The 288,358-nt window shown below is 31.5% G+C and overlaps 3 protein-coding genes across 6 annotated transcripts; 1 reads left to right on the forward strand and 2 right to left on the reverse strand.

Annotated features, from left to right (window-relative positions):
- Nucleotides 1-27,466: 27,466 nt before the first annotated feature.
- LOC134693939 (innexin unc-9-like) lies at nt 27,467-159,566 on the forward strand. Of its 4 annotated transcripts, none has more exons than XM_063554900.1 (2): nt 27,467-27,637; nt 151,967-159,566. In XM_063554900.1, the coding sequence occupies exons 1-2, from the start codon at nt 27,609-27,611 to the stop codon at nt 153,168-153,170; spliced, it is 1,233 nt and encodes a 410-aa protein (XP_063410970.1). In that variant the 5' UTR covers nt 27,467-27,608; the 3' UTR covers nt 153,171-159,566. The 4 variants fall into 4 exon arrangements, with proteins under 4 accessions (XP_063410970.1, XP_063410969.1, XP_063410971.1 ...); XM_063554899.1 differs by lacking the exon at nt 27,467-27,637 and adding an exon at nt 74,872-75,139; XM_063554901.1 differs by lacking the exon at nt 27,467-27,637 and adding an exon at nt 112,901-112,972.
- A 28,776-nt stretch (nt 159,567-188,342) lies between these two features.
- Nucleotides 188,343-198,964, reverse strand: LOC134694882 (centromere protein S-like). Its single transcript, XM_063555986.1, has 4 exons — nt 198,772-198,964; nt 194,019-194,176; nt 192,139-192,205; nt 188,343-189,796 (listed from the first exon to the last, which is right to left on the reverse strand). The coding sequence occupies exons 1-4, from the start codon at nt 198,820-198,822 to the stop codon at nt 189,662-189,664; spliced, it is 411 nt and encodes a 136-aa protein (XP_063412056.1). The 5' UTR covers nt 198,823-198,964; the 3' UTR covers nt 188,343-189,661.
- Nucleotides 198,965-203,045: 4,081 nt separating this feature from the next.
- On the reverse strand, nt 203,046-206,883 carry LOC134693986 (keratin-associated protein 5-3-like). The gene is made up of 5 exons (XM_063554968.1): nt 206,784-206,883; nt 206,005-206,136; nt 205,244-205,351; nt 204,203-204,296; nt 203,046-203,130 (listed from the first exon to the last, which is right to left on the reverse strand). The coding sequence occupies exons 1-5, from the start codon at nt 206,842-206,844 to the stop codon at nt 203,121-203,123; spliced, it is 405 nt and encodes a 134-aa protein (XP_063411038.1). The 5' UTR covers nt 206,845-206,883; the 3' UTR covers nt 203,046-203,120.
- Between the last annotated feature and the right edge of the window lie 81,475 nt (nt 206,884-288,358).

A 288,358-nucleotide genomic window follows, 5' to 3' on the forward strand; every position in this document is an offset into this window, starting at 1 on the left:
GGAATATCACCATTGTAGTAATAAAATGTTTTTTTTTGCAGAAATTAAAACAAGGCAATAATTTCCAAATTTACAGTACTTATTTACATGCTTATTTGAATACAGAACAAGACAATGTAGAAACATAAAGTAGACATTTTTATATATATCTGACCATGATGTTTTTTTTTATATATGAAATATACAATTTAAAGCTTTACTAAGGGCTGTTCAAAAATTTATTGGGAAGGGGATTGAATTGGAGGTACTAAAATTAATTATGGGTGGTTTTATTTTCCATAGAATTTCATAATCCCTAATGTGTTTATATCTGTTCAAATCTGGAACAGCCCTCAGCATTCTTCTGTCAGATACAACAGTGTTCACATACAATATTTGTTTGGAGAAAATGTATTGATCTCCTCTTTTAAAGTGGTACCAAACTTTATTTGGCTTGTTTAATTTTCATAAATTTTTGACAAAATGTTTACTTTGACCTTTGGCAAAACTTCTAAAAACTTGTACCAAGGCACACACTTTGTCAGAAAAAAATCAATTAAATAGAATTAAACAGTTTAAGAAAAAGTACACTTGTACTTTTCACAAATCACTATAAAAATAGGTCAAAGAAAATTGATTCTCCAGACAAAGAATTAAACATGTTCTGTAAAGGAATTAAAAGTAAGATATTTATACAGGTTCAGTAGTTGCTTAATCCAGAATTAACCCAATTAGAACCATCACAATTGGTATTTAAGGGTACTGTAAGTTCAGAAATTATTGCAATGTTTTGATTATGTAAAACAGCGACAGGGTTATAATTGCTTATAATTTCAACTGGAATTTTGAAAAAGACCTATATGAATTATTTTTTTAAACATGATTTTTCTAAATATTACAAAAAGAAATATCACATTTTAGTCTCCAATGCCAATTTGCAATTATAAATGCACGCAATAATTTCTGAATTTACAGTAGTATATATCAGATATTTAACTTAATGGTTACTCAGTTGTCATTGGAAAGTCATTGGAATTGATATTCTAGTAGATTTTCCTGTATGTTTTTTTCCAGAAAGTAGTTTTTTCTTATTTGGACATGCTTAAAATTTAAGTAGATAACAAGTTGTGCATTACTGACAATGGCCTTAAGGCCTAACTAATAAAAAACCAAATGATCATATTTAGTTTTAGTTGTTTATTTCCTAATGCCATTTACTTATTATAAAGAATAGAATCTGCAACATATTCTGTTGATTATGGTATTTTTCAGGGTCCTTGGTCACATAGTTCTTGCCAGTCTTTCAGATATCACCTTTGTGCATTTCTTATAAAGGAAATTCCAGAAAATTCATCTTATAAATTATGTACAATTTTATAGTCACAGGGTAAAGTGGTAGAATCAAAAAATATAAAAAAAAAAAACAAACAAAGAATGTGCCTAGGGTACACAGATGCCCCACTCCCACTATCATTTTCTAAGTCCATTGGACTGTGAAATTTGGATAAAAACTCTTATTTGACATTAAAATTAGATCATACAAATATCATAGGGAACGTGTGTACTAATTTTCAAGTTGTTCAGAATTTCGATTTCACCAAAAACTACCTCGACCAAAAACTTTTAACCTGAAGCTGGATGAAAGGACGGACGGACAAACAAACAAACGAACAGACACAATATCCAGAAAACACAATGCCCCTCTACTATCATAGTTGGGACATAAAAAAGCGTAACTCCAATTTAAATTCTTAAAAACTGACAAAAGCGAAGGTTATCAACCTACTAAACAAATGGAAAACAACTGCAAAACTGTCATATTCTTGACTTCGCCAACGGACGTTTTCTGAAGAAAATGGGGGGTCAAACCTGGTTTTATAGCTAGCTTTACCTATGACATGTATTTATAGTTCTGTAAAATTGACAACATTGTTTGAGCAACCCAAACATATATTGGTTAATGTGGCAATAATTGGGCAGCAAAAATTGTGTCAACAAATATTTCAAAGACGTGCAACACACAACTGACTGTAAAAAAAAACCACCATACAATTTTTTTTAACAAAGACGCCATCAAAGAAGTTACAGTTGATAGTTAGTTTTATAGTGACATCAGCCTTGAAGTTTTTAAAAAGAAAAATTTATCGTTCACTGATGACGTTTTTACAGCTGCAAGCTCTTGAATGTTGTATACTATATTTTTGGGTGCCGGAAGTTGGAATATTGCTGCTGAGGTGAAGAAAATTTATAATTTCAAAATTGAAATCGTCTCGTTTGTCATAAATTCTGGTACTAAGGTGACCGCTGTTTAGATTAGAAAACAGTGGTATACCGTTGTTTAAACAGAGAAACAACAAAAGTATTGAACTCCGAGGAAAATGTTATGCGGAAAGTCCATCACAAAATAGCAAAACTGAAAACTGAAAAACACATCAAACGAAAAGACACAACTGTCATATTCCAGATTTGGAACAGGCAATTTCAAATGTAAAAAATGTGAATTAAACCTGGTTTTATAGCTGGCTACACCTCTCACTTAAATGACAGTCGAATTTAATACTGTGGATTCATTGATTTGCGTTTTCGGATATTTAATGCGCGGTTTGTCCAATCACCTTATAAAAAGCATATAGAAAATTTGTAATTCGTTGAAAATTTGAATTCGTTGTTCACTAATACACACGAAACCCACGAAAATTGGTACCAGAAGAATGCTAATGAATACAGTTCCATTATATTGACAATGTTCGAACAAATCAAACAGTCACAATAGATTAATATATCTATGAGCAAAAAAAAAGAGAGACAAGAATACCAAAAATTATCATAGAACAAAACACAATTGCGGCGTGTATAAGTACCGAGGATATTACCAAAAACGGACCAAACAGTAAAGGTTTATAATTTACAGAGACAAATAAAAGAACACTATAACACGTTATTAGGATGATAAACAATGTCAGTACCTTGAATCTATATTTCAAAATCATAGTGTATTATTTGTGAAGCTGACACGGAATATTTTTCAACAAGATCTTGATATCTTCCGATTCTTTTAGCAAAAGGAAGAGATGTCTTAGACATAACCCTGGTTTATCACCTTTCTCTGCTCAGACACTGGTTACGTTTTACATAGTCTGAGTAGCAGCTGTAATCCCTAGAATACCTATTGCATGTGGAAATGTATATATGATATGTGGTTGAGGTTAGTATATAGCTACTAAGGTAGGGAGGATTGAAAATTTCAAAATGAAACGAGCTGAGATAGCTGTATCTTAATTTATTTAATCTGCAGTTAGGGAACATATATCAATAAACAGAAAATAAATTTATCTAGATAAACTCATCCAAGATAACAAGATTAAAATTTAGTTTGACAGACGCGCGTTATGTCCTCAAAAGACTCATTAGTGAAGCTCGAATCAAAATAGATATAGTACGATGTGGAAGAGGATTGAAGACCAAACATTCCTAAAAGTTTTCCCAAATTCATCAAAGGTTATCTATTACTTGGACAGGAAATATTCATTTTTGAAAAATAAAAACTAAGTTATCCATATCCTTGATAATGTTTTTCAGTCAATGCTCCTCTTTATTTGTAAAAATTTACTAGTTAAACAAAATAAAAGTCATCATTCAATAAGTTAAGAAAATGACAGCTACTAACTTCTTGAGAATGAACCAATCTGATTCAGAGTCTTGTATAGAGAAAATCTACATCTGGCGTACAAAATTATCAGCCTTACTGTTGTGGAGAGTTTTATCCACAAACATACTGTTTCTTATCCTTACACTTCCTAGATGGCATTTATGATTCAAATCAAAACTATTTCTTGATTATTTTATTTTTTATTTGTTTGCGGCATTTGAGTACGTTTTTAATCAATTCCAGATAAAGTGACATGACCACTAAACTTCCTATAGCTTAATAGTAATCACCGTTATTAAAATAGACATTAGTTACGTAACTATAACGATTGACTTTGTTGATAACTGATAAATCTTAGAATCTTTATATTGCTCATAACTTCTTATTATATTAATTTATGGGTCTCAAACTCTTGTGATTTTTCAAGTAGCTGCTTGTTAGTGACATCATTGAAACGTTATCCGGGTATTTTAAATGATTGAAATAGATTTGTATTCCCCCTTAAATAAACTGTACTATTATATTGTACTTAATACACTGCACTATTATTTGTCTGTTTGTCTTTTTATTTGAAGCCATGGCGTTGATAGTTTATTTTCTATCTATGAGTTTGATTGTCCCTCTGGTATCTTTCGTCCCTCTTTTAAATAGTAGCTGTATGACCAAACTTCTAAATCTCCATTATCTTATATTGCTGAGAAATAACCTCTGGTGTTAACTGTCAGTTGGGATTTTGATTATTTTTTCTTGCTTGTTTTGTTAACCAAATCCTAATATTGAATGGGCAGTTATAAAATATAGTTATTGTACAAAAACCTTAGCAATTATTCTATCTTATATGGTAAACATAAAGCCTAGAATTAAATTTACACCTCCTGCATCCATCCATTCGGTAAGAGAACAATAGACGGACGAACAAAGCACGGCGTAAATTTAATCGGAGGTGTCAAACGTTGATTGAATGGCGCGCTTTTCTGACGAGGTCGATACGTTATGGACATACAGGCTATTTCTTTCATATGAGAGAATCTTAGAATCGAAATGAAATGAGGTAGGTCATTTTCTTTATTATCAACAGTTAGCACTGATTTATTTGGAAGATACATAATTAGACACGTTTTAATATTTTTTTAGAATTATATGCTATACATAGAGAGGTACATACGTAGATGGTATAAATTTACCTTCTTTTTTTATTGAAAGCTCACTATTGCATTGATTTATTCTGTAAATGTGTTAAATATGACTTTTTTTAAATCTTTTCATGAAGGAAAAGACCGAAAGTGATATAATACAATATTAAAAAGTCTAAAAAAGAGATTATAAATTCACCAAACTAAATCTTATTATAAGGCTTTCAGTTTTTTCAATTTTATTCCTTAAAATTTTTAAGTATGAAATTCTAACATCGGAAGAAAGTTCAGTTTAAATTATGACCTAACTAATTGTTAACTTTAAAATATTCATATTGTTTGTATGATGTATTGTAAAATGCCAATATGTATATACGATATTTGAATACATGAATTCACCGCTCAGCCGTCTAGCTAAAAGTAAATTCAGAATTTGAATATCAACTCCACTCTTCAAATAGAAAAACAAACTTTAATTTTTATTGTAATAACTTTTCGAATACGAATATTAATGGCAAATCAATTTATGATACTATCTTTAGTTTTATCGATTGTAGATACCTGTTATAGAATTTGCCGCCCGATTTTAATGAGACTTAATTAACTTATCTCGTTGGTGTTCAATCTTTTTGACGAACACCCACAAGTCATTAAGTTGACATGTGTACCGTGTTAAAAATATTTCTAAGAACCACCTGATCTTCTATATCATGTATATTGCAGTTAACATAATGTAATAGAACCTTTCATTATAAAAACAATGACGTCATCCTTATTGAATACGCCCATTTTTATATTTGCATTGACTAAAATGATTCAATGTACCCAAAGACTTGCAGATTTACAAATGAAGTCATGTTTGCAAAGAACAAATGTCAAATATCTTTGATTAACAATTCATTAATTAAGTGCATTATGATAAAAAGTTCAATACATTGTTTTCAAGATTTCGTCCTTTTGACCTTTGAAGAATTTGGTGTTGATTGCAGATCTCTGATAATTTTACATTAAATCTAATAAACTTTCCTAGATTTATGGCGATGAAGGGAACATTCATTTGATTTTATTGGGGGCCAGGCGGATTTTATTGGGGGCCAGGTGGATTTTATTGGGGGCCAGGCGGATTTTGAAAAAAATGAAAATCAAAGACTGGTAAGAGCTGAAATAAAAATAGCTTTACACAAAGCAGGATGAAAATAAATATTTTGAAAGCATAAGAAACAATAAAGAAATAATCCATATTTGGATTTTTTGGGACTTTCAAACAATTTTGATACTTTTTTCTATCAATTACTAGTAGCCTTTTTTGTCATTGTCTATTCAAAAGGTTCATGTAAACTATTCTATATTTTTTTTTCCAATCATAATGGAGTCAATCTGAAAAATGCATTCGTCAATATATTAAAAAATTGCAATAGTTAATGCATCCTAATGGTATCCGAAAGATAAACATTGATATGGGCTTTGCTTGATTGTTGAAGGCCGAATAGTGATCTATAGTTTTTAATTTCTGTGTCATTTGGTCACATGTGGAGAGTTGTCTCATTTGCAATCATACCACTTCTTATGTCTTTATTGACCTTCATTTGTATTACATTTTCTAATTTGTTTTTTATAACATTTTCTGGCTAGCAGAAAGCTGTTACATAACATATACTATATGTTTATACTACATTACCATAAGACTAAGTGCTGTTTAAAGGTGTATTAGCTGTCAAATTCACGTTCACCGATTTGACTCGAATTCGGATATTTGATTTATAAGCTACTAAAACATAAAATAGTATTCCCATAGATATAATAACTATGCAGGAACTCGTTAAAGGATTAGCCTTTTGTGCGTATTTTAGACTAGACAATTTTGAACTATTTATTCTAATGTCCTATGAAGACTGCCTATGATAATATAATATGATAGTGACATAACAAATACACAAATATAAATATAGATGGACAGACAGACGGACAAGCACGTGCAATAATAATTGTTTTGGACAATTTTAGTTAAAAATTATTCTTCCTGATTGCTTCATTGTTTCACTTTTTAATGTTGACATTCTGTTCTTTTATTATAATATACTGATCACATGCGTAAAAGAGGGACGAATGATTCCAGAGGGACAGTCAAACTCATAAATCGAAAACAAGCTGACAACGCCATGGCTAAAAATTAAAAAGACAAATAGACAAACAACAACACACATGACACAACCTAGATAACTAAATAATAAGCAACATAAACCCTACTTAACACTAGGGGTGATATCAGGTGCTCCGGAAGAGTAAGCAGATACTGCTCCACATGTGACACCCATCGTGTTGTTATGTTATGACGAAGCCAGTAAATAATCTCATTGGGTAGGTGACATTCATGAAAGGGAAGGGGCTTGTAGTTACGACGCAAGGAACATATCCGAAATCATTAGTGAAACGGTTATTGCAACGGTCAACCAACTCGTGATGGCGTCCGTAAAATTTACGAAGGGATGATTTCAACTTCACCATTTTGAACACTTGGTTTAAAAGTTTCCTTGTGAGAAGCAACTCTCTATCAAGAAAATCATGATAGGAAATGCAACCACGGGAATATCGTAACAATTTGGAGATATATACCCGCATGCAGGTGCTGCTGTAATGTTGCTACTTAGAAATGGAAAGTTCACAACTGGAAAGCTGACATCAACTCTTTTGTCGTAAAGGTTTTTTTTCAACCGACACTCATTGTCAATTTCTAGATGTAAATCAAGATTTGAGGCCGACTTAACTGTATCTGTTCTATCCTTTATCTCTCGGTCGATGCGATAGATGCGTTCAACATAGTCACCAAAGGAGTAGGTCCAGTAACACCACTGTTTGGCCCCAAAATATATAGTAGTTTTACAAAATTGTCAAAATAAAAACTTTTAGTTATTAATTGGACAGTAGAATGCTCCTGCTACATAAATATGGGCTGTTTTTGACAATGTAATGTACATATATCGAGTCTAGCACCATTAAGTCATGCTAAATTACTGAAATCTTCACAACTCTAGCATGGGGGTTAAATTTTAGACAGTTTCCGTGTAAAACGAAGTGGCCGCATTCGTGTTCATCCAAAATATTGAAATGTTAGTTGTATTTGATGATAATACATAACATATATAAAGGTTGAGGATGAACATGGATGCGGCCACTTTCATTTTTGACAAAAAACATCTGAAAAGTGAATTTTTGTCGGGCATATTTTGTAGATTTTTCATAATTGAGCTTGAAACGGATCGTTTTTAATGACTAAATTTGTTAAAATCTCTCACATAAATAAAATGAATCAAATGAAATAGACACTTAAGTGTTTTAAAAGTGGTCAACATCTTTCGTCAGATGAGCCTGAAATTTGAGGCCAAAATCGGTCCTTACCGGACCTACTCCCATTGAATTATTTAGTGAAAGAACACCATCTTTATAGCATAAAGTAGAGTTATATTGCCAACTTCTCGTAACATATCTCTAGTTAGAGCCAAACAAATGGCCGCATGAACACGGAATCAAATGATGTTGAATCATGGACTTGTAAACCAATTTGACATATGCATATGTGTAGGTAGTTTTGACAAAATTTACCCAAAATAACTTAAATTCGTTCTCATAACTGTAAGAAAACTTAAATTTTTAGTTGTTATATTACTTTTAATCGAAATAACAGTGACACGTGTCGATACAAATTGAAATATACACTCTACCTGTACAGGATTAACTATTGATAGGTATCTATGATGAGTTTTGTCTAGATAGTTTTTATTTCTAGAGTTTGTTATGTAGGGTAAAATCATATCATGCATACACAGTGTACATAGTGTTAAAATGTTATATATGTATGATGCATTTAGGCGTTCTTTGTCATCATATTTCTTAAGCTGATTCACGGCAATGCCACATGAAACATTTGACCCGATGTCTGAACGGTCAAGCCTGATTACATGTATATGGCTCTTCGTCTGTTCTGGTTCTTTTACACCCTTGACCTTCAAATGTCTGGCTTCGAGTGTTCATTGTAATGGTAAATCCAGAACTTCGGACGCATACATTTTTCACACACAAAATATAACAATAAAAGTATGTCTTCTATCTATATTATCAATTAATGATGTTCTATTTTTGCTATGTGATTACATAATATAATGACGATTCAAAATTATATGAATGGGAATATTCTGTTTTCCGGAAGTCAATGGAAACATAACTAGTGAAATAATATATTCATTACATTGGCTTCAGTAGAAAAAATCTTTTCAATTGTGAACACATTCTCAATTTTACTTTGAATTTCATAACTTTTTACTTTTTTTTATATTTTCAAGCAGTTTGTTTTCTTTTTTAATAATTCTTTTTTATTCGGTTTTGTTGCATAACATAAAAACGAAATCACATTATATTGTACAATTATTCACGGCGCTGCATATTTTGCTCCGATTCAATGAATTTATAGTTAGGTGTGATAAAACGTCACATAAAGAAGATATCGATTCCCGTTAGCAAAATTTCCCTTGATAAGTTTCAACATTAAAATAACAACAATATATTAATTATCTGAAAAATGTAAATTCTAAAATGTTTCCGATGTTTTTATTATCGCGATAACGGTAACGGAAACAGGTTTGTCAAAACTAAAAACTCATATTTTAAATTTTGATAGCACTACTGTGTGCTGCATTTCCTGGTATCGGTATAACTAAATGCGTTTTTTTTCCCAATGTTTCACGAAAGCAATATCAAATGCACGCATCAACTTCTGGATTTACTGTTGATACAGAAATTGTTTTTTTTTCTGTTATGATTTCATTGATAAAGTTTAAATTAATAAGAACATATTGAATCTAATAATTATTTTGGTCAAGTTATCATATCGAGAGCTCACCACTATGTTATTGTACGAACGTTGAAATGGTTCTTTTTGTCCATGTTCTGCCTATGACATCGATATATCAGTGGATTTTAGTTTCAGTACCACGAATGTGCTATTGGTGACGAAAATGTAACATCGTTCACAAACCTTAGTAATATTCCTTTTTGTAAAACAGTTCGGGTCGTTTAAGGGAGCTGGCTTCTCAGTTTCAAAGTAATTAACTTTTCAAAAAACTAGCATATATTGATAGGAGATTAATAAAGGAATCAAAAGAGCAAAAAAAATTATATAGGTCACCGTGCTTGTTTTCGAGCTATAAGCCTTTGAAATTTTGGCGGGAAAATGTTCTCTCTTGACTTTTCTGAGCTTAATCCTTGACAAGTTTAAGTCCTCAAAAACTATTAAAAAGTAATTAAAATTTTATAAAACTTTAACAGACAGCTTATCATTATACATGTTAAAGAATTATAAAAAGAAAAATGGGGGTCACCGGGCAAAATTTGATAAGACTTTTAAATGGATAAAACCAGAGGATTCCGAAAATCTTACCAAAATTCCAAAACATGACAAGCAAGCTTCCTTAATGTTCAATGTCCTATGTTGTTTGTGATGACCATTTTGTGTATAGTTTACACAGTGGTGTCTGGTTGTCCTCAATTTATTATCAAAAATTGATTCCTCGGTACCTCTTCTCCTATCTCCTACCCCTCTTCTCCTTATTTTATTTTTTTTAATTTACCGGAAAAAAGAGAGATATTTTTTTTTCTTCATATTTTATTTTTTCTCCAACTTTTTCTCCTTTCTCCCAGCCTTCCTTTCCTTTCTCCTATCCCCTTTCTCCTTTCTCCCACCCCCTTTCTCCTTTCTCCCACCCCCTTTCTCCTTTCTCCTAATCACTTTCTCCCTGTCTCCCCCTCAGAAAGGGGTAACACACATAGTTGTCGCTATGGTACCAAAAAGATGTAAGATGACATTAGAATAATAAATGTAGTAACATGTATCACAATAAAAAAAAAAGTAAAATTACAAAAAACACCTACTCCGAGAAAAATTCTAAATAGAAAGACTTTAACCAAAAGCTTAAACCAAAGGCTCAAACACTACAAACGAATGGATAACAACTGTCATATTCCCGACTTGGTATAGTCATTTTCTTATCTAGAAAATAGTGGATAAAACCTGTTTTTAAGGCCAGCAAAACCTCCTACTTGTATGTTAATATCATAATATATGCATAATAAGAAGCTACTGCATTAGACAAAATCTCATTCATCCATTGAGAAAAATGAAACATTTTTTTTTATCGAGTTACATTATGTATTATATTCATTCTTATACATAGCAAAATATCATTACCGTGTCTTGCTCAATATAAAGCTAATGTGATTTCTGTACCAAGTCAAAAATATGGTAGACTTTTTTTACTAGTTCTGTTAAATTGACAGCGTTTGGTTTTGTCAGGTCTTTTACTTTCCCTTTTTTAATCTGCCCATAAGGTCTGTATTTTTTCCATCATGCTCTTTTAAATAATTTAATATATCCTTAAGTTACTGTATTGATAATATTTTAATAGCATTAGTCTATAGTTGTTCCTATTTTTCGACAAATGGGTATTGTTAATTTATTTTTAATTTTTAAACGGATATTGTCACCTATTCAATAATAATCTGCTATCTATATTAACAAACAAAAACCACAAACATACATGTGCCATTAATAGATAACATGCATATCAATGAATGGTTTTAATAGTGCATTCATTTGCATAGTTCATTGATCCTTATTATCAAGATGCTAATACAATCTGAACCCAAATTATCACTTCCCAAATTATATTTAAAAAGTGATACAAAAACAGAGACGGACTTATTTCGGTTGAAAGTTTACATATGATTGGACAACATCTGCATTATCCTGTCTGTGCTAACATTAGTTTTCACTCTTAACATGCTTTAAGATTACAATACTTGATTATACTTTTTTCTCTAGGGTCAAATGTTTACGAGAATTATCCAGACCTACGTTAAAAAAACAGATACGTTATTCAATTCTTGTACACATTTGACATTCTTGTAAAGTGATCTCAAGTAATCTTATTATCCCCCAATATTCACCCTAGAACATTGAATTAATAATTGTTTTGGGTGTTATCTGACTACGAGTAACTCGGTCTTATGTCTCATATGATTATTGACCGAATGCCATTGATAGCTATTTTCTAAAACAAAGTTTTCGATAGTCAATACGCTTACTATGAATGCTTTCCTATGTTGTAAATATTGCATTTGATAAAAGGTGATACTAAAGAATTTATTGAATATAAACTTCTAATGCTATTCATTCATAAACGATTGAATTGCTTTACTAGTTATTAATTAATTTCAATTAACTATAAAAGAAAACCACGTGTTCAATATGGAAGTGCCTGGGTAGACCGCTTGAGACTTACACGTGATTCATAAAATTCGATCTGTGTCTTTTTGATGCATACTTGTAATACAAGGGGTATTGTATTGGGAATTAATTAACAACATTTCAAGAGCACAAATGACTTTAAAATGTCAGATGAATAGACGTGACAATAGAAATTGTATTTCATATTCAAAGAATCCAGGTGATCAGGATATTATAGAGTTGGTAGAAACTCCTAAACTTTTTGTTCCGGTGACGGATAAAAAAAGACCACATTCGCCTACTGTTGATGTAGTTTTTAAAAATCAAAAGCAGCCAAAAGAGGACGCTACGGACGGAGTCAACTGGCAGGGATGTAGGTAGGATTAATTTTAGTACACACTTTAGTAAAAGCTAGATTTATAGTAATTTTTCATAAGTGTAACTCTTCCAAACCTTCAAAATTCAAATTTCAATTTGAAGTAATTTTATTGGCTGACTGCTGTAGAATATCACGTGTAGTCTTAAGATATTTGATTATTTTTTCATTTTTACATTTTAAATATCAAAAAAGGCTTTCCAAGTAACATAAATATAAAGACGCATACACACTATGTATCAAGGGAATTTCGTGTTCTATAAATATAATGTACAGGAACAATTTTTGACAATAGTTTTTATATCTTAAAAAACAACCAAATATTTAAGGTTATTGGGAAACCTCAAGTTAGACATTGCGTCACCAAACTGTTTAACATTATCTTCTATTCATTTGATTGGAGATGTTTTTAAAAAGAAGGGTAACAACACATTTTGAAGACACTTAATTATGTTTAACGAAATTTTAGATGACTAGTATGTAAACTTTGATTGTAAAAGTTATCATATTTTGACATGTGTTGTAAAGGCTTACTCATCTACATCAAAATTCTAGCATTTACTAAAGTTTGAATTATATGTTTTTTTAACACCGGATCGTCATAAGCCATCACATCTTTAAAACGATAGACAGAAATGTCAAAACAAGATATATTGTAAATATGTGGGGAATGTATAATGCGTATATATGTCTTATATGCACTAGTTTTGATTTTAAAGCATTGACCTGTGTGTTATACACAGCAGTATGTAAATGTTCTAGAACAATTGCAAATGTACTCAGATTCTCTTTTGAATGTTGATGTATTTATATATTAGTAGGCAGAAAGTTTGTGTCATTATTCATCAACATTGTGTTGGCTTCCGTGTAAATACACGGTTATAGCCCATTGCTTAAATTATTAATCTTAATCTTGGAAAAAAACATCATTGTATGAATACTTTTTGAGAAACAGGACTGTTGACACTTATGTAATGTCCGGTTCAGATTTGTTCATTTTCCCCGCGGTACTTAAAGGCTATTTTGGAGAGTTATTTCCCATGTCATTTATGATTATCCTTTTATCAATCACAAATTTTATTTCTCGTATTTATAATATTAGTATTTTGTGTGGTGTTCTAGAGCTCATTGGTGTCAATGAGTTAACATTTCGTCCTTTGTCGATAACCTTTTATAAATTTGAATAATGACTAAAGAGCTACCCAGGATAAGAAAATTTGAGAGACAAAAAATAAGTTTGAAATATTTGTAGTGTACTATTTGGAAAGAAAATACATCCAGCCCAATGCAATACCATAATAAAACTCAATTAGGTATATCGTTGTATTTATACAGACTTCTTTCTCATGTGTACTCTTCAACCCAACGTATCTGACAGGGTAATGAGGTTAAAAGACTTTTAATTGTACTAATTGTACAAAGGTCACCAGAATGAATTTGTTAACCGATACACTGCTTGTGTGTCTGAGCTCACTTTTGACATATTTTACCTGATTTAATTTATTTTTGGTTGTATCCGTATTGGGACATTTTGATTGAGTTATATCAGGAAACTTTTCAAGTGTTGGTTTGTCTGTGTTTCTATTGAATTAAGTTGTTCACAGGAGTTTCATCTAGTTAGTTTTAACGTGGATTGTAATTTATGTATTTGGTTTTGATGTTATACATATGTTATATTTGTTATTCTCATGGGATTTTGTATATGTGTATTATATTTTAGTGTTATCGCGTTGTTCTCCTCTTATATTTAATGCGTTTCTCTCGGTTTTAGTTTGTTACCCCGATTTTGTTTTTGTCCATTGATTTATGAGTTTTGAACAGCGGTATACTACTGTTGCCTTTATTGTAAATTATCCTCTGGCATAACTTACTGTTGTACCTTTGGCTGCTTCACTGTATGTTATGTAAAATTGAGAATGGAAATGGGGAATGTTTTTTTATAAAGAGACACAAACCCGACCATAGAAAAAACAATAGCAGAAGGTCACCAACCGGTCTTCAATGTAGCGAGAAATTCCCGCACCCGGGGGCGTCCATCAGCTGGCCCCTAAACAAATATATACTAGTTCAGTGATAATGAACGCCATACTAATTTCCAAATTGTACACAAGAAACTGAAATTAAAATAATACAAGACTAACAAAGGCCAGAGGCTCCTGACATGGGACAGGCGCAAAAATGCGGCACACATAGGTCTTACTTTTTGAATAACATGCTACATGCATTTAGCTTATATTCTAGTCATGACACAATTTAACTATAAGCTCATGTAAGATTAGGTATTTCCCCCTTTAAAATAGAGAAACTGATTCAGTTAAATGAAATTATAGATGAAAAAAAAGAATATAGAAAAAAATAACTAAAATATGTAATGGAGAGGGAAAACGAGCCAAATAGATTAAGAATAGACAATGATGAGGTACTCACATTTGAAATAAATAAAGGCAACAGTAGTATACCGTTGTTCAAAACTCGTTAATCTATGGACAAAAAACAAAATTAGGGTAAAAAACTAAAACTGAGGGAAACGCAGTAAAAATAAGAGAAGAACAACGACACAACATTAAAATGTAACATACACAAAAACGGAATAAGCATTCAACAAAATCCGATGAGAATAACAAATATATAAGAGAGGATAAAATCATTAAATTATTTTGGTAAACGAGCCAAATAAATTAAGAATGGACAATGATGAGGTGCTCACATTTGATATAAAAGAGAGGACAAAATCAACAAACAAGTAACGAAAAATTGCTGTAAAATATGAAAAAAACCAGAAGGATGCAACCTTCATTCAAACCTCATAAATACAACATGAACTACTTATTAGTCATTTGATTTATTACTATGCAAATGACCTTTCATTGAAGAAAGCCTTTAATTTTACATGATTTAAGCAGTTTCACCTTGGATAACGTTTTATTCATTTTTGTATTCTCTGATGTAAAGTATAAACCATCATAAAATATTCCGTAGTAAAGCTGTTATTTTCCTTGGTAAATTAATTCCTGATGCTTTTATAAACCTTATTTTATATTTCTGTCTTACATTGTTTGGTTAACTTGCATAGAGCAAATGGACCCAATGGATTTTATCTGCTCTTAATGGATCTGTCAGAATTTATTATCCAAAATCCGAAAAAATAGAAACAAAAATCGTTAATTACATAAGCGGCATACAGAAGGAAAATTCCTTAATTACATAAGTAACAACTCCATATTTATAACATCCGTTTGGGATGTTATTCCTTTGTGATTGATATTTAAAGCTACATTTATACATTCACACGTACAATTAATAGAATTGTACTGGCGTGAGTAGATAAGAATTGATGTGGAAATGAAACCCCAAAGAGAAAACCATCATTTTAGGAGTAACTGATACTGATATAACCAAATATCCACGTAAACACCGATAAACCAAAATAATTATGTTATCTTAACTCTAATTCAAGTTTTTGTTGAAAAGATATTACACATTTTCAGTTAAAGTAGACTGTTGGTGAATGAAAAAAAAAATAGGTACGCAACTCTCTCAGGTTAAGTAGAGGGTTCAGTGCGCCTTAAACATATTAAATACCCTCACATTCAATTTGTATCGATTCTTAATCAAGAGTCTATAGTTCAGCGGTTGTCGTTATCTTTGTCTTTTGTTTAGTGTTTTGTCAAACAATTGATCCTTGTGCAGATAAAGCAATATATGTTTATGGGGCGTTGAGTCTTTTGTTTTACACTGTTTCACTTTTTTCATGTCAGGACCTGTATGGCTGACTATACGGTATGGGATAAAGTAATTGTTGAAGGCCATACGGTAACCTATATTTGCTTTAATCTGCTTCATATTGAATCATTTGGGTTGTTGTCCTATTTGCAACCATACCATATCTCCATATTTTATATTCGTAAGAAGAAATAAAATTGAGAATGGAAATGGGAAATGTGTCAAAGAGACAACAACAAATACATATTTGTTTTCAGTGAATATTCGAAAATTAATTGCTGTATAAAGCTAATTTAAAGATTTGAAGAGAAATGTTTTGTTCTAGGATTTCAATGAAAAACTAACATAAAGGTAAAGTGTGCTATTCTAGATTGATTCCTGTTGTCAAACATTGTCTGTTGGCCACCGATGTAAAACAAACATGGTTTACTAATTATATAAAAAAATTCGCAGTGGTCGTAAAACATACCACGATGAATATTTGTTTTTGCTGTCAAAATTATCAATCGTCTTTATCAATTCGAGTAATGAAAATAATCTAATGTAATCTATAAAAAATATGACATAGGAAAAATACCAAGCTATAAGGAATATTCAAAACGGAAAGTCAAATGGCAAAATCAGACGCTCAACACAACAAACAAATTGAAAACAATTGTTTGACACTAAATACTTTTTGTTCATTTATAAACTTTAATAAGGGAAAAGTATTTTATATTTGGATTTAACCATTTTTTTGGTGGATGACATAAGCTATGTATAATGTAGCATATGTGCTGTTCTTGTTAACAACAAAAGGTTTCAATTAAGGGCAACTCTTGTGTGCAGAGATAGTTTTGTGTTTCTGGATGATGGTACATGGTGATGTATAAATCATGTATTTGGCGTGAATTCGATATCCATAAACACTGATACCCCACGCACCAATCATTTGTGTCTGTGCATCACGTAAAGCATATCAATTTTTATGTTGATGTTGCAATTATTTTGACAAATGTTCTTTGTGATATGGTAACCATGGATTACACCAAAACGAGCGGTACTGGAAGTATTATATTAAAAAAAATATTACAACAAGTATCATCTGAATAATAAATTTCAAACCATCAATAAACAAAAGTATTAAAAAGACACCCCTTTCAGTTAAAATCATTGAAATTTGTTGATGATGTCAGAGTAAAAGAGGGACGAAAGATACCAGAGGGACAGTCAAACTCATAAATCGAAAATAGACTGGCAACGCCATGGCTAAAAACGAAAAGGACAAACAGACACACAATAGTACACACGACACAACATAAAAACTAAAGAATAAATAACACGAACCCCACCAAAAACTAGGGGTGATCTCAGGTGCTCCGGAAGGGTAAGCATATGCAACAAAACATTGTTACGAGCAGTACTGATCATATTGTACTAATCAATTATATTACAAAAAAAATCTTCAGAGGAATAAATTTCAAACCAATAAATAAACAAAAGAATTAAAAAGGCACTCAGTTTTTACCTGGATATGTTTTGTAAACGCTTAATAAAGACGTGTAAGGTCAAATTCTAAACTCTTGAATAAAGGCAACACTCTTAAAGATATCGTTATGATGCAAACTTTGCCAATTATAGTTATTGGACTATAGAATGAAAACGATGTACATATGTCACATCAATTATTTAATTCTACTTCTTGGAAAGTGGTTTTCGGAGTGATTATTTCCAAAATGCACACGATGCAATCTAACACTTTCCATGACAACAAATAAACTTGTCAGCGTCAGAAAAACACTTGATCAGGATATGAAAGGCGTTTGATGACTTATGAACAGCGCCATCTGTAAATATTGGAAAGCACTACAACATCTGTGCTCGTAATAGCGTGTCAATCAAATGAAACCCTATTACGTTTGTTTAAAATTGAAAAGTCTGGGAAATAGCTATTTATAGAATATAACACACGACTATTGGGTGTTAAAATGGTTATCGATAGTGATTTTCTTTCATAGGATAACTAAATATATCGTACTTTGAATCATTTAACAAAAAGTATAATTAACCATATTGATACTTATTTAGAATCTGATGCAATCTGAACGATATTTAAAAAAATACAATACCCTGTATAACACCTAGGACTATTCTTCTAAGTTTGCAAGGGCCTCGGTGACCGAGTGGTCTAAGGAGTTACTACTGTAATCACAAACCAGTCAACACTGAGGTTGTGAATTCGAACTCTTCTCGTGTGGGTGCACTCGACTTTAATCTTAAATAACTAGGGTTGTCAGTTTTCCTTTCGAAGGTCGGTTGTTTTCTCCGGCTTCTTCTATCAATACGGGGAAAACCGCCACGTTATAGCCCAAACGTGGTGCTTAAACGTGGCGTTAATACACAAAAAATCAAACATTACTTCAAGTCAGTACAACAGTCCTATAAAACATTAACTCACATATTGGACTCTGATTAGTCACTTCGTAACCGACACCTTCAGTTTTACTGAATTACAAAAATAATCATTTTTATTACAAATGATGTGATTGGTCTTTAAACGTACAATAAAAAAGCTAAAGATTAGAACTTAATTAATGAGATTAACTTTCTTCTTGAAAACATATCATTAAGTAAATAAATTATTTAAGAAAATAGTATGTAAGTGTTGAATTCTTATATGCATTTTATTGTTTGAACCTAGACCAACAAATCAAGACATACGTTTTGTGGTGATTTTTTTTTTTATTATTGTCATAAATTCTGATTACCGGAACATGAAACAAGGGGAGACCATCTAATCACTATAAATAATGACACGCCAGGCGGGAATAGACGTGAAAATTCAATTGTTTTCTAATTTGTATTTCTTCGCATGAATTATTAAACAGTGATAAAATTGCGAAAATTAACCGTTTTATCTCCTAGCCATAATTGTTTTTAGCTCAGTCTGTAAATTTCACAGCTCATGGGTTTCACACACTGTCATGACAGATTACTTGTTTTCATGGTAGTTTATCAAGGTTAAAGATGCTGAGTATGTGTATTTGTGTCAAATGTAACACTGATAAATGTCATCGGTGGGAAAGGATGCAATATGATAGTAAACATTGCATTTCTAGATGGTTAGAAAAATGGATTTCGTACATAGATCACTGTACATAGTCTTAACTTACTTCCGGTACAACATTCATCCGAATTCAAAATATCTTATAATAAACTGAAATAGATGCAAAAGATACTTTTCTGTTAACCAACATTTAATTAATTTCATTTTAATAGGCCAAACCTAATATTGGTAGTCTTCGTCATATATGGCAACCAAAAACTACAACATATTTATCAATCCGTATCACTCATTCACTGAGTATAAATTCCTACACAGGCGAACTAGTTCTATAAATATTTATGATGTTCATTGGCAGTGCATGCCATTTATACAAACTATAAACAATAAACGGTATTGTATTGTGTCTGTTAATATGTTTACTCGAATTCTGACTTTATTCACAATATTCACATAGAAAAAAGTATCTCCAAGTATGATGTAGAGGTACTCGATTTTGTAGGTTAAAATATATAACAAGGAAGCCTTAAACAGAGCAGTTATCATATTCACTATATCTCAAGAAAATGTGACATTTTATTTAGAAAACCTATATCATTTTGTGATCATATATAAAGAGATTGTATCATTGTATATACAAAATAAAGCCAAAAACTACAGTCGGCATTTTATAGACCTCAAGATTGGAAACATCTACTAGCTAAGGTTGGGTTCCTGTAATGAAAACTTCTTGTAGAACATGTTAAAAGGATCTCCTCCTCCTTCTGAAAAAAAAAACCAGCAAAATAAACACCTTCAAAAATTTAGTGTCAGAAATAAGGAGATGGCAGTGTTTCCTTTGAAGAACCCGAAGAAATACATCTAAAACATGATAAAATAAGGTACAAATAAATATACATTCTGTATGTGTATGTCCCAAGCCTATAATTCAGGGGTTGTCGTTTGTTGTTGTGTTATGTATATTTTTTTTTCATTCATTGTTTATTAATAAATAAATAAATAAGACCGCTAGTTTTCACTTTTGAATAGTTTTACGTTGATCGTTTCCTCGTTTGATGTGTTTTATCATTTGATTTTGCCATTTGAATAGGGACTTTCCGTTTTGAATTTTCCCAGGAGGTCAGTATTTTTGTGATTTTACTTTTTTTTCGAAGTAGCTTTTTTTATTAGAATATGCGATATGAGCTCTTCTGATTGTAAAAGGCCGAACGGTGACCTATTTGTTAATTTATATGTCCTGTGGAAACTTGTCTCATTGCCAATCATACCACATCTTTTTTTGTATAGTATAATAAAAATATAGTTGTGTTCTCATTGTGTCTTATTTGCCAATTACCATTACTTGATTGACAATTCTACATGCTGTTGATAACTCCCTCGTGCTATAATTAGTGGTGAAGCAGTACAGTCGCACCTGGTACGTTTAAAAATTCATATCTATGGCATTTAATCGAAATATATTTCTAACAAACATGCAATTTTAAACATCCGATACATTGTATATATAAAAGAAGATGTGGTATGATTGCCATTGTGACAACTCTCCACAAGAGACCAACATGTATATGTGTCTTCGTACTGGCATCAACAATGAGCAATGCCCATAGAGCATAGTCAGCTATAAAAGGCCCCGAAATTCATCACTATGATATCTCAACTGTTTCTAGAAAGAAGAATTTGGTAGTCCTCTGATGACCGTGAGGTCTTTTATATTTTCAGTTTTTAAGTATTACAGCTTTTAGACTCGGGACCACTAAGAGTTTGATATTGCATAGAGTAAATATTTATTTACTGTGTTCCTGTATGTTAATTTATTCTGCATTGACGAAAGGTATTTTGGAGGTTTGATGTCTCATGAAACATGATTTACCCCGTCGAATGTTTGCGCCTGTCCAAGTTCAGAGCCTCTGGCTATCTTTGGTTCTGTACGTTTATTAATTTTAATACAGCTATATGGTTTGGAATTTAGTGTGACGTCCATTTTCACTGACTTTGTACACATTTTGTGTAGTGGCCTTTCTTATCCTTCCTATGGAATTTTATTGTTTGTACGTTTTTTCTGCCTGTTTTTTTTTGTATCATCAAAATACGAGATGTTACTGCATACTTAGTAGTAAGGAGCAACTTGGTAGTACGTGTCGATAGTAAACCATGAGTTTTTATGTGGAATTCGTGTTCCTCAATATTTCAACTTTCAGTAGCATGTATATCAAACATTCGAAGATAGACTGTAATTCAGGGGTTGTCGTTTGTTTATGTGTTACATATTTGTTTTTTCGTTCATTTTTTTACATAAATAAAGCCGTTAGTTTTCTTGTTTGAATTGTTTAACATTGTCTTATCGGAGCCTTTTATAGCTGACTATGCGGTATGGGCTTTGTTCATTGTTGAAGGCCGTACTACGGTGTTCTATAGTTGTTAAAGTCTGTGTCATTTTGGTCTTTTGTGGATAGTTGTTTCATTGTCAATCCTACCACATCTTCTTTTTTATACAAGAACTATACCCTTTAATGAGTATACATATTATATAAAGTATTCTTAAAACAACTTGTGTTTCAACAATACACTTTAGGCTTTAATGAGAAATTTGCGTTCCTGAATCTTTCAACTTTCCGTACTATGTATATTAAAGATTGGAATATAGACTGCAAGAACTCTATTATGGAATTAGTAAACATATGTATAATATTTTTGAAACTTTGTGTTTACTATTCGGAACATTTCGGTTTATGACTCGTGCTCTTTCCCGACAAACAGACGACACTGTAATGGAGCAAAAGAGTTATCTTTTGTATAAATAATAAATTCTGTTCATCAAAAATCATTAAATGTCCGTATAATTATTTTACCGCAACAGATAAGACTGGAAAATAGTGTATTGATATTTAATCTGTATGTAATTGGGTCTTATCAGTCCGATGAAATATAGTTCTCACATCAATAATTAACCAGAAGCAATTTTCTAATCTTTAAGCACAAAGAGGCGCTGAAGGATATACTTCCCTGGTTATTTTTATTCAAACTTGATGCACTAAAAACTCCATTTTATACTGACAACTACAAACACTGGAGAATAATATTATACGTCGGTTGCTTGTTTGATACTGTTTTTCTACAGTCCGTAGTTCATATATACATGAATCGTTCAATTTCCCGACAAACAGTTCAGGATATATTTCATTACTAGCTAGGTGCTACATACAATTAAATGATTAGATTGTTTCATCTGTCTTTGAAAGGTGATTATATGGGTTTGTTGGTTTCTGATAAGTTATAACTTCCCAACCATGTCAATTTCTGTCAATCAATCAAATAACAAGATTTCTTTCCAATTTTATGATTTTCTTCTTAATAAATTGGCCATTTTTCTTACTAAGATGATAAAGTGGAACGAGATTTCTTTAACAAAATTATCTTCAATTGACAGTTTTTGATGAAGTCCATTGACAACATGATTGACCAAAAATTTAGCTTTTGATGGTTAATTTACCATGACTTTGCAATGTACCTACAGGATGGTCAAATACAGTAATGGGACTATCATTGTAAAATACTGAGACTGTTTGAAAACTTTTGAATAAAGGACTAAGTTTTATGAGATTATCTTCATGTAGTTATTTTGCCAGTTTTTTGTCCGTATTATTTTTCAAACATGAAAGACCAAAGCCGTCAACGACATCATGCATCATCTGGGCCGCACGCTTCCGGTCACGGCAATCAGGGACATCATGCGGGACATATGCATAGTTTGTGGTAAGTTCATTTTAAACAACAATGAAAAACTCAATGCCGTTCATGCATGGTTAGCTCGGTCCTAGATATAGGTGTACCAGAATTATCGACTGATATGTTATTTCATCAAACGCGTCCAATTCCTAATTGTGAGCTTTTGACTATGTGTAGTTTCCAATGGCATGTCGTCGGTGGGCTTCCAAAATCTCGTATATGACTTTTTTGGCTAAACATACTTTTTGACACCAATTGTCTGGAAATCTTTGGTATTTAGCATACAGTTAGATCAATCAAAACGTTGGAAATAAGACATATTTCAAACTAAATTGCCAATGTCAGTTGTTTGTAAAGTTTTCTTCCAAAAGGGTGTATGAAAACTTGAAAATCGTTTTATAAGGACTTTGGGAATCAAAAAAATGTACATTTATTTATTTCTGTGAAAATAATTTAAGTTCTCGAATAATCCAGAAATGTCAAAGTGTTTATTTCACTGCTATTTACAAAAATGTTCAAGTTCACATACAATATTTTGGAAGCATGCATTTTGTAAACACTTTCAAAGCAGATTTGTGAGATATTTTTTCTTGAAAAATTTGTTATTTACAACATTTTGGAAGCCCATCGACGATGTGATACTTGCATCATTGCAGGAAAGCGTGCATTGTCGACGCTTTTGTTTTCGTCCTTTTGAGGTTCAGGTGAATCACTTAATTGTTGTTTGTTTCTTTGATTTGTATCTTCAGAATCGATTTATTAGATATGAACATGGACCTATAATGGTTTACTTTTATAAATTGTGACTTGGATGGAGATTGTTTCATCGGTACTAATACCACAGCTTTTTATATCTATTGGCAAAATACTGTTGCCTGAAAACACTCATATTATTTTTATAAATTGGATCTATGTGTTTTATTCACTTATTTATTTATTTTTCTAAAGACTCACACGGACCTATTCATAAGGACATGAAATATCTAAGTGCAGTTATAATGTTTAGATTTAAATACAAAATGTTTTTTGTGGATAAATACTTTTAAATGTCTCCCTAAATCCTCTTAATTAAATTATTCGACAAAAAATGGATGTATTTAAGATCAACACATTAATTTGACATGCATGCAAAAGGACTTGTTTTAATATGAGTGGAGTTTTGGCTATTTGCCGTCACTTCGAAATTTTTATGGCATTATCATTACTCTCTCGATTCGTACAATAAAAAGCAATAATAATGCACTTGATTTGCATTTTCTTTCTAAACACTTTATATGCATTAGCAAAGATAAAATCGGTAAAGAAATACACCATTGCAACACACATAATTCTTCACCGATTTCAATTTAATTTATCTTAGAAATAAAATGCAAATCTAGTGCATTATAGTACACAAAACATAGTTACAATTTGATACCATTTCTTAGAAAAAATTGTAATATAAAATGTATGTTTGACTATATTACGAACAAGGTTAATACATTCGTACGTCATGCATTAAGTATAGTCATAAATTCCAAACGAATGCAATATATTGAGTATGCAATATAGCTTTCATTTTCCATTTCTCTACATTATGTAAGAATAAGCCTTTCTTGTGTCTTTATGGCCTGCAATAAAACTGATTCTATATATTTGTCAGTATGTGACATGATGGAAAAAAGATAAGGATACTAATATAGAGACAATAAATCTTAAGAGACACTTGGTCTATTTTATAAGAACAATGTCTTTTGCATTTTCCAGTATTTTACGATTGTCGGTAGTTTCGGATTGTTTCAGTTATATTCTGACCTAATTTTGTGGGATTGTGTGCATTGTTTGAAGTCAAATGTCTTGCAAATTTGTTTTAAGTAGATTTGTTTCTTTGATAGGACATTTTTATCTTCTTCTTTTTAAGCTATACGAAGCAGATGAATGCCTTAGGCAATGCAAACATCTATTAAGTTGTTTTTCTTCTTCAAATTTAACAATCTTAAGTTTGTGGTCATAAATCAGTTCTGTTTTACCTTTTTAAGTCGAAATGATAAGGTTTCCCTCTAATTTTACAAAAACAAATAATTAGAGTTTCATCCGATTAATGTCATCATGATCAATTGTGTTTTAATCCGCACCATGAAGGTATTTGGACCATTCGCGTTATGTCATGACCATTGTTACATGTACATACCACTTTTTGGTATTTCTGGTTACCGGATTTAGGACAATATTTGACCTGTTTTATGTTATTTTACGGAATTGTATACTTGTCGGCGGAGAACAGCTAGTGTCGTCTGTCGTACATGTGGTTTTATGATGGCAGTAAAATAAACGTGAAATTAGTAAGAGTGTGACTTCAATCTTTAATTTATTCAGTCCCCCAGACAAGAAAGCCCCACGACACCATCTGCTTATATACTCGACGTATTGTCAAACCATACCCGTTAATCCGGGTCATCAACACGTTACACGTTAAAAAGGTGTTATATAAATAAAGAGTAACAAAAAAACAAAATCCTTACTTATTCAATCACATTGTAGCCATTGTTACATCAATTATTTAAAAACGAGGAAATTAAATAATTGTAAGAATTGAAGCAAAATCGTTTTTTTACATGGCTTTTTTTGATTATCGAATTGTTCTTTACGAAAAGCAATCTATTAACTTTAAAAGAATACTTCAAGAAATATCTAAATGAACTGTTAACCAATATGTAAATCGCTTAACTCACAGGCACATTGGTAATTGAACCATCTTTCAGGCTTTTCTTTTCTAAAATTTCCCTCGGAATTTAAATTTGTTTTTATTAAGCTATAATTTCTTAAAAACTTCTTGTTGTTCTTAGTAAATATGTTCTTGTTCCTATAATATTCAAATATCTTGGAATGACAGTCAATAAGAATTATTAGGAACAAGTCAACAAGAACACACCAATTTAATGAAAATAAATAGAAAATTGTGTTTCTGAAATAATTGTAACAAGAATGTGTCCAAAGTACACGGATGACCCACTCGCACTATCATTTTCCATGTTCCATGGACCGTGAAATTGAGTAATAATCTAATTTGGCATTAAGATTAGAAAGATTATAGTATAGGGAACATATGTACTAAGTTTCAAGTTGATTGGACTTCAATTTCATCAAAAACTACCTTGACCAAAAACTTTAACCTGAAACTCCCACATTTATTTTCTATGTTTAGTGGACCGTAAAATTCGGGGTCAAAAGTCTAATTTGGCTTTAAAATTAGAAAGATCATATCATAAGCAACAAGTGTACTAAGTTTCAAGTTGATTGGACTTCAGCTTCATCAAAAACTACCTTGAACAAAAACTTTAACATGAACGGACTTACAGACGAACGGACGGACGAACGAACGAAGCCACAGACCAGACTATCGTAGGTGGGTCATAAAAAGACCTATTTCTCTAGCACATGTGGTTTTATAAATATTGACAGTATAAAGGTTATTTGAATTGACTCTTGGCGAATGAAAGATAATAGATACACCAATATGCATACGATATGTTAAAGATATAATAATTCAGATAGCAATTTGTGCCGTTTTATACATCAGATAAAGAGTTGTGAGTTCCTGAAAATGAAGTTAGAATTATTTGAAATATACTCTTAAGGTCGAACCCGTTAATAACCAAACAAGTATACTTTTAATATTCATATGGTCATGAAACATGAATATATTACGCATATTTGTTCTACCTTTGTGAAACATTTTATAATAATAGTCAGGTATATATATATTGATTGCGAGTAACCTACATAGTAGTGAATGAGACTTTATTTCACAAGGTTCTGTGAAATATGGTACGGCAAATATATACCGGTACATACTATCCGGCAAAACTCAGATAGATTTTCACTTAATCTGTGGAAAAAAATTACCTGTGAAATACCATGTCTGGAAAAAAATTACTGTGACAAATTATCCTCAGGATAAAATATCACAGAGGAAGAAATAAACCGTTACACATACGCGTATGGTCCAAATACTCATATGGTCCGGAATATTTACACTATTTTAAATATGGACGATGTAGACATAATGACAGCTCAGAAATAAATTAAGAAAAAACTGTGTTTATAACAGAATTGAAAAAATAGCCTCTTAATTTATGAAGTCACAAGTATTTTCAATTATTCAATATCTTCTGTGAAAACTGAAATCGCTTACCCAATAGTTTATTAACTTAAACAAGCAGCTATTAAATATCCAGACATTAATATTCTAAATTGAGATTTTTTTTCCAACACCGAACTAAAGGTTGAATGGGAACAGTGATACATTCATCAACGCCATTTAAGTACAAAGTAAGAAAAGATATTAAAAATTCAGAAGCGTGACCTAATTCGTTTGTTTCTTTTGGTCAATCCTGGTTACTCACACACTTTCATAAACCTTTAATTGTTTAACAAGATGTAAACACAGACCGGACCCCGATCTGTGTAATTAAATTAACTGGATATAAATGGTCATGAATTCTTCATCTGGTATTGTAATTGTTTTATAGTTATAAGTAACAATATGCCGATCATTTATAACCCCCCTGATAATGCTTTGTTTTGGAAGATCGAAATCCTCTACCTTAAGATTAGTGTAGTTCCATATATGATAACAAAATGATATCAAGTGGTGGAAGAATTAGTATAATTTCTATATTTTGGGGGATTTAATATCTGGATCATGTTTTCTTGTTTAATGAATGAATTCTTTGGATACCTCTGACAGAATGTAAGTAGATTCTGCATTTTATGTTTTATATATTGATTTATTATACATATTTATATATAATAGTGTTTTGTCTGATGATGAAGGCATTGTTCTCTGTTATCGTCTGTCAAAGTTCATAGTGACTAACGCTACAACAAACCAAGGAATTGTTTATTTAACTAATGTTCAATGTTGTAAAATTTGTAATTGAATATGAGAGAAATTTTCCTTGAATGTAGAATATGTCATTGAATATTGTGGAGGTTGTCAATGCATGTTGTGGAATATGTCATTGAATATTGTGGAATTTGTCAATGAATGTTGTGGAATATGTCATTGAATATAGTGGAAGTTGTCATTGAATAATGTGGATTTTGTCACCGAGTGGGTATAACTTTTAGTAAGTTCACTGTACTTATCTTTTCTATTCATAACAACGGACCGGGTATTCATTCCAGTATACATAGAAAATCATGTAAGATAATGATTTTTTTCATGAATAAAAGATTGGAGCCTGTTTGAAGCATAGGATGGCCAACGGTGGTGAGATTGACGTTATAGAATCACCTTTGTAGTTCTTGATTCATGTTCAAGATAAGATACTTTTAAAATAATGTATATTAAGTTATTCGGTATTTTTTAATTTGTTTCTAATTTACAATTGCAACATGCAAACTTACCAGAGAAATACCATGCTTAATTTTGTCGAATAAGTTTTTAGCATAGTCATACTGCAATAAGTACTTAAAGTAAAAGTGGCGGGATAATTTTATAGTCCGTGCTGAAGGTCATTTTATTCATTTAGTAACCACGAGATTTTTTTTATCAAGGACTTTTATATTGGAATTAATTTAAATACCGAAAAGGGAAATTATTCAAATCTAGTTCATTAAATCAAATTACAAAGAAATAAAGTTTGGAAGAATTATATGCGATTATTTTTAATAGAAAGTACATTGAATGGTAATACATCATACGCTTAATCAATTTTCTTCTGAAGTTCACAAAAAGTTGAAATAAAATGAACCGATATATTTTCCTGGACTTAGAACATATTCAATCAATGAGGAAATAAACTATAAATGTTAACTGTGTCACATTAATTACAGGTTGAGAAATTCAGGTTTTTAGGGAGCTACCATTTGATTTTTATGGGGGTGGGTGTGGGGGGGGTGGGGAGGGGGCGAGGATGAAAAATTTTGTCCTGTTTTTTTTTTAGTTGTAATCTCTGTCCTGCCTTTTTATTTTTCACTCAATTCGGTCCTGTCTTTTTTTTACTAGTTTATCCTGCCTTTTTTTTTGCCAAGATGCTCATCCTGCCTTTTTTTTTTACTCAAAACTCCTGCCCTGCCTATTGTTTTCAAATTTCATCCTAGCCCCCCCCCCATAAAAATCAAATGGTAGCTCCCTTAGTTGTAATTTCTTATAGTGCCGACATTGAGAGGCGAGTATTTAATCTCTCTGTACATTTTTCATTATACTTAGAGAAACACTCTCATCTTTTCAATGAGATGTGAATAAACATAGTGGTTTTTAGACCAAAATTTGTTGCCACTGTCAAAATGTTGAAAATATATCTTTTTTCAACATTTAGTATTAAGAAACTTTAAAGACCATATAAGAACTTCTGTCACCTATCCGTCTTTTGATCCTAATTTGGTTTTCCAAAATAAATAAGTTCAAGTGGTAATATATACATATGTATGCAGATCTTGTATTAAAATAGCTAATGTACCGTTATACATATACAAAGACGTTTCTATTTGAATACATCTTTCCTTATCAATTCATGTCTTCCATAATTGTTTTTTTCTTACTTAACTTCTCCTTTTCGTACTGTGATGGACAAAATAGGATTAAATAAGATCGTTGAACTGTTGTAAATAAACCAACTATCCACAAGACACCAAAAGGTCGAGGATGTTAGTCATCGTATAACCTTAAACAATGGACAAAACCCATACCACCTAGTGCTCGATGTACAGTAAGTGATGGAGACAGTTAATTGTTTAACTACTAATCCGGCCGTTTGTTGTCTGCTTTAAACTTTCACGTTTAGTCAATTTGCGGCTGGTTTTTTTTTTAAGTTATTATACGGTTAAAAATTTGAACATGATTGAACGCCTGGCACACAGGGTCCTGTGTATAAAGTAGGGTTGTTTTATATTCATCATTTTGTCACTAGTGGATAGTTGTCTCATTTGAAATAACACCATATCGTCTCATTTATGCAACAAGGATCTGACAAAAGATCTTGTGGATTAGATAAAACCTTGCTAAGAATCGGATATAAAATTGCAAACATAAATAAAAATCTATATCGTATGAACTAAGTAATGATTCCGGACAAAGAGGTGAGTGGGTGTGCTAGTCGTAACGTCAAATAATGTTACTTCTTGTTGACAGAATGCCATACAAACCTTACAGGAAAATGAAACAAGCAGAGACGTAAAATAATTAGGCTTGAAATATTGATGAAGTCACCGATTAGCCTTGACACAATCCTCGGGAGGTATTGTAGAAAAGTTTGAAAGATGTATGTACATGTACACCTACAAAGTCTGTAATAAACAACCAAATAGATTACTTTAACAAGGCAATATAACATAAAATTGTTAAATTCAATATAGGGGTTCTCCGTTCAAATAAAATTATCAATGAGAAAAAAGTAATGCCAAATACTGAATATATAAAAAAAGAAGATGTTGTATGATTGCCAATGAGACAACTATCCAAAAAAGACCAAAAATGACACAAACATTAACAAATATAGGTCACCGTACGGCCTTCAACAAAGCCCATATTGCATAGTCAGCTTTTAAAGGCCCCAATCAGACAATGTAAAACAATTCAAACGAGAAAAACTAACTTCCTTATTTATGTAAAAAAATGATAGTCTACTACTATATTAAACCTTTTATTTAGTAGTATATATTGTCTAACTAACCTTATTGACTGTTAAAAGTCTTGTTTGTACCGTGAGGGCACTGATATTTATAGTCGTTGGTGGTATTCAAACTTAGCAAACAATGGAGACAACATCTGATTTGAAGGTAGGACCATAATCACGTGTATGGGCGTCTCTAAAATAAAAGTATTTGTACCTTAACATGACACATGAAGGTATATATTATCTTTTTTCCGAGACTAGTATTAAAGTGTTGGTACATTTGTACATGTAGGAGGGAGATATTTTCATTTTAAGTTGGCATTTGGTTTAATAGGGCCTCCAGTTACACCTAGTAGTTCTCTTGTTTGATGAGAAATACATTGAGACCCTTAACCAAAGTCACACCAACTACACCTATTCATATTCGAATTCTACATGTATGCAGTAAGTTAAAACAAAATTTGATAATTTACCGTTCAACATGTTCAAATGAAATAAACTTTTGGCCCTATCAATTTTAAACGTAAGACTTGCCGTAAAGTGATGAGATATTTTATTGAAACCAATTCAGGATTTTGTTTTTTTGACAATCACAATCAAAAAAAATAATACTATGAAATAAAGTCTCTTGACAAGAAATTATGACGTAATAATTGAATAATGGATGTTTGATCGGTATGGACAAATATAAATTGAATTATAATTAGAGAAACCTGATTAAATGTGGCATTAAGAAAGCGTTGTCATTTACAGAATAAATTCTGCACATGGTTTTAATTGATAAACAACTATGAGAAATTAATATATCAGTATATCATTGCATGTTATTCGACTAAATGTCAATACTAAAAGAATTTTCAACGACAAAATATCTTTAATTGATTTGTTCATCTGTATACAGCCTCATTATTTAATAATTAATTAACGACCAATCTTTTGTTACCGATCAAGCAGTAATTATATGGCGCCTTACGGTAGAATTGTCTTTAAATAATTAATCCGAAGGAAACGCTAGAGAGAAGATCATAACTCATCCGAGTCATCATTTGGCTAAACACCATTGTTTCGTATAAAAATGGAAGTAGAGGTCAATATAATGATTCATTTATTAAAAGAATGGATCTAAAAATTAGTAAGTCTTTAAAGTTCAGTGGCAACTATAACATGCGTATGTAGGACGATAAACTGTAAATACATTGATCTCTATCAAACTTGAATCATGGAAGTATATTATATTTTTATAATGTTCAATATTAAGCTTTTTGATTAACGGGAACTCGGGAACACAGTGGTCTTAGTGTTTCAACTACCACAACAAAAGTCTGTCAATACTGAGGTTGAAAGTTCGAGCCCCTGCAAATCACATTCGACTCCAAATCTATTTGAATAAATCAATGGTCAGTGGTTCTCATCAAGTACTCCGGTTTTCTCCACCAGTAACATATGACCGTAACGATACAGCTAATAATGCTGAAAGTTGCCTTAATCAAATATCAAATGTGTTCTCTGCAATAATTTATTTTCCTCTACAGACTTCTGCTGAATCCATAAACGCACATCTTTAAGAACCCAATAAAAAATGTTTACGTTGGGTACATGTACATTAAAAAAATGTGTACATGCATGTCTCATTGAAAGAAATCCAAAGTGCCGAGTGCAAGGTTTTCATATATGTTCATTGACTCAATAATTTGATTTCTTCCTTGAGAATACACGACAACAATGTTTATATGTTTGTTTATTGAAACTCTTTCACAATAAAATAAAAATCTTTACTTTCAGGGACAAAATTACTCAGTTCTAACCTTTGTGCTTTGTTATCTCGTCCGATTGTTTTTTGTTTAAGTGTTGTTTATTTCATAAGTTGTCAGAAATCTTGACCTAGATTGACACGTGACAGTATGAATCTATTAATTATATACTATGATATATTTAGTAGATTTTAATCTTCTATCAACGCTCCTGTAAGATTTCTTATACCATGAAATACATACATGGAATATCTGTTTATTCTCTGGCCACGGATTTTGTTGATATCTGTACTCTAAGGGATTATAGCTAAGTTTGTATGCTAATTTAAAGACTTGTGTGTTTTGTCAACACTGTACTAAAAAAAATTGAAAGTTATTTGATTTACATATTTACATTTATCAAGGCTGGTCAAAAAGATCAAACTCTCTCTCTCTCTCTCGCGCTCTGTCTTTCCGTATGTCCCCAGCTCTCTCTCCTTCTTCATTTAATTATATATATATATTTTAAATGACACTTTTTGTTAAACAACTTGAACAACCAAGACAACTATATACTATCAATATCTCTGCTTTATAACCTGTTTACTGATATACCGCTTGTAATCTTCTTACTGTGGTATTTTACAAAAATATAGCACAAACATTTCGAACAAATCTAGGGCACACCAAATGTATGGTGACCTATAGTTGTTACTGTTTGTGTACTTTTGGTCTTTTGTAGATAGTTGTCTCATTGGCAGTCATACCACATCTTCTTTTTTATATAATCTAGTTCGTTGCCTGGTCTGGTCGTCACTTAAATAAACCCATTTATGCTATTTCTACACTGTTATAGTGCAGAAGGGATGATAGAACTAAAAGGATTATGAACTCTAAGAGTTTAAATGAAAAAAAATGCTAAAGAATTGAACAGAGCATTACATAAACTTCCTTTATCTCACCTGTTTTCACTACAAAGTCGTTATAAAAGACGACACTATAGCAAATTTGCAATTAGCAAAGCTTTGCAAAAATCAACACTTTCGAGAAACATAGATTGATCCAGGGGGTCAGGGAGAGGTGCGACCTTCCACCTTTTTGTGGTACAAAATTGGTTGATTATATAGGGTATCACTGAAGCATGACTGGAGCTTCCACCCCTTATGGCAGTCAGCGCCCCCCTTTCCCCATTATAAAAGGTTCTTAATCCGCCACTTGGAATGAGATGGTAACTACATTAAACATTGGTAAACAGGTGTCAGACCACCAATTAAAAGTCCCTATCTAATCAACCAAATCTTGCAATTTTCATAGCTTTCTAAATTTTTTATCTTAAGTTTAACCTCTTACAAACCAGGTATGTCCTGAATCGTACAGGTATCACCTTTCTTCATGCCAATTTTCGACTTACCTTTAAAGCCATATAAGAAAGAAGAGACCGTCCGAATGGATGTACCACTAAAAATAACCCCTGGTTTTCTTGAAATCTTAAATTAGTATACTATGGAGCGCATTAATCCTCAATTTTTAATTTCAACTCATAGACAAGTAAATTTGGGTTCAAAATGTTCTTAATATATTTCTCTTTCACCAAAAGTTTCATTTCTGCAAATTTGTTGGGTAGTTTAAGTAATGAATGACATCAAATGCACTATTTTTTGTCCCGAGTAGACCTACTTTTCTACGTTCTAAATTGGAGGAAGTAATTGGTGGTCTGACACCTACAAACACAAAAGGCACAGATAGTTATTGTATGGAATTGTAAACCGCAATAAATGCGCATTGAAACCAAATGAAATTGAATAGTAATAGCTCTACCCCAAGGGTTACTTAAATTTTTATATAAAATTGAGAATGGAAATGGGGAATGTGTCAAAGAGACAACAGCCCAACCAAAGAGCAGACAACAGCCTAAGGCAACCAATGGGTCTTCACTAGAACCATCTTAACCTTATGAAACAAGGATTAACAAATGTCTCCTTTCCTCCTTTCAGCTTATTTGCTTTTAAAACGTTGTATTTATAATACAGTCTCTCGTAAATGGAACTATGAGCCGGAACACATGTTAAATACATTAAGTTATCATGTCCCTGGAGACATGGTACCACGTCTTCGCTCAACCGCCTAATTATTTCTATTATCTGTCCTCATTATACAATTACAGCAATTAAAAATCAATAATCAGTAATTAAGTAGTCTCTCTGTTGTTCCGATATACAAATGATATGCAAATGAGCAGTTGTAGGTTGCAATTTATTTAAGTTAATTCCAATAAAATGTAAATGTATCAGTTTATCCATAATAATTACCCTGTATTTGACCATTGGGCATGGTTTGGGATATTTAATTGTTATTAGCTATAACAGGGGTTCAGTAAAGGATAATTATATAGAATATTATGTTCAGAAGGAAGAAATTGCATTCAATCAAATGTAGAGAAGATTTTATAGATTGAACACGTATGAACCACATTTTTCTGGATTTATCTGAATCAGGAACGTCGAAACCAAAAAGAAAATAATATGTGAATAATTGAATAGTTATTTGAGCTACCTGACCTAAAGAGATTACAAAGAGTAGCCAAATGGAAATAACCTGTTTTGGGTCGTTAAACATGGTGATGGTACCCTTCAAAACTTTTTTTTGTTTTCAGTTTACCCTCGCAAGAACTATTAAAATATGAGCCCAACAATTTTAAAATACCAAAGAAACCAGTATGATTTTTTTTAAAACTTATTACAAAAGCGAGCTTAAGGTGGTACCCAACACTTTCACTAAAATTAATTTTGCTCGTTTAATTTTCATAAAATTTTAACGAAGTATTTATTTTGACCCTTTAACCAAAATATATAAATTTCAAAAATTTTAAACCAACCATTTTATCAGAAAAATTACACTGGTTATATGTAGCAGTTTGACAAACACCAATTTTGATAATTTTAATATTCCCTTTACAACACAACGTAATTAAAACGTTTAGCTGATTTTACAGAGTTTACTTATCTCCCTGTAGTGAGTATCTGACGTGTTTTTTTTCGTTCTTGAAAACAAACGAAAAAGGAAAAGGGAAGTTTTACAAAAAGCCAATATCTTGCATCCGAATTGGAAACAAATAGCAAAGTTCTTTAATCCTTTAAAAAGTATGTTACTTCCACTTATTAATAATTGATTATTTGTTGGGCGCATAACGACCAGTGGCAAATATATCATAAAGGACTATGTTAATACAAAAAATCGTTACACGTATATAACGGTTTAATTTACCATATTTATGATGTAAGATAAGAAAACTTTATTTTGATTCGGCATAAGTACAAATAAGCAACACAAGCTCTAAGGAGCATTTGACCGAATATAAAAACATATAAATAACATAAAAACAGTGCATGTTGACATATAAAACAACCTGTAATACAAAGTTGAAATATCACATATATACATAGCATGCAATAAAAATAAGCAACACGTTTTTGAATGAAGTAAAAACATACTTGACTAGAGCAACCAAAAGCAGCATAGTTAATAAACAGCTCAAGAATTATCTGCAAGCAGAACAGTGACATTCCAAACCGTTCCAGGACTGAACAAGACTTTTGAAATGTGAAAAACAGTTTTCAGTCCTGAAATGGTTTGGAAGGTTGTTTTATAAAGTAGCAGCAGCAAATTTGAACGATTTTTTACCATTGTTATTGTACCTGTACCAACTCATGATTTCGCGACAACTAGTAACTGTTGTTCGTTGGTGTTTGTCTATGATTATACGTCTATGATTTCACATGATTTAAGATTAGCGGTTTATGTCCGTTTTCGTATTGTGCAATCTTTTTGGTAATTCGTATTATCCTTTTGATTAATCACGGTGCAGGAGATGTTTGTATTCTCCATTTTAACCGGATAATGGTATAAACGTTTGGAATTAGTAGCTGTTAACAGACTACAGTAGCCAGACTCCCAGTTGAATTGATTCAATTGAGTAAACTTGATGTTTATTTAATCAACACAAGAAATCTAGTATGACATAATCAGCTTAAACAATGCATGTGTACTATTATTGTCTTAAAATGAGATTTGTAAATTACAAACATACATTTATCTTTATTGAATACCAATACACTCAGTCAACGTTGAGACTTAAAACAAAAGAAATCACCGATTATTGTAAGTTTTAGAATATTAAAATATCTTATAACGCGATTTGTAAATTACAAACATACATTTATCTTTATTGAATACCAATACACTCTGTCAACTTTGAGATTTAAAACAAAAGATTTTTGCAAGTTTTGTTGTTTAAAAACTTTAATTATTCAAATAACTTACTATTGCTATCCATACATGATTAAATACCAGTACACTCTTTCAATACCGAGATTCTTATACATTGTAAGTTTTGTTGTTTAATCTTAATAAAATACCTATATAGTTGGGGTATAGTTTGGATATCGAGTAGGAATATGTGATAAGAAAATAAAAATCTAACATCTAAAATAACTAGCTCATGGTGAGTTTTCAGTAATTACGAATTCGAGTTTTTTTCAATTACCTACGCTACGCTTTTTCTTATTTCGAGTTTACTTGATTAAAACACTACGCGTACAAGCGGTAATTGGTCGATGGTTTTTGCTCTAAGACCATGAAGAAAATCGTTCCTTAAGCAGATGGTTTATCGGTTCCATTAAACCAATAAAGACTAGTGTTTATATAACGATTTTTGTTAAATCTTTTTTTTCTTCGCGTAGGTGTTTTATCTGTCTTTGATTTTTCAAATTTATAAAAGAGATAACAAGATATTTTAAAGGGTTGGATGAAGATGGGATTGAAAGAAAAGAAAAAAAAAGTCAGAAAATATTGAATTGAATTATAGAACAATAACTGATACAAAGAGATTCATGTTTTCAATCGATCATTTGTTCAGTATAATCAGTGCTTTAGTCCTAACGTGATTTATAACATTATTTTCTAAATTTCCCGCTGAACGCTTAACTACATGTGACAGTGATGTTAGTGTACAACAAATCAAATGTTTCAGTGCAACTCCTTTTAATGGGACACATAGTAGTGATTGATTATTATACAAGTGAACCACGAATTTAGATGTACAACGAAAAACAAATCATCTGTAGCTTTGTATACAGACTTTATCAACCACGAAATCAAATACTCCCAAAAAGAACCAATTTTTTTTCAATCCACGTAAATAGATATCAATGAAAATAAATGAATACACATTACACAGTACCCAGTTCAAAACACATCTTAACTTAAATAGATTTATACATCCGGAATCAATTATTAATTTGTGTTGGCATATTTTAGTGTGCAATAATATTTGACACTTTATGCGATGTTTTTTTTGTATATTCTATTAATGCAATGGATTTCTCGAATTTGTCATTTATATGCTATATGAAAATATTTATGACTGTACAAACCCCATTTGGTAAACTAAATGTTGATAACCTTATTGAAAAAGGGAAAATAATGCGGTTTTATTTTAAATTTCATATCATATTAGCCAAGAGTTCCCGTACAAGTAACATATATTTTGCTAATAGAATAATATGTTTTTCTACTGACCCTGGATCTGTACAGTTGCTGGTTTACTACTGGATATCCGAGAGGATACCGTTTGCACAATAACCAGTCTTTCTAAATTTCCCTCTGAAATCATACCTACACGTGACAGTGCCGATACTGACAACTACTCAAATGTATCAGTGCAACTCCTTTTATAGGACATACAGTAGTGGTTGATTATTATACAAGTGAACTACAAATTGTCTGTTCCATGATCGGATTGTTGTCTTTGACTCATTCCCTATTTCAATTCTCAATTTTATTTCGTATAATCCAAACTACAACCAAGGATGTGTCTAACTATACAAATCCTTGCTGCAATGATGTAACTTAAAAATAAATAGTAGCATATACGGCAACTTGTTATACCTGATATTTAAAACACAATGTGTGTTTGTTCTCTCCAATGGTTTAAACCAACAGAACTTTAGAGTAGTACAAAAACTAACCATTACATTTAATATATTGTCAATTTTTAGACTTAGCCTTGGTGATATACAAAGAGGAACATAAAACTAAAATGTATGACTTAAGAGAAGATGATTCCGGGATAACATGTGGAGCAGGATCTGCTTACCCTTAGTTTCCGAATCACCTGCGATCATCACAGTCTTTCTTTCTCTCTGTAGAAGGCAAAATGAGATGCCTACACAGCTACCTTTGCATAGGTTCTACTTCTGTATTAAAAATATGTAGCACTGGAAATTTACTTTTAATATTTAGTACTATTCTTTTACTTTAAAATTATTGAAATATTTACGTACCTGTATTTTACAGTACTTAATTTGTACTTGAAATTTAGGTACTACAGATTTTTGGTTTTACCGTTACATTTCAACATTTTTAAAGTTTTTCTATTTTAAATCTCTTAAAATTATGATTTTCAAACATGGAATATTGTATTATTTCTGTACCAAAATATTTAGTACAAATCAAGTACTGTAAAATACAAGTACCAAAATATTACAATAATTTTAAAGTAAAGAAATAGTACTAAATATTAAAAGTAAATTTCCAGTACTACATATTTTTAGTAAAGAAATAGTACCTATGCAACATTAGCTGTGTACTATATTTCGAATTGTCTCTACTTTGTCTAATGTTTTTATGAGAACATTCATCGAATGTCATCGGTTTTAAAAGAAATAAATTAAATTACACGCTTATTCCCGAAAATTGACATACAGATACTTTAAAAGTAGGACAACTATTTCAAGTGTATTTCGGAAATCTGAGTAGGTGATTTAAATGATCTAACAATTAGATATTTAAATTGACTTCGTTAAATTGTTGTACCTTTTTAAAAAAATCGTCTTAATTGCTGTAAGTTGTGTCATTTATAGAATTGCATACCAATTAATACGCATGCAATGTTTGATTTAGTTCAGTGGAACATTTGAACAAAATTAATAAAATTTAAGGCACCAAAGTTTTTTCTTCGTATAAGTAAATTGACATTGCTTTAAGAGCAACATCTTTAATTTGTACACTGAAGACTAAACAACTTGCAATTTTGTAAAATCACAAATCATACAGTTGCTGTGATCTCAATGAAAGCTAACCATAACAGTCAAGAAAAATAAAACTAAAACGTATGACTTTTGGTTGGGTTCGTACTGCACATACTAGTTTTCAATGTTGTTTTTGTGATCATTTTTTTTATCATGGCGTTGTCAGTTTATTATCTTTTTATGAATTTGAATGTCCCTCTGGTATCTTTCGCGTCTGTTATACAATCACAAACTTTCCTTATATGGACGACGGTATTCCTCTTTCCACGTCTGTTTGAGTGTTTATTTCATTACATTTTAAAATGAAACAGTAGTTTTCGCCCAGTTTCATTTTGTATCTATAGAATGTCATAGATACAGCTAAAACTTTAATATAGGATATCAAATCCGGAAACGTCGTATTGTTCTTTCTCCCGTTAGTCTGACTTGTGCATCTTCCAAACAATGCCATTCGTATTAATGATAGTTCATAAATCTTGCCATGTTGATGATATCTTTATTTTCTTAAGCGGAAGTATAAAACCAACAGCTTTAGCCAACTACATGTAGGTGAATGGCTGTTGTTTGTTTATGTCGGTCATATTTATTTTTCATGTTTTGTTTTATTTCATTAATTAGGTCGTTATATTCTCTGTATTAATTGATTCATCTTTTTCATTCTCGGGCTATTTATGGTCACTATACGGTCTGTGTTTAGTTTAGTTGAAAGCCGTATGAAGACACGTTTTTTGCTTATAACAATGTCTTTTAAGTCTTCTCATTGCAATCATACCCCACCTCATTGCTCTATATTGGTAGTCAGCTAACAAAGAATTAAATGCTTTTATCAACAAAAAATAAATGTGTAATGAATAAAGAGCTGTGTCTCATCGCATGATACACCTGTCGCTTTTTCAAAGAATAAAGTTCCATAGCTCCTCAATGTCATATCAGAAACTTATTTAAAAGTAAAGGGAGATTATATCATAGTCACAAAAGTTTCACAAGAACTGCTAAAAGCACTGTCACAAAAAAAAATAGTTAAACAATTGTAGAAGTAAGATTTAATTAATCGATTCTGAAAAAAATATACACTAAATCATTCAACAACTGTAATAACAAAGTTGGAGAAACAAACAGAAACGTAGGAAATATAAATTATATAAAAATAAACAATGATTTATCATCTCACTACCTTTTTCTAGTGCTCTATGATTAGGTGTTAAAAAGTAAAATCACAAAAATACTGAATTCCGAGGAAAATTTAATCGGAAAGTCCCGAATTGTTTAATAAAATCACGATCAGTAATCTTCTACAATATACCCGAAAGTTAATAAAGTTTTCTCTGTAAGAACTAAATTCGTCGATAATACGATATGTATTTGTGCGTAGAGGTTTTAGTTTAGTATAAAAACATGCATCAGTTCAATCATTTCCTTATCATTATAATTTAAAGAAACTCGTCATAAATGACTTTAATACATTATTGTCAATACAAAAACATCAGTGGGAATTGTCTATAAATGACAAATAAAAATAAATTAAGGTGTTTTACTTAAACTATAAATTTGCTCTTAGCAACCTAAGGATTGATGCGTTCAAAGTTAAACATTTGTATACAAAACCTATTTTCATATCAAAGCATAGGAACTGATAGAAATTAGTCCTCGAGCGCCGATTGTTTGACCTAGGGTTGGTTAGCCATCTAAAATGGAAAACTGTAATGTAATAATCTTATAATATTGAGCACACGTAACAAGTAACACAGGAATTATATATTACGATATCTTCCTGCTATTTAAAAATTGTCAATGATTTAAAAATTGTAAATACATATCACTCCCCATCAATTGACACTTGATCGGTGACAGACATCGCATCACATTAACAATTCAAACTTTATTAATATACTTATGATTATGATAACGTGGATTTAATCATTGTTCTAGTTCAATTAAAAAAAACATGCAAAGTTGAACAGATGAAGAATAGTTAAAAATAACATGCTTACATTTAGTTTTTAAATCAACATAGGATTTCGAGAGAATGATAAATAAAGACAACAGTAGTATACCGCTGTTCATAGTAGAAGAAAGACTGTAACACATATATAACAACATACACACACAATACTACACTGATGTCATTTAACAGCATTATAAGATTTTCAATTTTAAAAAAAATGACATAAACAGTGCGGACGGAAGGTTTCTTTTAATTGATACAATCTAATTTAAAAATATCATGTGTCTTTGTTTAGTTTTCTGCCAACAAAGATATGACAATGAAAGGTTCTACTTTCTTTTTGATAATCATTGCGTTAACAAAAGAAATGTCTAACTTGTAAGATTTAAAGGTACATGTTTTTAACATTATGGCAGATCTTGAAAAGGTAGTTTAGCGTTTCTGGAAACGTGAACAAATAATCTACATTACAATCAGGTTTTAATCGCTATAAATGTAGTAAATTATGAAAAATTAATTCAGAAAAAATTACAACAATAAGCAATAAAAATGAAAAAATCATCAGATATCTATGGTAAACTTTTCTTCTATTTGATCGTATCCCTCTAACAAACAACGAAAGTAGAGCACCATTGTCGGGTCTAAATAAACTACCGGCAAAGATGGCAGCTACAAATGGAATGAAAAGCATATGTCCTCCTGCTTTGTCAACATCGTAGATAAGTAAAGCAGTTCTTAGAACATAAAGAATGTAAACTGGTCCCAGTCGGGATCGTAGTTCTCTAAAATACCTCTTGAACGGTTGACATCTGATGAACTGCGGAACAGCAGCAAATATCGCTATGGCATACGTAACAGTCGATCTGTTAAAAGGGAATAAGTTATATGTAGATGGATCCATGATTGCAACCAGGAACGTGAGAAACGTCCACTTATCACATCCTCTCCAAATTGTCCAACTATAATAACTTACAATTGCTGGAGCGGCTACAGACAACAAATATAGAGGGTATGATATACTAGCGGTGTATCCTGCAACTATAAAACCGAGAATCGTCCACGTCCATTTTAGCTCGAATGATTTTCTGTAAAATATGGTGGCACCTGCGGCAAGACATGTGGATTGCAAAACCAGCAGCAGCATTACGTAGCTATTGTTTAAATGTAAAATTTCGAAGAAATACATTTCTCAGTATACTGATAAAAACCAGCTGAATTATAAGTCCACTTACATTTGACAGATTTTAATTTTCCAAGTATATATTTAAAAAAAAATTCCTCCAAGTATAAGGTACATAAAGTATACCAAACTTATGCGGTCTATTACGTAACCGTGTTGTATTTTATACAATGATAGTTGATGTTTTTTTTAGAAGTTACAGGATATCGAAAGTAAAAGTAGAAATAAGAATAAATAACTACTGGTCGATATCTGAAAAGTTCCTTACTTCCTGAATATTTGTTAAAAATAAAATAAAACAATTGGGATTTCTTAGCTATAAATATAATGAAAATTTTCAAATAAAACTGCTTCAGTTAGTTGTGTATGAGTTCTTTTTTTTTCTTTATGTGAGCAACAACATTACTTGTGTAAAAAAAGGGGGCAAAAGTAGTTAACTGATGTTCAAATAACATCAATTCATATAAGTATTGACTAATTAGATACTCATTAACGGTTATATATGCCTTTATATATCCGATCATAAATCCTACGTTACTTAAGAACCGTGTCCGTTCGTCTGTTGTTTGTAAGAAAATATTAAATAATCCCAAAGACATAAACCAAAATTATAGTAAGTGGTCGCAATTTGTTTTGTAACATATCGGTGTGTTCTTGTGCGCAAAAATGTACATATCAGAATGTGTAAACAGTGAAAGCCCATAGCACTTTACATTTATTGTGAGTAAAATTTGTAAATAAGGTATTTGTTGAAATTTGTGACTAGTTTCTAACTACTGATATGTATACATCCAATACTTGCACATTTGCTTATTGTTTCCCCCTGTTCAGACATCTTTGAACGAGTCTGCTATAAAATGTATATATTTGCTTGTTTTAATATTTTCAAACTAAATGAGACCTATTCAAATATTTAAACTTTGTCCTAATGAATTCAATAAGCAGTTTCAGAATAATTGTTTTTATAAAAATAGAAAGGACAAATGTGTAATTGCATTGTTCATATCCAGAATTGATATATGTTTGCGATTTTTTCATAGACTTCGAAATGAAGATGATTTATATTGTTTCTATTCGCTTTACAATCACTGGGTTGAAATCTATGCAGGTGGACGTTTCTTCAACAATGTTAATTTCAACCGAGGAGTCAGCTCTCCTGACATGAAGTATAATGGATGCGTTCCTTGTCTCTAAGTTTACTATTAATGAAATGCACCAAAAGTTTGAAACAGTACTTTAGAGGTAGATTGTCAAACATTCTTGGCATATTGTCGTGGCATTTTGGAATTCAACTCCCGACTTTATTATACCAGTCTACTGTTTTGATTATCAGCGCATCAAAGTCTCATAAAGAATAACCGCACACCTGACATGTTGAAAAAATCTTTGATTAAGTGCTTTTTTTGTTTAAAACAATCGCTCAGTTGAATTCTATGTCATATTCTATGTAATCTGTTTTTAAAAAATAAAATTAAAATCACCAAAATACTGAACTCAGAGGAAAATCAAATTGAAAAGTCACTAATTACATGGCAAAATCAAATGACAAAACACATCAAAAGCGAATGGACAACAACTGTCATATTCCTGAATGTTATTTTGTTACTCTATTATATTAACTGAATGTTGTTTACTTCAATTTCCCAGCAATTTTATTTCTTCACCGTAGAAGTCAAAGAAGATGTCTACTATATTTGTCTTTATTTTATTTCATGTTTTTGTAAGAACATACATCAAATGTCATTGGTTTTAAAATATTATGACGAGCTTATTTCCCGAAAATTGACATGTCTAAATATAGATACTTCTAAAAGTAGGACAACTATTTCAAGTGTATACACATCTACTCAGATTTCCAATATACACTTTTATAAAGTGTTTTACTTCTAACCTAACAATTAAATATTTAAACTGACTTGGTTAAATTAATATACCTTTTTAAAAAACCGTCTTAATTACTAAGGTTGTGTTATTTATAGACTTGTATTTGAAATAATGCACATGCAATGCTTATATAGTTCACTGGAATATTCGACAAGGTAAATGACATTTCAGGCAGTTAATGTTTGTCTTCACCATAAATAATTTGGCATCGCTTTTTAGAGCGACATCTTAAACTTGTACACTAAAGTGAAATGAAAACAACTCGTATTTTTGTGGAAATCACAAACCATACAGTTGCTCTCATTTCATTGAATAATATAAAGTTTGGTGAATATGTTGAAGACATCTATCCCATAGATACAGAATTCACAAATCACAGTTATGTATACCTACTATTTTAACTTTTATCTTATAACTGTTCATTACTTTATAGCAACATTCCAGCTGCGTCTCCATATGTGGTATGCATCTCCATGTTAGTAAGATATTTCAAACCAGGAATTTGTATTATGTTTTTCATGTTTGTTTTGATAGAATGTTATATAAAACGTTCCCAGTGGTGAAGTTGAAACGTTCTCTCGAATATTTAACATCCTTTTGTTTTCTTCTTTCCACAATATCATTTTCGACTGATACGTTTTGGCTACCCTAAAGCATCGTTTGCCTCTCTGTTAGTGTTTAATAGCTGACTGTCCCAGAGCAAACTCATAGATCTAAAATATTCTGACAATGCCATGTCTAAAAAAAAATAAAAAAATAAACAGACAAATAATAGTATACAAGACAAAACACAAATGACGAGTTACCATTATTTTGGGTTTAATTGTGTATCTTTTATATTTTTAACTAAGTCTAAGATTGTAATTGTCTTTATTTGTTTACGATGTATATTTACCGCTTTGATATATTCTAGTTTGTTTTTATGTTACATATATGGGCATTATTTTTCTGGTATGTGCGTCCGTTCGTTCCTCCGTCCGTTCGTCCCACTTCAGGTTAAAGTTTTTGGTCAAGTTAGTTTTTTATGAAGGTAAAGTTCAATCAACTTGAATCTAAGTACATATGTTCCCTATGATATGATCTTTGTGATTGTAATGCCAAATTAGAATTTTGATCCCATTTTACGGTCCACTAAACATAGAAAATGATAGTGCGAGTTGGACATCCGTAAAATGATAGTGCGAGTTGGGCACCCGTGTACTATGAATTCATTCTTGTTAATTCATCGTCTAATGAAGATGAATCAACAAATCACAATTTTAATGGTTGGACCTCTGTCAATTTTAGCATCAACATTTCAAATACGAAAAAGGAATTATCTAAATGGAAGAAAGTATTCATTTCAAACGTAGTCGATTCAACTTTTTTATTGAACCATTTATTGAAAAATGGCGTGTTTATTTTTTTAATTTTGAATACAAAATATCCAAAAATAAACCACAGAAAGGTCATGACTACAGAAAAAACAGTCTTAAAAAAAGAGAAGACAAGCAGTCTTATAAAAAAGAAGAAAAACAAATGCCAAAATTCAATGCAATTTTTAGAAATCGCTGTTTCTACAATGCTTAATAAAAAAGAATTTGTATATCATAAATATGATTTTACAATTTGATAATAAACACTTCAACATATTGATTTATGTCACTTGAGGTCAAACATATAAAACTATATACATGCATTTCCTAAAAACAACTGAAAATATGCAAGTCACTTTAGATAGAGCTATTAAACATTAACAATACAAGAAACGTTATCTACTATATTTGCATAAATATAACACGATACCATGTAATGCATTATACTTATCGATAATAGACTAGTTTTAAATAACGTCTGGCTATGAATTTATACATTGTTTTAGAAACCATGGTTTGAACTTCCTCAGGCAAAGTAGATCTTAGATAAATTTGGATATTATTTTCATGACCCTTTTGTTGATCATTTAATTGTTGTGGTTCTTTTTCTTTCATGACTGTTAGATATTCGGATTTTAGCGTTCCTGATAAAAAATAAATGCAGAAAAGAACTCTTCAAACACTTTATGAATTGCCCTTGGGTATTTTTGTATTTTCAAAAGTCGTTTATGACACGGGATCTGCTTAACCTTCCGGAGCACCTGAGATTACCAAGGATTTTTAAGAATTGACTTATAAAAAAAGTTTTTGTTTTTTAAATGACAGGTTTTATAAAAAGAAAAAGAAAATGTGGTATGATTGCCATGAGACAACTCTCCATAAAAGACCAAAATGGCACATACACGGACAACTTTATATAGACATAGGAAGATGTGGTGTTAGTGCAAATCAGACAATTCTATCCAAAAAAACAATTTATAAAAGTAAACCATTATAGATCAATGTACGGCCTTCAACGCGGAGCCTTGGCACACACCGAACAACAAGCTATAAAGGGTCCCAAAATTACTAGTGTAAAACCATTATCCATTTTACATTTAGGTTCTTCTTTATTGATTGACCTTTCCCTAATTCGTCATCAACAAATACAAGAAAAAGGGAAAATCTAAATGGAGGAAAATTTTCATGCGATTGTTTTGACAATTTATTTCATAAGAGAGATCCAAAAGATGCCAAACAAAATATATTAATATACTAATTAACTGTTTTTTTTTATATAAGGTCACAGCTTATTAGGAGAAAACAAAAGTGTGACTATGTTCCAAGCGATTTTAGTATTTATTACAGAGATTATAATTGCATGAACTTAGTATTTGTTTATGATTTCAAGATTTCTTAGTAAACAATCAAACGTCTCGGATTAGGTAACACGAAATCAAATATATAAAATGATAAACCGTTTTGTTATACGTTGATATAAATAACTTGAAGAACAATTGAAAAATATTTGCGTCACTTTAAATTTTAACAGTACGAAAAGGTTATATAGTATGTTGCACAAATATGCCACGATTCAATGGAATACATAATACTGATCAATAATAGAGAATACATGTAAAATATATAAATGCGTATTTGACAGTTTTAATTACGTTTAACACACATATATGATTCAGTTCACATATACATGTAAAGAGTTCAAGATTTGCTAAATTAACCTTTTTTAATAGATATTTACATATCAATATTTGATTCATATTAAATCTCATAATACAACGATTGTTGAAATTTTTTATTTTTTAGGTTCAAAAGGTTTCATTGAAAGCATTGTTATAACATAACCTGTACACACATTTTGAATTCTCATGTTATATCCGTTGATAACATTATATGCAATTATCTGTGTCACATGGACACATTCTTAATTTATTCAAAAAATTCAAAATCAATTTAAGAAAAAAGAAATAGAATGTCATTGATCAAAAGGATTTCGCATTTGTAAAATTCGTATTTGAGGGTCTACACATTTAGAAAATCAAATACGTATGACCTGCAGTTTTTATCAATTTCATCTGTACTGTTCTAATAAATGGTTGTATTTAGAAGAAGAAAAAATCCCAAGACGAGAAAAACTGTATAAAATGTAAATTTACTTCTGACACTATTATAACCTGGACCACCATTAATCTTAGCTTGATTAGTGTAATTATAGAGTCAATTCCGGATTTACGATAAACGCAAAACTTATATCAATTAAACATTAACTCCTTGGGATGTTTCTTCTGTAAACTTGATATCCAGGGAATTCAAGCTATAGCTTCATTAAACAACAGTGTAATTTGAAGTTACTTCCCAATAAAGTGATTCCTGAATTCAAAGCATACTAGATGTAGAAACACAATGGAAAATGAAGGGATATTTCATCACCTCAGTAATCAGAAATTCACTGTGGTTAAAATTTATATCAAACTTTTCTCAAACTATCCGTTTATAAATTTCAAACAGAGGTTTTAACTCCCTCAGACAAAGTTGACATCAAATTAACTCGGCTATTGGTTTAATGTCTTTTTCAGTCATACAACTCTTCAATTCATTTGGTTCTTTGGATCCTTGAATCTGAAATCTTAATAGAGGTATTATCAGAAATAAACACACTTTTCAGACTAAGCAGTTGGTTTTTTGTGGGTTTTTTTCTTCTTCATTTTTTAATGTAGATATAAGGTTTATGAACGCCTTATTTTACCTTTCCTTATTGTATTTCATTTCATCTCTTTTATTGCGTTCGTAACCACATTTTTATTCATTTGTTATGTCAGTACAATCTGAAAACTTTAAATGTAGAAACTTCTTTAACATTGCTTTAAAACTTAGTTTGATCTTGAATAATGCCATTCTAAAAAATATATTGAATACGTTTTAATGGTAGTTTAATAATGGAAAAGATATCTGGGAACAAAAGACTTTTTTCCTAGTTTTGTACATCGAGAAGTATACGGTCGATATAATGTTTGAGAATTTATGCATGTGCAGATGATTGAACTTAGTTTGTCATTAAAACGTTTATTTTTATCGCGATTTATATGCCATTGATTGCATAAGGATAAATCTGAGTCAAATAAGCGCACTGTATTTTTTCAGTGAACAAAAGAAGTTGTCGATAGCATTAATTGAGAATTTATTGCACTGTAGTCTTTTCCAATAAATGTTATTTTAATTATAGTCCAACACGAGGATACGAAACCATCGATTCTTCTGTTATTCTTTGATTTTTTGATAAACTGAACTTTTTTTCCTTTTCACAAAAATATTTACATAGTTTAGATGTGTGGAATTTTACTGGATTTTCTGTGCAATTGGATTTGAATGAAAATTGTTATCAGAAGGAAGTTTTCTGGATTAGTGAACGATCGGGTACGAGCAACCATGCACGATTACACAAAGTAAGTCTTATTGATTTGTAACCACATTTAAAATGACCCCTGAAAGTTTAATGTCTTTTGGAATGCGCAGTGAATTATAAAGGTATAAAACTACTATACTGGTCTTGCAAAACAGATATTTCAATTATTATCATTAAAACTGTTTCATTTGTAATTCACTACTTTTAATTTTTATACAACCTAACTTCCAAAGCGTGCTGGCTTCGCTTGAATAATAACGATAATGCAACGAGTAAAATAAATAGTGGAAGTAGTATTTGTAATAGACTTGTAGTTAGTTTTATGTAGTAAATACAGTACATGGAAGTTTATATGCGGACCGTGTCTATGCTAAGCACAGTTCGTCATCAAATTTTCCCTCCAAATGAATGCTAGTTTACATGTTCAAACACGATTTTCATTATGACGATATCAAAAGAAAACTGCGTTTACTTCTATTTTATAGTATTGTCAAATTGTTTTGTGTATCAAACTTTTTGAAGTTTGCTTGGTTTTTTTTGTCTTCATCATTTATAAATCCCCCTTTTAAATCGATGACACCTGAAATGGTCTTAGTATCTATTGGCTTACTTTACAAAAAATACAACAAAACTAACGAGGTCTTAAGTAAATTAAAAAAGATGAAGTCCGTAAAAATTGAAAACAAATAAACGTTATAAACCCATGGAACGAGTAATTAACAACTACATTTCCCGAAAATTATGGTAGGTTTAAACATGGTATTATAGCTAGGATTGTATAGCTTAGGATATAAAGTTGTCTAGAACATGATCAAGGGCTTATTTCAATCATATTAATTACCAATCTTTTGAATTGGCATTGAACCTTCTACCAGCAAATCGCATAAAAAGATACTAGGTTGATGATTTGGTTTTTCAGTCATTTGAAAACAAAACTCAAGCTAAAAAAGGAACCTTAGAAAAGAAGGAAGATGTTACATTATTGTTGAGAAATGAGAAGCTGACAATGAAAACGCGGAATTAGATTTCCAGTTGTGTAAATATAGTACCATTAAAATGATCTGCATATGAAGGAGCATTGTTCGTCAAGATATATTCATTTATTTCCACTATGATGATGTTTATCTAGACGAGGCATCATCAATATATATTTGAAATGGAATTTATAGAACGGGAATAAAGAATTATTCGTGCAGTCCTTCTGAATATTTTGTATGGGGTCTACTTCAAATGAGTACAAAAAAAAGTCATCAGGTGCGATGAACAGACAATTAATATTGTACGTTTTGCTTCCTGTCTGTTCAAATACAAATCCATCAAACTCATTAAATATGTTGATGAACAAATAGTCTAACATTTTGATGATACCCTCTTTTTAGAAATTTGTGCCTTTGATGACCATTTTTTAGAAAATGATATAGTCAAATTTTCAATTGAGCATGTGCAATAGTAGTGTTTAATCTAACTTTATAAATGTTTTGATATTTGGAAAAACTGTAAATATCGTGATTGAAATGTTTTGGAGTAGATCTTAAGAATATTTGAGAACCAATAACTGATTAACATCGTTGGTTGCGTATACATCATCCAAATATGTTTAAATGCAATCGTTTGCTGTGGAAAGATTAGTGGTAAACATTTAAGAAGTATACTCAGTATATAGCAAGCTTAATATAGGTCTTTATAATTCGGCAAAGAGAAGATTTCCAGTATAAAGAAGACAAATTCTTAAAACCGATTAACATCGTTTGTTGAGTATACCTTTTCCCAATATGTTTAAAGGCAATCGTTTGTTGTGGAAGGAATGGCGGTCAAATTTTAGACTAGCAATCTTAATGTTGTGCTTTATAATTTGGGTATTTTTTAGTTTTCTATGTTGTGTCATGTGTTTTGTCTGTTTGTCTGTTTGTCCTTTTCATGTTAAGCCAGGCATTGTCAGGTTATTTTCGATTTATGAGTTTGACTGTCTCTATGGTATCTTTTGTCCCTCTTTGGTAAAGTGAGGATATCCAGCATAAAGTAGGAATATTCTCAACCGTCCTTTTTATGCTGATACCAAAGTATAGAATAACGGAAATGAAACTTATTTAAACCTCGTCTTTTGTATTTGTACAATTTTGTACTCTTGACTTTGTAATGACTTATTCGTTGTCACCTTAGTCTACATTTTTATGATCAACGCAACAGTTACTAACCCTAACCCTAACCCTAGACCAGTGAAATGATAATAGTTTTTCCCGATGAGTTCTGTGTACCCTTCATGTTATTTTAGTTTTTTTAAACATACTTATGATGTTATATGGTTTTGTATTTGAAATTTCGATATCTTCGATTTATTCATAATAATTCTAGTTACTAGTGTCCTAAAAGATAAGTCTGTAACCAAAGATAATCCGTATTTCTCTAAACAAATGAAAGCTTGAATAAAATACTGTATATATATCTCTGGAATGCTTCTAGATTGAAGTCCGAACTGGTATTTCATCTAAGTCATACAAATTCGGTACTGCAATGTTAAGATACTCAACAATACAATAGTAGCATTCAAACAGACCTATGACATATGTGTGTATTGTCAGGACTAAGAAGTTATACTACAAAGGTACATATGCAAACGCAATTGTGTGGTAAATAATTCAAGACAACACTATATTTTATTTCGACCGTGTTTGTGAAATGATTGTAAAGCGGAAAATGTAGCAACACACCTTTTTAATATATTTCTTTTTTCATTATGGGTATATCTGAAATAAATTATTCAATATTTATCAATTTTTACAAACTATATTATGTATATTATGTATGTGTTTGAATCACACATCTATAATCACTTGAAAACATCTATTTCATATGCAATTTACGTAACGACTTTCCGTTAAGAATTTTCCTCGAAGTTCAATATTTTTGTTACTTTTACTTTTTTAATGATTTTAAGAGTGCCATTTTCACAAACTAGCAAATCCCAAATAAAATGTTATCCTGAGAGATTAAAACATCCATGGTATTTTAATTCTCCGCAGAACAATTCCCAACTTCCAAATGATGGTTTTTGAAGTTGTCCATTTACCAACGTCAAAGCACCAATGCTAATTATCAAACATTGTGAAATGTATCGTTATGTTTATCATGGGAATAAAATTTACAAGTTCTTTATTCCCGCAGTCATCAAGTATAATTAGCAGATGATTTGCTTTTGTATGTTATTTCATAAGAAACGTCTCATTTAAATCTCATGAAATAATAATTTTGTATCATGAAACGATTTTTCCCGCCTTAATTTCCCGCGGGAAATTTAATTAGGGTTTTTATAATCAATGCATCTCATTTAAAATGGACAATATCTCCGCTTCAGATCAGTGTATGAATATAATTAATATGTTTTGTGAAATACGATTCCATTAATTTATCAAAATATGTCATATAAAATGGATATAAAAAGACTGTTTGTAATGTTAGACCAACAAGTTGCAATTGTGACATAATAGGTCGGAAATTGGTTTGTCTAACGACTGCCATTCGCGTCAATGTGTCTTAACAACTTCGAACATCTATTAGTTTGGCATTGACCGACCTAGTGAAGTACCTTTCTTTAGTGTTATAGATCTATAGATATATTTTTTTAGACCTAAATGATGTCTCATTCTTTGGTTAATGGCGTTAATAATTAAATTATACGATTCTTTTTGGAGAAGATATCTGAAATGCAAACAGTTCTTCAACAATTCCAATTCACATTGTTCTTTAATTTTTTTTATAATAGTTGCATCGATATGATACATATATATATATATAATAAGGGACGACATCAAAAGATCGATGTAGGATAAAAAAAAAAACTTAAATCAAATAGTTTGGGGAGGGGGAGGGGGGGGGGGTCAACATTGCTGCAAGTTTTGTTAATCTAAAATCGATTTTACATATATCCATATAGGCAAATCAATTTTTCCCAAATTAAATTGAGAAGGGGGGTAGGGGGGTCAGCGAAAAAACTATGTGAATTAAGTTTTTTTTATCCTACATCGTTCCTAAAGCAAACACGCTTGTTATATTCTTTTTTACAACATGTTCAAAATAACATAAACAAAAAACTGAACATTTTGAAAGATACAAATGAATTCAGGAATTAACAAGGGTAAGTCTAGTATCCGATTTCCCATCATCTTATCCCGCTTATATTTTCCTAAAGGTTTCAACTCTTAAATATCACGTTTTAACCCAAATCATTGAGACATGTGAGATAGACAACATCAAATATAGACTATAGTTTCATTAAAAATAAAGTACATGAAATAAAAAAAAAATACTGCAATAAAATCGGAGTAACTATAACATGATGTATGAAAGTTTAATAGACACCGAACATTTTCGATTATAAACACGAAAGAGTAAATCAATTATTTACAAAGCTTTTTTGATAATATAAGTGTATTATTCTCAATTTTAAGATGCAGGAAATATTTAAAAGATGTATTAGGTTTAACAAAATGGTTTTTATTCGTGTACATCATTAAATATACTAGGTTTCTAATTTGGTACGCCAGACGCTCGTTTTGTCTACTTAAAACGCGTCAGTGATACTCGATTGGAATAGTTTAAAGGCATACTCCAACGTCACAGTCCGATGCAACTCATTGGTGAGACACAAGAAAAGTGTATCTTTGTAACATTCAACAATACTTATACAATCATTACATCAAGAAACGCTAAATAGTTATTGTCAATGTGACTCAAGAATTAATTTAATGTGAAGTTGAATTAGTATATTTACACAAAACAACATTCGATTAATGGTATAAAAAAGGAGATGGTGTGGTATGATTGTCAATGAAACAACTATACACCAGAGACCAACGGAAAAGGTTATGAACAACGTCAAATTCTTAGAAGGATTTTCTGTCTTTTCATTCAATATATTCATTTGCTCGGTTGAACATGATTTAGGCAGTCAGTGAATATATTTAAAAAGAAGCTTTCAATTTCCTTTTTTTTGTTCGTTGCTTTACCTCTTTATTCTTCTTGATTTAACACATTTCTATTTTTTTAAATTTTTTTATTTTCACATTTTATTGGAATGCTATACGCAAGTGTATTAATTTTGCATTCAGAATTAAGGAATCTGCTTCATTGTGTTACTGTTATATTTTCCGTTTACAAAATGTATAATCCTTCGAAACACTAGTGTGTTATACTCCTAGGTATAGATTGCCTTCGAGTATACTCAACTTTGATTTATTTGATTTCCGATGGTCTTTATCTTTATATTTCATTTGACTTTTCAACTTAATTGACCCCACTGCTATTGTGTAGGCGAAAAGCGCGTGAAGTGTAACAATTTCTTTTAACAAGCGTTTTATACTTTTCAAAAACACAAATACTCTGAAATCTGGAATGATTTTAAAGCTACCATTAAGAATAGAAAATTACGTATTATAAAAGTACTATTTTCTCTCTATTATTGTGTTTTCAGAATTCACAAAAAACGTTAACGTTTATACCAAGAAAAAGGCATACTAGTATCACTTCTTTTTTATGCAAGTTGAACTCTTAAGTTAACTAACAAAAATTTAAACTGATTCTTCAAATACCGAAGCAACAGGATTCCATTGTATCAAAGTATACGTACATGCACAATACCTGGAACTATTATAACATTAAATAATCATTAGAGGGAAAATACGTAAAATAAAAATACATGAGACATCTCTACAAAAAGAAAGACAATAAATAATTTGTATAATTGTAGATATTATATGAATTATAATGATAAAGTTAGTACTCAATTTCTTAACATTAGATTACGGATATTAGACCATCGATTGCTTTAATGCATATATACTGAATGACTCGATTGTAGAAACAAAAAGAAAAAGAAAATATGCACTGTTCCTCGGGTCATTGTCTGTCGTTGGATTGCTTTGCCATCTCTTCAAATCAAAACTATTTTTAAATCAATTGTGATATCTGTAATATATGTTTACACAGTTTTGACTTATGGATCATAACTAAAATCGCATTTACACATTAGTCCTGTTGAGGCTGCTCATGTAATTTTGCTAATAAACAAAACTATAGACAACTGTCAATCAAGTGGGAGGTCTAGCCTTCTATAACACCAGGCTCAGTCCACCATTTGCTTTTCATAACTTATCAGGTTTGTTTTTAATTGTTTCTGCTTTTCGTCGTTGAACATTTTTGAGATGGGTTTTTTAGATTTTTGTTTCTTAATAATTATTGTTATTTTTTTCTTGGTGTTCCATTTCGCTATTTTATTTTATTGTACATGTTTTAATGCAGTTGCTGAGTATAGTTCTATAAGAGCAGACTATTTAATTGTACGTAAAGTTTGAACCTCTTATTGTGTGCAAATATATTTAATATAGGTGGTCTTGTAATGGGATGTAAAAACATGCAATATGCAGCTGCTGAGTATAGTTCTATATGAGCATACCATTATAGTTTAGCTAAGGTTTGAACCTCTTATTTTGTACAAATACATTTAATGTAAGTGGTCTTGTAATAGGATGTAGAAACTCATAATAAAACACTGACCTCCATAAAACAATTTTAGATATGCCAGATTCCATAACTGACAATAGATTGAAGCTATCATACAAATGAGGCTCTGGTTGAGTGTGTTGCGTGCAATTGTTTAAAATACATGTCTTGTGATTGTAAAATAATGGGTTTTGTACAAAATGGATTAGATATATTTACAGAAACATATAATCTTTCCAGGAAGAGTTGTAGTGCTGGGGATGAGAATGGTGATTGTTCCGAAGTTGACTTTCTTTCTTTTCAGTGAATTAACATGTATACGTCATCATAGCTAGTGGGGAGGTCTTTCTCTGCAACTTTATTACATGTTGAATTTTTAACCTTTAAATAAACTCATCATAGATAACAAGATTAAATTTATTGTATCCTTTTAAACAAAATATGACTAATTTTATTTTTTCTAGAAGTTACGATAAACGATATATAAATGGAAATGTAGATGGCATTTTAATTTATTGGTGTGTTTTTATCATCTAATTAAACAATAATAAAGCTATAATGGGGTGTTTTTATTTTTATATTCTGAAACTCATATCATTTTTCAAGATCATAGTTCTCAATTCCTTACCTTCCATTATAACCCTCATAACCGGATTGATACCGATGGAGCCTCATTGACTAGTCAGATTCTATAAGCTACAATAAACATTGTCTATTACAGGAGACTTTTATTGTAGTACTGATAGAACGAAATTCGATTTTTCATGAAAGTAGTTATGATTCATAAAGTGTGGAACGACGTCATCAATGGTATTACACGATAGATAACGAGAGGATGATCCATAACGTACACGATGTATAAGGCCTTACACAATTGTTTTCAATATAATGGAATTTTATGCGACAATAATCTATGAGTTTGAATGAATGTCCCTTTTATATCTTTTGTCACACTTTTAATACAAGTTAGAGGTTTATCTAGCTATAACACAAGTTCTTATTCACCCTTTCATAAGAAAATGACTGTACCAAGTTATGAATGTGATAGTTATTGTCCATTCGTTTTGTGTTTGAAATTTTGATTCTCCCATTTGAATAAGAACACTCCGTTTTGAATTTTACTCAGAGTTTGGTATTTGAGCTTTATTACTTTTTTCGTCAATATTTATACAATGTATAAATTCATCATAGATACCTGGCTTAAAACTGTACGACAGACGTGCGGACAATTTTGATCCAAAAACGTTTGTAAAGTTAAACCGGTCAGTTGCAACTTTAAACTGACTCTTGTTTTGTTTCGTTACATGGCATTTCTGTCTATTGACCATATACCCATAAATATGTAAATTAAGGAATGTTCTTTGTTCAATCAAAGAGTTAAACATATTTGATATCCCTGTCGAATGTAAATTGTGTTTGTCTATAAGTTTTGACGTCCTATTGTCTTATTCGATTTATAACTAATGGTGTCTTGTTATTATGTTTTATTGAGAGCAAACTTATGTGATCCAAAGTTAAAATCATTTTTTTTTTATATTTCTATAAACTCATCATAGATACCAGGACTAAGTTTTGTATATACCTTAGACGCGCGTTTTGTCTACAAAAGACTCATCAGTGACGCTCGAATCTAAAACAGTTAAAAAGGCCAAATAAAGAACGAAGTTAAAGAGCATTGAGGACCAAAATTCCTAAAAGTTTTGCCAAATCCAGCTAAGGTAGTCTATCCCTGAGGTAAAAAAGCCTTAGTATTTCAAAAATTCAAATTATGTAAACAGTTAATCTATAAACATAACCATAACAATGATACTCAAGCAAAAGTTAATCTAATTTTTTTAATTTTCAAAGAGTGTAGTATAAATTAAAAGGCGATTCACAGACTAAATATAAAAATGCATGTCATCTGGTCTGCCTGCCTGCCTGAATGTACCTAGTTTTGAATAGAAAACAAATGCAGAGTCGTTGGGAATGATTATCTATGAAATGATACCATATGGCCTACAGGGATGGATATATCTCAGCTTAATGCATTTCTTTACAGAGTAATAAAGAATAAATGTAAATCTGAAGCCATTATTATAGATTTGCATGTTTGATAAGGAAGAGATAAAAACCACAAAGTGCGCATTACCTCATCACTTCCTGTGATAATGATTATAGATGGCGCTTCATTTCTGGTTATTTTCGCACATATTTAGTAGTGATTTGATTGTGTTTGATTTTAAATGATGTAGAGATTTATATGGTAGTATTTTTATTGTGTTTGATTTTTAATGCAGAAATTAAAAGCAACAAAATCCATGTATGTAGACTGATAAGGTATGAAAATTGAAATTAAATCTTCAGGGCTTTTTGATACTACTAAATGACGCATGTAAATACAAATGTGGTGTGAATCCTTAAGCACTGTATATATTCAACTGTTATTCTGGGATTGAAGATCTAGTCGCTAGACATATCGCTAGTGACTTCAAACACATACATTCCCGTTTGAATGGTTTTACACTAGTAATTTTGGGGCCCTTTATAGCTTGTTGTTCGGTGTGAGCCAAGGCTCCGTGTTGAAGGCCGTACTTTAATCTATAATTGTTTACTTTTTAAATTGTTACTTGGATGGAGAGTTGTCTCATTGGCACTCACACCACATCTTCCTATATCTATTCGGTTAGTAGAAACTGCATTCAGAGCGATTTTTTTTTTATTTATTAATTTTGAATAATTCAGAAATAAAATATCTTGTTCTTCAACATACAAATGTATACTGTGCGGGATTTTCCTTAACTCAGAATTGTTAACCTCGCATTGTCTGTCTATCCTTAAATACAATAATAAATGATAGCAATAATTTCTGAATTTACAATATACAGCAGGGACCAGAGTTGACTTCAACATCACGAAATCATAAAGTTGTATTTTTTTTTTTATTCAAACGACGGATATTCACAAACAATACGTTTCTGCTTATTCACGAGTTTTAATTATGTAACTGTTTGTAAAAGATACGAATCCCCGTGATGATAGGATTAACTGGTAAAACCATTTTAACAAAATGTTATTTAACATGATAATATACAATGAGTTTGGCCGGACCAGTATAACAGATTAATAATTGATACATTATTAAAACAAACAAAACTATTCACTGACGAGTACTTTCGGTAGACGTCTTTGTGTTAAACCATAGTCCGTATTCCTCATGCTGCATTTGTATTTCATTACGACACATTCAGATGTTTATTCAAACTAAGTATGTTCTATTAAAAGAGAGGCGGAATACACTAAAGGGACAGTCAAACTCAAATGTTTGTGTACACTCGTGGTGTTGTTACATAATTCTATGTTGTTTCTTGTGCACTATTAATTGTCTGTTTATCGTTTTCTGTGTTACCCATGGCATTATCAGTTACTTTCAATCTATGAGTTTGACTGTCCCTCTTGTATCTTTCGCCCCCTATTCTTTAGATCTGACTTTTTGTTTAGTTTTTAGTTTTAGTTCGGTTTGTGGTAAATTTGTAATCTCAAACTTGTGTTTTCTATATAGTGCTTTGTGAACTGCTTCTTCGCCATTTGCAGTATATTTTTCTTGTAAAGTTTGTCAGTCAGGATTTAGAATGAGATTATGTTACACATATTTTGCTTTTATAGTGATTAAGAATATAATAGTTATCAAAGGTACCAGGGTTATAATGTATAACGCCAGACGCGCGTTACGTCTACATAAGACTCATTAGCGACGCTCATTTCAAAATATTTATAAAGCCAAACAGGTACAAAGTTGTAGAGCATTGAGGATCCAAAATTCCAAAAGGTTGTGCCAAATACGGCTTAGGTAATCTATGCCTGGATAAGAAAATCCATAGGTTTTCGAAAAACTCAAAGTTTTGTAAACAGGAAATTTATAAAAATGACCACATTATTTATATTCATGTCAACACCGTAATTTTGAATACTGGGCTGGTGATACCCTGGGGGACAAAACGTCCACCAGCAGTGGCATCGACCCAGTGGTGTAAATCGTTATCAAAGGTACCAGGATTAAAATTTATTACACCAGACGCGCGTAAGAACACATGTTCACTGATGTACCCCTATATGACAGTTGTTGTCCGTTCGTTTGATGTGTTTGAGCTTTTGATTTTGCCATTTGATTAGGAAATTTCTGTCTTATATTTTCCTCGGAGTTTAGTATTTTTATTATGTTAATTTTTAAATGTTTGAAATCATTGCCGAAGCGTTGAGTAAATTCGACCACTATCAAGGGAAAAAAGGCGCTATTGACATCGTAAATAAAAATAAATTTTCTTTATCTGACAGACATTTATGTTATATTTCTAATGGTTTAGTATTGCTCACTTAACTATATTAGTATACTCAGTATTAGCAGTTAATGTTTTTAAATGGAGTGGCAGTCTTTTACAAGGCTTTAATACCACAAGGGAAATTATTCTAAGTTGAAGGAAAATATCATGCTAATTGAAAAATAGTCTCAAATGACTTTAATATTATATCTTGTGTTATTTAATCATGTTAATATGTAAGTTCCATTTAGAATCGTGCAGAAAAAGGAAAACTGATTTACCGATACAAATGGAAGTGATAAAGACAAATATGTATGCAGTTCAAGATTTAACGATATGCAGTTCAAGATTTAACGATATGCAATTCAAGATTTAACGAAATGCGCATTTTATTGTATCAAATTTAAAAATCAAAACGGTTAATAAAAAGTGTGTTTAAATGTTCTCCCTTATATCATTAAGCAATCTGTTCTTCTACAGTGTGATAAATTGTAATATGAAACGCCGTATTTTGATTTTTTAGTATGAAAACAGCCAGTATTTTTATTTTATTTTTTTCTTATTAAAATTGACAATGAAATATTCAAGTTTATTTTTCGTCACTCACATCGTTTTGAATAGGCATCAACTATTTGTTACTGAACTTTAGAAAAAAACCAACTGTGATTCAATTATACACAAAAACCTTAACAACAGTTGTTGTCCATTCGTTTGATGTGTTGTATTGTTTAATTTTACCATTTGATTAGGGACTTTCCGTTTTGAATTTTTATCGGAGTTCAGTATTTTTGTGATTTTACTTTTTAATTACATCAAAAATGAACAAGCTGATGGATGTGGTTAATTGAACATAACAAATGAGCATAAATAAATAGAATACAAAACAAGGAGTTGCCAAAAACAAGGATTATGGACAAAAAAGTAAAAATACAGAAAAAAATGTCCTAAATATTACACAGAACAAGACACTGAGTGCCACCCTTTTTTCTACCATTCAGACCTTAATAAATTTGTCTGTTATACCATCGGTGATTTGAATGAAACATAAAATTGACCGTTTTGTTTGACCAAGGACGTATATTATATATCATTAGTTTGATGTTTTATTTTTCTATTTCTACAATTGTATGTTGTATAATTCCAAAACCACAATAAATCCAATCAAGAAAACTTCGCGCCATTTTAAAGTCATTAGCTGTTGACGATTTATATAAATCAGAAAAAGGTTTCGACATCAATTACATGATTGTCACTCCATTTTGAAAGCTTGAATCCTGTAAGATCTTAATTGTACTTGTCTAGTGATAACATTTTAAGGTTTGTGTAAGGATCTTAGTGAAATTAATGAAGACATCAAGAGAGAAAATTGTAATTGATTTAAGCTATATTTGACGACAATACCCATTTACGACTTTTCAAATATAGAACCGGAAACGGGGTTGGTGAATTTCTGACATTTGTATGTATAGTCTCTAAGCAGAATAAAAACAACGAATATGGAAAGCGTACATATAGTTTTAAGCTGATTTATTCTTTAGAAGGAACCAGCATTCATGAATTCCATGAAAAAGGATATGAAAAAAATCCACAGGTAAATCATTTCTCTTGTATCTTACTTAATGTTACCATAGTAGCTATGTTTCGTTTTAAGCTTTTGATTTTGCTATTTGATCAGGAACTTTCCTTTTTAAATTTTCCTCAAAGTTCAGTATTTTTGTGATTTTACGTTTTTTACATGGGCAAAGATTGTATATATAAGTTTAAGTTTTGCAGTGTTCTGTTCTATCAAAATATAAGTAAATAAAAGAACATTAAATTTGTATAAAAATCAGATCGGTCGTTACAATTAACAGATAAAACAGATAAAACAAAAGACACATACTCTTATAACTAACTACCTGTCTACAGTTAATTTTGCGGTATTCTTTTTGACTTTATGTTTTATTTTGAAATGTAAATACGGATGTCATATAAATACAAGTTTAAAACAAACATGAAAACGCTCCATAATGTTTGACTTTGATTTGTTTTATAAGTCTGGCTTAATACATATGATGAAGCTGGAGTGCGGGGTCTTTGGTGTGTTCGATTTTACTCATCTAGATATATAGATACAAAGCAGTGGAGAGCCGTGGTGTAGTGGTTAGAGCATCGGACTACTAACACAAAGGTTCCTGGTTCTATTCCCGTTCGGGATGACAATTTCAGGAACTCAATTTTCGGCTCTCCCTCGACACCATTTACGAGTATGGTCGTGAGGAAACGATAATAATCCGTCGGAAGGGAACGATAAATGGCTGACCCGTGTTAAGAGAGAGCCATATCTCTTGCACGTTAAAGACACCCTTTCGAAAAAGAGTAGGCTAATGCCGCTACAAGGCAGCACTCGCACCCGCAAAGTGGAAAGGGATTAATATAAGTTGCAAAACTTGTTTCCCAATCCACTATAAACAAATATGTTTAAACTAAACTAGCTGTACAATTATTTCGAACTTACCTAAATGTAATGTGAAATTCGTTATAAAATTAGGGTAATGATTTATCTTTTTCTATCATTAGGTACAAAGTGACCGGTTTGACATCCCTTAACAAAGAGCAGACATTAGGTACAAAGTGACCGGTTTGACATCCCTTAACAAAGAGCAGACATTAAAATTAAATTAAATCTTACTTTTAAGCCATCAGTTTCTGTGAGAACGGCTATGTTTAACCCCACCGGACTGTACATTCCTGTCCTATGTCAAGGGCATCTAATCTAGTCTAAGAGGTTGTAGATTGTTGCTGTATTTCATATTATTTCTTTATCGTTTATTATTTTGTAAATAAAACTGGCTATAAGTTTATAAACATCAATCACAGAATATGTTTCATAGATTTTTTACAATGGATTCATTGATTTGCATTCGTAATTGCGGGGCCTTTTAATGCTTGCTATACGGTGTACCGTATGGGATTTGCCATGATTCGTGCGGGGAAATGTTCGTTTTTGAATATCGTACGGTGACCCGTAGTGTTTAATGTCTACATCATTTGGTCTATGGTATAGAGTTGTCTCATTGGCCAGCATAACACATCTCCTTATTTTTCAATTAGCATATACATACCTTTGAGTTAGGTCCATAAAATCGAGAGCAAAATAAACTTTACATTTGACTTTTTCTGTAAAAGCAAGAAAAAAGAAAATACAAAATGGAATCACCAATCCTATATAGGGCAAACGTTATTGAATTAATATATTCCATCCAAACTGAATGCACTTTAAGTGTCAAATTTCACCACCAAACAGAAAGTAGGAAGTAGAAAACGCGTGGTACTGATTTGTGTTAAATTTATTCCAAACAGATTGCTGTCTTAAAAGCTTCTCAAGATAAGATTTGTTAGTTTGTTTTGAACGGACAGCAGTCATGCAGTTTCAATTAATCTACGAAACAGAAAAGGCGTATTTTTGTCTTCTAATTGTAAATTGTAAATGTATAATAGATTTATGCAAAAGTATCATATTAAAATATATGATTAATATTTATCATTTTTAACAGCATAGCTCCTTATAATTTATAGACTCACATTTTTGAAATTTCTATTCTTTTAACCTTAAATAAGATATGACAATTTTGAAATAGTTATAGTTTTATTTTCGTTTACATTGGAAAATTCACACAAACAAATGGGTTTGTCATTTGCAATAAGCTTAGTTATAATAGAAAATGTTTGTATATTCTTGCTACGAAATCAGCATGAGCATAAAAAAAAACAAAAAAAAAACCAGGAAAGGACAGCATGTGTATAGCTGTTTTTCTTCTTTATATGGCACACTTAAAGTTTTATTATACATATAATTAATTATTTCAATAAAATATAAACGAATAATACCGATTCAGTATAAACAAGACACCCGTTTCTGAAATGTCCAGTACCATTTTAGTCATACATGTTCCGAAAAGCTAACAGTGAATACAATAGGTAGATTTTGCAAAGAAGTATAGGTGTGTGATGCAGAGGACACTGGGCAACAAAAACACCAATATCAGAATGTTTCGCAGTCTTTGTGACTTTAAACTTCATAGAGTTTATGATTGAATCGGCAAAGTTCACACACCAAGAAACTCCGTCAAAACAATCTTTATAACAAATCATAAAACTTGGTCATTATCGATAAACTATAACAAATTCATTCTCCTCAACATACAAACCTCATGTTGTAAAGTGCCCCTATAATTGTCAAACTTAGGTTATAAAATCATAAAATATGTATTTGATCTATACTGATATCGAATTCAATTCCAGATTAAACAATACGAGAAATTGCTCATTTTCCCATATCGATAATAAAGTGTTGTGATACATGACTTCAGTTGAACGGATAAACCACGTGATGATTTGATTAGCAATGATGTTTCACGTGACATTGAAATGAACCTGTCAGTGTGACGTCATAATTGATGTGTCTCATTGGAACATCAACAATCTTACAAACGATACAGTTTCGGTCCCGTATTTACATTTTGAGAAAGAATTCCATATAGACTATTTATTTATCTAATTAAATAAAATATGTAATAAAATATATCAGTACCTTCATGTGCTATTTTTTTTAGTAAAATGAGGTAGAAAAATTTTGTATATTTACTCAAAATTCGGATTTGTGGCCGTATTTTCCCTTTCGAAAGCAAGACATAACTTTTTTGTTTTAAAAGATAAACACAAATTGTTTTTTGTTAAATAATTTGTAATTTCTATAATTTATAAGTATCCTAAAAATGTGTACATTTTCTATTTAGAAATAACTCATATTTATCCCATGTTCATAAATGAAGAAAAAAAACATATTTTTTTGCTGCATATTTATTAACTTAAAAAAAATGCACCATTTACCTTTTTCATGAAAATTGGCACACATAATCTTCTCGCGTAATCAAACCAAATGGCATTTAAAAAAAGAGGGGTCCATGAACTCGTTTAAAGCTAAATCAGTCGAAACTGAATCTTTTCCCGATAAGTCATAGTTTGGTTTCAAAATAATATGTAAACATTAAAAAAATATATAGATTTTACAACAGAAAATACTCCAGGTGTAAATGTACCTGCATGAACCATTAGTTGGTTTGATTCGACAATACTTACTAGAAGTTGGTTTTACCGTTTGAATGGTTTTACACTAGTAATTTTTGGGCCCTTTATAGCTTGGTGTTCGGTGTGAGCCAGGGCTCCGTGTTGGAGGCCGTACATTAACCTATAATGGTTTACTTTTATAAATTGTTATTTGGATGGAGAGTTGTCTCATTGGCACTCACACCACATCTTCCTACAAAAAATGTATATCTATGATCAGGGTAAAAATGTTAATTCATGTTGAAAAGGATATCATTATGGTTAAAGATGTCCGCAGTTTTGCCAATAAAACATCGATTTTAATTGTTAAAGTTAAAAACCCACTGAAATATATATAGATTGTAATGGTTAAAGTTTAACACTAACTTAAAAAATAAAAAGTTTAGATAATCTTATCTTTCTTTTATTCTTCTAACCTGTCTGAGTACCAATATACTTTCAAAATAGCGATATAATAAAAAAAACTTTTTTTTTCTAAATTAAACAATAATAAATCTATTTAAGGGCTGTCAACATGTCAATCGTAACTCTCTTACAACTTGGTTTGGCTCGTCTTAATTTGATTGTTCTGTTAACGTATTATTAAATCGAGTTTGAATTGAGTTTTCAGCTCCATCTTATAAATATCAATCGATTGTCTCTCTTCTCGCCAAGTCTAAAAAAAGACATGTCTGAGTCAAGATTTTTTTTTCGTGCAAAGAGCGAACTATTTTATTTAGTTTAACAACGCTATCAATAAGGATTTTAAGAGAAGGCTATATTGGATTGGATTTAGTATGTATATTACTGCAGTTAAAGAAAACAAGTTTACCTTGAAATAAACAGAAGCTTACAAAGGGGAACGACTCTGGTGAAATTTTAAGAACAAAAGGAAAAAGAAACGGTTTGTGTTTAAAAATGATTGAATTTCTTAAATAGATTATTTATTAGCTGTTTGAAGAATCGATTCCCCGTCCGCTATTTCAATGGCGAAAAGGAGTCGAATCGAATATTTACACCTGACAGTAATGGAGAAAAACTAATCAATCAAACGGTGAATTTTTCCTTTCCAATTGACTGCTGTTTTCATTTACGGCTAATACAAAATGACAACTATCTAATATTACCCCGATTATATTCTTAAACAACCTTTCCAATATTGCTCAACTTGGCCTGCTTTGATATTTATCACGAGTTTTTATGTTATTAACCTATTACATATATCGATTTATTGGTATTCTAGATCTGTAACTCGCCATATTTTATGACGAACAGAATAATTTCGATTTATTTCCCTTTCTCCAGTCAAAGCTACTGTGTTGCGTTTAGTGAGTGAATGAGTTAAGAAGTAAATGTAGCCAACCATTCGGTATGGGTTTTTTCTCATTGTTGAAGACCGAACAGTAGTAGATGGTTGTATCTTTGGCAATCCTATCGCATCTCTCCTTTTTTGTTTTATTTGTAAATTAGTTGCAATTAGTTGCAATATATGTCAGATGAAAGAAATAATAATCCTTTTTATTTACAGCCTTACCAGGTCAGATAATATGACATCCATTGCATTTCACAATAAGTTCTATAGGATATAATCGACGGACGTTAACTCCTTATACATTATTTTAATAATGCTTTCTATAAAATTTTAATCTTTAATGGCAGTGGCGGATCTAGAACTATTCATAAGTGGGGCCCACTGACTAACCTAATTGGGGCCGCTCCGTCATGCTTTAGTGATTCCCTATATTATAATCAACCAAATGTGCCCCACCTAGAGGGGCGGGGGCCTGCACCTCATCCCCACCCCTATTGGATCTGCCTATGGTTGGTAAATGTCCATATTAAAATTCATAATATATGACTTTCTGCATATATTTGCATACTTACAACGTTCACGCCGTATCGCAGTTTACATAAATCATACCAATAGACCTGGCATATACAAAGTATAATTCCAACACGTCATACATAGAAGAGATAGTCAACCATGTTAGCAAAATGTGTTCCCTCTAACTGTACACTGACATAAAGTATGTGCACTTACTTTTAATGTAAAAGATCGTTATTAACTAAATATCTTAACATCTTAACCGTTTGAGAGAGGAGTACTAGGAACAAAATCTGGTTTACCCACCATTTTCACCGGGAAATGCCCTGTACCCTTTCAGGAGTATGACGGTTGTTTTTAATTTGTTCTGTTAATTTATAGAGTTTAATTCTGTCAGTTTTTATGAATTTCCCTTTTAGAATTTGCTTTGGCTTTCGATTTTTTGTTATACTATTCTTCATATTTTTTTGTGAGATCATTGGTATTTTAAATAAAAGAAATAAAAAAGTGTACCTGCTACAATGATTGTCACTAAATCCCTTTCCGAATTTGGATTACATGTAATCTGTTGAGGCATATACACAGCCAATTTTGCATAGGTACTATTTTTGTACTTAAAATATGTAGTACTGAAAATTTACTTTTGATATTTAGTACTATTTCTTTACTTTAAAATTATTGTACTATTTACGTACCTGTATTTTACAGTACTTGATTTGTACTTAAAATTTTGGTACAGAAATAATACAAAAAGCGATCACAATATTCCATGTTTGAAAATCGATAATTTTATTTTAAAGAGATTTGAAATAGACATACTATCAAAATGATGAAAATGTAACGTTGTAACCAAAAATATGTAGTACTTCAATTTTCAAGTACTGTAAAATACAGGTACCTAAAAATTTCAATAATTTTAGAGAAACAAAATAGTACTGAATATGACAAGTAGATTGCCAGTACTACAGATTTTTGGTACAGAAATAGTACCTTTGCAAAATTGGCTGTGTATATATTCATATCTTGTCCCTACTACTTGTAGCATGACTAGTGACTTGTTTTCACTTACTATAATTGTTAAGTGCAAAAGAGCCATTCGGTGTCACACGGGTGTATTTCGGTTAATAGCAGGCGTATTAAAGTAAACTTAAAAAAATATTTTATTCATATTGTGCCATTTTTCCAAATGTAAAAATGTCATATAGTACTTAGAATTGTTTAAAAATGATTTCTCCGTACTGACAGATTTGATCTTTTTAGATTCTACAAAGAAAAAAATGAAATCTTCATTATGCATATAAGTATCGACAGTTATACACTAGAGAGTAACAAAAATGGAAAATTATAACCTAATGTATTTTGAATTAAGATTAATAGTGATAAAATTTGGTTTACACTGATTTGTGGTCTTATCTTTTGGGTTAGAGAATATTAGAAAATTACCTCCCCTGAGATTTAAATATTGGAAAATTATCTCCCTTGGGACTGAAATTGTTGCCATTTTACTGTTTGTATCATTCTCTATTCTGTCGGCTTGTGTCTATGGGTAAATCATTTATGATGAACAATTATGTCTAGTTTCCTTAAATGTCTGGAGAATTTCTTGATCTTTTGGATAAAAGAATCAAATGATCATTTTGTTTTGTAGCGGTCTATTTCATCACTGTATAATGCAATTTGTCAATTTAAACAAAGTTTTATGTCTTATTCTCATATTGATGAATTTCAAGTTATAAAAGGGAATGGTTTCTGGCGATTGTTTAATGGAGAAATAAGCTGACGGTAGAGAAATCTATGTAAAGATCATATATCTGTAAATGGAATCTATATAGAGCATGATTTATATTTTAAAAGCCTTAACTTCGAAACAGAAACTGCAACTAATGCATGAATTATTTGTTAAAGTTCATGTTACATCGTCGTTACTTACCCGTCCATTTTTAGATAACAGTTTTTTGTCTTTTCGTCTTTTTTTCAACCCTCCTTGACTAACTTCTTTTTGTATCTTCTTATTTGTGATTCACATAAGGTATGGCTCTGTCAACTTTGGAAAGCGATTTCGACTGCTCCAATGTTTGTTCTTTTGTACACGAAGATATATGTTTCGTCAGGAAATCACATTTAAAGTGTTCTGAGGTTAATATACTTACCCCCAGAACGCTTATCGGGTGTAGGGTCCTAGATGCATATAATACCTGTCCACAATTGTCCACGGTCGAGGTTCCTTTATAAATATACAATCGTTTAAATAAGATATTGTACCGTGTGAAAATTATGTGAATTTACTTAAATTTTTATATTCAAGAGGTATTCATTTAACTTTCCATTTCTGTTAAATTTTACGTGATTCTTAATTCGATAGGCTGGATGATTGCCTCGGTAAATGGTCTGAATATATATATTTCACTTTAATAAGGAAGTTAATAAAATTACCCTTTTATTCCACTAAAACTACATGGCTAAAACCAGAGAATTCTGGCTATCTGGCTGAAATTTAAAAAAAAATGATAAAAGAAGCAAACCGTGATTCTTAATTCGCAAAACAATATCGCTATTCTAAGTGCTGGGCATGGCCCTTCAAAAATTATCAAATAAGCCATAAATCAAAGCTACTGTTATGAATAAGTAATTGAAAATTATTAATTGATAGGGGATAAAAGGACTGTCCTGTGATTAGGAAAAAATGCGTTGAAGGAATTTGGGATATACATGTAATAAGGACCCCGTTTCTAGTCGTATTCGGACTCATAACTGGAAGTCGCAATGGCATCGTTTGATACCTTGGGTAAATTAGATATGTCATCAAAACTGCTTGACACATAATGAAATGCTTGTGAAATAAGAACATCATTTGAGCCAATAGGCATCATTAGAAGTGATAGAAAATTAACAATTGGTTTATCTTTGTTCTGTTTAACTAAATCAATATCACTTCTTAAAATAGGACAAAATGACAGCTCGTATCATGTTATAATCTGACTTTCAGTCATGACTTTCTTGGAACAGCTGATTGAAATATCTGTTGTATCTTTCGATAAAGTATACAAAATCATCTAGTGAAGTGATTAGAACATGTACTTATTTTATTAGCGCATATGCGTCTTTCGAAAAACTTATGAATGTTGATATGCTTGTAATGTGCCTGCTATGTCTGTTTGTTTTGCTAACATATTATTGTCAATATAATGGAATGATATGCGACTGTCATTCAAGCGAGAGGTTTTGCTAACTATAAAACCAGATTGTATTAATTATTTCCAAAATAAGGAAATGTCTGTACCAAGTCAGCACAAAGGCACTTGTTTAAAATTCATTTGATGTGTCTGAATTTATTATTTTGCAAATTGATAAAAAGAGTTTCTATTTTGAATATCCTTTGCAGTTCGTCAATGTTTGTGTTTGATATTTTTCTTTATTGTGAAAAAAGATAACAAATAGCCTATATTAAAGCTGTTAATTGGGGCTAATTTTTTTCTCTCGATTTTATATGCAATTGCATGATGGTTTATGTCGGTTTTTCACTACAAATGTGTTTTAACTTCTACATTATAAGTGTGCCATATTTGCATAATTCTGTTAATCCTATTTAACAACCAAAATGAGAAACAATCTTGTAAAAGTCTCGTGCAACGACTTAACACTGGGGATTTTCACCAATTAAAACGCACCCAGGATAATTTTTGAAAATACAAAATCAATTCAAGTTTGACAGATAAATATAATACCACGCCAACGTAAATATTTAAATAGAAACATGTCAATCAATACACCTTCTTATAAACTTTTAACAATGCCAAGAATTATAGATTATGTATCACGCTACTTCAATATTTTGATTTTTCCAATACTCTGGCCTAACTCGGGCTGGCTACTTCAATTTTTTGATGTTTCCAATACTCTGGCCTTACTTGGTTTGGCTACTCCAATATTTTGATTCTTTCAATACTTTGGCCTTATTTTGGCTATATCTTTAACGTAATAAAATCATGTTCATTCCGGAAAATTTTAATAGGCTTACTTAAAATGAATTCACGTGTTAAATATTTTTGTTTTATCATTTTATTCAAATTGATTTCGTAAAATGATTTGATTATTGAAGATTGCTTTTTAAACTTAAACTTTAGTAATATCAGCATATATGAATTGTAAACTGTTTAAATGATTTTTAATCTACAGAACTTTGGTTATTTTCTTGCCAGGATTTGTTTTTTTTATGAAAAGTGCTCCAGATATAATACAATCATCATTAGTAAGGAATATATTGCTTTCTGAGGGCGTTATCCGACATCCATTTAGCTGACTTGCATCATTTTTATTTCTTTTTATTCTTTTGTCATACTTATATAATACCAACTTTAAAACAACAACAAAGCAGACATTTACTCAATACTTTTGTTTCGTGTTGTAAGCGACGTGTTTTTTTTTTGTGTATTGTAAGCGACATAACTTTTCTTCAGCAGATCTAGACGGCATGGAAAAGCAGCAATGATTTTTATGAATACACTTTAAATATAAGATTAATTAACAGAATTATACCTTGTACTTTTTAAGCATCCCAACGAATGATTTCGTTTGTAAGAGAATGCATTTATACTGTATCATTCCACATACATCAATAACCACGCTTACTACAAACTTTCTACCATTTTAATTTTGCTCCTTGTCAGCCTTAGCATTAGGCGTAAGAAAGAATTAATTTTGATAGGAAAATCGCAGCCGACATGTAAAAAAGACTTAATCCAAACGGTAATAAGAGACTCGAAATGTCGTCTGCAAGCTAGAAAGTCAATATTTAATAATAGTTTTGACACCTTTTGGTAGCATTTGCATTCAATCATATCTCCCGGACTTAACAGAAAACGTCAAATATAATAATTACGTCATTAATATACGAGAACATTGCATGACGGGAAATATTAGATATTCTCAGCAATTCTGAAGATGTTTATTTAAACATATCAGTTTCTATAAAGAGATTATTAATCCTATACAGGGAAGTCACACAATATCTGAAGTTGTTTTAATGGCGGGAAAAAGACTGAAATAACTTTTTGAAGATTTGATTGGAAAAATCAGTAGATAGTGTTCAAACATAATATTCACAAATAAAAAAAAACCAACAACACAAAAACACAAAAACAGGTATAGAAAGAAATGGTCGCGAAAAACTGAAAATGATTTGAAAGCACGACTTTCCCCTGGAGTTTTGTTAAATTTCTTGAATAGTTAACTTCTATCTTAAAAAACATTAGTTGAATAATATATACACAATTTTTAACTCAATGCTGTTTGTTTGTTTTGCTAAAAAATAAAGAAAAAACAATTTCCGTTGCTCTTTAAGTTACATGTTATGTTTCAAGGGTTAAACCTTTTCGATATATTATAATGCTATGTCTGCTGTTCTTTATTGTTGTTGATTATAGATACTCTTTAAATATTTCATGAATTGAATTCTTTTTTTCTGAGTAAAAAAAAAAAAAAAACACATTTGTAATACTGTACAACGTCATCAATATACGGACAATTTAACTAGTACTGACATTTGTGTGTTTGATTGACCATGTAACCATAATTCCCCATTTCCATTCTCAATTTTATAATGTAGTGCACACAATATTCTGGAAGTTTATGCCATTATTTATTTATTTAGTAGAATTTTAATGTTGAAATTTGTCAACGTCAGACTAATTTAAAATGGTTGATATTTTATGTAGAAATGTAAATTTAAACTACAAAATTGTTGTTTTTATTAAGCATTTCCAGAGCGAGCGAAATGACGATTATCATTTATATCTGTAGAAACATCTGCAGGGCTCTATACTATAAAAAAACATTCACATATTAATTAATTGATTAATAAAACTGATTTTTAGCTAGAATACTGAGTTTCCAGAATTTCATTCTGTTAAATAAAAACTGATAACAAGATATAAAAACGTCCATAAAAGGTTCAAAACTGTATCTCTGATAAACACCTGCAATATAAAATAGATTTAGATTACAGCTTGTTGGGAACATTAAATCAGATGCCTCGTGCTAAGAGAGTGCAACGCTCTTTGCAAATTTTATAAGAACATTTGTAAAAACTCATTGACGGGTTCGTACATGTATGTGACCTGTTCCAAGGCTAAGTTTCTTTCCTTATCCAGTATACCCTCATTTACCCGTGGTAGTCCAAATATCCCCAACATCCTGTATTAAAGGACCTACCTATTGTATTTGTTGTTACTTTGTTCTAGTCATAAATATTCATATAATATTTGCCACTGGACGTAGAGCGACCAACAATTAATCAATCAATCTTCATTCTATTGATAGTGCATGCACATACAAGATGAATGCATACTCTTGTTATCTTTCTGATGGATACATGTGTTCTCTTAATCTTGAATCATGTACATGTGCTATCTTTTCGTGTACCATGTATATATCTTAACTTGATCTAAATACTGCATATTTCCATATCATTTATGGATATAGAACATGACAATTGTTGTAAAAAATCGAAAATATTGATTCAGTTGGACAAAAAGAACCCCTAGATTGATACATGTAGAAAAAGCATCAGTTATAAATCATATATATACAATTTCAATGTTATTTGTTGCGTTCCTAGCGATATTTGAATTACACTTTATATAATTGTATCAATAAACGATTTTTTAGTATTGAGTAAAATTTATAAACAACAAAAGAGCCAATAGTTAAATATATACATTTAATATAGGATGCAGACATCTATTAAAACTTGATCTTGAAAGAGAAAAAAATATCCCTTTCAATATTTTATTTACTTAATTTTTATAATGAAGTTAAGATATTTTAACGTTATATCGGTTCGTTTATTTATACAAATCTAAGATCTGATTTAGAAACTTAGAACGGGGTTCCATGGGTACGTGAACTATCTTGCCATTTTTAATAATTTTAATATTATGTATTTTTCAACAAATGACCTCCATAATCGACTCTTAGCACTTGCGCAAATCTGTTAAATTATTTACAAAATATGAACCTCAAAGCGTATGACCTTAATTTGACCTTCTGTGGGTTTTTTTTTCTTAAATCTCAGGGAATTTCCAGATGTCAATATATTTTAGTTTTGTTAAGTTCTATACTGGCGCCCAGTAACGCAAATGCTTTGTCGAATTAAAAAAATGTCCTTAGACAAAAATCTGTTACTTTCTTAACGAAAAAAATATAATTAGATGATATCTCCCAATGAACATGGGTGCTGTCGCATTTCCGGAGTAATTATTCAAATATTCTGTCATTATTTGACCTGTAACAGAATATTAGACGTTTTCTCTTTGCTTTAATTATATTTGACTGACAATTTAATATTTCTGAAGCTGTATCTTTCACCGACAAACAATGTTCCATTTCAACGCCAGGAAATTAAAATGGCTTCTAATTTGACGAAACATATTACCTCAATACAGAAGAGTTCTTTTTGCTGTTTTGTCGACGAGCTGCTGACAACATTGACAATCTGGCCAAGATTGTGTAGAATCTTTAAGAATCATTAACAAGAAAATCCTATCAAATTATAGTGTTAATAATAAATCTGTTTTACTTGACCACGAATCATTTGTACTATTCTCCTCTTCCGACATAGAACTTTCAATCTCAAAAACCGATAAAATCGACAAGCCAAATTAATTAATCCATTACTTTTGATGGATATGAAAGAAGGGAAAATTCCACAAAACTTTCGTCTATTGTGTACAAATATACACAATGATATGACCAATTTTACACACGGAAAATGTTCTGTACGATTTTTGTTTAGAACGTAATAGCATAAACACATCGTATTTCTGAATTGATATAAAATCATTTGTAATTGATAATTGCATGGAATAGACAGTCTTCTACAAAAATGCATTTTATAAATAACTTTGTCAATCGCCATTTCATGCACTTTTTGATATAGCTGAGAAGGATAATTAATTTTTCAATTTGTTCATTGTTTTGGAACAATTGCTTCGTATAATCAACCACCCACAACATCACAGTTCGACCACAAGCGGAGATAATTGTTATTTTGAACCTATCGTCAAAACAATGTGTTCCGACTGCTGCCACCATCAAAAGTCAAGCTTCAGATGGATTTTTAAATTTGATTTTAAGAAATCATCTTAACGTTTTAACTTTATCGAGTCTGTCATTATAGTAGTAAAATCACATATTGTGGTTCTTAATGGAGGCTCAAGCTACCTGTTCTTATTGATTTTCCTCGGAGAATTGCGACAACACCACGGCACTATATTTAACATGGTAGACATACTGTTGCAAGGATCAGCATAAAAAATGGTTCACAGTTTTCACCATCACCACGGGTTGTAAGTACAAAATTTAACAATTAAAGGGCGGGGATTAAGGTACTCCTTTTATCGTGTTTGTGTTTTGTTCTGATTAATTTGTTGTGTGCAGTAGAACGATAATTGTTTTTCAATATTGTGTACCACACGTGTTTTTTCTTCCATATTTGTTTTTAACATCTAACGGTATTAATACAATCAATGTAATTAAAAGCACAAATCAATGGAATACAATTGTCATAAATAATTGAAAATATTCTAAGTTAAATAAATTGGAATTTTCAAAAGCATATATATAGTGATAATACTGTAAATTTTCCCTTTCTGATTTTATTGGAGAAGAAATCTATATACTATACAGTATATACATGGTTTAATTGATTAAAAAATATCATTTTTGAAAGTTTTTTTAATATGACATTCCCGTATCAACAAAAGGGGGGTGGAGGGAGCATGTCACTAGTTCATTATTATAAATAGGGTAATGTATTTAAGAATCATATATGTATATGTACAGACATTCAGACATTTCAGTTCTACGTTTGACAACGTTAGGTCACGCTTGTTGGTAGATACTTTCGAATCAAGTAACACAGTCTGTTAGACAACACAAACAAACATGCAAACTTAAACAAGACATTCATTACATTTTGACGCCATTTTAAGACATTGCAATTGGTGTTTATTGCAATGGTATGTACCAAAATCAAAGCACATTATTTTGTTTTATACTTATCCACCAATGATTTAGAACACACATAAGGGGTTGGATGTAGCTGACAAGATGGAGGACAATTTATGGACTAAAAGATAAACAATACATATATGTTGACCGCCTCCACCAAGACCTTCATACACATAACTGATCCAATTGTCTACATTTAATCATAATATGGTCACTTTCAAAAGATTTTCTACTGTTTGATTTTGTGTTATATTTTTTGTTCATACTGTCCTTGTTACTTTATTATCCTGACCTTGAAAAGTTGTTACTTTATTAACTTGACCTTAAAATAAATTAGGTAGCAGTCAATCGCATACACAATACATAACAACTTTTGACTTAGTTTTTATATTGATATTATTTTAGGAAATCTAAACTTTACACATGTATTCTAAGGTCAAAGGGCTACTAAAAAGTAAAAACACAAAAATACTGAACTCTGATGAAAATTTAAAAAGGAAAGTCCAAAACCAAAAGGCAAAATCAAAAGTCCAAACACATCAAACGAATGGATAACAACTATCATATTACTGACTTAGAACAGGCATTTTCTAATGTAGAAAATGGTGGATTGAACCTGGTTTTATAGCTAGCTAAACCTCTCACTTGTATGACAGTCGCATCAAATTCCATTACATTGTCAACGATGCGTAAACAAAACAAACATACTCAAAGAGTAAAAATATCAAAAATAGGGGTACAGCAGTCAATATAGACTAAAGTTACAAAAACCTAACCCTTTCTCTTCATAGACAATCATAAAGAATACAGTCACATAAAATCATAAAGAATACAGTCAAATACAATCAACATTTATAGTATAGAACATATTGTTCTCCTTAACCACCTGACCAGCAAGTATCGACTTGGACTTCTCTTGAACTGAATGTTAATGTGCGTATTGTTATTCGTTTACTTTTCATCATTGGCTAGAGGTATAAGGTATGGGGGCAGGGTTAAGATCTCATAAACATGTTTAAACCCGCCGCACTTCTGCGCCTGTCCTAAATCAGGAGCCTCTGGCCTTTGCTAGTCTTGTATTATTTTTAATTTTAGTTTCTTGTGAACAATTTGGAGTTTAGTATGGCGTTCATTATCACTGAACTAGTATATATTTGTTAAGGGGCCAGCTGAAGGACTCCTCCGGGTGCGGGAGTTTCTCGCTGCATTGAAGACCTGTTGGTGACCTTCTGCTGTTGTCTTTTCTATGGTCGTGTTGTTGTCTCTTTGAAACATTCCCCATTTCCATTATCAATTTTATCAGTCTATTATTTATAAATTTAAGTTTATTTATGTATATAAACATAGTATGCCTAAGTAGCCCTACCGTCTGCATATCCCAACAAGTTTGTTGCATTGGTGTTCTTGACCTCAACAAAGTTAACAATTCAATTAAAGTGATTGCTATAACTGTTCATATTGTTGTCTTAAGCAATAATAAAGCCTCCACATAATGTATGCCCACAAGTTTATTTCTGTATCTGTACATATTGTTTTCCAATGCTACCATAAAGTCTAAATGCATTAACAAGTGTATTTCTGTATCTATACATTATGTTGTCCAATGCCACCATAAAGTCTACATGCATTAACAAGTGTATTGCTTTATTTATATATATTGGTACCCTATGGCTCTAAAAAAAGTCTACTTTACAAACAAGATTATTGTTTTATTTTATAAAATTGAGACTGGAAATGGGGAATGTGTCAAAGAGACAACAACCCGACCATAGAAAAATCAACAGCAGAAGGTCGCCAACAGGTTTTCAATGCAACGAGAAATTCCCGCACCCGGAGGTGTCCTTCAGCTGGCCCCTAAACAAATATATACTAGTTCAGTGATAATGAACTGTTTACATATTATTGCCCTATGCCTCCACAAAGTTTACATATATACAAACAAGTTTACTGCAATATCTGTACATATTGTTATCCTCGGCCACGATAACAACTATCTAGAACAAGTAAAAACAAGGTTGTAATGATTTCAACGCAACCATTTCAGGATTATGTTAGAAATATGGTCGCCTGTATATTACCTTTTTATCTCCTTTGGCCTTTAACCCTTATAACGATGATATTACAACTTTTATTTGCTAACCCTTCTGGAGCACCTGCTATTATCCCCAGTTTATAGTGGGGTTCGTGGGATTACCCTTGTGGAGCACCTGCTATTTTCCCCAGTTTTTAGTGGGGTCCGTGTTGCTTTCCCTTCTGGAGCACCTGATATTATCCCCAGTTTTTAGTGGGGTTCGTGTAGCTTACCCTTCTGGAGCCCCTGATATTACCCCCAGTTTTGAGTGGGGTTTGTGTTGCTGATTCTTTAGTTTGCTATGTTGTGTCTTTTGTACTATTGTTTGTCTGTTGGTCTTTTCTCTTTCTTCGTCATGGCGGGTTTTTCTTCGACTTTTGAGATTGAATGTCCCTCTGGTATCGTTCCCCTGATTTACATTTATTTTCATTTATCATGAATCGGTACAATATAGAAAACTCATTGATGTATTTTGTGTGTACAAACCTTCATTACTAACGCTAAAACACAAAAATCTGAAACCCAATGATGCATAAATACTTCAATTCTTAGGCAGCTATATATGCGCAAAATGAACTTAAAGAACTACAAAAGTACATTTGAAGAACAAAATTTTCCGAGTATGTTATTAATCAATTCCTTACCAAAGCTAAACGACTTAAGTCCACCAGCAGTGCTAGAAACTTAACATACAACTCAATGAATTGTGTGCGTTCGAAGCGCTTTAAAAACATTGAAAGCGCACAGTATGAATGATATTTTATTAAAATCTGTTATAACATTTGTTTATTGTTCTTTAATCTGATATATAAGCTACTGCACAAACGCCGTTATTCTTGGCACTAGATTTTCGGGCACTAGCAAATATCAGAAATGACTATATAAGGCATTGGCTTGTTGATTGGCTAACTATTCGCCATTTCAAAAACTAAAGGACACGCTGTTCTTCAGATTGAGAAAAGGCGAATAGCAAAAACTAGTACATTCCTATAAGAAACAATCATACTTTTTCAACTAATTTTTATAGTTTGTTCTTATGTTGTACTGTTATACCACTGTCGCAGGTTAGGGGAGGGTTGGGATCCCGCTAACATGTTTAACCCCGCCACATTATTTATGTATGTGCCTGTCCCAAGTCAGGAGCCTGTAATTCAGTAGTTGTCGTTTGTTTATGTGTTACATATTTGTTTTTCGTTAATTTTTTTACATAAATAAGGCCGTTAGTTTTCTCGTTTGAATTGTTTTACATTGTCCTATCGGGTCCCTTTATAGCTGACTATGCGGTATGGGCTTTGCTCATTGTTGAAGGCCGTACGGTGACCTATAGTTGTTAATGATTGTGTCATTTTGGTCTTTTGTGGATAGTTGTCTCATTGGCAATCATACTACATCTTCTTTTTTATATTGACATTTCTGTAACAGTCAGTCATATATTACCTTTCCACAAATACACTTCACAAAACTGAGTTATTTGTCATAGATACTTGATGTTGTCAAATTAAGCAAAAGCGTAATCAACTATTATTAAATTTTGAAGGAGTGAGAATGATAGCAATGTTCAGTTGATAAAATGATAATCGGACAGTACAGCCGCACCACCTCTTATATAATAAACATTAATAAACATGAATTCTTGAGTTTGACATGCAGTTTACGACGATCTCTATAGGGCCAACATTTTAATTCTCTTCAATTTATAAATTCCGTTTTTCTATATCCTTTATCTATTTTAACATTTTCCCCCATTATTTATAGTTTAGCTCAACAACGTTTTCCTCTCTGTACTTTTTGGAGGCGTTGTTGTCCTTTATACTTATTTTTTGGCCTAGTTTTTTGTAGTATTAGTCCTCTGTCTCTTATCCTTATTTTGTGGCCTTGTTTTTTGGTAGTATTAGTCCACTATTCTCTATTCTGTTAACGTCATTCAGGCCCACGTATGCTACAACTCATTTAAATCAAGCGCTGTCTGTTCAAACCATATAGTGTCTTATATGTTATGTTACTTTTTAGATCCCAAAGAAATAAATTGCTGCCAAAGAGATTTCTGGAGATCATGTTTGTTAATTTCTTTTATTCTATATTGTAGATTTCTAATTGACGTTTGTATAACTTTGCCTTTTTCATATTTTGGGTTGTCGTGTGTTTAACCCCTACTGGTTCAAATCAGAGACTTAAAAATTGGTATAATTGTTTCTCTTCTAAGCACATGCCATTTAGGAGTTAGAGCAAAGACTGTTTGGCTCAGAGTCAGATTAATGTGTAAGGATAGGGTTAAATATCTTCATGGGGACTGCTGGTTTGTGAATTAATTCGTGAAAAATCTACCTCAGCTGTCGATTAAGTACAGGATTAGTAATATTCATATTACATTACTGATATGCATGAAATATTTGCAACTGGACGTTGTAAATATCATGTTTTCTTGCTGTACGCTTTACTTCTGCATATTGTAGAATGTTGTCTTGTGTAATCTTTTCATATATTAATTTCTAAATTTACAATCAAGCTATTTAAGATAAGATTGAGAATGGAAATGGGGAATGTGTCAAAGAGACAACAACCCGACCATAGAAAAAACAACAGCAGAAGGTCACCAACAGGTCTTCAATGTAGCGAGAAATTGCCGCACCCGGAGGCGTCCTTCAGCTGGCCCCTAAACAAATATATACTAGTCCAGTTATTAAAGAGAAAGCAACAAAGTTTGTCCTCAATCTTCATCAGTCTAACTAGATTCATGTGCGTTTCAAGAACCTCTTCACATGCATGTTATCACGTGGGCGAATTGTCCACGGCTGGAGTAAACTGATTAGACAGAAAATCTAGTTCAAAAGGTTGTTTACACGTATACGTCTTGTAAATAGTTGTAGGCCACCAATGTAAACATCAAAGACATTCTAATTCGTTTATGTAGTCTTCGAGAAACAAAAAGAATTGAAACAACCTTAAGTTTCGATGTTAATGTATTTACAAATAAAAAAATCTTGATTTGAATCGTTAAAAGAAAAAAATGTCCGAGATTGCTTTCTTATCATTAATGTATGTAACGAGTAATATCACAATACCCATGCAAGTGGATACCATTGACAAAATCTTCAACGATGAAATTTCAAATACTGGTACATATAAGGCCGCAGTGTTTTATTTATTTTACATTGAATATGTTTCAAACATGCCTTTAAAAAGACATACTTTTTTATATACGTTTGTTATGTTGTTAGGTTGCTGTTTCATAGACGTACATCCTACACAATTTGTGTTCTTATTTAAACTTTAAACTAATCAGATATAGGCGGATACAGGGTTGTTCCGGGGGTTGGAACTCCCTTTCATGAACGACTGGATCTGCGTCTGATCAATCTTCGCGATGTCTGCACAATGTAATCATTTTTAAATTATAGTTCTTCTGTGTATAATCAGTGGACATTTTAGTTCTTCTTTGTCGTCTGCTTCATTAAAGGTTACGCCCACATCCGGTTTATAGTTACTTCAAAGTACTGATATCAGCAGGATTAATATTTTTTAAATGCATAATTTATTAATTTAAGAGCAGAATCATTGCCTTAGCGTCATTTTTAGTACTGATATCTTGACAGACATCTTTTATGAATATGTACAAAATTGATTGGTTGGTTGTTCTTTGCTAAACGTCCAGTGTCAAATATAACATGCATGTTAGGAACGAGAACAAATTATCAATAGATACAACAGGTAGTTCGGGAGCACACTAGATGCCCCCATGAAGTATTGGAACCAGTTCCTGGTACTTGGTCATGATTTTTCTATGTTGTGTTTTATATACCATTGTTTGTTGGACAGTTTTCTTTCAGTTTATTTTGGACTTTGTATCTTTCGCCTTTCATTTACAGTATTCAACATTTTATTAATAGTATGATAGCAAAGTCGTTTACATAATTGCAACTTTTTTTAAATAGTTACCACGTTACACGTCGGCCTCACCTTCCAGAGCACCTGAGATACCCCAAGTATTGGATTCGGTTCCTATTACTTTGTAATTAGTTTTCTATGTTGTGTTTTGTAAACTTTTGTTTGTCAAACATTTTCTTTCTTAACCATGGCACTGCCAATTATTTTTGACTTATGATAGATACAAGAAGTTGTGGTATGAGTCTCAATGAGACAACTCTCCATCCAAGTCACAAATTGTAAAAGTAAACCATTATAGGTCAAAGCACGGTCTTCAACACCAAGCATTGGCTCACACCGAATAGCAAAATATAAAGGGCAACAAAAATGACTAGCGTAAAACCATGCATACCGGAAAACCCCGATCTTATGAGTTTGGTATCTTTCGCCTTTCTTTTACAGTATTCCAGATTTTATTAATAACATGACAGCAAAGTCGTATAAATGATAGCTACCTTCCGTGGTGTATATCATTCATTCTCACGTGATTAATGGACGTCAGACAAACAAACGAAGATGCTTAGCAAGACAATTATATAAACAAAACGTCAAACAATCATAACAATTATTTAAATAATTTGCAAAGTGATCGATGTTCCTTACAATTGTATATTTATATATTTTTTTAAATATTGTAAGAAAAACATATCAAATGTTTCGAATGAACATTATTATGTCCGCTTATTATGTGAAGGAACTGTTTTATAAATTAAAAGAGTCGCATACATACTTGGTGAAAAAGTATTATATAGTCCATTCCATATAATTTATATCAGAAGTGACCATGGTAAAAAGTAAAAGTCATTGTTGACTTTGAATGTTACTTTGTTTACTGAACAATAAATAAAATAGGCTTTCCATCCGACATAGTCACCTTTCTCTTTATTCTTAGGTAGAGAGATAAAATTGAGAATAGAAATGGAGAATGTGTCAAAGCGATAAAAAAAAACGACAAAAGAGCAGAAAACTTCAATACAGGGAGAAAATCCTGCACCAGGAGGCTTGCTTCAGCTGGCCCCTAATTTTTTTTTTTGAAATTTCAAAAAAAAAACAATAAAATCTAACGAGACAACACTTTTCTGCATGATGCCATAAACAAGATAAATAAAATACAGATAGGTGTTAAACAATTTAATAAAGTAATATAGTAAGGGGACGTTCACGATTACTGAACACAGTAGAAAGTAGTACCGTAAAGAGGTGACCATTGTCCGCAGATACTGAACACCATAAAATGTATTACGGTATGGGAACGTTCGCAATAACTGACACAATAAAACATTTAATATACCATATGAAGATGTCCGCAGTTACTGCACCCAATGAAAAGTTATAACGTATGATTTCCGCATTTACTGAACACCATTATAATGTATGAGGGCGGTGTCCGCAGAACTTTACTGAACAAAACAAAACGTTAGACCTTATCGGGAAGTCCTCATTTACTAAACACAATTAGAAGTAATACCGTATGCGTGTGTCTGCATTTACTGAACAAAAATGTAATTAATCGTGATACCGTATGGTGGTGTCTGCATTTACTGAACATGAATGTAATTAATCGTGATACCGTATGGGGGTGTCTGCATTTACTAAACATGAATGTAATTAATCGTGATACCGTATGGGGTGTCTGCATTTACTGAACATAAATGAAATTAATCGTGATACCGTATGGGGGTGTCTGCATTTACTGAACATAAATGTAATTAATCGTGATACCGTATGGGGGTATCTGCATTTACTGAACATAAATGTAATTAATCGTGATACCGTATGGGGGTGTCTGCATTTACTGAACATAAATGTAATTAATCGTGATACCGTATACTATAGGGGTGTCTGCATTTACTGAACATGAATGTAATCAATCGTGATACCGTATGGGGGTGTCTGCATTTACTGAACATGAATGTAATTAATCGTGATACCGTTTGAGGATTACACAGTTACTAAACACAATAAGAAGTTCTACCGTAAGGGGGTGTCCGCAGCTACTGAACAGAATAAAACGTAATATCGGTATGAGGATGCCCGCAGTAACATTACATGTATACTACAGTTTGAGTATGTCAGAAATTCACGAAGACTATAAAAAAAAAACCAATACCGTTTGGGAATGTCCGCATGCATGCAGTTACTGAAAACATCCAAAGTAATGAACGTGTTGATATTCAATCATGTTTACTCTTAATTTGAACTTTAAGATTAATACTATTAATGTAACAAACCCATTGTATGGAGATGTAGATCACTTGGTTTACATCAGAACTTATATTGTCACAAAATAGCTATTCATCATGGCATAGGAATAACAAGTGGCAGAAATAAACCCTTCAATGGCTCACCCGGCAAGTACAATCAAGGGGGGGGGGTAACCTTTCGCCTTTTTTAATTCATGTTCATTATTGTTTTTGTTTTGTAAAAAAATGGGGCTAATGAGGTTGGGAGGGATGACAGGGTGCGAGCGTTTCACATGATACCGTTTATATATATATATATTTTTTCTCGGGTATTCTTTAATTTCCATTTTTTTTTAATATTCACATTATGAAAACAGAACCTACTTCATGGCAAGTTGATATTTCCGGAATCTTATTGTTTTCTCTCCGGAATACTTCCTTCCTTAAGCTTCTTATAATATAAAAGACAATGTTTGGAACTAAGATAATTTGTTGACAGTTGCCTAGTAACGAGTTTTTAAGTAAGTATTACTTAACGATTTTTTTTCATCTTAATATACTTGAAAAAATTGCAATCAATAAAATTGTCAAAAGTTTTCGTGATATAGGTTTTTATTGTGTTATATTTGACAAGAAGGTGTCGGATTAAAGAATATATGATATTTCATGATTATAATTTTAAAAAGAACTCAAATGAGATTTCAAAATTGATAATAATGAACAAGAAGGGAAACACATAAATAGACTTCGAATTTATAGAAAAATCAGTCTCCAAAAACATGTGTAGCACGCCACATTTTTGCGCTTGTCCGAAGTCAGAAGCTGGCCTTTGCTAGCATAGTCTTTAATGATTTTTGATTTTAGTTTATTTTATATATTTCGGCGTTTAGTATGACGTCCGCTAACACTGAATTAGTACATATTTTTGTTTAAGGGCCAGCTGAAACGCGCCTGTTTTTTCCTTCTTTTTGAAACTAGATACACTTTCTTTAAAATCAAGTTGACATCGTATTTGTTTCATCAACATATAACTACACCATCTTTAGAATAAGATGGATGCGTCATTTTCTTAAATATAATGACCTATTACGGAGTTAAAACGTTCGACGAAAATAATATGTGCAAAAAGATAAATTAAAAACACAAAATGAAATAACAGGTATAATGCATAATTTAAAGGAATATCATAAAAAATCAATATAAAAATGAGAGGAATATGGTATGATTGACAATGAGATAACTGTCCACCAGAGATTAATATAACGACAAAACGACCTTCAACAATGAGCCAAAGCTTGCAACCTGCATGAATAATTGGAAACGGTCAAAGGACAGGAAACTAGCAGCAAGATTTATGTATAAACGTACAAAACAATAAACGAAAAATGTATGATACACAGGAACAAACGACAACCATTGAACTGCATACTGTACATTTGTCCTTTTTAACGTCATCTTTTTTATTGAACGATGACACCTTTCACGTCTATATAAAAATAAACCTTATTTGAACTTTAGTGGATTTGTTTTTCATTATCCACAAAAGTTCAAATACGGTGGATTAAAGCTATTATAGACAACCGAACGACCTTCAACCTTCAATAATGCGAAAAACCCATACCGTATAGTCGATCCCGACATGAAATTAACGATCTAGTCTATGAAAAATAAATATGACAGACATGAACCAACGACAACAGCTAAACTACAGGCTTCTGACTTAATTATGACGGTCATCAAAAACCATTAACTAAAAAATATGTTTAAAGTTAATAAAAATGTTAAACTTTTTAACATCTTGCTAACAAAATTGAGGCAGAAAACACAAATAGTTGAATCAAAACTCACAAGTCGAACATGATCTATTTATAACTCAAAGAAGGCGTAACATTAAGATTGACTATTAACTATTGATATATCGAAGCAGACTTAACCATGCTGTTCCTTTAAATCTCCGTGATGTTATATAAGTTTCCTTTTTTAGATTTCCGTCATTATGTTGCAAAATGTTTTCTAAATTTTCTAAATTAAGCATTGCATTGGAGAAATCTAATTGGGTTTTCCTTTTTTTCTCTCTATTGCGTAATGGGAATCCCGTATAATTGAAATGATTCACAGCGATGTAACGACATGAAACCATATTGCTTTTTCTGAATTACACCGTGTATAAAAATACCGTGTAAATAATGAAAAGCAATAATGATAAATTATGCATGTTATAAACAAATGTATATACTTGAACGTATGATTATTTACGTTTACCCTGCCTTCAATCATAGCTGCGATATTGCTTTTCTGCATAACACCTTTAATTTACATATGTAAACATAATTTATACTTAATATTTACATCTATCCTCCGTTCAGTAAGAAAAAAAAACAATCTTTTTTTGGTGAAATTAACCTATCATTTTAAATCAACGCAATGGTAATGATCTTATATATAGTAATGAATTATATCAAAACAATTTTCCGATTATGCTATGGGCTTTGATGATTGTTGAAAATCTTTCGGTGACCTGAAGTTGTTAATTTCTATATCATTTGGTCCCTTGTGAAAAGTTGTCTCATTGCAATCTTACCACATCTTCTTTCTTTTTTTATTTAAGATAGGAAACATGATTTATACCAATATGTGCATATTTCTGTTATTCGTTGCAGGTCAATGTCCTTTGCTATATATGCTATTAAAAATATCCTGTGCAAAGCTAAGGTTTTTGTGTGTGCAGTTCCATAAAAATAACACATAAGACAATTACATGATTTTTACCCCCATTTCCATTCTCAATTATGTTTTTTCAAGTAGGTCTCACCAACTCATTACTATAATTCCACGAGTTTTTTGTGTTTATTTCTCTCTTAACTTCCTGTTTGTTTTTTTTATCCACGATTACGTTTTTTTTATTATCTTCGACATGAATGAAACAAAAGACGAAAAACTAATATCTAAAATTTCTCAATGACCTAAGTGTCTTTGTAATTTTTTCTTTGAGGCAAACTTTATTGGCAAATTGGCACTATGCGTGAACATAAAATTCATGTACTGATAATTACTATGCCCTGGTTTTACTGGCATCTTTATACTATGTGTATACATAAAATGGCTGTACTGATAACTATGCCTTTGTTTTAATGGTATCTCTATACAATGTGTATAGATAAATTCGCTGTATTGACAAAGATGCTTTATAGTTTTACTGGCATCTTTGTACTACATGTATGTGTATAAATAGAATGGTTGTACTGATAGCTATGCCTTTGTTTTTAATGGCATCTTTATACTATGTGTATAAATAAATTCGCTGTACTAACAAAAATACTTTATAGTTTTAATGGCATCTTTGTACTAAGTGTACAAATAAAATCGCTGTACTGACAAAGATGCCTTCAAGTCAGACCACAACATTGAACGATATTAAATTACACGTCTATCAAAAATAGATTGACAGAAAGCTAAATTGTTATGGTTATTTTGTGACATTGTTTCTTATAGAGGATAAATAGTGATTTAAGGAAAATAATGGAAAATTGATGTTATGATACAAAATTGGAAATAGTATCCGTTCCTAGTTAAGATTTTACATGTAAAACGATAACCATCGTTGTTCGAAATATGTACGCCAAATTGGCAAATATTGAAAAAATGTACAGCAACAAAATAGTTTTTATTCTTTAGTTTCTATATGTTGAATCATGTGTTCTATTGTTTGTCTGTTTGTCTTCTTTCATTTTTAGCCAGGCGTTGTCAATTTATTTTCGATTTATGAGTTTGACTGTCCCTCTTGTATATTTCGCCCCTCATTTACTTATTTAATGTATATTATGAAGAAAGTTTCTAATAAAAAAGGATGAAACGTATCCAATCAGCTTTATAGTGGAGCGGCGGAGAGGACAATTTTAGAAATTTAAATTACCTAAATACCTCATGGGATTTTAATAGCTCATTGGAAAGCTGAAATCCTGTACTTTTTGAAAATATGTGTCGTCAATATCAAATCTGGTACAATTATATCGAACATCAAGGTCAAAGGTCATCACTTAAAAAAATCCGACTTTCATCTAGAGACACAATACCATTGATATTTTTCAAAATTAATAATCTATTCAATAACTTATACCAGTAGTATTATGTAGAAAAACGTTAGTTCATACAAAATCTTTTTCATATTTGCACATGACGTCAGAACAACGTTTTATTTAACTTTTTTGAAGGTAGTCCATGGTACATACACATTTTAATGCCTAATGGAAAATAGGAACATATAAACTTTGATAATTGACATCGACAAATAGCATTTCTTGAATACTTTAATAATTAAAAAGTTTTCAAAGAGTATCTGAAATGCATAGTTAATAAATCAAATCAAATATGCAGCCATGAAAAAATTCGTTTCAGTTTTCAAGGATTCGACGTGATACTGACTTTTCTGAAAATGAATTCAAACTATCTCAATACAAGATACCTTTTTATATAATATAGTTATTGGAGTTTGATATGTTACTCAATTAGTGCAAGCGTGTTGTAGAACAAATTCCTAAAATTGAGACATGACCGTTATGGTATCTATGATGAGTTTATTTTCATACCAAATGAAACGTCGAAAACATGGAGCAAATTAAAATAAAGTTACCAAATATAATAAGAACTATTTTCATGATATTTCATTACAACTACCTACATTTTGACAAAAACATAAATCAGTGCAAGGAAGACCCTGCTCCTTGCAAACACGTGCTGCCTTGTATGTTTCCCCCCCCTTACATAACTAATTATATCTTGTAGAAAGTCCGATGCCATTTGTCCCTCAAAGAAAACTGGCTCTAACTTGTCATGTTGCGCAGTTTTCCAACAAAGGCACATGGGGAGCCATTACTTCGGTTGGCTAGATTTGCCGACAACCAAACTTTGCTTTGCCACATTGTACGTAGTACGTGATGCTTAAATACGAATTCACATGTCGAAAGCTTTTCGTTTGAATTGTTTTACACTGTCTTATCGGGGCCTTTTATAGCTGACTGCGGTATGGCCATTTGGGCTTTGCTCATTGTTGAAGGCCATAACGTGACCTAATGCTACAAGATTACCGAAACGGTTTGGTTTTGTCCTAAAGAGGTTAAATACCGACTTTTAACCGATTCCCAAAATAACTTGAAGTGAAGTCACACCCACCCAGAGCATGAACGACCGGCATACTAAGACTTTAAGTGGAGTAATTATGTTATTACAATTTGACACCAGGCACTCTGCGAGAGTAGCACATTTTCTCCGAATGTCATGCGAAATATTCATTGATACTGAAGAAAATGTTTCAAAAGACTTTTTCAAGAGACAAGTAACAAAACTTACCAAACAGGTTGACAACATTTCTTCTGATATTTCCTATGATATGCATTTGTACTTGGTTATTTGCACGATAATAATCCCTAGATATATAAACATTTTCCATTTTTTGTCATAAAATTGAGGCTGCTTCATAAAGTACTTGCATACCGATTTGTTCGTTGGTTTTGGTGGAGCTACGTGTACTTAAGTCGGCTTTTATCTCAACCATTTTTAATTATGCTTTGATGTTAATATTCGCTGTCTTAACAACTTCTCCAATGGAAATATCGCTGGCAAATACAATGCTAGATTTATATTGTCCTTGTTGAGCTAAAAAGGCAATGACATCCCTGTAGTACCTCTCAAGTTTAGCCTTATGTTTAGAGGAATTACAGTATGTCTTACTTATTTTATCAGGTAAAAATGACTGAAACCTTGTCAAAAGTGATGATAAAACAAGAGACTTTTTGTCAAGAATAAGGTCTCTGTCTATAATTTTAAACTATGCTAAATGCCAAATCGTACGCAGATTGATCAGTGGATTTTGGTCTATATGCCAAGTTTGTGGTCAGACATGCTGCGTGATACACTGCATTATTGAGCAAATTATCTTGCTATATTCGATTAATCTTTTCATCGTCGCATGCTCTAAAAGCAGCATCTATAAGATTGACTAACCCTTTAGCAGATGAAATTGTATGTAATGTTTTCACCCTTTTATGAGATTTTTTTTTTGCAAATAATACACTTTTATGTATTGTGATCATTTTTTTCAGGCACCAAACAATTCATTATAGATAAATCGGAACCTATATCTGGTGATTCCTTTTCAGCTGATACTGATTTTAAATTCTGCTTACTTGTGTAGCTTTTATAACATAACCTATGATACCTAATTACGGGTAATTCACTTGCTGTTTCATTGCAGAATTCGTTCAAATAACTGAACAAATCATCACGTCTCTTTGCTGCAGCAGTAATCAGACTTTTTCTTCCAGATTTTGTTGATGTTTTTAAGATTTCATCAACAACAAAATCGCAGATAATGCAAACTTCCACTTTCCTTTTTTTTGGCATCTAGCGGGACCAGTTTTAACGAGATTGTTAAATTGTCCATGTGATTGAATAAAAAAACAAATCAAACACACCTGAAAACCAAACGAACCCTAAAATCAAATTCACTTTCCCAGTTCAATTCAACAAAAACGAGTATACAACAATACAAACGATTAAGGTATTATACGGCGGCTTCACTGATGTGCCTTTAAAATACACATATACTGCACGTGCAAATAATGCTAGATGAAAAACGATGATTTTTACAGTGTTATTTTCAACCATTTTCAGATGCATTAAGCATTAAATTTAGGACTATTTGGAAATGCCCTTACATTGTATGAAGTTCAAGAATAAGTATATTTACCAATTTCATTCAAAACTTATTTTTTAGAACGGGTTTGTTGTGAAATTTGACTACCGAAACGGCAGTGGGGTATTCGATGCAAGTTGGGTAACGTCAGTAAAGGCTATTTTTAACGTCATTTGTACCACATTTGATATTGACGACAAATATTTTTCTAAAGCTGAATAATCGATAAACATTTTAAGACCTTAAAATTCCATGAGGTATTTAGGTAATTTAAAATCGTTAACTAAGCGACTTTTTCAACATTCGCCGCTCCACTATTAAGAACAATGGTGTGACTTATTGTAAATTTATATCTTCTGGGGTTTTTTTATTTTCAAAATATTCATAATGTTGCTTTTATTAGTTTGTAAGAGATCTGTGATTGTATTTTCATTTGTCCGTCCGTTGTCATGACTTTTTGCATCATCTTTACTTCTAGGATTGGCCGAGTTCACTTGAAACTCTACAACCGACTTTAGATTTAATAGATTATCACGTGAACGCACTCGAATTGATATTCGCAACAACTCTAAGTAACTCTAGGGTAAGACCCTGACCAAGCATAAAAAAATAAATATTCTCATTGGTTTGACGTCATTCAAGAGTTTCTCGAGTTTAACCCTGGCTCGGTGAGGGTTGGACCCAGAGTACGAGGGGTTAACTCGAGTGGTTCAAGTAAAATCGTATTGTTGAAACCCGAGTAAGTAAAGTTACTTAGTCAGGAATCTGATGTACAGTAGTTGTCGTTTGTTTATGTAATATATACGTGTTTCTCGTTTCTCGTTTTGTTTATATAGATTAGACCGTTGGTTTTCCCGTTTGAATGGTTTTACACTAGTAATTTTGGGGCATTTTATAGCTTGTTGTTCGGTGTGAGCCAAGGCTCCGTGTTGAAGGCCGTACTTTAACCTATAATGGTTTAATTTTTAAATTGTTATTTGGATGGAGAGTTGTCTCATTGGCACTCACACCACATCTTCCTATATCTATTAACTCGGCCTTGATGTCGATTGATGACTTTTGTTTAGGTGTACTCGATTTGACATAATATCCTCTATCTGTTATTTTATTTGTTGGATCTACACCTGTAGTACTGATGGCCTCGGTGCTTGAGTCAAAGTTGTTTGGAAAGGAAAGTGTTAAATCAAGGAATATTCATAAAATAACATATCAAGGAACTCGCCACCTTGTTTGTCCTATATGTAAATTTTTTTGGGAAGGATAACGTTTATATTAAAAAAAATACTGGCATAGAGACATATTAGTGAGGGTTCTTTCAAGTAAGGGGACATTGACTTCCATTTGGTATTCTGTGGCCGGTGAATTTTATAAATAAGTATTCTTTCCTAGTGATAACAGAAAAAAACCCAGTCAAAGACTGTAAAAAAATGAAAATATTTTTTCACACAACTTAAAAAATCCTCTCACTCATATTATCAAACAAAGTCACCAAAGTTAATATACAGTTTAATTTTGTTCCAAGTTAATAGAGTTTATTTTCTTTTCAAGTTGATACTGTTTATTTTCAATGACGCGGAATAAGTGTTAAAAATAGAATGCACAATAAATCAATACGAACGTTTAGTAATTAATAAACTTTCGTGAGTCCTTATAGATTTGTATTCAAAACTGATTTTATCGTTGATAAAATTTAATGTGATCCTTGATTTGATAAAGTAGCGTAAAATGCTGCAAGATGTTTTAATTGAGGAGTGTTGGAGAAAGGGTGAAATGATTAATTTTCTTTTAGAATAAGTTCATTCTGTTAAATTAAAGAGAATAGCAAACATTAGTTCATTTGTACCTCAGTTTTTGTAAGAGCGTTTTTTTAGGTAATTTATTTTATGACTTGTTTTTCCCCTACGTCATTTGTCATTTTAGATCCAATGAATTCAACATTTTTCATGTTTATTTTTTTTTATCTTTGTAACTTCGTCCAAAAAATGTATGAACTATTTGCCACTGGACTTAAATCAAACGACATCGAATCATTCAATCTATAATTAACAATATTTACATGAATTTTCTTTAGAAATTTTCTTTTTCATATCAAATAAAAAATTAGAGATACTTCTCATCACATTTAAAAAAAACAAAGAAAGGTCACTTTTAAAGAAAAGCTACCAAAGGATACCCTGGCAAGCTCGAAACATGCGACACATTCAATGTGTTCACAACTTCTTTGTAGACAGGTGTGACTGTTTTTATCATTTGCTTCAGTAATTATTGCAAATCTTTATTCAAACTTTTGGGATTTGAGTTTCCTATGGGAATATAAAGCCTTGCAGAAGTGTTTTTACACCAGATGGTTCAAATTAAGCACGATTTAGGTTATGAGACAATTTCGCGGCTGCTGATTTAAAAATTTTACCGTGACCATATTTTTGTAAAGAGTTCTAAAAGCGCCGTAGTGTATACACCCCGATCTTTTATTAGGTGTCATCCTTGATTTTAATTTGCAGAGAAAAGTATTGTGTACGCCTTGTATGAGGCCTCTCCGTGACTTTGAGATGAAACACAGGAATGAAAGCGCTGTTCCTTTGCTTTTTGTGTTTTTTTTCTTCAGTGCATGTACAAATGATGTGTCGTGGATAGATACCATATATCCTTTGCTTTCTTAGTATCCATTTTCGAAAAGCATACCTTGAGCAGAAACTCCGCGGAAGACAAAAGGAAGCGATATCGTTACTCTTAATGCGCCGATTTTCCTTCTTCTAAAAACGTGTATAAATTAAAATCGCCGGAAATTAATGAAAAACCGAAATTATTTCACGCGTTTATAAAAGATACCAACTTTAAAGAGCTTGTAATCCGGATATTGATACATTCTGAGATTTAAACAAAATCTAAACAAAAACATATACACTAACAGAAAATTATCTTGTTTTTAAAGGAGTAGTTCGATTTGGATTCAAAATTTTGATATTAATATTCTAGAAACTACACCTATAAAGTGTCTTTTGTCGAGTTTAATTCCAAATGAAAAAAAAAATGAAAAAATGGAGTTGATGATTTAGAAGCATACAATGAATTCACAAATTAACTAGATAAAAGACACTTTATAAATGTCACGACTAGACAACGTGGAAAAAGATATCACTCCTTTTTCTGAAGCATGTATTTAACATGTCCTTTAATTTGTTCGATCCTTATGTGAATTTGCAACAGTGATGTTTACATATTATGCATTCGAGACATATAAATCCATCATTAAACCAATTGTTATTACTTGAATTATTGTAGACGTTCTTATGTCTCAACTGAATAGTTTTCTACAACAGAAGTGTAGATGACGTAAATCAGAGAAAAAAGTGAAATGAAAGTAGGTTTCAGGTAATTCGTTAGTTTTTCGCAATTGAACAGTCTATGCGGGGTAATTGATTCATTTTTGTTTCCTTAATGTCCAGTGACCATTGTCTGATGCTTATTCAGGATAAGAACAAGTTAGCAATAAATCCGATAGGTCGGTTCTGTACAATAGGTCAACGGATTGAAGGGGATGGGGCACTAGAAAAGGGACATGTTCGATAGAGCCATAGATTTTGCCTAGCAGCTGGCAAAAAGTTTATCCCTTAAAAAAGTGATAAAAGCAGGGGCTGGTCTGTATTTTGTAAAAAGGGATTTAATTTTATAAAACCATTAATGATATAAAAATAGATTTTTTATTCTTTTATTTTCTTTGGTTACATCTTCTGATTTCAGACTCGGACTACTCTTGAACTGAATTTTAATGTGCGTATTGTTATGCGTTTACTTTCCTACATTGGCTAGAGGTATAGGGGAGGGTTGACATAAGTTATATATTTTCTGACATTGAAAAACGTTATTCATTGTGTAACTATTGGGGAAAAACATTGAGATATCTCATCAAAACAATTATCTTGCTGATGGATCCCCAAAATGAGTTAAGAAAAACCTTCTTGAACTTTTCTTCAAGTTGGTTTCCCCAATTCATTCATGAAAATCCTTAGTCAGATTCCTGTGTTTATTTCTCTCTTCACTTCCTGTTTGGGTAATTCCCCCAACGATTACGATTTTTTTTTATTTTCTTCGACATGAATGAAACAAATGCTGAGAAAACCAATATCTCAAATTTATCAATGACCTAAGCGTCTTTGTAAATCCGGGATATCTTCTTTGTCTCTTTCTTTTAGGGAAACCAATTATCGTCTTTTATTTATATATTTACAATTGGGATTTATCCACTTGTCACCATCAAATGAAATAGTCCACAGGGAGGAGTGTTGTTCAGATTGAAATCAACACGTTAGCGAGTATATTGAAATAAACACTTTAGTGAGTATCTGTTTCACTATGGCTATTGATCTGTCCCCGTTTTATTCAAAGGGCGTCATTTTGATAAATGTTTATACAGTTAGTAAAGTGTATTTGTCTCAATTATGTTCATTGATAAAGCATAGTGTTACTATGTTTAAATATTGAATAGGTGTTTATGATTTTATTACCAGTTCGTCTGCTATGAGGAGGCCCGTCGGTCATTATATTTGATTATATTATTACGTTTTTGTCAAAATGAAATTTGGTTTGATTAAATGATTTTATTTATAAGTAAGATTTCTTAATTTAAGGATGTACTTAGGTGAGGTCAGGTGAAAATTAATAAATTAAAAAGTTAAAATTGATACTATAAGCTGGTAGTGCATCAACTAAGGATAAACATAAGTTAAAAATATTGATAGGCCATGGACCTCCTTTTCGAGACATTTGAGATTTAAAATATTGGCGGGAAATGGCTGACTCTGACTTTTACCTTATATTTGCATTGGTATTATTAGGTCTTAAAACAAAAGAAAGAAGATTAAGTATCTTCTAAAATTTTGGTAAATGACCTTTCATGAGCTATTAAGTCTCATATGAAAAACAAAATGGGTGTTCTGGGGCAAAATATTTTACATTGTATTGTATGGAAAAACACCAAGGAGTCCGAATATTTGACACAAATTCCAAAACCTCACCTAAGTACATCCTTAAGAGTCGACAGCATACAATAGAAAATTTGTTATAAAAAACAGTGACAAGGTATACAAACCATTGACCGTCTATCAAGCAAATTAAATTTGTTTCACAATTTTATCTCTTCATAAGGTATTCGGAAAATCAGGATTAAGAATATATTTTTTTCGGGTTATCTGCTTAAACACAATATTTTTTCTCATCAATTTGGGAATCAGAATATTTTGTGTGCCCCCCCTCCCCCCCTTGTTGGAGTTAAATTATATTCTAATACGACGTCCTTATTACGCTTTGTTAACAATCTAATGAACACACAAAATATATTTGACACATGCGCACGGACTTACTGTTTATATTAACGTTATTTCCATCGTTATCCTTTTTAATATTTACATTTAAGCAGCTAACATAAACTTTTATTATATATTTTTATCAAACAACATATCTTTGCCCTGCTCGTAGATTTTAAACTTAACAAATATGAAATGTAATATACAGACTCCTCGGGGAGGACACAGGAACAGCCAAACATTCTTACGGTATTTCCGTACGCTTCGACCTATAAATATACTGTATTTGTCATATTATAATCGAAATAATTCCTTTATGTCATGCTCTATGCTCATTTTAACATGGGTAAGAATTATATTTGACCACATTTTACACCTCGCTAACGCTCAGTGTAAAATATCGACAAATATAATGCCTACCCCTGTTAAAATGAGCATAGAGCATGACATGAAGGAATTATTTCTTAAATAATAAATAAATAAGATTTATTTAGATTAGGCAAGATTTACAACCAGAAACGTTACAACATATACCCTCATGAGCTTTCATCCGACATATAAAACATTTATAACAATACAACATTTATTATAATACAACATATAATACACATGCAATGACTTTCGCAGTACAAAATGACGCACTGAAAGCATGATGACAATAAGCAGAATATAAGCATAATTGTCCTTCCCTTATTACTAATCTTAATTTAGCATACGCTCATCATTGCCAATATAAGATAAACCACAAGTCATTTGTTTAATAGTTGTTTTTTTTAAGCCTTTTTTTTCGTTTATAGTGTTGATATTGGGCTTTTTTAGCTGATCAATATAGTACAATTAATGTGTGATTGCTATGCACACTCTAGCCATGGAGGGTCCAATTAAAGGAAGAGGGTTTAAATGATAGATTCAGTGTAATGCAGTTCATAATGTATTTGTCTGGAGTTCACAAAAGGCGTTTTATTTGGAGAGCTCTTTTCCTATATTTACATGTCATTGACAATGACAAATTTTTTAAGACCGCATTTATTATACTCTTTCGTTTCAATTAAATCAAATAAAAAAACTTCGTGCTATTTGTCGACATCAATTATCAAGATGGCTGACATTTGAAAGACTAACCTTAACAAAGACAAGTCCTGCACAAATTGATGAAGAGGTTTTTGATTGGCCCATCAATCAAATGATTTTAAAATAGAGTTGTAGGAAACCCTTTTAGACATCCTAAAACCAACATCAGTCTCTTCCGGTGTTTTAACAAATCGATTCATTTTCAAATCTATCATTTTATTTGAATTTATATTACCAGCACTAAACGATGTAAAGAGAGATAGATCATCTGACAAAGTGATAAATTTTTCAAGAGTTTGAAAAATGTTCGAGTTGGAAAAAAAAGGGATTAGTTAGAAAAAAGTAAAATAACAAACACTCCGACCTCTAAGGAAAGTTCAAATGAAAAGTAACAAATGGCAATATTAAAAGTTCCAACACATCAAACGACTGGAAAACAACTGTCATTTTCCTGATTTGGCACAGGGATTTCTTTATGTAGAAAATGGTGGATTAGACCTGGATTTATAGCTAGCTTAACCTCGATCTCTCTTATATTCACAACAATTTGAAGAAAAAAAAACCCCAGACATAATCGGTAAAAATGTCAGAAAATGGGGTACAGCAGTCAACATTGTGATATAATCTTAATTGCTGTAACTATGTATAAACACACTTTAACTTTAGTACAGATTCGTTCTGATTCAAATATATATGGGACGTGATTTGCTTACATTCAATGTTAGTGAGTTGGTATTAGAGGGGCTTTATGCATGAGCAGCTGAAATCATTGCAGGCTATCTTTTCCTTAAGTGTCAGCTTATATTGAAGTACCTTTTTTAGATAAATAAATAATTTGACATAACATATTATTGATTGATGATTCTAATCAGATACATGGGTCAAACTAATTTCCTAATTTACCAGACCATTCAATTGCATCTGATTTGTTGTTCTCGTATTTCATTTTATCGATGTGCATATCTGGAATTCGAAATAAACAAATAAACAACAGAAAAATCATTGTATGTAAGGGAGCTACCATTTGATTTTAGGGGGGGGGGGGGGGGGGCTAGGATGAAATTTGAAAAAAATAGGCAGGACAGGAGTTTTGAATAAAAAAAAAAGGCAGGATGAGACACTTGCAAAATAAAGAGTCAGGACGACAATTTAGGTAAAAAAAGTCAGGATAAACTAAAAAAAAAAGAAGGCAGGACCGAATAGAGTGAAAAATAAAAAGGCAGGACAGAGATTTCGGCTAAAAAAAAAGGCAGGACAAAATTTTTCATCCTAGCCCCCCATAAAAATCAAATGGTAGCTCCCTAACATTGAGAAGAGAAATGTGGAATATGTCAAAGATTCAAAGAGAGATCAACCCCACCAAAGAGCAGATAATCGCTGAGGGCCACATTTGTGTCTTCAACGTAGAGAGAGAGAAAAAAACCGTGTGCACACATATGTATGATTGTGTATATACATTGTAGCTATGCCCAACATCTTGTCTTGCATGCAAGTTCTTAAGCTAAACAGAAAGCAGAATACAATCTGTTTGGATCTTTTCAGAATACAATTCATTCTGGAGATTATTTTCAAAAGCGTACACCAAACATATCGTCAACAACGTCAAGAATTCAAAGAATGGTTTGAAATAAAAATACTAAGATGTAATATGATTTTCAATGATGAAACGACATGTACCAAGAAGTGATCAAATGAAGCGAAGATGAGCAATTGTTAGGATGTTTAACGAATTTACGTACACCAGAATTCTTTAGATGCTGAAACAGCGAATTGAAATTATCGGTCTTTATGAACGACATGTGTCAATTGTTTATAATTATAACGTAATAATGTGCATTGGTTTTTTAATGACTTTGATTCTATCAATATTAAATCAACAATCCAATAATGGTAAAATAAATGTATTCAAATCTGCGATTCCATATCCTCTCGTTCTTTAATCATAGAGCATTCTACTTTATCCTTCTTTCATGTTAAAGAATACCAACAAAGCTATTACAGCTTCAAAGAATAAGTATGTTAAATCTTCATTGAGCTTTGTTGGCTAAGCCTTTGGAAATTACTGCAGATATGGAAATATATGCATGTATAAAAAATCAGGATACAGCGAAACCTGTATAAACCGAACCTCTTCAGGACATAAGAATTTGTTCGGATTTGGCCGATGTTCGGTTTTATAAGGTTCACAACGCATACAATTAATATGACGGTTCTTGTGAACATGTTCGGTTTTATCAGGTTCACAACGCATACAATTAATATGACGGTTCTTATGACCATGTTCGGTTTTATCAGGTTCACAACGCATACAATTAAAATGACGGTTCTTATGAACATGTTCGGTTTTATCAGGTTTACAACAACATACAATTAATATGACGGTTCTTGTGAACATGTTCGGTTTTATCAGGTTCACAACGCATACAATTAATATGACGGTTCTTATGACCATGTTCGGTTTTATCAGGTTTACAACAACATACAATTAATATGACGATTCTTGTGAACATGTTCGGTTTTATCAGGTTCACAACGCATACAATTAAAATGACGGTTCTTATGAACATGTTCGGTTTTATCAGGTTCACAACGCATACAATTAATATGACGATTCTTATGAACATGTTTGGTTTATACAGGCTTTCGTTTTATGCAGGATTCGGTTCAGTCAGGTTTCACTGTATTTGAAAAAGATGAATAATTAAGTTAAAAAATTGAGGTACAATTTTATAAATTCAATACAATATTTTCGAAATGCAATCCAGAATTTGTGTAGTGCTTCGGCTTTAATAGAAGCGACTTTTTTTTTGTAAACGAAAATTTGCGGAACATTTTGTACAATTTTAAGGGTGGAAAAATATTGAATGCTACATGATATCCGTTTATTGAATATGTTTGTTTAATTTCTCCAACATTTAAAAAGAAACATTGCTTTACCAGTCATATACTTATAAAAAAGATCTAGGAGATATTTTTTTCGACTGATAATCTGCTAAGATGGGCATCTATTTAAAGCAATATACCAAAGAGAGAAAAGTCATAATCTATTTCAAGACATTGCAAGACGGAATCTCTGAAATTCTTTCAAACTCATGCTTTAGGCAAGTCGATTTCATTACAGAAACATATTCGACCATTCTTTGGGTTAAAAGTATTCGTTAAGTCGTAAATATTAAATAGCCTCATGTTTGAAACCCCTTACTTTTTATTTTTATGTCATGAAATGTACGAAAATTATGTATAAATCTGTTGGTTAAACCATGTTTTCTGCATAAGTGCACTTTGTCTGCAATGCCCTAATCAGTGCTCGCTGTTTGCCAAAAGATAAGTGTGGTATTCAAGAAGTCACGTGATGTTATTTAAAAAAAATATGTGAATACAAAAATAACCTTAAAGAGATAACAATAGTATCTTCATCAGCAACACGAAAATGATTAATGACATTCAAAGAACTTTACTCGTTCACTTTTCTTGGTCAGTTTCGGGCTAATAAATAGCTCTCACAATTAATGACCCCCAAGGGAGCCGTAAGTTTGTCGCTAATAACATGGGTATATAAAATAACCAAAGGGCGGAAACATGACGAGACTATCAAATATATGTCATTTGTATTGTTCACATTGTAATCCTGAACTATATACTGTTTATTACTTATAGATATATCAAATATACATGATAGATAAAGGTAAAACGATCATTAAACTGATAGCCTATGATTCCCGTAAGAAATGAAATTCATAAAACCATTTAGAGAAAGATAAGTGCCAAAATAAATAGGATTTGAAACGCTTTGTATATGAATATATTTACATGTGAACTTTGCATCCTTGTGGTGAAAGCAATAGTTTTTAGTTTGATTTTTTGTAATGTAAGTAGTGCTATGTCTTTATCTAAACTCTCCTTAAATGTTGCCACACATCTGATTAAAACGAATTTATGCCAGGAACCTGTTGCTCAGTGGTAGTCGTTTGTTGATGTGGCTCATAAGTAATTCTCGTTTTTTTTTATCTATATATACATGTATATACAGATTTTACCTTTGGTTTACCTGTTTGAATTGTTTTACACTAGTCATTCAGGGCCCTTTATAGCTTGCTCTCAGACGTGATCAACCCAACCGTATGTGACAAATCCAAATTAAGGTCCTGTATTTGTCATCAATAGGTCGTTGACTTGTTGGCTGTTTGGATGTGTGTCGTTTTTTGTTGTTGTTTTGTTTGATTGCCATACATGAGCACATTGGTTTTAATGTGTGAATTGTTGGCCAACGTAATCACCAGCAAAGAATCGAGTGCACCTTGAAATTTGCACATATCGCCTTTTGGCCCAAGACCACAATGAATATAGTTCCCTTTAGTTATAGTGTATTTCTTCTTTATTTTTTTTCTTTCCCTTTCTCATTCATTTCTTAGCTTTTCTGGGGTGGAAATGAAAAAAGAGAGCTGAAATAAACTTTTGGATGTTTTATTTTAACTGATTTCAATAAGGAAAGAGTGATTAGGCCAGGTGCAAAAAGGTTATATTTACACTTTTCGGAACATCTCTTGACTTGCCTATAGGGGTAGGGATGTGTATTGGCCAAATTTGTATGATGTAATGATGCAATTTTTCTGAAAATTGCATATATCTTTGGACTTGTACTGTACATTACACACACACAAAATTAGACAAAAAGAACAGTTAAAAATTTTTAAATGCGACAAAACGTTATAAAGAAATGATAGAGAAATTAATTGTGGTCTCGGGCCTTTTGTTAATGATGTTGCAGAAAAAAAGTGGAAAGAATTGAATGTTAAATGCATTTGTTTGGAATTTACAAAAGGTTTGACATTTAACAACAACGTTTTTGAATAAATTATTGATTAATCACCATATGTTTTGTTTTACCTTAAATAATCGAAAATGAAAAAAAATAAAAATAATAATAATAATAATAATAATAATAATGATAATAAATAATGAATAATAAATAATGAATGATAAATAATTAATAATTAATAATTGATAATTAATAATTAATAATTAATAATTAATAATAATAGTAATAATAATAATCAAAATATCGTGTTTTTTTCTCTTTTTTCTCAAACAACTTTTCAATTCATAAACTATTTTCAAAGCTAGAAAGGTCACAAAATAGTTTTACACAAATGGCGCGTAACATTTAAATGTTTGTCGTCTGCTAATCTCTACGCATGGTAAAGCATGCCAATCGACCCAGAACACTGAACACGTGCAAATTATCTCATCAATAAAAAAATATTTCTTTATCAGAAAAAAGCAATCAATAATCAATGTTGCCGTTACCATTAGAAACAAGAAACAAATCTAATAAAGGTTAACATTAGATTGAAATATAATTTTGCAAACTTCCTGTCTGCTGGAATGAGTTATTGATTAGGCTGAACAAAACACATTTAATAAGCGACTTGTAAAGACACATTGTCGTGTTAATTAACTTAACATGTAGAGGCACAGCCGAGTCACTTTCAATTTTTTCTTTGAGTAAATTGAACTATCACTTGCTTGTAGATATTTCACCGAAAGTTATTATCTTTAACTTACTTGTTGACAGTTTTAATGAGAACAATGTAATTATTCTTTGTCGTGACTAAAGGATTGTTAAAGCCATTATAGATAAAGCTACAACGTAGTTTTTGTTCTGTTTTATTTATATATGAAATATTTGCCGCCGGACGATACGCCGTCAGCTAATAATCTTACTACAAAACCCATATGGGTAGTTTTCCGTCTTCAGTTTTCCACATGTAATTTATCCTCCCGAATATACATGTTATATTTGCCACTGAACATTAACCAATCACCAATCAAGCTGCATATAATACAATAACAATTACTACGTGGTAGAATCTTTAGTTTGAAGTGTAATGTTTTGTGAACTTGTTTTAACATTTCATGTTTGTTTTGTTTTTTTGACAATGGAGATGTCTGCTTCTGTTCAACTAATAATTTTCATATAGTATATATGTTTTCCTTTTTTCATGCTAGTTTTCTTGCTGCCTGTTGGTTAATTTGTTCTCTTCGGTATTCAGACTTACACTTTACATGTGGTCACCAGGATTTAGGCAGATGAACAAATAGCACTTGGCTTTAAACCCAACACACTATCAATGATATTTACTGCATATGTACCCTACTCTCCTTTTATTCAAATATAAATAAACATCCTTAAAAGTGAAGGTTGAGCAGAAAAAGTTTTATACAATTTTGTAAGAGGCGGGTTTTGAGGAAACTAAATAGATGATTATTTATGGAATCACTGGAGCATGAATTGAGGTTATCCCTTCTTTTGTAGACGGTGTCCCCTCCTTAATTTATGAAAATATCTGGATCAATAAACGTTTGTAGAACAATATAACGAATAAAAATATTAGATGTCGTTAGAAAAATTTAAAAACATAAATTATAAATACATTGAGCGAGATTAACAACGTCATTCTAGATCATGTTTATGTTTATTCTATCCAATACCAGCTAATTGATTTTTGTACAGTTCAATCTCGTGTCATGTTTGACAGCTCGTGTTTTTTAATGTGATATCTGTTTTCGTTCTGTTTATTCTGTTATTTTAATGTAAATTGTATAATTAACCGAATACAGTGAAACTTTTCTGTTTTGGTAGATGTTTTCTTTATGACTTATTTTTTTTCTTTTGCGGCTAACAGTTCCTCTACCATAAATATGTGAAAAATAAAAAGTTTTTTTTTAATTTTACCTCAACTATAGCTACATTTTGTACGTCATACCGTGTATTACCGTTAGAATATTGCGACAGTTTTTTTTCCCTATATGGCTTCTATAAGCTGTATTGGCTTAATAATACTGAAAAGGACCAACAGACAAATAGACAAACAACAAAACACAAAACACAAAACATAACAAAGAAAACCATAGACTTAAGTAAGATGAACCCTACAATAAAAACTGAAGATGATATCAGATTTTTCGGAAGAGTATGCAGATTATCCTGCTCCACATATGGGACCCGTTGTATTGTTATAGTGAATGATGCAGGATTCATGTTGTGTAGTGCATAATGTTCTATGCCATACGTAGACAGCTTACACCATTAGCACTGCAAACTATATAAGTCTATAAAGATGGATGTCTTGACACATTAGCAATGCTCCCTTTGTTGCAATGTTGGATACCAACCATGCTTTGATTCAATTGATAATGTCTTTATCCAGGCTTCGGCTTATAGAATTATATAGGATCCATTATTTCCACTTTCTCAAATACTTGTTTATACAATAGTAAATCAAATCGTTAGAAAACTGGATATAACCACTAATGTTATTTTGTCGGAATTAAGACTTGGTATTATTGGAAATCTATTGTAAAGCTATGGACATGGTTGGTCATTTCTCTGTATAAGGACACGATCTGTCATATTCTATTTCTTCAGAAACAATAATATGTTGCAATTTCTCAGAAACCTCAAGCAGAATGTGTTGTGCTTAGAGTTATTTCTTGGCGGGAAGAATTATTAGGTCACGTCTTAATATATTGAAATCGAGTCTATGTAGATGGCACTTTTAACATTGAATTTCATCTGTTAATTGCTTTATATTACTAAATGGAAACAATCAGTTCGGGGAAATGGAACATCGCTATTAAGTATCAGACCTTGATTAAAAATGAATGAGACAGTCTTTTGTAAGCCATTTTACTTTATAACAATGTATGTCAGCAATGGAGAATGGTTTGGAGCATAAGTATGAGTTTTTATCAGTTAAATGGGCATTAAAGAATCATGAACATTTATATAAAGGATATTTGCAATAGCCCTGGCCAGAAGTTGTAATACTTTGACTGGAAGCAAAGTGATTTAATTTGTTTTGTGTTAAGAAGGTGTTTTTTCTTTTAATAATCAGTTTAATTGTTTACCTGAAAACCGAATTTCTAAAACTAAAGGGTAATGTTTTGTCAATTTACTAAAATGTACAGAGAACAAAATTTGTGAAAAAATTGCCTGAATGACAATGAATGCATTGATTCTGAAGTAAACTATCAAACAAATGAAATACTATTGTGATTAATTTGTACAAATTTAAGGGGCGATAACCGGTTCGAAAAAACGTAATAATTTAACGCGACACTTTCGGTAAATAGAAATTGCGACATACTTAATTCTACAGTAGGTCACGCGGATTTGATAGGTCACGTGATACTAAATAATTGTCATTGCGGGCGTCTTAAACTTCCGGTCTCCTATTAAATGGTAAAGATAAAGACAATATATGACCCTTTACTTTTGTTTGCCATTCAAGAAATAAACTAAAAGCAGCGCCTCTCAAATGAAAATAAATCACCTACGTCAGACTAAATTGGTAAAAATCGTTTGATAATGGTGCTATTATAGCCGTTTATGTCATAGTAGTATAAAACTACATCTAAATCCGTCAGTGAAACGTTTATTTCAGACAAAGTGCAATAATTCTTCGCCTTATTTTGTTTACAATGTTCTTCTTTTTGGATTACAAATCAATGCCTTCTACTAAAACATATCGAATCTCGTACAGCATAATTGCTAAGTGAAATATTTACTCGATACAAACCGTCTTTGACTCCGAATATTACAAAATTACTACTTGCTCCAGACTTTATAGTTGATAAAAAGAAATGCAAGCGTGCACTATTAAGATAACGTTACAAATACAAAAAGTTACTGTAACTTCTGGTGATAATGATTGAGATCAATATTTTTACTGACAAACGATTATCCATATTCAAAATCAATTGTGTGGTGTATACCATCTAACTTAAGGTTCGGTGTTTTTATCCATTTTAAAATTATCCATTGCATTCTTGGAAAAATATCAAAACAGGAAAGTTAAAATTAGTTAGAATGTCCCTTTTATATCTTTATCCTCTCTGTTACAGAGCTATGAAAAATTGCACAAACAAAAGCAATTGTATTAAAAAAGTACTTTTCTTGTATGATACTAGTCATTGAACGTTTTAAAGCTTTGAACTCATTCAAATTGTTTTTGTCTGTAGATAATTAGATTATTTCCTTTCCAATAGCATATAGTGTGTTTAATTGGGTTAAGTGATACCATTGTCTATATACACGAGAGTTAAAATTGAAGTTTAAAGTAGACTGTGCTGTTGACATTCATTATTGACTTAAAACCAAAAGTTGTTCTCCCATTATAAGATTTTCACAGAGTTTTAAATTAGTCGTTCATATATATAGCCCATTGTTGTTTAACCCTAATATATTTTTTGAGGAAAGGGTATGTTAGTACTCAAACTGAAAAGAGAAATTAGCAATATGTCAATGAGACAACAATCCGACCAAAGAGCAGAAATAGTCTAACAGCCACCAATGGATCTTCAACACAAGGAGAAAATTCCGCACACGGAGGCGTGCTTCAACTGGCCACTATAAACAATGATATATATTAGTTTATTGAAAAGGGGCGACATATTAAAATCCAAAACATAAACAGGAACTAAGATTAAAATCATACAAGACTAGCAAAATCCAGAGGCTCCTGACTGGACAAAAGAAACTTAACATGACAATAATACTAAAATTCTTGAAAAGCTTTGTACCTGTATGATGAACAAAGAGGATCAAACAGGCGCTGATATCATTTTCCTTACAACTACTATTTTCGCCGTTATGGCCATATGAGCAAATATAGAAGTATAGAGAATCAGAATTCTAAAGTGAATCATTCAAACACCATGTATTAATGAAACTTCGTCACTAATTTTGGTAAAGACTTAAGCTGAAGAACGCCTCCGGGTGCGGGAATTTCTCGCTACATCGACAACCTGTTGGTGACCTTCTGCTGTTGTTTTTTCTATGATCGGGTTGTTGTCTTTTTGACTTATTCCCCATTTCCATTCTAAATTTTGTTAGTTTGTGATTTTTTGGAATCAATGCAGTTTGCAAGAAATAAGGAAAGAATTTGCAATATAACATGATTGCATATAATTCTTACACAGAAATAGCAAAAACAAAGAAAACAATGTTCAGACTTTAATTATGTGAAGAAGAGTTTTAGCTAATAAGTAACTTTCTGCATTCTATACAAAGAGAACAATACACCAAGCTGCATACGTCTTATTAAGTTAACTTAATTAATCATATCGCGGACAGCTATACTCTAGTGTATTCCGCCAATATAGTCCCGGTCTACCGCATGACAGCGAAGTGATAAATGAACTTATTAATGAAACACTATGGTACATAAAACGTATCTCATAGGTAATACCGCCACAATTTGTGAACTATGTTGAAGGCGGATAACTTTCAAATTAGTAGCCAATTTTAGAATCTTACGTCAGCGTTAAATCTAGTCAGCTGCGTATATTGACCTATTGTCTTAAGTTTGTTTCAAATTAAGGTGGTACCCAACACCTTAGCTAAAATTAATTTGGCTCGTTTAATTTTCATAAAATTTTGTCAAAGTATTTACTTTGATCCTTTGACAAAAATATAAAAATTTCAAAAATTTTGAACCAACCGTTTTATCAGAAAAATTACACTGGTTATAGAGCAGTTTGAAAAAGACTTATTTTGATCATTGAGAAGCTTAATATTCCCTTAACAACACAACGTAATTAAAACGTTTAGCTGATTTTAAAGAGTTATCTCCCTTTAGTGTTAGGTACCACCTTAAAACAGTATCAATGATTAAAATATTTAAGCAAGATCTACTTTCCCTCATGGAGCACCAAAGATCATCCTAGCTTTTTAACGGGTTTGTGCTGCTCAGTGTTTTTGATTTTTATTTAGTGCTTTCTAGATTTGTATTTTCCGGTTCTGGCAGGATTGTACTTTGACTCTCTTGGGCTAATGCGTTTTAATGGTATCTTCTGATGTTTGTTAAAACCGCATGCAAATACGTTCAAAGGTATCCACCAAGTTGTTGTGAGACCACACAAAACAAATAGCATAATGATTTTTGTTTACCGAAGAATAATAAAGGTAGAATAAAAAATAAACAAAAAATAATTGTATTAACAATTTTTTGGATCTGATTTCAAAATATTCGATAGTTGGTCCAACGTTTAATAAACTAATTATAAAATATGTTACTACAGAAAAATAAAAAAATAAAAATTTCATTCACATTTTACCTAATAGCGAATATGCTTGGTATTTGAATTTTGTTTGAATAACGTCCAGTGATAATTTGTTCTTGTATATTCAGTGTTGGCTATTTAAAAGTAGTATAACTTAGTACATAAAGGTCCCCTGGGATGACGCAATGCACGACACAATTTCAAAACAATTGTCTATTTATGTTACAGTTACTTCTGAATAAAGCATTTCCGAATGGTCCTAATAGGGCATTTTCAAATGGTACTTATAGAACACAAAATTCTTATCGAGAAATCAATTCCAGCTTTAATTCACTATAGAACTTCATTTACAAGTTTCCGGGGAAATTGATAGATTTATAATTAACATTTTAATGGTCTTCGAATGTGAATTAGTTCACCATTAATGGTTTAACTTCTGCTGTGACGAAATGTAATGTCTTGATTAAAAGCAGGAAACCTTCAGAAAGATTTACCATATACATATATAATCATGGTTATATTTCATTTTTATAAAGAAAACCAGCGTGCTTTCGATGGTTTTGAAATATGAACTGGAAGATCTTTATTTAACATTAAATTAGTCAATCGATTGATTGAATATAACCTTGAATGGCGAATACATTGATAAAACTGAGTTCTTGACCGAGGAGTTCCAAAGGTATAAGGGCGGGAAAGTGATCGTCTTCTATATAGGCTCTTTCGACGTTTTAAGTGCCGTCATTCGAGGCAAATAATATCCAAAATATGAACACTTATTGGCTCCTTTTGGTGCGATCCTATTCGCTGTTTCAGAAAAAACAAATTCTCTAATAATCTAAAATATTGTGATTGTTTTAATATGAACGTAACAATTGAAATTTAACTAAAGATGTAACGTTATTTTCATTTTGTTTGTATGAACAATGAGATTACCCATAGTCCTTTAGATTCGAAAGAGACGAATTCAAATATCTCTTAAGGAGTAATAAGAAGTAGAAAGTATAGAAATGAAACTAAGGCCTAAATACACCATGCACCATTGTCATTACGTTCAATCATGAGTTTAGCCTTGAAAATCTAAAAAATTAAATACAACGGATTAGCTTTGTATTCCAAGAAACCAAATCATTTCATGTCTAAGTGACTTCTGTTTTCTTTTGTAATCACGTTAAATTACAATAATTTCTAAGAAAATAATCTGCTGTTCTAAATTTTGGATAAAACCCTATAATGTTTCTCAGTAAATCAAATTGTTTATTTCTTTGATAACAGTAATTTAAACATGCTAACGAGGATAGCTTTATAATTGTACAAAATGTTTATAATATTTAGCCATCTGCAATGGCAAAAATTACATGTTTTCTTTTATATATTTATTTCATAATTTAAACAAATTGCCCTCTCTGGGTCTTAACACTTGTAGTATATAAACAATAATCAAAATTCCACGTTAGAGGACAGATGTAGTTTGATAAAGGTGATCTTATAAAAAAAACTACGCTGGAATAGTGCTGTTGCACTGAAATAACTAAACACCTGAGTCCTAACCAGGTTTCTAGGGGGTCTCTTTGGGGGGGGGGGGGGGGGGTGTTCCGATCCCAGATCCCGTTTACTGTTTTGTCAGATTCCCGTATCCGGATTACACTATGTACGTAAGCAATTCTCATTTTTTTGTCACTTCCCGGGTCCCGCTAGACCCCATTTCCCTTTTTCACGACATATAAATTTGACTTTCACGTGTCACGCTTACAAATAATCAGCAATCCCGCGTCACGCTTAGACCCCAATGAGACCCACTTTTTTTTGATGTTCAGTATTAAGTTTTCTTTGTGGTTGTTTGTTTTTATTGTGAATTGTTTCGTCGTTTTAGTTTTTTGCCATTGTATAGCCTGTTTTTACTTTGTCTGGAAACAATATACGTAAGAAAAAACCAAGGATCAAGTCTGATATATATAAAATTGTAAATGAATGATAAAGGAAAATTTGATCCAAGAATACGACTTCCCCGTATAACTAAACAATATAAACAATAGTTTTTCTCTTCCGGTATACATAATTTAAAGGAACAGGTTGAAGAACCAAACCACTTATGCCAAAAGAAGAATCGGAAATCGAAGTTAAGACGTCATTATAAGATCATACATTTAAAAAACACTGAAGTTTTATTTACTTTAATGAAGTCGATTTTATGGTCGATATCATTTCATCGGTTACGTAGGTGGTTTAAAGACATTGTTCTCTTTAATTGTGTTATAAAATGTAGAAGTTCAATTGATTCAGACAGTTCCATTACCCTGTAAAATGTAGAAAATGAAGTTCAATCTTATTCTGTGAATTTTATTTTTCAATGGACAGAAAGTACATTTACATGAAGCACATACATACAGTGAAAACTGTCTCAACCGAATATTTCATAAACCGATAACCTGTCTCAACCAAACATGTTCTAAAGTTCTATCAAAAGTTATATGTAACTGTTGTGAACATGATTTAACCAAAAAACCTGTGAAATCCAACCCAAATCTGAAGTCCAGAAGAGGTGCTAACGTTTATACAGGATTCACTGTAGAGCGTTGTGTATCAAACAGCCATTTCCATTTACCACAGGAAACGAACATTCTGAAGGGTACCTTTAGTTCAATTTTAATTAAAAAAAAACAAACTCATGCCATTTAAAATGTATTCTGTCAATTACCGTATTTAACTTGGAAATTCTCTCTTTCTTTGTACTTTAAAAAACGCCATTTTTACAATACTTCCCCAACATTTTATTCTTACGTCATCTGTGAGCGTAACAACTGATTCTAGAGGTCAGATTAATCAGCTAGACCGGAATAATCAATCCATGTCCAATTTTGTATCAGAAATTAAATCGTCCTTTATCAGACGGTCCAATTTATTGACAGACAATTGTTATGTTGCTTAATATAAACGCGGGAATGATATAGATCATCGTTCGCGTCCGCGATAATGGCGGGCTACTTGATAGATGACAACATAACGATTTAATTACATTTTATCAATAGTGACGTTTTGTTCTCCGTAAATTAGTTTTCGGCGACAAATAATAATTTAATGTACAAACATATCCTTATATTAAGTCAAAAGAATTACAGACAAGTAACTGAAACATACATTTCAACATGAATCATTTGGTTTTCACCCACACAATATAGTATATAGGATCGAGCACTAAGTTATTGTTAGAGAAATAGTATTTTCTGAGGAAGGGAAGTTTTTATGTATGCTTTTTTACTTACTAGTATACAACAACAAAATTTTGCTAAAATCTGATGCATGTAATCTTGAATCTCATACCCTTAACACACAGTTGTTTGTTATTTAGCACATACATTGCTTCACTTTTTGGAACACATGAAATTGAAACACACAATAATTCACGAAAAATGCTTAAATTTCAACCAAGATTTCGAAAACACAAAGAATAACCGAAGCAGCTAAGAATCCAACACTAGAAGTGTTTTATGTATAATTCACTTACATGAATTTTCATTTCTTTTGGGTCTTTTTCGATATTGAGAACGAGGTGATAGTTTTAACCTCACAACAGTTATTACTGCATCTTAAACCTACAGTAGGTAAACTCGAAAGTGAGTTTCAGTCTCTCTTTTCACGAAGCATTCCGTCTTTTTTCGTTTTAGATATATATATTTTTGTTATTCTCAAGTGTAGTTCATTTCCCCTATTATATCTATCAATATTATTCAACTCATAAATCTATAAAAGTACAAGATAAAGATTTCTACGTTTTGAATACCATGCTTGTATTGTTCTATTGGATAACACATTATTATCAGGAAACTGTCGCATGCTGAAAGCAACCTAGGTTACCATGACATCGAAATAAAGACTTGATTGAAGTTTGTACACCTGTATTTACAAATCGACTTTTTATTAATCACTTGATTGATTCTGTGTTATTATATTTTATCTCTATTCATCTAAATATTCCCCATTGAGACTGAGTTACGGAAATCTTACGGTTCTATTGAGACTTGGTTCCGGAAATTATACAGTTCCATTAAAAATTTGGTTTGATAAATCTTACCGTTAAAATAAAAGTTATTCAATATTTCCTCCTAATGAATGAATTTTATAAAGATTCAAACATTTATTGCTAATTACACGGATTTGGTGTATCCTGTAGCAAGAAGAGTTCTTGAAGAACTTACTTGAGCAAATGGCAATCCCTGGGAATTATATAAAAAACATAAAATTTATATAATTTTCCATCCAGGCCTTAAAATAGATTAAACAAAAATAGATAAGGTATACGTGAGCAGTTGTACTTTCCAAATATGTGACCAATAATTGGGCGTGTAATGCATATGTTGATACTTCTCAGACTTTTTCATAGCCAATGCATTGCTTAAAGATTGTTGCGCAATCTGTTAAAAATGTCTCACGGTATTGCTCATATACATTTGTACCTAAACGATAAACAAGATGAATGGATGTAGACTCTATGTATAACTCATCCCCTTGCATTGTGGGAGAAGACACAGATGTGCCCAAACCATTTTAAACCGTAATTCAAACATGTATCCCTATTCTATATTTAATTCATATAAGCTTGTTCAATTATTGCTTAAGTGGCAATTGTTTGATTAGTATACTAAAAAAAGTGAATTCTTTCATCGTCGTTATTTAAATTGAAAACAATCAATGGTGTTTAAATGATACTAAAATGTCATTGTTATAAGAATTGATTTCCTTTTAAATGTGTCGTTCTTTAAATAATTCCAACTGGTTTTATGCAATTCCCCAACGATTCAGGTTTTCGACCTGTAATGGCTATTAGTTTAGGCAAATGAAATAATGCATTCATCGCTTGGCAGGTAAGAATTTTTAACCTTCACAATGAAGAGCTATGTTTTTTTCTTCTCTTCATTGAAGAGTAATTGAAGATCGTGTATTTGCATTATCCCTATAGTAAAGATATGTACAGATGCTTCGAATGCATCGTGTGAAATAAGGTATCAATTTCCTCTAGACAGTTATGTAATTTACAATTTGGTAAATGTAACTTTTGTATATTATTTTAGAGTAAGGATCATGTTGCACGATTTGCAGTAGAATCTGCTACCTTAACGTTTTTATACGACATGTAGACAGGTTTAAGGAAACTTTTAGGAAGGCAAGGCAAATCTCCAAAATAAGCATGTAGGAAAAAACTACCACAAATAGGTTGTCCAAAAATTCATGATAATACTATGATGACTGCGAATTGTATTGTTTGTATCCTACCCTTTTTGTAGCTATCTTCATATATGTACACCCCACTATTCTATTTTCATATTTATACTCTGAAAATTAAAACAGATACATGTAGTTGTGTTACAGCTTCTTATTACTTTTATGAAGGTTTTCTCTTTCATCAAAATAAACAAACAAGTATGATGGAGACATTTCATTAAATTTCGCCGTTTCTGAATCTAATGCATTCTGGGTAATATTTTCAAAAGCGAACACAAAAGCTTGGTGATGGGTTTAAACCGTTCTAAAACAATGGAAATTCAACTAATGATCTGACGTTGTTTTCATTTTGGTGTACGAGCAATGAAATTACCCATAGTCTTTTAGATTCTGAAAAGGCGAATTCGGTATGGGCTTTACATATTGTTGAAGGCCTGACGATGACCTATAATTATAATAATTGCCTTGAGCTTTGTCATTTGAACTCTGGAACTACAACAAGAAATCACATAATCAAAAAAACAATTATAAGGCTCTATATGGTATATCAATATACTTTTTGAATGGTAGTTATACAAAGAGTCTTGAGATAACCTTAATGCATTTTGTTGTCCCACTCCGACTTGGTATTATGCTTTGTATATTTTTATCCTTTCTTTGTTCATACTGTGCAATACCAACATTTTAAGGCCTGAATAAACGGAATTCATATTGCTCACTGTTGAAGATCGTACGATAACAAATAGTTGCTTATAGTCACGTCATTATGACAGTTTTGAATGGTTGTCTTATTTCTACCCAAATTGTAAGTAGTTCAATTACATGAAAAGATTACATGTATATGAGAACAAACTAAATAAATGGAGATAGTTGTGCAAGGTATCAATATCATGCGTTCTTTTGTTTTTCTTAAAAAGGTAGACTGGGTAAATTTTCTCGTTTGCATGGTTTAACACTAGACATTTTGGGGGTTCTTTATATGTTGATGTACACGTACGGTGTGAACCGAAGCTTCTAGTTGAAGTCCTCTTAAATTGTGACTTGGATGGAGAGTTGTTTCAGTGGCACTCATATTACATCTTCGTATATCTACATTATTGTATAAACATGTCAAAAGAGTCATTAATTTTTTTCTTTTCCTTGTTTTCTTTTATATCAGATATGTGAGATTAAAAAATATATCTCCATTGATATGACTGTACAACATATTGACTACATTTCAAATCAGTTCTTTCCTCCATCGAACTTCACCTTCTTCTTTACGTTTTATGACTTAAAGCTCTCTTCCACTTGTTATGTTCATTTGAATGTGGGAAATTCAAAGGATTGTATCAAATTTCCCTAATTCAACCTACATAAATGGATTTTCTCTCAACATATAAGATGTGTCTATTGTCCATTTGATGTTATTATTGCGCTAAATGAAATCACTCGGAACATTTCTGATGTTATTATCGCGTTGATTCAAATCACTTGGAACATTATGAATTGGAATGAATCGTTAATCACACATATAAGACCGTTTTAATTCTTTTGAAGCAATATGCAATCTACAATTTATTCATAAACTGCTACAGTAATTGTATATCGATCGGCTGCCATCAGTAATCTCTTAGCTCACTTCCGGTATGAGTACAGGTTTTGATTATTTGTAGTTATTATAACAACAAAAAAGTTTGTCCCACCAGTACCAATTATTTCTCCCATAAAATGTTTTTGAAGTGTAATTTTTATTAGTCTAAAACATAAGTATTTAATAAAGCTTGATTATCAGACTGTTTGTTTTCCATTCGTACCCCCTCGGAGATTATCGATCATGAGGCTACAAAGAACGTGTGATGTGATTAGTTTTCTCTTTACTCATGTATTTGTCAGCCATTGATCAAAGCATTAACTATCGGAAGGCTAAACCAAATTAGGTTGTTATTTTAGATTATCGCTTAATGTGCATTTACTCTACATTGTGTTCTCATGGGTTTTGATGAAAAATATTCCTATAAAGAAAATATATCTATAATAGTCTGGTGTCTCGGAAAACGGTTAGAGTCTCATTTTGTTTTTATTTCGAAAAAAGAAAAACATAAGATTTTATTTTAAACCAATGCAATTGTTAGCGTTTTATTTCTGTTTATTTTTTTAATTATCTTGACTCTAAGGGTTAAAGTTTTAAGATATTTTTGAATTGGTGGGCATACAAATGTATACGGAAACCTAGATTCCTTATCAATAACATATGGTTTGCTTATTATAACTAGAGTGATTCTAAAGGGAAAACTGTACTATTTATTCTGCCATAAGCGACAATATTAACATTTTCTAAATTTACCACTTTTTAAGATAAAGACCTGGATAAAACATTTATATGTTGTGTTAGTACTTTATTATTCTGTTTTGAAAATTAAAGCCAAATAGTATCATGGCCAACTTCCAACGCAGCTTGTTTGTGTTATCCATGCCCACCGTCATTTTGTTCCATATTTATGAAATTTTGCAAGTCTTTTCGAATAATTCTCTGCAAAATATTTCAATAGGTTTCAAAATTTATATTGAAAATATACAAACTGCAGTTATTCATAGATAAATAAAAAATATATTTTACCCTTACATCCAATCACAGCGCTCCTAATTTGACTTCCTTTACTAATGCTGGGAAAATGTAATACTACCGTTTTCCCTATATTTATAATTCAGTGAATGTTAATTTGATTAATAGAGTTTTATGTTTAACAATACGTGTCAATATAAACACTATACAAGTTAACCATGAACGGATATTTTACAAGAAAACAAAAAATAATACTTTTGTCTAAAATATAAAAGTTTGTTGCCATGATTACTTTTGAAAACATTAATGTTCTTAGTTTAAGCGAGATTTTTAGCCACAATTTTGATATTGCTAAGATTAACCGTAAATTCAAGTATACACCATGTATTTGTTCTTGGTTTTATATGATTGTACAATGTAACAAGTCATGGTTGCATTGAAAACGAGAATTGTTACTATATATATTTTTTTAAACAAACGAAAAGTGAACACGGATTTAGTCTCAAAATCTTTATCAAAAGCTAAGTAAACATAAAGATAATAAATGGTACTAGCAAAACATGTAGTTTGTTACAAATTTAAAAAAAGTTAAAACCTTTTTACATTAATTCTTATTAACCATTTTCTGTCTACAAAACTGAGAAGCTTTACGATGTAGCATTTTTTTTTAACTTAAATTACTGTGAACTTACCGCTTCAGATTTAAGATGAGGCCTAGTAGTGACTATCAGTTTTCATAGGACGAAATATTCGTGCATTAGATTTGTACATGTAATTTGATGACGAGAATGTATTCACGAATTAACGCGACATTCGTAAAGGTAATAACCCTAGAGAATTCCCGAATGTGCAAATTTGGACTAATTTCACTGGCGTTGTCCCTTTGAGGACATCTGCATTTTTATCAAACAAACACATAATTATCATTAGCGGCAATTAAGCAGTAATAAATTTATAAGTTGCCTAAGAGAGTAAGATGGTTCTATAGGTGCTCATTTAAGAATACGCGCGGGGATGGCGGCGTTTACTGAAACAATATAAAGAAAATTTCCACCTTATATGCACAATAATTATTGCTTATTCATTATATAATTCATAACTCTTTGTTTATCATCGCCAATTGATCTCTTATACATAGTGGGGAGATATTCTTTAGTAAAATGTACCAAGGGGTTACAAATAATTGAATAAAATGAGCGCTCCCTTGGGTGATGATAAATGTATCAATTATTTATGCATTTTTGACGTCCATATAAGATCTTCTTCTTGAGGTCTTGCACATGTCCTCACCCGAACGTCTTTCTGAAAGTAACTATTTGTACTGGATCTGTTTTCAACTATTAACTTGGGCATATCTTAAACGAAAACAGTGTAACCCAGTTTTGTAAGAGAAATAGGAACGGCGTCTGGAAAGTGTTTTACTGGATAAAGACTCTCATTTTGATCTGTATGGGCATATATTCAACGAAGCCAAGTCATGAATGTTTTTACACACATTTACCGGAATTATTTTCTTACCAAAGATTTTGCAGTTATATTTCAAAGTGTAAATGTAACAATTTACATTTAGAAAGGATTAAGATCTGTATTATGAAAACGTGAAATAAATTCAGGGACAACTGTCTGGTTTTTAGTTCTAGAGAATCGGATGTTTGCATTTAGGATTACTTCCAAGATCTACAAATTCTGAAATCTCCATAACAAATGTAAGTCTAGAAGTTGGATTAATACTAAATAGTGATGCCTGGAAAAAAAGGAGGCGGAGGGGGTGGGGGTCGACACCACCACCATCACCGTCACAACGAGCGTCGCCATCAGGAGGGAGCGGGAGGTGGTGGCGGGTCCGATCCTTCCCACCCTTCTGGTCATGAAATACCAATGGGCGATTTGCAAGCCCCTTTAATGGATTACTTTTTACCGGACGGGTAAGAGTCGATATCTGATAAATAAAGTTGTTTTTGTCGTTCAGTTGCTGTCTCACTGACGTATACCCAATTTCCTTTTCTTCCTTTAAGATACATTGTATTCACGGAGAATCCGGGGAAACATATATTTTATTAAGCATATTATATATTTTTCTTTGAAATTTTAATAGAAGAACAAAAATGAATTAACAGATTTTTGATTCAATGAATTCATTTGGGAGATACAAATTGAAATAGAATAAACAAAATAAAGTAATCTTTGTGGTTAAATATTTTTTAATGATTTGGGATTTTAAATTTCGGGATTCCTATTTTTTAAAACTTACTGCTTTTTACTGTGAATTTTCATTGGATAACGTTATAAATTTCATGACATCAATCCGACGATTGATCGCCTGAATCATTGCAAGCAAACGTGTATATTGCAGTTTAAATAATTGTCAGATATGCTCTAATTCCGTTTCAAATGCATTAAAATTTAGATACAATTAGTGTATCGATATTAAATTGTGCATCAATTTTTAGTATTTGACTATGAACAATTTTTTTATGAACAAATTTTAATCATAGATTCAAAAGTAACTAATATATGTCATAAAACGAATATTGACCATTACTTCTTGTAACAATATAATAACCATTTGATGTGTTTTTTAATTAACCAATGAAATTTTATCCGATTTAATAAAAACCCTTTGTTCTGCCTTTTGAAGTTACAATGTTAATAGATTTTTTTATTTTGAAGCTAGCCTTTTATTATCAACAGAGGCATCAATTTATTGGCCATTGTTCATTGATTTCTGTTAGAATGTCTTTTAATTAACGTAATTATCTGCCAACGTGCCATTTAAACTGAACCTAAAACATCTGTCGTTGACACTCTTTTCTTACTGGTTAATTTACATACGTCACCGCTATAGATCTAACGACACAATATGTGTTTGGCGACAAATTGAAAAACTGACCAGTCCAAAAACTTCCGTCCTCAAACTTTACGTCACCGCTATAGAACTAACGACACAATATGTGTTTGGCGACAAATTGAAGAACTGACCAGCCCAAAAACTTCCGTCCTCAAACTTTACGTCACCGCTATATATAGAACTATTTTTACAAAATGTATATTCATTGAACAATAAATTGAGGAGCCAGTTCAAGCCTTCGTCCTCATACTTAGCGTAATTTCGACCTAGCGTTATTGCAAATGGTTGATTGATGTTTGGGTCAGCGCAAAAGGGATATTGTATAGCATTGAGTTATTCAAATGATGTTTCAAATTATCATTTCTGCCAAAATGAGCATCGTTCCATTAATGCTTTACAAAGGCTGATTTGAGACATTTAAAACGATAAAAAAAGGCTTTGTTCCCATTTATGATTATGTCTTGTTATTGATGCTTTGGACCAATAAAAACGGCCAAACATGACGATCGTTTCACAGTTACATTGTAATCGTGTGAGGGCATTCGGCAGTCCTCGGTAGAATCCGCTACTCTCTTTAGAAGAGGATACGGAATCGGCCGAGTTGAGACGAATGCGTGTGAGGGCTGTAAAGCTAGTCAAGATCGTTAAAATCTCCCGTCATCATCGTTCTACAAATCAGTTCTTACATTAGAAAATGTCCTAATTTGATTGTTTGATAGTATAACAATACGTTGTTTTAGAAATTTGTTTTAATCTGAGAGTAACCGGCAATACTTGATCGTAGAATTCCTGTTACACCTGTTGAAAATTGATCATGATGTTACAAACAAAATTAGGATCATTGAAAAGGCGATATCTTTCAAACTCTCTCTTGATAGTTGTTATCCATTCGTTTGATGTGTTTGAGGTCTTGATTTTGCCATTTGGTTATGGACTTTCTGTTTTTAATTTTCCTCGGAGTTATATTTGTGTTATTCTATTTTTTTTTCTCTCGAATACTGTATTTAAAAGAAGTAAAGATATCGTCCCAGACAAAATGATGTACTTTACAGTAATTAAAACATTGTCGATTTTATTGGTCTTATCCGGGTCTTATCCGCAGAACAATTTCCTTTTTTTCTGTCCTGAAGATTTTATTATTGTTGCAATCGTCATAAAAGATTGGATTTAGGTCATGTGATCTCATGTTAATTGTTGTTTTATTTTATCAATACGTCCCGAGAATATCGAAATTATTGATGCAAAGAGTCATCCAAACTTTTGTTTCTTTGTTTTGCGACTGGTTGCAGGTACTTTTTTTTCAATGGTTTGAGATACTGACAAAAATATACCTTAATAATGCAGTCGTTATATAACACTACCCTCTACGAAGGTTGTATATATTGTAAATGAGAGAGACGATCACTGGGAGAGCCTGAATTATTCGGATTGGAACATAATTTATATTAAAAAAAAACGTTTAAAAAAAAAATCGAAATGAAGAACTGAAAGTTGAATATTGGTCTGGGTTTTGTTATTAAATCTGTGTTTAGTTTGAAAGCTTTCTTTGCACGTAAATATTTATAAAGTACTTTCTGTTACTGTAGTTCTATGCCTATGAGGATACACATGTTATAACTCTGTATTTTTACACGAAAAATTTCTCAATTTGTACATAATAAAGTCTATTTCATTGTTGATGCTACTGTATTTGAACTTTCATTTACTTAATTATCAAATTACTTCCCTCGGTATTCCCTTTTTTATGACTAATGTAAACGATATGTTAAATGAAATTGAAAAACAACAAAAAATTACTTCGAAGGTCTGTATATTGAATTTTCATGTTTACAACTCTTATCAAAAGAGAAATTATATAAATTGATTTATATGTCTACGAGGCATCCTTAAAAAATGATATTAAAAATGTAAACAGACGTTTACAATAAACGGTACGCTTTATAGTTCTGCGTCGGAAGATCATTGTTTTATCGACCATTGGGCGGCTGCTATCATAACCTAATAAAGCTTTTCAATGACCAAGTTGTGTAATCAGTGTTATTCTGAAGCTTAAGTTGTCCTTGCATTTACTACAAATGGTCGGTGCTATGATAACCATTATAAAACTTTTCAATGACCAAGTTGTGTAATCAATGTTATTCTGAAGCTTACGCTGTCCTTGCATTGACTACCAAAAGGACAACTGCATAAATAATTAAAATCGTCATCGATTTGTTTACACGTTTAGGACAGGAGTTAATATGGTTAATTGAAATAGAATCCACTCTTAATAATCAATGACAACGTATCCATAATTGTACATGAAGATTCTATTTTTGTTCACGCATGACTAAAGATGGCTGTCAAGTTTTACACTTCATTTACATGAAAGGTCTGTTGGGATCACACCAAAAATGAATAGTAAATAATTACCAACAGAGAAATGAATATGTTAGTAAAATATATATGGGAAAACAATTCTTAGTAGATTGCAATGTATAAAAGAATTTTAGATGTTTGGTAGGATATTCTAGCTCGTATTTTGACACGTACACAGAAGGCCAAATTCTTGAAATAGAAAGGCTACATTTTAGATGTTAAAAAAGAGGTCACTGCAACCTGTATACAAAGTAAAATAACACCAATACTGAACTGCGAGAAAAATTAAGAACCGGAAAGTCTCAAATATTTTTCTTTCGTAATGCCAATTCAATGTTTTAATGTTTGAGCCATACCGATTCTTGTAATGGCAATTATAACACAAGGAGGCTTATAAGGTTATCAATTATGTCTACAAGATAACTGTAATAGTGACGTCAAATTGATGTTCACTTGGCAATTTTGCAAAATTTGATTACCCTTGTCAAAATGTCTGAGAAACTTGAAAAGGTACACTGTACTAATAGTTCAATAACTCAAACACGTCTTGCATCACTTTTGTTGCTTGTGATGTCAGGCAAGAACAAAATGAAATCGAGTTCTGTGTCGGTCGATATTATATTAGTTTGAACTGTCAAAATAAACAAATATACTAGAACAAAATGAACTAATTTTGTTGAGATTTATACCATGGGGAGATAGGAATGTAATTGTTTTTTTAAAATAAAGTCGCGTTCTAGTTGTTAATTTCTGTTTAATTATGGTCTCCTGTGCAGAGAAGTCTCATTGACAATCATACCACATCTTCTTTTTTTATATACCTGCACAGTTATACACATTTTTCATTTCTTTTAATTTTTAATATTGTCTTCATCTTTTGTTTTTGAAATTCGATGCTGGTAGTTGACAAACTCTTGTATTTTAGGGTTCTGAGTTGTTCCCTTTTATTGTCCATTGTCATCTGTGCTTCTGTTCTGTAATTACTTTCTGGTCTTTATACCTATTTGACATTAATTATAAAGCATAGTTAGAGGGTCAGAACGAGGTTTACAGAAAAACTAAAACATATTTAATATTGAAAAAGACAAAATAGAGAAAATAGGGCGAAATATAATCAAGGATAATGATAATGCACGTTTTTATAAAGAGTTAGATAATAACGACGAAAAATAATAGAGAAACATTTCCCTCAATGTTAAAAGTCAAGAAACGAAGACTCTTACTAAAAAGTAAAACCCTCTTATACAGTAAACCATGACCCTTCGTAAAAATCTTTTTTAATAAATAGAAAAAGACTTTGCAAACTTTATACGACGGATTTCGAATGCAAAGCCTTATCTTCTTATCCCCCTTTAAAGCATTGAAGGTATAGATCAATGAGACAGCAACACATCGACACAAATAACCAAATCAAATATCGTCTTTCTCGTTTTTTTATATAGATTAGACCGTTGGTTTTCCCGTTTGAATGGTTTAACACTTGTAATTTTGGGGCCCTTTATAGCTTGTTGTTCGGTGTGAGCCAATTTAAGGCTCTGGTGTTGAAGGCCGTACATTGACCTATAATTTTTTTTTTTAAATTGTTATTTGGATGGAGAGTTGTCTCATTGGCACTCACACCACATCTTCCTATGTATATTTAACTTACAGTTTAAAATTAGTATATGTCTTTTCCTGTTTGTCTGTATACATTTTCCTTTTAAACGTGATTTTGTACTATTTAAAAGCCATTTTAATGTGTCTTTCTATGATACCTTATTGTTTCAGATTATGGTGAAGGTTGGCACCTGTTAGGACGTTTAAATCCGCCCCATTTGTTTGCACCTATTTTAGTCAGGAGCCTGTTCCTCCGTAGTTGTCAATTGTTGATTTGGTTCACAAGTATTTCTCGATTTATTTAGAATAGACCGTTGCTCTTTCCTGTTTGAATTTTTGTAAACTAGTTATAGCCGGGCCCTTTAGAGCTTGCTGTTCGGTGTGAGCCAAGTTTCCGTGTTAAAGTTCGTACTTTGACGTATAATTGTTTAAACTTTTATACATTGTGACTTGGACGTAGAGTTTTCTCATTGACACCCATACCACATCTTCTTATTTCTATATATGATAGAATTGATTTAGTAATCTATAAAAGATACGACATAAACGTTTAAATCGTATTTGCGTCATTGTAATACAATTTCAAATGCCATATTTGTATTTTGAAATCCGATATCGCCATTTAAATTGAAATAAAAGAATTGCATATCAACTTTATATATCTGAATGTTGCATTTGAAATTTAAAGTAGATTTCTAAAATACGCTGCTTCCTATAAAATATCACAAACCGTGTCTCGTTTCATTTACTTACTTAGGTTTACTTAGGTTCTTTTACTGATACAGGAACTACAGTTCCTCTTCATCAGTCTCTATATCTAAATCTTCTCCACTTCCGGTGATTGGTGATTTATAGTCTTCGTACATCATTGTTTGGTTCTTCCAGTATTTGTCTAGTCTATTCTTAAATGTATTTGTGGTTGGTGATGTTACTATAATTTCGGGTAGTGTATTCCATGTTTTTACCACTCGTAGAGCAAAGGCATTCCTCCTTAATTCTGTTCTTGCTCTCTGTGGAAATATTTTCAGACTGTTGCCGCGTACCCCTGTTTTTTTGCTTTGCTATTTCAGAACTATTTCAGAAAGATTCAAAGCAAACATTGTGAAAATTTGAAGCCACAGATTAAAGTTCGTTCTTTATTTGAACATATTGTATACTGTGGTAAAATATCAAAGTATTTTATAATGATTAAAGAGAATTGAAACAATTGTAAATTTGATAAATTCAGAACAGCGGAAATGACGTTACTGTTTCAGTCACATGACAATCTGTTAGAGTGCGACAAGTACTCCTATTGATCGCTGTAAAGTCAAAACAATTCCGTAAAAAATAAGATTGTGTTGATATTTAGAATCCCGTTAGTGGTTATTTTGTGACTATTCTAAATATTCTTGCTTTTTTTAGGATGTTTTGTTACCTGTTTGATAACGACGTTTTTAGATATTCACCGAGTTGCCTATTTATTTTAGTAGACAAGAGTTATATTGTTTGTCCTTGTAATATTATTTTTACATCTCCTTGTACGAGCAAATTGATTGCCTTAGATTTAAGTACTGAGTATAATGATAAAATTTTAAGTCTTCCAGCTATTTCTATTATATTTTCCTTCATGAAAGTTTATCTCACACGAAGAGCCTAAAATAGAAGCAACATATGCTTAAAACCAAATATGAAGACTTCAAATATTCTTTGAAATATGTTCATGTGTGGTTATATATAACATTTTTTTGAAATTATAATCATTTTATTTACTTCAAACGAAATTTAATAGAATTTTAAATATTGATGATAAAAAGATAATTTTTTTTTTAATATTTTCAGTACTTCGGCGCCACTTGATGAAATATTTCAAAATTTCAAAGCTTTCAGTGACATATTTAAATGGCCTGTCATTTTGAAATTACACAAAAAAGTGCATAGCAACTAGTAGATCATGCTGAAGGAACATGATAATTTTGCAAGCTTATATGTGAAATACTAGAACTTTTATATGAATCAACAAGACGTGCAAAATATGACTTGAACATTACTTTTCCGGAGCACCTAATTACACCATCGACAATTCTCGGGAAAATCCGCTACTCTCAGTCTTCGTTAGATGGTGAAACGGAATGTGCCGAGTTGACACGAGGTTAAACATCGTTTGAAAAGTTTCGCCGAGACTGAGAAGATCAAGTCAAACTGTAAGGCGTGTTATATCAAACATGTGTTCGTTTTTTTCTGCTTTTTGAATATTTTTGATTAAATTTGCGCAAATAAGTTAAACATGATTATATTTTTGTTTTATCACACTCCAAGAAAAACTGGATGAACAATTTGGATACCAAGCTATACATGATGAGCTATTTGTATCGACTTGTTTATGTTTTTTCTTGAATCCATTACTATATGATGCACATTAAGATATATTTGTCTCACCTAAATTGACATTAATCTGCCAAGAAAAATTTCAGTAGCTACGATAATAAATGCTCTAATGATTTTTCTCACTTCAGTTCTGCTATGTTCTGATGTTCCATAAAAGCTTCAAATGTACCCCAATGAGGAATAATCATTATATTTTCTCAATAAAACCTGTCAATATCACATGTATCTATTTATATTTTTTTAGCACCTTAGATTTAGTTTGAATTTTTATTGACGAAACAGAAAGGAATTATTATTAAATAGATCTGGTCCACTTGAAAACTGTTGTCATAAGGATAACGCTATAAAACATATTTCTATATCTATCATGTTATCACAATTGCATCAAATGTTTTGATTAAAATAGTTAAAGTAAAAACACAAAAATACTAAACTCCGAGGAAAATTCAAAAAGGAAAATCAAAAATCAAAAGGCAAAATCAAAAGTCCAAACACATCAAACGAATGGATAACAACTGTCATATTCCTGACTTGGTACAGGCATTTTCTAATGTAGAAAATGATGGATTGAACCTGGTTTTATAGCTAGCTAAACCTACCACTTACATAGGTCAATTTAGGTGAGACAAATGTATATATAAATATACCACTTACATGTAATGGGTATAACAACGAGGGCCTATATGAGGATTTTGCAGAATATAGAATAATGTGCTAAACCTAGTGATTAAGGAAGGGACCAAAAACAAGACCAAATGAAAAATACATCAACAATTTAAATACACAGAATTGCAGATCTTTCTTTTCAGACCCATTTAAAATTCAAAATTAAAAAAATAATGAAAAGTATATATCTCGCCACTTACGAGTTTTGATGGTTTACACGGATATTATTTTACCTTAGACTGCAGTTTTGACAACATGAAACTAATATTTTCCCTTCTTGCATCTGGCATTATATATGTGTAAAGTATCTTGTGGACTGGAAAAAACAGAACTAGCTCACTTAGTTACTCTTAGATAATATTATCATATAAAATAGACTAAAATAGATGTACAATATAAAACAGTGATAACGATTGTAAACACACACGCGTGTATTTAAAATAACTGCAATAAGATATACTCCAGATTAAAAGTTTGGGAATCCTCCGCTCGTCTTATCTTCTTAGTATCTACCCGGCAAATCAGTTAACTGAAAATATAAAAAAAAGACTTACTTATCTTTGGTAATACACATGTACTATAGAATAAAAATGACCAAGCTGTCAGCATAATGAAAACTTCATTTATAAACATGTGCATTTATAATAACCTACGTCAAGAACGTTTTGAAAGCCAATCGCATAAAACATTTAAGAGCATCACAACAAATATTTATAAACCTCAAAAGATCAACAAAAAATCATTAAGCTCAACCTTGCCTCAGGAATCTTATAACATTAAAAACAAGATTTAAATGACAAGGAATAAATCTCAATACTACAGAATTCATTGACCTTTAATTAAATGTTTACTACATTTTCACAAATAATTTTTTCTTCACTTATTAATTAGCATTTACTTTGAATTAGGAGTGTGCCTCATAGTATGATTAAACCATTCCTTATACATTTCTTACTTTAACCCACGTGGTTGTTTTGTCTAATGCACTTTTGCCATACAATCTAGTAAAATGACGCAACATCTCTTTCTAATTCATTATGATTCAACGAGATCATAATACGCTTTCCCGCCATTAAAAATTCGAAACTATGGCTGAATAATTGATTTTGATTATTTATCAGGTCTAACGCTATTCATCAGGTCTGCATACAATAATAACCCTTTACTATTTACTTACACGTTCTCCGATCCTCTGTTTAAATTATTGATGTCCAACGATAGCAATGGAACCGGTGAATGTAAATATATTCCAGTTTATAATAGGTGAACAAGGTAGAAGCATCGATTGCTACCTTCGGAACATACCTTCGGAAGAACATACCTTCGGAATAAAGTATGGCAGATTTTGTTCAGTAAAGGCAGCAGGATTGTTATAGGAATAATTATAGAAGTTAAGAATGAGTTGCAGGATATTGGCGGTGGAGATTTATTTGCATCTAGGGATTTGAATTAGAAATGATATGTTTTCTTTTTCGAAAGAAATTTGCGTATAAACCTATTCCTAAAGACGAAATGATGTAAGTTTTGTTATAATATTTTTTTACTTATGATTTTTCTTCCCTGGTTTTTCTAATATGGACGCTATATATGAAATTGTCATTGATTATCTATCGTTGATTCTGTAGCATAGCAGCTTTATTCAACGTTTAAATCGATTAACATGTATCACAAATAACAGCCAATAATTCATTATAAAGAATCACAGATAATTTGTATTTGATCTTAAAAATATATTTGGTCTTTCTCAATTTATTATTTTTCTACTGTAAATATTTATAGATATTATATTTTATCTAAAATCATCCGCGAGTTATTGTTATAAGGTTTTTCATTGCAATTAACATCTAGCGATATTTAAAACACAGTATTATTAATTTTTGATAAACGAGTGCAGTTGAGATATATATTTATATATCCATAATTATTTTTGAAACGTTGTTATTGTAATGAGTGGTTGAACTACAGAACTTGATTTTAAAATGGTTATATCTATATTCAACTTTGAAATTGACTTGCGAAATAAAACCCATAGTCTATTAAGGGACTTTAACAACCGAAGAAAACAAAATTTGGCTACTTTTATTTTTAAAAATTGTGCTTTATTTAAACAAATAATCATTTAACTTCAATGAAGATGTTAAAATTGCAATTTCATAAAAATAAGTCTTTTAAAAGTGTTTATGTTGTCATAATATGTTACATAAAACGAGAATTAATTTGCAAAACACATTTTTCCGACTTTGACTTAACTTTTCTTTTTGTAAATGATCTGACCATACCATTAAATAGGAATGAAACAGTAACGGTATTATTTTTAGAATAATATAGAATGACTTTAAGTTTCGTAAGGCTTTAAAAGTCTTCTTATCATCTAAAATGTAGTTTGTACCAACTGCAGAAAATCATGATTTTTTTTTTGGTGGGGTTCGTGTTGTTTATTTTTTAGTTTTCTATGTTGTGTCATGTGTACTATTGTTTTTCTGTTTGTCTTTTTTCATTTTTAGCCATGGAGTTGTCAACTTGTTTTAGATTTATGAGTTTGACTGTCCCTTTGGTATCTTTCGTCCCTCTTTTAAAATTCATTTGTTGTTAAATATGAGGATTTTTTTTTACGATATTACAGTGAAACAGTTTTTATTCTGAACATCTTTTTCTGAGACTACTACTTTTGGTACCCCTTTATCTAGGTCAAACTTTTAAAACAATTATTATACATATTTTGGTATCTGTTTTTAGTATACGACACCAGTTTCTGACTTGCTTTCACCCTGATTTGTAAATTCAGTATGGTTTTTGATGTTGCTATAAATTAAGGAACTAATCAGTCAATGTCTATATTTTTGTTCAATGTTTATCAACAAGAGTACTAGAAAAACACATTAATTTTATGCCGAGTTCAACGAAGGTCATCTCCCTCAGTTGTCTTATCCTGTTCTGTATGTTTACATAATGTTTACACGCTGTTTATTAAGTCTCTTGTCATTGTGGGTCTCAACGAACAACTATTTTTTACTTTCCCTCTGGAATACAAATATACTGCTTACCTGGCCACATACCAATGGCATTAAACAATATACTGCTTACCTGGCCACATAGCCTTGGCATTCAACAATATACTGCTTACCTGGCCACATACCCTTGGCATTCAACAATATACTGCTTACCTGGCCACATACCCTTGGCATTCAACAATATACTTAACATACCAGTATACATACTTGTTTAGGGGCCAGATGAAGTACTCCTCACTGTGCTGGAGTTTTTCTTGCTGAACTGAAGACCCATTGGTGGTCTTCGGCTGTTGTCTCTTTGACACGATTCTCCATTTCCATTCTCGATTTTATTAATAACTGTGACATGTTTTTCATATCATACTTTGGCATGTTTTGAGTTGTTTCATTGGATTTTTCTGTTGGTACTCCACTAGGTTTTAAGACGAGAATCAATTTGCATTATTCATTATTATTTAAATTCATTATTTAAAATATAATTTCATTCTTTTTACATATGACTCGATTGTTTGAGAGTGAACTATTGCAGTTGTGCATCTGAATAAGATAATTTCTGGCTGAAATATTTTTAAAACTTCAATAAACCTTTAAAAAAAACATCAATTCACTATATATTTTCCTTGTTTTAATGTTTCTAGTGGAAGGAAATATAGTATCAAGATAAATTGAGTTAGAAAGATCATATCAACTGTATTCATTTGTCTGTCCCAAATCACAAACTTTGTTAGTGCTTTTATTAAGTCTGAATGTTTGTCACAAGGGGGATTCGTAGTGCTGACAAATATTCCATAGTACAAGTATCTGATCAATTTATTCACAATTGTTCGACACTCGGGGTGATTAACTTTTTGTATACATTTGTCTCTTGTTGAAGGACTTATGTTAATCTATCGATGTCTTTTTTTTATTAGTTTGTATGGTTTGTGTATGCTTTCTGTTTTGTGCCATTGCAGTAATAAAGTAAGCATGTCTTTTATGATCTAAATCGTGTATTCTTGAGAGAAAGAGAGTGCTATAGATGACACAACGATTACATAAGGTTTGGATAGGGATTTACAGAATCAGGAATGTGTTGAGGGGGTTTAGGGGGGAGGGGGGAGGTTGGAGAGAAAACTTCGAATAAAAGTACTGAAAATAATGAATTGCTGTACCATAAAGAACAAAGAGTATTGGAAAAAAATCTAATAAATAATGGATTGAAGAATAAAATTGAGAATGGAAACGGGGGAATTTACCATAAACATATTTTTTGAAGTATGAAAATAGAGAGTATTGGTTAACATAAAGAATATAAAGAATAGAGATACATGAAATATGAATAAAGAACTTAGACATGAAGAGCCTCATTAAAACATAACGCTTCTTGATTATTATCTGGTTGATTTAATGTTTCATTTAAATCATTCGACCTATCACATGTTTCTTCAAAACATTCCGCTCGTTTTCCTAAAACAATGATATACGACACGGTTCTAATAACAAACAATTAGCACAAATATGGCTACTTATCCAAAACACTCCAAAGCAAGTGTTAATCGATAAAAAGATTTGTCTCCGTGATGGTGGTTGCATTAGATGGCGATCCATCATGATTAAATACAAGTAGTAATAAATAAAAACGTCGAATGACCATGGCGTTTACGCTATATTTTTCCTAATGGACATGCGTTTATAACTTGCAAGGTTCAATGTTTCGATCATATTTATTGTTTATGTGTTTACAAATCATTGTTCTTGTTTCTTGTTAGCTTGAATGCAGTCGATTTGGTTCTTTATGTTTGGAAAGTGTTTATTTCATAACTTTTGTTTTTGTGTGTGCTACCTTTTACTGTTCACACTGGAATTGGTTCTGTATATATTCTTAAAGTGTGTATTATACACCATTTTCTACATTTGAAAATGCCTGTACCAAGTCAGGAATATAGCAGTTCTTGTCCATTCGTTTTTGATGCGTTTTGTTATTTGATTTTGCCCTGTGGTTGTGGACTTTCCGAATTGATTTTCCTCTAAGTTCAGTATTTTTGAAATTTTACTTTTTTCATAACCAAGCTTTCCGTCTTTGAACCTAACTAAACATTTGAATGGTTTTGCACTAGTAATTTTGCGGCTCGTTAAAGCTTGTTGTTCGGTGTGAGCCAATGCTCCGTGTTGAAGGCCGTTCATTGACCTATAATGGTTTACTTTTATAAATTGTTATTTGGATGGAGAGTTGTCTCATTGGCACTCACACCACATCTTCCTATATCTATTTACGTCTTTGAACGTATACTAAACATAACCAGTACTATTAAAGCAGTAGTGTAATAACGTTGTTCCCAGCCAATACTAGAGGGTCATTGATAGGGGTCCTACAATTCTGTTTTCTTTAATCCATTTTCACTGTTCTATTATGGAAATTGTTTTGGAAATATCTATAGATTTTTTGCAGTTACTTAGGCGAATTAAAAATTCCATTCACGTAGGGCGATGTAAAACAATAGATATAAGTCTAATAGTGAATCGAAAATATGTTATTTGTATACAAAGTAGTCTATTTTAAACCCCAATTTCCGAAAATTAAATTTTTCTATTATTTCCTCTTTTTTATATAAATTTTAGCACCCTATTATTCTCTAGTCTTTATTTGACTTTTTTTACTCTCTTTCTTTTCATTTTCATGTAGGCTGGACCAATAATTCTTTATTCTATAACTCCTTACAGTCCCTCATACTATGCAAAACATATTTTATGTGTCTGCTACGTTGCGAAATGATGAATAAATAATCTTTATCTGGACTACAAACAATGATATTGTATTAACTAATAATAGGGATAGTCGTAGGATTTTACTTGTGAAGCAAAAAATATAAAAAAGGTGCTGAATCTTACAATTGTAGAGTCCTATATTAGGAAATTTTAATGGTTTCAAATAAAATGTGTGCCCACGTCTGAATGGCTCCCTTATTAAAAGAATAAATATATACACCATGTTAAATATAACCACCTGATAGCAGATTTAGATGACGATGCACAATAAAATCGTTTTTACTCTACTCAAATTTTATGTTGAAAGATAAGAATTTACAAATTAAGCAGTTTTGGGGTTTAAAATAGACTACTTTGTATACAAATAACATATTTTCGAATCACTATTAGACTTATATCTATTGTTTTACATCGCCCTACGTGAATGGAATTTTTAATTCGCCTAAGTAACTGCAAAAAATCTATAGATATTTCCATAACAATTTCCAGGAAAATATTTCTATACATTAAACTTGCATGGCAACCAAAATTGATTATAAATTGATTTCAAAACGTGTATGAGCATAAAATGTGAAGAATTGTTCGTATAAATTTTTCCAAAGGAATAGATCTTTTATAATATCTGAATTAAAATGAGCAAACGTCTTTTGTTCGATTAAGAAATGAGGGCAAAGCCAACAATAAATTAAAGCTATTGAATAAAATAGGTTTAATCATTAAAAAAGATGCTTAGTTATCCCCGATCAGTGTTGCTTCGACTTAGGAATTTTGATTGTCCCCTTGGTAGCGTCTCCTTTTTAGGTAGACATTTAATATGCTTTTTCCTATAACTTATTTCCTGAATGATGGTGTTAATATCAAAATTAGAATTCCCAGAAAAGTAATGTAATCATTTGATGTCTCCAAACCACAATTAGTATCCCTGTATGTTCTTTATATTGTTTTGTCACGTTATAAAACCACACCGGTGTTTTCTACAAATCTTTCAAATGTAAAGTATAGTAAAAGTCATAAAACATATCCAAAATCTAGAAAATAGAAAATGGCACAGATATAGTTCAATATTTAAGCCAGTAAAAATCTCTACTTGCAAGTACATGTTATTAGATATCAAATGGATATCAATAATACCCTCCTGCTGCCCTGGAAACTTTAATTTTCGAACAATACAACAAAAGTATTAAAGATAAAAATCTATTTCAAATATCTTCTCTTCGTATGTATGTCCTTTCTATAAAACTTAGATATAGAAATGAATGAACAAGGGAAATGACAAATGTACGTGTTTAAGGAAACTGTATTTTAAAATTTAAATAGGAGAGGATCCCACTTGTCTGTGATGCCAAATAACTGAATAGAGCTAAAGGAGATCAGATAAATTGTCAATGTCTTGATCCCATCACAATTGAATTGCTCATAAAAGGAAAATGTATAATATATTACATAGAAAACAAATATAACAAGCAAAAAGAAAATAAATTTATAGATCCGACAGGTATCAAAGTTGAATATTACATGCAAATAACTATAAAAACGTGAAAATTTTAAAATTGGGACTTCATTGCTGTCAGCAGTACGTCAATAACGTGTGTAGGTGTCCCTGTGATTATCCCTATCATTCAGCACCTGTGGTTATCCCTATCATTCAGCACCTGTGGTTATCCCTATCATTCAGCACTTGTGGTTATCCCTATCATTCAGCACCTGTGGTTATCCCTATCATTCAGCACCTGTGGTTATCCCTATCATTCAGCACCTGTGGTTATCCCTATCATTCAGCACTTGTGGTTATCCCTATCATTCAGCACCTGTGGTTATCCCTATCATTCAGCACCTGTGGTTATCCCTATCATTCAGCACTTGTGGTTATCCCTCTCGTGGTTATCCCTATCATTCAGCACTTGTGGTTATCCCTATCATTCAGCACCTGAGGGTATCCCTATCATTCAGCACCTGTGGTTATCCCTATCATTCAGCACCTGTGGTTATCCCTATCATTCAGCACCTGTGGTTATCCCTATCATTCAGCACCTGTGGTTATCCCTATCATTCAGTACCTGTGGTTATCCCTATCATTCAGCACCTGTGGTTATCCCTATCATTCAGCACCTGTGGTTATCCCTATCATTCAGCACCTGTGGTTATCCCTATCATTCAGCACCTGTGGTTATCCCTCTCATTCAACCCCTGCGGTTATCCCTCTCATTCAGCACCTGTGGTTATCCCTATCATTCAGCACCTGTGGTTATCCCTATCATTCAGCACCTGTGGTTATCCCTATCATTCAGCACCTGTGGTTATCCCTATCATTCAGCACCTGTGGTTATCCCTCTCATTCAACCCCTGTGGTTATCCCTCTCATTCAGCACCTGTGGTTATCCCTCTCATTCAGCACTTGTGGTTATCCCTCTCGTGGTTATCCCTCTCATTTAGCACCTGTGGTTATCCCTCTCATTCAACCCCTATGGTTATCCCTCTCATTCAGCACCTGTGGTTATCCCTCTCATTCAGCACCTGTGGTTATCCCTATCATTCAGCACTTGTGGTTATCCCTCTCGTGGTTATCCCTATCATTCAGCACTTGTGGTTATCCCTATCATTCAGCACCTGAGGTTATCCCTATCATTCAGCACCTGTGGTTATCCCTATCATTCAGCACCTGTGGTTATCCCTATCATTCAGCACCTGTGGTTATCCCTATCATTCAGCACCTTTGTTATCCCTATCATTCAGCACCTGTGGTTATCCCTATCATTCAGCACTTGTGGTTATCCCTCTCGTGGTTATCCCTATCATTCAGCACTTGTGGTTATCCCTATCATTCAGCACCTGAGGTTATCCCTATCATTCAGCACCTGTGGTTATCCCTATCATTCAGCACCTGTGGTTATCCCTCTCATTCAGCACCTGTGGTTATCCCTATCATTCAGCACCTGTGGTTATCCCTATCATTCAGCACCTGTGGTTATCCCTATCATTCAGCACTTGTGGTTATCCCTATCATTCAGCACTTGTGGTTATCCCTATCATTCAGCACCTGAGGTTATCCCTATCATTCAGCACCTGTGGTTATCCCTCTCATTCAGCACCTGTGGTTATCCCTCTCATTCAACCCCTGTGGTTATCACTCTCATTCAGCACCTGTGGTTATCCCTCTCATTTAGCACCTGTGGTTATCCCTCTCATTCAACCCCTGTGGTTATCCCTCTCATTCAGCACCTGTGGTTATCCCGGGATGATGGTAGGTGTTTGGATTCTGTAATGTTTCATTGGTTGATGTTTATTCTATTGGTTATTATATTTAGAAGCGGATGAAGAAGGTTTGTAGAGGCCCAGCGGTAAAATTTTGGTTGATAATAATGGGAATCACTGGAGAATGACTGTAGCGGGCCTCCTATAGGCAGTCAGTAGGCCCCACTTATGAAAATATCTGGATTCGCCACTGATTTTGTCTGTTTTTCATAGAGTTATAGTTTTTGGTTGCACCTTGGTAACTTCTTCCCCTCCCCCTTTTTTATTTTATTAATTATACGTTTTATTTATTTGTACAATCAGTTCATGTTAAAAGTGACTGTGACATCAGAATAGACCTCTGAAATTGTTATCCTGAACTTTTTGTTTGTTAATTTCATACTTGATGTCTGTTTTGTTCAGTGACGTTATAAATTAGTAATTTATTTCCCAATGAAGTATCACATTCCCTATGTATTAACGCGTGTTTCATTTGTAGTTTATATTGCATTTAATTGTGCATTTTTAATGAAATTCAAATTACAATATCCCTTATCGTGTTGGCATTACGTAAATTAAACTGATATGAAAATATGTTTATAGGGTTGGGTTGAACATATGTATCATTTTTCATGTTGGATATATTTATTGTCTCCTTTTTACGTAAATCAACTACAATAATTGCAAAAATAGGAATGTTCATTTATAGAATAATTCGTTGCTATAGCAATGAATTATGAATTACGAAAAAAAAAAAAATTACAGGTTTTGATTAGTCTTTGCTTGATTTTAAGAGTAAAATATGGCTTTCATATTTTTTCTCTCTATTATATCTCATTTTTACATCAAGTATGGCATAAATTTGTTTTCGTTATATGTATAAAGTAAAATAATAGAAATTCCGAACTCAAAGGAATATTCAAAACGGAAAGTCATTATAGTCAAATGGCAACATCAAAAGTTCAAACACATCAAATGAATGGATAACAACGGTTATATTCCTGACAACCATATTGTGTTTGGCTTATTTCAAATTGACATTACTTTTCAATTTTGTCAAGATGTCAGATGACAGAATGATCAACATGACGCATGATACGAATGGCATCATTCAGTCAGTTGAGTCAGAGGTTCATAGTAGTACAAGTAATGATGTCATCACAAAACATGTGTAAAGAAGATGGCTGCCACTAATGTCTAATTAATCAATCCGTCGGTGTGCAAATAGACTTTGTTTTTCTGGAAAAATCAATGAAATCTATTAAGGATGACAGAAACTTTATTTGATTAGTTTCTGTTCTTTGGTCCCATTCGAAATAAATATTGATAATTTTTATATCTTTTTTCTTTACCTCAAATAAACCGTTCTGTCAAGTGAAACAATAAAACAATTTTCCATCAAAAATATTTTCATTGGAAACCGATAATATGCAGCCAACATGTATAATCATCCAAAAAAATCTGCAAGCATCTGTATGCAATAAGCAATAAATATTAAAATTAACATTTTTGATCTTAGAAACATGTTTTTCACGGGTAATTACGTCTTATTACAATATTATTCTAATGATGAATTTGTAGATAACATGACATTGCATTACAATTCTGATATCTTTCCTTTTTTTTCTGATATTTAAGGATGGAGTCAGGTGAAATTAAAAAAAAACACCCTAGAATTTAAATTGATATTATAAACCAGAAGAGCATTGGTTAAGGAATTAAATAAGCTAAAAATAATGATAGATTATAAAAGTCCTTTTCGAGATATTTGACTTCGAACAACAGATGGTTGGAAAATGCTGACTCGGGCTTATATCTTATATTTAACATTTGCATAATTTAAGTCTCAAATCGTAAGAAAAGCAATGAGCTTTTTATGAGCTATTGAACTCTTCTATGAAAATTAAGGTGCGTGATATAGGGCAAAATATTTTACCCTGTATTGAAGGAAAAATAAACAAGTTTATACTTTTGGACAGGTTACCTTTGTGGTAAGAGAACATAGTACTCGATCAAAGCAGAATTTGAGACCAGGCCTCATTGTCATAAAACTTTCGAGCATGAGTTTTGTACTCAGACTCGAAAATCACCTAATCAAATTGCTGGATTTCATGTTTCGAGCATGATTTTTGTGCTCCGAGCACTGAGCAAAGTTTTATGCCTTTAAGGCTAGAACTACAGCTTTACAATTTGTTAAATGTTTATGTTTGCTATACTAGCACGTTTTCTGAGGATTTGAGGATTTAACTTAATTAACGTTAAAGTACTGTTTTGGCCTCTCATGTATTGACACTATTGTTTTAAAGTGACTAGTCATGTTTCATCTGAGATATTTGTTAGTTATCTCTTAGCAGTTTTATCATTTTGTGTTCTCCGTCGTTGGTTCCTTGTATAACACTGCTTATGGTGCCATTTTTTTTTTAAATAATCTAGAAATCATCAGTTTGGAAACCCAAAGGCATTTCACTTGAGCATGCAGTGAAACAAAATAGCTATAAATAGAAGTAAAAGCAATATATTGCCATAATAGCTAGAAGGAGTTTTAATTTTACTTTATTAAATAGTTTCAGAACTGAAGACATTGTATCGCATGCATCTTGGATGATAGAAATAAACATGTGGTACATTTGAGCACAAAGGGAACGTGTTTCCTTAATGTCCACTATAAAGTAAAGTCGAAGCCAAAAGTTAAGGAACCAAAGTATATTAAACGATTGGAAGCATATGTCAGACGGTTAGGCAATCAAAATACATCAAATGAAATAGAATAGTTCCTGTATTATGAAAACATTTCTAAATAGGGATATTCTTTTTTCTGAAACAGAAATATATAATTACTTTGTGATCTTCTTGTCCTATATTTTGTGTCCATGTGCCTTGGTTTAGCTAGCTTTACAACCATGTTTTATCCACAATTTTCCACATAGAAAAATGCCTGTACCAAGTCATCAGTATGACAGTTGTTATCCATTTGTTTGTTATTTTGAGCTCTTTGTTTTGCCATTTGAGTAGGGTCTTTCCGTTTTGAATTTTCCTTGGAATTCAGTATTTTTGTGATTTTACTTCTGTAATAACCGTCATGCATTGTTAACTTAGAAGCGTTTTGATTGCGTATTTGTATTGCTGATAGAAGCTTACCATGTTCATGCACCAAGTATCGCTCCTAAGCTTACCATGTCCATGAACCAAGTATCGCTCCGTTAGGATTAAATTTAATTCCCCCATATTTTGTGTATTCTCTTGATTTGAATCTTCGTAAGGGAGCTACCATTTGATTTTTAGGGGGGGGGGGGGGGGGGGGGCTAGGATGAAATTTGAAAAAAAAGGCAGGACAGGATAAGTAACTTGGCAAAAAAAAAAGGCAGGATGACAATTGTTGTAAAAAAGTCAGGATAAGCTAAGAAAAAAAAAAGGCAGGACCGAATAGACTGAAAAATAAAAAGGCAGGACAGAGATTACAGATAAAAGAAAAGCAGGACAAAATTTTTCATCCTAGCCCCCCCATAAAAATCAAATGGTAGCTCCCTAAAAGATTTCTGAGATTTGAACATCAACGAATTACTCACACATTGCTTCTTATTTATCAGCATAAAAAACCTTTAAAACACATCCAATGTATAGATAACAACTGTCATATTCCTGACTTAGTACAGGCATTTCTTATGTGGAAAATGGTGGATTAAACATAGTTTTATAGCTAGCTAAATCTTTCATTTGTATGACAGTGACTAAATTTAATTTAAATTGACAACGATGTGTGTTCGAAACACAGAGATATTAAAGGTAAAAATGTAAAAAAAGAGGTATATCTTCATTAATCTTTGTGTTATAATCTAATCACTATATATTAAGACTAATGATTGTCATAAATCATTGTACAGTAAATAGTTATCAAATACAGTTACAGTACAGTTACTCCTGATATAAAGTTCTTGACAAATCAAACCTGCTTTTTATGTTTCAAATATATATTCAACAGACCATTTGACATAATCTTAGGTTGACTAGATCTTTCTTGGTTTGATTAGTCTCAGATCTAATGTTACTTAGTTTCCAACTTAATGTCGGTAGCGTGTTAAAATGGTATTACACCACAAAGTCTTTCGTGTAGATTTCAAATAAACATTAATGAAATATTGAACATTTAGTTCTAAGTCTTTTAAAGACTTAGACAACTAATCACATGATACGTATCAATTTTGTTTTGTTTTGTTTTATTTTGGTCCAATGGAATGATTCTGTAACGTCTGTAGTACAAAATTAAGATCATTTTTATTCCAATTATATGCCCCGTCTACAGTATAGGGACAGTATACAGAAAAAGGCCAAATGCACTGTATTAGTCAACAGTCAACTAAGTGGATCTTGTAGCTATCATATAAAGCACACACTATAAAATATAACACACACACTATACAATATAACACACACTATACAATATAACACAAACACACTATACTGTATAACACACACACTATACAATATAACACAAACACACTATACAATATAACACACACACTATACAATATATCCCACACACACTATACAATATAACACACACAATATACAATGTAACACACACACTATACAATGTAACACACAAAATATTCAATATACTAGTACACGATATAACACACACAAGCGCTTGAAATAAAAGCAACAACAACAATAGCTCGATTTTGCAATATCTGTCATTGAAGCATCTTTATTTTGCATTTGTTGTCAATTTGAGATATTCCACGTAAAGGATTATTTTAGAGATTGAAAAGTAAGGCAATTATTTGATATATATGCACTTGATGCGATTATATATTTCTAGAAACATGTAGTGAGCACTTTGATTGAGGAGCTATTTACAGCATCTGAACTTTTCCCGTACGTGCATTGAAATAAGTGAATTATACCATAACTGTCAAATAGTGCAGTTTCTTTTGTAAATTTTATTATATCTATTAAATCATTTTTACAACACATAATGAACAAGCAAATATAAAACTAGAGCAGATTTGACCTTGGATTCTACTTCACTAGATATCTAAGTTACTAATTATGAAAAGAACTTGTTTATTCCATTTTATTTTGTTGACGAATTAAAAGTTTGATTAATCAGAAATTGCTTTAGAAAAGAATCATTTCATCTCTTCAGATTTGGTTTTAAACAGGCGAATGTGTAATGAATATGTACGCATCGCTTAACTTTTTAATTAGTTTTATTCTAGCTTCAGGGTCTTGCTGTTAAAGGGTTGTTTCAAAATCGAAAATCAATTAAAAGTTACAACTGCTGGTTGGTAAATGACAGCTACATGGAATATATATATATATTTCTTTTAATTTGTACAAAACTAAAAGTAGGCGACAAAAGTTTACCAATGTTTTAACCTTTGAAAACGCATTTGGGGGATATGCCAACCTAGCAAGCTATAACTTACCATATGCGACCAATGGAAAATGCCTGTACCAAGTCAGGAACATAACAGTTGTTATCCATTCGTTTGATGTGTTTGAGCTTTCGATGTTGCCATATGATTACGGACTTTCTGTTTTTAATTTTCGTCGGAGTTCAGTAATATTGTGATTAACATTTTGGCATATACCAATCTATCCTTTAAGTAAAGACAACAGTAGTTATTGTCAATCTCTTCAATCGATTGACAATAGAATAATCTAGGTATCAAACAAAAACTGAAGTATCGCATGAACTTTAAAAAAAAAGATAGCGACCACGTGCTTCTACATGATGCGCGTCTCATGCTATTTATGAATATAACTTTGACATTTATTTGTAAAAAAGCAATCTTTGTTCGACTGTTTTATTTTATTGATGTTTGTCTGTCCATGCATTTACTAAACTTATCATACTTGCACATTGACTGAACTTATCACATTTCAACCCTGACTATACTCATATACCCAAACTGAAATCAATCTACTATCTTATATATTTGATTCTCTTCCTCTCTTTATATGGCACGGTACAAAGTCAGCAACATGACCGTTCTAACCTTTTTGGTTATTTATTGTGTCTCCTAATATTTCTTAAATAGCAGAATCTTGAATATAGTGTGATGTTTTTTTATTTCTTTCGGTTTTACTACCTTTCAAATCTTAATCTTACCATTCCAATATTTGACCTTTTAGTACTTTTGGAGGGTTGTAGGTACCTAGTTTTAAAATGCTGTCTTTCCCTTAATAGGATACATGAGCTATTGGATATTGCATAAAGGACTCAACATAAACATGCATGTTCTGACCTTGGGTATATATTTATCGAGGGTTGAATGTCCTTTAATTAAAAATGCCATCGTTCCCCTAATAATAAGCCTTGTGCAATCGAATACATGTTGTTGATAGGACACGTGTCGTTCCGTCATATCTTATATTTTACGTTCCATATTTGATAAATTTGACATTTCACAGTTGCCATGAACAGCATTGTTCTTGTCTAAAAAAAAATGATCAGAACAATCTCTTATGTAATATATTGATGGCATGAATATTTATGTTGTTACTGCTTCAATAGCTTTAATTATTATTTTAATGACTTCGAACTGCTAACACAGATGTTGTTTTACACTAGAAGTTTAAACAATGTAAAATTTGCCTCATTATTGTTAGTTTTAACCTTATGGCATTTTTTTTAATGTCGTACGACTCATGATTTTGTTATTCTGTTATTTTCATTTCAAACGATTTCATTTCTAAAATAGTGAAAGGCGGTTTTGAATTTTGTTTTTGTCAATTCATTTTCACTGGGCGCATTTAGAAAAATTCTATGAATGCATATTACTATGACACTATCATAGCTTCTTGTTAAATCTTTGGTGATTGTATTATGTACATCATATCGCTCAACGAATTCGCGAAAGTCGTAAAGGTTATGTAGGTACAAAATTTCGCTCATTTAAATGTACAACGCTAAGTTGTATTTTGATATTAAGGTGAAATGTATAATTTTATTTTCAAATGTCTGAACTATTGATAAATTCTAATTATACGAAGCGTCATAACTTTTTGACTTTTTATCCTGTTTATGAAACTAATTCTGGAAAGTTGGTGCAAAACCCTTTTTAATCCTGCTAAAATATAACACTTTTTCTATTACTTCGTTTGGCCAGTAAGCTATCTAAAATTAGTATATCAAAATATAAAATTAGAATCTAAAAAGGAAAACAGATTTGCACATGTAATAAAAGTCCACCTTGCATGCTGAGAAGTATCCTGGAAAGATTGAAAACAAATTCTGACATATTGATTATGTTTTTTTTTTACGATTGCATAACTGTTTTAATGGAAATTGATGATTATAAAACCCTTAATTGAAAGGAAGTGAAAAAACGCATTCTTCAAACGAGGCTTGATTTCTAACGCTTTAAACATTCACATGAGAGAAAGAATTATAATAGAATAGCAAGTATAAGAAAACCTCGAATTAAAGAAATCAGATCATTGACAAATGGATATAAGCTAAATCGGCATCCAAAATACATAAAAAGTAACATCACAAAAATACTGAACTCCGAGGAAAATTCAATTGAAAGTCCATAATCACATGGTAAAATCAAATGAAAAAACACATCAAACGGATGTACAACAACTGTCATATTTCTGACTTTGTACAGGCATTTTCAAATGTGGATTGAATCTTGGTTTATAGCACTAAACCTCTCACTGTTACGACAGTCTCAATAAATTTCGTTTTTTATCACCGCGATGCAAACAGTCGTTGGTTAAACAAAACGAAAAGATGTATCCATTGTATGCAATCAAGACTAAAACGACATGACTGAGAGAGGTTTAGCTAGCTATAAAACCAGATTTAATCCACCATTTACTGAATAAGAAAAATTCTGTACAAAGTCAGGAATATGACGGTTGTAATGTATTTGTTTAATATATTTAAGCTTTTAATTTTACAATTTGCTTAGGAATTTTTCGTCTATAATTTTCCTCGGAGTTCGATATTTTTGTAATTTAACTTTATATTTATAAATTAAAGGCAATGGTTGAAATTGAGACACTACTGCAGATGTATATATAAAACTAAAATCTTACATTTTGGTGTTAATTACCTGTTTTTGTTTTAGATAAAATATTGTTTGATCTCGCTTAGTATTTATAAACATTTGCATTTGTCCAGAAAATACTAATCCAAACAAAGTAAGCTTGACCACTTACGGGCGATTTAATCCTACCGTATATATATAGAAGACCGTGTTCATTCATGGTATTGATTTCACTACATAAACGGTATCTGGATATATTATTACGATAGTACTCATCCATTAAGAAAACCTTCTAAATTATTCATTTAGAAAGAATGGTAGAGCGACCTGTACTTCAGGGACTCATTTAACTAATTACTACAAAAGTTATATATCACTTTCGCCTTTTATAAACATCATTGTTTTATTCCCATTGGACAAATAAATATTAGAAAGTAGTAAAATACTTTTGTATGTGCATACAAAAATAGCAATTTTATCTGGGTCTACATCTATCTGCTAGTTACTTACTATAGATATTTCATTGATTTTTAAATTCAGTCTTTACGATATCACTGCCTGTGGCTGGTTTTAATGTGAGGTCGTTATTAATCCGGAACAGGGATGATATGGTAAATGGTCATGAGTCAACATTTAAAAGATTTAACTGGAAATACTAATCTTTCAAATGAATCGCTAATTTTGTTGCTGGTTTATTTCTGCAAACGATTGTCGATTGAGAAAAACTAGAGTATTTCTTATACTAGTACTTAATCTCTTTTGATTTTACATTTTCTTGTCCTCTAAATTTCTTCTAGGAATTTCGTCATCAAGTTTGAAATTAAGTCGCAAAGTATTAAAGTATTTTCGTTACACATGTAGCGCGGAAACATTTTTTTTTCTCAGATGGTTAACCTTTTTTATAACGTATTTAGTGTTTTGTTTTGTCTCCTTACTAGAACATTTCTATTTTTTTTTAGGAAAGCTTCATTGACATGATTAATAACAAGCATATTGTCTCTTTACAAATTACCAAACACAAACTAAGATTTCAACTAAGGTATAATTGTAGTTACATCGTTTTTGGTCATATTCTTTTTAAGTTCTTTTTGGGTCATAAAAACTCTTCAACTCCTTTGGTTTTTATACATCTTTTGCCTCAACTGTTAAGCTTTGAATATAGAAAGCCCTACAAACGCATGCAATTGATTAAGTTGTGTTTCCTTTTTATTTTACATAGTAGAAGTTTTTCAAAGTTTGAAAGAAAAACATGTTAGTTTTAGCAATATAGATTTTCATAATTTTACAATATTGCTTTATTCCCTATGCATGTTCTTGGCGTCTATCTTTTTTGAAAAAAACGCAATCAAATCAATTTCCTTTCAACAGACTCTTGTTTATTTTATTATAAAACTGAAATTTTCATACAAATCAATTCAAACGTAACATGACACGCTTTCTATCAAAACACATGATCATTCTCAAGAATCTAATTATTTTGATTGTCTTTTTCATATTTCAATTATAGATCTGAAATTCAATTAAAAGGCCATACCAAATGAAAACGTAAATTTTGAAGGAACTTTGATTTTTACCTGTCTTTTTTTTTTTCGAACAATGAGAAATCAAATGACAATCTTTATTTTTTTTTTTTTTTTTTTTTTAATATAATTCAATGGTTACATTGTTTTTGCAAATCTTTTGTTGGAACATAATACGGCTTGTAAAAATTAAACTTTTAATAAGGTGATATCTAATTTGTGATCAATCGCATTTTGTATAAAAACTTTATTTTTCTTTGCGGAACTGGCGTTATTATAATGATGTTTCAATAACAATTAAAATTGTAACAGATTATATGAATGCTATTATTTGTTATGCCCTTTCCATTGGGTACCAGTGGTGCTCAGTATTTTTTTTGGCAGATTAATCAAAAAACGAAATGGGTATCAATTCCTCATAATGTAAATTCAAGAGTTGAATTACCGCTTAAATCTGTAGATTGATACGGGAAAAGTTGACTTGCTATGACTCATAATATTTGCACTAAATGGGTAAGCCAATTTTTAATTGGTTCTTTAGTTAAAACTAATGTATATATATTATATTCTAAAGTATTTAAAATCGAATAGACAATAATTCAATTAAAAATGATGACAACACTATATTGTTCTACTAAGAGTCAAACACCGTTTTGTTATGAGTACAATATTAGTGCACAAATTGGCGGTAAAATGTAAAGAAACAATTCTGCTTTATTAAGTAATCTTTAAATACAGTCGAAAATTCAACGTTGGCACCTCCTCGATATCAAACTATAAATCAAGTATAAAACGTTGACGATTTGTTTTTCGAAAAGTACGAGTTTAATTGTTCTGAAAAATCATAGAAGAAACTGAAATTATTTGTGTGGCCTTTAAGGCTTTGAATTAAAAGAAAATAAAACCTTGGCACCTCCTCGATATCAAACTATAAATCAAGTATAAAACGTTGACGATTTGTTTTTCGAAAAGTACGAGGTTAATTGTTCTGAAAAAATCATACAAGAAACTGAAATTATTTGTGTGGCCTTTAAGGCTTTGAATTAAAAGAAAATAAAACCTTGGCGCCCTTCGATATAAAACTATGAATCTAGTATAAAACGTTGACGATTTGTTTTTCGAAAAGTACGAGTTTAATTGTTCTGAAAAAATCATACAAGAAACTGAAATTATTTGTGTGGCCTTTAAGCCTTGGAATTAAAATAAAATAAAACAATTGTATAAAATACAGAGACAGTATGGCTGATATCGGTATATTTATCTGGAATCAATAACAGTGACGCAACAAATGTATGTAAATAACTCAAAGGTATTGCATTCTTACTTCAAGTGGTACGACACTGACAAGTAAGACAATAGAGTTTATACTATGGCTTGATTTTCTCAACGTCTTGAGAGAAATTGGTCATATGTCTCATTTAATCAATAAAGGTTGCTTTTGTTAGTAAACATATAATTATTACGGTCGTTTTTTAAAAATAATAATAAGTTTTGTCTTACATATTTTTCTACCTTGATCTTTTTCGGTCATATATCTCTAATGGTGCTGTGTTTTTATATTTGTATTTGTTATTCTCGTGGGATTTTGTCTGATGCTTGGTCCGTTTCTGTGTGTGTTGCATTTTAGTGTTGTGTCGTTGTTATCCTCTTATGATTAATGCGTTTCCCTCGGTTTTAGTTTGTTACCCCGATTTCGTTCTTTGTCCATGGATTTATGAGTTTTGAACAACGGTATACTACTGTTGCCTATATTTCTAACGTTATCTTTCAATTCATTAAAAAATTCAAATTTCTCAAAAATGGAATACTGACCTTTAAAAAAAAAAAATGAAACAAAAAACTCGTCTTTAGTACTTTTGCGAGTAAAGTGCATATGCATTTACAACTTGCATCATTAACCATCCCATTTTTAATTAAATATTCATGAATTGTAATACTGATCATCAGTTGAAGTTACATGTTGAAAGTATATCTTTCATGCGATGAACAAAGATCGTTGAATTGATTTTTATATCCTTTTAAAATATATGAAAATAAAATTATGTGAATTAAGAATTTATAAGGTATACTATTTTTAGATGTGCTATTAAAATAATTTCTGGATAGTCGGATTTCAACACATAGTTTTCAGTTGATAGACATTCTACACACGGATAATGAAAAAATCTGGAGGATGGGCCTAGCTTAATTGTTATTAAGAAGCGTGTTTTCAAGTAATATCCTTATTTTCCGGATTGAATTTTTAACATGGTTGTTATTTTTGTTACCATTGACACAAAAAAATTCATCTGTGTGATTCGAAGCATTTATTTCTAATTGGTTCGTGTTTCTTTTTTGTTTTGTTTTTAATATAAAAAAATGTGTATGTCTGTAAATGGAGTTAAAAACTTTTTTCTCTTATTCAAAATAAATGTCAAAAGTAAAAAGTATTGTTTATAAATGTATTAAGTTCTAAAAAATATTTATTTGATGATAAAAAATAAGTATTTGTAAAAGGTTAATAACCGATTACATTTTTAACTTCTTTTTTTTATATCGTGAAAAATGAAACGTTACAAGCTGAAAACTATTCAGTTAACATGTTAAATAAACTCATCATAGATACCAGGATTAAATTTCGTATTTACGCAAGACTCGTGTTTCGTCTTCAAAAGATTCATCAGTGACGCTCGAATTCAAACAAGTCAAAAAGACCAAATAAGTGTTAAACACAATTGTTCCAAATCGACAGAATTCATGCGTTTTCCTCTTTTATTTATATCATTATGTTATTGTCGGAAGATTATAACGGGATTTTTGAACTCATGAGTCGAAAACAAACTGGCAATGACAGGGAAAATACGAAACACGACAAAAAGACTGAGCAACACGAATACGACCGAATGGGTAGTCTCGGGTGCTCCTGCTCCACATGTGAATGAATGTATGAAATGTGAACTTCGGTCAACTACTGTTGCCTCTAATGTTTCCCGACTCAAGTTGTGTCTGTTTAAACATGTCTACGTCTATGCTTTTAATGATTCTCAACTTTGGACAATATCCAGATCTTTATTCATTAGACAGAAAAAAATGATGTTTTATTTCAATTTCTGATCCTTGTCATAATATGAACATGAATACGTTATTTGCTGTTAGGTGTTGAAATCTTTCGGATTTACAGAATGATATTTGCCATTGCATTCGGGTCATTGATTCGATTGGTCACTTTTATTAAATTATCTATTAGCTAGTATCATTGTTCGAAGACAATAAAATAAACATGAGGGCAGACAAGAAAAAAAGTCACCCTCATTTGTTTAATGAACCAAGTTTTTGTGACGGAAACAATTTGTTACAGACACAGGAATGTAAAGATGTGAAGAAAGCTAATTGACAGCTTTATATGCTTTAAAACAAACGGAGGAGACAGGGTGTAAATTATTATCACGGATGTGTCTTGTCTAGAGTCTCAAGAGAGGTCAGAGTAAGGACATTGTGCTTTCCTGCAAGCCGTAGTCCGTAAGGTGGAACAGAAGTTTAGTATAAATCTTTAAAACCAGGTTAAGACACCATTTTCTGCATAAGAAAATGCCATTACCAAGTCAGGATTATGACAGCTGTAATCCATTTTTTATGTGTTTTGGTTTTTCATTTGGCCTTTTGATTACTGACTTTCAGTTTTGAATTTTAGTTGGAGTTCGATAATTTTGTAATTTTACTTTTTTAATTCAATGTTGTTCCCTGATATTTATGGTTATTATGCAATCTTCACTGAGTTTTTGGTTCAATTTTGTCTGAATGCATGCTGATCTTTTAAACATCAGCCGAACAAATGAAAATATTTGTTCTGATAAAATTAACGGTACCAATTTTCTTGCACCAAATGCGCATTTCGACAATACATGTCTCTTCAGTGATGCTCGTGGCCAAAATAATTGAAATCCAAAGCTTATATAAAAGATGAAGAGCTATAATTCAAAAGTTCCAAAAAGTATAGCCAAATCCGTGAAAGGAATCAGAGCTCTGCATGAGGGAGATACATTCCTAAATTTATAATAATTTCTAATATTTTGTAACAGCAAATTTTAATAACACCAAAAAATCCGTATTTTCATGCCAGTACCGAAGTACTGGCTACTGGGCTGGTGATACCCTCGGGGACTAATTCTGACATGTACAAAAATAAACTTATCATAGATACCAGGACTAAATTTTACAATATTCTGCTTATGATAGAAGTATTCTACTGAGAAAGAGTTTTTTTTTACAAATATGTTAGAAATGCCTGTTGCCATTTATATATGCCATCATGAGTAATACGACGGGTGGCAAGAACTGCTTGTCCTCCCTCAGCAACCGATAGCACCTCTTGTTTATATGTAGGTCGTTTTGCTCTGTTTTAAGTTTCCTATGTTGTGTTTTTCGAACTGCTGTTTTTCTTTTTGGTCTTCTTTTGCAGCCATAATGTTATCAATCTATTTTTGACTTTAAATATCCCTTCGGTACCTTACGATTCTCCTTGAAGAAATCTTCGTCAATGGTTGGGTTTTTGGATACTTTTTCGTCTTACATTTTAATGGTATTTTAAGTGGTGTTGATGGTAGATATGTAATATTCTATTTTTAATACATTTTATTTTATTCATTTGGTTTATATATTTACATATGATTATGTATACACATGTCTGCTCTTGATTTAATTCTTGTGTTTGTCTTCGGTTTGCTGTCTCATATTTGACGTATAACCAAATACTAACTGTGAAAAGTTTTCTTTCTTTTAAATGTTCATACTTCTGCTACTTACATATGTTAAAGAAGATTCTTTGGAGTATTTATCGAAACCATCTATTAAGAAGCATTTTTATTTTATATACCTTATTATTTGGATAAAGATTTCACAATGGTTGAAGGCCGTACAGTGACCTGTAGTTGTATATATCATTGCTCTGGTGTCTTTGATTGGTAGTTTTGTCATTAGATCAGATATAATTTGAATGTAATTAACATGTATTGTTTCATTTGATGTAAAAGGATGATATAATTTTCAACAGAATCACCTTAAAGTGGTGTGTATTAAAAGATGTCAAATACAAATTATTTTTTTATAATACCGTTGTCCGTTTTTATTAAAAAAATGTCACTGATTGACAGAATAAATGTTCTACATACATTTGATAAACACATAATTGTTCAACTAACATATTACAAAAAAGTATTAGATAGAGAAAAAGACAATATATACATCATGTTACATTCATGCCAATAAATTATTAAAATAATCTAATTTTTTATTAACTTTTTTCAGTTCAATATCTCTTATATTTGTTGAATCTGCAGATGCTATGATTGACGATTTCTAAATAACATTAGATAACTTGAATAAATAAAAACATGTGGGTTAATTGCAAGTTACAAAAACATGATTTTGCAAAACTTTAGAAATTACAAAAATAATTGAAGCTGAATAAAACTATAATAGGATTTTGTACAAGTATTGTTTTCCGATGTTAAGCGATTCTTGACGATGTTTACCGAAGTTATCATTTCCATTATAATTAAAGATCCCCGTATCAAATCAAAACATTCTTATTGCAAATTTTAATTTTGACATTCATGGAGTATTTTTACTATAGAATTTTAGATTGTGTATCTATAGTATACAACTCGTAATAAATCACTCGTCAAAACAATAGACCAATATTTAGCAAACACAAATAGTATTTGGAATTTAGGTATTAATAATAGAAATTGACAATAATGTTTGCCAACTCTTTATCTAATATTCTCTTTTATTGATCTCAATGGATTTCTTTTCATTGTGGCAAAAATTGCTATTCAAACGTGTTTAATATCAAATGGGGCAAAATAAGGAGAATTGAGGCTTTAAATGCAACAAGGGTAACAGTTTCAAATAATCAATGAAATGAAGACCTTACTTATTCACAAACAAAATCTGATTTGTTATATTTTGTTACAGTAACACGACAAAAGGTATAGAAAGAAAAAAGCTTCCATAAACATTTTTTTATTTTTAAACAGTAATTGTAATACAAAATAACCATTTCTAATATTTATTTTTTATTGAATAAATGCATGACAAAGATATAAATATTATATGATTTATACTTGTTATGCATGCTATAAATGTTCTTCATACACTTACATGTGAAATAACTGGCTATTTGACGAACAAAGTTAAAACGATACGTTCAAGGTATAGGATTTTATATTTTCTATGGTCAACTTGAAATCAAAACAATGATTCACCATTATTAGCACAATATAGTGTGGGTAGCTGTAACATTGCCAGAAACCCTATTTGATATCTAGCTTTGAATAATCGATAAATTATTTTTTCCCAACTCAGTAAGTTAGTCATACCATGTTATTTAATCATACAATAACTTTTACCTGTCAAAATATGATAACATTAATTGTTAATAGAAAATTGATTTCTATCATGCAAAACTGAAATTTTGAATATGATCTCCTGCTGTGCACCTCAAACACCGATATAACTAGTTTGCACACTCCATACTGGTTAACCAGATATTTAAAAAAAAATCGCATTGTATTAAAAGTTCATTAGTTGTTCAACAATAAATAATTAATTAATTAACATGTTTTACAGTAACCTAAACATCAACTTGAGATGACGCAACTGTTTCCCGCCATCATAACTGGTCTAGATCATAGAAGTGTTTATTGATATGTCTTATAATATAGCAGTATTAAACATTTTAATCACCCTGGACATGCGATGCATGTTAACGCCATATTAAATGTTCATCAACAAGAATAATGCTTCCTCTGGTTCATTACCTGATGTCTTTCATTTTACTAAATTTGCATGTCCATTGCTGCGCATGACATTTACAGAGGATGTTGTTTCAGTGCACGGAAATTGATCTCGTTTCATATTCTGTACTTTTTTGTTCATTAGCATTGAAACGTAATAACAATATTACTTGTCTACCGACAATAAAAACAAACTACTAAAAGTTGTGGTTCTGAACATTCAAATTGTGAATCGAACATTTTTTGTTCATTGTTGAATGATTCATAAGCTCTTTGTTTCATTTATAGTACATTGTACTTAAGGTTTGTTGTATGAGTAGATAAAATCATCATTTACACCGTGATAAAAATGTTGTACGCCTAATGCGCGTTTCTTCTTTTAAAGACTCATCAGTTACGCTCGAATCAAAAATGTTAAAAAGGTCAAATGAAGTAGGAACTGAAGATTTACATTCTGTACAATAATATAAACTTTCTTCTGAAATCTTCGTGAACTAGACTGGTAGTTTGTGATCGAATGTGTAATTATATACCAAAGGAAAAAATTTTGTAAGCTCTGAGTATTATGTCTTTCAGACCAAAACTATCGGTATATTTAAAAGGTTAAGAAGTAGTTTCATAATAAAATAAGTTTTTTATCTAGATATACTCGTTGTGTTTTGATGTTTGATAAAAAATTAACGATCAAACTTCATCTAAAGGATATATTGTCCTTGTGTTACTCTGCAATACGAAGCTTAACGTATAGATGCACTTGTACTTAGGGGTAGTATGTTACATGTTAGCCAAAACCCTATAAAACACTGTTTATCTTTAAGAAAGCTATCCCAGTAACGCATATGCATTTTCATATTACTCAAACGGAATTTCTTCAAGAAATTTTATACCAGTATGAGTACTAAACTGTATAAACTATATCAGAAAATGTGAGTCTGTTTTATTAACTTTTCATTTTCTTTGATCTTTCCAGGCTTGACAGTGTCCTCGGGAGCTTCGCCACATATGCAAGGTTAAAAGGTCGTTACGATGACGACTGGATCGATAGGTTAAATCATTTATACACGACTATAATTTTCATCATTTTTACCATTGTTGTTAGTACGAAGCAGTATGTTGGCGAGCCAATCCACTGCTGGTGTCCGGCTGAATTCAAGGAGTCTATGGTTGACTACACTAACAATGTATGTTGGATATCCAATACATACTACGTCCATATTGACAAGGATATTCCGAAGTACAATCACGCGAGATATGAAAGCGAGATTACATACTACCAGTGGGTTCCGATGATCTTGTTGTTTCAAGCCTTGTTATTTAAGGTCCCCTGTATTATGTGGAGAATTTTAACAGCATCAGCCGGAGTCAATTTGGATAAAATAGTCACACTTGCAGCGGAAACACAGTATATTTCTCCAGATGATAGAGAACGAACTATAAAACACATAGTACGTTACATGGACAGATGGTTGGAAAATGCTCGTGAATATAGATCCGGATGTTTTATACGCTTGCGTCAAACTATTTCAAAATACTGTTGTATAGTATGTGGAAAACGTTATGGAAATTATCTGGTCACCATATATATGTTTATAAAGTTACTATACATGTCGAATGCTATTGGACAGTTATTCATTTTGAATGAATTTCTAGGGACAAATTACAACGCATATGGACTTGAAGTATTAAGCCATCTGGCCAGTGGCGAGGAGTGGGACGAATCAGCAAGGTTCCCAAGGGTGACACTATGTGATTTTAAAATTCGTAAACTTGCTACACTCCAACAGTACACAGTACAATGTGTACTACCTATAAATCTTTTTAATGAGAAGATTTTCATATTTATCTGGTTCTGGCTTGTTTTTGTGTCTGTTTTAAGTTCGGCGAATTTCTTAGTATGGTGTTATACTATGATTTTTAGACAACACCGAATTCGTTATTTGAAAAAATTTCTCAGGATTAATGAATGTTACAAATCAGAATTAGACAAGAAAATGGCCGTCAAATTCGCTGAGCAGTATTTGCGACAAGATGGTATTTTTGTTTTGAGACTTGTAGGTAAAAACGCTAATGATGTTTTAGTGTCAGAGATAGTGTTGCATCTATGGAACCATTATAGAAACAAACCATTATTTAAACATGCTAATCAGGTCAGCGATGACAATAGTAATGTCTGACTAACCGCACAAAAACTACTGAAACTTGTTAAAATCCAGTATTATGCATTTGATGATGGAGAAGGTACACAAGGTCAGAGAGTTTCCGATATTTTACTATCAGATGATCTCAACCTTCCGAATGGTGATATCAGCCAATCATCTTTCGAAACAGAGGTTTAAACAATTAGCGCAGACGCAGACCCAACGTCTCTGAAGAACAGTGTTTTAACATTGCATTTCTCTAATTAATTACCAAAAATGCATGTTTCATATTAATAAGAATCACCGTCCAATTTAGCGAAGAATGACAGTAATATAAGAGGGTCTGGAAGGGGATTAGAGAATACAGATTAAAAAAAATACTTGAATATAAAGAACAGAAAATAATTGATAAAATAGACCAAGCAAATAGAATAATGACTTAAAAATTAAAGATAAGATTAATAAAGACCTTCCATCCCCTCTATCCAGATCCTTAAAGAATGTGGAAGGTGATGTATACACATTTCTGGAAATTGTTTCGTTATTTCCAACCTACGGTGCTACTGTATTTCAAGAGACAAGTCACGTGACAGCTGTTGGTGTTAGGTTATCATGGAATTGATGATGGATATTGCATATATGCAAGTACTTATTTTGCAGTTGTGTTTTCATATTTTATTATGTTAAGTAAATGTATATTTCAATTGTAAAATGTAAATAGTAACCATCGGATAGATTATAGGTAGTTTTTAGAATTATATATGTTTGTATTATGTATGTGAAGAATGTAAAATTGGATGGAAATGATAGATTGTGGTTGACTTTGTACCGTTGAAACTACATTTTTTATATTTTCTCTAACAAACGTAAATTAAAAAAAATAATTACCATTTCAAAAATTTCAATTCATTATCATTTTGAGCACCAAATGAATAATGTTTAACACAATTTACTTAAAAGCGCTGCTTTATAATAAGGGAAACAAAACAAGAGGTTGATAACGAACAAGAGAATATGTTTCTACTGTGAGTAACTATGTGTCTAACTAATCATTCAATCATTAATAAATAAAAGGAACTCTTAAACGATCGCTTAAAAAAATGTAAACATTATGTGAATGTAAACCTCATAATCAAATATGGCATATCATTGTATTTTTTTCCATTCAATGTGCCTTGTTTTCTGACAACTATGTAGCAAAGTCAAATTTTGATAGAAATTGTACATATTAATGTATGAAATAATGATTATGGCAATGGAGCAATTCATATGATAAATTCAAAATAATAAAATTCTCGTCACAATAAAATGCATTTCAACATGCAAAACCAAGATATAATTAGGCATGTAAACTTTTATCATGTGCCTGAAACATAACAAAAAAGGGGATTTTTCGTTACTAAATGCAATGCAATTATTTGTTTTTTTAGATAACTCGTTATTTTGACATAGTAATCACAAAAACATATTCAAATCAAAACCCAGATATAAACAAAATCACATCTTACCTTTACAATGTGCTTCGAACAAAACCAGATTAGAGAATGTAGTTTTTTTGGCATTAAATTCAATGTAAAATGGAATTTTATAATTTCTTCTGAATAAGTACCTATTTGTAGATGACACAATTTAAGATTGTACGTATACAGTCTTAATATATACCATTTATGACTACGATATCTTGTTCAAATTCAATTTATACTCATCTTTTTTATCATTCATTTGTGAACATGATAGGCGGAAATAGCAAATATTGTAGTTGTACTAACCTTTAAAATCATAAGCATCATTCTGACGCTTTTTAACATAGAATATTATAGTTATAGTATAAAACCAGAAAGATCATCTTTTTTTATAACCTCAAAAAATTCGAAATAAAAATCAATTTACATATTTTTTTCAACACAGTAGTATTTATTAACTTTCCCAACTGCTATTTGTGCTTCAGAACTAGTACTCTTTTACTATTTGCATTGATTAACTTTATGATTTTTCTAAAATAACGACATATTGCAGCAAACAGTTGTATTTCATCTAGCTAACCTCATAATGAATCGTTCTTGTTCAAATTGAAAAGATAACTTTCATAAGTCATTATATTTACATTTGGAATGTCTAATAATCTGCCAAAAACGTAAAATGTTTGCCAAATAACGTTATGAATGTCAAATTAGTTATCACCAGTCGCCACGCACAATTCATGATGAGGCAAACGCCACGATACGGCATACTATAGCATTGAGTCATATTTGTAAATATCCATCAAACCATTTCATTTTAAAAGAATCGGTATAGACTAAATAGTATAACAATATTTACCTTTAAGAATTTTTTTTACGAAATTCAACCCTTCAAATTGCAGATGACCTGTGTAAAATAATATGTAATGGAATTATGACTATTGAACAACGGCATACTACTGTAGCCTATATATTTATTCATTGCTATTTTCTATCAACTACATTATTTCTGACCTTCCAAGCAAAATTGTATTTCTTTGATCCAAATTTATGATATGAAAAAAAGGGCTGATAGAGTACTATGATTTCAAAAAAGAATTCAAGGACGCTTCATACCTCTAATGAAGATTAATTATCTTTTACTTAGAGGCAAAGGTATGGTTTTGAAAAAAATAAATAATGAATATAACATAGCCGGGTTTTGCTTTCAAATTTACATTTTTTGATTGAATTAGTGTCTATTAAGACATAGCTTAATTTGAACTAACAAACTGTATACTTTGTTATTTATTTATTGTTTCACTTAATCTTGCTTGTACACGTGATTTGAAATTATACTTATTCTAACATATTTAAAATAAACTGTACTTTGAGTTAACTTTAGTCGAACCTTTTTAAGAATTAAGGAACATATTTTTTTTATATATGCTTAAGTATGACTGTGTTAACTAGTTACTAACTCAGCAATAGTATTTACCATTGTTAAGCATGACATTAATGGCGTTCTATGAAAATGATCTAGCGACAAGTATTTTCAACATCAGAGTCTGATGCATTCTGGGTAATATTATTAAAAACGTTATTCAACGTAGTAATTGTTTAAGATCGCCTTTATCAATTGGGATTCAAAAACGACCAAGATGGGTTGTTGATATTTATTTATTGGTACTAACATTTACATAGGAATTAAAAAGTATCTGAAATGTGTTCAACAATGAATTGCTTTTAAAAATAACATACTGTTTTCAATTTTACCATAGGATGTATGTCTAGTCTATACTTGTGAATATATTTTAAAATTGTATTTAGCATTAATGTTATGTAAATATTGTACAAATCATGATTTTTATACAAATCAGATATCTCATTGTAGTAAGCACTAAACTGTGATCATTCCTTGTTTTTTGTTCTTTATTGGTTATCGCCAGGTCATAGTATAAAACCAGTGAAAACAGTTTATTTATTACTTATTTATGTATTATGCAAATGTACTAGTTTATCATTAAAACTTTTTCTATTAGCATTAACATTAATCTTACATTCATCTCTCGGTTTTTTGGTGTGTACAAATTTTCGTGGATTGAGGAAAACTTTAATTTTCGTGGATACTTGATTTTGTTGTTTTTCAAATATTTGCATACAAAACATAGAAGAGAAATTTTATAATTCGTTGCACATTTAAATTCACACATGAAACCTACGAAAATGGGTATCACCACAGTAGATAGCAAATGGACATTTTATTATAAATGCTGATTTACTGACTATGATATAATATTTTGGGGACACCATACAATAGCGGACCACGTGATATCTGAAAGGACCAAAACGTTAAAAGTCGTTGATAGTTAATTGACTCTCTGCTTACGGCCTCGGCAAGCAATATACCAATTTGCTTCTCATATGTTGTTTTTTCACGTTGAAAATCGTTTAATGTGGATACGTATACGTCCCTCTATTAATTGGATTTAAGAATTTAGCATGCAAGCAAAAACATCACCATTTTGATCCTGACAAAATCCAAAAAGCTCGGAGCGATTTACATTTTCTTTTGTTGCATGGGATTCAAAAACTAAGATATCGTCACCGATACGATTTCATTTACTGTATTTATAACAAGATTCAACCGTGATATAATACAAAACCATTGCATAGTGTTTAAATTACATTTAAAGTTTTACGCCATTAAATTATTCAACAATTATTGCTCTCAAATCATCAAAAACAAACGTAATGAACCAAATCAAGTTATCATTGTAACATTTATGCTTTTAATTTTATTATCTCCTTTAAAATAAATCTATTAAAATGTGAAATAATTTTGACTTAAATCAAAACCCTCATTATTATGTTTGTTAATGCCATAAGATTTAAGACATTAGGAGTAAAGTCTTCAAAGAAGATCTAGTTCAAGATTTTGATTGTAAATAATAAAAATATTAACATGACGAAAAAGAAATCGTTAAGTATGAAAAACAGATTTAAACCATGATTTATAAACTAACATTGATGAAAAAGAAATTATCAGAAATTATCGTAACGGTTATTACTGTTTAGGGGAGGGGATGATACCAAATAAGTATGGAGATAATAACCTATACATTACATAAATTCATGTGATTTGTCAATAATAATTTTTATAGTTTGGATATTCTCTTTATATATAAAGATTCCTTTTTAATATTTTTTCTGTCAATGTTTTGGGAGAGGGGGTTCGAAAATGTCATTTATATACTACTTTTGTCCTCTCGATTTCTTATATTAACAATTTCACTTTTATAAAACAAAGGTTCCGCGATCGTTATTAAAATCTACTTCTCTAATGCTTGTGCTATTTTCACATTTCCTAACCAGTGTGAGAAAAATATTTCTCCTAACTAGTGAAAAATTTGTTCTCGTCAAATGATTAGTCGAAATTTGATTATGACGTCTAAATGTTTTGTTTTCTTCTGAATTTTCCTATTGTGACGCCATGAAAAAAGGCGGCAATGTCTGATGACGTCGCATATATAGAACACAAGTTTCTGAAAATCTTTGAAAAAAAAGGATAAAAATCATTAGAGAAACAGATTCCGACACTATAACTCGTGTAATACGATATTTCTCCACTCTCGACAGTTAAATTTTAGTTATTTAAAGTGCTCGGCAAGTCTCGCGCTTTAAATAATAAAATTTAACTGTCTCAAGTGAATAAATATCCTAATACACTTGTTGCAGTGTAGGAATCTATATTTGGACCTTTTGAGTACTAAAACGTACTCATTGCTTGTTTGCAGCTGTTCGTTTTATTACAAATTTGTTTTTGCATTTAAGATAATAAATATGTCTTGTCTTGTTAGCTATTATCTTTATAATAACAAATCATCCAGTGACAACATCACAATCAGGTCAACGTATCTTTCTGGAAGTATGAAATTTTAATATAATTTCTAATATACTTCTGGTTAATAAGTACTGGATGTCACATTAAAAGTAACCTCATCCAAGCGTTATTATTTAAAGCATTTATTTTGAGATTTACTAATTACTTTTGAATTAAATGAACAGCATTTATTAACTGATCCGATCCGCTATCATTATAAGTCAAGAAGGTATGTTTAAGTAGAGTGAGTCAGAACATTTGCAGCATGATGTTAAATGGCCTGAATTTATAATATTCTTTTTACCTTAGTCAATGACAATTACCAATCAAGCTGCATAATCTTATTTTCATGTACATGATTAGATAAGCGCAGATATGACATGTTTTCATTATATAACGCTCGTACAACAGGATAATATGAAATCTTGTTTTGAAAATTTCTTTTGTCTTAAGGGATATTTTTTTTTACATTAAACATTGATTATATTGTAATTTCAAGGGTTATGTCCCTTTATAAATGCATTCCATATCACATTTAAGTCCCATTAATGTACAGACATTCCACAAATCAAGGCTGACATTTTTATGTGTGTTCATATGACATTTTCAAACTGTGATAGCATTACTGTTTTATCATCACGCTTCTTCCCCATCTGGCTTTGTTATAATTACCTGTACTCAATTTTGGGATATGGGGAAATTCGTGTAATTGAAATAAGTGTATATAATAAATCAAACAGCATTGTGACAAAATTGAACATTTCAAATTATGATCAAGGGAATGTCATTTGAAAATTTAAATGACTATAAAAGAAACCTGATATTTACTTTTCTTTTCTCAGAAATATTTGGATACTAATTTAATGGGAAAATATGATTTGTGTTAATATCAATATTCTTATGACCAACCCACCTGTCCCCCAAAAACAAAAGACTAAGTATTATTGGTTAACACTGACTACTTGTACTTAATGTGTATATAATGTTTAACTATGTTTAGTGGATAATTTTCAGCTTTTTCACAAAATATAAAAAGTAAATTTTCATAATTTTCATAACCTGTAGCATTGTAATTGAGTAAAAATTGTTGAATAAACTATGCACATACAACTTGTTTTATTATGTTTAACCCACTAATCATCAATTTTTAACATGAATAGACCCACATTAGTTAGTAATAGGGACGGATGTACTCGAGTTCATTATCTGACTTTAATGAGGTTCTTGTTATTAAATTCGTACTTTCTGTATAATTTATTATGCATGTTCTTTGACCATTCTGTTTTTACCTCGATGCTACATGGTCAAATCGTCTTCCTCAAAGATATTCAAATGAGCAACACGACGGGTGCCACATGTGGAGTAAGCTTACATTTCTTGGTCACCAGACATCACCCAAGTTTTGATGGGGTTCATGTTGCTAAGTTTTTAGTTTTTAACCGGATGTTTGTGACACAAATGTCGGTTATTGATTTGGGGATGCTCGGCGGGCGACAATCAAATGTTGTCCGTGCATTAACTCATGAACCGTTCAACCAAAGCTTTTAAAATTTTAATATATTGTTACTGACAACTAACTGAAGGTCAAGTACAATAATGGCGATTTTGACTTTTACCGTTCAGGAGTTATGGTTCTTGAAAGATTGAAAAATGGCATTTCCAGTCGTGTCTGTGCATTTACGCATGAACTGTTCTACAAAAGCTTCCCAAATTTTAATCTGTTGTTACTGGTGACAAAATAGAGGTCAAGTTCAATAATGACGATTTTGACTTTTACCGTTCAGGAGTTATGGTTCTTGAAAGATTGAAAAATGGTGTTTCCAGTCGTGCCCGTGCATTTTCTCATGAACCATTCAACCAAAGCTTTTCAAATTCTAATACGTTGTTACTGATGACAAAATAGAGGTCAAGTTCAATAATGATGATTTTGACTTTTACCGTTCAGTAGTTATGGTTCTTGAAAGATCGTAAATGGCGTTTCCAGTCGTGTCCGTGCATTTACGCATGAACTGTTCTACCAAAGCTTCCCAAATTTTAATGCTGTTACTGATGACTAAATGGAGGTCAAGTTCAATAATGACGATTTTCACTTTTACCGTTCAGGAGTTATGGTTCTTGAAAGATCGTAAAATGGTGTTTCAATTCACGTTGTTGTATTTACTCACGAACCATTCAATCTAAGCTTTTCAAATTTTAATATGTTGATAATGATGACAAAATAGAGGTCAAATTTGATATTGACGATTTTCACTTTCACCAATCATCAGTAATGGTTCTTGTGATATTGCCAGGACACAAATAAATGTTAATAAATCCGGTTTGCTGTCGTTGTGACAGCCTCTTGTCTAGATATAACTTTGAATGAAATGACATTGGATTGGCGGAGAACTCATCTAGTTAAAATAAAAACACTCATAACACAAAAGAGTACTGACAAACACAAAACTATGAGAAGGGTAGCGATAACACCTTTGCAAGAACGTAAACAGAACCAATCTGTCTGCATCATTTGGACAAACAATGTCTTTGCAAAACTCCAAAACCTAGTACACGTAGAGGTGATCAATAAAAAGACCAAACACTTAATCAAAAGAAACAAAATTATGAAGATGAGGAAGATCCCAACTGTTTATAATATGATATTTAAAACGTCATGAGAACAAATTTAAATTACAACTGCATGTTAAAAGATGTATGGATATATATTGGCGTAAGTTATATATCTATCGGACGCAGTTGATATTTCATTTGAATAAATCATTTGACAGCTTACTCTCCAGATAAATCAGTTGGAACCTAGATGAAATAGACTAAATATATCGGCGAGAGTACTAAACAAAGTGGAAGCATCATTGGAATAAATACAAGGCAGAAATTAAGTCAGTGAATTGAACTTCATGTATTGTCCAAATAAAAAAAGAGCTAAAATGAAGACATCTGATATAAAATCATAAGTAAATAAAGAAAATATTGAAGTATCAATGTTGAAGTTACGGAAGATACAAAAAGGGTTTTACACTCATAAGTCGAAGGAAAACTAAAACGCCATGGCAAATAAAACCCCAAAACAACAAGGAGACAAACAGTCTACTAAAAAATACACATTCGGGGCTACATTCAAATTCTATTCTATGAAGTGAGTAAGTCCTTTTGGTGTTCCTGTATTTATTAATACCGAACTTCAACGTAAATCCCAAAAACGGAAGTGAATACCACCTGACAAAATCAAAAACTGTACTTTATCAGCCGAGGAAACAAATAGAAGACACAAATAAATCATATATAGATATAAGAAGATGTGGTATGAGTACCAATGACACAACTCTCCATCCAAGTCACAATATATAAAGCTAAATGATTATAGGTCAAAGTTTGGTCTTATATCTGATTAAGTAACGTCGTGAAAGTTACAGCTGTGATTGTTGCCTACACATTATTGTCTTCACATTGACATTAAAACACGTAGATATACAATCAAAGCCATGGCGAAACGAAAAGCAACAGAACGACAAAATGACAAGAAGTCTACAAAAGACTACATGGAAATTTAAAGACTCGGGTATATTCTAAGCAGCCACCAAACCATTATAGTATATTTATTCTTTTGTATACCGAAATCGAACGTAAATTCAAAATGAAAGTACATATAAACTGACAAAATCAAACGCTCTACTATACCAGAGAGAGGAAATTAATCGACAACAGCAAAATAGTGTTGTGACCTATAATGGTTTACTTTTATAAATTGTGAATTGGTTCGAGAGTTGTCCCATTATCACGCATACCACATCTTCTAATATCTAGTTATCATTTCATTTTGGAATACCAACCTGTCTAGAAAGGAACCTATACCCTTGGACTAGTAAGGAAGTTATGATTATAGTCTTCTATGTTGTGTGTTCTGTACATTTATTTGTATTTTGCTTTTTTTCGTTCTTTGCCATGACGTTGTCAGTTTGTTTTTCGACCTATAAGATGAATGTCCATGTAGTATCTTTGTCCTTTCTTTTATAGATGTCATATACTTTTTGTCGTTTCTTTGAATTGTAAAATTTTCACAAGAGGAGCTGAAAAACTTCCCAAAGTAACTAAAAACGTCCTAGATTTGTGTTGCGTGTTGTCCAGTACTTAGTCGTTTGTGTAGTACTATGTATACACTGTTGTGTGTAAGCGCCTTCCTTTTTCGATTGGCACTTAAGTACAATTAAACTCATTATCGATACCAGGATTAAAACTGTGTACGCCAGATGCGCGATTTGTTTTCAAAAGACACATCAGTGACGCTCGAATCAAAAGTTATAAAGATATAAATCATAGATTTCTTTTCTCTTTTTTGTCTAGATTCATACCGATTGTAATATTGGCATATTGATTTGACGCGTGTCAATCGTTGAAGGTTATGCAGTGATCTGAATGTCTTATTGACGTACACAAAACGCCCATCTCTTTTTTCCCTTTACATCACAAGATTCTTAAATTTCAAATATTTCTATTTCGTTAATTTCAATACTAATAAGATACTTCAATCATATTTCTTCAGACTAAAGTTGCATTTGTTGTCTTTATGATTATTCGCGTACTTAAAATGCATTGTTAAGCCAGTATATATGTCTGCCTATTTAAATTCTAGTATATATTAGAAGCAAAAAATGAAAAGAACACTTTATAAATTTCATGCGTCTGAAGCACTTTTGTTTTTTTATTGAACTGCTCATGTCGAGTATTTGAAAGGCAAATATTATAGAAACAGAAAGAGTTGAAGAACTAAATCAACAAAAAAGACCTTAATAAAAAACCCAAAACCATATCAGGTCAATTTTGCCTTTAGGAGTTGAAATCTAAGTTTCTCTGTAATTTCTTAATTCATAAACAATGCAACCTGTTTCCGCTCTTTAGTCGGGTTGTTGTCTCTGTGACACATTCGCCATTTCCATTCTCAATTTTAATTTAATGAATATGTAGCATGTCTGTACAGAAGTACTGAGTGCTGGTGATGCCCACATGGATTGAGGGTCTAACAGCAGCAGTATAGACCCGGTTCTGTAAAAATGAAAACTACGCTTATAAATGTCATGCCGACTGTAGATCCCAGATAACAGATGTTCAAAACGCATGAAAAAGGTAAAAATCACAAAGCTGAATATATTAAACCAAAATAAAAAAAAAACATTAAGGTACAATGAGTCTATATACAAAATGAAAATAACTGACTGCTATATTATAAATAACAGAGATTAAGGAGCAAAAAAGAAGAATAAGAAATAACATAAAAGTTAAGGATTACAAAAATGAAAAGTGCCCCTCTAGACCCACATATACCCCGTAACAAAAGACACGGTTTAATATTATGTAATGCTTGCAAAGCAACATCAAGGAAAACAATTGATTCGTAAGTTGAACTAAAAGCCATCTTGTTCTATTAGTGCAACATATATACTATCTACAAAGAATGTAGTATTACTCAAAGGAACATATCCCTTTGCTCAGGTGTACTTTGCACAACGAGGTTAAGTTGCCTTACTATTAGCGAGGATCTTTTATGTAATATATTACCTTTGTCTTGTAATTAGAAGCAGACGACGTGGATTTGATATGCTGAAGCTGTGCCATTTAGGAAGATTGGTCTAATGCACATCCGGGTTAGAGGAAAGTTTTTTTCGCATAATTGCATAAAGTCTTCCGTCATGTACTTATTAGTCAATTACATTTTTTGGAAGAAACCGAGATATTATTGAATGCTAACTCTATGCAATATGTTCATTATCAAAAAATGTATAGTTTCTATTCAAAGTGATTACAAAAACACATATTAATGATTGTTTTTCATAAAATGTCTTATACTCTGAAATTAAATAATTCTTCATGGTACTCCTCTTATTTTTTAATATTATTATTTATTAGCCTCAAGTTACATTCCTCAATTTAACCAGAGATTTGATAAATGCATTATGATTATAAATCATATAACATGTATAATTGTGTTATATACTGGTGTTGCAAAACTGTAGGCAGACAAAGCGGACATTTTATAGGTTTACTTTCTGTGGATACTTATTATGTTTGCAAACTTTTATTTACTGGCATTCAAAACATTTGGTGTATTCAATTATTTGTAAAAAACGAAAGTCACGTGCGTGTGCTCTGAAACGGATCATATGTATATTATGTGTATAATATAATGAGAAAGAAAGAAAGAGAGAGAGAGAGATGGAAAGGAAATTTTTAATCAAGACAAATGTTCAAAGAGATAATGTTTCAGAGGTTTTTTTCCAATTTTGCCTGTTTTTTTCCCCTAATATTTGTACTTGTCTCTAGATCATACTTAATGATTTGTAAAAATATTCGTTTGGGAACAACTTTAACAAATCAAAGATGATATAGAAGTCGTAGGAGTAATAAATAGACCTCAAGCCGTAGAAAAATAACGAAGGAAAGAAGTACAGCACAAGCTTGAGTTGCACAAACAAAACAGAAAACCAGGATATGTGCGCTTTGGAGGATTAGGAAATTCCTTCTTCACTTGTAAAGCTTATCATGTAAAAAATCGAAACACGGTCAACACAATGACTAAAAAAAACCCTTCAACGAATAGACAAACACAGAGTACAAATGCCATACGAACCTGTAAATAGCAGAACACAGTCTAAAAACACCACATTGAGCAACATAGACACAACAACAATCCAAGATGAACTTGTGCGGGTAGGTAAAGAGTTCATTATTAGCTTGAAGAACTCTTCGTGTTAGAATCGACACAAAGTCACAATGGCTAATCGAAAAGCAAGGAATAGATAAACAGTGGGAAAATATAAGAGAGGGCAACACGTGATCCAGGTGAGCTTATGCGCTCTTAAAAGGGACGCAGTTCATTCTTCGTTAGTAGAGCTAATCGAGTAAAAATCGACACAGTCATCATAATGACTAAAAATATGAAAAGGAGATAGAAAAATCAGATTGAGCAGCAATAACCCATGTCGGGATAAAACCAGTTGTTCATAAACGGTAAGTAGTTCCTTGTCAGTAAGTAGACCTCAGTGTGTACAAGTCAAGTTGCTCAAAGTATATTTCGTGAAATGTACTTTTAAAACCTGCATACAATTCTTCAAATATATTTACAATTTCAATTTTATTCAAATAAATTAAAATTGTAATAAACATTTTGAATTTGAGAGTAAAAGTTAAAAACAAAACGTTGACAGAATTGTCCAGTGAGATGTAAGCAGTAACATTTCATGCGAAATTATTTATAATGCGTCATGTAGTTAGTTGGCGAAATCTTTATCAAATTTCTTCCATCATTACACCTATCTGTCATAGTCGCTAATATGTTATTCATATATCTATATCAATTATTAATTTTTAAAGCATATCGTTTGCACGACGTAGACGAACAATTCGAAAAAAGAGTTGATTAATTATTAGTGGGTTAACGAAGCTTATAATTCTATAAATATTGAGTTGCTTTCATACATCATTGATTGTTTTCGTACAAGATTAAAACATATGGCGAAATCATATGACTTGTCGTTCAGCCAATTAAAAATCAGCACTTGTAGAAATTAAGATATCTACTGTATTGAACATTTTGATACAAAAAAAACAACAAAAAAAAAACCCACTTGTACTGATGAATTATCTAAAAAAAAGATTCTCATTTACCATGTTGAGGGCATGAATCATATCATTATGTAAATCACATATTTTATTAGCCTGCTCCAAGTCGATTATCTGAAAGTCAAAAATGTATAGCAATCAAAAAAATTGAGGAACAATATGAAAATTACAGAAAAACAAAACAAAATGAATCTACAGAATCACAGAATGTAGACTTTCAGTGTATTTCTGCTGTGAATGAACCAATTTTTCATATCCTTTGATTTTCTAGTATATGCTTATACGAAATTATAAATCTATATTTTTTTCTCCAGGTAATTGTCAACCACTGATGACACCTTTATTGTAATCAAAATGTAACAGTATATAACATTTAATTATTAACCTCATCTTTCAAACCTAACTGATTGATCTTCAGCAAATTAACAACAGTATGTAAGTAGTCCACAAGAAACATATCTACCGGGTTTTTTTTTAAATAGCTTCAATTGCTTTAATCATTCTCAGGAAGAATCTATTTTTTTTTCTAAATTCGAGACCTTCATTGTAAAACTTAATCGTAGTCCATTGAAAGGCAAAAAGTAACAATTGATTCAGTTATTTTCAGGAAAATTTTAATTATAATATTCAATCGATTCCAATACAAAAAAGTAAAATCACAAAGATACCGAACTCCGAGGAAAATTCAAACTGGCAAATATCTTATCAATTAGCAAAATCAAACGCTCAAACACATCCCACGAATTGACAACAACTGTCATAATCCTGATTTCTAACAGGCACTTTGTATCTACAAAATGGTGGATTAACCCTGGTTTTATTGCTAGATAAACCTCTCACTTGTATGACATAAAATTTATTTATATTGACAACGATGTCTGAACAAAACTATCTTATTTGCTTATTCTCAAAAAGATTATTATTCTAAAATTTCTACTGTAAAAGTTGACCGAAAGATACCAGAGAGATATTCAAACTCATAAATTAAAAATAAAATGACAACACCATGACTAAAAAAAGGAAGACACAAAGACAAACAAAAGTACACAAAACACAACATAGAAAAATAAATACTAAACAACCCAAACCCTACGGAAACCTGGGGTGACCTCAGGTGCTCAGGAATGTTAAGCAGATCCTGCTTCACATATGGCACCCATCGTGTTTCTCATGAAAGAACAAATGCTGCAATAAATACAATTCGGTGGGTTACATTCGTGAAAGGAGAACGAGATTATAGTAACGACAAAAGGAACATATCCGCTATCATCTCTGAAATAGATATTCCATAACGGTCAACCAGATCGTATTGGCGTCCGTAAAATTTACGAAGGGATGATTTCATCTTCACCATTTGGAACTCTTGGTTGAATTGCTTCCATGTGAGAAAAACCACTCTTTTAATGAATCATGATAGGAAATACAAGTCCTAGAATATCGTAACATTTTGGAAATTAATACCCCGTAAGCCGGCCCGGGAATGTTGCTATATAGAAATGGAAAGTTCACAATTGGGAAGCTCAAATCATCTCTTTTGTCGAAAGTTTTGTTTCAACCGACCCTCATTGTCAATTTCTACAATTAAGTCAAGATATAAGAAAGAATCAATCATATCTGTTAAATCCTTTGTCTCTAGTTGGATGGAATGTGTTCAACATAGTTCACAAATTTAGAATTATTCAACGAGAGAACAGTATATATATAGCGGAGAATATAATTAAAGGATACTGCTTATATATTTTCTTTCTTCTTCTGTATGAAGTCAGAATCATGGGAATAAAAGAAGTGGGAACATATAGTTCCAATTGGAATAGCGATAGTTTGATTTAACAAATGTCCTCCAAATGTGACGAATATCTTGTCAATAAAGAAATCAAGCATCTTGATGATGTCTGTTTCATAGATTTCTTTTTTATTTGAGTGGTTTTTAACAAAGAAGGATTTGTAATCATCTACCATTGTCGGTCATTCAATTATAATATAGCCGTTATTCAGTCTGTAAGCCGTTGTTATAACCCCAAAAAATTAAAAACAACGGACCCGACAACGATAATAGAAATCATAGAAACTCAGCAAGACTTAACAACATGGATTCAGATAGTCTGACCTGATCAACTTGTAAACAAGTCTTTGGTGTAACAAATCTATATCATAACTAATTGTACTACTATAACTAAAAGGAAACTGAGAACCTTCTACTACACTTACTAACAATTGTAATATTATATTTGTGTTTTGTTGTAGATGAAATCAACTTTAAAAATCACGAAGCAATAGAAACGTACGTGACAATCCACAGTTGATTGAAAGGTTTAAAGATATATTTAATAAGCACTTGTCGATGAAACAGAGCATCTCATGCCATGGACGTGACTGGTTAGTTCTAACGATAAATTACGAAACATTAAAAAACGAAAGGATAATATTACAGTATTAATGGTTAATGTGTCGTGTTGCATTTAGGGTTTAAAAGTATTTGCTAATCAACATATAGGAGGTAATTATACAATTACTGTTATGCGGTTATCTATGGTCCCTTTGTATATACAATATTGAAAGAAAAATGAATGCATGTGGTGTTTTTGTCGGGTCGAGTCATCTTTTAACTTTAATATTTTGAACTTATCATTCGAAGGGTCATTGCAGAAGATTTTTTTTTATTATTATGCTGATTTTATTTTGAGCTCACAGAGTGACGTGTTTGCAAGTACATTTAAAATTGACCAAGGAGTCTAGCTGAACATATTATAGACTGTTCCTCTGGTATCTTTTTCCCCTCTTTTCTTGTATGTCAGGAGGGAAAATGATATGGATATCGAACTATATGGACAATGGTAACGAGACGGGTACATGGACCAACATGAATAGCGAAAACAGAAAGCACTCAGAGAAAGCTTGAAAAACTATGATAACTTAAATTAAAACTGCAACTAGCAGCAGGTGCTCTTAAAAACAAATAACAGAAAAAAAATTGATTAACTAGTCGCCAGTCGAGTATTCTTAAAACTTTTTCTTGATGACACTATCATCTTGGCTAAGCTATTTATGTGACATTAATTGTTTTCCCTTACGTAGGTATTAGTAGAGGACATAAGCTCCAGAAAATCCAAGCAACTAATATTCGTTTGTCTTTACTTATAAAACTATTGTGTATAGAATTTATTCCAGATTCCTATGTTTCCTTACATTTCAGACCGTATAAGTTTTTTTATGTTCCGCCATGCAATTAGATCACAGTTCCAGTTCCAGATAAGAAAAATTGTCGGAAAATATACATGTATGCAGGTAACACTATAAAATGATAACAATTACAAAAATAAGTTATCCGTATAAAGAAGAAAAAAGAGTTTCCTCCATAATTTGTCATGTGGTTTGACGATCAGATGCTTGTAGGGATTAAAATAGTTCCCTTCGTTTTCTATCGTGTCAACTGTCGATTACATACTTTATTATCTTGCAATATTTCTCTCCAGTATTTGATTTGTCATTTGATTTGTCGATCAGATTCTGGGAAAGCCGAAATCATTCCCTCCTTTATTTCTCATGTGATTTCAATTCACGATCAGATTTTTTGAGGGCTTGGAATAATTTTCTCATTTTCTTGTCATTTGATTTGTCGATCAGATTCTTGGAAAGCCCGAAATCATTCCCTCTATTAATTGACATGTGATTTCTATATCAGATTCTTAGAGAGCTTGAAGTTATTCGCTCCATTTTCTTGTCATTTGATATGTCGATCAGATTCTTGGAGAGCTTGATATCATTCCCTCCCTTATTTGTCATGTGATTTGTCGATCAGACACTTGGAGAGCTTGAAATCATTCCCTGTATTATTTGTCATGTGATTTGTCGGTCAGACTCTTGGAGAGCTTGACACCATTCCCTCTATTATTTGTCATGTGATTTGTCTATCAGATTCCTGGAGGGCTTGAAATCATTCTCTCCTTTATTTGTCATGTGATTTGTCGATCTGATTCTTGGAGAGCTCGAAATCATTCCCTCTATTAATTGTCATGTGATTTGTCGATCAGATTCTTGGAGAGCTTGAAACCATTCCCGTCTATTTTTTGTCATGTGATTTGTCGATCAGATTCTCGGAGAGCTTGAAATCATTCCCTCCATTATTTGTCATGTGATTTGTCTATCAGATTATTGAAGAGCTTAAAATCATTCCCTCTATTATTTGTCATGTGATTTGTCGATCAGATTCTTGGATGGAGAGTTTGAAATCATTCCCTCTATTATTTGTCATGTGATTTGTCGATCAGATTCTTGGAGAGCTTGAAATCATTCCCTCCATTATTTGTCTAGTGATTTCTATATCAAATTCTTGTCATTGATTTGTAGAAAAGATTCTTGGAGGGTTTGAAATCATTCTTTTATTTATAATTTGATTTGTTGATTAGATTGTTTATTTATTATTGGAGGGATTAAAATCTTTCCCTTTATTATTTGTTATGTGGTTAGTTGACCATTGTATTATCTGTCCTATCTTTCACGTATGAGTTTTGCTGCGCCTGAATATTTTATATTTCTGGTTTTCTATGTGAAATTTGGTGGATGGTTGTCTGTATAATTCTATCAATACCTCATGTTATCTTGTTTGCAATGTAATATAACCATATTCATTTGTATGTTTTCATCCCGGGAGTACTTAAATTTAATTCCCTTTTTCTAATATACTTTTATCATAGTGCATAAGAGTCAAACACACCGACGTTTACATCATTATTAAACTTTACCATTTTCCAGAAAAGTGAATTTGAAAGCAAAGACCACATAGAACTCCCTGATTTCATTTTAAATATATCCAATTTCGACTATCAGATTATATATAATGGTTAAATAGCGTCAAATCAACTTTATAGGGTAACTTGACCTAGGTACACTAAAATAAGATCATATTTCCTATTATAATTCTCTATCAAATTTTAAATGATTGCTACTGCGGTTACACCATTAAGTTATAAAGATAACAAAGTAAGCTAGTATCTAGTTCTTTTTGCTCATTGGTTATATATAATCACTCACTTATTGGACAGCTATATTTTAGGATCTTTGTTAGTGGTCGTTTGTTCTGTATTCTTTAATATGATTTATGTCCTTTTTCTCTATTCTTTACTTTTACTTATGTTTGTATTTTATTCCCTAGCTTATGTTTATATTGTTTTTCCATTAATCTCTAATCTTTATATTTCAGTACACCATTATATGAACTCATCATAGATACCAGGACTAAATTTAGTATATACGACAGACGCGCGTTTCGTCTACAAAAGACTCATCAATGACGCTCGAATCAAAAAAAGTTAAATAGGCCAAATAAAGTACGAAGTTGAAGAGCATTGAGAACCAAACTTCATAAGAGTTTTGCCAGATACAGCTAAGGCGATCTATGCCTGAGGTAGAAAAGCCTTAGTATTTCAAAAAAATGAAAAATTTGTAAACAGTAAATTTATAAATATAACCATATCAATGACAATTTATGTCAGCACAAAAGCGCTGACTACTGGGCTTGTAATACCCTGTGATATTATGTTTCCCCTATTTGTTTTCTTCTCTTTTTTTTTCTGGCCAAATATTATGTAGTTATGGTCAATTGTTATGCTGTGCTTAAAAAAACCCATCAGACCCGCCTTAATGTAGTTGCTCCTCTAAAAACAGACACATCAAAGACGAAAAAAAATAATAGACTGTTTGATTTATTCTTATGCGATCAAATACGTTTTCTATATAATTATAACTTTGCCACTCTAAAGACTATCTGATTCAGAAACTGACTTTCTTGGTTATACATCGACATATTATTTCGATAAAATATGAGGGTCTTGGTAAGGGTCTTCATTCCTGTATTATTCTTTAATTATGCATTTCATTTTACACTCTTACTTAATAAAATCTTGTCTTTTATTCTCTTTTCTTCATGTTTCGTTCTCTTTTTGTCTTGTATTATTTTTTTGTGTATTTTCTCTTTTCTTCAAATAATTTTGTTCATTATAGTACGTTTTTGAAAGGTCATTTACACATTGTTCTCTTTTCTATTAACTCCATCCAGACCCTCAAATATTGCTTCGATTAAAGGGTTGTTTTTGATCTTCTGGTATATTTTCTATTCAATTGAGTTAACATAACAACAAAGGACTATGTCAAACTCAACGTGATATGACCTAAATAAAGCAATTAATATTTTATTTGAATACCTTTTTTGAAAATGATTTAAAGATGTTTTTCCAATTTCTTTAATTTTCAAACTTTTAATATATTTATTTTCCAAAACTGTTTCTTAACTTGGCAATTTTTACATGAAATCAATTATTATATATAAATCATTGCATCTACAAGCTATATTTCCCCAACTTATTCGGTATTTAAGAGCATGCAACAACTACTCAGACTTTGTGAAACGTCACCAGTGTCTGGGTAGAAAGTGTATGACCCTGGAGTATGTCAAAGAACGTCTTGTCATTTTTCTAAAAAAAAGTTCAATAGAAGGTACCAAGACTTTGTTGATAAATATTCTGTATCAAGTTTTCATATAATATATACATGATGGTCTATTATATCATATTATTATAGTGCTATGATAACTTTAGTATTTTTGTTTTTCACTTTTGCTTATATGCTTTGTTTATATACCTTTTTGTGTTTCGTTGATGCATATGACGTGGCTGTGTTTTTATTCATTGTTTAATTGTGCCATAGTAAATTTTTGTTTACATACCTGGTTTTTTTTTATAGTGATTCATGTAATAACACAATGATGATTGCTGTATCCCTATTGTTGACATTTTACCTATTATGCCCGTTTGTTATGTTTACACATCGTTATCATATAATGGAATTCTATGCTATTGTCATACAGGTGATATGTTTATCTAGCTATAAAACCAGGATTTTTAAAACCCAGGTTAAATCCACATTTTCAACAAAAAAAATGTAAGTACCAAGTCAGGAACAGTTTTTGTCCATTCTTTTGATGTGTTTGAGTCTTTGATTTTGCCGCTTGGTAAAGGACCTTTCGCTTTGAATTTTTATCGGAGTATAGTTTTATTATATGTGATTTTACCTTTCATTTATAACATTAATATCCCTACAAGACTACTTAAAGTATGCAACTGTCGTCATTTCATTATATGTTGTCCATGCAAGATTAATATCTTCACTAGACTATCTTCACTTGGTCACTGTTGTCACTTTATTCAACGTTGAACACGTGAATTTACGAGCTTCACTATGAAAAAGAAGAGATGGCTTGACCGCCAATGAGACAACTGTCCACAAGAGACCAAAATGGCACATACATAAACAACTATAGTTCACCCTATGGTCTTCAACAAAAGCCCATACCGCATAGTCAGCTATAAAAGGCCCTGATATGACAATGTAAAACAATTTAACATAAGAAACTAACGGCCTTATCTATATGAAATAATTGGCTTTTTGAATTAGGCCACTGTGGTTAATTATTATATGCTGAGCATTTGAGGTAAATATCTTAAATATTTAAATTAGGCTACTGTTATCACATCATTTCATGTTGAGCATGTGAGATTAGTATCTTCTCATTTAAACTAGGACATTGTTATAACTCTATTCTATGTTGAGCATGTGATAATAATATCTTCACTTGACATTATAAGCTAGGCTACTATTGTCGCTTTATTTAATGCTGAGCATGCAGATACATATATTCACTAGACTATTTAAACTAGGCCACTGTTGTCACTACATTCTATGTTGAGCATGTGATAATAATATCTTTACTCGACTATTTAAAATAGGTTTCTGTTGTCACTACATTCTATGTTGAGCATGTGATAATATAGGGTTATTGCATGAATATTGGGGAATATTGTCCCGAGTAGAAATTTATATTGCACGAGCTTGCGAGTGCAATATATGTTCTAGGAAAGACAATATTCCCCCATATTCATGCAATAAACCTTTTATTGTATAGCAATATAATATTTGAAAGTAAAAAGTGGTTTAAACTAGGATTTTGTCTTTGATGACGTAATGAAATTTGAAGACTTATTGCACTAGTGCAATAATAGAATTTATTGCACGCTAACTTTTGGTTACTTTCTGTAGGATATATTATATTGCTATACAATAATAATATTTTCAATAGACTATTTAAACTAGGTTTCTGTTGTCACTTTATTCTATTTGAACATGTGAGATTAATATATTCACTAGACTATTTAAACTAGGTTACTATTGTCACTTTATGCTATGATGAACATGTGATAATACATTCTTCACTTGACTTTTTAAACTAGACTATTGTTGTCAATTCATTCTATGTTCACTAGATTATCGGTGATTAATTGTCGGACAACACAGCTCTCTTTTGGCTATTTACAAATAAAACGTTCAAAGTATAACACACTTAAAATTATGTACAACTGGTATTGCCTTCTTGCTTTCAGTGCATGATTTAGGGCAGTTCTAAATCCCTTAACTGTATTGGCTAATGAAACTGGTGTTGGTAAGTTGTTCCAATCCCTGATGGTCCTCGGAGAGAAAAATTGGTCGTAGGCATCTGTACATGTTCTCTCTTGGTAGAAGCTGTTTTTAAATAATGATGATGATCTTTGTCTATAAGCTCATTCTGGATCGTGAATGGCATGCATAGTCTGTTTGTTTTCTTCCGTTCTTCGAGGCAAATTTATAGTTTTTACCATATTTCTGACACAGCCAAGTGTTTTTATTTTTGTCCATGCGGTTCATTATGTTGCTCTGCACAATATGTTCTAAGACCTAAGATGTAATGGAAGTTAGAGATACTGGTCTGTAATTAGATGCTAAGTGCCTTTCATCTTTTTTGAAATGGGGAACTACATGGGCATATCTTCAATCTTACGGGACTTCGCCAGTGTTCAATGATGCTTGGTATGTTCTGTCAGTATATGTGCAAGTTTTTCTGCTGCTGCTTTAAGTATAAAGGAAAGTATTGAGTGGGGACCTGTAGTTTTATGAGTTTTGAGGTTTAAGACATTCTTTAATGAGATTTGTTTCAAATTACAGGTAATAACATTTCATAATTTCCTAGTAGACTCAGTGTTGGTTAAAACTATAAGAAATCGTTAGTTAGATAATAAAAATAGAAAAATCACCAAATCTGTGAAATAAAAGGCTGAATCGCGATGTAACGAATTAAACAAAGTCATGCATGCTGTAAAACAAATCAATATTCAGGTCGATCGATTGTTTGTTAAAAAAAGTCACCTGTATAAAACACTGTGATTGCACTTAAATGGCACTCAATTGCCTTGTTAAAAATATGCTTTTAGTACACGATTTTCATCTTAATTGTTTTGTTTTTCTCCAACTATTATCATATTATCAAGATATATCCGTTGCCTTGACACTGTTCTTTGCAGAATTTTAATGATTTATTTCATAGACTCTAAAGAGTTAAATGTTATCATTATGTCGCGTGTAATTAACTAATCAGAAACCTCATTTATTCTGCTTAATTGCATTTTAATTCAGTGTAACCTGGTTGAAACCCTGATAGAAAAGATATGGTAACTGATTCTTGGATTGAACTAAACGATTAGAGAAACAAGAGAATGCCTTTTACTTTAAGGTATCTCCCATCTGGCCAATATAATAACATAATTTACCCTTTGACCACGATTTTTTTCGAACAAATGTTGCGTTGTACGCGGTTTATGCTGAGAATTTCAGGAAATCTTGACACACTACATTTTCATGTTCTGTAACAGTTCCGAATGATGTTTTCTAAACATAACTGACTGGGGCATTATGTTTTTCGGTCTGTGTATATCGTTCGGTCATTAATCCATCCGTTTGTTCGTTCGACCGTCCATCTGTCTCGCTTCGGATTACAGTTTTTTGTCACGGTTTTTTTGGTGAAGTTGACGTCCAATTAACATGAACTGACTTGGTATACATGTTCCATTTGCTTTGATTTTACTTATTTTAATGCCAAATTATAGTTTTTTCGCCAATTTCGCGGTCCACTGAACATAGCAAATGATAGTGCGAGTGGGGACACATTCTTGTTTTTCTTGAGACACTGCAAAACATGTAAACTATGACAAGTTAACAATTTTTAATAAATGTGTTTTGTCATTTGATTTTGCCATGTGATTAGAGACTTTCTGATTTAATTTTCCTCTTTTCAGTATTTTTGTGATTTTACTTTTCACAACGTTTTGGCGTTATATTTAGATTCGGAAACTATGAATTCATGACATGGGAACACATTTATTTCAGAATACTTTACCAAAAGATTGATACGGAACAAAAAGATCCATGCATTAATCTTAATATCAAAATTTCCTCTTACAAAGGGCATAGAAAGGGACAATTGCCTTATTCAGTCGTATTCTTGTAACAAAACTTTTTTGTAAAAATACTGCATTACAGTAATTTGAGTGAGGGGATCTTTTGGAAGAGTCATTATCTATTTGATTAATGTTGCCACGTTACATCTGTATAAACGTATGCTAAGAAATACTTCTATTATAAATAAGAAAGTTTAGTTTTCGTAGTTACTTGCCATTAATTTACTAAGTACCAACATGAAAGGCCGTAAGACGAACATGAAAGGCCGTAAGACGATGATGTTAACAAAATTAAAGATGTACGAATAACAGACACCATAAAAAGTAGCTATATATATAGTATACGAAATTCAGGTATTGATGACAGATTGGTCTAGAAAAAAAATGACGGACAACGTTCTTGTCTTACACTGTTTTTTTGTTGTAAAATTTGTCATATTTTTTTTAATGTGGTTAGATGCTTTGAAACCAGTATTAATTATGTATTAGCTTATTGTAGGGAGGATGAACCAGTTTTGTATTATCGCACTAGTCCCTGGTTGTAATTTTCATTTAAAAAAATAAAACTACAAATCGACTTAGCTGTAACAAACAGCAATGAGGGTCTGAGTTTATTTACAATTATAAGTGTATATCAGTGTGGTTAATCTTAATATTTTGTATTCAGAATTACTTTTCGGTAACCTATCTAAAAGGAATCACACGCAGTATTGTCATACTATTTTGTAGAGAAAAGGTGCAAATCAAATCCTTCTAATTCATTGGTGAAAATAGCGATTATACTTTTGATTTGTCAAATATAATGAATGAAACTTGATGCATTTATCTGTACGGCAAATTGCGAAAATATTAAAATTACGGAAGACTGGCAAATGTGTTTTTTATAATCCTGGTACCTTTGATAACACCACTGGGCCGATGTGCGGCACTGCTGGAGGACGTTTTGTCTCCGAGGGTATCACCAGCCCAGTAGTCAATGCTTCGATGTTGACATGAATATCAATGATGTGGTAATTTGTATATATTTCCTGTTTATAAAACTGAATTTGTCGAAAAAAAATAAGAATGTTCTTATCCCAGGCACAGATTACCTTAGCCTTATTTGGCACAATGTTTTGGAATTTTGGATCCTCAATGCTCTTCAACTTTATACTTGTTTGGCTTTATAAATATTTTGATATGAGCGTCACTGATGAGTCTTATGAAGACGAAACGCGCGTCTGACGTACTAAATTATAATCCTTGTACCTTTGATAACTATTGTGTTTACTCTTTACCTGTTTGTTCTATTATTTAATTATACTGTAACACGTGACAACCTGCTAGGTAAACGAAGACTATCAGAATCCAAATACAAATCTTAGAAAAAATAAAATCGAATTAACGTCATTTTGATTATAGCTTTTCCCTGATAGCAATGACTTGCCATTATTCAAGATCATTTACATTGCTATATATCTAATTACACTTGATTTTTTCTAATAAAAATACATTTGTAAAAGGCGAGCTTGTTCAAAGTTCAAACTAAAGTTCTATTAAAATGACAAACAGATGCATGAAACAGTCTGGATAGAGGCTAACAGACAAGAGAATAATATGGACAAAACAAAAAGATTAAATAGAAGAATACAGAAAAGCCGGATGAGCATAAAGAATAGAGAATAAATTATCAAAATTATAAAGAATTTAAGAAATATGGACCATAAATATAAAGAATAGAGAAAAATGGACCAAAGATATAAAGAATACAGAAAAATGGACCAAAAATATAAAGAATAAAGGAAAATGGACCAAAAATATAAAGAATAGAGAAAAATGGACCAAAAATATAAAGAATACAGAAAAATTGACCAAAAATATAAAGAATACAGAAAAATTGACCAAAAATATAAAGAATAGAGAAAAACTATTTTTTTTAAAAAGAAAACAGAAATGTAATGCATACAAATAAAAGAAACAAATCAATCATGTTATCAAACTTTCCTGTATAGTGCGAGTACTTTACGTCTGTGCTTCTGTTAGTCTTAGTCCGTGGAAATCTATTTTGTTGTTAATTACGATAATAGGAGCGTGGGTGAAATGTCTGGACTACTTTTGGAAATAGAATAAAATACCGTGACATGTTATAGATAAGATTAAACAATTTACACAAGTAATTTACTCGTTTGTAATACGAGTGATAGATTACGTTCGCCTGTCTCCTGCTATTTACAGCATTTCTGGTTTCCTACGAAATTTAGTTACAGAATGATGTTTTTGGAAGCAAGAGGAATTATAAAGTTGCTGTCTAAGCTATTTACAGCATTTTTTGGTTTCCAACGAAATTTAGTTACAGAATGATTTTCTTGAAAGTAAGAAGAATTGTAAAGATGCAGTCTCAGAAGAAAGATATCTTAGATCAAGTTAGCATGTACAGTTATGGTTGACCGTTATGGAATAACCGTTTCACAAATGATATCGGATATGTTCCTTACGTCGTAACTACAACCCCCTTCCCTTTCATGAATTTGACCTACCGAATTAGACTATTTACCGGATTTGTAATCACATAAGCAACACGACGGGTGCCGCATGTGGAGCAGGATCTGCTTACCCTTCCGGAGCACCTGAGATCACCCCTAGTTTTTGGTGGGGTTCGTGTTGTTTATTCTTTAGTTCTCTATGTTGTGTCATGTGTACTATTGTTTTTCTGTTTGTCTTTTTCATATTTAGCCATGGCGTTGTCAGTTTAATAAGATTTATGAGTTTTACTGTCCCTTTGGTATTTTCCGTCCCTCTTCTATGTTTATCAGTGTAAGTTACAAAATATACGCAAGTAGAGAAAATAATACATTGTTTTGTAATTGGAAATTAAAAGAGGAACGAAAGATACCTGACGGACAGTCAAACTCATAAATCGCAAATAAACTGACAACGTCATGGCTTAAAATGAAAAAGACAAACAGACAAACAATAGTACACATGACACAACATAAAAAACTAAAGAATAAGCAACACGAACCCCACACAAAAAGAAAGCATCACGTCATCTCGTCTCAAGTTATTAATAAATATACATTTATGTTAACCTAGTGTAACGCAATTGGTCGTTTAAGAATCTAAAGGACTATGGGTAATTTCATTGTTCGTTCCCCCAAATGAAAATAACGTCACGACATTGGTTGAATTTCCATTTTTTGGACGTTTTCAACTAATCGCGACGTTTTAATTTGGTGTACACTTTAAGAAATATAACCAAGTTTGCATTAGATTCTGAAACGGCGAATTATTAGGGAAATACATTGTATTGGATTTTGAGATACACAACCACTTCATCCAATCTAAAGTACTATCACGGATTTCTTAATTCAAAAATAAATAAATATCAAAATTTATGAACCATGCAAAATGAGGTTTAGGTCGTATGAAAACTGCCAGACAGACATGTCCATCTATCTATCATTTCATATACCAAATATACTTGGTATCTAAGAAATATAGAAAACAAGAAAAAATTAACATTGTTCAAGGTCATATCGAGCCGGTCAGGCAGACATATATATGTACACCTTACAAAATTTTCATACATAAAATATACTTGACCTATTGCTTACACCTGCCCTTCACAAATGTACACCTTTGAATAATTCAAACTATAGTTAACCAACTACTAAAATTGAGAATGGAAATGGTGAATGTGTCAAAGAGACAACAACCCGACCAAAGAAAAAAATAACAGCAGAAGGTCACCAACAGGTCTTCAATGTAGCGATAAATTCCCCCTACCGGAGGCGTCCTTCAGCTGGCTAACTGTATTTACTAACTGTATTTGAGAAAACTTATCCAAGTAACTTTTAACTTTGTTAACTGGTCCACAAAATTTGAGCACGGTCTAGTGACCCTAACTAACAGATATGTTGACCTTACAAGGAACCCATATACTAAATTGTGTTATCACTCTCTCATAATCAAGACTAAAAGATTATCACTTGAAACAATCAAAGAGCTGAAAGCTCTGAAGAAAAATGACGCCACTGTCTCTAATATTGGGATAGTTTTTATGCAAGTCTTGATTTTCACATACCGTAATTAGTTTAACAATGCAACATGTCTCGTAAGCATATAATTGATATTCGTATATGTGTGTGTGTGAAGTGAAGGTGCCAACTGGCTGTTTTTTTTAAAGACAAATGAATAGGTCAAGACTACCTGAATTGTACAAATAAATACCGTAGAAAGGCTTCTATATTTCTCACTGGTACATAGGCTGAATCCGGGTCCGTTCGCGGCCATTCACGTTTGCACCAACTCATGTTCGCCCCCTTTCACTTTCACACCCTACATGTTCGCAACTACTCTTAATTGGTTTTGTGTTTAATAACTCTGTAAGCAAGTGTTTTCTTATAAGTATAATTGTTGTCATTGTCTCAAAATAAAGTGAGACAGCATTTTTTTTTTGTTTTGAATAAATCTTAATCATGTTTTGGATAGCGTATTGTTAAAGATAATAATAATCCTTTCTAAATAAAGTGGTATTTTGTCAACGTTTTATTTAGCGTTGAATAACTCTTAATCATGTTTTGGTTAGTGTATTGCTATACTTTGTTTCATTGACCTCTTTCATAATGAAGTGAGATTCTGACTATTTTTTTTCTGTGTGTTGAATAAATTTTATCATGTTTTGGTTATAATAGTGGATTGCTATATTTTGGTTCCTATATTTTATTGTTTCTTTGTTTCAGATCAAAGGGCTTAAAAACAATTATCTTTTGTGTTTTTCCTTTAAAATCTTCAATGTTTTACTCATACCAAGCTAAAAATACATTCAGTATTTACACCAAAGCAATTTCAAACAACAATCATGATTTTCCAATTATTCAACTTGAATTTGAATTAAAATTGGGCGCGAATGAGTAGAGTGCGAACGGACCTTGGGTGTGAACGTGCGAGGTGCGAAAGTGTATTGGGCGCAAACAAACCACATAGTCTGAACCCCCTTCTCCCACAAAATATGATGTAAATTAAAAACAAATTGTTCAGAGAACAGTTGAAGTCTTTCCACTAGAAAAGATCTATTTTTATATTGAAATATGAAAAATCAGTTTAAAATGTTAGTTCCTATGGCTTTATGACGTCCTATTAACCTATGACCTTGACCTTAATTTCAAGGTCACAAACCATGGACCTTGAATCAAAATATCCTAGGTCTTTAATATGTTTGGTTAATGAGTACTACCACTTGACGCGTAATTTTAAATGTAAGATGGACAAAAACTCTCTTTTATTGTATGCGCAGCCTTTCAACCAAAATATACAAGTAAGGACATGTCGCAACTAATAATTTATGAAAAATTATTTGTCAAAATGTCATACAGTATTTGAAAAGAAGTGAAAATAAGCCAAAATCAAAATTTATAATATGACCTTGACCTTTGACATTGACCTCATTTTCATTTTTAGTACCAATGACCTCATGAAGACCCTAGGTCTCTATCAGTTATGGTTTACCAGTTGAAAATGCATATCGCTTGAATCAAATGAAAAAGGGGGAATAACTCTCATATGGAGTCCCCATAGAGCTATGGTTCAAACGAGTATTCTTATCCTAAATATGTAACGAGCAATTTGGTAAAATAAAATCTTTTACGGTTACGAAGGAGAGGTGGCCACAAGAAAAACAGTGTTTGGGGAGATAACTCTTACAACGTAATGTATTTTGTTATAATTACATTTGATATATGTTTCATTATAATACTTTATTCTGATTGGCTAACTGCACATCACATGTTATTCCTCAAGCAATTGCATGACTCAATAAAACTTTTCATTCATGATAACACGTGGTCCCACAATAAAGTGCACAGATGAATTGAATAAAAAGTTATAAAATTCGTGTTTTCATGATCCTAGCTAAAAAAAGTAATTATTACACATATTAAAGACCTAGGATATTTTGATTCAAGGTCCATGGTTTGTGACCTTGAAATTAAGGTCAAGGTCATAGGTTAATAGGACGTCATAAAGCCATAGGAACATTTCTCTTTTTGCTTTAAAAATTTACAACTGCATTACCTGGAGTATGGTTTACCAGTTGAAAATGCATATCGCTTGAATCAAATGAAAAAGGGGGAATAACTCTCATATGGAGTCCCCATAGAGCTATGGTTCAAACGAGTATTCTTATCCTAAATATGTAACGAGCAATTTGGTAAAATAAATATTCCTACGAACGTCTTTTTTTAAACTGATTTTTCATATTTCAATATAAAAATAGATCTTTTCTAGTGGAAAGACTTCAACTGTTCTCTGAACAATTTGTTTTTAATTTACATCATATTTTGTGGGAGAAGGGGGTTCAGACTATGTGGTTTGTTTGCGCCCAATACACTTTCGCACCTCGCACGTTCACACCCAAATTGAAATTAAGGTCAAGGTCATAGGTTAATAGGACGTCATAAAGCCATAGGAACATTTCTCTTTTTGCTTTAAAAATTTACAACTGCATTTAAGTATTGAATGCTTTTTTTTTGTAACCTCATAGGGTTGCAAAAGCGTTGACCGGGTGCACATTTTTAGAATGAAGCGCTTACGCGCTTCATACAAAAAGTACTTCGGTCAACGCTTTTACACCTCAATGAATTTACAAAAAAAAAGCATTCAATACTTAAATGCAGTTGTAAATTTTTAAAGCAAAAAGAGTTAATACTAACTTTCACTTTTTTGGATGTTCATGTACATTTTGAATGTATTTATTTTTCTCAACTACATGAATTTTTTGGTGTATTTTTAATGATATATATGAGTAGTCCAAATAATTATTACGTCTGGCAAGGCTTTTTAAATTTTATTCTGGGACACCTTCCTATGACCACAAGGCTATGTTAATTTTTTTCTGGGACGCCTTCTTAGGAAGCCTTCCTACGAACGTCTTAGGAAGGCGTCCCAGAAAAAAAATTAGCCTTATTGGATATTTTTATGCATTATTTTACCATTTGAGTCTTTTACAGGATTGTTTGTTTAATGCTGTTTAAACATTACTGAAAAAAAAACCACCTTAAATTTGCTAATTATTTGGCATGAAAGTTTGATTTATTGAAAGGGACTCATAGTTTTCCATTTAATTTTGATAATTGTCTAATGGTTAAAACAATAGCTTCGTTGTTTACTTTTATACACAACAACATATTCACTTTGGTCTCGTTGTTTACCTAATATTCACTATGTACTTGGTAACAGTTATTAATTAATTGAATAGAAAATATTATAATAAATCTTATTGGAAGCCGAATTGACGTCAAATAGGTGCCGATTTGACTAGATGCCAATTTAACCAGGTGCCGACTTGACTTGTACGTTTCAATTCCTCTGCGATCGTTTGCGGTATTTTCTTGAGAAAATCTATTTTCCATCATCAAAGAGAAGAAGAAACTGCTTGAAATGATTCCCGAACGCTTCGTGATTGTTAAAATAAGTTTAATTCACTAAAAAAACAATTTTAAAACTTGCGATGTTTAAACAGGAAGTTTCAAAAGCACGTGTAAAAGAAGAAATTAGCCGGTGAGAGTGGAAATCCGTACATAACATATATCACTATAGTACGACTTTTAAAGCAAAACAGTTTCATCCTTTTGTAAAACAGTCTTTAATATACCTATCACATTAATGTTTGAAGGGTCTTAAGCTTATTCAAACCATATAAGTCGGTATGAAACACCAAAACGGAATGATAATAACCGATTACGTTTTGTAGTTTACAAAATTCTGGACTGGTTCCTGTCAAACTACAACACTTTCTTCGACTGTAGTGGAATACAAACAGAAACCAGTTAGTTTGTAAACTGGTTCCTGGCTGATTACTACACAATGCTCATGCATAATGATAACGCAAGCACATTCCAGTTTGTATTGAAATTAGTAAATACGAAACCAAGCGCGGTAGGCAGAGAAATCAGGTCGGCAGTTATGGAACAATGACTGCGTCATTTTCCAAAAAACAGTCACTGAACCATAAAAATGAGATCATGGACAATTGTCATATGACTAATGGAAAATTTATAGCTTCAAGATATAAAGCATCCATGTCTTTTATCCTCTTTACCTTTGCTCTAGTATACTTATAGTATATCCACCAGATTGCAACCCCTTTGTCTTGCATTCTAATATTTTAGTTGCAGACAGGGCAAAACATGATATCAAAACTTTCCTCGGATATATCTAAATATCTAACTAAAATCGTCATAAAAAAACAATCTTATTTTCAAGAACAATTTACTTTTTAATAAACATTGAAATGGGACTTTTTAACAACTTCATTACCTGGAGTAAACTCAATCATTCTATGAGATTTATTAGAAACAAACAGGATTTATCAGAAAAAGAGTAAGGTGTTATGTTATGTTGGTATCAACTGCATCAACCATATATATATATATTGGTTGCTGTCTCATGATTTGCTTACCCAGTTTACGCATCATTTAGATATGAACATCGTCATAAAGAGCAGAAACATTGGTTTGCTCAAAGGTCTACCTTGATGTAGTTCGTTTTAGTGTATGTATGCATATAACATGAATTACATTTATCATTATTTCTGTTTTCTGACAATTGCTCTAGTGGATACGCATATCAAGTTCTGTTTTTGTTTGGATACCGTTTGCATGTTGTAACATGTGTACTGGAAAGGATTTACAAATAAAATATTTCGTGAATCACAGACAACTTACATAGATATAGGAAGATGTGGTGTGAGTTCTAATGAGACAACTCTCCATCCCAATAACAATTTATAAAAGTAAACCATTATAGGTAAAGGTACGGCCTTCAACACAGAGCCTTGGTTCACACCAAACAACAAGCTATAAAGGGCCCAATATTTGTATGTATATTCATATAGTGTATAGCATAAATATCAACAACACTTTACATATTTTCAATTGACTGATATTCACAGTATCAAATGACAAGATGTAGGTGTTGGTCCAGAAAATACCCACATGTTAATATTCAATGATAAGGTGCCGACTAGTAGATGTGTAGTCATTCTGTATGACAGTTCTTGAAAAATAATTTAAAGTTCATTGAACATATTGAAAAAGTATTACCAAGGCGACCAGAAAAAAGGGGTCAACAAAAAAATACAATCACACAGTAAAACTCATGACTGTGAAGCTGCTGATTAACTCTAAAGTCAGGAAGTACTTACAACAAATCTTAAGGTGGTACCCAACACTTTGACTAAAACTAATTTGGCTCGTTCAATTTTCATAAAATTTTGTCAAAATATGAAATTTACTTTGACCCTTTGACAAAAATATAAAAATTTCAAAAAAATTGAAGCAACCAATTTAAATTACACTGGTTATATAGCAGTTTGACAAACATTAATTTTCATCATTGAGAAGCTTAATATTCCCTTATCTACACAAAGTTATTAAAAAGTTAAGCTGATTTTACAGAGTTATCTCCCTGTAGTGTAAAGTACCACCTTAAATGAAACATTGTGTTTGCTTTTAACAAAAACATAAAACATACAGTGACTGAAACTACTTATCTAGGAGAGTTGTACCATTTTATGTAATCAGCTAATACATTTATTACTAAATTTGATTTAAACTTATTTTTAACTTAATTAAGTTTCAAAAGATATAAAATTATAGTAATTTCACATATGGGTTGGCTTATTACAAAATATCTACAAAAAAGCTAAGAAACAAAGTTCATGTAACGCACAATATTAACAAGCTTTTTGTTATCGTTACCCATAGGCAAAAGCATGTAAGAATGACTGTTCACAAGTTCCCTATTCACCATCTAATCCTATGTCTGAAGGAAAGTAACCAACAACGGCCACGTTCACTTGTATTTTTGTTCATCTGACCAGTTAAGCCTTTTTCAGGTGATTTTTATAGTTCTTTCTTATGTTGCACTGTTAAACCACTGTCCCAGGTTAGGGGGATGTTTGGGATCCTGCTAACATGTTTCACCCCGCCACATTATTTATGTATGTGTCTGTCCCAAGTCAGGAGCCTGTAACTCACTGGTTGTCGTTTGTTTATGTGTCACATATTTGTTTTTAGTTCATTTTTTTACATAAATAAGGCAGTTAGTTTTCTCGTTTAAATTGTTTTACATTGACTTATCGGGGCCTTTTATAGCTGACTATTCGGTATTGACTTTGCTCATTGTTGAAGGCTGTACGGTGACCTATAGTTATTATTGTCTGTGTCGTTTTCAAAATTGGTCTCTTGTGAATAGTTGTCTCATTGGCAATCATACAACATCTTCTTTTTTATAATACAAGAAATAATGTCTTGATGGATTGTGTTTTTGAGAAGGTAATATATGTTGACAGAGTAGATTTGGTAGAGGTGAATACTACTTAAAAACTACTTTTGGATTATAGCTCTTCATCTTTTATATAAGCTTTGGATTTCAAATATTTTGGCTACAAGCATCACTGAAGAGACATGTATTGTCGAAATGCGCATCTGGTGCAAGAAAATTAGTACCGTTAATTTTATTTACTACCACTGGGTCGATGCCTCTGCTGGTGGACTATTAGTCCCTGATGGTATCACCAGACCAGTAGCCAGTACTTCGGTACTGGCATGAAAATACGGATTTTATGTGTTATTAAAATTTGCTGTTACAAAATGATAGAAATTATTATAAATTAAGGAATGTATCTCCCTCGTGCAAAGCTCTGATTTCTTTCACGGATTTGGCTATACTTTTTGGACCTTTTGGATTATAGCTCTTCATCTTTTATATAAGCTTTGGATTTCAAATATTTTGGCCACGAGCATCACTGAAGAGACATGTATTGTCGAAATGCGCATCTGGTGCAAGAAAATTAGTACCGTTAATTTTATTTAATAAAATAGCTCACTTTTACCTCTTGAACCAGGTATGCTGAAAAAAGGGAATTCTACAGTAATCTGTATCTGTAATCAATGGCAACCCAACAATACAACAAATTATACATGTTTTAATTAATTTCTTGAACTTTTCTGAGAAAACTATGTTATATTTCAACAGATAGATAGTTAGAAATACAATACATTTTCAATAGCTCACACAAGTGACTTAGTTTAGCATTTCTACTGATATAGAAAATAAACATACAAAATGGCACTTATAAATACAGTTGATACCCAGAACAAACCTGAATCACTAACAATTAAAATAAACACAATATAACCTAATCAAGTGTAAAGGAAATCCACCCATGAATTACAGATCTGTATAAAATTTAAATATTTATTTTAGCATGGGAAATGTGTCATTTTTTTTAAATTTAGATTTCATGTCGGCTAAATAGCCATTATAAGCTATTTATAATGTAATGTGGTTCAATTTGATAAGACATTTTATCGTGAGTGCACTTAAAAAAGCATCAATAAATTACCTCCTTTTGCTGCACTTAGAAAAAATACATCTTAAAATGTGGTTAAAGTAGAATAAATCTGTAATTTATAGTTTTTTCCATGTTTACTATATTTTATAACTCAAAATAAAATAAAAAATAACAAGATATTGCTGTAGTACTGTGGATTCCAATTTTGGTGGGTTTCTTGGGTACAGTCGAACCACTAATTTAAATGAGTAACAAATTATAAATTTTCAATAGGGTTTGCATGCAGACTGGCAACACCATGAACTTAAATATCTGTGTATAATAAGTTTTCAGCAATCCACAAAAATAAATGAATCCACAGTATATCTTAAAATGTGGTCAACATCAAATAAATCTGTCCTTTATAATGTTGTTCATGTTTACTATATGTTATAATTCAAAATAAATAAAAAGAAACAAAACATTACTTAAGGAATGACTGTAATATTTTTTCTGTCTATGAAGAAATAACATAAAAAATTTGGTGCACACTGAATAACATGCGTAGCGGGTTTTTTAACAGTGTGCACCAAATTTTTTATGTTATTTCGAATACACATAAAAAATATTACAGTCATTTCTTAAAATTTAATTCTAAATTCCATTTTAAACCGTAGAAAACCATGAAAAAATGTTGATGACGTCATGGTCACAAGACTTCATTATGTCTATGGGCTCATAACAAAATTACGTCAGCCAATCAGAAGACGCGTTTCATCCAAAATTAAATCATTGTAGTTTAACACATAAGATTTACTTGCTTCAAAGGAAATATGTTTAATGATATAGTTATCTCCCTTGATTATACATCAATCAAAAATATCAGGGAATAATTGCAAGTTCGGACTATTAAAATAATCTCAATACAAATTTTCACCAAGGTCAATGGGGCAGTTCATTTATAAAATAGAAATTAGAAATGAGTCTCTTGCATCAAAAATGTTTCTCATTGATTCTACTGATCTGCACCATGTGTACAATGAACCATACATAAATGTTTGAAATTATTTTCCCTAGCTCTTCCCAGGGCATAATACCAAATTGGTAGAAGCTTCTATGTTTAAACATTATTGAAGATTAAGTAATGTTCTAACATAACAGAGTTTCATAAAAAAAAATAATATCAAAAGTCAATACATGTAGTAACAATTGTATCTTTTTACTACAAATTTTAAATAAAGATGTCTAAACTAAATCTTCAAAATAAAATTGTCAAACTAATCAAAGTTGTCTAAATAATGCTTAACATTTCTATTTGCAAACTTAGATTTCAAGCCAAATTTTGACAACTTGAAATCATTTAGGTCAGTAACCTATACAGAATGAGAGTGACCTGTGCAAGATTTTATGATGTGTCTTTAAATTTATTTTTATAAAATCAAAAATGCAATACTTGATTTCAAGAAACTAACATATGATTGAACATGTTGAACAAGAATTTGTCCCAAGTATAGGGATGCCCCATCTACACTATCATTTTTTATGTTCAGTGGACTGTGAAAATAGGATAAAATCTCTAATTTGCATGGAAATTAGAAAAATCATATCATTAGGAACATGTTTACTGATGATGGGACTTCAACTTCATCAAAAACTACCTTGAACAAAAACTTTAACCTGATGGACAAACGGACCCACAGACCAGAAAACATAATGCCCATACATGGGGCATACAAAACAGTACATGTATAAATCAAGTATGCAGTACTTATGAAACTAAAACTAACATATTAATCAAATAACAGTTATTCCATACATGTAAATTTTAACCTGGTTCAGTCACACCAGTTCTTGTCCAGGAACCAGCTCTTTGTATGCATCTCATCCTTAGTCTTGTTAGTTTAAATGATGTCTCTGCATTTAGGTCCAAAGTCCAATATATAATATCTTTGGTCCAATCACATGTTTGACTCTTCATCGGTTTCCATGGTAACAGTTGTTGATGGTCCAGCTTTCTTTTTACTCTTTTTCTGTTTCTTACCATCTTGTTTATTTTCATTTAATTTCTCATGGACTCCACTTACATATTTATGCTACAATGTAATTATTTTCATTTAATTTCTCATGGACTCCACTTACATATTTATGCTACAATGTAATTATTTTTATTTAATTTCTCATGGACTCCACTTACATATTTATGCTACAATGTAATTATTTTCATTTAATTTCTCATGGACTCCACTTACATATTTATGCTACAATGTAATTATTTTCATTATTATTTTGTAATAAATTAAGACTGTTTTTGTCTGAAATCACTCACAGAATACATTGCAGTTACACTGTATCCTGTTTTCTTATGATTTTATTGTGTACTTCAGTCATCAATACAAATTCATACAGTTTAGATGTACATGTATAAATACTGTGGAATGACTCATCTATTATTAAACATGCAGTTTTAGTAAACCACTTTATGATAGCTACGGTCTGGTCATGTCACCGTATTTATATACATGCTTCTACATTTAATCAACAGAATGTGATGAAAGGGAAATAACTCCAAAATTAAATCAAACTACCAATGAAGATCTATTGAAAGTTGTGTTGAGCTCTTTGTTCATATGTTGCCCTCACTGGACATGCCAGACATAACATAGTTGTAAACTCATTCAATTAACATAAATGCCATTTAAGGAAGTTGCCACTGATGCCATATACTGGCCCTGCAACGTATTTTTTCAGATTCAGATTTATTCAGATTCAGATACTCAGTTTCAAAATAACAAGCTTTTCATAATGTTAATTTACAGTATGTGATAGAGTAATAGAATAGTAAAGGAACAAGGAGAGCAAAACTATAAAAGAGGTCAATGTGCTTGTTTTTAAGATATTAGCCATTGCAATTTTGGTGGGAAAATGTTCTCTCTTGATTTTTCATTGCTTTATCAAGTTCTCAAAAACTATTTAAGATATGACTGCAATATATTTTCTGTCTATGAAGAAATAACATCAAAAATGTGGTGCACACCTTATAACAGGTTAGGTGGGTTATTTTAGAGTGTGATCATGGTGATCCACATTTTTTATGTTATTTCAAATAGACAGAAAAAATATTACAGTCATTCCTTATAATATAATTCTAAATTCCATTTATAGTCGCCGTCACGTAAAATTGGCACCATGATTTTTGTCAAAATTTTCTAAAATATCGACCGCGTTTACTCGAGATCATGTTTTTCAATTAGCGGGATAAATATCCAATCCAAATATATACTACTGTCCTACCTTTTATTGTGTTTGCACAGTATAATCCTGACCTTCACAAAATCAAGGATTATTTTGTATGGTGGAATCCGACATTGTTATTACCGGAAGTGTTGCCGTGGAGTCCACGTGCTCTCAATTTTCTTGTGTCTCTCGGTGCTGTGCGTCATCTCTATGTAAAAAGCGCGGGAAATCGTATCATCAATGACAATGATATTACCTGGAGAGTAACGAATGTTATGTAGTAAGGGATCCTCATAGAAACCAAGATGGCGGTTTTACAATGAAAACAATCTTGAAAAATGTGAAGGTCAGGATTATACAGTGCAAACACAATAAAAGGTAGGACAGTAGTATATATTTGGATTGAATTTTTATCCCGCTAATTGAAAAACATGATCTCGAGTAAACGCGGTCGATATTTTAGAAAATTTGGACAAAAATCATGGTGCCAATTTTACGTGACGGCGACTATAAAGCTGGAGTAAATCATGAAAAACATTGACAACTTCATGGTCTCATGACAAAATTATGTCTATGAGGTGATAGACAAAACACTGTCAGCCAATCAGAAGACGCATTGCATCCTAAATTAAATTATTTTAAAATACCAAAGATTTTATAAGACTTTTACAGATGGCTTATTATCATGATAATTATACATGTAAAAGATTTTCAAAAAGAAAATTGGGGTCAATGAACAAAATATTTAAAAAATTTAAAATGGATGAAACCAGAGAATTCAGAAAATCGGACAAAAATTCCAAAACATGACAAGCGAACCTCCTTAACCAATTTGCTGTCAATTAACTACTTAATTTAGAAATGATTAATTTGTTCAAAGTAGATATGACAACAGAAATGGATATTGAAACATTCCCCTTTTCCTTTCTCAATTTTATATATATGTTTAATTTCTATGTCAATTTTTCATACGTTACCAATACTTGTTTTTACTTTTGCAAATGACATGTTTATAGCTTTCTGTTAAAATATTTTCCTATCATGGATTTAATCTATCTTTTTTATACATGTACAATCTCAAGTATTTTTGTAGAAAAAAGTTAATGCACTCTGAAATTCACTCATTAGCATGATAAGTTGGACATGTACGGTGGCTATTTCTCCAACATAATCATTATCTTGTTCTCTTTATAAAACATACCAGAGACCCAGACCTTCTTGTTAGCATTTTGATGTCGTCTGCATTTACTGTTGTCCTTTTGGCATGCCTAAAAAAATAAGGAAATAGATTTCAAATATTATTAATCAAAGTGCAAGTACTTAGTTGTGTTAAAAGATGTAGGACGATGTGGTGTGAGTGCCAATGAGACAACTCTTCATCCAAATAACAATTTATAAAAGTAAACCATTATAGGTCAATGTACGGCCTTCAACACAGAAGCCTTGGCTCACACCAAACAATAAGCTATAAAGGGCCCCAAAATAACTAGTGTAAAACCATTCAAACAGGAAAACCAACGATCTAATCTATAAAAAAAACGAGAAACAAGAAACACATATAAATTACATAAACAAATGACAACTACTGTACATCAGATTCCTGACTAATGTTTAACAGTTATATACTTGTTAAAAAAAGGTTTTTCAAATTTAGAAGTGCCTAAGGGTTAGGCAAGAGGCATGATGCAATATTAACAATAGTTGTAACAGATTAAGCAGCAAGTACTGACATTATACATGTTTAATATGGAGTATATTTTTCAAATGAAAGTTATAGGATATTCCATAATCCAGAGTTCGTTTTTACTATCAAAATTTTCATCATAGAGTGTTGCTGCCTACTAGCCATAGGCAGCTATTGATCCAAGGGTTCCAAATGCTTAAGTTAAATTCATTCATTTGAAAGATTAATTAAAGTCATTATTGTTGACCATTATATATGATGCAGATGACCATGAATATTAAGTAGCCATAATACTGTCCTCTTTACAAGATTGAATGAATTTGATTTAATCTATCAACCAATTTTTACTTATATTACCAGTTTGTACTAACATGTGCAACACAACAGCTGTCCCATATGGAGCAGGATATACCTACATTGTACCTTTACAGAGTATCTTAGATCACTCATTTCTTTGGTTGGGTTTGTGAATATTAACCCTTTTTTTTGTAAAGTTTTAACATGAGTGCAGATATCCAAATAATGATTTGTGGCCTTCCTCTTATTTCTTATTTTCAATTTTCACTTCTTTCTTATAAATGTTGTACTTTTACACCATTCTCCCAGGTTAGGGGGAAGTTTGAAATCCAGCTTACATTTTAAACCCAACCTTATGATGTATGTACCTGACCCAAGTCAGGAGCCTGTAATTCAGTGGCCATTGTGGGTGTTGTTTGTTCCTGTGTTACTTATATATTTGCATTTTTTTCATTTTATGTACATAACTTAGGCTGTTTAGTTTCTCATTTGAACTGTTTTACATTTGTCATTTCCATGATTTCTGGGCCTTTTATAGCTGACTATGCAGTATAAGCTTTGCTCATTGTTGAAGGCAGTATGGTGACATGTAGTTGTTAATTGATGTGTTACTTGGTCTCTTGTGAAGAGTTGTCTCATTGGCAATCATACCACATCTTCTTTTTTATAAGTACTTGCAAATCTTTTTGTTAACAAAATTGATCTCTTTCTTTGAGAGCGATTCTAAATCATGATCACATCACCATGATCACAATTATCATTTCTCTGTTTACTTGACATCAATAAATGAGAATGTATTGTAAAAGGAGTTTATGAAACTATCTCTTAGAATATAAGTCTATTTTCTAAACAAGAATGTGTCCATAGTACACAAATGTCCAACTCACACTATCATTTTGTATGTTCAATGGACAGAGAAACTGGTGTCAAATCTCTAATTTGGCATATAAATTAGAAAGATCACATCATAGGGAAAATGTGTCATGTGTGAACTGAGTATCAAATTTATTGGACTTCATTTATTAAACTTTACTAATAACTGTCATGAAATGCCTACAAATAAATCATTTGTAAATGGGGCATAAAAAAGAAAATCATACTTGGCAAACATCTCCATATCTTCTGCAAACTTTTGACATTGTCTCCATGCTGTTTCTGATATTGAGGCTACCAGCTGTTTTGTGCAGACAACATCTAGCTCGGAGGACTGCTGTTGGCATATCTTCATTGTAGTGTAATGGAGTGCTGCTTTTAATCTCTAAAAACATGAAAAATAAAAGGTAAATACATTTGAGATAATTTTTTTATCAGTTTCAAGTTACTATTTTAATTACTTGATCGTCATCTAATAGTTATAATAAAATACTATGTAAATAATATTTTCGGATTTGGTACAGTACAGCCTGTGACATCCTCTTAGTAATGTCCACCCTCTTGCATGGTCAACATCCAATGGTGGACATTAATTGGGGTATTCAATTTTGAGATGTTGGCCATTTATTGGGGGTCATAAATCATAGGTTGATTTTTTTTATCTAATTATGTTACCTGTTAAAATCAACCTGAAGTTTTCAGCTGGTATGTTTTATTAAAATTTACCTGTACAGGTAATTTGGGTTTCTTTTAAAATTGACATTCCACCTTTTTTGGAAAATGTAGAATAAAAAATTGTTTTACTAAGTCTGTTAAATTTTTATAATTTTTTGTCTTTAATTTTATTTAATATTTTTTTTTTTTTTAATTGTTATTTTTATTTCATCCTGTTTTGTTTCTTATTCTTTAATAATTTCTATTTATAGTAAGAATCTTGAGTAAAAATGGCAAAAAGTCAAAGATAAAGTTATTGACTAGAATTTGAAATAAACAGACTTTCAATAATTGTTTTTTAAGTAAAAGGTTTATATAAATGTACATGTTGTACATTGTATTCAATCGTTTCTTAACATTATTAAATGAGTTATTACTATTAATAAAAACTAATAATCATGCAAGTATATTTTAAATAAAAAAATAAGATGATCAATATCTATCCTTTTACAATAAATTTTTATAACATCTAATGTCCTTATATATATATCTGAATAAAGTGAATCTTATGAAAAGAAATTATTTAAAGAAATTGTCTTGAAACTTATTAAATACATTATCGTCAGTTTGGTGAATTTCTTTCAAAATTTGTCTCCAGAAAAAATGAAGTGCACTTCTAAAGATGGTGACACTTTTATGGTCTATTATTTAAATCATTTTTTTCCAGTGTATTATATAGTCAATAGTGCTGGACTGACATGATACATATTCTTGGTATACATTTACTATGATTTACAAAGAATATGTCAATTAACCTAGGCCTTTCAGATAAAGTTAATAATTGCAGGGACTTGAATGAATTAAGACTCTTAAAGTCATGAAAGTCCTTAATAAAAACTGAATTTAAATCAAAATCTAAAAATAAAAATTTATGATAAAAACTGTAAACTTGATTGTGTCAATAGGTAGAGAATTTTGGTCATAATTTAGTAATAGAAAATAAATTCCTAGAAGGATAGAGTGTGTAAAATTATTTACCTTCTCATTATAATGTCTCTTACCCAAGAACAAAAAGTAAAAGAAATGCTTAACCTCTAAAACATGGATCATGTTTAAAATATCATATGACAATAAAAATATTATCAAATTTTGCTGTAATGAATATTTCAAATACTTATAAATATTCTATTCAATAAAGAAATAATGAATTGCCTAAATTTTATTTAGCTTAAGTCCTAATGACAATCTTAATCATTTGTTAAACCATGTTGAATGCAGATCAGTTTATCTACAATAATAAAACATTTTGATTTTAGAAAAATAATTTGAGAAACACTTTGTCTATAAAAAAAAAAAAAAAGCATGCATTGTAAATGATATTCATTTATTCTTTACTTACATGACTACCAAAAAATAGAATTATTATAAAAAAGACTTAAAACTGATTAAAAATTATTTAAAGGGTATAATAATAAATATCAAAACTAATAGTCATGAGACATTTATTTTTTAATTAAGCTGTGTGTTCAACTAGTTTTATTATTTCATTTTATATTCATGATATTTGAAAATTCTTCGTCATTATCACAGTTATTAAATTTGACAAACACATACATGTATATTTTACCTGAGACATGTGACCTGTAAGTTATATAATTTTAACACTTGAATGCATTCAAGATTTCCCTTTATCCTTGACTAGTTTTTGATTAATACCTTGTGTATTAGAAAAGCAACAGAGGTATGATGATGGACATATAGGGCCACCATGGTCAACATAATTTTTATGGCCACCATTAATAAGATAAAGTCACAGGTAGTACTGTAAGATTACAAGGAGGCTACATGAGTACATTGTACATGTATTATCAACAGAAGACCTAAGGACTGTACATGTATGTGTTTATCTTGACTAATGAGAAAACTCCTACGTTATATTTTAGATTAGCATTAATACATTAATGTGTTTCTTTGTTTTTTCTAATTATGTACATGTACTATTAACATGAATAATCCATTGTTCTATGTGATTTAAGAAATTAGAATCATTGACATTCCATTATTCCATTTAGGGAAGCGTGCATGTACAATGTACACAATGTAGCAAAATGAGGCCCCATAAAGAAGTGTCCAAGTAATTAGATAATTACATTGTTTTGCAAATACATGAATATAATCATATTCTATACATCATTGTTCATTCATGTCATTAATTATTCATTAATCATGTTACTTATTTGTTTGACCAAGATGATGAAGATAATAAAATAATAAAAAATACCGTCCTAGTAGAACTTATCACAAACATGACAAATGATCAGGAAATATCTGGTAAGGATTTCAAAATCAAATGAACAGTATAAAAAGGCCAAGGTTTCAAACAATCAAAAACCCCATGTGAATTATAAAGGCTTTCTGAACAAATAAGTGGAATTGTATCAGACCTATATGCATGAAGACTAGTATTTGTAAACTGTCTATTCTCGGACTAAGCCCTGTATAATGTTACCAAATCCTGATTTTGAGGCAATTCAAGATACTCTAATTGCATCTATTATAAATATAAGTTGTATTTTGTATTTGAAAAAAACACATATGTATGTACATGTATGGCTTGCATGAACCTGGCAGGGGCGAATGTGTTAACAGTAATGATTGCGATTTTGTCCAATTAATTATGACACCTTGAAATATTATTTCAATTTTTTACTTATGACGCTCCCTACAGCCATAACAGCATCACAGAAATTTTTTAAAAAGCCTTTCGGGATGTCATCATAGTCATAATTATTTGCCATGTTCATCTTTGTTCATAAGGTAATGCAAATATATTAATAAAAATGAAAACAATATATGCAGATGTGTTAGATGGCATTTATATATTTATATGTGTTCGGTGATCTTCTGCAGTGTTTGGTGGTGAAAAGACCTACCAGGTGTCTAGGTCCAGATAAGTTGGGTAGAGTGAGCTCACAAACAGCCTACATGGTCATGTACACCATGGAAGGTTGTAGTCCAAATAATTATGACATCTTGAAAGGCTATTATATTTTTTTTCTTTGACGCCTTACTTCAACGATGTAAGGCGTCAAAGAAAAAAATATATAATAGCCTTTCAAGACGTCATATCCAGGTGTAATGATAAGTCGTTAAATACTAAGGCTATTTTTTTCTTAGTTTTTCTGTAGACTTAGCTTTCATTTTTTATAACCATGCATTGTCAAGCTTGGTAAATCATAATTGTTTGTCAGTAACTAAATGTACGATGCTGTCCCATACTGAACCTTCTGACCTTGTTTGTTTACATTAAAATTTCAATGGGGTCAAAATCACGTGATGTCAATTCGTTATATCCAATCAAATTGCTCTACTGTCAATTAGGGGATTTTTCAGTCCACGGCAATTACGTTATTTCTTTGTGGGATATTGCTTCAAAATAGTTTGCAATAGTTCTGGGTTTTATTCAACAGGAAAACTTTTTTTTTGCCATCCCTTTTGACATCAAGGGAATTTTGTATGATTATTTTCCTACAGTCATGATGGTCAGACATTGTCAGAATATCGATCTTTTTATAATGAATAAAAAGAAAATTCTAAGAAAAAATAAATGTAAATTGTTTTTTATTAACCAACTCTATATGCCTGTACAAAATTATGGCATGGACATCGTTTTTTCATGTAGTTTTCCTTTCATTTTGGTTGGGCTTTTTTCGCGTAAGACGTATAAAGAAGCATGTCATTTTAAAATTCCTAAAAATACGATTTGCTTGACCTGTATTGCCTGCCACAAGATTGATGACGCTGAATGGTATGTACACAAAGCAATGGAGGCTGGCAGTGGGATTTTGTGAAGTTCTAGAATGTTTTAAGACATTTGGAAGTCGGGATTGAAATGGGCATTAGAAAATTGGCATTTTTTAGCAATAATTGAGAACAACAATGAAAACTTACCTTTTGAATTGTTTTTTTATTCAAAAGAGCAGGTATTCTGTACAGTTTTTCTACGCCAGAAGCAGCTTAGTGATGTCAATGTGGAGTTTCCCCGTTTGTTAAGTTCAAACACAAATACCTAACGAACTGACAAGATGAACGATCTTAGACTACGGTAGGATAATTATTTGGACTAGGAAGATTGCTGAGCATGCAAATCTTTATCCATATTGTGCACGGGTCGCCACTCAATTACATTTGAGGTAAAACACAGAGAAAAAAATGATAATGTAATATTGATAAACATGATAAAGAAATTCAATCATCGAAGTAACAAGTGTTTGTCCAAATTTTAAAATTATTTGGAGAAACTTCGATGATTGAATTCATCATTACCTGCTGATATTGAAGACTTTCGTAATCATCATCTGTGATGTTGTCTGCCATTTTCGTCAATCTCAAACAGTCTGTAAAATGCCTAGTTCCATATTTTCTTTGTAAAATGATTATTTTTCATTTTTAATTATTGCGGGTAAATTATGACTGGTTTATCTGTAAGAATCTTCTTTCGCTTTATCTTTTATCGCATTATGAAACTCTTTGATAACCTTGACTGAATTATAATAAACGTTTTACAAATTGCTGACGGTATGTCTAGAATTCCGTGTATAATGTATTTTCGTACCTTAACCATTTCGTACCTCTGCAATTTTACAGCCAACATAATTCACCATTTCGTACCTATTAAAATTTGTTGTTCGCTATGGTTGCATTACTTATAACATTTCGCCATGTCGTACCTCATAGACTTAGTTACTCAAATCCTTTGATAACTATTTTACATGTTAAAAAAAACACAATTTGAGATAATCTTAATAGAAAAATATTGTTTTAACCGGGCTAAACGTGTACACTGGTCGATTAATTTAATCAAAATATGTTCGTTACAAGTTTGAGATTGGTTCAAAAATGTGTCATTTACAAAATAAACAACGATTTAAGTTCAATTATATGGGGACATCAATGAACTAAAATATGTACAAATGCTCTTTCCCCTAAACTTTTTCACATTCTTTTAATTTTGTACTTTATCTGTACACTGGATCATATCAAGGCATTGATAGCATTGCTACTAGTTTTTTAAAAGTGCATTTGAACAGCAGGGTACCTTCCAACAACTGGCATCTGTTATAAATGAATTAGTGGACAATCGAAATAAAGAAGTTAAAATTCCTGCAATGGACAAATCATCTAAGCCAAAATTGACCTTAGCCAGTAAAAAAGCAAGTTTATCAAAAGTACACAACAAAATCCATGCATTGGGTCTTTCCCAAATTGTAGTTCACATGAACCATCAACCGCACCAACCATGTTGAAGGTTTTTTAACCTTCAGTCAAAAGTCCTATGACAGGGCCCTTGGCCCTGCATGAGACAGTTCAAATTATTCAACAACAATCTCCTTTCAATAACATACTATAAACCTCTAGTTCTAATCAAGGATACCAGCAAAAGGCTTATGTGTCTTCTTACACACACTTACCATCTACTATGAGTCAATAATATTTGGTTCAGAGCAGCACACCAGTACAGAAACAATTGGCTACAAGTGGATTCTATCATGTTTCTCCAATGCTGAATGCAGTGCCTACTTACGGTATAGGTGTAATTCATGTACCACCATTCATTTTCCCCTATTATTCTTTGTTAAATTTGCACTTTTCAAAAAATTGTGCAGAATTTATCTTTGTTTCAAATAAAGAAATACTTGGCATGAGTAAAGTTTTATTCTGTCCAGTTCTATAGAAAAAGTTTCACATAACAGTTCATTGCATATAAGAAAATAACCATCATTGGAAGTTAACCAATCCAATTTCTCCCCTTATTCTATCTGTGTATACAAGGTTTAGTCACCATGTAACCTCAAGATTACAAAATTTTCTATAGAAATCACAAATAAAATAATGGTGTTTTGAAATACCCAAGGAATATGTGTATGACACAGAAATAGTTTTACTGCAATAAAATGTAGGATTAATTACCTACAACGGTCAAATTCAAGGGAATATTTTTCAGACCTTTTTTCGTATACAACCGGATGTGACGTACCATGATTTATTGGTATTACACCTATAATCCACGTCGAGTCAATTGCAAATCCCACATTTATCACTCCAATAATGACAACCTCGTCAGCTCTTTGAGCTCTAACAGGCTTCCTATAACAGAAATCTGACTACACTGACCGATGCAAGAAAGAGCAGAGGAAGCCAAAAGAGTGTGGCAACACATCTTCTTCAGACTCCTGATTGGAGAGAGGATTTACCAGATGGCAAGAAAATCTTGGTGCAAATGACCGGAGCCGAAGCCCACAGCTCTCAAAAATGCAAAAACTCAATTGGAGAGGAACCATGACTTGGAAGGCGTTCATTTACCAATTTGAATAACTTGCGGTAGATTCGACAATGGGAAATCAGGAGAAATGTGTGTAGGCCCCAGATTGCCAGGCCTATGTTGGCGTTGAGTACGCTCGAAAGGTAAAAACAGATGGTGATTCCAAGGCCTTACAAAAGCATTCATTTGGAGCAGCGATTCAGCAAGAAAGACGATCAAACCAGATTGGAACAGAAGCATTCCGTCGAGGATGTAAAGACAAAGATCAAGGCATGTGATAGAGAGGAACCCAGAAACAATCAAAAAGACGTTAAAACAATTTAAAACCCCAATAGCAAACCAGATGACGATATATGGATCAAAAGTGCCAATTATGGCCATCAATAAGTCTATTTTGCTGATGACGCAGTATCACCGACCGGTAAAGAAAATCAGAGCAGTCCTTTTGGATAATGACATGCATAACCTCACACAAATTGTCACAAAACTAGCTGATGTTATGCTTTGAACTACTAGTAATCAGCATAACCATGGGTTGACCGATCAATATAACCTCTGTTCTTCTGATAAAAAAATCATGGAAGATCACCAGTTCAATGGAAGATCATCTGAACAATATACACGTGGAAGATCTCCTGAGCAATACAATCGCGGTCGATCGCCAAATAGAAATACGCCCAAGCTTAATGCTTATTGATCAGCAACACCCCTACTAAGCTAGGGATCATATACTCCCTAAAGACAACGGTTAACTCCACGGACAAGGTACTATACATGACTAGAATGTGAGCATGATTGTGGACACTGCTGCAATGATAACATTAGTATATGAGAAATCAATTCCGGCAGAAAATGAAGATTTGGAGAACGTAACGCTACGTGGTTTGGGTTAACAGCTTGTTATTGGGAAGATTATAAAGAACGACTCTCGACAATAATAGAGTAAACATACAATATGATGTGTGCAAAGAGCCAATAACAGACGATGTTATACTTAGGTTAGATATTTTGGACACACTGAGCGCAGTTATGAACCTGAGTACTCCCACATTAACCCTCAACAATAAAGTGACAAATGCGGCATTTGTTAACAATTGAAACGAGATTTCAACTCAGCAAGTTTGCATAAAACGAACCATCACAGTTCCGCCAAAACGTGGCATTGAGGAGACACGAGACAAGGTGCCCTCGGCACTGCCTCAAAGTTCAGATGAGTTACATACTTTTCCAACCATTTAACCGACCTATATTAATGTTTAATCGACTGGTTTCAACCTATTTCATTCCAACCATCAAAACTAAAAGCGTTTAACGAACAATTACAATAAAATGTGACATATTGATTAACATTTTGAATTTCACTATTTGTTTTTGTTTATGCAGCTATATTTGCAAATGTATGTGTTATAGAAATAAACAAAATCATGCAAACAGTACATGACTCCGGGACAAGATATTGTACAATGCGTAAATAGAATATATCAATTAACATCACTCGAAAACGATGTAAAATTTAACTTTTCTGCCCAGTTATTTCTATGCAAACCACTTCATTACCTCATCACTCGTTCAGTTTAAATATTTTGTACTATGATACTTATCTGACGTTGTGTTAATACAGCAATATATCTATCATACAATATACTAAGGCTTTTCTTTCTCATGAATATATTACCTTAGCTGTAATTTGCAAAACTTAGGAATTTTGGTCCTCAATGCTCTTCAACTTTAATTTGTACTCTATTTGGCCTTTTTAACTTTTTTGGATTCGAGCGTCACTGATTAGTTTTTTGTAGACGAAACGCGCGTCTGGCATAAATTCAAAATTTAATCCTGGTATATATATATGACTAGTTTAACTATACACCATATCAGCTTTATCATGACAGTCAAATGTTATTGGCGAAGAAGTGCCTGATGATAACTAATAACTTTAATGCAGGAAAGATGGCCATTCTAATAAATTGAGGTTGGAGGGAGTTACACGATCCTTGCATTGTGTGGCATTCACACTTACACCCTCATTGTTGACAGGCTAGTCATTGTTGTAGCCGAATTAGTAGCACTCAGCGACTATTAGATAAGAAAGAAAGTATGACAATTTGAAAACTGACAAATGCAAGGAGAGGCGTAGCAATGCAGAAATAATCAATGTCATTTACGACAATTACGAAAGTAGATGTAGGTTTAGAGTTCAAACTATCTAATGCATGTGTTCTTTTGACGTTTTAGTGTCGAACGTGAGTTGAAAAATCATGTGGCATACGCACAATAAAAATGATCATACAATTTTTATTAAGTTAATAACTGTAGATATTTTCTCAGAGACCATTCTTCTAACGGGCTTCACGAATCAGGTCTGTCTGAAATGATAAGATATTATTCCTAAACATCTATAATAACTTTAATGGTACAAAATGTTAAGGCTAATATTCGAATCTCAAATGGCAATAATGTATATAAGTTTCCATGAATATAAAATATAACATAACACACTGTTGAGTATAAGTTTTCGAACAAAACTTTTTTTTTTTCGTAAAACTAAGGATTTTCCTATCCCATGAATAGATTACATAAGCCGTATTTGGCACAACTTGTTAGAATTTGGGATCCTGAATGCTCTTCAACTTTGTACTTGTTTAACTATATAACTGATGAGTTATATAAAGACGAAACGCGCGTCTGGTTTATTAAATTATGGTCCTGGTACCTTTGATAACCATTGTAAAACAAAACCAGAAAATCATGCTTTTTTGTAAGCTTGAATTCATTTGACAATTTATCAGGCATACGTATTATGGCGTATAGTTAGTTCTTAGTTCATTTTCTATTTGCACAAACTAAAGGTAAAACAACTGTCGTTTACGAAATGGATATTTATATAAACGTAGTTTGGTTATGTACACAATTGTTCAGTTCGAGGCATACCAAAAGCTAATAGCAAATAAGAAATGTGGTTAAATTTACTAAATATCGAACAAAAACAGTCAACAGTTTAAATACAATGTACGTATTATTCGTCAAACGTGAATTGTGTATAACAAAACTGATTACCTTCAAATTTTGTCAATGTCATTCCAATTATGACAATTCAATTTCAGGATGAATACGATATTATGATCGAAAAACGTTTTGAACCAATTTTAAAATATTAAGACAATTGTCTCATTGGCAATCATACCACATCTTCTTTTTTTATGTTTATATTATAGTTTGTTTCTGTGTTTGTTACATTTTAATGGTGTGTTTCTGTTGTGTCGTTGTTCTCCTCTTATTTGGTGTGTTCAATTCATATTCACGTGTGATTGCTCATCTTGAGCGAAATTTTAAATTATTTTAACAATAGTGATAAACTAGGAACTTTAATCGAGTTATATAATATGTTGTTTACGATAACATACTATTTCTTGATCAATTTTAAGATGTTCAACTTACTGACAGCATACCGTATTCCCACAACAGTCTCCTTCACCTTTGACATAGATACCAGAACAAGCATTCATACATTTTCCATTACATTTGTCCACACCTATAGATTTATTCAATGGGTTTATATAACAATTATTAGCTGAAGAGTACATACAATTGTCATTTAAGTTTTTAACAAAAGTCAATTTCACTAGAATTTTTTTTCTATGAATCCATTTGTATTTCACGTGAGGCACTTAGGGAGATCAAGCCAATTTAATAATATAAAGATACATACTTTTACTGCACCGTATTCATGTTTCTATCAATAATGTCTGTTTGGTAAAGTATGCGTATTATTTGAAGTTATTTGACATTGTTTACCTGATATTGTTTACCAAAATCATTTATTGTTACTGTTTTTCAACCCAACATTTTTTTCAACATTGATTCTGTAATAACAAACATAACATTTATCATTTTTTCATTTACATTGTTGATCAAATCACTTCTGTTTTATATTTGATAATGTTTGATTCTTTTCAAATCCAATGTACATATTTATACATGCTGCTTTATCACATTTGTGATCATCTGTGATGGCTACGTGTATATGGTCCGAGTACACAGTTATTTCGTAGTGTATTTCTTTTAGACAATAAATGGAAATGAAAACAATCACACCTGCGCTTTCTCCATAATATTTTTACAGTGTGTTGTACTACTTTTGGGACAAATTATATCAAAATCATAGAAAACTTCATTAGCTCTAACCCAAAATATGGACAATTTTATGTAAAGGGGGGCTTGAAATTTTTGACAGCTTCCGAAATGCTAACTTTTGACCTTTTTCAACTGGAGCAAATCACTACTTTACATTATAATTCATGAATCAATTTTTTTTACAGTGTAATTTTATCATAAAACATAAAGAAATAATTTTGGAAGGGGAATAAAAAAAAAATTGACAAGTAACACACTATCCACACTAGGGACTATATTCGTGGACAACGATAGGACAACGAAAATCAAGGGACGATAACTGTGTACTCGGACCATATTACTCACATGGTGTAGGTGTACAACAAAACCTGTTGCCACAGCATCCGTTTGTATCTTTTGTTCCTTCACAAGTGTCACCTTCACTCATACATGTAGAACCCTCAGGACATGTGTCTAGCAATAAGAGGATAAGCTATTAACAGATTTATCACATCAGAGACAGTTTTGTGAAGAATTAAAAAATAATACTAAGTCTTAATTCAAATAAACCATTTGGAATAGACAAAGATGCAAAAAAATTCAAAAAACCCAAACAACATTAGTCCTTTTATGTTTCTTCAAGAAAATAGAGATTGAAAATATCCAGAACTGTGACGGACTTAATTGGTCAGATGCGTAACCAGCTCCTAAAACACTTATTACGACGGGTGCCGTATACGGTGCAGGAAATGCTTACCCTTCCGGAGCACATGCTTTCACTCCCGGTTTTTAGTTGAGTTTGTGTTTTATTTATTATTTATAACTGTTGATGTACATGTCTTTTTGGTTTTACGAGTCTTTATTTACTCCTTGGTTTTGATTGTTATTGTCTTATTACAATCGAGGAATATTACCAGTTTTGTTAACGTTTCTTGTTATAATACTTTTATAAAAATAATAGAATAATAATTTCATTTTCGTTTGAAAATGCCTTAATTCCAATTCCAATTAATAATAATACTGTCGTTCCGTTGATTAATATAGTCGAGTGTTTGTTGTTGTCAGTTTTAAAAACTTCCCCCACCTCTTAAATAGGTGATTATTTCTGAAGTAAATTTGTAACTTACCAGTACATTTGCAACAGGGTTTTCCTTTCTTGCATCTTACGGTAATGTTTTCCACATTCCCCCCTAATGACGTACATGTATCCGAGTCTGAACAATACCCACCTCGTTTGGTACATGCATAGTTCGGTTCGCCTGCAATTTCATAACATATAATTTTAAAGATTAATTATATATGATTAAAACTTGACTCAGAAAATAATACTTTCTTCAAATCCTGGAACTAAAAGTAAATATAACTTAAAAAATATATTTTTGTTAAAAGTTGATGAATATTGATGGCTGCTAAACGCCCAGAGGCACATGAATATTCAGTACGAGAACATGTAAATGAAAAATGAATATTTAGCGTTATTAGTACAAGACCGACATGCTTAGCCAGATTTTTGAACGTGCTAGTTCACAAGGTGACATTCCAGAGAAAGACATGAAATCTTCTCCGGACACACAATGCTGACTACAAGCCAACCAGTTATTGCTCTTTCTCCTTAATACTGAGTGCTTAACGAAGAAGAAGTAAATTCCAATTTCAAAGTCTTTATTTTGACCTTGCTGGGATGAGAAATCACAATCTTCTTCACTATAGGCGAACACACAGGCAAAAGACCATCGAGACATTAATAAATGGATCACTGTTTCCACTAGAAGGTACAGGCAATGACCAAAAGGAACAAAAAACAATCCACAGCATCAATTAACAGATATTTGAAGATGTCGATTAACAAAAGCCTTTGTAAAATTATTTTATCGTTATCAAAAAGTCACTAGAAATAACCACTTACCTTTACAAATTTTCAACATGGTTATTGCAACAACAAAAACGAGCAAAAGAGTTTTTCCCATGTTAGCTATCTGAAAAGTAGTTCAGAGAATGCTTGAACGACAAAGTGTATTGATTTAATAACTATATGAGTCCGGTAAATATATACCACTTTGGAATGCTGTTGCCTAATGGGAGTTTTATTGTTTTAAGTTTTTGATTGGTTCATACGCTATGAACGATGGAATGGCATGATGATGACGAACGTGTAAAACGTCGTTGACATCCAATGAAAAGGACGTACGCGTTGGCTCTTTATGCACCAACAAAAATTGACATATATTTTATCTTCACTTCCTAGTAAGAAATGACTTTAAATAGCAACATTTCTTAAACAAATATGTTTACGATGACAAATATACTTTTCTAAAAGCAACATATGGTCTCTTGTATATCATTCGGGTCAATGTACCACTTTAGAAATAATGTTGACGTATGGGGTTTTTGTTTGTTAAGATTTTTGATTGGTTCATACATTATAAACGAGGGAATGACATGCTGATGATAGACGTGTAAAACGCCATTGACAACCCAATGGTAAAGGACGTTCGTCATGAACGCCCTGGCTCTTTATGCACACACAAAAAGTGACATATATTTTATCTGAACTTCCTAGTGAGAAATGACTTTAAATAGCATCATGTCTTAAAAAAATATGTTTACGATGAGAAAAATACTTTTCTAAAAGAAGCATATGGTCTCTTATAAAGAAGTCGGGTCAATGTACCACTTTATAAATAATGTTGACGTATGGGGTTTTTGCTTGTAAAGATTTTTGATTGGTTCATACATTATAAACAAGGGAATGACATGATGATGATAGACGTGTAAAACGCCATTGACAACCCAATGGTAAAGGGAGTACGTCATGAATGTGCTGGCTCTTTATGCACCCACAAAAAGTGACATATATTTTTCTTTTTCTTGTTTGTTAGAAATAAATTTGTACAGCTACATTTACTAAAAAAATTGTTTACGATAAAATAATAAAATGTTTTCTTCTAAAAGCAACATATGGTTTAAAAAAAAACCCATGTCATTTCGTTCATTTTACAACTGATGTATAATATGTATAGCAAATATTTTGCATTTTATTATATACTAGTCAACAAAAAAAACGATACAAGATTTTTTTTCAAATTTAAGATAAAGTTTTCCGTTTATTGGTCCAATATTGAAGGTAGTAATACTCAATCATTAAGGAAATATAAATCCGTTTAAACAAAATGTTGTTTTGCTTTCGTGACGTTTTTTGGCGATTTATTTTTTTACAAAATTTACATAAAACGACAAATTTAAAAACAGAAGTTCCAACTAATGATTCCAACCACTCATTAAAAGGTAGAGACAATGTTTGCACTCATTTTTTTTTAAAAATATCATACAGTTTCTTCGTTTATTTGTTAAGCAAAGTTCGGCCCCACGAAAAATCGTTAAAATGTATGCATAATTACCGGATTTACCATAGACAGTACAGTCTGTGTAAAGTGATATTCAAAAACCGGTAAAAATCTTAAAACTTATCCGAAAGGTGCCAAATTTACTGTGTGCTGTTTCATATCTAAAGCACTGATTTGAGACGATTTTTTTGTGTGTGCATTTTTCGAGATTTCAAAAAACACTTTTTCCCAAAAATTTGAAAAAAACAATATTTCAACCCATTAGTTACAACATGAACATTTTAAACTTGATTATCATATTGAATATGTTTAATCAAATTTGAAATTTTATATAGTACTTAGAAAATTATGTGTCGATTTTTTATTTAACTTTCCGCAAAACTAATTTGCACCCTATGACCGTTTACACGGAATTTAGATACTTTCCGACAAGCTTTGAATTTCATTATCACATTTGCATACATTGTAAACGAAAGCTTTTTAAAATAGTGTATCTCATTTTGTTTTATATTTAATACTTTTCGATAAATTTTATTTCAAAGTCGTGTATCGTTTCGTTTGTTGACTAGTATATGATATGTGCAATACTAAAGTGATAAATATAACCCAGAAAAGTTTTATTGTTTTCTGCGAATTCAAAACAGATTCTTATATATTCAAGTATAGAATATGAAAGAATAAAATCATACTAATGAAGGATAACCATACTGAAAACTGTTACAATATTAATTAAAGATAATTACATTCAATGTTTCCTTGTTTTATTATTGATGTAGTTTTGTAAAATTTAAAGAATGGCAATGACTTATAGGTAACACTTTAACTTTTTTTTCACTCTTTCCTATAGAAAATGTTCAATAACTCGAGTTTATTTTGAACAATTTGAATTTTTCTACGGCTCATTTATTAACGCTGTCTTAGTCAATACCACTGTCCTTTGGGCAGTCAATATATCACGACGATTACCAGTTTTTCACTGACTAATTAACATAGGTATAGGAAGATGGACATCTTTTAAGAAACAATTTCGAACATGTAAACGAACTTTTTCCCTAATGATACTTAGATGATTCTTTACTATTGTGTTCCAGATATGAAATAACCACACTAAAGACCCAATATGAACCATATCAATGTAGATATGAAATACCCACACTAAAGACCCAATATGAACCATATCAATGTAGATATGAAATACCCACACTAAAGTCCTAATATGAACCATATCAATGTAGATATGAAATACCCACACTAAAGACCTAGTATGAACCATATCAATGTAGATATGAAATACCCACACTAAAGACCCAATGTAAACCATATCAATGTAGATATGAAATACCCACACTAAAGACCCAATGTAAACCATATCAATGTAGATATGAAATACCCACACTAAAGACCCAATATGAACCATATCAATGTAGATATGAAATACCCACACTAAAGACCCAATATGAACCATATCAATGTAGATATGAAATAACCACACTAAAGACCCAATATGAACCATATCAATGTAGATATGAAATACCCACACTAAAGACCCAATATGAACCATATCAATGTAGATATGAAATACCCACACTAAAGACCCAATATGAACCATATCAATGTAGATATGAAATACCCACACTAAAGACCCAATATGAACCATATCAATGTAGATATGAAATACCCACACTAAAGACCCAATATGAACCATATCAATGTAGATATGAAATAACCACACTAAAGACCCAATATGAACCATATCAATGTAGATATGAAATACCCACACTAAAGTCCTAATATGAACCATATCAATGTAGATATGAAATACCCACACTAAAGACCTAGTATGAACCATATCAATGTAGATATGAAATACCCACACTAAAGACCTAGTATGAACCATATCAATGTAGATATGAAATACCCACACTAAAGACCCAATGTAAACCATATCAATGTAGATATGAAATACCCACACTAAAGACCCAATGTAAACCATATCAATGTAGATATGAAATACCCACACTAAAGACCCAATATGAACCATATCAATGTAGATATGAAATACCCACACTAAAGACCCAATATGAACCATATCAATGTAGATATGAAATAACCACACTAAAGACCCAATATGAACCATATCAATGTAGATATGAAATACCCACACTAAAGACCCAATATGAACCATATCAATGTAGATATGAAATACCCACACTAAAGACCCAATATGAACCATATCAATGTAGATATGAAATACCCACACTAAAGACCCAATATGAACCATATCAATGTAGATATGAAATACCCACACTAAAGACCCAATATGAACCATATCAATGTAGATATGAAATACCCACACTAAAGACCCAATATGAACCATATCAATGTAGATATGAAATACCCACACTAAAGACCCAATATGAACCATATCAATGTAGATATGAAATACCCACACTAAAGACCCAATGTGAACCATATCAATGTAGATATGAAATAACCACACTAAAGACCCAATATGAACCATATCAATGTAGATATGAAATACCCACACTAAAGACCCAATATGAACCATATCAATGTAGATATGAAATACCCACACTAAAGACCCAATGTGAACCATATCAATGTAGATATGAAATACCCACACTAAAGACCTAGTATGAACCATATCAATGTAGATATGAAATACCCACACTAAAGACCCAATATGAACCATATCAATGTAGATATGAAATACCCACACTAAAGACCCAATGTGAACCATATCAATGTAGATATGAAATAACCACACTAAAGACCCAATATGAACCATATCAATGTAGATATGAAATACCCACACTAAAGACCCAATATGAACCATATCAATGTAGATATGAAATACCCACACTAAAGACCCAATGTGAACCATATCAATGTAGATATGAAATACCCACACTAAAGACCTAATATGAACCATATCAATGTAGATATGAAATACCCACACTAAAGACCTAGTATGAACCATATCAATGTAGATATGAAATACCCACACTAAAGACCCAATATGAACCATATCAATGTAGATATGAAATACCCACACTAAAGACCTAGTATGAACCATATCAATGTAGATATGAAATACCCACACTAAAGACCCAATATGAACCATATCAATGTAGATATGAAATACCCACACTAAAGACCCAATATGAACCATATCAATGTAGATATGAAATAACCACACTAAAGACCCAATATGAACCATATCAATGTGTTTTTGAATTTGATAGATAACAGGCTATTATTTGAACTTGGAATTATTTTTAATTATGGAATTTGTATGATTTCTTGTTATTGATTTTTTTTTATAAATTCCATGTTTATTCTGTACTGAAATGGTCTGTGCTGCGCACAACACTTTCTATTACAAAGAAAATAGTATATTTTCAATAGAATGTACTGTGCCGCGCACAACACTATCTTACCAAAATACATTTTAAGGAAAGTGTTATTAACCGCTCAAAAGGTTATAATACCAAATAAACATGGAATTTATCCAAAAAAAATCAACACAAGAAATTATGCAAATTCCATAATTAATAATAATTCCAAGTTTAAATAATAGCCTGTTAGATGCTTTTTATGTGTTTTGTATATGTTTGTTTGTCTTGAGATTGTATCACAGTGATGACTGCTGTAACCACAGTGTGACTGCTGTAACCACAGTGTGACTGCTGTAACCACAGTGATGACTGCTGTAATCACAGTGATGACTGCTGTAACCACAGTGTGACTATGTTACCGATTATGTACCCGCATCGTTGTGAAAATAAGGGAATTTGAAGCGATTGTCATATAAGGGGGTCTCATTGGGGGGTCCCGATCCCATATCCCGCTTACTGTTTTGTCAGATTCCCGTATCCCGCTTACACTATATACGTAAGCGATTCTCATTTTTTTTGTCATTTCCCGGGTCCCGCAAGACCTCATTTCCCTTTTTCACGCCACAATAATTTGACTTTCACGTGTCATGCTTCCAAAAAATCTGCAATCCCGCGTCACCCTTACACCCCCATAAGACCCACATAAAACTGAGAGGTTTCGCGCTAAAAAACCAGGTTCAATCCACCATTCTCTACATTTAAAAATGCCTGTACCAACTCAGGAATATGACAGTTGTTGTCCATTCATTTAAAGAGGTTTTTCCTTTGGTTTTGCCATTTGATTAGGAACTTTCCTCGGAGTTGAGTATTTTTGTGATTTTACTTTTGACATACACACAGGTTCTAATAAACCAACATGCATATTTTAATTAAATCACATATAAGTCAAAAATGCAGCTGATGTGGTATTTAAATCCCATCAGCAATGTAGTGTTCATTTAATAATTGTAGCAAAAGCAAGATAGTGGAACATATTGTAACATAACTATTTGGGAATCCATGAAGCATGTAAAAAAAGTGTTCCCTCAATGATAATCTTGAACATAAAAACCAAATATCGAATAACCGCATCTATATAATTTTAGTGTTTGGTTGGACACAGTTAAATATTGAACACTATAGGGATAAACAAAAAGACAATGTTTTTGTCACAAAACATTCAAAAATCAAACATACTATCTACACGGATAATATGTGTCCACACTGGTTTTATAAACAAATTAAATTTTCTTTATTTGTTTTATATACGTCCAATTCTAAGTCAACGCATTTTATAACTGATTGATGTTTTTTTCTATTTCTTCTGTGCATTTTTCTATTTACCAAGTACACTTTATTTATAATTTGTAAGTTAATAGTATCTTTAAATATAATTTTTGCATAATTTTACTAAATATAGTGATGGTGTGTACATGAAAATGTCAAGCAATATGTTGCCATGTATGTAGTCCTAATAAACAGACAAATAACTTGTTATTGAATCTTAAAATAGCATACTACGTCATTGTGTACGTGGATGATACTACATTTGATATCTGACAAGCAAGCAGGCGGTATTAGCAAAATCCTATATTGAAAAAAAAATGTTGTTTTAGACCCACGAGCCGAGCCCCATTAAAGAAAGAAGATTAAAAGTAAATAATTACAGAACGAGCGAAAGAAAAGAAGAATTAAACAATAAGATTCAAAAGTATGAAGGAAAGGAAAATGGAGGAAAAACAACGGATATAAACAAAATAGTAAGTAATAAAAATTGATATTCATGTAGACTATACAATTTATTTTTACGTTGTCATATTGTATCCATGCGATGACTATTTTAGATCGTGGCAGTTGAAAAATTATCAAAACAATCTTCATAATCGTTTCTCATAATTTGAATTAATAAATCATTTGATTTTTCAAAATCAAATGCCACAAACTATTGTTTTAAATCAATGGAAGCCAGTTATCTATTGACAGCGGAAGTTACCATGTGTTTAACTTATTCAAATCAAACAAATTCAAACTTATTTGTTTTTTGATATTTTTTTCTGTACAGCTTGAAGAAAAGGCATTCAGACACTTATTATCAATAAATAGTCTCCTTAACACACTAAACATTTTGATTTGAAGGTGGAAAGCTGTTTAACTGTCATAAACTTTTCAAATATTATCATTTTTTGTAGCATTATTTTCCCAAGTATATTATTTCCTATTATTATTTTTATAAAATGTTTCTGTTTATCCTTTTTGTAAGTGTATGATATGATTGTTTGCCTTATTGTAATATTTGTACATTTTTCTTTTTATAGAGTATGCTGCTTGACTTGGAAAGGCTCGTGTAATGCAGAAGGGCTGTATTGGTATAACTATTGTATTTTTCGGAAATTATACATTTTGTAAACCCTGTTCTGGTAAGATCTTTATTAATGATAACATTATACCCCCCCCCCCCCCCCAACACAAATATATATATTAATTCTAAAAGTAACACATCTTTCCATTGATTGTTTGATATGTCAAGTTCTTATGTAAGGATAACATTTGGTGTTTATTTTCGATTTTTGAGTTTGACTGTCCCTCTGGTATCTTTTGTCCCTTTTTTATTTCCTATTATTGTTTTTATAAATAGTATGCTTTTCCTCTTTCGAATAAGTGTTGGACAGGTTTGTTTGCTTTATTGTTAAATTTGGACAATTTTTTTTTATCAAATATGCTGCTTGACTTGTAAAGACTCGTGTAGTGCAGATGGGCTATATTGGTATAACTGGAGTATTTTTCGGAAATAATGTTGTTAACCCGGTTCTGGTAAGATCTTAATTACTTATAACATGATAACCCTCCAACACAAATATATATTAATTATTAAAGTAACACATCTTACCTTTGATCGTTTAATAGAAAAAAAATGTTGGGTCCTCAATGCTTTTCAACTTTGTACTTGTTAAGCTTTTTAACTTTTTTATATGAGCGTCACTGATGAGTCGTATGTAGATGTTCCAGACCTTATGAGTATTTGGATAGTACTTCAAACGTATTTCAAAATACGCATACGGTCGGACTAATATTAAGAAGTTGATCAAGTTTATTAGATACAAATGTATATGGCAGATCAACATCACTTAGCATTTGGACCGTACGCGTACGGCAGGACTAATATTAAGAAGTTGATCAAGTTTATTAGATACAAATGTATATGACAGATCACCCTTATTTAATCTGTCAATCTCCTGTATTTAGCATGTTAGTAATTCATTAATCGCAGCCCACTATGCTCATCGAAATTGATGTTATCGAAAGAAAACATAGAGTGGAAGAACAATAGTTTTAGAATATTTAGGAACTTTACAAAAAGAAATATATTCGTTTACAGTTTCCATCAGATAACCATTTTTTTTAAATGTTTAAATATTTTAAATCTTAATACTATAACACGAATAAATATTATATGAAAATTGTTAAACTGACTGATGTGACATCTTGTCATAACATATAGCAAATAATTACGATCATAGTAAAATTTCGTTGTTTTATTTTTTTGTATTCGTGAATCGTATTTTAAAAGTACTAAAAGGACAGTTTAAGTAAAACTCCGAATATATGTTTCTCGTTTGTTTCTTCTCTAGAATACATAAAAGCGCAATTTTAGTCTTTGATTTTAGATAACATTATTTTGATTGACATTTTTTTTAAATGGTCGCAATTACTATGTTACATCTAAATTGTCAACTTTCCAGAAACATGTGGTGGAAGTTTCAGTGAAACCAATGGGAAGTTTTACTTCACCAAATTTTCTATCAAATTATTGCAATGTTCAAGATTGTTTTTTTAACATCACGGTTAAGGATTGTGATAGAGTTATATTCATACATCAGATATTGATTTTCTTAAGATATCCGTTTTAAATGCATTTATGTTTTCTAGTTTTAAGATTTCAGATTTGGAAGTATGGAAAGCGGACAATTTAAGTTCTATTATTTTTATTTACTTTCTAAATTTTTCATGTCAAGTATTTTTCTTTTCGACATTTAAGTAATCATTTATCTAAATGTCATTAGCGAACGAAAATTGAGTGAATGTGAAAAATCATGTCAATACAAAATGCTATCATAGGTTTAACAACTACAGTTTTTCGATTCAAACACATATACACTAACCTTACCACAAGATCGGAAAGGGAGGGGGCCAACTTTGTATTATTCGTAAAGCAACGAAAACAAAACCAACTGCAAAACTATATGAATTTTGCTTTTATAAGTCATAAAATGTCGAGCTACATTTGATTTGACTCATATTTTATAAAACAACGACATCAATTTCTATAATATCAGTATTTGCAATATTCTTAAACTCATTCACGACTTTTATTTGTTATAAAATTTTATGTGTTGTCCCAAGCTCTTATCCAGATTGTTATTCATTGATAAAGGAATACGACTTCTGCATTTTTCTTTTAATTACCAATTTTTCAAAACTCTATGAACGTATTGCAAGATCACAGTCAACATATGATTTGCATGAACTTCCAAAAAGGTATCAGCACATGGTTAGTCGGTAAAACCGGTAAATTAAGGATTTTTTTTATTTTTTTTGGTTCAACTGGAGAAATGCCTCTCCATTTACATGATTTAAAATCTTAGTCAAAAGGTAAATTTTATCTTGTTCTCTGGTTTACCCTTATGTAAAACCCCCTCTTTTTCAACCTAAGGCATATGATATTTCCAAAACATCTAATACTTTTGGTAAAACATGCGGCTTTCACATTTCAAGCAGTATTTTGTTTTTCAATCCAAACTTATTTGTATTTCATGTAATCTGTGTTAATTGTTGTTTCAGATGACTGATCTGCACTAAATAATTCAGAATTCTGAAAAATGAGCATCAAACTTGGTATATCAGCTTCTAACACTATTCTAAGCAAAATAAGATATGGAACCAACCTGAAAAAAAATCATCTTCCGGTCTTTTCCAAGATGACAGAGAAAATTGAAAGACTTCTAAACTAAATATCAAAGAAACCGCACACAAGGTGGCTAAACAGTGAAACTGTGTATATTATCTCTTCTTAACAAAAAGAAATACGAAAGCAATATGGAAAAATATCAACTTCTGGTTTTTCCAAGATGGTGGCCGAAATAATAAAAATGATAAAACAAGTCAATACGACTTTACAATTTTTTTTTATATCAGATGAGTAGAATTGAAAGTCATATATATACAGAAGCTGTTATGTGCAATACGACGTTCATTCATCCTGTTTGTGTCGGTATACCCTATACTCTGCAGTCCATCAGGCTCCACCACACTTGCATAAAGCTGTACACGGAAGGACGGATTTGAAACCCTTGCACTGTTCTCGACAAACTTTCTTGAATCCACAGTGAACAAGCTCCCCTACAGATAACTTTCTTTTCAGTATTTGTTACTTGTACCAACTTTTCCGATAGAAACTGAAACAGCTCCATTTTATTATCATAAAGTAAAACCCGTAGAATTCCATGCCAGTTCTACGAATATTTGTTTGAACTAGAACTCACATTCCTCTCTTTTCTGTGGTTGCACTTTTGATGCTGTTTTCTACATATGTGTCCCATACTACATAAACACGTTCAACGTCGCTATTTCGGTTTACTATGTAGGGAGCAACCAGAGAAAAGAGAGGGAAGGGAATTCAAGGGACAGTTCAAGCTCAAACAAATGTCCATAAGAACTGCCATGAAGAATAACGAAACGTAAAAAAAAACTAAAGTAATAAGCATATAGCCATAAGGTATTCGTTGATGTCACTATAAAATACATGAACATAACAATAGGATAAATAAGTGGCACATTGACATAAATTTCATATAGGTGTCTCCTAACCAATTTTAATAAACATACTAACTAAAAGACAACAAATAAAGATAAGTACTTATAAGCCTTATATGGTCATACAGCAAACATGAAGTTAAGACTAGACTCAAAGTTCTTATACTTGCATTAATTGTGATTTAAAGCAATATAATAAAACATGAATACTATGAATTGTTTATGGTAATAAAAAACTTTGGTAAAAAAAGTCTATGATATTTTAAACCTTTTGTTGGTTTTCTTACGGTAACTTTTTACAATCTAGCAAATAAGTATATACTCATATAAGAATTCCAAAAGCTCACTTCACATGCAGTTTTTAACCAGTTTAGCAAGTATCCAGCTTAGTTTTTGTAACGTTTGATTTTTCTATTTTATTAAGGCGTACTAAATTATAATCCTAGTACTTTTGATAACAGTTTACTATCTATACCACTGGGTCGATGCCACTGCTGGTGGACGTTTCGTCACCGAGGATATCACCAGCCCAGTAGTCAGCACCTCAGTGTTGACATGAATACCAATGTTACAGCAATTTATATAAATTTCCAGTTACAAAACCTGTTCCGAAAAACTGATGCTTTACTTATCCCATGAATTGATGACCTTAGCCGTATTTGGCACAACATTTTAGAATTTTGTGTCTTCAAACCACTTTTACTTTGTACTTGTTTGGCTTAATAACTATTTTGATCTGAGCCTCACCGGTGAGTCTTATGTAGACGAAACGCGTGTCGGCGTACTAAATTATAATCAAGGTTATTTTGACTATTAAGTACTTTTTTGGAATTTTTTTCGGAGTTCGGTATTTTTTTTAGTTTTATTTATTGCTTATAACGTTACACAGAAAAAAACATAAAAAAACTGAGATTTTCAATCTATTTACCTTTAATGCGTTTTCAAGCCAAGGACTACAACTGAACTGTCTTACAAGATTTTATGGTCGTAGTTGAATTCATTTTGTATGACTCTAAGTTAACCTCATTAGGAACGCTAAAATCCAAATATTTGAAAGCAAGGAATGAATGAATCAGAGAAATGTTTGTAGTTTTGTTATGTCCAAAAAAGGACTACAGACGATTACAGTCTGATTACAGTCTATACTGCAGGCAAATCAGTTAAAACAAAGTTGCTTATATCTTATCATGTTTAAGGCATAACAATATTTAATGAATATGTACTTGAAAAAGGACGGTGGAACAAAGTCTACGTTTACTAATAGAAATTCGTTCTCTCATTTATTTTTTTTAAATTCGAATTTAAGTGCAACCGGTTCAACATGTTCAAACTTTAAAGTGTTACCGATGAGTTTGAAGTTTTATCTGAAATCAATCAGTGTTATGGGGCAACTGCTTGGCCTATTGACAGGAACCGCGCGCTGCAACCGAACAATAATTCTTTGAAGGCATTTAAAGATTTTGCTGAATGTACGTTTTTAAACCCCGATTCAAATGAGGACGGTATTCTGATTCATCGCTGTCGGTTTGTATGCATGTCCGTCTGTTTGTTCTAGGAAATTCCTTCTAACTTTTCTCAGGAACTACACCATGCTTTACAAATCAGAGCCTCCTGATAAAGGTATATTCAAGTAAATATGCAGTAACTGTGTGATACGATTTCAGTTATATTGATCCTCGATCACATGTTATGGCCATATATGAAACTCGTTGCATTTTTTTATTCAGTGTGTGCGTTTTCAGATTGATTGCTTATCTACTCACTCATACTGTGGATTCATTTATTTTCGTGGGTATCAATTTTCGTGGATAGAGAAAAAAAAAAGACGTTTCGTGGAATACGTAAATTCGTGGATCGCTGATTTCAAAAGAAAAAAATAAGATACGTAATTCGTGGATTTCTTTTTGATTTAGGAGATCATATAACCTCCTTGGTTTGATCAATAATAAAACGAACAAAAATGAAGAAATTCATTGAAAAAGTTTTGAATTGTCAAAATCCTCGCTTGGCCATTTTAGGTTAAAGTGTTCATTGAAAACTTCTATTACAATAATGGACAAAGACAACTAATTATTTGTTTGTTTTACAATTTATAAATGCTTGTCGGGATTCTATAAGGCAATCAAAACTTCATGATTGAAAGCTCATTTCTCTAATCACGATATAATAAACAGTAATATAAGTAAAAGGTGTGCCTCATAAACAATATTACCTTCGGGCAATATCCCCGTACTTAATCCTATCGATTTTTAATCACCACTAAACCAAACTATGACACGGTAATTAGCAACTTGCAGTTATTTTCCATAAACAGTTTTAATTAATTTTAAAAAGTAAATTGCCACTGATATTCGATATATTTATTATTTATTATTGATTTAATTAAAATACTTGTATCTTCTTTCAATAAAAAAACACGTGTTATGTTACAATGTTTATCGCTAGTCAACACTATACTAGAACCGCATAACGTAACCGGAAATAAACAGCCGACTCCATACACATTTATCGGGATTATTCTTCGTTGAATTCTTAAATTCGTGGTTTGCTGTGACCCACGAAACCCACGAAAATTGGTATACCACGAATAAAAATGAATCCACAGTATATGTTCTAATATTAATGGTCATTAATTGAAATTTTCGTATCATGTTTCTAGGAATTTACAAGTCAGAGCTTTCTGAAAGTTGCTATCTGGTTTCACCTTACCATGATTAAACGTGTCAGGCGTCCTCAGATTTATGGTTCATCAACTTTCTTTTTACCGAATTTTAAATAGGGGTAACATTTACTGTGTCTAAACCTCACCGGCAAAACTTTTTCGGACTCGATGGTATCTAACATCCGGCACAATGACGGAACATCAATAGACAGAAGAAAGATAGGTTTCTCCTTATTTTATTTATGATATCGAAGAAAATATATAATATACAACTATTTTCTATTGTGAGATGCAATAATTTCTACAACCGTTTCATATTAATGGAGAAATAAGTAAAAATGCACGTCAACATGACGAACTGAGTGAACCGTGCCTCGAAATTGTTTAGTTTCTCGTTAAATTGTTCACATTGTATGGAAAGAAAAGTACCGGCAGATAGATACTGACACGGAGATTGCAAAACTTGTTATTATGAACATCTCAATACTTGTATTTATGAGTATGGAGCGAAAGAAATGGGCCATTTCAAAATGGAACTGGCCGGTTTTGTCAATGTTGACCAACCGGTTTTGTCATAGATTTCACAATGCATTAACAGGTTTGGTCAACAACAAAATAAATCATTATCGAATTACAATATAATTGATAGTTTAAAGGAGGTTTGTAGGTCATTGGAAACCAAGTTTTTTCACAGGACAACGGCTTATTATTTATATGATCAGTCTCAGATTTTAAATAAATAATAGGCAAACACTTGAATTCCTACTCTTATAGAACACTAATAATTTAAATGTTACTTTGGATTCATAATTTCATAACAGCAGAATATATAGATATGAAGGTTATAACGCAATTGAGGTTAATACTCTCAAATATGAGTTTTTTATATGAATTATGGAAAATATGTTTAAACTTGAAATTAGAGTTTACGGTCTTACAAATCGAAATACACAATTGATATGTGATTTTCTAATAATAAGTAATCTAATCATTCTATGTATGTAATCTTTTTAATGATCGTTAAAAATAAATCTTTTTAAGGATAAACGTTGATAATAAGACAAATGTATATGTATGCATAATCGACATAGAACATGAATGTTTATAGGAAGAAAAGAATTGCAACTACCATGCATTAAAAATAAAATTTATTTATCACTAATTGTAACTTAATATTATGTATAAATTAGTATAAAAGTCACAGGTCGAAAAATTGAATAATAATTATTTTGTTTGCCCATGGAAGTAATATTATGAAAAAAAACCGGGTCTCTACTGTCGCCATTGTGGTATTATAATCGTATACTGACCTTGGTCGATATATTTTGACAGTATATACGGACAGACGGATTCAGTTTATTTCAAAGTGGACGTTATTCGAACAGCTTTTAAATACCGTCCAGCGTAGCGAGTTGAATGATATTTTTACCATTTTTTGCTTTAAAAAATCGTTAAATACATGAATCAATATAGTTTTGGCAATTAAAGGTGGGATCGGGGGCGTGCAACCTATACGTCTTCTAGATTCGCCTCTTCTCTTATAAAGTGTATACCTCATTAAAATATTGAAAGAAATAGGATTATGTGAGTTTGATCATGCTTATTAAAAACATTCTCATTGATATTTTTAAACAAGCGAGACCAAGTGATTCGAATTCATAGCGTTTTGAACTATTTGTATAAAGTTCCATATGTCAAAAGCTAGAATGTTTGACTGCAGCATATACAAGTATGGAACACAGATCTAACGATTTTTTTTCTATTTGCCATATGTCCATTTACTTGACCTTGACCTCATTTCTATATTAATTTTCCTTTGACCACATGACGATTTATGTGACCTTGAACTTATTTCCTTGATTAATTGGTAAATGTTAAGGGTTTGTGATGTTGGTTTTAATCATTAGTATGTGTGCATGTCCGTCTGGCAGGATTCATTAGACCCCAACTTATATGGTGCCATAAATAATCGGTTAAGTTTCTGTGACTATTTGTTTTTTTATCGTACAGACCTTCAAAATAAATTGAATTGCGATTATTTAAGCATTTGTACATTTGTGACATGTCAATGCGTACACTTAATTATAAATCATATGTCTTATTTATTTTTGTTGAAAAAAAAAACGCTAGTGAAGTTGTTTTCTATGTCGGTAAATTTGAAATTTTTAGTTGTTACACAACATGCACAATTTGTGTTTTAATTCAAGAACGGTGCAATTTTGTATGGATTTCTTGGTTGTTTTTTGCTCACTTGACCCCACAGGAAAAGTCATTTTTTCATCACTTGGCACCGGTCGACCGTCGTCCATTATATTTGAATACATTTTTTTTCATAAATTTTCACATCCAACATCACTAGACTGCATTTAACAAACCGTATATAAATTATATATCTTGTTTTAATTATAATTAGGGTATGTAGTTTTAAAAAGGTTACTATGACCCCACCTGCCAACCAAGATGGCCGTCATGGCTTAAACAATAAACATAGGTACATGCAATTGCATGATGTCAATTATTTAAAAACAGCCGTCAACATAGAAAATTATTAAGAGCAGGATGTTTATCTTAAAAATGTTGAGTTCTACCATTTGTCCATTTATTTCATAATTCTCACACACCTTCTTAAAGGAGTTATTGAATTACTTTAAAATGACGAATTTGAAGTTCTATTTATTATTTTCAAACATATAAATGTAATATAGCAAAAATGATATACATGGATATAGGGAGACAAGATATACAAATAAGTCGACTTGATCGATATCCCTATAAAACAATTTTGACAGGACGTATTATTGTTAACATACATCCGTCCGTCTGTTTTTCCTTCCATCCGTCCGTTCCCCCATCTATCAGTCATTATGTCCGTCCGTCGGTCTATCTATCCGGATATCTGTGCACCGTAAACATGTCGCACCGTAATTTGATAACAGCTTATCCGATTTTCATGAAACTTAATTAAGTTATTTCTTATAATGGTCAAACGATCTGTAAACCTTTTAGTGAAAATCAAATTAAATCAATTTGAGTTACAGGACTTTTTAAGTAAAACAGGAGTGTGTTTTTTTAACATGTCGCGTCATATCTCAAAAACGATTTATCATTATTGCATCAAACTTTAAGTGCGAGGTTTGGCATGCCACAAAACCAGGTTCAACCCACCACTTTTATTCCCCTTTAAAAGTGTCCTGTACCAAGTCAGGAAGATGGCCATTGTTATATTATTGTTCGTTTATGTGTGTATTGCATTTTAATGTTGAGTCGTTTGTGTTTTCTCTTATTTTTGAGATATTGAGATACGACGTGGCACGGTACTTGTCTATCCCAAATTCATTTATTTGGTTTTCATGTTATATTTGTTATTATCGTGGTGTTTTGTCTGATGCTTGATCCGTTTCTGTGTGTGTGTTACGTTTCGTTGTTATGTCGTTGTTCTCCTCTTATATTTAATGCGTTTCCCTCGGTTTCAGTTTGATACCACGATTTTGTTTTTTGTCCATGGAACTATTAGTTTTGAACAGCGGTATACTACTGTTGCCTTTATTTACATACTTCTTAGTTATAAATCTTAGCCTCTGCATACTTTTTGGTGCTTTTTGTTAAAGCGTTATTTAGTTTTTTTGTAAACAAAAACGGGGGTCACATATTGCGATTTATCTCAATCTCGAGCGTCACTGATGAGTCTTTTGTAGACTAAACGCGCGTCTGACGTATTTATAGAATTTAGTCCTGGTACCTATGATGAGTTTATTCTAAAAACCTATATAAAAAAAAATCATAATGTTATCAAATAATTAGATATCAGGGTTTGCTATAGAGTATTTAATTTATATTTCATTTAAAGTTAGTTTGAAGATAAGTGAAATAAGGGATACGCCTTTCATTAGGTAAATGTGTATGGTGATTACCTATGTCCAAAAGTACCGTTTAAAACAAATTCAAACACGCGAAGTTTACTTTACAATAAATATACATTCAAATTCTTTCGAAAGACAATGTTCAAATACGTGTAAGCGTTGCTTTTCATATATTGATGGTTTAATTTTTGTTTAAACCGTGTTATGTTTATAGACGAAACCGGGTGATTGTGTAATAAACAACATTGACAAAATCGGTGTATTTTAATTTGACATGACTCATTTCTTTCGTTCAATACACAGAGTATTGAGATGAGCATGATGACTAGTTTTGCCATCTCCGTATCAGTATCTATCTTTCCGTACCTTTCACGCCGTAAAATGTGAACAATTTAATGAGAAATTAAACAGTTTCGAGGCAAGGTTCACTCAATTCGTCATTTTGACGTGCATGTTTACTTATTTCTCCGTTAATAAAGAGCGGTTGTTAAATATATTGCATATCACAATGGAAAACAGTTGTACATGTTGTATATGTATATATATTCTTCGGTATCATAAATGATTTAAGAAAGTAAGGAGAAACCTATCTTTCTTTTGTCTATTGTATTGTCATTGTGCTGGATGTTAGATACCATCCAGTCCAAACAATTGTTGCCGATGTGGTTTAGACACAGTGACATTAGTGAGCTGTAGTTCTCAGTTTTACTTGTTTCAAAAGTTGCATACAGATTGTAATACATCAAATCAAATGAAAAAAATATTAGTTTGAATAAATAACACAAGCTGATATCAAAAAAAGGCATATACCGCTGTTCGACATGTATAACGTAACATTAACATACTGGTAATACAAATATATACAAAAAACAAATACAAACATACTGTGAAATATAATATATTTCTTGATTTTAACAGTTTCTCTCCCTCTTCATTTTTTCACTTTTACTTTTTATCAAAACATCCATATTCGTGGTGTTTTTGTTGAGTGAATTCCTTCATCAAAGTTTGGTAAGGGTTGAGATATTCGTCATCACGTGACATATTTTTTTCAATTACACCGCCATGACCACTTTTGCTACTTGTCTCACTGTTAGAATCCGAACCAAAAGCATTCATGGTTTTCGGAATCACTATTGAAGATTTCTTATCACCTTCTCCACTTTTTGTACTTGTTTCGCTATCATTGTCAGAATTAAAGGCGGTAACAGTGTTCACAATTACTTGAGGCGAAGTCATAGACATTCCTGGTTCCACGTTTAGGTCTTCGCGAAGTGTAAGCTCGTCTATTTCGTCATAAATGTGCATGTGATTGTTATCTATTACTTGATTGTTGGGTGTTTTGTTACATTGCTTATAAATATGAACAAACAAAACCGTAAGAGTGCAAATCAGAAGGAATCCTCCACCAGTAGTCAAGGCAAGAAAAAATACGCCCTGCTGATTGGTTGAAAAACCTGTTTAATGCAACAATATTTAAATAAAACAAATGATTGTAAAAATTTAAGCATGATTATTTAGTTAGTGTACAAATCGAAAAGATATATAGTGACGATGTTTCAGCATAATGAATAAAAATAATTACTGTTACAATATTTCTATAACGCTGATGAATTGCCTCTTTAGGCAATGAAGAAATATTTCTTTTTTTAACATTGAATAAGTTGATCTAAAATGCATTTTGATGACCTATCATGTAAAGGAATACCAAATCCAAACATATCTATTGATAATTCGCTAGCTGAATTACAATAATAAGCGAAGGTCAGCTCTTCATCTTTTATATAAGCTTTGGATTGCAAATATTTCGACCACGAGCATCACTGAAGAGACATATATTGTCGAAATGCGCATCTGGTGCAAGAAAATTGGTACCGTTAATTTTATCATCACTGAGGAGGCATGTATTGTCGAAATGCGTATCTGGTGCAGAAAAATTGGTACCGGTAATGTTATTATAGCAGACTTTTCTCTTTGTCTGTAGACTGTTCACCTCCGGTTTTCACAACTTTAATTTTTATTTTTAACGTTTAATTTTATTTCCTGTATCTATCATGGGCGATGAAAACAGTCCATGTACACCTTGCAACGAAACAAATATTTGAATAACAAAAAATAGATATCTAAAAGTAGAAGTATGGTATTAGACCGCATTCAGACTGTAACAACAAAATGGACCAAACAATATTTGTATAAGGTCAAAAGTATATCAGAGAACTGGATATGGCTTGATTTTAAATATGATAAAGTGTGTATACGTTAATGAAAACACGAATACTATATCAAGACTTATACGGGACAGGTGTCTATTCAGTATGACACTTTTTTATGAATATGATATTTCATTGCTTGTATATGCATGCCCGGGGAACATCACAGACTAAAAACAGGAAAATCGGCATGCCTATTAAGACAAGATTCGAACGCACTCCGGGTTAAAACCATTAACTTCAGTGTTGATATGAATCTGATACTGTAGGTAAACCACTTAGTTCCCTGGCTACTTAAATCACTTAAACCTCTTAGCTTTGTTTGATGATTTAGTATTAATCCATCAATACTCTGCCTTTTTTAATTGATGTTAACATATTTTCTTATGTTACACTTTCTATGCCTTCGCAGCAACATTTCGGTAGCCATTGCCAATGGAATATTCAAGTCCGAGTTAATACGATATTTAAGAATTTGTATTTCCTATCACGATTTCCTTGTTAGAGGATCGAGCCGTACACGGAAGCTGTTAAGCCAAGAGTTTCAAGGAACTAAGAAGAAGACATAGATTTTGTATGAAAATTTTAAATAAGAATTGGTTGACTATTATGGGAAATCTGTTACACCAATGACGTAAAATATGTTCTTTTTGTCCCTAATACAATGCAGTTCACGTTTCCTTGAATGTGACTGACAGAATTATACATATCATCGGATGTGTACTCACATGAGCAACACGACAGAAGACACCCATGGAGAGGATATACCTACCATTCAAGAACACCTGGGATTAGCCAAGCTTTTAAATGTGAACATCCTGTTTTTCAGTATTTAGATGTCCATGTAGTGATTTGTAGGTTGTTACTTGTATTTTGATTGTTTTTTTTGTCAATATATATATTTCATTTTTGTTTGAAATTAGGTTTCTCCCATTTGGTATTTGTAGTAATTATATATAGATGGGAACTAGTGTAACTAGTTCAGGAACTATTTATGCTAGAATATGCTCTGTTTATAAAGGTTGATGTTACGTTCACACTGCACGAGAAAAGTTTTGGCGGTTTCTATGGGTGGGGTTTTATGGTACTATATAAAATTTGGTATTCAAATGTATTAGTATCGAAGTTCAAGGTACTCGCAGCTACATCGAATCGTCACGAGTTAGTCACATTAGTATATATACAGTGGCTGCTATGTTTATCATATGTATTTACATTATGTTGTTTGTATGGAAGAAACCTGTATTATAAAGTTTAATAAAATGTGCATCGCAAGAGAAGATAATAATAATACTTCGAGCAACTAATCCTATTTCTGTGTTTGTTTTGTTAAAAGTGTATTAAATTTAGAGTAGAAATGCTTTAAATTTGGAAGAACAGGGGATGGGAGAATTAAATGTCAGTAATCCTCTACCTATGAATTTGACTATCCGTTTGGTATATTCCATCTCCCCTTTTCAAATCCATGCACTTGAACCTATAGAAACAATTATAATCCTACAAAAGAAAATATTTCTAATAAAAGCTTTTTGTGCATACACTTTGTATGCCACAACTAAACTTACCAAGTGTTTTAACTTCGTAAATTTCTGTAACGTTACTAGATCCATAGTGATTTCTTGAAAACATCCGCAACTCATAACCATGATTTGGAACTAAACCGTCAACTTGATAAACGTTGTTTATCGTATCGTTGAAGGGTCCGATTGAGGACCAAATATTTGTATTCCTCAATCTGTATTGAATGATAAACGATTGTTGAAAACCGCCATTGTATCCGGAAGTCCATCTGACAATACAACCAGTTGCAAGCTCTGTTATTGTGATGTTCTCCGGAATTGATGGTAGATCTAGGAAAATAGAAGAGTCAGTATGAAATTTAATCACATCTTTAAATTCAAATGAAATAATAGTTTGTAAATTGATTAATCTGCAAACTGGTTATTTTGTTTGGTACGGTTGCTTAGTGTTGTTGTTTGAAATATTGCGATTTTACGATTGATTTTTTTTTTTAATATTAGGTCAGATTAATCCCTATAAGACGGACGTCCATACCTTATAGTTATTCATACCACTATAATCAGTTGACATCTTGTCAATAGTACCTGGAAACGGAACTTATCAGGATGACTAATTTTCCAAAAGGAGCCCCAGTAACTATGTAAACTGTAGAACCATTCCAATCAACAAATATGGTTGACAAAACTCATTGTAACTGAACATGAGAAACGACCCAGTCACAAAACCTTTACATTGACCGAAGAACCAGGTGCATGAGTTAAAAGGTTAGATGAATCGGGTCAAACGGACATGCACACATAACAATCATTTCATACTCAAAGTACAAAAAAATGTATATTTGACAAGCTTTTAGTTTCTGGGAAACAGAATTATTCGCAATTAACTGCTCACATATATGACTCGTATGTACCCAAACTATTATGGATAAAGATGAAATGAAAGTGGTATTACTTTAACATATAATATATGCAACAATTGAATTTCAAAGGCGCAGAGCATTCCAATCCAACAGTTTTAAAATATTGTATCAAGTATGGATGAGACATTCTATTAATTGGAGTAATCAGAATTATTTTAATAAACAGTTAAGTTATAGAAAATGAAGAATGTCATGTAAGTAAAACAGAATACTCGATCTGCTAAGTCAATACAAAAATGAGAGGATGTGTTATACTAGGCAATGAGAGAACTCTCCAGCAAAAAACACAACATATAACCACTGCTGGTCACCATAAGGCTTTCAACGATTAGCAAACCCATACAGTATTGTCAGCTATGAAAGGCCCCGAAATGACAAATGAAAATCAATCAAAACGAAAAACCTGACGACCTGATTTATGTAAATAACAATGAACGAAATACAAACATGATATATACAAGACAACACACAACAACTACAGAATTACATGTTCCTTACTTTGGACAGACACAGACAGTGAAAGGGGGGACACGTGGTCGGGCGCCCGACCATATCCTAACCAGGAACAGTGGTGTAAACTATGATTCATTAGCTTACCCGGATCATATCTAGATTTCTAGACTTGAAAAACAACATTTCCTTATCATCATTTTACATGGATTATTAATTATAATGTTTAAACTTTTCAATAATAAACATATGAGGAAATAGCATACCTGCAGACTGGAACTGCACTGTATAATAACTAGAACCCGCTCCGTTTGTGACTAAGAATGTGTAGTTTTAAAAATCAGAATACTCAATATACTGGAGGGTAAATGAAACCACAAACCCAGATATATTCACTTTAACACCATACCAAATATCTGAAATTTGAATGTTATTTTCTATTGATACAAGTTTTGTCTTCCCATCTTCTGCTGTAATCTTGACATCAGATATTTTTGGAAAACTACGGATTTTCACATTCAACTTGGCTTGCTTGCCAGGTATACCGTACTGATTTTTGCGATTCCCTGCAACAAACCTTGGGATATCTGCCAAAAAAGTGTTTACTTCTGATAGTGTTTATTAAACTTGATTCATTGGAATTCAACAATACATTTGTGAAATAAATATAACATTTATACATATACATTTTCTTCTGAATACTAATTGTAATGAAAACTAAACGGGCACTTGATGGTTATAAACCTTACTTTCTGTTTAGCAGTTAACCAAACTTGAATAACTCTCATAATTTTAAAAACTAGTCATATGAAACGACTGATTGGTGAAAAAAAAATAATTATCCTTTTCTTGAACCAATGCATGTATATATCTTAATCTTAGTCTTCTGTGCACGAGTTTTGTCATTTTTTACTCATCCTTATTATATAGTTGTCTGTTATGATGAGAAAATATAGCAGCTCATTAACTGTCGTGTTTTAAAGCCATAGTTTTCCGCTTGTCACTTTAGTAAACAATCAACAGAGATGCTTGGATATTTAGCACGTGTTAAACATGTACAACAAGATCATAATCGTTCATTTCAATGACAGGTCCATGCGTATTGCGAAGACTAGATTTTTACAAGAAAGGTCACACTAAGTTCACTGCATACGGACAACATATCGGCGAATTGTTTACTAAAAGCAAGCAATTCAAAAAGTAAACCTCTTTCAAATTTGGACTTATCATAGAATTAACTTTAGGAAAAAAGAATATGTGGAGTAGTTTTTTAATAAAAAGTAGCCATTTAGTTTTAAAACACATATGCATATTCTTTTTTTTTAATTGAAGTTTCATATGACTTCAAAAGATTTCAATGAAAACTGTCTACTACTATGCTAAATATTAGAAATCTGTTGCTCAAATCTGATTATTAACGTTCAACGTTAAAAAAAAATTCAATTTCAACAGTATAGTAAAGTGTTAAGGAAATAAACTAGGGCAAATTGGATTGATTGTAAGATATGTGATCACTTTCAATTATTCAGGAAAGTCACTTATATTCAAATTCAATAGAAACCTACTTCCCTTAATCCTAATGTTGTGTTAAAATTACATAGGAATGGGTAAGAGACAATATGATATATCTTATAATGTGTTCACAGACGAACAATGAACTGATCGACGGACCCTTATATACCATAATACTTCGACGGACATTAAAAAACTATACCAATGAGGAGATGCAGGATAACCTCAACCTAGGCTTTATTAACGCAAAACCTCAAAATCGTATTGTAAGCCACAAAATACACGGAACATCAAAAAATGAAAATAAAATTAGCAATAAACGACAACTACTAAATAACAGTAAACTGGTTCCCTTGTCACCATCTTACGCTGTTTATATATCTCAACTTGTACGATTCGCTCGTGTATGTAACAATGTTTTAGATTTTAACGAAAGAAATGTATGTATTACTGAAAAATTATTACACCAGGGTTTTCGATACCACAAACTAGTCAAAACATTTACTAAATTTTATCTTCGATATAAGTACATCATTCGTAAATATAGCTCAACATGCAGACTTCTGATACGTTCAGGTATTTTACATCCAATTTTTTATGGAAATATTCTTTATAAAGCACAAAGGTGTCAGTATTCACCTCAGAAACTAAAAAAAACTTTGAATAGACTTATTAAGAAAGGATATAGTTACGATACTGTTGTCAAGTCATTAAAGATTGCATATTTTGGCGTTAATATTGAGTCACTGATAGGGTCTTTGCATCGGAACTAAACACATTTTTTTTAACAGTTGTTGGCATGAGTGTAGTTATCAAAAGTACCAGGATTATAATTTTATACGCCAAGCGCGCATTTCGTCTACATAAGACTCATCAGTGACGCTCAGATCAAAATAGTTAAAAAAAAAGCCAAATAAATACAAAGTTATAGAGCATTGAGGACCCAAAATTCCAAAAAGTTGTGGAAATACGTTTAAGGTAATCTACTCCTGGGGTAAGAAAATCCTTAGTTTTTCGAAAAATTCAAAGTTTTGTAAACAGAAAATTTAAAAAAAAAATGACCATATAATTGATATTCATGTCAACACCGAAGTGCTGACTACTGGGCTGGTGATACCCTCGGGGACGAAACGTCCACCAGCAGTGGCATCGACCAAGTGGTGTAAATAGTTATCAAAAGTACCAGGATTATAATTTTATACGCCAGACGCGCGTTTCGTCTACATAAGACTCATCAGTGACGCTCAGATCAAAATAGTTAAAAAAAAGCCAAATAAATACAAAGTTGAAGAGCATTGAGGACCTAAAATTCCAAAAAGTTGTGCCAAATACGTTTAAGGTAATCTACTCCTGGGGTAAGAAAATCCTTGCTACTGGATACTGTTTTCTCATTTTCATTTATCCATGTTACATTGAAAGGATTGGGATAACTGGCTTCATGACAGAACACTTTGAAAGCCTCGCCTTCATTTATGAAAATGTTAGCTTTTCCTTCGATTTTAACTATAGGCGAGTCTGAAAATTTAAAGTACCAATATTAAAAATAAACATGCATACATAATTAGTACATGAATTCGATATAAGATATGTTGTATGCTTATATAAGTATGTTTTCTTTTGAAGGATGTCAATTCACATACAAGATTAAATCACTGTTGTAATCATCGTTTCTTAACTATTATTGTTCATGGTAGGAATAAAATAAACGTAAAATACATCAATGATGTGTACTTATTTGTTAAAAATCATAGTAAAAAATTATCAATTGATGTCGTATTGACTAAAGTATGATATTGACATGAATTTAGTATATATGTAAGCCTCAAACCCATGTCCGGCCTCAAATCTATGTTCTTTTAAATATTTCGTCATAGACGTTCCAAATATATGTTCTTTATTGTCTCAATTCTATGTCCTGTATTGTCACACATCTATGTCCTTTATCAACTCAAATCAATGGCATTTTTTGGCTCAAATCTATGTCCTTTCGTCGACGTTAAACATAACAAAACGTAATCAAGTAAACAATAAAAAGTTAACAATTACAGGTGAAAGCACGGCCTTCAAAACGGAGCATTAACTCACACCGATCAAATATTGTACAAGTGGTTTATATGACAAAAGCGAGGTTAACATTTTATCTAATAATACACATGGTTTAAAATTGCTTTATGTTTTGTTTTTTTAAACTGGAGGAAAATCTGTTATGAATAGTGGACTGATGGAATATTTTCAAAAACGTCAACTAGAGATTTATCCTCTTGAACTGTTTTCTGACAATTATCAGGATATCTTTACTCCTACTATTGGGAAGTATTTACAATTCAAAACTAATCCAGCCATAAACAAAGGGACTGCGTAGTTTACATCTGGTTTCTGGAGGGAAGGTATATGCCAAAACATAAAGAATGATTCTTCTCGGGGAAAGATTTTCTTTATTAAAGACATTATTACAAGTTTTACATTTGAACTAAATAGATATCAGCTAAGACCAAACAATTGAAATATGTTTTTTTGTGATTCACAAATATTTCAAGTAAAAATATAAAAAACGTTTTATTTTTAGCAATTTAGAATGATTTTTTATACTAATATTCAAGGAAAAACATAAATAAAGTGATACATGTATAAATATCAATGAAACAGAGATATGAACAAGTTCAAAGACAAAACGAAGTAAGTTGAAGTTGCAAACAAATATTCATTCTTTGCGGTCTTTTTTAGTAAAATAAATATGGTTTTGTGGGTTCATTCTTAAAGACGTCATAAAATAATAGCACATGCATGTAAAGATTTTAACCGCACACTTTAAAAAAAGACTTAATAAACAAAAAGCATAAAAGACCGTACTTGGGACAATATCATCGATACCAGCTAAATAATTTAGCCGGATTTTCTTAAACGTATACTATACTTCGGCTCTTGCACATACATGGAGAATACATACCAACTTAATATTGAATAATTGGAAATAACTTAATAAAAAAAAAAAAAGCTATAAGGCCGAACTTATTAGACGGGCATAAATGAGTAGGTCCGGTAAGGGCCGATTTCGGCCTAAATTCCAAGTTCATTTCACGAAAGATTTTGGACACTTTTTAAACACTTTATAAGTGTCTATTTCAATTGATTTAATAAGTTTTTTGGCAAAGATTTTAACTGATTGTGTCATTTAAAACGCTCTAATTTAAGCTTAGATATAAAATATTCATCAAATATGCCAAAAAAACGTCACTTTTTATATGGTTTTTGGCAAAAATGAAAGTGGCCGCATCCGTGTTCATTCTCAACCTTTATATATGTTATGTATTATCACCAAATACAACTTACATTTCAGTATTATGAATGAGTAGGAATGCGGCCACTTTCATTTCAGACAGAAACCATCTAAAATTTAACTTAAACTTTAAGGCTGAAATTGTGATAATTTTAGTAATTTAACATGACTTCATGTTGCTAGTACCCAATATATGTACATTGTATTGTCAAAAACAGCCCATATATATGTAGCAGAAACATTCTACTTTCCAGTAAATACCTAAAAGATTTCGTTTTCCAAATTTTATAGAACTGCTATATTTTGGGGCCAAAAAAGGGTTTTACTTAACCTACTCCTTTGCGCATGGCGAAACAAATCGGAAAAAAAATTAAAACAAAACACAAATTTGAGACCTTATCTTTTTCATAACGAACACAGATTTGCGAATGACGTCGCGATTGAAAATCGGACACAGATTTGAGTCCGAATCATTTTTTACTGACATAGATTAGCGATTGACGTCACGATGGGGCATATATTTTTAAAAAAAGGACACAGATTTGAGGTCGTACACAGATCTGAGGTTTACATATATAGTAAAGTTTCCCTTTTTAAAATTTTGAATGTCTCTCTTTTTGAAGAAATAACTAGTATCTGGTATTTCTTGGCTTAGTGACATTTCTTGTTAGACACTCAAATGTTATAAGATACCATGGGGTTATTACAAAACATCGAAGTCCATGAAAGAAAAGATGATTACATCAATATTAAAAAAAAAGTGTAAAGTCTAATAACACTAAATATGAAGTACAAGAATCCGACAAAAGCAGAAGATGAACATGGCAGTTTGGAAATGGTATTTGATTTAAATCAAATATAATAATCGATAATCGCGTTGTAAGTTAAAATGTCTCATACCTCAAATTCTCTGTTTGAAGAATAAATACGAGTGTTCTGGTATCATGGTGGAATTGTGTGTTCAAAATTAATAGAATTGGTTTTTGGTATTTGTTCACTTATTATTTTCATGTAAAGTTGATTTCAATTGTAGAACATTTAAAAGTTTTGACTAACTGAGAAATTCAATACATTTTTCTAGGTATTGTGTCAAATGTTTAAATTACATACATTTTATAAACAGCACAGCTGTATCATTCAGTATTTCTCCTAACTCTACACTCAGAGTAGAGCATTCAATAACTTCTGAGTTATCTTCTCTAGTTGGGACGAAACTGTAAGATACATTGTTACCAACTTCTTGACTAATGATGGTTGTATTACGTTTCAGGTATACTCTGACTGGAGGAATGTTATTCTGAACTACGCATCGTATATTTATTTGTTGTTCTTCTTGTCCATTAATAAATATATTCTGGCGTTTATCAAGAATTTGTAGGTTTTTGGGAGGTCCTGTGCACATAAACGCAATGTAAAGATGAGTAGTAAATGCACTCAATATGTTTCATGTTCAATATAATTAATGTTACAAAGAATAAATAAGACTTTAGAATTATATTCTTGATTGAAATTATATTGTCGATACCAATTTTATAACATCCAATGCACATTCAACAATTACACAATTCGGCGGAGAACGAGAATGTTCTGAACACTTCAATGTAGTGGACTGTCCTTTTCTGAAGTAAACTATGCTTTCTCCGAGGCTCAAACCTATCAAGGCATCAATAGTGCATAATTACTTAATCACCATTCTCAATTGTCAGAAAATATGACTTATTACAGTCACCCAATATTTCAACAAGAAGAACACAAATTATGATACATGTAAATAGTTTCTTATTTCAATTATACCTGTCCGACATTCGTTAGTTTGGTCATACAAATTATATCAAGAATTTACAAATGAGAATGTCATTTCAAATTTTGATATGTTTGTGATCACACATAATGGTATCATATTAAGCCTGCTATAGTGCTTCTCAATTTTGATATGTTTAAGGATTTTTAAATAAATATTAAAAAAAGATGAACACTTAAATCCTTTATTAAGTTATAAAATATACCGACAAAGGAAAGTGGGGATTTGAAATGTACATTTAACAGCCAGATAGCTTACCACTAGCAGCTAACAAGAACACTAGATACACAATTATCTTTAGCATTTTTCTATCATCTCTCCGCTGGACTAAAAAGATAATACTATACTCTTTGGTGATGCTTTTAAATTAATACATTGTGAAATATGGAAGTGAATATCCGCCATAATTTTATATTTCTTTATTAAAAAAAAATGTAATTTCTTAATTTGTTACATGCAATTCTTAACTTGTCAAATGTATTTTTTTTAAAATTTGTAACATGTATCTTCTACATCTGTTGCAAGAACTTCAAATGTTTTGATTTGTGAAATGCAACTTCTTAATGTGTAAATGCAAATTTTAATATTTCAAGTTAAAAAACAACAAGTTATATATCAAGAAGTTTTACAATTCATGAATAAAAAAAATCAATCTTATTCAATAAAGGTGTTCAACTGAGAATTTTAATATCCAAATACTTCGGAACACAGCTTTATGTCACATTGACGTCATACACATTTTGAAATCAATATATCTTACTTGAAATTGCCAATTACGCATAATTTTGACAAAATTAGATATATTTTACTTAGGTCATACTGATAATTTTTTAACTATAAACATTTTCGAAAAAAAATAATACAAATTAAGAATGGGAATCGGGAATATATCAAGGTGTCAAATCCCAATCAAATTGCAGATAACAGGCCACTGATGGGTATAACAAAAAAATAATGGGAATATCAAAAACACATGTTTGTTATTTATAGGTTTAGAAACTGGATCACATATCGCTCTGAGACCCAATATTGTTTTTTCATATTCATTTTCAGTAAATGCAAAACGTTTGCAACCATCAGCCTGACATGACTGAAAACTGAAAAATACGTAAACTGTATCCGACAAACTAGTGTATGTTTGTTTATATAAACAAAAATGTGGTATGATTGCCAATGAGACAACTCTCCACAAGAGACCATAATGACACAGAAATTAACAACTATAGGTCATCGTACGGCCTTCAACAATGAACAAAACCCATTCCTCATTATCAGCTATGAAACGCCCAAAAATAACAATGTAAACAATTCAAACGAGAAAACTAACTCACTTATTTTCTTTGTGGATGTTATTAGAAATATAAAAAATGCAATGTAGGCGGCTTCAATCTTAGTCCCTAGACATAAAGTGGATTTAAATTTATCCATTATGAACTTTCCTTTTTACAGAAGAAATATACCATCTACCTAACCGCATCGAGTTTTTATATTTCTATTTATATATGCACGTCAAGCATTTTTACATTTATGTTTACGCAATTAACAGAATTTTGTCGTCGTATTAAATGCAATAAGAAAGAAGAAAAACCAGATTGAAATAGACATCTCATATGTTACGGTTAACATCACGAATTGTTGACCGAAACGATGTGTATGTTTCTCAACTAACGAGAGGCCTAACATTCCTTATATTTTCTGCTTTCTTTGCTATATTTTGGTAGTGATTATTAAACAAATCTAGCTTATCTTTACTGTCAGACTGTCAGTTCATTTCAACAGTATTTATCTAATAAATGTATCTATACTATTAAACGAGAAGACCTCATTTTGGGTGTCGCCTCTCTTCTTTCCACAATAAATTAATCAACACGCCTCTGTGTCCTATAGGTACAGTGCATAGTGCCATTTGTCATCCATTCATATGATTATTCAGATTGAGTAATTTATGGAGAAAAACGAGAAAAAAGGCATCCGGATATTGTCCCGTCATTGGACGAAATTTTAAGTCAGATTATACTTCCGGTTTGCGTTTTTCTGTATACTTTGAACATTCATATACAAAGAATAAAGTGTATTTTCAGAATTCTAACTGCTATCATTTTCAAGTTTACTATCCACGGCAGTCACAGAGTTTATTATATAGAGAGGGTCTGTATACTATATCAATGACCACTATGGATCGATTAGTAAACTTCGAATTGAAAGTAAATACACTATATTTATATAGTAATGAATGTTCATAATATACAAATAAGAGCTAAAAAATATTCATGTGAACTTTTGATACCTTTTCTGAAATTCTCCAGTCATTAAATCTTTTACAAAATTCATTGATTAAAAAAAAAAGAAGATGTGGTATGATTGCCATGTTGAAACAACTCTCCACAAGAGACCAATATGACACAGATATTAACAACTATAGGTTACCGTACGACCTTCAACAACGAGCAAAGCCCATATCGCATACTCAGCTTTAAAAGGCCCCAACTGACAATGTAAAACAATTCAAACAAGAAAACTAGCGGCCTTATTTATGTACAAAATAATGAACGAAAAAACAAATATGTAACACATAAACAAACAACAACCACTGAATTACAGGCTCCTTACTTAAATGTTCATAACATACTAAATGTATGTTCATATTGAAATTGATAGAAAACCAAAAATATTGGAATATTGGAAATAAAGGAGGAGGGATAAAAGAAAAAGCATTTTCCTGTCCCCAATAACCTATCATGACTTATAATACTTTTGCTGAAATTCTCCAGTCATTCAATATTTTACAAAATTCTTCCAACAACACTTTACATACTTTAAACTACGCTCTGAATGCCCGCGATTTCGCGGGTGTGCTCTAGTATCTATAAAATTAAAAGAGGACTTCAAAATACATATTGTCCATAAAACCTAGCGATTGTTTCACGATATAGACGATGAGTTTAACACAATGAAATGAAGTGGTGCATTTTTTATAGCTCGTTTCCACACTTTGTTTTTTTTTATATGTAAAACAAAAGATAAAATAGTTTCATAGACAAAATGAAATCTTTTTTCGTCTGTACCTGTATTATTTGTCGTACATAACATGAAAACGCTCCTGATACCATACAAATGTAAATAAATCATCATTTTCCATCCAGACATAGTTCTTATTAGTTTCACATTGTAAGACAACTAGATTTATTAACTAAAACTATAAAATAATTGCCACAAGAATGACTCATGAGTTATAGAACAATATAAGTAGGAAATAACGCATATTACAAAGGTTTTTCCTGTTGTTGTTAATTTCTTAGTATATGTGCTTAACATTCTTAATATTCATATTCACGTAGATATTTTGTATAATTTGATTTCCTGTCGAAGTTTGATAAATATTCTAAACTATATGAAAAATCAAAGTACTGACGTGTAACAACGCAGATAAACTTAGAAAATGATGGCTCACAAATTAAAGCCATACGAAACGAGTGAGTGGTGAAAAATAATGTTTGTCTAATTATTGAACCAATGCATGTATACATCATAAATTTAGTCCTCTGTGCACGATTTTATCATTATTTTCGCAAATATATCATATAATCGTCAATTTTTTCTCTCTCTGTTTGTTATGATCTAACAAATATGACTGCTCATTAAATGCCTTGTTATGAAGCCGAGTTTTACCGATTGTCACCTTATAGTAAATAAATCACAAAAAGCATGGGTATTGAGCACGTGTTTAACATGTATAATCAGATATTTGTTTATTTCAATGACAGATACATGCGTATTGTGGTCACCGGAATTTTACGAGGAGGGTTACGCTCGGGTCACTATGCATACGGAAAATTTGTCGGCGAATTGCTTGCTGGAAGCAATCAATTAAAAATAAGTAAACTTCTTCTAAATGTGGACAAATTAAAGAATTTTCCTATGAAAAAGTATATGTACTTAAGTTGTATAATGAAAACTATCAATTTAGTTATAAAATACATTTGCATATTTTTTTTTTATTTTAGGTTTCTTATGACTTTATTTTAAAAAAAAGTTTTCACTCGATGTAGACTACTAGCAGTCACTATTTAAAATTAAAAACGTAAGTTTGAACATGTTTATTTAAAGTGGATTGGGAAACAAGTTTTGCAACTTATCGTAATTCATTTCTACTTTGCGGGTGCGAGTGCTGCCTTGTAACGGCATAACTGTTGATGTTTTTTTTTATTATTTTATATTAATATGGATCTTGTCTATATACCAGTTTTGATTATTTGGAATATCTACTAGTTTTTTACTTCTTTGTACTACATTTATATGAACATCAAGATTATTCTCCTTAAACCTGTTTTAGCTAGCTCTAATTGTATAGTTTTATTGTTGATATTCACCCCAATTTGTATATAATGTTAAATTAGGTATTTATATGACAGAACTTTCTTGGTATTCCTAATTATTGGAAGAATTTTTTACACATAAGTAGTATACCTAAAACGACAAAGTTATTTTTCATTTACTTGGAGCTATTATTAAAACCTTTTTTGTTTGAAAAGTGATTATTTTTTAAGGGTTTAATATTTTGCGATGGTGTCTTGCCATGGCTTTGTTTGGACTTGTTTGTTTGCTTTTTGGTCTTGGATGTGTGTCCCTAATATTTTATTAACTGTGCATATGCATTCAGGTATCGCAGATCAAATTTATTCGTTCATAGTGTGTTAATTTACGTTTTTTTAATGAGTTAAGCCTTCCAATTGAAATTTTATCGTGTGGTTGTCTATGTTGTGATGTTATGCTATTGTTTCAGAAAAGGGAAAAGGTTTGGTACCATTTCAACGTTAAATCCCGCTGCAAATGTTTGCACATGTCCTAAGTCAGGAATCTTATGTACAGTTGTCGTTTGTTTATGTAATTTATACGTGTTTCTCATTTCTCGTCTTTTTATATAGATAAGACCGTTGAGTTTTTCCCGTTTGAATGGTTTTACACTTGTAATTTTAGGGCCTTTTATAGCTTTTTGTTCGGTGTGAGCCAATGCTCCGTGTTGAAGGCCGTACATTGACCTCTAAAGGTTTTACTTAGATGAATTGTTCTTTGGATGGAGAGTTGTCTCATTGGCACTCACACCACATCTTCCTATATCTATTAACATGCTTTTTTCCGAAATCTACAAGGGTGTCATTTACATGCAAGAGATCTCGCTCTCTCTAAACATGGGTCAGTCATTTGTCGTCCCCTTTCGACGGACTTTATCGTCGTTTCACCAAGACCATTCTCGTAAATGGTGTCAATGGAGAGCCGAAAATTCAGTACCTGAAATTTTCATCCCGGAACGTGAATCGAGCCAGGAACCATTGTGTTAGTAGTCCGATGCATTACTCACTACACCACGGCTAAAAACGTTGACATAAGTATTTCACATGTTTTCAATTGTGTAGGTTCTGTGTGCATAGAGGGTCATTGGGATAGCAAAAAAAGTAGAATGTGTTTTGCATTGTCTGGATAAAACATTTAAAGAATGCATTTTTATTAGGCGTTATTGTGTTTTAAACAGACACACATTCCAAATACATCACTGGAGAAGATTAAGAAACGTAAGTGTATTATAATCTATTGCTTTTGTAAACAGTCTGCGTTTCTTGCCTTTTCCTTAAAACTCCACAGTGTTGATCATTATTGTTTTATAAGGTTTAAAAATTATAGGCATAACATATTTAATTCAGGTAAATTTTACCAGGTTTATAGTATAAATCTAGTGTATTATTTGTGTCATGATATATTTTTCAAACGGAAGATGTTACTAACAGTTGGGCTTTTTTTTTGGAGATTTTACTCAAACGAGACTCTTAATAAACACTTTAAAACACAATTTGTGTATGCTTAATGAATTATATTCATTCGAAATTTCTAATAGTTAATAGATAATAACTACCTTTCAGATAGCTAACATGGGAAAAACTCTTTTGCTCGTTTTGGTTGTTGCAATAACCATGTTTAAACTTTTTAAAGGTAAGTGTTTATTTCTAGCGACCTTTTGATAAAGATAAAATAATTTTACAGACGTATGACAATGTGGGCCGAGGGTATTACATACCCCTATAAGTTATTTAAAAAATCAAATACAACTACAACTACAATGATTTGTCAATAAAAAGTATGCAACGACTTTTTTAAAATAAAATATAATTTATGGGGGCTATCGCTCAGGGTAAAATATTTGTCATTAAAGGTCAACTGGTGGTAAAATCACGATATATTCAAGCTCCCATGAATTATTTTGATTTTAATAGGAGGCATTCTCATAAATAAACGCACTAGTAAATGGGCGTTAAAGTATGGAGCACACTGAATTAGTGACATGCTTAAACTATTAACAATAACGTTATTAGATAGTTTTGGATGAATTTAAATGTTAATCTACTTATATGTCTAACATCTATAAAAAAGGAGCTTATAACAGATTTTAGCATCGTTTGTTGACGTTTCCTTGTTGTGATGATTTTCGGTTGCACACGCGTGTATTTTCCCGTAAAATGCTTATATTCTTACGTCTCTAGACGAATTACAAATTACGAATCTTAATGCATAATCAGAGAACTTTAATGCATTTAATCTATTCTGAAGTCGGCCATCGATATTAAAGTGAACTTACCAATGGAATTAAACGGTTGGGTCCTTTTAAATAGCCTTATTCTAATAATTGAAGCTTTAAATGCACTTACGCATTTTAAATGTGTTCCGTATGTCTTAACTATTATCCCCTTCTCTTTTCACGAATATGACTTACCGAGTTAGTCTATTTACCAAATTTGTAATACCATGAGCAAAATGAACGGGTGTCACATGTGGGACAGGATCTGCTTATCGTTCAAGAGCACTTGATACACAGGAAAAATTGCAACATATGTTTTTCATATGATCATATGTTTTCATGTCGGGCCTAAACATGTTTACATATGTTTTCAAACATATGAAAAACATAATATGTTAAACATATGAAAACATATGTTGCAATTTTTCCAATGTATCACCCATAGTTTTTGGTGGGGTTCGTGTTGCTTAGTCATAAGTTTTCTATGTTGTGTGTTGTGTACTTTTATCTGTCTGTTTTTTTATTCTTTTATTTAGCCATTGCGTTGTCAGTTTATTTTCAATCAATGAGTTTAACTGTCCCTATGGTAGCTTGCATTCCTCTTTGGTATGGTATTATACTCTTCCGATTGACTCGGTGAATGACTGAATTTATCTGCTGAGCAATCGGCATTAAAGCATTATGATGACGGACCTTTTGCTTTTGTTCTGAAAAGTTGTTACCACTTTATTATTGAAAGACACTCTGAATTATAAGGTCTTTCCACTTTTCTTTGGCGAACTACTAAGTATTGATTTGTTTTTATAATTATTTTTTTACTAATTAATTTTCTTATATGATTAAATTGTTTCGCAAGCTGTCGCTGAGATGATCTTAAACACTGATTATAATGCAATTCGTTTGTAACGACTATTTTCATTGGACGTTGACAAATATTTTAAAGGAGTAAATTCCACGTTCTACCATCCGTAACTAAGAAAGCCACCATTTTGAATTCCGATTTCTTTTGGTATGTTATTTGGCACAAAATTAACATGAAAGATATATTTTGAGCCTAAAAATGCTCTTTTTGTGAAAGTTTAAACCATTCTGAAGCGTACGAAAGGTATAAATACGTCCAGTGTTTATGTTTGGCATTGTGAGTAAACAAATCACGTCACCTTGCTTAGTTGCCGAAGACAATGTAACAGATTCAATAATGTTATTTTTACGCTAAAATATTTGCTAACTGGTATTTATTTTAATATGCTGCCTTAGAATGGAGATAACTGTATTGAATTATAAAGCTAAGCCTTCGTAAAACTTGATTTTACTGTCGCAAATATCCGTTCACTTAGTTCCGCTACGAGTTGCTAGGTAAACTCAATTTGCAACAGTAAAATCTACGTTTTACGAAGGTCAAGCTTAAAAGACCATACAGTTATCTCCTAGTTTGTCTTTTTTCAAGTGCAAAGAAAACAATCATTTATCAGATATGTAAATTTATCGTATGAGACAATGTGTGGTATTCCATAAACAAGAAGTATCTAATAATCCCTATTATTTAGGCAAAAGAATATAGAAACCATACTACTTTTTGAATTTGTACAATCATGACAGATGTATAACAATTTTAACGAGTAAAACAAACAGATTGATTTCAATTACTATAAAAAAGAAGATATGGTATGATTGCCAGTGAGACAATTCTCCACAAGAGACCAAAATGATACATAAATTAACAACTATAGGTCACCGTATGGAATAAAAGAAACAAAATCAGATAGACACCGACAACCGACAACAACTTCTGAATGTGGAACTAAGATTAAAGAATATCAGCCTCCTGGAATGTAACAGGCACATCTAGAGTTTATGTTGGTTAGTCATGTAGCATGTATTCCAAGGATTTATTAAAGCAATTTAGAAACACAAGTGACCATAACAAATCAATAAATAATATAATTATTTTCAAAGTGAATATATAAGTTAGGGGTTATGATAACGCGAGGTTTGGCTAGTCACAAAACCAGGTTTAACCGCCCAAAATTTATCTTTAAAAAAGAGGGACGAAAGATACCAGATGTGTGTTGCATTGTCGTTTGTTGCACATCAATGTTTCTGTTGACTCGTCGTTCTCCTCTTTTAGTTGACGTGTTTCCCTCGGTGTTAGTTTGTAACACGATGTTTTCCTCATGACTTTCAAACAGCGGTATACCAGTGTTTATATACATGTACCATTTATATATGGATGATATAATAACTAAGGTTTTTTTATGCAATAGCATGGGCTCCTGACGATGGACATGGACTTGGTCATTTAGTATAAGCAAAATGAACGAGTGTCACATGTGGGACAGGATCTGCTTATCTTTTAAGGGCACCTGATACACAGGAAAAATTGCAACATATGTTTTTCATATGATCAAACACATATATTTTGTTATAATAAAACACCCATACAACCACGCATCCTATATTGCAAGATAGGACCCGACGCTTCTAATTTCGTGTTTCGGCAGTTAAGCTTTGGATGGTCATTTTAAGATGCATTATTTGAATATAATCAAATATGAAAATTATTTATGTTTATTTTGATATATTTATATTTTAATTCTTCTTCAATAGATCTAGTTATTATGACAGATCTGCCAGCATCAGGGGTCCAACTGTCAATTTTATGTTGAAGTCTTTAACTTTGATCTACTAAGCATATCTCCAATACTTTTATGTTTGCTATACACAACTATTGGTGCTGTATTGAATATTTGTACACGGTCTTCGTCGAACTGTAATAAATGCCAATGATTCATTATACGTTTGTCGCGGTCGGGAATCGAACTCATGACCTCACGCACTACAGGCAAAACAATACAATCATTCACAGAGTCAATCGGAGGAATACCATATCAAACCAAAGAGGAGCGAAAGATACCAGAAGAACAATATAACTCATAGATTGAAATTAAACTGACAACGCAATGGCAAAAAAAAAAAGAAAAAAGAAAAACCAGACAAGCAAAAGTACACAAGACACAACATAGAAAACTAGAGACTACGCAACACGAACCCCACCAAAAACTGGGGTTGATATCAGGTGCCCTTGAAGGATGCGCAGATCCTGTTCCACATGTGGCACCCTTTCGTTTTGCTCATGTTATTAAAAATCCGATAAATAGTCTTATTAGAGTTCTAAAGCCATTTAAAAAGGATCCACCCGTTTGATGTCATTGGAAAGTTCATTTTATGTCACCCGAAAAGGATGTAAAATTTAACGTTTTTTTGCCCAGTTATTTCTATGCAAACCACTTCATGACTTTAACACTCGTTCTCTTTAAATATTTTGTACAATGGTACCTATTTGATAGTGTTTTAATACAACAATATCTATCAAACAATACTAAGGCTTTTCTACCTCAGGAATAGATAACCTTAGATGTATTTGGTGAAACTTTTGGGAATTTTGGTCCTCAATGCTCATCAACCTCGTACTCTATTTGACCCTTTGTTTCTTCTTTTTTTTATATTTTGAATTTGAGCTTCACTGATGAGTCTTTTGTTGACGAAACGCGCGTCTGGCGTAAATAAAAAGATTTAATCCTGATATCTATGATGAGTTTAATTATACACCAAATTAGTTTTATCATGACGGCCAAGTTTTAATGGCAAAAAAGTGCCTGATAAGAACAATCAACTTTACGCGGGAAAGATGGCAATCCTATTATCTTGAGGTTGGAGGGAGTTAAACGAAATTTGCAATGTGTGGCATTCGAACTCACAAACTCAAAGTTAATAGGCTAGTATTTACTGTAGACGAATAACAAGGAACACTCCGCGAATGCTCGATAAGAAATAAGGTATAACATCTTGAAAACTAATAAAAATGAAAAGAGGGATGTAGCAATCAATAAACAATAAATGGTATTTACAACATTTACGAAAGTATAGCTGCTTTTATGGGTTTTTCAACTGTCAAATGCATGTGATTTGTTAACGTTTTGGTATCGAAAGTTATTCTCAAAACATGTGACATTCACTCAATATAAACATCATACAATTTTTATTAGGTTCATAGCTGTAGATATTTACACAAAACATTTTCTTCTAACGGCTTCAAGATTCAGGTCCGAGTCCTCAGCCATTACTGAAATGATTAGATATTATTCGTTAAAATCTATGATAACATTAACAGAGTCATGGTACACAAACTTCTGGACAGGATGCAAGAGGCTTATATTAAAGTCTCGGGAGGCCGAATAGTATATTAGTTTCCATGAATATAATATTACACACTGTGAAGTATAAGTAGTCGTTGAACTAAATCAGAAAATCTGGCATTTTTGTAAACTTGAATTTATTTGACAATTTATCAGACATACAGTTAGTCAGTCCTTAATTTATTTTCTATTTTACATATACTATAAAGTAATTCATATTATCAAGTCATTTTCGTAATGGATATAATATTTATAGAAATGTAGTTTGGCTATGTACAAAACTTACTAGTTCGAGGCATACTGGAAAGCTGATACCAAATAAGAAATATTGTTAAATTTACTGAACATTGACAAAATAAATGTTCACCGTTTTAAAAAGAATAAATCATCAAATGTGATGTGAAAACATTTGGAAAACAACAACATGAAAAATTACTTATTGCAACTGCTCTTGATGTAATTAACAGGCACTCGAATAAAAGTTATTTAGAACGCCATGATTGTTGGACCTAAAAGTACCGGAACTACGTAGATGTCCAAATTCATACTATTTTGTGGGAGAGGATTCGTGCCACTTTTCTTACATTGTCTGTCTACTGTTGAACTGACTGTACGCTAGATGTCACTATGCTGTCTAGACCTCCACATTAAAGCTCTACTAAATCATCTTAAATATCATCCACACTTATATTCACGTGTGATAACTCATCTTAAGAATCATAATTTTGAATTATTCTAACAATAGTGATACACTATGAAGTTGAATCGAGTAAAATGTGTTGTGACGATAATCATATCATTTATTGATCAACTTAAAAAATTTCAACTTACACACAACATGTCATTGGGTCGCTGCAGCTTCCCTCTACTTCAGAAAAGGGACCAATACACTCACTTCGACATTCACCACGACATTTGTCCACAGCTGTTAAATTTATTCAATGGGTTTGTATTACAATAATTAGCAGAAGATTAGATACAATAGTCATTTAAGTTTTATCAAAGCTTAATTTCACTGATGTTTTTTTTCAATTTTTTTTATTTGTATTTGTCGTCAGGCACTTAGCGGTATCAATTCAATCTAATAATATAAAGGTTCAATCTTTTAATGCACTAAATTTACATCTCGTGTAATAATGGATGGCACCAAAAGATTTAAAAAATCAAATTTAATACGTTTTTAAGCGCTAAATTAACCTTGAAAAAATATCAATTAAGCTTAATCCGGACAATAGCTCAGGGCGTTGCATGAGTGAGTTACATTCTTTAAATAACAAATTATTTACCGAAACAGTAATATATAAAAAAAAATACAATACGTATCTGTCTGATCACAATGCAGTACTGAGCTAATGCAGTGGTGAAGCCCACGTGACTAACCATCAACAAGGAAGCGTATCATTTTAAGTTATATGAATTTTTTTAACTAATATCAGCCTTTTTTTTCAACATTGATTCCTTAATAGCAAACATGCAATTTATTTTGAATTTGATAATGTTTGATTACTTTTAAATCAAATGTACTTTTTTTATCCATGTTTCTGCATCATATTGTGTTGATTATCTGTGATAGCTACGTGTATATTACTCACATGGTGTAGGTGTACAACAAAACCTGGTGCCGCATCATCCGTTTGTATCTTCCGTTCCTTCACAAGTGTCACCTTCACTCATGCATGCTGAACCCTCAGGACATGTGTCTAGCAATAAGATGATAAGAAATAAACAGATTTATCCCACTAGAGACAGTTGTGTGATGAATTATCAAAAGATAACTAAGTCATAATTTACGTATTACATTTTGAAGTGACAAAGATACAAAAAAGTAACAACAAACAACATTAGATCTCCAATGTTCCTGCGAGGAAAAAAGTGATTGAAAATATCATGAACTGAGACAAACTGTATTGTTTAGATTAGTAACCAGCTCTTAAAACCCTTATTAAACTCGAGTACACGACCGTTATGAAATACAATTTTTCTTGTTATAATACTTTTATCAAAGCATAAAATCAAAATATCATTTTGCCTGAAATTGCCTAAATTCCAAGTCAGAAATTTGACAGTTAATAATTATACAGTCGTTCCGTTCATTAATATAGTAAGGTGTTTGTTGTTGTCAGTTTTATTGACATCACACAACTCTAAAATTGGTGATTATTGATGAAATAAATTTATAACTTACTAGTGCATTTGCAACATGCTTTTCTGCACTTGCATCTAACGGACATTTTTTCCACATTGCCACTAATGACGTACATGTGTCCGAGTCTGAACAATATCCACCTCGACTAGTACATGCAAAGCTCGGTTCGACTACAATATCATAACATATATTTTAGAGATAAATAAAAACTTTCCTTCAAACTCTGAACTTGTACAAAAGGTAGATACATTTTTGTAAGACTTACTAGTATCATATTCCTTTTAAATGTTGATGATGATTGATTGCCGCCTAACGCACATCGGCAACTCAATATACATATTCAGTACTACAACATGTAAATGTAGAATGAAATTTTACCGTGATTTGTACAAGAACGCCATGCTCAGCAGGTTTTTTTCAACGTGATAGTTCACGAGATGACATTCAAGACGAAGACATATCACCTTTCCCGGACACAGTATCCTGACTCCGAGCAAACCAGACTTTGTTCTTTCTCCTTAATACTGCGTGCTAAACGGAAAAGAAGCAACTACCAATTTTTAAGTCTTCAGTTTGACCAAGCTGAGGTAAGAAACCACAACCTTCCACACTAGAGGCGAACACACAAGCAAAAGACCACCGAGGCATTTTTTTAAGGAATTGATCACTATTTTCACTAGAAGGTACAGACAATGACCAGAAGGAAAAAAACAATTGAACACGAACCCCTAAATCTAAATCATACAATGTCAATGATACAAAAATCAAATAAAGGACGACAAGGTACGATAAGGGCCTTATCGTACATTGTCCTTTCAAATATACTCAGTGCTTATTATTGTTCCGAAGGACAATTTGAAACAGTAACGTGTTAGGGTTTCGCTACCAAAGGATGAAAATAAATGGATGATCTCAATGAATCATTATGAATTTAAAAAACACTGCCGACATTACTTTTTGGCTTAAACGCTCTTTTTCAGAAATAATACTTAAAACCCACAATAAACTGTGGCTATCATAAAAAAAAAAGGAAACCACTTTTGATAAAAAAAAAATAACATCAACATGTAAGACTTACAAAAAGGCAGTACGCACTCTTGTTATGTTAAAATATATCGGATATTAAATTTTGTTTAAAAACAGTTGCATACTAATTATTGACAACTTATTGTAGTTGTAGTTGTATAGGATTTTTTTAAATAACTTCTTGGCCCACATTGTCATACGTTTGTGAAATGATTTTATCGTTATCAAAAGGTCGCTAGAAATAAACACTTACCTTTACAAAGTTTAAACATGGTTATTGCAACAACCACAACGAGCAAAAGAGTTTTCCCCATGTTAACTATCTGAAAGGTTGTTCAGAGACTGCTTGAACCACGATGGTTATTGCGTCAATACCTAAATGAGTCGGGTAAATATACCACTTTCGAAATGTCATTTTATGCAACCACAAAAATTGACATATATTTTATCTTCACTCAATGGTGAGAAATGATTTTAAAAAGCAACATTTCCTAAAAATATATTATGTTTACGATGACAAAAATAAATTTCTGAAAGCAACACATGGTCTAGTATGAATAAGTAACACCTTAGAAATAACGTTGGCTGATAGAAGTTTTGTTGTTTAAGATTTTTGATTGGTTCATACGTTAAAAACGAGGGAATGACATGATAATTATGGACGTGCTAAACCCCCTAGACTAACCAATTGGAAAAAGACGTTCGTCATGAACATGCTGGCTCTGTATGCACCAACAAAAAGTGACTTATATTTTCTTTCTAATTTTTTGTGAGGATAAATTTTTACAGCTACATTTCCTAAAAAAACTGTTTACGATCAAATAATGAAATGTTTTTCTCTAAAAGCAACATATGGTCTTTTATAAAAAATATGTCATCTCGTTCAGTTTACAACGGATGTTTAGTATGTATAGCAAATATTTTAGATGTCATCATATGATATGTGTTGAACATCACTAAAGTGAAAAAATTATTCAACGGCAAACATTTCTTGTGTTACCACGAATTCAAAATAGACTTTTAAAATATCAAGTATAATATATGTAAATATGTAATCATACTGATATTTTCCGAGATTATTACAGATAATTAAATTTAATGTTTCCCTGTTTTATTATTGGTGTTGCTTTGTTCAATTTTTAAGCATTTATTTATAAATGGTATACAATACTACTATAAATATCACACAATATTAGTCTGCAAATTTAAGGAAGCAAATGTTTGATCTTCCCTTACCGGGATTAGAAGTCATGTTATTGGGTTATCAAGACAACACTGCCTGCACTGTGTGCGTCTCCCTAAACCATTCAGCCACCAAGTCTAAATAGATAGTTATATATATATACTATCCGGTATGAGAGTTGTTCACTATAAAAAGCCGTAATGTAACCAATAATTTTATGTCATTTGATGTCTTGTTTAGAGTGCTATTGTTGAAAATAATATTCTAATTATATGTTTTATCTTATATTTGTTTTTAAACTGAGCTATTCCCACTTACATTCTACGTGTGTTGTGCCATATATATAACTATATTCAGTCTAGGCGGCCAAGTGGTCTAGAGCGACGCACAAAGTGCAGAAGGTGTTGCCTTGATAACCCAATAGCATGAGTTTGAATCCCGGGAAGAACAAAACCTTGCTTCCTCAAATTTGCAGACTTAACATTGTTTTGTTGTTCTTTATGGTAGTTAAGTATGATAAGGGACTTTCCGATTGAATTTTCCTCGTAGTTCAGTATTTTTGTGATATTACATTATACCGTTTATATATAAACATCTAATAATTGTACAAATAAGGTCATCATATATAGATACCAGGATTAAATTTTGTATTTACGCCAGACGCGAGTGTCATCTAAAGGGGTAACTTCAGTAAAAAATCGTCCATTGACTTTAATGCTTATCTATGTATGGAATTAAATTTATACCTGATTTACCTTTAAAAATTGGAAACTTTCATATAACATTCATGAAAGTACAAATGTAGCCCTATCTTTTGCAACAATTAAAACATCGGGTCATACGGCATTGTTTGGGCATTCACATGGACTTGTTCACAAACAATGTAGATTCGCACTGATATCCTATACTGACCCCCATTATTTTTCAACCCTGTAGTAACAAAAAATAGTACATTCAGCATTTGTTTTTCTAATTTTTTTTTAACTTTAGTTTTGAACCATCGGCCAACAAATATTAATTACAAACATTATCTACCAATCAGAAGAGCATATGACTTCAGTGTTATACAGAAAGCTCTCCCCTAAATGGGCGTTCCCTTTTGACGTATATTTATCTACTGAATTTACCCCTATAAGGGACTTTTATACTTCTTTTCCCACTTTTTTGCAATACACATGCAAGGTATCCAATTTTCAAGTTCCAGTTTCAATACAACATTCATAAATACTGAATTTGTAAAGATAGAACAAAATTGATACTACAGCCATACTGCAGCCAGTGTATATTTGGAATATAAAGTTGCACATTGACTGTTTTTCAAAGAATGGTGTAAAATACTATGTTTAATAAACATGAATTGTTTTCTGTGTTTGCTTTGACCAGTATTGCAAGTACACCTAGAAACTAAATATTTGGTGTACTCTTAGTTAAATGTTTTCTTATATGGAAGTTTTTGATTAAATACCCTGAAAAGACCACAAAAAGACTTTTCAAAGTTTTCTTTAAACAGTTTGAATACCAAATAAAACAACAATTATGTTTCATTATACTAAATCTGTGTTTTAATTACTTTAGTTCACAAAATGTCATTGACAATCACTCTGCAGAAATTCCTATTACCCCAACATGAGGATGGATTCTTCGCCAAAACTAGATGGCCCGAACTGAAGTAGAAAAAAGTGCCAAATATAAATGAATAAGACTAATTATAACCAAACTTTGCATTTGGAAGATTAAGGTAGCAATTTAGAATTTTTAAAAGCAATTATTCAACATAAAAATCCAATTACAAACATTTCAACACTAGTTTCCTAGATGAAGGACATGTAATCATGAAAAGTTGTCTAGTATAGTTTTTGAATAAAGAAACGCAATGCGTTATGTAAAAATAAATGAATACCTTCATGCGGTCAGATTATTTGAGTGTTAAAATACTAGAAAAGTGCTTACTTACCACTTGTTCTACAAAATAACATGGAGAACGCAGCTAAAAAAAAGTTACTATGTCAAAGGGAGGTAATTTGTTTTTTTCATATGAAATTTATATACATTATAAGGAGAAATATGTGCAAAATGTGATGTAAATGGGGAGAACATTTATGCCTTTCATTGATAACATAACTCTAAAGTGCAATTTCTATTGTTGCTTTCAATCTGCACACAAAAACTGACTTTTACAATATATCCCATGCTTCCTCTCACAGTACACTCAGTGCATCCTGGATAGCCGCAGCTAAGATAGAAATTTGTATAAAAAACAACTTCAAATGGTTCCAAAATCCTTCCATTACATTCACATTTACAGGAAATGAGTTTGTTGATTATTGTGTGGCCTTGGACAAGTACAATGAAAGACTGCATATTTTCCTATAGGGGCAAATACAGTTAAAAATCTCCCATTGACTTGAATGCTAATCTAGTATGGAATTAAATTTATACCTGATTTACCTTTAAAAATTTGAAACTTTCATATAACATTCATGAAAGTACAAATATAGCCCTATCTTTTGCAACAATAAAAACATAGGGTCATACGGCATTTTTGGGCATTCACATGGACTTGTTTACAAACAATGTAGATTCGCACTGAATTCCTATACTGACCCCCATTACTCTTCAACCCTGTAGTAACAAAAATTAGTACATTCAGCATTTTTTTTTTTATTACAAACATTATCTACCAATCAGAAGAGCATATGACATCAGTGTTATACAGAAAGCTCTCCCCTAAATGAGCGGCCTTATCGTACATTGTCCTTTCAAATATACTCAGTGCTTATTATTGTTCCGAAGGACAATTTGAAACAGTAACGTGTTAGGGTTTCGCTACAAAAGGATGAAAATAAATGGATGATCTCAATGAATCATTATGAATTTAAAAAACACTGCCGACATTACTTTTTGGCTTAAACGCTCTTTTTCAGAAATAATACTTAAAACCCACAATAAACTGTGGCTATCATAAAAAAAAAAGGAAACCACTTTTGATAAAAAAAAAATAACATCAACATGTAAGACTTACAAAAAGGCAGTACGCACTCTTGTTATGTTAAAATATATCGGATATTAAATTTTGTTTAAAAACAGTTGCATACTAATTATTGACAACTTATTGTAGTTGTAGTTGTATAGGATTTTTTTAAATAACTTCTTGGCCCACATTGTCATACGTTTGTGAAATGATTTTATCGTTATCAAAAGGTCGCTAGAAATAAACACTTACCTTTACAAAGTTTAAACATGGTTATTGCAACAACCACAACGAGCAAAAGAGTTTTCCCCATGTTAACTATCTGAAAGGTTGTTCAGAGACTGCTGGAACCACGATGGTTATTGCGTCAATAGCTAAATGAGTCGGGTAAATATACCACTTTCGAAATGGCATTTTATGCAACCACAAAAATTGACATATATTTTATCTTCACTCAATGGTGAGAAATGATTTTAAAAAGCAACATTTCCTAAAAATATATTATGTTTACGATGACAAAAATAAATTTCTGAAAGCAACACATGGTCTAGTATGAATAAGTAACACCTTAGAAATAACGTTGGCTGATAGAAGTTTTGTTGTTTAAGATTTTTGATTGGTTCATACGTTAAAAACGAGGGAATGACATGATAATTATGGACGTGCTAAACCCCCTAGACTAACCAATTGGAAAAAGACGTTCGTCATGAACATGCTGGCTCTGTATGCACCAACAAAAAGTGACTTATATTTTCTTTCTAATTTTTTGTGAGGATAAATTTTTACAGCTACATTTCCTAAAAAAACTGTTTACGATCAAATAATGAAATGTTTTTCTCTAAAAGCAACATATGGTCTTTTATAAAAAATATGTCATCTCGTTCAGTTTACAACGGATGTTTAGTATGTATAGCAAATATTTTAGATGTCATCATATGATATGTGTTGAACATCACTAAAGTGAAAAAATTATTCAACGGCAAACATTTCTTGTGTTACCACGAATTCAAAATAGACTTTTAAAATATCAAGTATAATATATGTAAATATGTAATCATACTGATATTTTCCGAGATTATTACAGATAATTAAATTTAATGTTTCCCTGTTTTATTATTGGTGTTGCTTTGTTCAATTTTTAAGCATTTATTTATAAATGGTATACAATACTACTATAAATATCACACAATATTAGTCTGCAAATTTAAGGAAGCAAATGTTTGATCTTCCCTTACCGGGATTAGAAGTCATGTTATTGGGTTATCAAGACAACACTGCCTGCACTGTGTGCGTCTCCCTAAACCATTCAGCCACCAAGTCTAAATAGATAGTTATATATATACTATCCGGTATGAGAGTTGTTCACTATAAAAAGCCGTAATGTAACCAATAATTTTATGTCATTTGATGTCTTGTTTAGAGTGCTATTGTTGAAAATAATATTCTAATTATATGTTTTATCTTATATTTGTTTTTAAACTGAGCTATTCCCACTTACATTCTACGTGTGTTGTGCCATATATATAACTATATTCAGTCTAGGCGGCCAAGTGGTCTAGAGCGACGCACAAAGTGCAGAAGGTGTTGCCTTGATAACCCAATAGCATGAGTTTGAATCCCGGGAAGAACAAAACCTTGCTTCCTCAAATTTGCAGACTTAACATTGTTTTGTTGTTCTTTATGGTAGTTAAGTATGATAAGGGACTTTCCGATTGAATTTTCCTCGTAGTTCAGTATTTTTGTGATATTACATTATACCGTTTATATATAAACATCTAATAATTGTACAAATAAGGTCATCATATATAGATACCAGGATTAAATTTTGTATTTACGCCAGACGCGAGTGTCATCTAAAGGGGTAACTTCAGTAAAAAATCGTCCATTGACTTTAATGCTTATCTATGTATGGAATTAAATTTATACCTGATTTACCTTTAAAAATTGGAAACTTTCATATAACATTCATGAAAGTACAAATGTAGCCCTATCTTTTGCAACAATTAAAACATCGGGTCATACGGCATTGTTTGGGCATTCACATGGACTTGTTCACAAACAATGTAGATTCGCACTGATATCCTATACTGACCCCCATTATTTTTCAACCCTGTAGTAACAAAAAATAGTACATTCAGCATTTGTTTTTCTAATTTTTTTTTAACTTTAGTTTTGAACCATCGGCCAACAAATATTAATTACAAACATTATCTACCAATCAGAAGAGCATATGACTTCAGTGTTATACAGAAAGCTCTCCCCTAAATGGGCGTTCCCTTTTGACGTATATTTATCTACTGAATTTACCCCTATAAGGGACTTTTATACTTCTTTTCCCACTTTTTTGCAATACACATGCAAGGTATCCAATTTTCAAGTTCCAGTTTCAATACAACATTCATAAATACTGAATTTGTAAAGATAGAACAAAATTGATACTACAGCCATACTGCAGCCAGTGTATATTTGGAATATAAAGTTGCACATTGACTGTTTTTCAAAGAATGGTGTAAAATACTATGTTTAATAAACATGAATTGTTTTCTGTGTTTGCTTTGACCAGTATTGCAAGTACACCTAGAAACTAAATATTTGGTGTACTCTTAGTTAAATGTTTTCTTATATGGAAGTTTTTGATTAAATACCCTGAAAAGACCACAAAAAGACTTTTCAAAGTTTTCTTTAAACAGTTTGAATACCAAATAAAACAACAATTATGTTTCATTATACTAAATCTGTGTTTTAATTACTTTAGTTCACAAAATGTCATTGACAATCACTCTGCAGAAATTCCTATTACCCCAACATGAGGATGGATTCTTCGCCAAAACTAGATGGCCCGAACTGAAGTAGAAAAAAGTGCCAAATATAAATGAATAAGACTAATTATAACCAAACTTTGCATTTGGAAGATTAAGGTAGCAATTTAGAATTTTTAAAAGCAATTATTCAACATAAAAATCCAATTACAAACATTTCAACACTAGTTTCCTAGATGAAGGACATGTAATCATGAAAAGTTGTCTAGTATAGTTTTTGAATAAAGAAACGCAATGCGTTATGTAAAAATAAATGAATACCTTCATGCGGTCAGATTATTTGAGTGTTAAAATACTAGAAAAGTGCTTACTTACCACTTGTTCTACAAAATAACATGGAGAACGCAGCTAAAAAAAAGTTACTATGTCAAAGGGAGGTAATTTGTTTTTTTCATATGAAATTTATATACATTATAAGGAGAAATATGTGCAAAATGTGATGTAAATGGGGAGAACATTTATGCCTTTCATTGATAACATAACTCTAAAGTGCAATTTCTATTGTTGCTTTCAATCTGCACACAAAAACTGACTTTTACAATATATCCCATGCTTCCTCTCACAGTACACTCAGTGCATCCTGGATAGCCGCAGCTAAGATAGAAATTTGTATAAAAAACAACTTCAAATGGTTCCAAAATCCTTCCATTACATTCACATTTACAGGAAATGAGTTTGTTGATTATTGTGTGGCCTTGGACAAGTACAATGAAAGACTGCATATTTTCCTATAGGGGCAAATACAGTTAAAAATCTCCCATTGACTTGAATGCTAATCTAGTATGGAATTAAATTTATACCTGATTTACCTTTAAAAATTTGAAACTTTCATATAACATTCATGAAAGTACAAATATAGCCCTATCTTTTGCAACAATAAAAACATAGGGTCATACGGCATTTTTGGGCATTCACATGGACTTGTTTACAAACAATGTAGATTCGCACTGAATTCCTATACTGACCCCCATTACTCTTCAACCCTGTAGTAACAAAAATTAGTACATTCAGCATTTTTTTTTTTATTACAAACATTATCTACCAATCAGAAGAGCATATGACATCAGTGTTATACAGAAAGCTCTCCCCTAAATGAGCGGCCTTATCGTACATTGTCCTTTCAAATATACTCAGTGCTTATTATTGTTCCGAAGGACAATTTGAAACAGTAACGTGTTAGGGTTTCGCTACAAAAGGATGAAAATAAATGGATGATCTCAATGAATCATTATGAATTTAAAAAACACTGCCGACATTACTTTTTGGCTTAAACGCTCTTTTTCAGAAATAATACTTAAAACCCACAATAAACTGTGGCTATCATAAAAAAAAAAGGAAACCACTTTTGATAAAAAAAAAATAACATCAACATGTAAGACTTACAAAAAGGCAGTACGCACTCTTGTTATGTTAAAATATATCGGATATTAAATTTTGTTTAAAAACAGTTGCATACTAATTATTGACAACTTATTGTAGTTGTAGTTGTATAGGATTTTTTTAAATAACTTCTTGGCCCACATTGTCATACGTTTGTGAAATGATTTTATCGTTATCAAAAGGTCGCTAGAAATAAACACTTACCTTTACAAAGTTTAAACATGGTTATTGCAACAACCACAACGAGCAAAAGAGTTTTCCCCATGTTAACTATCTGAAAGGTTGTTCAGAGACTGCTGGAACCACGATGGTTATTGCGTCAATAGCTAAATGAGTCGGGTAAATATACCACTTTCGAAATGGCATTTTATGCAACCACAAAAATTGACATATATTTTATCTTCACTCAATGGTGAGAAATGATTTTAAAAAGCAACATTTCCTAAAAATATATTATGTTTACGATGACAAAAATAAATTTCTGAAAGCAACACATGGTCTAGTATGAATAAGTAACACCTTAGAAATAACGTTGGCTGATAGAAGTTTTGTTGTTTAAGATTTTTGATTGGTTCATACGTTAAAAACGAGGGAATGACATGATAATTATGGACGTGCTAAACCCCCTAGACTAACCAATTGGAAAAAGACGTTCGTCATGAACATGCTGGCTCTGTATGCACCAACAAAAAGTGACTTATATTTTCTTTCTAATTTTTTGTGAGGATAAATTTTTACAGCTACATTTCCTAAAAAAACTGTTTACGATCAAATAATGAAATGTTTTTCTCTAAAAGCAACATATGGTCTTTTATAAAAAATATGTCATCTCGTTCAGTTTACAACGGATGTTTAGTATGTATAGCAAATATTTTAGATGTCATCATATGATATGTGTTGAACATCACTAAAGTGAAAAAATTATTCAACGGCAAACATTTCTTGTGTTACCACGAATTCAAAATAGACTTTTAAAATATCAAGTATAATATATGTAAATATGTAATCATACTGATATTTTCCGAGATTATTACAGATAATTAAATTTAATGTTTCCCTGTTTTATTATTGGTGTTGCTTTGTTCAATTTTTAAGCATTTATTTATAAATGGTATACAATACTACTATAAATATCACACAATATTAGTCTGCAAATTTAAGGAAGCAAATGTTTGATCTTCCCTTACCGGGATTAGAAGTCATGTTATTGGGTTATCAAGACAACACTGCCTGCACTGTGTGCGTCTCCCTAAACCATTCAGCCACCAAGTCTAAATAGATAGTTATATATATACTATCCGGTATGAGAGTTGTTCACTATAAAAAGCCGTAATGTAACCAATAATTTTATGTCATTTGATGTCTTGTTTAGAGTGCTATTGTTGAAAATAATATTCTAATTATATGTTTTATCTTATATTTGTTTTTAAACTGAGCTATTCCCACTTACATTCTACGTGTGTTGTGCCATATATATAACTATATTCAGTCTAGGCGGCCAAGTGGTCTAGAGCGACGCACAAAGTGCAGAAGGTGTTGCCTTGATAACCCAATAGCATGAGTTTGAATCCCGGGAAGAACAAAACCTTGCTTCCTCAAATTTGCAGACTTAACATTGTTTTGTTGTTCTTTATGGTAGTTAAGTATGATAAGGGACTTTCCGATTGAATTTTCCTCGTAGTTCAGTATTTTTGTGATATTACATTATACCGTTTATATATAAACATCTAATAATTGTACAAATAAGGTCATCATATATAGATACCAGGATTAAATTTTGTATTTACGCCAGACGCGAGTGTCATCTAAAGGGGTAACTTCAGTAAAAAATCGTCCATTGACTTTAATGCTTATCTATGTATGGAATTAAATTTATACCTGATTTACCTTTAAAAATTGGAAACTTTCATATAACATTCATGAAAGTACAAATGTAGCCCTATCTTTTGCAACAATTAAAACATCGGGTCATACGGCATTGTTTGGGCATTCACATGGACTTGTTCACAAACAATGTAGATTCGCACTGATATCCTATACTGACCCCCATTATTTTTCAACCCTGTAGTAACAAAAAATAGTACATTCAGCATTTGTTTTTCTAATTTTTTTTTAACTTTAGTTTTGAACCATCGGCCAACAAATATTAATTACAAACATTATCTACCAATCAGAAGAGCATATGACTTCAGTGTTATACAGAAAGCTCTCCCCTAAATGGGCGTTCCCTTTTGACGTATATTTATCTACTGAATTTACCCCTATAAGGGACTTTTATACTTCTTTTCCCACTTTTTTGCAATACACATGCAAGGTATCCAATTTTCAAGTTCCAGTTTCAATACAACATTCATAAATACTGAATTTGTAAAGATAGAACAAAATTGATACTACAGCCATACTGCAGCCAGTGTATATTTGGAATATAAAGTTGCACATTGACTGTTTTTCAAAGAATGGTGTAAAATACTATGTTTAATAAACATGAATTGTTTTCTGTGTTTGCTTTGACCAGTATTGCAAGTACACCTAGAAACTAAATATTTGGTGTACTCTTAGTTAAATGTTTTCTTATATGGAAGTTTTTGATTAAATACCCTGAAAAGACCACAAAAAGACTTTTCAAAGTTTTCTTTAAACAGTTTGAATACCAAATAAAACAACAATTATGTTTCATTATACTAAATCTGTGTTTTAATTACTTTAGTTCACAAAATGTCATTGACAATCACTCTGCAGAAATTCCTGTTACCCCAACATGAGGATGGATTCTTCGCCAAAACTAGATGGCCCGAACTGAAGTAGAAAAAAGTGCCAAATATAAATGAATAAGACTAATTATAACCAAACTTTGCATTTGGAAGATTAAGGTAGCAATTTAGAATTTTTAAAAGCAATTATTCAACATAAAAATCCAATTACAAACATTTCAACACTAGTTTCCTAGATGAAGGACATGTAATCATGAAAAGTTGTCTAGTATAGTTTTTGAATAAAGAAACGCAATGCGTTATGTAAAAATAAATGAATACCTTCATGCGGTCAGATTATTTGAGTGTTAAAATACTAGAAAAGTGCTTACTTACCACTTGTTCTACAAAATAACATGGAGAACGCAGCTAAAAAAAAGTTACTATGTCAAAGGGAGGTAATTTGTTTTTTTCATATGAAATTTATATACATTATAAGGAGAAATATGTGCAAAATGTGATGTAAATGGGGAGAACATTTATGCCTTTCATTGATAACATAACTCTAAAGTGCAATTTCTATTGTTGCTTTCAATCTGCACACAAAAACTGACTTTTACAATATATCCCATGCTTCCTCTCACAGTACACTCAGTGCATCCTGGATAGCCGCAGCTAAGATAGAAATTTGTATAAAAAACAACTTCAAATGGTTCCAAAATCCTTCCATTACATTCACATTTACAGGAAATGAGTTTGTTGATTATTGTGTGGCCTTGGACAAGTACAATGAAAGACTGCATATTTTCCTATAGGGGCAAATACAGTTAAAAATCTCCCATTGACTTGAATGCTAATCTAGTATGGAATTAAATTTATACCTGATTTACCTTTAAAAATTTGAAACTTTCATATAACATTCATGAAAGTACAAATGTAGCCCTATCTTTTGCAACAATAAAAACATAGGGTCATACGGCATTTTTGGGCATTCACATGGACTTGTTTACAAACAATGTAGATTCGCACTGAATTCCTATACTGACCCCCATTACTCTTCAACCCTGTAGTAACAAAAATTAGTACATTCAGCATTTTTTTTTTTATTACAAACATTATCTACCAATCAGAAGAGCATATGACATCAGTGTTATACAGAAAGCTCTCCCCTAAATGAGCGGTCCCTTATGACGTATATTTATTTACTGAATTTCCCCCTACAAAGGATTCATTAGTGACGCCCGAATCCAAAACAAAATTTAAAAGGCAATAGTTTCGCCAAATACAGCTAAAGGTTATATATTTTCTGAATTTAAAAAATGCTAAAGTTTTGTAAACAGTTTATTTATAGATATGACTATATCAACGATGATTCATGTCAGCACAGAAGTGCTGACTACTGGGATAGTGATACCCTCGGGGAATTAAAATTCTACACCAATAATAACATGAATAAAACAAGGAATCATTTGATTTAATTATATATAACAAGTATCCTTTATCAGTATGATTATCCTGCATCAGTATGATTAGATGTTTACATATATAATACTTGAAGATATAAACATCTAGTACGCAGTAACAATAGAACTTTTCTGGGTTGTTTTTTTCGTTGAATATTTTTTTTCACTTAAGTATAACACAACACATATACATACTATACATCTGTTGTAAAATGAACGAGATGACTTTTTTTTTTATAAAAGACCATATGTTGCTTTAAGAAGAAAATATTTATTTTAGGAAATGTATGTCATCGACATTTAACACGTTCATCTTCAACATGCCATTCCATCGTTCATATTGTAAGAACCAATCAAAAACCTTAAACAATAAAACTCCCATAAGACAACAACTCTTCCAAAGTGGAATATATACCGGACTCATTTAGATATTGACGCAATAACCTTCTTCCTTCAAGCATTCTCTGAAGTACCTTCCAGATAGCTAACATGGGAAAAACTCTTTTGCTCTTTTTGGTTGTTGTACTAACTATGTTTAAACTTTGTAAAGGTAAGTGTTTCTAATGACTTTTTAATAAGAGATAAATAATTTTTTTACAAAAGTATCACAATGTTGGATAAGGGTGTTAATTACCTCAATGAGTGGTTTTGAAAATAAAAAAATACTACAACTACAATGGTTTGCTTATAATAATTATGATAATATGCAATGTTTTTATTAAATGAATGTAAAATATTCAAATATCTGTTTTATTTATTTTTTTCTTCTCGTCAATTTTCGCTACCTTCAGGTAAAACAGTGATCCATTTATTAATGCCTCGGTGGTCTTTTGCCTAGTATGTGTTCGCCTCAAGTGCACAATGCCTAGATGGTCTTTTGCCTGTGTGTTCGCTTCTAGTCCAGAATGCCTCGGTGGTCTTTTGCCTGTGTGTTCGCCTCTAGTGCAGAATGGCTCGATAGTCTTTTGCCTGTGTGTTCGCCTCTAGTGCAGGAAATTATTGTTTCTCATTCCAGCCATGTCAAACTTAAGACTTAGAAATTGATATTTACTTCTTCTCCGTTAAGGAAGTTCGGTTGTCATGTTTTGGGGATTTTTGTTAGATTTTCGGAATCCTCTCGTTTTATCCATTTTAATGCCTTAAAAAATCCATTGACTCCCATTTTTCTTTTTATAAATCTATTACATGTATAATGATAAGCCATCTGTAAAAGTCTTATCAAATATTTTTTTTCAATATTTTTTGCGAACTGAAACTTGTCAATGATCTATGAAAAGTCAAGAGAGAATAATTTCCCGCCAAAATTTCAATGGCTTTCATTTCGAAAACAAGCACATTGACATATATATTTATTTTGCTATTTTGATTCCTTTATTAATCCCCTATCAATATAAACCAGTGTTTTAAAATTTCTTTATTTAGAAACTTTGAAGCAAACTCCCTTAATCACGCGGTACTAAGGAAATAGAGCAAAGATTGGTCGGCTTGGAGCCAGCATATTGTGTCCGGGAAAACTGACATGTCTTCCTCTGGAATGTCACCTTGTGAACTAGCACGTAAAAAAATCCGGTTTAACATGTCGGTTTTGTACAAATCATGGTAAAAATATATTTTACATTTACATGTTCCCGTACTGAATATATATATTAAGTTGCCGCTGTGCGTTAAGCAGTCATCAATATTCATCAAGCTTTAACAAGAATAAGATAAGTTAAATCTACTTTTTGTTACGGGATTTGAAGGAAAGTATAATTTTCGAAGTCAAGTTTTCATTTATCTCTTATATTTTATGTTATGAAATTGCAGGCGAACCGAACTATGCATGTACCAGTCGAGGTGGATATTGTTCAGACTCGGATACATGCACGTCATTAGGGGGAAATGTGGAAAAAATGACCGTAAGATGCAAGTGCAGAAAAGCATGCTGCAAATGTACTGGTAAGTAACAAATTTATTACAGCAACAATCACCAATTTAAGAGTTGAGTGAAGTCAATAAAACTGACAATAACAAACACTCGACTATATTTTTCAATGGAACGACTGTATAGTTATCAACTGTCAAATTTCCGACTTCAAATTTAGGCATTTTAAAACGAAAATGAAATTTCTATTTTATTATTTTGATAAAAGTATTATAACAAGAAACATTAACAAAACTGTTATATTTTAAAACGCTTTTCTACAGATATTGCTCGATTGTAATAAGTGTTTTTGGAGCTGGTTTCTCATTTAACCAATTAAGTTCGTCTCAGCTCATACTATTTTCAATCTCTTTTTTTTTTTTAGAAAAAACAATAGAGGACTACTGTTGTTTGTTTTTACTTTTTTGTTTATTTGTCTCTTCAAAATCTTATACTCGAATTATGACTTAGTAATCTTTTGATAATTCATCACAAAACTCTCTGGTGTGATAAATCTGTTGATAACTCATCCTCTTATTGCTAGACACATGTCCTGAGGGTTCTACATGCATGAGTGAAGGTGACACTTGTGAAGGAACGAAAGATACAAACGGATGCTGTGGCAACAGGTTTTGTTGTACAGTCCTTGGATGGTGTAAACTTCCCACTAACACCATACACCATAACACCATACACCATACACCATTACACCATACCCCTTGTACCATTACACCATACACGTTACACCTTTGCACCATACACCTTACACATTACACCATACACCATTACCCATTCTATCTACATGATCCGAAATTACCCATATTGCAATTAAATTTCAAATATTAAGATTATTATTATTGTTTATGTTTACAATTTGAAAAAACAAAATAAAAAAAACTTCGTTTTCAACTAATGAAATGTCGTACACCATCATTCACACCATTCCCGATCACACGTTCCACAATCACACCATTCTCCATACACCATTACACCATTCCCCTTACACCATACACCATAGCACCATACACCTTACACCATTGCACCATACACCATACACCAATACACCATACACGTTTTTTTGGGAAGTTTACACCATCCAAGGGCTGTACACCTACACCATGTGAGTAATGTACACGTAGCTATCACAGATAATCACAAATTGTAATGAAGAAACATGCATAAATAAGTACATTTGATTTTAAAATAGTAGTTATCAAATATTATTACATTCAAAATCATAATGATTTGTTCATAAACCTGAATGATAAAGGGTAAATGGCATGTTTGCTATTAAGGCATTAATATTGCAACATTTTTGGGTTGAAAAAAGTCAAAAAGGCTTTATATTGGTAAAAGAAATCATATAACTTCAAATGATACGCAAGATGGTTGATGGTTAGTCACGTGAGCTTCACCACTGAATTAGCTTAGAGCTTCAGTATGAAAAAAGTAAAATCACAAAAAAATTTGAACTTCGAGGAAAATTCAATCGGAAAGTCCCTAATCACATGACAAAATCAAATAACAAAACATATCATACGAATGGACAACAACTGTCATATTCCTGACAGGTATTTTCCAATGTAGAAAATTGTGAATTGACAGACATATAAATATTGTTTTTAATTATATATTGCTGTTCCGAATTTCGGAAAATCAGCTTAGTTGTTATTTTTCAAGGTTAAATTAGCTCTTCAAAAACGTATTAATTTTTTTTTAATCTGTTGGTGCCGGCATTTCGAAATGAAATGTGAACCTGGTGCATTTAAAGCTTGCACCTTTATATCACTTAGTGATACCACTAAGTGCCTGACGTCAAATACAAATACAAAAATGAGAAAAACAAACATCATTAAAATTAAGCTTTGTTAAAACTTGAACGACTATTGTTTGTACTCTTCTGCTAATTATTGTAATATAAACCCATTGAATAAATTCTACAGCTGTCGACAAATGTCGTGGTGAATGTCGGAGTGAGTGTGGTCCCTTTACCGAAGTAGATGGAGACTGCAACGACTCAACGATATGTTGTGTGTAAGTTGATTTTTTTTAAGTTGATCAACAAATGGTATGATTATCGTAATCAAAACAATTTACTCGATTCAACTTCATAGTGTATCACTATTGTTAGAATACTACTGTGCTTAATATTGAGTGTATTATAGGGTTATTGCATGAATATTGGGGAATATTGTCCCGAGTAGAATTTGATCTTATATATGTTCTACGAGGGACAATATTCTCCAATATTCATGCAATATAGAGAATAATACATGGCAAAATCCGTATCATATGTCGTATCATCCCGAGACACCAATATCAGCCCAAGGGTGATACGGTATGTGATACGGATTTTTCCATGTTTTTTATGCTTGATCATATATTTCAACAGAAGAGTATCATATTATATGAACTGTTTTCTGATCTATAGCACTAGGTTACCTCTAGTTCGACTTTTGTCTTGTTTCAAAGGCCTTCAAAGAACTGCTAAATTTCTTATCCGAAGCACCTGTGTTATGTTACAATTTGCGTGCTGTTGTTTTAAAAATATTTTGTTCATTATTGTATTTTGTTGGGTGTTTCGTAGTTTTTATAGTTCCATTTAGTGTGCCAAAAAATATGAAAACTAGACGTTCGTGACGTCACATACCAAACAATGACGTTATTTAATAAATTGCGTCACACCCGAATGACCGTTCTATTGGACCTATTTTGAGGAAAAATTTTCTTAAGCAAAAAAATGAAATGACTATATAAAAAAATAAAGTAGGGGTGTGACAAATGGTGTGCGATAAAGGGTAGGGGTGCTATAAAGGGTATGCGATAAAGGGTGCGCATCACATTTGCTCAATATGGATTCATAACAGCAGGCTATTTATCAAATATGCAAAACTACTGTATTTACTACTAACATATAATAAAACCCTTTATTGGATAGAAAAAAGTAAAAATTGGTTTAAACTAAGATTTTGTCGTTGATGACGTCATGAATTTCGAAGATTTGTTGCACTAGTGCACTATTAAAGTTTATTGCACGCTAAATTTTTGTTACTTTCTATGTGAAATATTATATTGCTATGCAATAATAAAAAGTATTGAACGGAACGGATATGATCTCTGCGCCGGAGATTGCTATGATGTAATGTGGAGTTCTAGAGAAAATAGTTACATATAGTGTAAAGTCAATTCAACAGTAAACAGAAGCACAAATCCTATCCAACAAACTAGTGTGAATAGGTGGTTTCCCGACTTGTTTGCTCCCACAATTAAGGTATTCCGAACCATCTCATTAGTGTGCCTGTTAATTACACCAATGGCAATTGTATATAGTCCTTTCTTCATATTGTTGTTTTATAATTTAGAATTGATTCAAATCGTTTTTTGGTCAAACTAAAGTGTTCATTTTAAAATTGAAATTAATGCTATAATCTTAATGTCATTGCAAAAATTTGAAGGTTATCAGTCTAGTTACACACAAATCTCATTTGATGAATTATACTCTATTAACCTGTTGGCGGTTTTTTGTAATTATGCAGTAAATTTAACTATATTTCTTATTTGGTATCAGCTTTTGAGAATGCCTCAAACTAGTAAAAAGAGTACATATCCAAACTAAATTTATATTAATATCATATTCATTTCGAAAATGACTTAATGATATGTAAAGTATGTGCAAATAGAAAATAAATTACGGACTGACTAACTGTATGTCTGATAAATTGTCAATTAAATTCAAGTTTTCAAAAATGCCAGATTTTCTGTTTTAGTTTTACAACGACAACTTATACTTCGCAGTGTGTAATATTATATTCATGGCAACTAATATACTATTCGGCCTCCCGAGACTTTAATATGAGCCTTTTGCATCCTGTACAGAAGTTTGTGTACCATTACTCTGTTAATGTTATCATAGATTTTAAAGAATACTATCTTATCATTTCAGTAATGGCTGAGGACTCTGACCTGAATCTTGAAGCCGTTAGAAGAAAAGTTTTGTGAAAATATTTGCAGTAGAATAAACCAAATAAAAATTGAATGATATTTCCAACTTCATTGAACGTATGCCACTTGTTTCGAAACAAACTTTTGAAACCAAAACGTTGGCAAACCGAATGTATTCATTAACGTGGTAATTGTCGTAAATGTCATTTATTGTTTATTCATTGGTACGCCCCTCTTTACAATGTATTCTTAAGAAGTAATACCTTCATCGAGCAGTCGCTGGCTGCTCTTTGTTATTCGACTACAGTAAATACTAGCCTGTAAACATTGATGTTGTGAGTTCAAATGCCACACATTCAAAGTTTCGTTTGAATCCCTACATCATCAATTTACTAGGATTACCATCTGTCCTGCGTAGATATGATGGTTCTTATCAGGCTCGTCTTCGCCAATACAATTAAGCCGTCATGATCAAGCTTATATTTAGGAAAAGCAGATGTGGTATGATTGACAATGCGACAACTCTTCACAAGAGACCGAAATAACACAGTTAACAACTATAGATCACCGTACGGCCTTCAACAATAAGCAAAGCCCACACCACATAGTAAGCTATTTAAGGCCCCGAAATAACAATGTAAAACAATTTAACCGAGAAAACAAACGGCCTTATTTTATTTTAAACCATTAACAAACGACAACCACTGAATAACACGATTCTGACTTGGGACAGGCACATACAAACAGAATGTGGCGGGTTTAAACTTGTTAGCAGGATCCCAACCCTCTTCATAACCTGGGACAGTGTTATAACAGTATAATATAACATATTGTTTATAATAGAGAATGGCGTTTAAAAACAACATGAGATAAGAAGTATCATAGTAAAAAATATTTTACCAAAACGAGAGTTTACGTAAGGAAGTGGTTTGCATGGAAATAATTGGACATATATTTTGAACTCTACATCGTTTTCGGATGACATAAAATGAAATATTCCATTTAGGCATTGTACAATATATTGTCTCGGAGTCATGAACTGTTTGCAGGATTTTATTTATGAAATTGATTGATTGTTCTGTTCTTTACGTCCTCAAATATTTCATGTGTGTTCGTGCTGAAAACACATGCATTACAAATCCAGTTGGTAGGCGCTGCAATAGATGCAATAGGAGGTCGACTCTTAGATCGGGCATAATGTTAGCCTTCAAACAGCTGGCCACATACAGACTCCTAAAAAAAATGTTGCCATTGATCTTAATGCATGCTCAGATAACTTTAATGCATTTAATCTATTCTGAAGTCGGCCATCGATATTAAAGTGAACTTTCCAATGATATTAAACGGTTGGGTCCTTTCAAATGGCTTTATTCTATAAAATTGAAGTTTTGAATACACTTTCGCATTTTGAATTTGTTCAGTTTATCGTAACTACAATCCCCTTCTCTTTTCAGGAATATGACTTATCGAGTTAGTCTATTTACCGAATTTGTAATACCATGAGCAAAATGAACGGGTGTCACATATAGGACAGTATTTGATTATCTTTTAAAGGCACCTAATACACAGGAACAATGGCAACATATGATTTTCAAATATTTTTCATATGATCAAAAACTTTCATGTCGGGCCTAAACAAATGAAAAACATATGTGAAAACATATGAAAACATGTATTGCAATTTTTCCTATGTTCACCCCCCCCCCCCCAAATTTTTGGTGGGGTCCGTGTTGCTAAGTCATTAGTTTTCTATGTTGTGTATTGTGTACTTTTATTTGTCTGTTGTTTTATTTTTATCATTTAGCCATTGTGTTGTCAGTTTATTTTCGATCAATGAGTTTGACTGTCCCTCTGGTATCTTGCGTTCCTCTTTGGTATGATATTATACTATTCCGATTGACTCAGTGAATGAATGAATTTATCTGCTGAGCAATCGGCAATTAAGGAATTATAAAGACAGAGCTTTTGCTTTTGTTCTGAAAAGTTTTTACCACTTTACTATTGAAAGACACTCTAAATTATAGGGTCTTTCCACTTTTCTTTTGCGAACCTATTGATTTTTTTTTTTATAATTATTTTTTCAATAAAATATTTTCTTACATGATTAAATTGTTTCGCAAGTTGTCGCTGAGATGATCTTAAACACTGATTTTAATGCAATTCGCTTGTAACGAAAATTTTCATTGGACGTAAACAAATATTTTGAAGGAGTAAATTCCACGTTCTACCATCTGTAACTAAGAAAGCCGCCACTTTGAATTCCGATTTCTTTTGGTTTGTTATTTGGCACAAAATTAACATGAAAGTTATATTTTGAGCCTAAAAATGCTCATTTTGTCAAAGTTGAAACCATTCTGAAGCGAACGAAAGGTATAAATACGCCCAGTGTTTATGTTTGGCATTGTGAGTAAACATATAACGTCACATTGTTTAGTTGCTGAAGACAATGTAACAGATTCATTTATGTCATTTTACGCTAAAATATTTGTTAACTGGTATTTATTTTAATATGCTGCCTTAGAATGGAGATAACTGTGTTGAATTATAAAGCTTGGCCTTCGTAAAACTTGATTTTACTGTCGCAAATATCCGATTACATAGCTCCGGTAGGTTACTAAGTAACTGAATTTGCGACAGTTAAATCTACGTTTTACGAAGGCCAAGATTAAAATACGATACAGTTTTATCCTAATTTGTCTTTTTCAGGCATGGAAACAATCTTTTATCTGATACGTGAACTAATCGTATGAAATCATGTTTGGTATTCCATAAACAGGCTTAATCTAAAAATCTTTATTATGTAAGCAAAATAATATAGAAACCATACTGTTTATTTAATATGTACAATCATGACAAATGTAAAACAATTTTGATGAGTAAAACAAACGGATTTATTTCAATTACTATAAAAAAAATGTAGTATGTAGTATGATTGCCAATGAGACAACTCTCCACAAGACACAAAATTATTACAGAAATTAACAACTGTAGGTCACCGTCAAGAATAACAGAAACAAAATTGATAGAAATCGACAACTGGCAACAACTTCTGAATGCGGAACGTAGATCAAATAATATCAGCCCCCTTGAATATAACAGGAACATACAGATTTTATGTTGGTTAGTCATGTAGCAAGTATTCCAAGGATTTATTAAAATGAAGTAATACTTCAAATTAGAAACACAAGTGACCATAACAAATCTATAAATAATCAAATAATTTCAAAGTGAATATATTAGATAGGGGTTATGAAAACGCTAAGTTCGGCTAGTTCCTTATAGTACGTTACTGGTGTGTTGCATTGTCGTTTGTCGCCCTTCAGTGTTTCTGTTGGTTCGCTGTCTTTCTCTTAAAGTTGATGTGTTTCCCTCGGTTTCAGTTTGTAACCCGGATTTTATTTTCTCAACCGATTCATAAATTTCAATTAGCTGTATACCAGTGTATATATACCATTTATATACGAACAACGTCGACGAAGATGATAGAATTACTGAGGCTTTTTATGCAATGGAAAGGACTCCTGACGATGGCTAGGACATGGTCATTTAGTGTATTCTACTTGGTCTAAATAGATGTTTGAAACACTTTATGATTTACATCTATAAACTGGCATAGGATTTGACAACAATTTATTGACAAAAGAGCCTCCTATACAAACATTTGTTTAATTTATGATTTAAAGTTTGACCATGCAATGGATTTGGCTTCTTACAATGGACATGATCATGGCTATGGTTAATTATTTTATTCTTATTGGTCAAAACAGATGTTTGAATGTGATCTGTGGAATTGGGGCACTGGGGATAGGATTTGACAACGATTTATTGAAATATTAGCACCCTTTATAAAAATTACTGTACTTTTAAAATGCATGTTGCCATGATCTATGGAGTTGGGGTGCTGGAATAGGATTTAACAACGGTATATTGAAATAAATTATTCGTACTTTGCATCTCTGAGAAACGAAACTGAAAAACATCTCATACACAACCGATAAGATTATGTCGTGTGATGTCCTGTTACTTCGCTATCGGAGATGATTAAGAACATCTAATCATGACTTACGGACATAAACGGTGTACGTGGCTGTTACATTGCTAATTTTCTTTGCTCTTCGTTCCAAATTCAGAGGTTTTAAATTAAGTTGTTGTTGGCTGTCGGTGTTTATCATATTTTGTTTCGTTTCTTGCGTTCTTGAAATTAATTCATTTGTTTCACATATTCAAACTGTCTTACATTTGTCATGTATGGACATATTTCAAAATTTTCCACCTTAATATCGATGGTCGACTACAGAGAAGATTAAATGCACCAAAGTTCTCTGAACATGCATTAAAATTTCTGGCAGAAAGTATTTTTAGGAGTTTGTATGTGACCAGCTGTTCAAGTGTTTAATGTAAAAAAAATATGGTATGGTTTCCAAAGAGACATCTATCAAGAAGAGACCGAATGTTCCAGAACATTACAATTATAGGTCACCGTACGTCCTTCAACAATAATCAAAGACCATACCACATAGGCAGCTATAAAAGGCCCCGAAAGACAAATTTAAAACAATTCAAACAATGAAACTAACGGCCTAATATATATGTACAAAAATGAACGAAATTTCAAATATGTAACACACACTAACAAACGATAACCACTGAATTGGTGAAGTTAGACATTTTAGCGGTATCCCAAACCTCCCCTTCACCTGTGGTTTCAGTGTAACAGAACATCATAAGAACGAACTATAAAAATCAGTTGAAAAAGGCTTAACTCGTCAGAAAGTGGTGTAAATGTATTACCCCCTAATGCAGCTATTGAAGGGTTTAAAATTGAATTGCTGATTATTGTGTTTTCGTCATGAATATGCATGAAATGTTTATGCTCACAAGTATGCTATTTAACCAAGAGTTCCAAATGGTTAAGTTGAAATCATCCCTTTGTAAATTTTACGGACGCCGTCACGAGTTGGTTGACCGTTATGGAATAACTGTTTCACAAATGATATCGGATATGTTCCTTACATTGTAACTACAATCCCCTTCCCTTTTTATGAATTTGACCTACTGAATCGGACTATTTCCCGGATTTGTTATCACATAAGCAACATGAGATCACCCCTTGTTTTTGGTGTGGTTCGTGTTGTTTATTCTTTAGTTTTCTATGTTGTGTCATATGTACTATTGTTTGTCTGTTTGTCTCTTTAGTTTTCTATGTTGTGTCATATGTACTATTGTTTGTCTGTTTGTCTTTTTCATTTTAAGCCATGGTGTTGTCATTTTATTTTCGATTTATGAGTTTGACTTTCCCTTTGTTATCTTTCGTCCCTCTTTTATAAAATAACATCTAATCATAGAAAAAGATCCATGCAAATAAGAAACGACATTGTGATACATTTTGTACAGTACTATATTGGATTTTTTTTTTATATCAATCAATAAGAATGGATACTTAAATGTGTTCACTTAGTAATTTCTGTGGAAATCACTTCACGACTAACACTTATATATAGTTATTTTTAGATATTTGTTTAATTTGGATCTACTCTTACATATAGACCAGACCTATTATTCACCATCATTTCCTGATGTTTAATATCAGTAGGTATTTTCGATTGAACTAATCTATAATGAAGTATATTGCCCAAGTTGGCGCCATCGAGACCTTTGTTGGGAGTTGAAAGTTTTAGAAAAGATCTTTCCTCTTTTTCATCTTTTTCAATACGAACTGGTTTGAATAATCTATGACTTGAAATCCCGATATGATAGATGGTATATATGTATCAATTATATAGGGATTGTTGTAGTAGTGTTGATTTCTGTCATTTCTCTTCATTATTCTGTTTGATCAGTTTTTGTGTAAGAAACAAGAGACACTGCTATGGTTTTCCCTCAAGTAAGTAATAATACATTCGTTTTTATGAACGTCTACATTCTAATTTGTATCATCGACCTCACAGCCTATAATAATCCATTTGGAAAGGGTATACACGTCTTCTTTCTCATGTTTAGTTTCCTGTATTAAGTCAGCAATATGACAGTTGTTATCCATCCGTTTGATTTAATTTTGAATAAGCCAATTGATTAGGGACTTTTGTTTTTGAACTCGTAGTTCAGTAACGATAGTGAAGCATTTTACAGGTCCTGTTGAACTAAGCAAAATAGAAAACAACAAAAAAGAAGATGGTGAATGATTTCCACTGGAAAAATAACGGTATAATTTAAGTACAAAACAATTGACGAAAAGCAAATATTTAACACAACAAACGACAACTACTGCATTACTGGCTATTGACTCTCGACAAGGAACAAAATTAGACGAGGTTTAACAAGTAAGGGGCACCCAACCCTCCCCAAAACCTGACAAAGTTGTGTAACAGTACAACATGAAAACGAACAAGCAGTTGAAAATGGTTTAATTCATCATATGGATACAAGTAGAAATACATGTAACAAAAACAGTATGTAAACGAGGATGGGTACGTCATAGCAACCAAAAAAAAAACACCATAAAATACAGATCTGAGAGTACTCGCAGTTACTGACACTTAGTTCAAAGCCAATATTAACTTATTAGATAAATTATGGAGCATAGCTTGTTTTAAACGTATTTATGACTGTTTGTTTCCGAAGTTTCTATTAGATGTATTTCCACTTAGTCATGTACATGTAAGAGCAGGTCTGTCATCTGAAACAAAAATTAAGATAAATAACATGAAGTAGAATACGTTTACACGTGTATTTCAAAATTCATAAGATACAATTGATAAACATTTCCGTACTCAACTATTTGGATTGAAAAACATAATACTGCTTGATTTTTGATTAATCCTAAAGTAATATTGTTGATATGCAGGTGTGTTTATGATTTTTGTAGAATAGTGAAATTCAATGTTTATTTGTATTGTGATTTTCTGCCTTTGGTTTTTTTTAATGTTTTTCTAGTCTTTTGATGAATAATAACAATTTAAGTACTATCTATAATGTAATGACAATCCTCCGGTTTCCTAGTATTGTGCTTCTTTTGAAATCTTAACCTGTCAAAGCCCTTCTGTCAGATTCTTGTTACTAAAACTTCAGTTGTATGTGTTGTGTTTTGTAAACAGTCGTTTGTTCATTGCCTTTTTTAAAGTTTACAGGTTATTAACGAATTCAGCATTATTTTTGCCACAATGTTATGTTATGTAACTATTAGTTATCATGAATTTAATAAGGTGTAATTAAATGCCAGATGCACTTACCAAAATGTTTTATAAGTTACTTGAAACCCAGTCTGGGTTTGTGTTTCGTCAGAATGGAGGTGAATGATAATTTTATTAGAAGAAGGATTATCAGTTATTTCAATTTCTATTGGAGGAAACGGCCCACCATTATAAGATAATGTCTGGAAGGTATCTCCAATTTCTCCGTTATGCACCTTCAAAGAAATATAAAGGTATATAAATACTGGTCAACACAGGAAAAGGTACAAGCAATGCTTTTTGTATAGATTATAAAATTGGATAAACTGTAGCAAGGTTAATATTTGCCCACTTGGTCTAATATATACAAAGAGTTTTACAAAAAAAAGTATTTTAAACCAATAGTTTAATATTAGAACTTAATCCAGAGGAAAACGTAAGTATAACTTAAATTGTCTGCGCTCCGTGCTTTGAAACCTGAAATCAAATCATCAATTTTCTTAAAAATTATGAATTAAATTAAACAAAACAAAATAAATGCATTTACAATAGACATGATAGATATACCTCAAGAAAATCACCATCCAATGCTGTATGAAGGGTTGTGAAGTTCAACTTTACTCTATCACCATCCTCTACCGTGATAATGAAATAACAATCTTGATTGTTACAATAATTTGATGGAAAATTTGGTGAAGTAAAACTTCCCATCGGTCCACTGAAACTTCCACCACATGTATCTGGAAAGTTTATGATTTAGATGTTACATGGAATTGCTAGCATTTAAAGAAAATGTAATTCAATATAAATGTTATCTACATTCAGAAGACAAACACTGCTCTTTGATGTATACTAAAGAAAAAACTGGGAAACATATATTCGCATTTTAACTTAAATTGTCTTTCAGTACTTTTAAAATACGATTAATGAATAATAAAAAAAATTGTTTTCACTATAATCGTGATTAGTTTGCTATATATTATGGCAAGATGTCACATTAGTCAGTTCAACAATTTTCGTATTCTGATAATATCTTTCCATGACATAATATTTAGATTGAAAACAGTTAGAAATAAAAAAAAAAATGATTGTTATCTGATGGAAACTGAAAACGAGTTTTTACATATTAGGCATTTTAATATTAAGAATTATCAATACTGATATATCAACGACCTGACAGCCTTTAAGAACTCATTTGGAAAGGGTATATACGTCTTCTTTTCACGTTTAGTTGCCTGTATTAAGTCAGGAATATGACAGTTGTTATCCATTAATTTGATTTGATTTTGAATCAGCCATTTGATTAGGGATTTTCCTTTTTGATTTCTCGAAATTCAGTATTTTTGTGATTTTGCTTTTAAAAGAGAAACGATATTTTAGCATTTTATTTTTAAAATACGATTGATGAATAATAAACAAAATCTTTTTTTCTCTCACTTTGATCGTAATGAGTTTGCTATATGTTATGACAAGGTGTCACATTAGTCAGTTCAACAATTTTCGTAACCTAATAATATCTTTCCATGATATAATGTTTAGATATTTTTTTTAAATTGTTATCTGATGGAAACTGCAAACGAGTTTTTACTTATTTGGCATTTTCATATAAAGAATTACCAATACTGATAGTTTGTTTTAACCCGAAAAATGCTACAAAAAATTATCAAAGGTACCATGATTTTGATTTAAGACTGGTCAGTGACGCTGAGATAAAAAATAGTTATCAAGCTTAAACAAGTACAAAGTTGATGAGCATTGGGGACCCCAAAAATTCAAAACGTTGTGCCAAATACGGCTACGGTACTCTATACCTGGGATCAGATGATCTTTAGTCTTTCAAACAACACCTTATTTAATCCTTACTTAAGAATCTTTTCATATTAAAGGATCAAATGCATGATGTGTTACTTTTAGAATCATTGTATATTTGTGTTGAGGGGTTATCATGTTATCATTAATCAAGATCTTACCTGAACAGAGTTTACAACATGTATTATTTCCGGAACACAATCCATTTATATCAATAAACTCTTGGCCTGCCACGTCTGCATTACATGCGTCTTTACAATTCAAGCAACCTTCTTGAAAAAAAGCAAACTACTTACAAAAATGATAACAGGAGATAAAGTACTGAGGAAGGTAATTCTACAAATAATTATACTATAATTATTTATTGTAATTAGTGATTGTATGCCTTTAATTTAAGATATGCAAAAGATAATAATCGAAAAACAAATAATTTGAATTTGTTTGATTTAGATAAGAAACACAAATCAATGGTAACCACCGTTATAAATAGATAACTTGCTTTACTTTTATTAAAAAAATATAAAGTTCGTAGCATTTGATTTATTGATTCAAATAACTATTGAGCTACTATGACGAAGATTGATTGGATTTGTTTTCAACTGACACGATATTAAATGGTTATTGCATGGACAAAATATGACAACGTAATAATCAATTTTATAGTCTACATGTATATCAAATTTATTACATACCTTTTTCATATCCGTTGTGTCTTCTGCATTTTTCCTTTCTTTCATATTCGAATCTTATTTCTAAATGCTTCTTTTCTTTCATTCCTTTTGTACTTATCTACTTTAAGTCTTCTTCCTTTAAATAGTATAAAGTAAATGTCGATGTATTGATATCAGACTATAAGAAGGTAATAAAAGTATTAATGCTTAAGAATAAACTGCTTGGTTCTAGGAAAGTATAAATATATTATCATGAAAATTATTAGGAAGATAGTTGTTTGGTGAATGTTTTAATATATTTATCATGATCTAGTGTATCAATGAGTTTAATGTTGTAAACGTTTATACAGTTTACTCAATGAACAAAGTCTGATGGATAAAGCCATATCGCGCTTACTTTCAAGAACAATAGGAATGCAATTATATACCGATATCAAACTAATTATAAAATTTTGTTAAAAAAACCCAGATATAAATTAAATAGATAACGACACAAAACGACGAGCATGAAATGTCCATGTATTTGTTGAGTTAAACTCACAAGTATTCTATAAGATTTTAAAATGGTTTTATACTATGTGTAATAAAACAATGAAATGAACAAAAGGGGTAAGATGATATATTTTGATGTCACTTCAAGGATAAAATTTAGGGGGTGACGAATATCATTTTTTAAGTCTGTAAATACAAATAATGTATAGAAATGAAATGAAATAAAGAATAAAAACATCTTACCTTCCACATGATGAATCATCACCACAGCTGCACAAACAATGAAAAAGATAGCTACAATTTTCATCTTAGTATAACTTGGTCTGTTTCTTGTTATGATAAGTGTTGTATTAACAACCAAATATATATTGCCGTTTTCTCACTCGCCACGTACACAATACAATATTCAATATGTTCGCTATCGGAACTAAGGTCAATTTTCTTCTTCTTTCGTTTATTTAAATACAAAGTAATTTGTTTTTGTTTTTAAGACTACATTCAAGGCAACATATTGCATGACATTTTTATGTACCAGGCTCCGTGTTGAAGGCCGTTCATTGACCTATAATGGTTTATGAATTGTTATGTGGATGGAAAGTTGTCTCATTGGCACTCACACCACATCATTCTATATCTATATCATCACTTTATTTGTATAATAATGCAAAAATGTGTGATATTTAAAGATACTATTTATTAAAAAAAATTAAATAAAGTGTTCTTTGAGATTATGCTTAAACCGAATAAAAAGCTATGAAGATATCCAAAATTTGTGTATCATATTTTTGCCAAAGCCGAAAATATCTTCAAATAACTGCTATATTAATTGATTTAAATATTCCTGCGAAATGTTTAAATGTTTATTTTGTTATATTGCATTGTCTCATTTTCCCTATAAAATTGCACTCTCAATAGCGATAAACACATATTTCAGCCGGGTTTATAATGTAGCTGTCAGAAGAAGATCGGAATCAGTTATGACGGAGGCAGTAATCATTCTAATCGTTATCATATACATTTATCATATATATAACGACGATGAAAGCACATCATATAATGCCGATTCGGACATCATATAATAAAGTAAACTAAATCACATCATATAAGATCACAAGCACATAGTATAATGATACAACCACATCATATAAAGATGTTTGCAATAAAATAAAATAATGTACACATCATATTAGTTTATAAGAACATCATATAAGTGTATTTTCACATCATATAAGGATCTTTGCACATCGTATAAGTACATTTGCACATCATATACGTATATGAACACATCATATTATAGGGTTATTGCATATATATTGGGGAATATTGTCCCGAGTAGAATTGTATATTGCACGAGCTTGCGATTGAATATATGTTCTACGAGAGACAATGTTTCCCATATCATACAATAACCCTTTTATTGTATAGTAATATGATATTCAATAGTAAACATTGGTTTAAAGTAAGATTTTGTCGCAGTAGTGCAATATTATAAGTTATCTACGTTCATATCCGTAGATATGGATATTTTAACACCCTGAAGTACCCCAGTACACCATGAGGCGTAGCCGAAGGATGTACAGGGTACTGAAGGGTGTTAAAATATCCATATCTACGGATATGAACGTAGATAACGAATTTATCCCCGGTCTTAGTCCTAATCGGGCGAGTTTTCTGGAAATTCGGGTACAAAGTGTAACGCGAAAACAACGTTTTTTTCATTCTCTAAAAAAGTTTTATTGAAATTTGGAAATTTTACATATTTTTACGGGGTGTGGTAGAACCCTACAGGTAGTCAAATATAAGACGTTTTTGATACGGAGACAGAGAAACTGGATTGATTCAAATTTGGCGCCCAATGTTGTGAGCGTTACGCCATAGATGGTGTGACGTGAACGTGGGTAATTTGCATAGCTAGGTCAGTAGTCCCATTCCTTGAAAATGTGGTAGACAATTAAGTGATGCATTTAATGAAATGAGTGTAAATGATCGGCATAATAGGACAACATCGTTAATGAATCAAATATTTAATTACAAACATCATGGATAATCTACAGAATTCAATATTTCACAAGGAGCGATCATGGAACTAAGGAAAACTTGCGTGAAGTTCCCCGGGATAATGGTTAGCAACGTCCGGGGATATGGGTTAGCAACACCCAGGGGCTATGGGTTTTGTAACGACGTGCAACGACCAATCAAAATCCTAGATATATACGATGCCGGGGATAATAGAATTTACACGCTTACTTTTGGTTACTTGCTCTGCACAATATTATATTGCTATGCAATAAAAGTATATATGCATATCAAATATGTATATTTGTACATCATATAAGTATATATTATAATCATATAATTATATATGCAAATCATATAAGTATATATGCACATCATATAATGATGCTTGCACATCATTTTACGATATTTGCACATCATATAATAACAAGTGCACATAATATAATGACAAGTGCACCTCATATACAGGTGAATGCACATCATATAATGAAAATGGTCATACCATTACAGTGTTGACGTTCCTTACTAATGCAGTCAATATGCGTGATGTCTACAATCTTTAGGTTAGTGTTCCGACATTATGTCTAGGGCAATGCAAAAAGTACAAGTAGTATTGCCTTGAAAACCCAATAGTTCGAATCCCGACGAATGAAGAACAAACATTTTAAATTTGCTTCTCAAATTTTCAGACTCAACATTGTTATGATGATATTTTGAGTAGTTATGTAATCCATTTACATATAAACGCATTATAAATGTATCAAACAGCACCATTTATAAAACAAGGAAACATTGAATTTAATTATCTATAAATATTTAGGATAACTAATATCCTTTTGGATTTTTGAGAAAAAACACTAAGGTTTTTCTATTTAAGGAATAGATTACCTTAGTTGTATTTAGCAAAACGTTTTACAATATTTGCTCCTCAATGCTCTTCAACTTCGTACTCTATTTGGCCTTTTTAACATTTTTTCAAATGAGCGTCATTGATTAATCTTTTGTAGACGGAACTCCGTCTGGCGTTAATATAAATTTTTATACTGGTATCTAGGATGCGTGTATTTGCAACCACTTGGTCGATGCCACTGCTGGAGAAGATTTTTATCTCCTGGGGTATAACCAGCCCAGTAGTCAAAACTTCTGTGTTGACTTTAGTTATCATTGATAGGTTCATAATAAGAAATTAACTGTTAACAAAACTTTTAAAAAACACATAAGGCTTTTCTACATTAGGAACAGATTACCTTAGATGAATTTGGCAAAACTTTTAAGAATTTTTGGTCCTCAATAATTTCAAGGTTTTTTTCAAATTCGTACTCTATTTCGCCTTTTTAACAATTTTACCCTTTAAATGTCACTAATGAGTTCTATTCGAGCTTATACTCATCAGTACGATTTCATCTTACAAATATTATACTACAATTTATAAAGACCTATTTTGAATTTGCAGCAAACAATAGAACTTGTCTGTTTTGTTTTTCCGTTGAACATTTTTTTCACTTTAGTACAACACAACAGATATCATATGATGAATTGTCAAATGTTTGACAAACATTCAAATGAACGAGATGACATTTTTATAAAAGACTATATGAAGAAATTCTTTTGTTGTTTTATCGTTAACATATTTGACAAACATAAAAAATGAACTGGATGACATATTTTTTTCAGAACAGACCATATGTTGCTTTAGATCATTTTTCGTTGTTGTTTAATCGTTAAAATATTTTACAAAATTAAAAAATGAACGGGATGACATATTTTATTTTAGAACAAACAGACCATATGTTGCTTTTAGAAAAATTATTATGTTATTTTATATTTCTTTTAAAATAATTCCTCAGCAGGAGGTAGAGATATACTATATGTCACTTTTTAGGGTACCTAAGGAGCCACCACCTTATACCTTTTTCTTGTGTTGTCAACGACCTTTAATACGTTCCTCATCATCCTTTCGTTTTCGTACTGAATATGTATTAATCAACAATCAATACTCGTCAACATTCAAAAATTTATATTTACTTTTTGTTACAGGGTATGAAGGAAATCCAATTGAGAATGGAAATGGGTAGTGTGTCAAAGAGACAACATCCCAGAGGAGTCATTCAGCTGGCCCCTAAAGGTGTAATACAACCAAATCATGGTACATCACATCCCGTTGCATACAAAAGCAGGCCTAAAAAATATTCCCTTGAATTTGACAGTTGTAGAAAATTAACCGTGCATTTCAATACACTTTAATTTTTCTGAGTCGTAAATATGTATGTTGGATGTCTGAAAGCATCATTCTTTTTTTTATTTGATGGTCTTATAAAATATTTTGGAACGTTAAGGTTACATAGTTACCAAAGCAGGTAACCAGTGAATAACAGTGTTAAAATTGGTTTGTTAACTTCCGGTGTTGGTTACTTTCTTATATGCAATTAAATGTAGTGTGAAATTTTCACTGTATCACTGGAAAGGATTAAACTTTATACATGCAAAGTATTTCTTTGGTTGAAATAAAGGTAATACTGTACATCTTTTTAAAAGTGCCAATTTAACAAAGACTAATAGGGAAAAATCAATGGTGGTATTACACCTAAACAAAGATGTTACTAGTTCAGTGATAATGCGCGTATAATTATCTCCGACTTATACACAAGAAACTAAAATTAAAACTCATACAAGACATTAAAAAGGTCAGAGGCTCTTGACTTGCGGCGGAGTAAAACATGTTTTTTTTTATCTCAATCTAAAAAAAAACCACACGCACAAAAATACGCATAGTAAAACTTAGTTTATGAGAAGTCCGAGTCCGATGAAAATCATACAAAAATTAACAAAGGTCACTAACAGTTACTGACATGCAAGCTCCAGGCCTCAATTGAACTGATTGAAAGATTATGTCTATGAATATCAAACACAATCCCTCCCTTTAGGGATTTAGTATTACACAATCATTAAATATATGAGAAGATGCCAACAGAAAAAAATATGTTTAATTCCGATGCAGAGACCCTATACGAGAATCAATATTAAAACCAATATATACAATCTTTATTTACCTGACAACATTGTTACATGGGGTTTATTTCGGTAGGTGCCAGGCGTCAATTAAAAATTTAAAAAGAGAAAATCAATCCTCGGTGAGATTAAGCGTTGTTAAAACTTAAATGACTATCACACGTACTCTCCTGCTAAATTTTGTTATATAAACCCATTTGATAAACTATTCAGCTGTTGAAAATGTCGTGGTGAATGTCGAAGTGAGTGTACTGGTTTCTTTTCCGAATGAAGGGAGACTGTAGTAACTCAACGACCTGTTGTGTGTAAGCTAATCATTTTGAATTTTATTAAGAAATGACATAATAGTCATAAACAATACGTTTTACTCGAATCAAGTTTATAGTGTATCACTATTGTTATAATAAGGCATGCGCAACATTAGTAATCACACGTGAATGAAGTTTTGATATCTTTTAGGATTTAGAAAAGCTTTAACGGCGAAGTCTGCACAGAATAATGACATCTGGTGTACAGTAAATTCAACAGAAGATAAAACATGTACAGTACAAAGCACAAATCTTATTCCACAAAATGGTGAGAATTTGGACATGTACGTGGTTCTCCTACTGGCTGGCTCCCAAAATCATGGCATTCTTAAAACATCTCGGAGTGCCTGTTAATTGCATCATGAACCGTTGTATAAAGTATTTTTTTCATGTTGTTGTTTTAGAATTTAAAATTCATTCAAAATATTTTATGATAAAAATATTGGGTTCATTCTAGAATTTCAGTTAACGCATAATCTGAATAACAGTGTCAAAATTTGAAAGTCAACAGTTTTTTTTTTGGTCAACTTTAAAAACATTTACCTATGATATCAGCCTTTGAGTTACCTCTACCTGGTGCATTGTGTACAAAGACAAATCACATTAATATAGATATCCATTATGAAAATGACTGGATTATATGAATTTCTCTAAAGTATGTTCAAATAGAAAATAAATTGAATACTAAGTAACGGTATGCCTAATAAATTGTCAAATCAATTCAACCTTACAAGGATCTTGTGTCATTCAAATTAAAACTTGATGAAATACAAAGAGGTCCGGGTATATGGATAATGAATATAAATACTATAAAAAGTGAAGAATTTAATAATGCATTTAAAATTTGGGGGCAAACCTGGAAAAATGAAAAAAAGTAGATTCGAAAAAATTCAAGATTGGTGGGATGTAACCAAATCACAAATAAAAAAGTTAACAATGAAGTAAGTAAAATATTAAACAAAAATTCTCAAAAAAGTTATATTATCAACCTTGAAAAGAAATTAGAAAAGCTTAAATTAAATGGTACTACTTCTGGGGAGGTTGAAAATAAGATATCAGAAATAGAATTACTAATTAAAAATTACTATGAGAACAAATCAGAGGCGTCTCAAATAAGGGCGCGTGTAAAATGGGCGGAAGAAGGGGAAAAATCGTCGAGCTATTTCTTCAATCTCGAAAAACAAAACGGAAAAAATAAATTATGGAGTCGAATTAAAACAGACAATGGACATTTTAAATACAATATAGAAGAAATACTAAATGAACAAGTTAAATTCTACTCAAATTTATTTAGCTCCGAGGGATGGAATTTGGAAAGTGCTAAAGATTTAACCAGTCACATCGAAAATAAACTAAACGATGACGACAAAAAATTACTTGACCGTGATAATACCGCTGAGGAAATACATGAAATGAAAGTTCTAAAAATTATAAAAACAAATAAATCCCCAGGGGAGGACGGGATCATATCTGAATTTTATGTTATATTTTGGAATATCATACAAGAAGAATTTTGTACGTTATTGCAAGAAATATTTAATGACAAAACATTGTCGGATTCGCAATATAAAGGAGTTTTAACATTATTATTTAAGGGCGGGGAACGGGAAAATATACGAAACTGGCGCCCTCTTACACTACTGAATTGCGATTATAAAATTATAGCTAAAATACTAGCTGAAAGATTAAAAATAGTCCTTCCTAAGCTTATACATCCCGACCAAAAAGGGTTTGTAAAAGGCAGACACATAACGGAAGCGAATAGAATGATACAGGATATCATAAAATATATTGATGGTGAAGATGAAGAGGGTATAATTGTCTTTTTAGACCAACAAAAGGCCTTTGATAGGATGGAATGGGGATGGCTAGACTTCGTTATAAAGGAATTTAATTTTGGGGACAATTTTCGTGGTTGGGTTCAAATGCTATTAAAAAGTGCAAAGACTTGTATTAAAACAAATGGCTACGTCTCCAAATATTTTTCAATTTCTAGATCTGCCAGGCATGGGTGTGCTATAGCCCCCTTTTTATATATATTACAGGCAGAGCCCTTGGCCTGTGCAATAAGGGCAGAAAAGGACACTCAAGGCATTATATTGCCTGGGGAAGAAAATGGGGAGCTAATAGAAACCAAATTAAATATGTTTGCAGACGACACCTAATTATTTGATAAAAATGAAAGTTCTGTAAAAAAATCTTTTGAAATATTAGACAAATATGAAAAGGCATCGGGTTCAAAAATTAATTACGAAAAGACTAAGGGAATAAATATTGGCGCAAATAAACGCAGACGACCTACTTTTAAAAAGATAAGCTGAACAACAGATAATGATTACATTAGATGTATGTTTCATTATAATACGTTATTCTGATTGGCTAATTGCACATCACATGTTATTCCGTATGCAGTTGCATGAGACAATAACATTTCATTAATGATGACACGAGGTCCCACAATAAAGTGCACAGGTGAATTTAAAAATTTAACTTCATGAAAATCGTGTTTTTATAATCCTAGCTAATAAATGTAATTATAAGTATTGAATGCTTCTTTTTGAAACTTTAAAGAGTTGTAAATGCGTTGACCGTGCGTACATTTTTAGAATGAAGCGCTTCCGCGCTTCATACAAAATGTACTTCGGTCAACGCTTTTACCACCCAATAAATTTACAAAAAGAAGCATTCAATTCTTAAATATAAAAACACTAGGTATTCACCATGGTTATAACATTGACCATGACAAAATTTGGAAATCGATATTAGAAAAAGTACAAAATTGTGTACACGTCTGGAAAAGTCGAAAACTGACTTTCTCTGGAAAAGTCCTTATTGTTAAAAATTTAATTATATCAGTGTGTGGTTATGAGTTAAAAATAAGAGGTATACCCGAAAAATACAAAAAAGAATTGAATAAGATAATATGGAATTTTATTTGGGATGGGAAAGTGAATCAAGTAGACCGGAAGGTTTGTTGTTTAGATGTTAAAAAGGGGGGCATGGGAATGGTAAATTTAGAAAGTTGGATAGAAAGTAAATATATCAAATCTTTATATTCGATATTACATAAGCCATTATCTAGTTGGAATGCAATAGGTAAATTTTGGTTAAAAAAATATGATAAAAAGTTTGAGGATGAACTATTTCTGTGTAAATGTTCTGACCTTTCAGGTCTTGAAATAAAAAACATACCCCAATATTACAGAAGCGCTTTACAATCATGTTCAAAACTGACAAAGATCACACAGAGTATAGTTAACGTAATGGAAGTAAAAAAAACAGCGATTATTTGGAAACTCAAATATTTTATTTCAGGGCAAATCTTTATTTTATTCTTCCTTTTCAAGAAGTCAGATCAAAACTCTTGGTGATATATCGGATGATAATACCACAGATTTAAAATTGTGCAATGAAATATATAGACAATTAAAAGATAAACGTAATTGTATTTCGGAATATTCACGAATTAAAAGTTCCATACCACAAACATTCATGCAGATTTTAAAAATAACGATGATCAACCTGCTTTAAAAAGCAACAAATTAAAAATTTCTGAAAACCTTGAATTTTTAAATCCAGACAATAAAATCATTCAAATCAAGGATTTGACATTAAAATATGTTCAATTAAGCATTAACATAATTGAGACCCCTAATTGTCAAACAAAATGGGAAAATTTGTATAGCGAGTATATAAATTGGGAACAAATTTGGCTAATTCTAAGTAAAATGAATATTAATAGAAAAGTTAAAGAATTTCAATGGAAATGTATACACAGGATTATATATACAGAAAACAGACTGAAAATAATGCGCATGTCGATTGGAAAATGTCACTTATGTGATGAAATTAATAATATTGAAACTCTTGAGCATTTATTTTATCAATGTAACAATGTTAAATCATTGATAGAAACGGTTGTTAGAAATTTACAACTTTGTAACTTTATAAACGACGAGGTTCTCGTTGAAAAAGATACTTTATTAGGAATTTGTACAGAGAATTCGAGTAATTTCATTGTTAATGTAATAATACTTTATTTCAAATGGGCTATTTGGAAAATACTTAATAAATGCAAATTCGATAAAATTAAACTGAATGTGCAGTCTATACAGGTTATGCTAAAAATGCACATGCAAAACGAATTAAAATTTCTTCTGCTACGCTCGGATATAAAGTATATATGCAAAACGAAAATTAAACTCTTTATCGATAAAATTTAGGAAGATGTACTTAGTTCTACTGCTCTAAACGAAAGGTGTGTTCGATTCCATATATACTTATCTTATTGTATATTGTGTATAAAGTTGTGAACACAATGTTATTATAACAGAAAGAAAAGACAATATCTTTTATTGTAATTATTAATTGAATCTATGTCTGTGCATATTAGTTACATAAGTAAATTACCACATATATTATCCTTCGTAATACATTTGTACTCACCACATGTGCTTTATCCTTTTTTATAATCCATATATATATATATATATATTAAAGCATACTTTCAAATTCTGTTCAATCACATCAAAATTCTTCAAGTCAAACAATAACTTATTTTCGCAATCAAATTTTAAAGTATTTCCAGTTTAAATCAACACATGTTTTGTTCAGTGAATCGGATATACGATAGTGATGTTACATTGTACACATTGATCCTATCAGGTGGGAAAATCAATTGTAATGGTTATTTAAATATAATTATGTATGTAAAACTATTGTATAAACTCATTTGATATTTTCCCTGGTCAAGTGAGGATGTTAAAAAACAGGGGCCCCTAAGTATGCAACCTGGGCTACTTGGGTATTTATATAACAGGAAATGATTGAAAAAAATATATGTTATCGTTAAAAAAAAAAAAAAAAAAAAAAAAAAAAACCTTACAAAAATGACAGATTTTCTGTTTTAGTTTTACAACAAATACTTATACTTCACATTGTTTACTTTCATACAC

Source organism: Mytilus trossulus, chromosome 13 (assembly GCF_036588685.1).
Source record: "Mytilus trossulus isolate FHL-02 chromosome 13, PNRI_Mtr1.1.1.hap1, whole genome shotgun sequence".
Taxonomy (NCBI): Eukaryota; Metazoa; Mollusca; class Bivalvia; order Mytilida; family Mytilidae; genus Mytilus; species Mytilus trossulus.

Bases quoted from the DNA above. Each gene is read 5' to 3' on its own strand.
- LOC134693939 (XM_063554898.1), top strand. From the start codon at position 127,166: ATGATATGTTTTCTTTTTCGAAAGAAATTTGCGTATAAACCTATTCCT. The intron at 127,228-151,966 runs GTAAGTTTTGTT...TGATCTTTCCAG, and splicing joins ATTCCTAAAGACGAAATGAT to GCTTGACAGTGTCCTCGGGA.
- LOC134694882 (XM_063555986.1), bottom strand. From the start codon at position 198,822: ATGGCAGACAACATCACAGATGATGATTACGAAAGTCTTCAATATCAG. The intron at 192,206-194,018 runs GTATGATTTTCT...TTATTTTTTTAG, and splicing joins GATATGGAGATGTTTGCCAA to GCATGCCAAAAGGACAACAG. The intron at 189,797-192,138 runs GTATGTTTTATA...ATTACATTGTAG, and splicing joins CAAGAAGGTCTGGGTCTCTG to CATAAATATGTAAGTGGAGT.
- LOC134693986 (XM_063554968.1), bottom strand. From the start codon at position 206,844: ATGGGAAAAACTCTTTTGCTCGTTTTTGTTGTTGCAATAACCATGTTG. The intron at 205,352-206,004 runs GTAAGTTACAAA...TCTTATTGCTAG, and splicing joins ACCCTGTTGCAAATGTACTG to ACACATGTCCTGAGGGTTCT. The intron at 204,297-205,243 runs GTGAGTAATATG...ATAAATCTATAG, and splicing joins TTGTTGTACACCTACACCAT to GTGTGGACAAATGTAATGGA.